We start from the raw sequence: 243,793 nt of genomic DNA, 5'->3' as shown, positions 1-243,793 counted from the left end.
AGCTAAATCCCCGGCCCCAAAGTATCTTTTTAAACATGTAATCCACATAAAAATCACCTACAAGATATTTTGCTTTTTTGGGGTCTGCTATTCAGTGAGTATTTTCCAGTCCCTCTCAATTCGGACTAACCATAATTTCAAGTGGTCAACAGCCGCATGGGGCTTGCGGTTACCATATCTGGACGGTGCAGCTTTGAACCCAAAATACATCGTTTTAGTACTTTTCAAGGGCATACTGACAGAGACTTATATAGAGAGGGTGCTAGTACAGTACAATTTGGAGCAAGCCAGCAAGGTGAAGTAAACATGGGTTTTTCCACTTCAGTCAGTGTTGGGGCTTTTTTGATTTTTTTTTTCCCCCTTGAGTTCAGAGCTGGTCTTCTGAGAAGACATCTCAGTGTGAAATTGAAATAAACTGGGATGCTGCGTAAAGTCACAAGAATGTTGTGTGCAATGTTTCCCCAGAGAAAAATATTTATCTCAGGTTATTAAAAATGAAAAAAGTTATATTTATTCCTTGGATAGAACCATTATATCATGTAAAATAATGAAGAACAGAAGATGAGTATACGGCATGCGAAAGTTGCTGATTAGTATCCTAAGCGATTCCACCAAGTCTTTTCTTCAATCTGCCACCTCCCGGGAATGCTGTCGCCCCTCAGTAAGGCCTGTCCTAAGGAACTGCCACCTCAGTGCGGCGGTCGGAAGCGCGGGCTCCCCCGCCTGCCCATGTTCCCTGGCAGCCTCCAGCTCCGGCCAGGGCCAGATGGAGTTTCCGGCCTGCGCCCGCGCGCCTTTCTGCCCGAGGCCAGGTCCCCGGGAGGAGCGCGCCGTCGGCGGAGTCCCCAGACAGCAGTCCGGAGCCGTCGCCCCTGCGTGCCAGGCCGGGCGGGTGGCTGCGCCGGACAGCGGTGCGGCGGAGAGGCTGGGCCCTCCCCCGGGGTGATTTCAGCGCCGAAGGTGGAAATGCGGAAGTTTCCCTTCCCGACTGACAGATGAGGCTCGCGCCGGGCTCGGCGTGCGCTGCGGCGGCTCTGCGGTGCTCCAGGCCCCAGCTCTCCGTACTTGAGACGACCTGCAGCCGCCGAGGCACCGGCCCGCTATGGCCACGCTGCCCAGCGCTGAGCGCCGCGCGTTTGCGCTCAAGATCAACAGGTAAGACGCGCCCGCCGAGCCGCGGAGGGCGGCCGTCCAGACGCAGCCGGCTGGGCGCCGCCCCATCGCCTGGGACCCGGGAGTCCCTGCTAATCCGCCCCAGGGCGAGCCTGAGAGACACGGGTGCCGGGTCTGCTGCGCCGGAGCGCGCCGGGGCCGGGGGCCCGGGCCCAGCCGCGTCTTTCTAGGGAAAAGACCGACCACTCGGCCGTCCTCGGCCACTTGTGTCCCTTCCCCTGCTGCTTCTCGCGCCTCCTCGCCAACCGTTTGTCGCCCGCGCTGCCCTCGGGGTTCTAGACAGGTGGCCTGGCCCGAGCGTGAGGGGCGCAAACAGCCTCGTTGTGCACCCCAGTGTCTCACAAACTGCACCATCCTTTCAGCCTGTACTGAGAAGGTTTGAAATGAGACTTTTGTTTTGAGGCAGCTGCTTCAAGACTTTGGTTGTCCTAAATAGGACTCTTTCCCCCTCTCATTTTATTGTTCCAAAACAAAATTTGGCTCCTGGTTGACATCGCTATTTTTATTCCCTGGTCCAAAGTGGACCATGAAGTAGAAAAAAGTAATTTAAAAAATTCTTAATTTAAAATACACAAAAAGGGAATGACCCATAGCTGACATTTTTAGATTTGTGGCACTCCAGCAAAGAACTAAGGACGCAGGATTCCTGACCCATCCTCCAATTCATTATCAAAATTGTACACACTAAATGTAAGCACATTTAGCGCTCAGTTCTCAGCAGAGGTGCTTTAACTGCAGTTCTTCCTTCACTGAAAACTGATGACAGGTATTTGGAGGCATTTTTGCCATGATCTGAGAAATGTAGCCTGTCTGGTTATGAGATAATAGGAAACTTATTCTGAAGGGTCAACTTTTTATTCTGCTGCCACTCCAGCTCTAGGATTAAAGTCTTCTTTTACTTGAGCCCGTGAGAGGCTGTTCCACAGTAAGTTCATCTTTGTGCTGCCCATGTGTGAAGTCCTAGCCATCAGGGAGAAACCCAGAATAAAGAGATGGTAAGGACTTCCAGAGGGCATATGGAATTTTAATAGAGATTTTATTTCCACCTGCTGTGCATTTGTGAGCAAGCTATCTCTTACCTTACTATTTCATCTGTAAAATAAGCTTAATTATTAATATGAAATGTATATTAATGTTGAAGACCAAAAAGCAGTGGTGGCAAACCTATGGCACATGTGCCGCAGCCAGCTGTTTCCTATCGTTGAAAGCTCTAAAAGATTCACCATCACTGGGCGGCATTAATTACATGAAGGGTCTTCCTATGAGAATTTTCTTCTGCATTAAGTTTTATGGCTGTTTCCTGCCAGGAGGGGCAACTTGTTTGGGGCATTGGTTGAGAGAATCAAACTGAAGTCGCTAATGGATGTACCACTTGCCATAGCAGCGTCTCCATACCTTGGGAGAATTGTAGATCATGAAGCATGACCAGGGTGGAAAGATGTTACAAATGGTGAGCTTGGAAGGGGTTGATCTGGGTTGAGTGGCCAAGACCTAGACTAATTGTCTAGGCAGTCTTACAAGTAGCTGTGCGCTTGGTATAGCCCAAGAGTCAAGAATAAATGTCTTGTTCCAATACTTGGGAGGCTGAGGCAGGAGGACTGCCTTGAGCTAGAGTCTAATCTGAGCTTTGTAGTGAGTTCAAGGCCAGCCTGAACTACATGACTGGACATTGTCTCAATAAACAAAACAAAACAACAAAGAATAAAAGCCCTGGCTGGAATCAGATCTGCTTGTAAATTGGCTCTTTCTTGCAAACTGTGATGTTGGACATATTATTTAACCTCTCTGAACTTTTCTTCACGTTCCTTTCTGAACATGTCAAATGACATAATCATAGTACCTGCCTCTAATGACTGTTGGGAGGATTAAATGAAATAATAGGCACAAAGTGCTTGTGGGGCCTGGCTCAGAGTAAATGTTAAATAAATATTAGTTATCATTGTCATTATTGTCGTCAGCTTCACTGTCATCATCTCTCTAGCAGCAGCATCTTTGAGAGCCTAATAAGAAAAAAAAGCTGAAATTGGAGTACTTTTCAGGCAGAGACTGCTTGGACTGGGAGTGGAGCTTCCTGTGACCACATGCAGCTATCTTGGCTGTGCTCTCTCTCTCATATGCCCTCTACCCCTGAGCTGAGAACACCAAACACACTCAGCAGAACAGAATGTGTGGTGAAATCTGACCAAGTAGGGGCCACTCAAGTTAACCAAAAGAATTAAAAGCATCATATCACAATGATGTATGTGCACCCATGTTATAGTGGCACAGTTTGTAATAGCTAAATCTTGGAAACAAACCAAATGCTCATCAACCAATGAATGGATAAAGATGATGTGGTTTTTTACACAATGGAGTACTACTTAGCTATAAAGAAAGATAAACTCAAAATATTCATAGCTAAATGGATGCAACTTGAGACTATATATATATATATTTTTTTTTTTTTTTTTTTTTTTGGTACCAGGTATCAAACTCAGGACCCTGCGTTGGTGAAGCAGGCAGTGGCACCATTTAGCTAAATCCCCCACCCGAGACTATACCTTTAAGTGAAATAAACAGACACATATTTGTAAATATTGAATTGTCTCTCTGGTGTGAGGAACTGAAAGTGTAAAATAGGACCAACATGTATAATAAATAATATGAAAAAGGAAGAAACTGTTCAAAAGGAAAGGGAAACTGTGAAAAGGGGAGAGGAGGAAAAGGAAGGGTAAAGGGGGGAAAAAATGAGAAAAGGAAAAAAATGGAAACAAAGCTTTTGTAAATAAGGGAGGGAGGGGAGATTAAAGGGAGGGAAGGGGGTTGGGAGAAAAAGAGGAATCAAGATATACCATGAAAGTGATCATTATATATATTTAAATTGTACCAATAAAATTAAATAAAATATAAAATAAATAGAATGCAAAATATTCTCTAATCCTCAGGCAATAATATGGGTTGCATATTTCTATTCTTAGGGTTCTGTTTCTGCTCATGAAGCATTTTATATATTAGATTGGAAGAGTTATGCTGAAAAGCTCATCAGAAGTTACTGTTCAAAGGAACAGACTGATAAGAATACACGTGTTTAATTTAATATTAAAGTTCATCACTTATTGGTCACTTAACATGTTCCCAGAAATTATGTCATACCCTTAGTGGATTGTATCATTAAATCCTCACAGAAACCTATGAGGCTTAAGTAGTCTCATACAAAAGAGGAAATGAAGCTTGGAGATGTAGTTGCACAAGCCCATGCCATTTGTTCAAAGCCATACAACCAGCAGTGGCAGAGCTAGGATTTCAAACTGCCCCAAAGACAGTGCTCTTAATTGGACCTATGCTATTTTGATCTGTATGTATTAAGAATTTTCTTCAAAACAAATGAGGAAATAATTTTTCTAAAAGCTATTATCCTGATAGTAGCACTAATCAGTGAGTGTTTAATAGGTAAACAGTCTAACAATGTGATATTTTGCAGTGTTGAAGGTGGATGAGAAAATGTTTTCCCTTTTATACCTATTAGTTTTTTAAATAGATCAAATTGCAGAAGTAAGATAGTGTTGAAATATGGCCATTGGTACACTCAATGTGTTCATATTTTTTTACCTTTTTACTTAGAATGATATATACTATCCCTTACAAATATTTATAGAGTAAAACTAGTATGCTTTCTATTAATGAAATATTGAAATCTGATATACTGAAATTTTTATTTGCAAAGAACTCAGCTCTGTCCACATCGGCTTTAACAATGAGTGAGCAGACTATGTCATAGCCAGAGAAGCATGGCCCCCACTGTTTCCACATTCTGTGACTTCCAGAAAGCAGCATTGCCCAGGACAGGGGCAGAGCCACAGCCAAGGGGGATCCTGAGAACACCTGCCAGTGACCATCTCACCATGACTGCCCTGGATCGCTCATGCTTTTGTTTTTTTTTTTCTTCAGTACTAGGGAATGAACCCAGAGCCTTTTCACTGAGCTACTCCAGAGCCCTTTTTAATTTATTTTGCAATGGGGTCTTGCTAAGTCGGTTGAACTTTGCAATCCTCCTGCTTCAGCCTCCCAGAGTGCTGTTATTACAGGCATGTACCACTATGCCTGGCTTCGTATGCTCTATAAAGCCTAAATTCCATGTGTTGGAAATCATCATACAGCACTTACTTCGAGCACCAAGGTACAGGAAATTGTACAACTTATTACACTTACAAATTTCTCTGCAACCCACAGCTCAGGAAGATGTAACAGAAAAATCTTATCACTGAATTTTTCTGAGTTAAAAGAGTAAAATTTAATTTCTCTTAAGCATTATATGCTTAACTTTATTTCAAGTTAATTGTCATTGACTTCTTAAGTGCAAAAGAAAGACTATATCTGAATTAGGCATTTCATAATAATGTTTGCATTTGGGATTTCTGGCATTGATTCATTAAATGTCATAATACATCCTTGAAGAATCACTCATTCTTCTTAATTACCTTTTTTTCCTTTTGGAATTTAGTGCTTTCTTAGATTATAAAATTATCACTAATTCTATGAAAATTCATTAAACAAAATTTTGGTTTCTCTCAAACACAGACTAGATGTACAGCTTGATCAAATATTAAAGTAACATAGAACTTCAGATAAAGAAAGCAAAAATATAGAATGCAAAAAAAAAATTAACAATTCTCCGGACATTCAGAATTGAAAAAAACAAAAAATAATAGCTTATACTTCTATATTGCTTACAGGATGGCAGGTATGTAGCTGAGCTGAGTCTTTATGTGTCATAACTAATCACCTCTACTAAGTAGGAACAATTACTGTAGGGCCAGGGATTTAGCTCAGTGGTTTTGCCGCCTGCTGCGCAAGCAGAAGGATCTGAGTTCGATCCCTGGCACCAAAAAAAAAAAAACAAAAAAAACCCCAAAACAATTACTGTCTTCATTTTCCAGATGGAGAAGCTGAACACAGAGAAGTTATGTAAACTGTCCAAAGTCACAAACGGCTAATTAAAGGGCAAATACAGGCAATTTGGCTCCAGACTCCTCTCCCTGAACTACTACACTGTGCTGCATCTTTTAAAACTTTTAAATAAAATAAGTAATATTTATTGGCTACTTCCTGTCTATCAAGTATTGTGCTAAGACATTTATATACTTTCATTTCACTCTTTAAAAAGTGGAACAAAGTATTAGGCATAACAGTCATGAAAAAAGAGTGATTTTGCTGAAAATAAAACAAGGTACTAAGAAATAAAGTTATGTAAAGATTTCTTTGAAGAACAACCCCAGTTGGGCATGCTGGTGCATACCTGTGATCCCAGCACTTGGGAGGCTGAGGCAAGGTGATCATCAGCCTAGGCTACAAAGCTAGACCCTGCCTCAAAAACAAACAAACAAAAAGGAACAAAAAGAATGACCCCAAATTCTGGTGTGCTATTGCCTAGTAGAGTGACTACAGATAATAATAATGAACTCTATATATTTCAAAAAGCTAAAAGTATTTTGAAAATTTTCATCACAAAGAAATCACAAAGAGCAAGGACCCGAGTTCAATTCCTGGTACCAAAAGAAAAAAAAGAAATCACAAAGTTTAAGGAGCTAGATATACACATTACACAATATACTGCATTTAAACATTACAAAATATACTGTATTAAAATTTCACAAGGTAGTCTCTTAAATACATGCCATGTTTATGTTTTTAATGTAGCATTTAATTTACATGACTAAAAAGAACAACCTCAATAATTTTAGGTGTAAGGACCAAAAACAGTATGAGGTATAGAGAGCTAAGAAGTATTTGATAATTTTGTCTGCAAAAATAATACATTTTTTTCATACATGCATTCTTGTATATAAATGTATATCTGGAGTACGAACAGTGCTGTCCTTTAGCAGAGGTGGTGGCAGGTGGAAGGAGTTGGTGGTGATTTCAGAAATTGCTTTATTTTTCTGATGTGTTGTAGACCACACACTAATAGGGGTTTCAGGTCATCAAAATCAGAATCTGTGGTCTTCCATGTTTAAAATAACTTCCTTCCAGGTTCTTGCAAAAGTTCTATTTGAACTTCAGGCATCCGGTGTTATTCTGAGGATGCCTTATGGGACACATACTAAAAGAACCTCTGCCTGGGGTGCAATTTTCTTCAGTAGTCCTTTGTGCTCTGACAATTCACATGTACTTGTGTAGCTAATACTGACTTCTTCATGGGCCTATGGAAAGAAAATATACTAACATCACACAATTTCCTATAGAGACAGGTAGTGGTCAGGGACCAGGTCTCATTAAGCTCCCTACACAGAGCTAGAGTGGTAATAGGATGGTGTTAAAAACACCTAACCTTTTTTACCAGAGACTGTGAGAAGCCAGGGATGTGACAATAATCTGACTTCTTTTTTTCTGGTACCAGGAATTGAACTTAAGACCTTGTGCTTGCCAGGCAGGCACAGCACTGCTAAGCTACATCCTCAGTCCAATATCTGACTTATTCCTGGAGAAGGCTAAGAAACAGAAGCACTTGAGTCTTTTCAGTGGCAAACTAGGTGCTTATTAATGTTTTGGGCAATATGATAAAGGTTTAAAGCAATGGAAATGTGTTAGCCCTGTCCCTATAAATATTCATAATTTACTACTTGTCAGCAGCTAGAAAGCTCTCTGGGCCCTAGGTAACATGTGATTTTGGTGTGACTGTAGTTAAGTATGGTTCCTGTTCTTCGGGGGTCTGTACTCTAGTGGTACAGTTTGCTATATTGACACATGGGTACATAGAACAAAAACAGGTTGACATCTCTGAAAGTGCATGTGAACACATTTGTATGCTGGGGTTCTGTTGAAAGCAAACAAATTGATAAAGTTGGCTTAGAGTACAAGGCAGTCTATTGTGTCCCCCTGAACTCTGATCAAGTGATTGTAATCGTTTATTTTTTCACACATTATAGCTATTGAGGGTTATTATGTTCTCAGTGATGTGCTAGGCCTTGGAGATACGCAGATGAAGAAAAGAAGAGATGGCAGCCACAAAGACAGAGCTTTTCCATCCCTCTGTTCTTTTCATCTATGTTCATTATCACAAATTGATATGTAAAGAAACAAGCAAACAAAAAAACCATTACCTACATTTCTATTGACAGCTGTTAACATTTGGATGTACATTCTATTTTTACAAAAATAAGATCATATTTTTTATACTAAATTAAATGCTTTTTTATTTAAAAAAAAATCATGAACTCCCCTTGTCAATCAATGTAGATTACATCATCATTTACATAGATATATGATGATTTATTGAGTTGATTCGGTATTACTGGATATTAAGATAGACTCTAACTTCTCACAATAATGTATAGAGATTGAGGGATCAGTCTTACCATATACCTTTCTGCACTAGTGCAAATACTTTCTTCTTTTTTTGTTTTTTGCAAATACTTTCTTACGCATTTCTAATAGCAAAATTGTTTCCCCAAAGAAAAAAACATGTATTTCAAGCTTTTGATTTTCAAGTTAACTCCCAGAAAAGATACTTAAACTCCCACCAGGGGCCCTAAGAATACTTATTTCCTAATATTCATACTCCTCTAAGAGCTTTATCATTCTTTCAAATCTTTATTTGCCAATCTTGATTCTTTCCCTTAAATATTTCTAACCTCCTCCTGTTTCGCTTCTCTCCTAGGTCACTCAGTGACCTCTGAAGTCATTCTTTAGTGATGAAAATGGTCATACACTTCTTTTTTCTTAGACTTACATGCAACTAAAGATGGTGATTTTTTTTTCACTTTCTTCCTGCTTTGTCCCTGAATAGGTGGGTTAAAGGCTGTTCTAACAACTTATTGATTCAGTTGTAGTTTAATTACCAGATCTTGGTGGGGGGTTTTTTTTGCTGGTACTGGGGATCGAACTCAGGAAACTTGCACTTGCCAGGCAAGTGTGATGCCAATGAGCTACATCCCGAGCCTATAATTACCAGATCTTGAACTGTACTTTTCACTTTGCTTAGCAATGTAACCCAATCTGCTCCTTCTAGAGCATGTAAACCCCTGCCCTTTAAAATAAAATGGCAGATGGAAAATCACAATCCCATTCAATCACACAATAAGATTCCAGATAATATATCTCACTGAATGTGTTTTAAGAGTATGGATTTCTTTCATACACTTATGTGTTCCTTTTCTTTTGGGCTTGACATTTTGGGGCTAATGTGACATTTAAGTGTTCCTGTACTCAGAAACCTTGGAAAGTTTCCCGATTTTCCCTACCATTCTCATCATTCAAAGAAGAAAATTGCTTGTTTTCCCATGATAGAAGCCAAAAAGTGAAACAGCTAGATGGGAACTAGATTAAAAAATGCAGGGCTGGGGATTTAGCTCAGTGGTTCCAGCACCTGCCTCACAATCAGGTCCTGAGTTCGATCCCTTGTCCTAAAAAAAAAAAAAAAAGAAGCAGAACTGTAAAGCAATTAACTCCACCCTCTTTCTCACATCTTTTGATAAATTAGTAAGCTTGTAAATCCTGGGCTGATTAGTTTCATATTTAATTCATTCATTTTTCATTAATTCACTTATTCCAACTATTGGGGGTTGTTATATTCGAACTCAATTTTTTTTGGTACCGGAGATCGAACTCGGGTCATTGCACTTGAAAGGCAGGTGGCGGAACCACTGAGTTAAATCCCTGGCGGAGGGTAGGGGCTGGGGGTTCGGGGGGGTGGTATTGTTGTTGTTGTTGTTATATTCTAAATACTGGATTAGGCACTGGAAATATAATGACAAGGGACTAATGGGCCTTGCCTGTAAGGAGCAAGATTAACCTCAAATTACAGACAGGAAAGTGAGGGAGCCTCCCCTTGCCTCCTGGCTCTTGGTGCTGGGTGATACACTTTCAGAGGGGTCATCTAATGCAGTGGTGTCATCCAAAGCATTTTTTGGAAACTGTTTTCGAATTCTACTCAAAGACTAGAGTACACTGATTTTTAAAAATAAGCTCAATGGTATGAAATCCTTTTCCTTTGAGGGAGAATCTGCTTTTTAAAAATTACCTGAAAGGTTTTAAAAGTGTAGAAAATATACATGATTATGTGGCAAATATCTAAGAGCCCACTGGCCAGAATTAACGTGTTAGTGTCTTGTCACTTTTGCCTTAATTATTTTTTTAGAAGGACCATTAACAGATAAATCTGAATTTCTCTTTGTTCTGTTCACTCATCCTGTTCTCCCTTCTGCTCCCTCTCCTTCAGGTAAGCACTGTCATGAAGTGTTCTGTCTGTCTGTCTCTCTCTCTCTCTCTCTCTCTCTCTCTCTCTCTCTCTCTGCATATCCATGAACAATAACGTATCCTGTAGTTTCTGGGAAAAGCCAAAGTCATTAACATTCAAGCAAGCCTATTAAGTTAGGTAGTGCTATTTTGAGTTAAAGGTAAGAAATAATTGCAAAGGCATGGAGCACTTTCACATAGGAGCCTCTCCAGATAGCACTGAAAGCAGTTGCTAAGAGGAGTTCCAAAAGTGATTCCAGAAAGACAGGTTTATTACAATAAATGGCATGGGACTGCTCACATGGAATTATAAAGATCAACAATTATTTACATGTGTACATTCTGATAATATTTTCTAATCAGTCCCTAACATTATAATCATGTTATTCATGTGCTGGGATGGCCAGGAAATTCTTCAAAGAAAAATTTTTCCTCTGCCAGCTAAAAGTACCCATGATTTGCATTTGACCTGAGATCAGCAGTTGAGTTGATCACATGTTCATTTGAAAATACATGGGTTTTAAAGCATTAAATAAATACTCTGTCTCACTGGCAGGAGGCTTTGTTAGGCAAAGTATGTGGATTAGCAAAGGAAGGTATGGTATTTGCTCAGAAGTCTTGCTGTGGATATATTGGCCTCTGTATGACTCAGTGGTCAGACTTAATTCAGCTCTGTTGGTTCTGGGGGACATGATTTCTCTGCTGTACCACACTGAAAATCAGACAAACTAAGAAGACTGGCCATGTGTAAAAATGCTTCCCCTAGGTCTCTGCTTCACTGTCCTCTCATTCAGGGCAACACTCAACCCATAGCAAACACCTCTTTGGTGGAACTGACTGACCACAGCTTTCTGCTTCGTGATGTGAACACTCAGGGAAAGCTGGCTGTCAGCAGGAAGTACTCACCTTGGTTTGTGCTTCACTAGAGGGGCAAACTGGAGTTCTCAGAGGAAGCCATCAATCACCATGCAGTAATTCACACTACAGTGGTAGTTCACTTTCCCATAAGCTGGTAGGAAAACTTGGGTTCAAAGTCCACTGTCAATGTGGGAGTCCTTGCCCTGCTAGTTAATGTAAATGTCTCAAGGGAGTGATTAGCTGTCTGTTCTTTGGGGTAACAAGACTGTCACTTCCCATTCATTCTGGCTTACTCTGCCTACTAATATCTTACTCTTCCATTCCAAATCACTAGGTGTTCTCACAGTATCGCTTTAGAAGGAGTATTTATCTATTGTCTTATTTCTCTAACCAATAATTTCATTCAAATCAGCAAGATTTTTTATTGCTTATGAATTTCTGTTGTCAAACAGGCAGTATACATGCCCTCAGAATTCAGCTGGTGTGAGCAGGTTAACACAAATGCAAAAGTTAGAAATATAGGAGGCAGTTGCTGGGTTGTGTGTTGGATGCAGATTAAGATCAGGAGTGACAGAACTAGGCGGAAGTTTGTGGCCCTGGGGACCAGGGAAACACCTGCAGGGAGGAGAGGCTTCAGCCAGGCCCTGAAGGGCAGGGAGGGGCTGACACAGGAACCAATACTGCAGGAAGACCAATGAGCAGAGAACAGAGTGGATTGGGGGATTGAGGAGGGAGCTGCAGCAACTCTGATGTGAGGTGATGAGGCCTGGGATTAGGCCAGGGTAATAATGCAAACAGAGGGTCTGGTTCTGCATTTTAAAGGGAATCAGCAGGATTTCAGAAGCAACTAAGTATTTGTTCAGTCATTCATTTCATGCATATTGATTGTAGCCTGCTATATGCCTGGCACTGGTGTAACTGTGGGGATAGAGTTGTGAATAAGACTGGCAGGGTTCTTATCGCTTCTCGGCCTTTTGGCTAAGATCAAGTGAAGACTGGCAGGGTTCTTGATCTAAAAGAAGAAATATTCCAATAAGGAGATAATAAAGAAATAAATCAGCAATAAGTAAGGCTATATCAGATAAGGGCTGTTTTTTAAAAAAAGTATGAAAGGGCCTGTGGGGGTAACAGAATGGTCAAGGAAAGCAACCCTGAGAGGTGGCCTGAGGGCCAAGACCAGGCAGGAGTTTGCTATGTAGGAAGACAAGCAAAGGCTGGTGTGTCTAGAGTGCAATGAAGGGAGGAGGGGAACAAAGATGAATGGAAAAGTAGGCCAAGAGCACATCACATAAAGGCCTTAGAGGCATGGAAAAATCTTAAATGTTCTTTAGTGCAATAGGAAGGATTCTGGAGCATGGGTATGGAACAATTGACTTTTGTGATTAAGAAATCACTATAGCTATCATGTAGAGAAAGGCAAGGTGTGTGGATCCAGGACACCAACAGGGAGATGGAGCAGTATCTAGGGAAAGCTTCTTCGGCAGGACTGACACAAAGCTGAATCAAGAGGGCAGCAGAGTTAGAGCTAGGGCTGATGGGTTTGACACGGGCGGGGGGGGGGTCAGTGAGAGAAAAAGAGAATGTAGTATCTCTGTGGTTGGAGTTATAGGTAGATAGTGACACTTCTAACAGAGGTGAAAAATATTGAAGGGGAAATAGGGTTTTGGGTGAATCATAAGTTCAATTGGGGACATATGAAGTCAAAAATGCTTATACACATTCAAGAAGAATTACCTACTAGCAGTTTTATTATGCAATCTTAGACTCAGGGGAGAAGTCAAAACTGTATATTTACATTTGCAAGTCTGTATACCATATAGATTGTATTTTTAATAAGAAAAATAAAATATTAAGTGAGTCTGATAAGCTTTTAACAGCCAGAATATTATATGTATAGTGTATCATTTTCTTGAAAAATGAGTATGTGCATAGCATTCTATAGACATGAATAAATAGATCAGTGCCTGCACTTGAGAAAGAACTAGAAGGACATGTACCAACACCATGTGTTAATCCTGGGTGTGAGGATTATCAACAATTCAATTGTGTGGGAGATGTGCATATGTGTGTGTAAATATTTTCTAAATTTTCTTCAAAGAATGCTTTTGTACCATTTCTAAATGTCATGACACCAAGATTTCCATTTTGGTCAAATAAGATACAGATGGTACAAATGACAAATTATGAAAATTAAGACTTGAAGTTAGTTTTGGAAGGATGAGTTTGAACTTCCCTTGTAGAATTTTTGTTTAGGAGGACGTAGTAGACCTTACACTTACAGATATTTGCTATCCCTCTGTGGGGGAGGATTTTGCTTTTACCGTGTTGAAGGTGATGTGGTCATTTGGGTAAAAGTGTAAGGAACACCTTGGGCTTTATCACGTTATCTTTTCTCTGTTCTGTCCAAGAAGCATGTTCCAGATGGAGGCTAATCTGCATCCTGGAGTCAAAACAATAGAGCAGAGGGGCTGGGGATTTAGCTCAGTGGTTTCGCCGCCTGATGCACAAGCACAAGGACCCGAGTTCCATCCCCGGTACCAAAAACAAAACAAAAAAACAATAGAGCAGAGCCGCAATCGCCCTGTGAAGATCTTGGTTTTTAAATACCAGTAAGATTTTTGGATTATTTATTATCATGATATAATCTAGCCTAGCTTGATAAATGCAGAGAAGTACAAAATACTCAACATTTCTGTTGGGCAGCTTGAGATACAGGCTTGGGGCTTGAGCAGTAGGTCATAGAAAATACTGGCTAAGAAGCCATCTGTGCCTTGAGGATGGGGACTGAAGAATGGATGTGTTTTCCAAGTGGGGAAGTATAGTAGAAAAAGAAGAGGGATGGGCCCAAGGCAAGAGTTTCTGTCAGCTGGTACAAGAGGGAAGAGTTACAAAGTGAGTGGGAGGGTTGCAGGGTGGGGGACTTTGTCAAAGATGGGCCAGATGTGTAGTATTAGAGAAGAGAGCGAAGAGGACAGTTAAAAAATGTCAGATGCCACATTATGAGGGCCAAGAAAGAGCCATTAGATCTGTCTTGAATGTGCTTATTGAAATCGTTTGAAACAGCAGTTTTGGTGGAGCTGGGAAGGAAGTCAGATTTCACAGGGTTATAGAGGGAATTAGAGCAAAGGAAACACAGGAAGCTAGTGGAGGCCACTCCTTTAAAATTTCTGCAAGAGGGAAAAGGGAAGTGAGACAGTGGTAACTGGAGGCTCTTACAAGGTTATGACTTCTACACAGATATCCCATGCCATGCTGAACAAAGGATGTTTGGATCTTAGAAAGAAAGACTATTTTTTATTCCTACAAAATAACTCTTACACATGGATAAAGTTGTTCAGGATACCTGATGCTGTCTAATGTGCACCAAATTTCCCTTTGCACTAGCATTAACTCTTTTAATAATAAGTAAAAGATTCTATTTGGATCCCCCTTCATAGGAGATTTTGAAACCTTCACTGGCACTGTCATTTATAATATTATATTTAAGAATATGATAATCCTTTCAGTTTTATTATCTTTAATTTATCTTTGTATGTTCAAAGTAGAAAATTTGCTGTACTTTTATAAATATATTTTGCTGCTTAACAAACCACATATTAGAAGTTGAAGTGTATCACCCCAAAAGAGCCCTAAGCCAGGTAGCTGAGGATGTGATCTTACCAGAAAAGTCTTTACAGATGTAATCAAGTAAGAGGAAGTCATACTAGATTGGTGTGGGCCCTAAATCTAATCCTCGTATCCTCATTAGAAGAGACATGCTTCCAAGGAAGCATGGTCCTGCTGGCACTTTGTTTCAGATTCTTGCCTCCAGAACTACAAGAAAATAAATTTCTCTTAGGCCACCTGGTTGGTGGTAAATTGTTATGGAAGTAATGGGAAACCAATATGCCATCCAAAAATTTAATAACTTAAAATAAGTTTGCTCATTTGCCATTTCTCATAGTTCTATGGGTTGAAAGTTTGGTTTAGGCTCAGCTGCACAGTTCTGCTGATCTTACTGAGACCATTTATGTGGCTTCCTGTTAGCTCAAGTAAAGCAAAAAGATGGCCTCCCTCACAAGTCCAAGGCCCTGGTTCTGACTGTTGACCAGGCCCTTTCACCTTCACATAGTCATTCATCATTCAGTAATTTCTCTGTTCTGGCTTGCATCCTTACATGGTGTAGGGAATATTCTGAGAAGGTTAAGGTGGAAGCCGCAAGTCAATCGGGAAATCGTCAAGTCCTTTCTACCAAATCCATTGGTCAGTACAAGTCATAAAGCAACCCAGCTGCCAGGGTTAAGGAAACAGATTCAACTTTCTCAAAGGGAAAAACTACAATATTTGCCTACTAAATCTACCACCACACCCAACAGAGAAATCAATCCTGTCCCATTTAAAACTTCAGAATATTTATGCAGAAGGTCTTATCTTTCCCTACTTACAATACTCATTTTACTGAGAGCAGATTATATTGACTCTTTCAAAGATCTCAAGTGAGTCATGCTTTGTTAGAGACTTTGTGGCCCATGGAAGACAACTATATGTCTAGAAGAACTAAACACAGTCCTGCCTGGAGACAGGTGAATGAACTTAATAACTTACTGAGCTTCTCTTAAATCCCATAATCACACTGATAGAGCCCAGATGGCAGAGCTACCTGGTCCAGAGACCATGTAGCAGTCTAAGAGTATCAGAGAAGGTGCCTGAAAATTGCCATCTGTCCCTCAAAGAAGTAGGATTTGAGGCTAACTGACTAGGAAAAGGGTCATTGAGCTCTTTGTCTTCAAGACAAAGAAGAACTCAGAAATTCAGTGACTGCTGTTGTCTAATGAAATTCTGTGATGGGAAGAATTAAAAATCAGTAGAATTGCGACTGGGCATTTAGCTCAGTGGTTTCACCGTCTGCTGCACAAGCGCAAGGACCCAAGTTTGATCCCCAGTACCAAATAAATAAATAAATAAATAAAAATCAGTAGAAGAAGAAATAGGACAGTGAGACTGAGAGACGACTACATCAGGAAAATTTGTACTACAGTCTTGGATCACACCTGTCTCTGTCAGGATTGCTTTTAGCTGTTACAAATAAACTATACAATAGTTGAAAGAAATTAGGGATTTATTTTTTTCTCACAGTGACCATTAATCATGGTATGACAGCTTCACTGGATTAAGAAATGCCTAGCAGATTAACATGATCCTGGGTATGTCTGGGTAGGTCATGAAGGTATGATCTTGAATACTACATGGTCCCTTCCCATTTCTCTCTGGCACTGTTTCTGTGCCCTGCTTCCCAGCTGCCATGAGCTAAGCAGCTTTTCTATGCCTCACCCTTCCATTATGATGTTTCTACTTGGGAGATTGCCTACTATGTACTGAGTCTCCTGAAACTGTGAGCTAAATTAAACCATGTTTTTTTTTTTTTTTTTTTTTTTGGTACTGGGGATCGAACTTGGGTTATTGTGCTTGCGCAGCAGGCGGCGAAACCACTGAGCTAAATCTCCAGCCTGAACCATGCTTTTTAAAAGTTGTGGTTGTCAAGTGTCCAGCAACGGGAAAGATGACTAATACAGAAAAATGGTACTAGAAGTGGGATCATTTCTGTGACTGTACTTGATCAGGTGGTTTAGAAGTCTATGGAACTGGTTTGCAGGAGGAGTTTGGAAATGTTTGGAGATGCAGGCTGGTAAAGCCTTAGAGTGCAGTAAGCAGAGACCGATGGTAGATTCTGATTGGAGTTCAGAAGACCAGAATACAGACAGTAAAGGCCAGGTTCAGGAGGTTTCAGTTGGGAAAAGGGACTCCATAGGCAATTATGCTGGAGGCCATGTGTGTTATGCTCCAGCAGAAAATTGTCCTAATTTTTCCATGTCTTGAGATTTTGCAGAAGACTGAGATTAAGGATGGTATACTAATTATTCTGGCAGAGAAAATGTAAAGACAGCCTGACATTCAGGCTGTAGCATGAGTACTGATAGCTTTTAGCTAGACTTATGGTGAGAATCTGGAACAAAAGGCAGACCAGAAAAATGTAAATTTTGCCACAGAAAGAACTATGTGTAAAGTTGGGGCCAAAGAAGGGGTGGTTGCTAAAGAGATAAGCACCATTAAAAAAGAACCAAGTACTTGACACAGGGATAAGAAGAAAGATTAATGGAGGGCATCTCAGGAATCAGCAAAACCCCATCCATCACAGGGTCAAAGGCACAAAAGTGTAAACTTTTCATTTGAGAAGAAAGCCCCTGGGGCTTCTGCTCAAGAAGGAGGGGCTGGGGATGTAGCTCAGTGGTGCCATTCCTGCCTGGAAAGTACAAGGTCCTGAGTTCGATCCCTCGTACAGAGTAGGGGGAGGTTTCTTCTAGGGAATTGGTTCTTTGGGATTCATTTCATCATGCATAGACATATAGGTCCAAGGGCTGCTGCTACTACTGACAGCAGACTTCAGTGTGGTCCACATGATGGTAGATTTACTGCATGCAGAATGCGAAAGTTATGGAGTCAGAAAGGCTGCCCTTGGAAGATCAGGCAAGGAGCCCATGAGGGTAGTGTGTAAAGCTGTGGGAATGAAGCCAAAGGTGTAGTGGAGATCCCAAGAAATCAGAGCTACAAGGAATGTGGAACATTGCCAACGAAAGGTGCAGGTCATGACTGGAGTCACCCAAAGAGGCTGTGTGGGCTGCAACTGGCAAGGCCATAGGGCTGGGGTCACTCAAGCCCTTGAGGACTTACATTTTACCATTGTGTGCCCTGAATGCCAGATATGAAGCTATAAAATTTAATGTTTGCCCTGCTGAATTTTGATCTTGTTTTGCTCTAATTCTCTTCTATCCTCCATTCTTTCCTTTTGGAATGAGAGTGTTTACCCTGTAACATTGTACTTTGGGATTATGTAACTTATTTTTGACTTTTATAGAGGTTCACAGCTAAGAATTTGCCTTGAATCTCAAAAGAGACTTAGACTTTTTACAAATGCTGGAATTGTTGAGACTTTGGGGAGACTTTATTGCATTTCTGGATATACATAGGATAGTTGTATTATGTTAAGTGGAATTATAAACTTGTTATTTTCTTTACTTGGAGATTAATTATGGTTTAAGGAGATATGTTTGGTTGTGGAGATGACAATTGTGATTATTAACCTTGGTATGTCAACTGCATTGGATTAAGAAATGCCTAGCAGATTAGTAAAGCATGCTCCTATATGTGTCTGGGTGGGTCATAGAGGCATGATCTTAAACACTATATATGTTCCCTGCAAATTCCTCTCTGGAACTGTTCCCCTGCCCTGCTTTACAGCTGCTATGAACAAAGCAGCGTTGTTCCACCTCACCCTCTTGCCAGGATGTCCCTCCCCTGGATCCTGCTCACCATGTACTGAATTTCCTAAAACCATTAGCTAAATTAAACCTCAATTCCATTAAGCTGTGGGTGTCAGGTATTATGCTCAGTAATGGGAAAGATGAATAATACACTCATATAACAAGAATTCCAGTGGAAGGCAGTCTAGGAGTAATGTCATGACAAAAGTGCCACTGAAGACTCAGGTTCTTATGTCTTTATGTCTACCAACCTTCTAAGTGTCTTCATCCTCATGGTGACATGATGACTCCTAAAACTGTACTTTGAATCAATATGGGTTACAGGAAGATGAGGGAAACAAGATACACATGCCAGCTAATTTCTCTCCCTTATAAGAAACTTTTGCAGAAGCTCATGTGTTTATATATTTTATTGTTTGGAGCTGTGTTACTTCTATCTACAAGAGAGGTTGGAAAATGTAGTTTTACTTAGCCTGATATATTGTTAGACCCAACAAAACTAGAAACTAGAATTGAGTTAGAATGAAGGAGCTGTTGCATTAATAACAGGTAACTAGTGTTCTCTGCCATAACCTTCAACAGTTGCTGTGGGTATGAATTAGTGGTGGAATTTCCACAGAGACATGGCACCTTTTACCCCACTAATAATGTAGCAGACCTGAGCTTAGCTAATTCCAAGAGCCTGGACTAATGAGAATATTGGGGCTGTAGGTCCAGTATTAATCAAGGCAAGCTAGCTGTTATAATGATCCCAAAATCTCAGTGACTTAACCCAACAAAACATTTCATGTTTATCTTACAGTCTGATGCAGGTCAGCTGCAAGCATTGCTTCAGGAACCCAGCCTACTTTCATCTTATATGTCTTGCGACTTTCAGGTTATTCTGACATCATTCAGCCAGCCAGTGGACAGAAAGAACAAAGAGGAAAAGATCATCCAGGTTTTAAATTCCTCAATTTGGAAATGGCATGAAGATCCATTGATGCCCTGAAAGGATGGGGAATATAGTTTCTGCCTGGCAGTCATGTTTTATTAACCACTCTTTGCTATAAAAAGAGAGCATGAAGGTTTGAGGTCAGCTAGTCATCTCTGTCACAAGGTTCTACTCACACAAAAAAAGTGTCATTAACAAAATGATCAATGAATATATATAGGCTTGGTTGGTTTGCTATTGACAGAAAGATAAAAACTATGTGGTCTAAGTCACAGGTATGTGGTGTGGGGCTACGAGGGAACCAAAAGTTGGAAGAGTACAGATGAAGCACCTGAGACTCCAGGAGGCAGTGGGAGTTCAAGATATAGTTGTACTGTAAGGCAGGGTAGTAAGTGGCAGGAAAAAACTTTTTTTTTTTTTTGGTACTGGGGATTGAACTCCGGTCCTTGCACTTGTGCAGCAGGCAGCAAAACCACTGAGCTAAATCCCCGGCCCTGGAAAAAAATTTTTAATCAAACTATAATCAAGAGCATCTATGTTCAAATGGGAAGGGGAGCAAAGTGTGTGTGGGGGGGAGACAAAAAGGAAAAAAGAGGATAGGAGGAAAAAAATGGAAACAAAGCTTTTGTAAATAAGGAAGGAAAAAAGGGTTGAAGAGGTAATGGAGAAAAAAAGAGAAATCAAGATATATTATGTACAGGTACAAGTTCCCTATGATGAATATTTTCATTATGTATATCAAAAGTGTACCAATAAAATTAAATTAAAAACAAGAACATCAGTAGTGTCATATGTAACTCAACACTTTCTAAAAATCCTACAAATTGATAAGGAGTCATGTTGCTCAGCCATTTTTTTCTGGAAAAAAAATCTTTTAAAATATTTTAGGAAACCCCACAGGATTTAGATATTTTTAAACAGCTTTTGGATGATTAATTTCAAATTCATGTTTGATTTCAGAAGAAGCAAGATGTTTCTGATCTAAAAGAAAGCATAATTCTAAAATGTTCACTCCTGTGTGAGAGAAACCTATTTACAGTCCAACCTCTCGTCTGTGGAAGGAGAATGTAGATGAGATGAGTCATTTTATTTTCATGACTGTTTCACTTTGGATGTGTTGATTCCTCTTGCTTTATTTGCTTTTGAATTATATAATAGTCTTTACTATTGATGTTAGCTGTTGCAGCAGTAACAACCCACAAAGCCCTCACTTTGGAGAAAACTGTAGATCATTAAGAGTTTTGTAAGGCAAAAAGTTGGATTCTTATCCTACTCCACTGATTGATTGTTTAGCTTCCCTGAGTCTTAGATATTTCATCTGTAAAAGAGGGATGTTAATAATATCAACATCACAGGATCAAATGAAAGAATATGTATGAAAATTCTACATAAAGGAAAGCACTAAACATGTATTAATGCAACACCTGCAAAATGAGAATAAGTACCTTGTTTCTGTGAATATTCAGTGAGGTGGCATGTAATACGCCTGGCTGAGGACTTTATACTTAGTAGAGGCTCAAAAGAGATCAAAAGTTAACATGGACAAACTAAAATAAACTGGAGATGAGAGATGGAGAAATGTTGAAACAACAGCCACCACCACCACGTGAGGTTTTCAACTAATTTACAAACAGAGCTTCTATTCAGGGGATGTCTGTGTGAAATCACATGGGCGCACGTGTGTACACACAGCATGTTGCTTAGACTTCAGGGTGAACTTGTAAGGAAAGAGGTTTAAAGGCAAAAGAGAAATCTGGACCTTACATTCTCCACGATCTCTCATTTTCTGAGAATGAAAGAGATGAGAAATGTATATTATTGCCTTTGCCCAAAAGTGCCTCTTTTGGAAAATCCTGGCAGCCATGGAAGACTACAAATAGGACTTGATGGAACCACTTAAGTAATGCACGTGAAGTGTTTTATGAGAGATGGGGGAAAAAATGAAATGTTGAAAGAGTAAAATGATTAAGGAGAAGCAACTGATCCTGAAGAATAGGAACTATAATTATAAACTGGAAATCTGCCAACATTTTTCTTATTCTTTTCTAGAATGAAAAATGACTTCTAATTACAAAAGCTATATATGTTGATTATAGAAAAAGCAGAAATGTAGATAAGCAGAAATTTAAAAAATAAATATTATTTCTAATTTTTATGACCTAAAATTAATCACTTTGACAGTTTGCTGTGTATTTTTTCAGATACACAGGCATGCAAGTGTGCAAGTTGTCCACGAAATTGAATGCATGCCTTCATACTATTCTATAGCCTCCTTTGTTATTTTTTAGTATATTATGAACAACTTTTCATATCATTAAATATTCTTGCATTATATGTATAACAAATGCGTAACATCCCATTGTGAAGCTACAGCATAATTTCTCTATTGAGCTATGTTGATTTACAATTATTCACCATTAGAAACAGCACTTTAGTGAATAAACCTGTAAATTGCTTACATCTTTAATGATTCCTCAGGATAAAATCTAGAAATAAATTCATAAAGGTCAGAAGTATCTATCAATATATATATTGCTACCCAGTTGTTTTTTGGACTGTTTTATGTAGCATCTGTCTTTAAAATAAAGTATAAAGATATTTTGAAAATTACAGCCTCCCTGAACTTTATCTCAGTTGAGGAGATTTAGTGAACAGCAGCTTGTGTTAAAATAACTACAAAGTAGTAAGTCAGTCTTTTATAGGTGCCTTCCTGAACAAATCAACCTGAAAAGATTGACCTGACGCCATTAGAATGATTGAATCAGTGAACCTAGAGGTCTATTTGGTTTAGAAAAATACTATTAATTCCTTAAGTTTCCTGGTGGCCACAGCTTTTAGAATGAATTCTGTTCTGAATAATCATATGAGTTATGATTTTTCCACTACAACCAAGAATTTATAAACTAGTTCGCTAGGCAATTAAATATATATATATATATATATATATATATATATATATACACACACTCAAAGAGAGTAAAGTTATATATTGTATGAAATCACCTAAGAAAACTACTAATTTATTTTGCACAATTTCTTTTTTTTTTTTGGTACTGGAGATCGAACTCGGGACCTTGCACTTGCGAGGCAGGCACCAGAACCACTGAACTAAACCCCCAGCCTCACAATTTCTTTTTTTATTGCCAGAGTCACATACTACATTGAAGTCTGGTGTTTAATTCTTTCTTATATTTCTTAATAAATTAATTCATCCATTGTGTGACAACAGTCTTTGAGCACTTAGTATGTGCCAGGCAGTGCTAGACTTAGGACATACGGAAAAATCCTGCTCTCATAGATCTTACATTTTAATGATGGATATTCAATAGCTGGACAAATCAAACATAAGTTAATGTCAGAGAATGCCTCAGTTTTCTTATCTGTTATCTAAAAAGACAATATTTCATAGGATTAGTATGAGGGTTAAATGAGACTGTGGAAATTATTTTGGATATTTTAGCATATAAATATTTAATAGGTATTATTTCTCTTCCACCTTATCTTTTGGAAAAATGAAAATAGTTGGATATAGATCACTGAATTCTCACCTGAGATGAAGAAATCAGCAGATTCTTTATTCTACATTAAAGGAAAGGATAGGTAAAATTTCTTGTTTCTCCTTTTTTTAAAAGCAAAACTAAATAGCATCTCCACAGAGAAAGGTAGCCTGAGCATTCCCATCAAGCAGATTTTGATGATTCACGTTTTCTTTTGTTACTTCTTGAACACAGGCATCTTGCATTGCAACACATAACCTGCAGCACTTCTTTGGGTCATAGTTCTCGAGAGATACAGTTGTATTAGATGATTTTCAAAGTTTGTTTCAGAGCTAACAGAAACTCTTCCCTAGAAGGTCCACCCAAAAGGATGACCAATGTGCTCCAGATTGTCCTTGCGCAGAAGTTTGGGACTCAAGTCTGCCAAAAATGATAGAAATTTAACTATGACTTTTAAAAGAATTCTATCCTACCGAGAAGTGGCAGAAAGGTCAACTGTGGAAAGATCACATTATTATAATTGAGAGGAGAAGCCAAATATAAACTAAGGGAAACAAAAAAAAGTAAATATTTTTTCATGTCAAAAGGAGAGACAACATGATCATTAATAAGTACTTTAAAAATTAATTCCTTAAAAGCATCATACTACAGTCATATATGTGCATCCATGTTTATAGCAGCAGTTTGTAATAGCTAAATCTTGGAAACAACCCAAATGCCCATCAACCAATGAATGGATAAAAAAGATGTGGGGTTTGTTTTTTTTACAATGGAGTACTACTTAGCCATAAAGAAAGATAAACTTGAGACATTTATAGCTAAATGGATGCAACTTGAGACTATACTCTTAAGTGAAATAAATCGGATACATATATATAAATATTGTCTCTCTGGTGTGAGAAATTGAAGGCGTAAATAAGGATGAAAATGTATAATAGATAACATGAAATAAGAAACTGTTCAAAAAGAAAGGGAAACTGAAAGGAGGAGGGGAGAAAAGGGAAAAAATTCAATAAAAGAAGGAAAAAATGCAAACAAAGCTTTTGTAAATGGGGAGGAGGAGAGGTTGAAGGGAGGGAAGAGGAATGGGAGAAAAAGGAATCAAGCTGTATCAGGTACAGGTACAAACTTATAAAAAATAAAAACATTTTTTATTAGTATATGTTTGCTATATATAATGATCACATTCATCACAGGGAATTTGTACTTATACATAATATATCTTCGTTCTTTTATTTCCCATTCCTCTCCCCTCTGTTCTATTGAATTTTTAAAAAAATTGATCCCATCCCACTAGACTGATGTCACATCAAACTTTTATAAATCAGACTTCCCTTTTTATACATAGGACACTCTCTACTCTTTCTTCCTCATACTTATCACAGTTTGTAACTCTTAATTCATGTGATTGCTTACCTCCACGTGCCCTGGTTCACTGTAAGCTTTAGTAGTGTTGATTTTGCTCACCTCTTTAGAGAGCAGCCTGACATCTAGCAAATAATAAATGTTTCATAAACATTTATTAAAATAACAAATATGCTAATGAATGTGCCAGTTTTCCCTTCATCTCCATTCCTACCTCAAACTCCATCACACTTCTAAAGCCTAAAGTTTGCTCCTTGATGTAGAATTTTGAAGCTCAAAACTGTTGGAAGTGCTTCCTGCCATAACTAGTGAAGGACCCATTGGTGCTTTCTTCCTACTCCATCTGTAGTTGATCATGACAGAGGGGCCAGTGCAAGTTTAAGAAGGCAGGCTGCTTCTTTACCAAGTTGAGGGCAGGTTACCTCCCTCCAGGTGAATCAGTGCAAGGATCTCCAGGGGCAGGACAAACCTCTGGAAGAAAGAGGACACCTGGGTTTTCTGACCACCAGTCACTTATTTTGCCCACACTACATGAGTTTATCATCCACCTCCTGATGCTGCTTTGCTAATTCCTGACGTCAGGTCCCAGGCCTGTAAGGCCTCATACTCCATGAACAGTTTACAACGCTATGGGCTGTCTTCAACTAAAAACTTGGTTATTAGCCTTACACAGTATTTGTATTTTGGGAGGTGGCTCTTACAGACTTCAGAATACATCTCTAATGATAAAATCATTCAGCATCTTGACAAACAAAATTGAAGGATTATCTCAGTAGCACCTCAGTGAGTCTGATCTCTGTCCTACACTGTATCATAGGTTTCATTTGCTATCTTACTGGGATAATAAGGAAAAAACTAATAGCTGGGAGTATCTACCAGGCACCTTCCCAAATTGCTCTCTTATCCTCCCACAATTCCAGGTCACTGGCAAGTAGGGATACAAACCAAGAGCTGGTGGGCAGCATCAAGATGAAGGGGCTATAACTTCCCATTCATAAAACCAAGTCATATGGGGCTTTGAGATAAATATTCAGACAAAAGATAAACAAAAACAACTAAAAAGGGCATCCAAAAAATGTTCCTCTTGACCTACTTTTTATCTGATAAAGGCAAGAGAGGTACAGAAATAGAACGCAGGCATTTAAGGGATTGTTTCCTTGTGGCAGAAAGAAGGACAAATACCTATTTGAAAACGTTAAATTATACCTATAAAATAATTCCATTTTCTAAGTAGTCTTCTGTTTGATCTAGAGATCGTGGACAAATTTACAAAGTATTTAAATGAGATGTTCCACAAGTTCAAGAAAGACAAAGGGTAGTGCCACAGAAAAAAGAGATTAATGCTATTTTTTTCCTTTAAGATAAGTATTGAAATTAGAATGCCTTAATTAACACCAAAAAACACATGTGAATTACAGATATGGAATATTGAGTATTAAAAATATTTTAAGTGACATGAATATTTTCCTTTTGACAGTTAATAAAAATACTTTCACATTTATAGCCAAAATATAGTTCTGCATAAACTGCATAAACTGTTAACTGTTAAACTGCATAAACTGTTAATCACATTTGATATGATCAAAAACGTATTTCTGTATTTATCATACTATTATTTTTTTGTTGTTTTTTTGAGATAGGGTCTCACTATGTAGTTCAGGCTGGCCTTGAACTCACTATGTACCCTAGGCTGGCCTGGAACTTGTGGTGATCCTCCTGCCTCAGCCTCCTAAGTGCTGGGATTGCAGGCGTGAGCCACCACACCTGGCCATACTATTACTTTGAATTTGCTGTTTGTATTTTAATTATCTTTAATCAGATAGAGAAATAGGTAATGAATAGCTATTTTTATGTATCTTCACTGTTTCCATATTCCATAAATTAATCAAATATGACAAAGTAATGAGCTAATAGAGTTTACTTAATTTTGTTTATCTTTTAACTGAAAGGGTATTTTTGACAGCAAATCTTTTATGGTGTCCATTTCTTATTTTTAAAATATTTTAACTAGTTTTATGGCAGATAAATCCCTGTTTCCAAAGTCTGATAGTCTCTTGGGAAATAAACATTTCATCTAAGTTTTACTGACTGTATCATTGGTTATAAAAAAAATATTTCTAAAACTGTTTCATCACCTCAATGTGTATTGTGTTAAAAAGTTCATTTCTGGTCTTCAAATAGAAAAGAGTTGAGCAGACAAGTTGTGCAAACTTTTAGTTGAAATTTCAATATGTTCAAGAAAAAGATCTTGTATTAAGTACAATACAGAGATTCTGATCATTTGGTGTAGAGTGCCTCACTTGAGGTGATTGAACATTGTCACAGCATTGTTCTCTACTGCCACATTCACTCTACACCTTTGTCCCCAGAGCAACAAAAGGCTCTGATCTCCCTATACTGTCCTCTGCCTGTGCCTTTTAGACAAAAACACATTGACATCACCTTTTAGCTCTCAACATTGAACTTTTATCATTATTTGGCTTTTAGCTTTTCTTCATTTTAAAGAAATACCATTCATTTATGTCATGTGCTTTTTTTCTTTTTTCTCTTTTATCCGATTCAACTATCAGGGCCTGAAGAACACTGTGATGTAAGTGATGTTGTCTTAAGCTGATGTCTCCACCTTCTTACTCCTGTCCCCGCCACTGCCAATATGTTTCAGAATTCTCAATCACATGTGATCTCCAAGGGGTCTGTCTGAACCTATCTTTTGTTTTTCCCCCAACCACTTTCCAAACCACCCCACCCCACTAAGTTATTGCCCAACATCAGTTGGCTTTGGGCTAGTAAGTTCGTGCTTGGTGGGTTATCATTCATAGACTTAGTTGCATATTTACTGAGATAATGCTTTTGCTAAAGGCAGAGGCACTGACTGAAGAAGCAGAACTAACTGGAAAATAGGGACTTCCCAGGAAAATAATAATCTTAGGAATGCACATTTGTGGTCTGACAGTGCTACTCCATTCTGGGTGACATGAAATGAGGCCACACTGAATGGATCCACACTTATGGAACAAGGCTCACCTCTGCCATGGATGGGTAGTGAGGCGATCCCTGACTCACATGCAGAGCATCTTCTCATTTTTCTCTTTGCACCTGTTGTCATTGTAACCGATGTTGGTACAGTAAATAACCCCCTTACCTGAGAAAGGTTAGGCTGCTGGGAAGTTTCCTAGGGTCACTGACCAACACCAAGGATTGGCCAAACTTCCAGTCCAGAGATAGCCCTGTGGCATGGCTTTTGGGGACAGAACCGCTCACACCAGGGCATTCACACACATCACCCCCAATTTGCCACACTCAGTTCTCCTGCTCCAAAATAAACTCTGTGAAGCAGTAAAGACAAGTCACCATCCAAGGCTTATCCTGGCTCTGACCACAGACTATTACTCCACAAAGGAAATGAGAAAAGTCAGTGATATTTTATATGCTGTCAGCACTATTCTGACAGCCTCAATAAATTTCCTTTCAAAAATTTAATATATGATATTGAGCCCTTTTTCTCTGTTCCTACTTGGTTAGAGTACATTACATCTGCCAGACCATATTTGGCTCTCCAAAGGATATACTATACTATTACCTTTAATTGTGGCATCTAGACAGTTCGTAACAGTCTGAAACTATAAAGCTATAAAGCTGCAATTGGCCCATGGGCCCTATCCCTTGTTTTAGAAAACAAAAGGAGCCATGTATTATAGCAACCTTAACTCCTTGTCTATATTCCACACACTAAGGATCTTTTAAACTGTCCTTATGTCTTGGCACAAGCATTTACCAAATGGTTAGGGGCATGTGGGGTTCAAGACAGGAAGGCAAAAGAGGGCTGGGTTATTTACTATTAAACTGACAGGAAATGGCCAGGGCCCATATGTTACTGCTTTCACTTAGGCAAAAGCGGATAAATTAATTGCTTTAAAGAAATTCCTTTCTGCATTCTTCTTTTCTTTTTTCTTTTTCTTTGTTTTTTTTTTTTTTTGGTACTGGGGGTCAAACTCGGGTCCTAAGGCTTTCGAGGCTGGCGGCAGAACCACTGAGCTAAATCCCCAGCCCTCTTTCTACATTCTTTAGGGAAATTTTTTTCCATGAGAACTCAATGACCAAAAGGGTGGGTTTGGGCCTCAACAACTTTGACACTGTCCCTTGATGGAATGAAGCAACTGAATAAACTGATTTCCCCTGAGAAAAAAGATCATTTATAATATAGCTACATAAAATATTCCCAGTAGACTCATCAAAATGGAACCCCCAGTACTTCACAATACTTTTTCCTTGCTCAGATTCCCCGAGTTTTTCTTTAACACTTCCGCATGTTTTAGGAACAAGATTTACTTACCTGGAACTTTCTGCCCTCATTCTCAAATTTATCCAAGTACTAGCATTTGGAGGGGAAAAAAACCCAGTATTTAAAAGGGCCTAAAGAGTCAATTGGAAAAAGTCAATTCAAGAAGCCAAAGACAATCAAACAGTAGCGTTAAAGGCATGTGTACACTCCTGGGGAAGATTTCCCAAGAGGTCAGCAGCGTCTGATGTCTGATGCAACAGAAAGATCAAGTTAGAACAAGAGTGGAAGAGGTCACTGTCTGCTCTGCACTAAGCTGTCAGTGGCTGTGTCCAGAGCAGCTTCTGCAGAGGGGCTGGTGGGAGCCTGAGATCACTGGATCCAAGGTGAGAGGGGGTGAAGGAAGCAGAAGTTGGGTGGTTAGGGGAAGGGGAGAGGTGGGAAGTTGAAGCAGGGAGACCAAGGAAGGGAAGGCTCCCCTCCCCATACCAGGGATCGAACTCAGGACCTTGTGCTTGCGAGGCAGGTACGGCGGCGCCACTGAGCTTCGCTTTCTAATGGGAGTGACTGGAGCAGATTTATAGAACACAAAAAGGAGCCCAAGGATAGGCAGTGATAGTCTAGACGCTACAGCAAACACTGGATGAGGAAAGATCTTAAGTAAAAATTTAAATGAAACCTCTGTTCCAGGTACCTCCTCCTTCTTCTCTGACCACTCCAAAGGGAAATATTTGTGCATTAATGGATTTTGGGCTTCAGAGTGTTTATTTTACTGTGCTTGAGGTGGGTCCCTTGGGGAAACACAGAGACGAAAGAGGTACACGAAAAGAGCATCACAGTTGATTTTTTAAAAATCAGTCTTCAGTAATTGCTCTTAAATATCTTGTTTGGAACATATTCCAGCACTGCTTCTCTTTGAACCACTGATATTGGTTCAAAGTCTCAGCAGCAGGCCAAAACCTGTTCCTTTCAGCAGTCAGGATAAAGTGTAATGTCCTTTCTTGGGAAAGCCTTCATATGCAGAGCTTTCCATTGCTAAGATTGCAGGGAAGGAAAATACCAGAAGCCTAACTCTACAGCAGCTTTCTCTGAGATTTCCTGATGATAAAGTTTCCAATAGTGCTGCCTTCTGTCTTTTCTTTTCTGTGCCTACTTATAAAGTCATTTACTGCACAAGTATCTTAACTTTTCTTGACTTTGAAGGAGATAACAATACCTACCCCATAGTATTGTTGTAAGGATTCAATGAGGTAATTACAACAGTCCCACTGAGATATTAAACATTCTTTAAGTGCAACTAGTACTGTAGTCTTAATTGTACTAATAGTAGGCATAGTATTAAGCTGTTCTAGGTTATAAGGATTATAAATGCTTTCAGATTAACTCAGATAATAGTGCATTATTTTAAGAGTATACCAGGAAGGGAGGAAAAGAGGAAACTACTTAACACAAAACTAGGTCTTCTTAATGGCTGAAAGGTTTGGGACTCAGGATCTCTACTGGTTCCTCCTTCCTCCTCTGCTAGGCCTACTGACATCTTTCCCTCTCGTGGTTCTACTGATGCATAGCTGCTGCTGCTTCACATGTATGTCTCTAGGCCTCTGCCCACCCTGCCATTTGTTTATCTGGACCAACACATTTACTCAAGATCACACAATTAGATGAAGCAGGATTTGAATCACAGTTGTCATTCCTTGGGAAGTGGTTACTACATAAGTTAACATGCATATATTGAAGATAATTTCTTGTTAGATTTATTTTTAAAAATTCTCTACACTTCCTTGTTGTGTAAAATAAATAGGCTTTATTGTTAAATTTTATTGGGTACCAACATGCCTTTAAACTACTTGTTACTTCCTAATCTAAGGAAAACAGGAAGTGAGCAAAGTTGGTTTTAGGGTTAAGGTTCTAGGGACAGGGTTTGGTTAGAAATATCTTTTTTCTTTTTCTTTTTTTCTGAGCGTTAACCTTGAAAACCTGATTGTTAGCCTTTTTATTCTCCATGTCTTGTGGGAGAGGACTGGATCCCCATTCCCACTTGTTTTTTGTTTGTTTTCTTTTCTTTTGAGACCCTCCCTCAGCTCCCAAGGTCCCATAGGGTCTGAGCTTCATTTCCTCAGTGTCCCTATATAGGATTAAGTGTAAATAGATTAATCTGATATAGAAAACTGATACTCTAATGGGGTTTAGTTCGTATATTATTCTCTCACATAACTAATCCTTAAGGACTACTCATTGCTTTAAGGTGTTAAATATTACAAGTATAGCCAGTTATAGATGGTCTGGATTTCTTTTCCCTTTAAATCATGACAGAAAATTCTGCCTATGATGCCTAAAGAAACTTTCTTTAGGAAAAAAGGAACATAACCCACTTTCCTGAGTATTAAGAGAACTCAGGTCTCATTGTAGTTTAACCATTTGCAAGATTTGTTAGCATTCAGCCATCTCTATCTGCTCAGAGTGTTTGACTTTTCTTGCATTATTCATAGGAAGTGAGACTGAAATGGGAAGGTTGGCTTTGATTAGACCCTAGCCATATGAGACTGGCAAAGTTGGAAACATGTTCAGCTGCCTTCTCATGGGGAACATTGCTCTCTACCAAAAGGGACATCACAGGAAGAACTGCACAGATGTTGGCTTTGTGTTCACCACCTGGCCTCTTCACCATACCTTATGGCTTCCTTTCAGAAGCCAGTTCTAGGTTTTTCTTTTCTAAATCTCATTTCTGTTGATTACCATGGATTAACTTCACACTGGCATGTTTAATACACAGTAACCTGGTGCAAACTATTTGAACACCCTCCAGGGTCATAACCACATGCTTGTGCATTGAGAAAAAGGATATACACAAGATTTTGAGATGTGTTCAAATGCAAGAAGCTTTTTAAATGAAGTATTCTAGAACTGTAGAATATTCAATCTAAGTGTTATTCCTGCATTGAAGGTAAAAAGCAATGCTATTTTTAGGCAAGTTTTTTCTTTTGGGCTTAATGTTTGGAAACTATATAGGAGAACTGTTTAATAAAAATCATGATATTGACTGTAATTCACATTCTTAAATAGCCAGGCCCAGGCAGAATTGAAAACTCTTGGTGGGTATACTGAGAGATACAGTTCCATTCCATAATTTGTTATGGATTCAAGATTTCTGAAAAAGACCATCTTTATAAACTCTCATGGATTTTGCAGCGAGTATGAGGACAGAAAATGAATAATTCCCAACTCTTACTATTTGGTTATTGGCCATTGTGCCTGGCTTAGCTGAGTACATGCTTTCTGAAGGAAACCCTATAATCATTCAGCATTTGGAGACTAATTCATCCCACTTATGTGAGCGATATTACCTTTTATTTTTCCTGTAACAAAATCCTCTTCATTTTTTCCTCCTTTTCTCTTTCTGTAGTTCTTTACATTCCTACTCTAAAGTGCCTTGAAAAAGTTTACATAGTGATGAGGAGCAAAACATTTACTTAGGGCATCCTGAGAACCTTGACTTTGGTGCATTATGGATAGATCATTTCCTTACTGGAGGAAGTAGGAAATTACAGAACCACATTGACTAACATTCTCCTATTATTTCTAAGTGAACTCAAAATATGTATTATGGGAGGAGATAAAAATTTATTATACATAAAGAATATTACCACTAATGAATGTAGACAAGCTAGGACACAATGTTACTGGATACTAGATAGAGGATGGCTAGCTTTTTGGGGAGTAGACAGGTTTAGGCAGCTAAGAGCCTCATGCCATGGTGGTTGGTCAGACAGACACACTCCAAACACCAGGACATCAATTCTTCAGGGCACTAAGTGACTGTTCTGAGTGCCCACCCTACCTTCCCTGTCTGACCTTGAGCTTCAAAGGATGGCACACCCAGAAGCAAGCAACTGAAGCAGAGGGGCTCCCTAAGATGGCCCAGACTTGTCTCTGAAGCCACAGCAACACCACCGTAGGCAGCAACATGTTTAATTGGATGATTTCTATGAACTATACATGAAGTTTCTAACCATCAACATTCAGTCAGGTCCAAACATTAAGTCACAGGCTGTGGGAACAGAAAGCAGCACCAATGGTGGCACCCTGCAATCCTGGTTTTCTAAGGTAAAAGGTGGGTGGGGTAAGGTCTTTTTTTAAACCAAGCCCATCGCTTCAATGTACAAAATAATTACTCTGGATACTAAATTGTACTGAAAATGAGGACCCAAAAGCAAATACTATGCTACGTTGGGGTGAAGGTGGGAGGAAAGAAAAACCCTTCAAACAAGGAAGGAGACAGATGGGGGAAGGTTCTATGACCGTGACCTAGGAGGTCACCCACGCTGCTCCATTTTCACTTTTGGTGATGTCAGAGAGGTCCGATTTTAATTCTCTTTCTACCTCTTTGTATTTGCTTGTAAGTTTCGCCAGCTGTCCACCTGATCATCTCGAAGTTTTCCTTCCACTCTCTTTCTCATTTGGCTTTTTCTTGAGCTAGCTGAAGAACCTCACATGGATTGAAACTGAAGTAAGAGGAACCAGGATGGATCAGTCTTTCAACCTGATTTTTGGACGTTGGAACTGAATCTTTTTTCTCTATTTGTTTTACCTCACTGTAGAAGGTCATAAATGCGTCCCCTGAGCTGCTGCCGCCGCCAGAAGCGCCACTCCCTCCAGAAGCCTCCATTTCCCCGGCTCAGCCGCCATGTGACCCTCAGCGAGTGTGCGTTCATACGCGAGATTTTGAGGTTGGTTTAATACGACCGGACAGATCCCTCGGTCAGGTTTTCTCTTGGCATGAGTTCACAAGCGGGTCTAGCACTCCTAAGTGAACTGGATCGTTAAGATGTAGAGTCTGGCAGTGCTCAGGCCAGGGGAGGTCGGACCCCATTTTGACCAGCTCCCCAGCCGATTCTTACGGACTTTAAAGTTTTAGGATCACGGCTGGAAGAGACAGTTTCAGGACAGGGGCTGCAAAGCTGGTGTTCAAAGTCTAAAGTTAGCCTTGTTAATATAGTTTAGCTTGAATATGGGAAGGTTTTGGGTTTAAGTTCTTTAAAGAAGAAAAAGAGAACACTGCCTCAATGTATAAAAGGAAAAATTGTCACATATGTTCCCAATTATAAGTATCTTGCATAATTTTCTAGGAGTCTCATCAGAATGTTTTTAGATCATTCTTATGATTCTGAGACTGTTTTGACTTTAAGGTGGATAGTCAGGAATAAATCAATACAGAAAGAAAGAAATTTCTTTGTATATAATCTTCACATTTGCCAAATGTCTCCTTTAAAAAGTTCATATAACTCTACCATTCATGTCTTCTGGTCTCTTATTTCTCAAGATTAAGAGTAAATTATACCTGTTGGTTTAAATTTTGCTATATTTTATGAAATAAGTATATAATTATTCTAATATTGCACATGAAGAAAATTTTGCATTAGACATTTACCTGTACCCCCTAGAATTAAGAATTTGTTGTTTAGCCAGGTCTCTTGACTTTGAAGAATGGATTGGTCCATAACTCAGGCCTTACAACTTCACTAAAACAAATACCCTTATAATTGTCATCTTCAATAATTGTTTAGTGTATAGGATATATTCTTATTAAGTAATTTAAAGGATTTTTACTTCTGCATATATTACACTTTGTGACCAACATTTTAGTAAGGGATGAATAAAGGAACTTATTTCTATAGTTAGATAACAATTTTATTTCGGATATACCATTAGAATTTTTGTGACATGTAGTGAATAGAACACAAAAGTGGGCCTTTCTGACCCCAGCAGGAAATAATATTTGCAGAAATGATAAAGGACATAGTGGCTTCCTGGAAAATGTTGGCAGAAGACTGGGCCTCATTTCTGGCAAAGAATGAGTACTTAAGCTAAGTGATCATAAATATGCCTATCCAGGCAAAAAAATTCCCTAGAACAGGAAGACTCCATTCTTTAGTTCAGACCAGGCTCTGCTTCAGAACTTGATCCATTCACCCAATTCATCTCTGCTTTAGTTTACTTTTCTGTAAAATGAGGACGATGTTTATCCCATGGGAAAGTTGTTAAGGGGATAGATTTGGCTTTATACCCTGTGCGTGCTTCCTAGAGGCTGTGAAGATAAAATAAAATAAAAGACTTGGGATGATTTCCTTGTTCTGTAAATGGCTAAGCTTAGCTGGGTCAGGGTCTGGGTATCTTTCCTATTTGAACAGTTTTTCCCTCATATCAACCATCACTTCCTTTACTGTAAAGGCACCCAAGGTTTCTCTTGTGTCTGAAACCGGCTGTCATGGAGCCATGAGTCTAGAGGATCAGTGGGAAGGCCAATGCTTCATATAAAATAGTAGTAGCAGAAGCTCAGGCATCCCTGCACATTGGAATATAAATAAGCTCCACATGGGCCACTGGGCATGGTGTCTAATGGCTGAGGCAGGAGTACTGTCATGAGTTTGAGGCCAGCCTGAACTGCATAGTCAGAGCTACATAGTGTGACCCTGTCTCAAAAGAAAAAAAAAACAAAAGCAAATACAACAATAAAAACTATTAATTCAGGGGCTTTTGTCTACTTTCCTATTGTAATATCCCCAGAACCTCGAATGGGTGGGTGCTCAAAAATATTTGTTGAAAGAATAAATCTACATCAGACATCGGGTTTTGTTCCTCATCTTTCCTGTCTGCTATTTCAATTAAGAGATTCTTTTCATTCTACCTCTTTCTTAATCTTGTTCTCTTTCTTTAAAATACTCACCTTAGTCTCTTGATTCCCCTTCATTTAGAGCCTTTTGGTAAAGTAAGCAATAGTTAACCATTAATAGCTTAGTAACTTAGAAAGGGGGTAGTTTCTTTGGCCTAAGAACATTTTTTCCATCCTCCAGACTAAAATAAATTTTGAGAAAAGATGGAGGCAGGTTAGGACTGGGAACAAAGGGGTAGAGAAAGTGATTATTTTGGAGTATATTAACTATGCATATAAAGTGGCATATTTTAGTTAAATCTGGCTAAGGAGGAACTATGGGTATTATTACCTGGATGTTTGTTAAATCTTGATCATCAAGTTAACTAGCTAGGCAGAGTTAGTTTGGTTGAGAAAGGTGATTATATGGCTAAGTCCTGAGTCACTGGGGGAGGACAGGCAAAGGACAAGGAGGTTGGCAGGCAGAGCTGGAATTTGTCTGCTGGCAATAGACCAAAGGTTCTCAAACTTCAGTGCCCATCAGAATCAACTGGAGGAATTGGACCCTGTCCCCAGAGTTTAGGATTCAGTAAGTCTAGAGGGTAAGGCCTGATTTGCATTTTTACCAGGCTGGAAGATGTTGACACTGCTGGTCCAAAGACCAAATTTTGAGAATCAATATAATAGAGAATGTGCGGGAAGATAGCATCAACAATTATCTGATGGTCTTTAATTTAGTGTAATCCTCTGCCACAAGTTAAGGCTGTGTTCATGGGCAAACGGAAAGTGTCTTAGCTACCTTAGTAAGCTCCACAATGTAACAGAGCAAAATTACAAAGAAAGGAAAGATTTAAAACTGCCCCATTTTCTAGTAAAAGGCATATTTGTATTTCACAACTGGAGTCAACTTGAACAGCAGAGGCCAGAGGGCCCTCCGGGTCTTCATGAAGCACCTCACTAAGTCCCACAGACACGCTACTAAGTCCCTGCCCTGGACAGCACCTCTGAGAACAAACAGCCCAGTGTAGAACCTTGTGCACATATACAGCTTGTGGCCTTCACCCTGGCCAGGGAGCTGGCAGTGCTGGGACAACTTGTAAATCACAAATCAGAGCAAAGAACAAGGTGCTTTTAATCCAGTGTCCAACAATGTGAGCTATGTTTAATTGAATCCAAATGGTTAGAAAGTGGGCACAAGGGTTCCAAGTATGTGGAGGTCAGTTTTATTTTTAAACTTCAGGAGACTTAAAAACAATAGTAATGAAAGGAGCTCTCAAGATACTGTTAAGTTTCTGTCATGGTAGATTAAAATCTCTATGTGACTGTGTGTGCATACAACATCTGTCATAAAATTACGGCAACAAACATTTTGAAAAAGGGGAAAAGACTAGGGCTAGGAACTAGTGCTGGAGCATTTTCCTAGCATGTGGGAGGCCCTGGGTTCAATCTCCAGCACTGTTTAAAAAAAAAAAAAAAAAGAGTGAGACAGAGAAAATAGAAGAAACAATTCCTACTATCCTACCTTGCTAATGTAACTGTGACTAGCGTTTCCTTCCATATGCTTTTAAAAAGTGTCCTTAGATTTAAATACATTTTTTAACTTGTATAATTAGCCAAGTGACTAGGATCATGATCTTTGGAGTCAGACAGACTTGTGTTCAAATCCTAGGCATAGACATTTGTCGAGTTTTGCATTTGTCCAATGAGGTGTTAAACCTGGTTCATTGAGTTGCTGTGCTATGCTCAGCACCAGGCCAACCATAATGTAAACACACAGCAGAGAATGACATAATTTTCACTTTTTATTAAAACAGTTATCAACTTTTTACAATCCTAGTAATTGGAAAGTTCTTGTTCTTTTTTTAACATTATTTTTTATTAGTACATATTTCTCATACATATTGATCACATTCATCATAGGGAATGTGTACCTGCACACAGTATATCTTAATTCTTTATTCCCATTCACCTCCCCTCCCTTTAACTCTTCTTCTCTACCTCATTTACAAAATGAAGTTTCTATTTTCCCTTCCGTTCTCTTTTTTCCCTTTTCCCTTCTTTCCCTTTCTCTTCTCCCTTCCCTTGCTCCCCTTCCCATTTGAATATGTTCTTCCGACTTCGCAGTACCTAGCCTCCATTTTGCACTTTATCCTTTCATTTTCTCACACAAGAGAAACAATGCAGTGTTTAAACTTGTGTATCTGATTTATTTACTTACAATTATGGTCTCAAGGTGAATTCATTTTCCTACAAATGACTCAACTATATTCTTGTTCTTTTTTTTTTTTTTTTGGTACTAAGGATCGAACTCGGGACCTTGCGCTTGCGAGGCAGGTGCCGGAACCACTGAGCTAAATCGCTGGCCCCTATTCTTGTTCTTTTTAATGGCCAAAAGTATATCTATTTTTACTCTACGCTTCTAACAGAATTTCACCCCACAAATCCTGCAGTGCTTTCAAGAAAACCTTTGACAGCTTGTAGAGAGCTTTTGTTGTTTGTATTTTCCTCAAAGATGAGACTTAACAAAGAGGTGTCAAAGCCAAAACAAAATGAACGAGCTGTGGGCTTGGAGTGAGATGGTCCAGTTGATTTTGCTCAGCTGTGTGGCTTTGTGCCAAGACCAAGTGGGCAGCACATAAAGCCACTTTGGTAATCAAGATGATATGTTGCTAGGGAGATGGGTGAGAAACAAGAATCTTGCCTCTGAGGATAGTTGCAGATAACAGTAGGCAGGATAGTCAATGAGATCAGCAACTCCTTAAATTTGATAGAACTACCTTGTACCTTCTCTTGTATTGCTGGTTAGCGTTAACTGTAAAATAATATGAAGAACAAATATACAAGGCGTTTAACCTAGCAATTCCAATTCTAGGACCTTTTCCCTCAGATATATTTGTACACATATGAATAAACATAAGTAGAGTTTTCTGAACATTTTTTGTGTTGGTAAAAAATTGGAAACAACAAGTCTGTAAAAGAGATTAGTTAAATCATCGCCCACTTATATAGTAGATATTGCTGTTACTTATCTATTAAGGGAAAAAGGGAAATTACAAATCACTAGCAAATGGATAAGCAAATTGTGACATATCCATACAAGGGAATACTCTGCTATAGTACAGAAGAATTAACTATTGATAGACATTGCAACATAGAAGATTTCATATGTTATCCCCTCATTTGTGTAAAAAATAAATGGAATACAGAATATATACATCTGTTTATCTGTGTACAAGCAAATTCTTACCAATATTATTTATGGCAAGGAAATTGTCTATCCTACAGACAGTAGTAGGAAGGAAAATTTTTTGTAATATTTTCTATAGTTAAAACTGTAAAATATATAATATATTCAACATAAAAGTAGACTAGTTTATGGGTTGGGGCTGTAGCACAGTGGTAGAGTGCATCCATGCATGCGTGAGGCCATGGGTTCAATCCCCAGTGATGCAAAATAAATGAGTAAATAAATACATAAAAAAATTTAAAATACTGTAGTTTATAACTATACCTATCTCTGGTATTACATGTACAGTAGTTTTTCGTGCTTGCTTTGTTTTTGTTTTCTCCAGTTTTTAAAAATGTATTTAGCTTATGTACATAAATGGATAGAAGATTGTATTTTTTTTTTTGGTACCAGGGATCGAACTCCGGTCCTTGTGCTTGCGCAGCAGGAGGCAAAACCACTGAGCTAAATCCCCGGCCCGAAAATTGTATTTTAAATTGCATCATTCACAACAATAAGTAAATAGAAGTTGTAAAGCTATTATGTTTTATTTGATTTCTAGTTGATTCCACACTGGTGTTAGACAAGGTACTCCATATATTTCTGACCTTTGCAACTTGTTGAAACTTGCTTTATGGTTGAACATATGGTAAATTTTGGTAAATGTTTAATGTGTACAAGAAGAACAAATATTCTTCATTTAGGTATAGTGTTGATTAGATCAAATTCATTGATCTTCTTCAAATCCTGTGTATCTCTGGGCTTTTTGTCTACATGTTCTACCACCTATTGAAACGGGCATGTTCAAAATTTTCATTATGATTATGAATCTGGTATTTTTCCTTCTTCTGTAGTTTTTGATTTATATATTTTGATCTTATGTTACTTGGCTCACACGTTTTTTAAATTGTCACATTTTTCTGATGGGTTGATCTTTGAACATTTAGTAATGTTTCTTGCCTTAAAGTCTTCTTGCCTGATACTGATATAGCTACACCAGTTTTCTTTTGGAAACCTTTGCAAAATTTTTGCCCTGGTGAAAGAATAAACAAATTGTAGTGTAATCATACAATGATCTATACCCCCAAATAAAAGGGAATGAACTATTGATATACAACATAACATATGTGGACCTCAAAATAATTCTGTTGGATGAAAGAAGCAAGCCTCCCAAAAGGGAGAAGATTTGTATTATTCCATTTATATAAAATTATAGAAAATGGAAACTGATCTACAGTGATAGAAAGCAAATTAATGGTTACCTGGAGGAGGAAGGAAAGCATTTAGAAGGAGCATGTAGAAACTTCTTGATTGCAGTGAAGTTTTCTTGTATATATTCATGTGTGAAAGCTTATACAATTGTACATTTTAAAAACGTGCAGTTTTGGCTGGGCATGGTGGCACATGCCTGTAATCCTAGCCCTCTGGGAGGCTAAGGCAGGAAGATCACAAGTTTGAGCCCACCATGGGCAACTTAGTGATTTAGCCAGACCCTCAAAAAGTATTTTTAAAACATTTAAGAACTGGTATGTAGCTCAGTTTGAAAGTTCTAGGTCCAATCCCCAATACCACAAAAGTGTAGTTTGTTACCTGTTGATTATATCCCAGTAACTCATTTAAAAAGAAAATGTATTTCTTATAAGTAGCATATAGTTTTGTTTTGTTTTGTTGGTACCGGCGATTGAACTCGGGTCCTATCGCTTTCGAAGCAGGCGGCGAAACCACTGAGCTAAATCCCCGGCCCTGTAAATGTTACTTCTGCTCCTGTTTTGTCTCACTTCCTCTTTTGGAACTTTGTTTACATATGTTAAATCTGCACCTTCATGCCTGAGCATGCATGTCTGAAGAAACCTTTTTACTGTATATTAAAACAGTTATGAATGAAAAGTACCCAAACTTTACAGATGCCCTTTTAGGTGATCATGCTACTGCATCAGCAGGTGGTGATTGTACCGGGAGAGAACTAATTTATATGATGATACATAAGGGACGAGGAGAGTATCTTAAAGACACTGAAGACATTGAGTCATGGTACTCTAGGATTGTTGCTGGGACCTATCAACTCTTAAGACATCTAATAAAGATTTCTCTCTTCAGAGGTATTTTCCAGGTGAAAGGGATTTGGGACTCTCCTATAGGGAACAAACTAAGGTTCCATAGCTTGTTAGTTAAGAGGAACACTGTAGTCATGTTTCCATCTGTTGAATCAGCTTTACAGAAATTATACATGTATAGGATGTTTATATAAGAAGAAATGGAAAATATGAGAAACCCTAAACCCAAAATAATCTGTTATAAGGCTTTTGACTGAAGAACTTTGAGGAATTCATTTCAGACTTTATTGCTCAGACAATGTACACATATATATATGTATGAATATATATATGGATTTATACTCATAACATTTCTTTATGTATATGTATAATTTGGTGCAACATTCACTTTGTAGCCTTTTACATTGAAAAGTGCCTGAAAGTCTCTGAGATTACATCTCAGGAAAGGCTTTTTATTTGATCAGTTCCAGGAACTGTTCTCTCTGCCCTACACTATGACCCAGCACTTTGATATTTACATCACCCAGAGCCGATTTTTCTATAGACACCAAATTTTAAAACTTTGGATTTTTCTGTACTACATGTTTGGGGGTAACATTCTTTCACAGTATTTGGAGCCAATCATTTCTAATTCTTAAACAGCAGCTATTTTTCGAGATGTAATTATGCCATATCCTTGTGGGTACTTCCATCTATATGCCACCTGTAACGATCTGTCATTCTTATTAGTAGCTTTGTACTTTATACTTTGCATTTATTGAGTGTTTTACAATAAGTTGTTACTAAGAAGAAGTTATACATTTGCTTTAGCCCTCCATTTGATACTATTGTTTAAAATTTGTCAGATTCAGAAAACCTCAAGTGTCCTTCCAACCTCTTTAGATAATTACAGACAAGATTGTGCCTTGAGTCAGTTTTAAAATCCTTCCAGCCATTTTGGCCACTGCGCATACCAACATGTAGTGGGACAATTTTCTTTCAGGGATGGCAGCTGGAGAGGCATCTTGAGGGCCAGGTGGTTCCTAGCATAGCTGCTGATGTAGATTGTGGTTCTGATTGTTCCACTTGGAGATTCTCATATATCTTTCCCAGTTAGATCTATACAGGTGCCCATGAAATCACATAGTCCTCAACCTTCAGTTTATGTGCAATAAGACTAAGACCCAGCCTCCTTAACTAATGTGCTTGAACTCAAGCAGCAAGCAAATGTCAAACATCAAGACTCCTGTTTGCTCTCACCACATGCATTAGAAACAGGGAGCATAATGGTTAAAATACTTCAAGTAGGAATGAGGAAGCCTGATGGCTAGATGTCATTAATTTTAAAAAAAATGTTTGAAATGCATTGTTTTCTTTTCCACCAGGCCTCCTCCTACTAATTCTTCCAAAATCTGTTTCAAAAGTTTCCTCACCCCAGAAGCTTTCTAAGCATTCATAGGTTGGATTAGTAACTTCCTCCTGTTTGCTCACAAGGAAATGTGCACATTCCTGTGATATAGCACTTATCACATTATGATTAATCAACAATCCATCTTCCTCCCTCTCACCAGTCATTGTGCTAAGCTTCCTAGGAACAGCAATACATCTTTGACTTCAATCCCTAGGACTTAGTGGAAGGCCTGGCACTTAATGTTCGATGAGTGAATGAATGAACCAACCACTGCAGTTTCAGTACACATTGGGCCTCTTCGGTCATAAAAATCACCTGATGTTGCTGGCTTAATATGTAGTTTTCTAGCCCACAGCACAACAGATGATAATTCAGAACTGGGGTAAGGTCCAGGAATCTGCACTTTTGTTGACTAGCTGATGCCTTGATGCACATGATTCAGAGATCACATTTGGCAAGCTCTGTTCTACAACTAATGCCCCTGAGTCTGGTTCCAACTGTATGTCACAATAACCCATGGGTCTGAATAAAAGTATAGAACTTCTGTACCCATCTGCTCTATCCATAAACACCAGTACCTCACCATCATGGTGGTTGCCCAGTGTGTATACTGACATGTCAAACAAACCCAAGGCTCCCTTCCAGGAAATTTTGGGAAATAAAAAGGATGTTTATAGGTCATTTTAAGTTCTTTAGAAACAGGTATCCCAATTCATTAAGGGAATATTATCAAGATATAAATCCAGAATCATGAAACTTATCTTGGACATGCCGAATTTGGCCTGAGAAACAAGCACAGAGGAAAATAACTGTCCCAACCATCCCCTGCCACACCCAGTCCCTGCATGCGCACTGAGCCTGTGTGAGCGCTCATCCTGGCCTATTCCTGTTTGTGTGGCCAGATTCCCCCTGCGCTAATATAGAGCAAGGGAGTTGATTTGGATACTAGGATCCTAAATGTTCTTTTGGGACTGAAGTTCCATATCAGTAAACTTAATAACTGATGCTTACACAACTTTTTAAAATCCAAAATAACATACCCTGCCTGAATGCTGTTTTATATGTACACTTTAAAAAGAAATTATGAACTTAATTTCACAGGTGGAAGAATGGAACAAAATAGTAATTAAACTGTCTTTAAATAACTGCTGGAGGCTTTCTGATCCCCTGGTATATTTCCACACACAGAGGGACCCCGATTTAAAATGGTTCAGCCTATGATTCTTTGGCTTTATGATGGTCCAAAAGTGATACACATTCAGTAGGAACCATACTTCAGTTCTGAATTCTGGTCCTTCTTTGAGCGAGTGATGTGCTACAGGAGTACCTCTCCATACTAGATCCCAGTCAGTCACAGGATTGTGCAGGGAAACAACTAGTGTTCAGTTACTGAGCCTTGGTGTTCAGTAGTTGGGTGGATTAAATGCATTTTTGACTTGTAATATTCTTAAATTATGATGGATTTATTAGAATATAACCACATAGTGTGGGAGCATCTATGTATTATAACATGTTTATATTCAGTTTCAGTATTTTTTATAGACAGCTTCTTTTATATGTACATTTCTGTGGGTCAACCTAATTGATGCTTTTGTCATTTTAAATGGCTAAATATCCCGGATATTTTATGCTACTCTTTGTTCAACAGTCTTCCTAGTGTTGGATTCTTTTATTTTGGTTATTTGCCATCATGCTATCATATATATACAGTTCTCAGGTTCATTTCTGCTTAAATTATATTTTTGTTTGCATGAATTCCGTAGGGGTATATTCTCCAAAGTGAGAAGGTTAGATAAAAGAACAATGGCAGCTTTATAGTTCTCTCTGGATTTTACAGTTACTTTCCAGAGACCCTAAACCAATATACAAGCCTACCAGGGGGTGAAGCATGCTGGTTTTCCCACACCTTGACAATGTGGAATTTTATTATTTCAGCCTATTTCTGCTAGTTTAATATGTGTGTTAGGGCCTCAAGAGAGAAATTTTATTTTCAAATTTTTAAGTGATATGAAGTATTTTTTTTCCTTGTGGAATAACTCACCATTTTCATTTTAAGGACAATTTACCTTCACATTTTTTTGAGAATCTAGCTGTCTTTTATTAACTATTATTACTATTTTTTGTTTTAGAATTATTATTCTCCATAAATACATTGTTATGTTAGATTCATTACATATTATATATAGTAAATCAATAAATATTTAACACCTCTTCTGTAATTTAATTTCTAACATATATATATATATTTGGGGGGGCAGAGAGATAAGATTTAATGATGAACTTGTTAGAAGGTAGGGGCAGCACAGTGGAAGCCTTCAGGAGTGCAAGGCCCACCACTTGTCCAGGGGACCTCGGTTCGGGATGTATTTCACCCTGCAGTCATCAGGGATGAGGTGCTTCTCAGCCACCACGTCTTCAAATTCCTCTGGATTGAACTTGGTGAAGCCCCACTGCTTGGAGATGTGAATCTTCTGGCGGCCAGGGAACTTGAACTTGGCCCTGCATAAGGCCTCGATCACATGTTCCTTGTTCTGCAGCTTGGTGCGAATGGACATGATGACCTGTCCAATGTGAACCCTTGCCACTGGGGCTTCCCGAAGGCACCTTGCATGCCTGTCTGGAGCCTGTCAGCCCCAGCACAGGACAACATCTTGTTGATGTGGATGACATGGAAAGGGTGGAGCCGCACGTGGATATGGAAGCCATCTTTGCCGCAGCTTTTTGCCATGTATTTGTTGGCACAAATCCGGGCAGCCTCCAGAGCTTCGAGGAGAGCTGCTCATATTCATCGGACACCATGTGGCCACACAGTGGGAACTCATCCACTTTTGCCTTCTTCCGCCCCAGGTCAAAGATGCGGATTTTGGCATCAGGGACACCTCGGCAAAAGCGGGACTTTGGGTATGGCTTGTTCTTACAATACCGGTAACACCGGTCGGGACAGCGTCCCATGGGAACACCAAGGGTCTTCGGGGGCGAGCCGAAGGAAAAGCTTTTTCTTTTTTAATTCGTAGAAAAAAAGCATTTATATGGCTCTTAAACAATTAAAAAGCCTTTCTAAGCAGGCTCTTTGCTCAGGCCTGTGTGTCCTGCTCAGCAACTTTATCCACCACACTCACCCAGGCTCAGCCCCAGATATAGAAACTCAGAGGCTTCTGGGCCCATTCTCCTGCACGGCCAATGCCAATGCAGGCTGCTGCTACTACAGCTGACGCACTGGGCTCCAGGGAGCCACATTCTAGCCACACAGCCTCATCCTGGGCCAGGTCTTGCTGGTCAAAGCTCTTGTCAATGATATGAGAGAGATAATGATAGAGATAATATATGTAGTATATATTATATATATTATATATATATAGTGATAGAGATAACCAAATAAACCAGAGTATTTTGGGATCATCTCCAATTTTGAAAGAAATATTAGTGGATCCTGAAACAAAAAGTTTGAGAACTGCTACTCTTATTAGATCACCATATTCTTGTTTCATGGGTACAGTGTTTCTCTTATATTTCTCGAACATATTACTAGTATTTTTTTTAAATTTCTTTCTCCCCAGATAGTCTCTTTTTCTGCTGTTTTCTTTTTTCATATATACATATATATATATATATATATTTTGTTGTTGTTGTTGTTGTTGTTGTTGTTTTGTTTTGTTTTGTTTTTTGGTACCGGGGATCGAACTTGGGTCCTTGCACTTGTGAGGGAGGCGGCGGAACCACTGAGCTAAATCCCCAGCTCTCTATATATTTATTTATTTGTGCATATTAATTTTACAAACTATTGGATTTGATTGGGGCATTTTCATACATGCATGTAACATACTTGGGTCATATCTGTCACCCCATTACTTTCTCTTAAACACCCCCCATCCCTTTTCTTTTGTTTGATTCTCTCCTTTCTACTTTCATGTCATGTCATCTTTTTTTTTTCTAGATTCCGCATATTAAAGAAAACACGATACTTGTCATATTTGACAGGTTTCTTTTCTTTTTCTTTTGTCTTTGTGTGTATGTGCATGCGTGGTTTGCTGGGGATTGAATCCAGCACCTTAGCGCTGAGCTACATACCTACCCCTTTATCTATTTTCTGTTTTGAGTTAGGATTCTCACTGAGTCATTAAGTTGCCCGGGTTGGGCATCATATTCCTTCCTCGGCCTTCTAGAGTGCTGGGATTACAGCATGTACCACCAAACCTAACTCATATATGACAATTTTTAAGTGACAGGTTTAACTGCCTTTCATACAACTGATTCTGTAGAGATAGGAAACAGAGTCAGTATTAGGTGTTGGTTCAGGCCTCAAGTTTCAGAGATCAGTGGTGTATCTCTGAATTAAGAAACTCTTAAGAAGTGGACTCAGGCAGAAATGCCAGTTGGCTCTGGTTAAGAAAGACTAGAGAGTAGGAACATTCTGGTTTCATGATGGAAAAAAAAATACATAGCTTTGCTGCTGAACTGTAGATTTTGCTTCAACATGAAAGCACTTAATCTGCTCATCCTGCCTCCTTGGTCCTCTCTCAGTGCCACTTCTTTTCCTGGAAATTTCTGAGTGTCCACATCATGTAGACCACTCTGGTCTGGGTAGGAAGGGCTTCCGGGTGACCATGAGGCTAAGACACACACTTGGGAATTGTTGAGTAAGAACCTGAAAACAGAAGTCTCTGGAAAGGTCAGTCTTGTCTGTGAAAAGATCACCTTGAAGGTCAGGAAGGATCAGAAGGGGCCTCGCTGGGTTTTCTTGGCCTCTGTGACTTACAGGCATCTTCTCAAGGGAGCAAATCAATAATCCTAGGTTGGTTTGAGTTCCTGTGGTGCCAAGCACAAGAGGATTGTTCTTTATACAAGTTAGGCCTTTTGATTTGGACAGGGACTTAATTTGATTTTTTTTTTTAAATTGGAGATGTCCATTATTTAGTTGTCACACTAAATCTAGTAATTTTTTCAGTCACTCTTGACTCTGTGGAATACTTACAATTTATATCTATAGGTATCTATTATCTATCTACTTTATTTAGATATTATTTATTTACTACTCACTTTACTCATTTAACATGTACAATTCAATGATTTTTAGTATATTCAGTTATTTATCTATCACCACAACCAATTTTAGAACATTTTCGTCACTTCAAAAAAAAGAAACCCTGTGCTCATTAGCAGTCACTTTCCATTTTTCTACACCCTCCCCCAACTACTAATCTACTTTCTGTTTCTATAGATTTTCCTATTGTAGGCGTTGCATATAAGGAATCACATGATATATGGCCTTTTGGGTTATTAGCTTTTTTTACTTGTTTTCAGGATTTGTCCATGTTGTGGTGTACATCAGGACTTCATTCTTTTTTATTGCTGAGCAATATATTTTTTTTGCTTAAATTCTTTTATTGGTACATTTTATGTATACAATTCATTTACATTTATCATTGGGTGCTTGTACCTGTACATGATGTATCTTGGTTCTTATTTTTTCCCCATTACCTGTGTGCCCTTCCCCCTCCCCCTTCCCTATTTACATAGACTTTGTTTCCATTGTTTTCTTTTCTCATAATTTTTCCTTTCCCTTCTTTCCTTTCCCCTTCCCCTCCCACTTCCCCTACCCCTTTGGACCTTTTCTTCCTATTTCAAATTATCCATTATTCATTTTAATACTTATTTACACTTTCAGTTTCTCACACTAGAGAAACTATCCAGTATATACACATGTGTCCTATTTATTTCACTTAAGAGTATGGCCTCAAGATGCATCCATTTAACTATAAATGTCTCTAGTTTCTCATTCTTTATGGCTGAGTAGTACTCCATTTTATTTAAAAAACCATGTCTTCTTTATCCAGTTACCAGTTGATGGGCACTTGGGCTGTTTCCAAGCTTTAGCTATTATGAACTGGAGCAATATTTCATTCTATGATACACCACTTTTTGTATATACATTTGTCAGTTGGTGGACATTTGGGTTGTTTCTACTTTTTAGATATTGCAAATAATGCTACTATGAATGTTCATGTTTTAATTTTTATATAGAAATATGTTTTTATTTCTCGTCAATATATACCTAGGAGTGGTATTGTTGAGATATATGGGAACTATCTATTTAACTTACTGAGGAACTGCCAGATCGTTTTCCAAAGAGTACTTCATTTTACATTTCCACCAACAGTGTGTGAACACTGCAATTTCTCCATATCCTCGCCAACACTTCTTATTACCTGTCTTTTTTGTTATAATATCATGTCATTATAGTTTGATTTGCTTTTCCTTGGCAGTTACTGGAATATCACTCTTGAGCCTAGTCCTTTCTTATACTCTTTAAAACTTTAGGAAAATGGTGTGGGGAATTAAGGAGCACAGTTCCTGGTGGCTGCTAGAACTTCCTCTGGTTTCACACATCATGTCATAATGTGAGGGGCTACCCCTAGCACAAGTATGCTCCGGCTATTTTCTTCCATTCCTATGTCCATTCATCAGTTATAATTCTGGAAAGGAAACATAATTGTCTGACCTTTGGTTGTGTGGGTTATGTGGCTACCCTTTGGGTTAGTATTTCTGCTCAGGCAGTGCACAACACTTCTTAGAACATTGAAAAGAAATTGGGGTGCTTTTGTGGAGGAGAATGGATGCCAAAAGGAGGACCAGGATCCTGGTTCCCAGCCTCTTGGCTGAATCACATCACCAAGGTTGGGAGCCAGGCATCGGCAGGCACACCAGGAACACAATGTTAGAAATCTGTCATTCGAGTAGTGAGTAATTATGCTCAATACATGATCATGGAGAAAATATAACTTGTAATATTGTATTTCAAATTTATTTTTGCCTTTCTTGGATACTTGTATACACATGCTTCAAATACATGTCCTCATTTTATCCTTGGTAATCTTTAGTTTCTAGTTGTATTCAATAGTGGTACTGATATTGTATGTTTTGCTCTTGTGCTTTTTTTTTCTTGTGGCACTGGGGATTGAACCCTTTGTCCTGAGCTACACTCCAACTGTCCTCTCTCTCTCTCTCTTTTTCTCTCTCCCCCCCCCTTTCCTTTTTTAGACAAAAAAATTTTGCTGTGCCACTACATTTCCCACACTGAGCTTGAACTTGGAACCTTCCTACCTCAGCCTCCCAGAGTGCTGGGATTACAAGTGTGCACCTCCACACTCAGGTTCTTTGCACTTTACATGCACTTTTGTGAACTACCCAGTGAACTTAACTACCAATATAATAATGTAATGAAAAATCATGTTCTGAGTTCCAAACAAATGGGTAAAAAATGAGTGCCCGGGAGTTCATCTGTTTGCAAACCAGATTATCACTGACCTGTGAGCTTGTGTTTGCAGGTAGGTGTGAGTTCACATGGAGATCAACTTTCTCTCATACATGTAGTTCCTAGCTATAAGACATATTGGCTGAAGACTCAGGAATGTCAATGTAAATAACAAAAAGGATTATTACACTAAGAACAATTTGGGGAAAATACAGTCCTTAGGAATTCCAGGCTGCATCCATGATCTTGCAGGGAGGTAGAAGCTTTCGCACAGCAGTTCCTTGGTGTTCTCTGTGGTGGCAGGCAGCTGACCTGAAGGGTTCGGCTGCTTGCAATGAGAAGGGCTGGACCAAAATGGCAGCTCAGGACTCTAGTCAGAGACCAGATGTTCTTATAGAGCCAACTCCCATGAGCAGCTTAGGTAGAAGGAGTCAAAGCCAGAGATCTTTCTCTTGGCTTCAAATTCTTCCTTCTCCCATTATCCTTCCAGAATTGTGCAAGAGCCATGATTGCAGGCATCCTGGCCCCTGAGAACTTCTCCCAGGTATACATTATCAGACGAAAATGAGCATGTCCATTCACAGGCCACTGAGGGTGCTTTAGATGATTCTGCTTGTTACTCAGCTAACACATATATTTTAAAGCACATCAAAGATTGTACCTGTAACTGTGATGACTTTTTAAAACTAATAACTTCATTTAGATTTTTCTATTTTAATTCCAGGTTTTCTTCGGCAGAAATAAGGAAACAGTTTACTCTCCCACCAAACTTTGGCCAGTGCCATCGACAAAGCATAAGTACATCAGGCTTCCCCTCTCTTCAACTAGTAAGTATGAGTTACAGGTTTTCTAAACGAATGGTCAGGTGCAGAAGTGCCTAGCATACTGTACATGTTTGTTCCTTTTGTCTTTACACGGCCACCTAACATTCTCCACCCACTAACTAGTTTATAACTCTGCCTTGGGATGTTAGGTAGTATCTGTCTGTCCTGCCAATCAGGGCTAGACTGCAAGTAGGACCGTGAAGGCCTGTGGTTCTGACATCTTTGAACTTAGAGGCCTTCCAGGCTATTCAATTTCACCTAAATTATAGTTTATATTTGGGGAAAAGGATTAGTCTGGAAACTTACTTTTGTTGGAAGAATTTTATTCCAAAATCTGAAAAGCCCAAGTTACTAATCTTTATAAAATCACTTCAAGAATAATTTACAATAAAATCTACCTGTTTTAGGTGTACAGCTTGATTAATTTGGGCAATTTATAGTCATTTAATCTCTACTCAGTCAAGATATAGAACACTTGGGCCAGGGATTTAGCTCAGTGGTTTTGCCGCCTGCTGCGCAAGCGCAAGGACCCGAGTTCGAACACCGGTACTAAAAAAAAAAAAAAAAAAAAAAAAAAAGATATAGAAGTGCCCTTTTGCAGTCTCTTAAGTCTCAGCCCTCAGATCTCAACCCAGGCAATCACTGATCCACTTCTGTGGTTTAATTTGGCCTACCTGAGACTTCATATAGCTGGAATCATACAGTATGTAAAAACTGTGTGTGTGTGTGTGTGTGTGTGTGTGTGTGTGTGTGTCTGTGTTTATGGTGCTGGAGGTTGAACCCAGGGCCTTCCCAGCCACAAAAATGTGTTTTAAAATTTGAGATAGGGTCCTTGCTAAGTCACCAAGTTGCCCAGGTTGAGCTTGAATTAGAAATCCTCCTGCCTCCAGCCTCCCAGAGTGCTGGGATTACAGCCACACCTGGCACAAACCCTTTTGTTTTTTTTAAATAACCCCCCTCTCAAGTTGAAGATGACCTATAGTTTTACACTAAAAAACAATTACTGAGCTTCTGTATGTGTTATATTACTTGAAAACTAAAAGCTAGACATATGTCAGGTGAGATAAATCTGACTTAAGTAAGATGGTTTGTAAAACCAGGCGTGGGTATTCACTTCCTTTGTGAGTGAGCTCTAGCCCTCTCTAGTTCACTTCCTCACACAGCACAGTCGCACTTTCTGGCGGGTTCTAGTGGTTATCTTGGGGGCGGTTAGGTTATTTTTTGTTTCTACTTATTACTTCAAAACCACTTCTGCTCGTAGAAATTTTGTAACCTTCCCCTCATTTCCTGTACCAGCCATTTTGACTCCTGTAACAATTTACAAGCCGGGTAACCGTATCCTTTAAAGGTATGTTTTACTGAAGTGATTTATGGTTCTTTGAGAAGGATAATTTGTGTGTTGTATCATTAATAAAATAGCAGTACTAAGAAATATATAGCACCTTTTACTGTGATAGCTAACTTGGAATGACATTTCTTTGAAAAATATATTTAGGGTATCAGTACCTTGCTAGACTGCCCTTTTTATTTGTACTTTTCCTATCTGTTTCAAAATTTTACATTACAGTAAAAGCACCTCAAGTGCATAATCTCTATGTTTTCAGATATATCACGTCAAATTTAAACCAAGTTAAATTAGGTGTGATTCTTGGCTTAATTTGGTGGTAATATGTGCTTATTTACAAACAATTTTTTAAAAGATTTCTGATTGGGGTTTTGTATTCCAAAATATACAAAATTTATTTTGAAGTGACTGGATACACTTAAATTTTGAGCAAGGTGGGGCATTTGGTGCTTTGCTTTTTCTGTAAAGTAAGAGTACAGCTTTCTGTAGTACAGTATCTATCTTGGGAAACAGTGTGGACATCACTATTAAGAGACTTTAAGGAAGTTTCGCTAATAGGCATTAATGCCTTGTCTCCTTGCCAGCTTTTACTCAAATGGTATAGCCTTGAATTTTTCAGGGGGAATCCTTTTTAATATAAAGTTAAAAAGAAAAAACTTGTTTAATATTTGCAAGCGTTTTTTTAGTAAAGATTTTTTAGTAAATGTTCTGACAAAAGTAAATATTGAGGAATTGCTTTAGTAGCTAGGAAGTCCAGTTAAAGTTAACATGTGACTTTGCTACCCATTTTCAAAGAGAAGGTATTAAGAATGAAGCAAAAGCAAGTAAAAATGTTAAAACTACTGTAAATAAGATGCATATGTTCCTGTCATCATTTAACCCTGGATCTTTTTGTACATGAATATGCTTTATATAATATGTTAAATTTGAGTGCTGATTTTTTTCCAGTTTGGCTTTCTGAATCTTTTTTCCCAGCTTCTGCAGTCTGTTGCCCTTGTTCCTTCTACTTATAGGGAAGGAGGCATGTGGGGATAAAATTTTTAAAAATCCTTTTTTTGTTGTTTTTTTTTTTGTTTTTGGGGCCGGGGATCGAACTCGGGTCCTTGCGCTTGCGCAGCAGGCAGCGAAACCACTGAGCTAAATCCCCGGCCCTAAAAATTCTTTTTTAGAAAAATAAATGTTCTGTTTGGGAAATCCCTTCTCTCCCTAATATTTACCTGCGATCACGTAATATGAGAATGGTGGCGGCTGTACTTTCCCCAAGTTATCTTCCTGATGCAGGTTCCCTAGAAGAAAACATCAACTCACATGGTAATTTCCTTTTACCTTAAAAAAAAAAAAAAAAAAGTATCTCTTTTCCTACAAATAATGGAATATTCCAGCAAGATTTGTTTATCTCAAGGCAGAGTAGTGAGTTATCTAAGGACCCTGAACCTGAGAGCTTTGGAAACGGAGGAGACTGAGAAAACTCAGAGGAAGGGCTCTCAGCCCTGGCTGTACATTAGAATCTCCTGGGAACTTTAGACACATATGTGTAGCCACTTCTACTCCCACTCCTGAACCTGAGCATGGGGACCAGGCATCAGTATTTTAAAATCCCTAGGGACTTTAACATGTGGCCCAGGTTAAGAATCATTTCATGATTCTCAGGTAGGCAGAAATGTTTCAAGGAGGAGAAAGACTATAAAGAAAGATAAATTTTCTTTTGTTGTTCTTTTTGCCCTAAATTGCAGAATGTGTGATAAGCAAGGATCCCTTGCTTACCCTATAGATATATCCTGATGTAAATATCGTGGCTTCTGTCATAAATTGATAAATGAAAGGATAGTTGCACATTCATTGTTTTTCTTTTTGTTTTATTGAGTTTCTATGTTTGTTTGTTTGTTTTGTTTGTTTTTTGGTACCAGGAATTGAACTCAGGACCTTGCACTTTCCCAGGCAGGCACGGGATCACTGAGCTAAATCCCCAGCCTGAGTTTGTTTTGTTTTGTTTTTTAACTCTAATTGTAAATGTTAGCTGTGATATTTTTATGTACATAGTTTTCAATTTAAAACATTTTTAAATGTTGTAGTTTTTAATATGAAGAAGATCCACCACTGACCATTAGTTTTCTAGACATACTGATATATTTGCCCTGTGTCTGTTTGACACTGCTGCCAGAGTCCTTTGTAACCAGAAAGAGCCAGAAAGAGAGGGGCTCTGGCAAGTAAATATTCCTGGGGGTAGACTCACCTGTTGGCTTGGGCATTCTCTGTTGCCATAGCCATGTGAATAGGATGACCAGAAACTCTGATGCCAGCCATCTATGTAAGCAAACAATTTTATATTCTGTTAAAATGAAACTGTAAAATGCTAAAACTGTTTTCTTGCTATTGAGAGGGAGGTGAAACATGCAAGAGAAGAAAGGGCTGGATCTATGCCCTAAGAGAGTAAGGAGGTTTTAAGGCAGTGTGTATGCAGTTAATAACCTTAAGCTCCATTTTATGGAGGAAAAAATACTGGCATTTAAAAAGTAATAATAGAAAAGTTTTGAGTGAAATGGAATTAATTAATCGGACCATAACGTCTATGGATGAAGAAAAGGATGTAAAAAGCCACATCCTGGATATGCACTAAAACACCTTGGTTACATGACATGTTTGTATATTTGTATATCTAACTTTTATGGGTTTTTTAAAGCCTCATACCTTAGAAGTATTCATTTTTACTATGTGCACAGGATTCTGTGAAATACAGCAACTTTCTTTCTTTAAAACTAAGGATGACTTGGGCCGGGGATTTAGCTCAGTGGTTTCGCTGCCTGCTGCCCAAGCGCAAGGACCCGAGTTCGAACCCCTGTTCCAAAAAAAAAAAAAAAAAAAACTAAGGCTGACTTAAGTGGCTAATCACTTGATAAAATGATTTATTTTTTGATTCTGTTGTTGTTGTATACCTCATCTTTCACGGAGTTGGGCTGTTCTGAGGTCTTGTTGATTCCATTGGAGGCACAAGATGGAAAACAAATATCTTAGTACAGTTTCCATGTATATCCACAGTGGAAGAGGAAAGGAAAGTGTGGCAGACATTCTGTGTGCAGAGCAGGCATTTCATTATTGCCATTGTAAACCAGGGGAATCCAATTAGTCTTGGTAAAAACGGGCTGATGCCCATGACACTTGTCATCATTTCGGTGGCAATGATAGAAGAGTAGAAGGCCACGAAGTACTGTGAGATCACTGAAGCCAGAGGAACCTTACCACCTGCAGCTCTGTTTACATAAAGGAGTAGAACTGAGAAGACTGTCTTATTCCCTTCTTCATTCCTTCAGGAAATAGTTATTGGGTCTCAATCTGTGCCCGGAACTTCTCTAGGAGCTGAGGATAAAACTGTGAATATAACAAAAGGTCTAACCTCATAGAGCTTATAGAGACACAGACAAACTCGCAAATACAGACTATGACAGGGGACAGGAAGGCCTTTGAAGAATGAAACCGGAAAGGGAATAGTGACATGGAAATGATGCTAATTTAGATTGGGTGGTCTGTTAAGGCCTCTGTCTGGGAAGGAGAATTCTAAATGAACTTGGCAGATCTCCAAAGGACGGATATTCCAGTCAGAAGGAATAGCAAATTAAAAGGCTATAAGGCAAGAGTGTGTGGCATTCTCAAGAAGCAGCAAGGAAGAAGAATGTGGCCTGTACAGAGTGGGCTGCCGGAGATGAGATTATGGAGAAACAGAGCTGAGTTGGAGGACCCCAAGACAACTAAAAATGATGGCTTACACTCAGATTCAGAGAAGCCACTGGAAGCACTGATCACAGGCCCAGCACCATCTGACTTTTTGTAAGAATCATTTATACAGCGTTTCTTATAAAGCTTACTGTGGCTGCTATGTGGAAATAGACTGGTAGGGAGGCGCAGGTGGGAAGATGTCACCATGAACCAGAAAAAAAGTAGTGATGCTGCTTTGGAATAAGGTCAGCACAGTGAGAAGGTGAGGAGTGGTTGGATTCTGGCTATATTTCAGAAGCAAAATGGATATAATATAGATTATACTTGGACTCTAAGAGAAAGAGAAGAATAAACATTCTTCTGACCCCGAAGTTGTTGGCCTAGGAATAGAATTGCCACTTGGTGACAAATGCAGGCTTAGAAGGTATGGGCTGAACAGGTTGGTGGGAAATAAAGAGTTATCTTGAATTTCTTGTGATTCAGAAGCCTGTAAGATTGCCAATTGGTGATGTTGAGGTTGAGGTATAATTGGAAAAGTCAGACTGGCTTTCAAGACGGAGCTTGAGGCTACAGATACAAATTTGTAATTTTTTTAGAAGATGGCATTTAAAGCCTTGGGGATACATGCAATCATGTGGAAGTGAATGCAGATTAATAAGCAATGTTTTAGAACTGCACCCCAGGGTCCTGTAAAAAAGTGGTGCCCTGAAAGTAAAGTGGTCAGCCACCCAGTTTGCCCCAGTGAGGGAGTTTTCTAATGGGTAGAGACTTTCAATGACTGGGACACATGGGACTTGCCCTGAATGGAAAGAAAATTTCATGACTGTCTGCTGTGGGTCGTCATTTAACCTCCCTCTTTGTGAAATACTGTTGAGATTTGTCATGTGAATTAGTTATCAATATGCTATCTGTGTACTGCCCTGTGCTAGGAGCTATGTAAGTTAATTTTTAAACAAACATAGTCCTGGAATTCTCAATTTTATAGCAAGTTGAATCTTACTTCTTGTCAGGAGAAATAACCTCTTGACATGTGTTGAGAGACTGGGAAAAGGTCAAATTTGTTTAATTTTTAAAATAGATATTTGGTTGTAAGCTTTAAGGTTATCTATCACATATTTTGGTGTATTTCTAGTCTATTGGCAAGGTCTCTGGCAGAAATAACTAAAAAGAAAGGGTACATAAGCCTTCACTAGAGAAGTGTTAAAAATTACTTATGACCGGAGACTGTTTCCTCAGCTTACTGCCTGACCCCTAGTAGTTTACCAAGCCTGAAATCCAGCGGGCAGACAGGAAGATCACAGCAGGCTGGAAGCCAATGGACATGGGCTGATGCGTGGCTTCTCTGAACTTCAGGAGAGCCTGTACCTTCTCTGAAAAGGCTTCTGCCTAATTAAGTCAGGCCCACCTGGATAATCTCCTTTGATTAAAGTCAACTGATTAGGGACTTTAACTACTATAGCAATATCTCCTCACAGCAGCACCTAAATTAGTGTTTGATTGTATCACTGGAAGAAGATGTGCATATACTCCAAAAGGCTACAGCCTCCCTCTCTTCTCCAACTCTGGAAGCCCAGGCTATCTGGACACATATTACAAAGGGAATTTTGAGAACACAGTTCAGCTTAGCCAGGTTGACCCACCATAAAACCATCAGATAGGTAAAGGCTGATTGAAGGTTATTTGCAATCTTCAGTATTTTCTGACATTATTATAACAAATGATATGCGTAGTATAATAATTCATAATACAAAGAGAACCTTCTTGAAATTACTTTGGATCATAGCATTTAAACTAATCTTTGGTGATCACTGAACACCAGAAGAAAAACAGTTCAATTTTATGCTTGGCTTTGAAGCTTCCAAGGGCCCAAGTCCTTCCTTGGACTGATGTGAGAACACCCCCACCCCAACTCCAACTCATTCCCTAATTTTATCCCCCCAACAAAAAACAATGCCATGTGACTCTCGCAGTATTTGTTTTCTCCTTTTATCACTACATAGATTTGTGTGTGTGTTTGTACACACATGTGCTTGTGTGTGTGTGTGTACACTTTACCTCATGATAAAGCCTGTTCTTGAGATTAAAATTTCAGATAGTCCAGAAAACAAATTTTTTTTCTGGTTTCTGATTATTATTTGAACTTCCAAGAGGAAAAACTGTTTGAAGGCCTAGCTCAGAGTAATTACAGTCTCCAGCACTTGCCAATGGCAAGACTAGTTTACACCATGTTTGGAATGACCAATTTCCTTCCTTGTTAGTTTTAGTATAGAAAGATGGGCAAGATTATTAATGCCAACGGTGTGCATTGCTAGAAGCATATTTAGTAATAATTCTGTTATTTCTATGTGTTTGCAGTCAGTTCCACCCTGGAATATATTCAGACCTCAAGAGTTTGTGACTTTATTATGAATTGTGTATTTAAGCTTGACAAATTGCCATATAATTAATACTCAGTAATCAACTTCCCTCACCAAAGATAGCATTATTTAAATGTGAGAAGGTTAAAATGTGAGCATCTCATGGTCGATTATAGTGTTGCTCCATGAGAGTAGTGACCTGTGCTTCTCTGAATCCTGATGCCCAACTCAGCGAGTTGTACTTGGTAGATCCTCAGTAAATAGCTGCTGAATGAAGGAGCTGGCTATCCTTTGCTCTGGGTCTTTGGACCTTGGACTGTCTGTCCTGTAGATGAGAGAGGTTGCTGTCAGCCTGATTTTTCATCACTTGTGCTTTGGAGTTCAGGAACATAACAAGTATTGCACTTTGGCTGAAACTGGACTTCTCTCTGATAGTTACACACAAATGTCATTTTTCCATGAGGTTCCTACATATTAGCTATTGGTGCTCTTGACACCTTGCTTTAAACTCTGCTTCAGTATAATTTTTAAGTGTGTATTTCTGGTGCCTTTGCTTGATTAATTGATATTCTTCATAATACATTTACATTAATTACTATTTTTGTTTATTTATTATTGTTTCTTTGAGCAGCCAATCTCATGACAAGTTTAAAGCAGAATTTTTAGGTAGCGGTTAATGTATTTTTTTGACTCAATTCCAAATATACTTATTATTGCCCTGTGTTTTAATTATCTCAGAAAATATAGATTCCCTGAAAGCCCTATAAGAAAAAAACAATCAAAATTACAATAACTAAGAATTTGAGCCTGCTTAGATTTGAATTCCAGATGGGCTACTTTCTAGCCATATAATCATGGGCCAATTATTGAATCTCTAGCCCTCAATATTCTCATCTGTAAAGCAGGGATAAGGGTGTGTACTTCCCAGGGTTCTAGTGAGGATTGAATGAACAATGTATATAATGACCTTATATAATGACATAAGTACTCAATAATTATTATTTCAATTGATAAAAATTTTACATGAGGTTAGGGATACAAAAATGCAATTTTTATAAGTTCCTGCAGAAGTCATTTCACAGTCTGACCCTGAGCTGTTCTGTGTGGTGGCCATGTGGGGCCTGGGGAGTAGGAGAGTCTGCTTTCTCCCTCCGAGCCCGCCTTCTGTGGTCTGCGGCAGGTCCATTTTTGTTCTATGCACAGATGAATGCCCCTCTGGTAGAGTTAGTGTCTTTCTACAAACCCAGTCTGCACCCGAGCCCTGCAGAGGCCGATCTGAGTCCCATGAGAGGACTGTGGTCCTCTCCTCAGCCGATCGCAGGTCCCAGTCAAAACCAAAGGGAAGATCTCTGTCCTTTCCCATAGCACCTGGAGAGAATTAGGGGAGTGCTTTGTTCTCCACTGAGGTTCATCCCATCACCTTCTCTTCTGCCTAAGTCAGCTGCTGCTTCAAGAATCCAGGTGGGAAGTGTTTTGCCTAAATCACAGCTTCATTATTCCTCCCCATTGAAAGTCATTCCTGTCTCCATTACCAGCAGGGACAGTAAAACTAGGAGAGGACAGAAGAACTACATTTACATTCTCTAATCTTAATTGCTTTGTTCCTTTCTTCAACTTGAAGCCCTTATTGGTTTGTGATTTCAAGGGGATCAAAAACCGGTTTTGTTAGCATTTCCTTTGACACTGTCCTTGTTTCACTTCAAAGCATACAAATCTGGGGTGTTTTTTTGTCATTGCACTGAGGGTAGAGATCAAGGAAAACAGTGTCCCTTGGGCTGATGATCCACATGCTCTAGAGCTGCAATGGTTGTTACGGTTACTATTATCATCATTGTTGCTACTATGTTACTGTTACACAAATCTACTTGATCTAAGTGATTTTCTTACTTCCTTAAAGCAGTGGTTCCTAAGTCTTTGGATTTTGCCAACAAGAAAAAAACGCTCTGTTTAACTGAAGACTGATGAAATGTTGACAGCTTTTAATTTTATCAACTAAAGAAAAATACTATTTAAATTACTATCTGTGTCATTTCTTTTATTCCTTCTGTCTCCCACTGTGGAGGGATAAAATGCAGAACAAAAGAGCAATTCTTGTAAAATGAGTCAAATTTAGCTGTGAAATTTGACTCATTTCAATTCAGCAGATTGCCCTGTGTTTGCTCAGGGAGGTGCCGTCCAGTGAAAATCTCCTGCAGACCAGCACCAGTCAGCCCAGCAGTGCTTGGAAGTCACTACTCTAGAGGCTTTCAGCACTGAGTCAGGCTCACCATCAGCTGTGATTATGTATGAAGTGCTTTTGAGAGTCAACATATAGGATAACTCAGGCCAAAGGAAACACTGCACCTAAATACTCAGCCAGAGTGTTGAGTTTGCCCGAATTTCTGGAAACTTGCCTCCATTCCCTACTTCACTGCATTTGGGTAAACAAAACATGGCCTCAGAGAGCTTTTGCAGGAAAAATTTTAAAATTTCAGCAAAGCCTTGTGATTTCATTTTGGATCTCCTCAGGATTCCTCATCAAGATGCAATTAAGCAGAGAAAAATTCTGCCTTGGGGTATGATTTTAATTACTCATCGTGTTATGACTTGACTTTCCATTGCTGCATTTCTTTTCCTTTCCGTATCACCGCTTCTGTGTTTGACAGCTCCTCCAGTGTCACTTCGTTTTAGGCTAATAGCAAAATGCTAAGTTGAACAGGAGGGCAAGGCAGATATCTACTGTTGCCTTCCTGCTTTTACCAGAAACTGTGTGGGACCATCTTTTTCTTTTCCCCACCCCTCCAGCCTCAGTTTTATGACCCAGTGGAGCCAGTGGACTTCGAAGGACTTCTGATGACCCACCTCGACAGCCTGGACGTGGAGCTGGGCCAGGAGCTGGGAGACTTCACTGATGATGACTTGGACGTGGTGTTCACGCCAAAGGAATGTAGGACTCTGCAGCCCTCTCTGCCAGAAGATGGGTAAATTGTTTTCCTAAAATGTAGAGGGGGGTGTGATTGTTATGATTGTTATCAGCAAACTGGGGTAGGGGGAGTGCCTTTATTCTGAATCTCTTTTAAAAAGAAACAGAATTACTTTATCCATGAAGAGGTATAGGACAACATACCATACTATTACCTAGATGTAGACAGTTTTCAAACTAGTTTGGCCAGAGGCTTGGAAGTCATGTGGGGACTAAGTCAGTTCAAAGGATACAGTGGAACAAAAAGGCATGTTCCAGGGGCCAGGGATTTAGCTCAGTGGTGCCGCCACCTGCCTTGCAAGTGCAAAGTCCCAAGTTCGATCCCCAAAGGGGAAAAAAAGGGGCATGTTCCAGAAGAGGTAAAAAGTGCAGGCTCTGGCATCGGATTGCCCGGATGCCAGCTGGTCACATGCCTTGGGAACCCTCACTGTCCCCATTTGTAAAAATATCCTGAGTTTTTGGGGGGTGTTTTTTGGTACTGGGGATCTAACTCGGGTCCTTGCAGTTGTGTGGCAGGTGGTGAAACCACTGAGCTAAATCCCCGGCCCTCCTGAGTTTTTCTAATCACTGAAATGCCTCCATACAGAAGCATTTCACTTTTTTTTTTTTGTACTGGGGATCAAACTCGGGACCTTCCGCTTTTGAGGCAGGCGCCAGAACCACTGAGCTAAATCCCCAGCCCTGCATTTCACATGTTTCCATACAAGAGATCAAGTTAGAAACATAAGTTACATTTATTGAGCATCTACTATGTGTGAGGTACTAGAATAAATAAATGAATAAGGCAAAATCCTTGAAGGTTTTATCAAGGGATCAAGACAGTGGGGAAAGCACTGTGGGGTGAGTATGTGAATAGCTGCTCAGGGTTGAGTGGTTAAGCATGGATATTAGCTCTTGGTATCAAACAAATGACGGATTTATATCTAAACAAATATCCTGTTGCTACCATAGAAGGAAAAAAAAAAATCAATGTATCTTGGGAGATTTAGGGTGCACTTTTATTTGTGTTTATTTTGAAAGCAAATTTAAGGTCCACAACGTCAACCTCCTGGACATCTTCAACCTTCTCATTTTCCCTAAAAAAAATTCAAGGAGCACATGCAGCCCCTGGCCTAATTATTCTGAGACATTCTAACGCTGTTTTAAACTTTATTTAATCACAGTCTAAGGAGGCTGCCTGACAGTGACATGGTAAATCCCTGTTCACTCTGGTTCAGACAGTTCTCATTCACATAGAAAAGCTGGCTGTGCAGTTTTCATATACTGCAAATACTCATTTCCCAGAAAACAAGAACATTGCTGTTCTTGGGAAACATCTTTCCCTGTTGTCAGTCAATTTATTCAGATATGACATTAATATAGATTTCACATATTACTTTTTCACCTTGGTGGAGAATTATTTAATTTTATTTCTTTGTGCAAAATTTATGGTTGATTACTTTCAGATGTGGCCAGAATCTTGGCAAAATCTGTTTATCTTTTTTGTAACTTGAGAGAGAAGACCATTTTTTCATAGCATTATTTTTTTAGTAGATTATTTCATTGCTAGAACTTTCACCTGACACAGTATCTGTCTGACTTCAAAACAACCTCTACTGTTTCAGTTGTTGCTACAGTCTTCTGTGTAAGCAAAGCAGGGGCAGGTACCCTCAGGATCCTGAGAGAAAGCAATAGTTGATACTTGGCAGTACCTTGGGTCCAGCCCAGCACCGTGTGTTTAGCTGTGATAATGTGGGTTTAAGTGGGAGCTCTATAGGTGAGTCTCTCTCCTACCACTTGCTGTGCGACTTGGAGCAAGATTCTTATCATCTCATCCTGCTGTAAGATGAGAATAATAGTAGTGCCCGCCCTATGGGGCTGATTAAGAATTAACTGAATTAATACATCAATGCCTGATGCGTAGTAAAGGATACATAAAATGTGAACTATCACACATAGCTCTATTATGTGCCAGACAATCTCCTAAGCACTTTCTACACTAACTTATTTAATCTTCATCACAATTCTCTAAAGAAGGCACTCTTACTAATATCACCAGTTTTAGGTGAGAAAACTGAGGCACAAAATGGTTGAATGGCTGGCCCAAGTTCACAGAGCTAATAAGGGATGAAGCTGGGATCTGGGTAGTCAGAGCTCAGCAATCACATGTCTAAACCTTTACAGTATTTCATCTTATATTGACAAGTCTACAAGCAAGTTCTGTTCTTATCCCCTGTGTTAATCAACTTTCCCTTACTGAAACAAATAGCCTAAGATAAATCAACTTAAAAAGAGAAAGGGTTTTTTTCTGGCTTATGGATTAGAGGTTTCAGTCCATGGCCAGTTGGCCCTATTGCTTTGTGCTTTGGGCCTGTGGTGGCACAAAACATCATGGCAAGAGCTGGTAATGGGTGGAGGAGACGCGCTCACCTCATAGTTAAGTGTAAAAGACAGAAAGGAAAGAGAAGAAGAAATGGGAGTTCCATAATCCCTTTCGAGGGCACAACCCAAGGACCCAAGGCCCTGCATCTTCAGGGTTTCACCACTTGCCAATAGCTCCAAGCTAAGAATGAAGACTTGATCACATAGTCCTTGGAGGACATTCAAGATACGAACTATGGTGTCCCCTTTTTACAAATGAGAAAATTAAGACTTGTAGCATTAAGTCTGTTTATCTATAGTTTTAATACATTTGTGACAACAAAAGGTTTTGGTACTACTGTCATTTCTGATTTTAAGACTTAGTCCTTCTAAGAAGATATGACAGGAACCATCTGACTTAATGATCACCAACCAAAGCCAGTGTCTGCAAAGTTATCAAAGCCCAAGACAGCTATTCTTCTTCTTGGCTTTCTAAAAGGAGAACATGCAGTTTCTGACAAAAATGTACATGAACAAAAAATTATCCCTGTCAGAAATAAGTATTTATGCCTGTTTTTCTTATTTTGTATTTGTTTACAGCTGTTCTACTTGTCGTGTATAATAAGTAAAGGCTTCAGGGATAGGTGTAGTTTAATGATTCTCGGTGATAAAGAAAACCCACAAAGCAGAACATGCCAACAAGTTTATCTCATGGAAAGAAAACTCTCTGCCTCAGGAATACTTTAGACTCTTGAATAGGCACAAACATCCTTAGCATTCTCTTTGATATGGGTTTGAAATCCTGCTGTGCCCATTGGTCATGGTAACTGTTTTGTTAATTTTGCCCAGTAATAGCATGTTTTTAAATTTTATTTTCCATCTATTTAGGGTGGAACTGGACCCTCATGTCAGAGACTGTGTTCACACCTATATTCGGGAGTGGCTAATTGTGAACCAAAAGTAAGTTACTTTTCCCCGTTCTTTATATGTAAATGTTAATTTTATTTGTTAGCCTTCTCTTAGTTTTTTAATTAATAAATGTTTTGAGCAGTTTCAGGTTAGTAGAAAAATTCAGCAAAAAGTCCTGACAGTTCTCATTTACTCCCTGGCTAATATCCTCCCCCTCCCACCACATACAGTTTCCCTTATCATTAACATCTTGTATTAGTGTACATTTATTATAATTACTCATCCAATGTTGATACATTATTATTAACTAAAGTCTGTAGTTTACATTAGTGTTTTTATGATTTGTTTTTGTTTTTGTTTTGGGGGGTTTGTGTGTTGCTGAGAATCAAATCCAAAGCCTTGTGCATATTATTAAGCAAGTGCTCTACCAGAGTTATAACCCCCAGCCCTATGTTCATATTGTATGCTGTATATTCTGAGTGTTGTTTTGTTTTGTTTTGATACTGAGGATCGAATTCAGGACCTTGCGCTTGCTAGGCAGGTGCAGCACAACTGAGCTAAATCCCCAGCCCTATTCTATGGGTTTTGACAAATGTATGACACATATCTGTCCTTACAAGATCATACAGCATAATTTCACTACACTAAAAATTCACATATCTTTCTGTCTCTCTAATTTTACCTTGTTGCTTCCTGTCTTCTTTTATTTGTTTTGTTTTGTTTTTGTTTGTTTTGGGGGGGGTTTGGTACCAGAGATCAGACTCACAACCTTGTGCTTGTGAGGCAGGAGCAGTGCCACTGAGCTAAATCCCTGGCCCTGCTTCATGTCTTCTGATAGCTTGATAGTTCATTTCTTATTGTCACTGAAAAATCTTGCATTGTATATACGTACCACAGTTTGTCAATTTATTTATGAAGAAAGTAACACTTTAAACATAAATAGTATAGCCTTTAAGCCAAGTGCATTGGCAGGCATCAGTAGTCCCAGCTACTCCAGAGACTCTGGCAGGGGTATCCCTTGAGCCTAGGAGTTTGAGGCCACCCCGGGCAACACAGCAAACCTAATCTCAAAAAATGAAATAGAGCTTTTGTGTTGTATTTATCTGATGAATTCCTGAGAAAAATAAATACTGTAAATGAATTGAAAATTGGCATTCAATTCAGAACTATCATTAAAATTTGTGACCCAGAAATAAATTTGAGCCGGGGTTATAGCTCAGTGGTGCCATGACTGCCTGGCAAGTGCAAGCTCCTGAGTTCAATCCCCAGTACCAGAAAAAATAAAAAATAAAATAAAATTTTAAAAAATTTGTGATCCAGAAGTAAATTGCTTGCTAGCTTCCTGTCAGAAGGGCCTTTCTGTCTTTGTTTAATCAAATGTTTCATGACACTGCTCAGAACTTTAGACACTGAAGTTCTGAGAGAGTGTGTGTGTGTGTGTGTGTGTGTGTGTGTGTGTGTGTGTGTGTGATGGGGGATTCTTCAGGTTGGGCCACTCCACTAAAGACACACCAGAGAACCTTTGAGAAGGTATAAGCAGCTTGAAATTTGATAGCCTCACCCCTCCTGTACTCCAGTAAGAACTACTGTTCCTTGGGATAAATGATGAAAAACTGAGGGGATTGGGTTTTATCCAGCTCCTGGAAGTGTGCCATTGAACTTGTGCTGATGTTTTTTGGAATAACGTCAGTGTGCCTACTATTTTCAATAGCTGAGGAAGAGAAAGCATCGCTTATGAAAAGTAATTAAGAGACAGTTAGATGCTAATCCATCTTCCCTTCTAACACAAGTGGAAAACGAAGTTTGCCAGGCAGTCAAATAAGATTATGCTTTGCTGGTAATAAATAAAAGATTTCAGAACAAGTTGTTCTCAAGCTTTCCAATGTTATAATTAGAAGTACTTTCTGGATTTTGAAGTTCTAAAAAAAATCTGAGCAGGAACAATAAATAGAAAGGTCCATTTTACTAAATTTGGTTTTTAGATTTATTTTCTGTGTGAGACACTGGTACTTTTTCATTCCTCTTGGCAATGTAAGCTCCTATCTTTCACAAACTTAAAAGAAAAAAAGACCTTTATTTAGAATACTCACTTTGAAAATTATAGGAAAACAAAACAAAAATAACTCAAGTTCACTATATATAGAAAAACATCTTGAACTTTTGATATATAGACTTTGAATCATGTTTTATTGAGGGTATGTTTGTATAAAAACTAAATCAGGGGCCAGGGATTTAGTTCAGTGGCATTGTACCTGCAGGTCCTTAGTTCAATCCCCAGTACCACACACACACACAAAAAAACTAAATCAGATTATGATAGTAGCATGTTTTCAGTTTTCACAATAAGCAGTGATTATCTCTCTTTACCATTAAATTTTATTCCTCAACACAGCTATTAGTGATTGTATATTTATATCAGAATTCATTTAACCAATTTTAATGTTGAGATCATTCCCTGTTTTTCATTTTTATACTTAAAATGTAGAAACATCCTTTTCATTGAAACTTTTTGCACACTTATAAGTTTTTTCCTGCTGGAATAAATCTCAATAATAGAAGTTTCTGTCTCAAGGGTATTCATCTTAGGGAATAATAGATTTTAAAATATTAATAATAATATATACACAAATCCGTACAAGTAGAGTGTCATCACTTAGTAACACTTCCAGTATTTTTGGTAAAATGATTTGTCTTTTATTTGCATTTTCTTTGATTATTAGATCGGGCATTTTTTTCCATGTATTTGTTGGCCACTTGTAATTTTTTTTTCATTAAGTTTATTGGTACATTTTAGGTGTACAATACAGTAAGATTCATCATTGGGATCTTGTACCAGCCACTTGTAATTTTTCCTTGGTGCTCTGCTAATTTATGAAGTTTGTACAACTCTTAATCTATTTGGCCTTTATATATTTAGGAGCACTTTTTAAAAAAGATATTAGCCCTTTATCTATCATATCAGTTCCTCACCCAGTATGCCTTGATGAAAAAAGAGCTTTTGCAAATAGAAAGAGGACCAAGACTTGGAAAGAGCAGGAAGAGAGGGAAGGTGCAGGGGATAAAAAAAGATTAAGATATATTATGTACATGTACCAGCTCCCCTATGTAATCATTATGTACTACAAACATGTCCTAATAAAAAAGTGAGTCTTATTTAAGTAATTAAATATATATTGATGTTTTTCCTTAAGATTTCTATTTTTGGTGTCATGCTTAAAATTTAATTCACAGACCTAATATTGTTTTCTAGCCTTTTGAGTTAAAGTATTAATCTAGATCATTAGCCATTTGATTGCTGCTTTTATTCCCATGCAAATCATTTGTTTTTCTCTTCTACTGAAGCAATGCTTATCCATGTATTAGCTTTGTTCAAATATTTTCATAAAGCAATACCTATTTTAACTTTATGTTTTACAACATACTGCGGTGGGGCGGGGGGAGGGGTTGGCTAGAGTTTACCCTTGGCCTGGTTCTCTGCACACCTGTGTAAGGAACCAGTTCCCGTCCCAGAAACCAACTGTTGGACGAGTAGAAACATGAGACTTCAAAATTCATTTTCAGTTTCTGGCAAATTTTAGCTAGCATTTTATTGAGAGAGTATATTTTTCAATCACTTGGTTTGATTCTTTGGTACATCTGACACTCTAAACATGAAAACTCTAATTCCTATCACACACTCCTCCCAGGTATCGTTCTCTGTGTGTACCCATAGTATTTGACTTGGGAGAATCCCTACCTACTCCTAGTCACCCTTCCTCCCTCAGTTCCACATACATTTTCCACTCGGTTGTTTTCTAGGCGTTGTTCCTGTGTGGTTGTAGAATGGCAACAGGAGGAAGAGGGCACGAGGAAGGTGCTGGTTAATGTAAGTGAGGCCAGGAACCTGTGAGAGCCTTCTTAAGTAGACCACAACAGTGAGGAAGCAGAATTCATCAAGGAAGGTATGCAGAACCTTCCTGTCTATTCATTGAGATCCCTGTGGAGACAAAGCACAGTACATCTTTCCTGTTCTAAGCAACATCTGATCCACAAAGCTTCTAGATTTAGGCCAACCAGATCTGCTGGTTTGGATGTTTTCATTTTTTCTGTGTCTTCATAGGGGTAGGTGATTGCTGGGAAGGCGGAGGAGGAGGCAATAGGATTGCTGGCCAGCTGTTAATTAGTCATTAATTCATTTGGTCTCTTTTGAACATGTTACTTTATGTGACAAAGAATGTGTGCTCATTTTGGAAGAAAGCAAATAACATGGACTTAATATGATTAAATAAAAAGCAAGTATCCTGCCTCACCTTCCCACCAACTGCCTCCACTCCTTGTTCACTGCCTACAGGTCAGTGCTGTGACCTTTCAGATCTTCTTTTCATGCCCTCACAAATATATATGGCTGTCTGTGTTTTTTACATAAATGTGTGCATATGTATGTCTTTTATACATTATGAAAATAGACAATATTTTTCTAATATCTTTGAGGTCATTTTGTGCCAGATGTCTATCCTGTTCTTTGGAAATGATGCCTTGATTTTCTCCAAGGGTGAAGGGATGTATTACAAGTTACGGAATCTTTCTGATGATGGGCCCTACAGTTGTCTCTCCTTTCCCCAATTAGAAATAATACCACAATAAGCATACATTCACATTGGCCCCTACACAAGTGTGTGAATATTTCTGAATGTAGAAATGAAACCACTGCCCCTAATAAATTCTGATAAGTATTGCCACATTCTTCTCCAGAAAAATTGTACTAGTTCACCTCATCACCAACTTGGCATGAAACTACCATTTTCTCTATATCCACACCAGTGCTGGATATTATAAATTAAAATAAAACTTAATTTCCTCCAGTCTTATTCTAGTTATTTGAAACTGGAAGCTATTATTGCCTACTTTCTGAATACTGTTTCATATCACTGAGTTTTCTTTATTTATTATTCTAAAATACCAATTAAATATACCCTTACTATACAGCCTGAGTTCTACTCTTAGATCTTTACCCAAGTGAAATGAAAATGTATGTCCATGTAAACATTTATAGCAGTTTTACTTGTAATTTCCTAAAACTACAAACAACCCAAATTGTACTCAACTAAGTAATGGAAGAACAAACTGTGGTAATTCCTTAGAGTGGGATACTACTCAGCAATAAAAGGAGAGAAACTGCTGATGTGTGCAACAACATGGATGAACCTCAGCTGCATTATGCTAAGTAAATAAGGCCAGACCAAAAAAATATAACTGCATGATTCCATTTGATATGCCATTCTGGAAGAGGCAAAGTTATAGAGTCATAAAATAGATCTGTGATCACCAGGGTCTGAGACTGTGGAAAGGAGTTGATCATAAAAGAGGATAGGAGAATTTTAAGGGCTTCTGGAATTGTTTGATGTCTTGATTGCAGTTGTAGTTACACAATGGTATGTATTTGTTGACCTCATAGAACTGCACTCTAAAAAAGATGAATTATATAATTGTACTTCAAAAGTGATGGGTATCATGGGCCGGGGATTTAGCTCAGTGGTTTCACCACCTACTGTGCAAGCAGAGGGACCCAAGTTCAATCCCTAGTACCAAAAAAACACACACAAAAGTGATGGGTATCAGTCTAAGATAGTGCCTGGTACTAAGTAATTACTCATTACATGTAGGGTCTACTATTTTGTTATGGTTTATGGAGTGGAAATAAATAAATTCAAATCCTGGTTCCACTACTTACTAGGTGTGTGGTCCAAGGTAAATTTATTTATTTCTTTGTTCTTCAGTTTTTTAAGCATGAAGATAGGTTCCCCCAATTACAGAGACCAGAGGGGTGGCTCATTGGTAGAGTGCTTACCTAGTATCTCCAAAGCCTTGAGATCGATCCCTAGCCCTGTTAGAAAAAGAAAAAAAGAAGTAATACCTACCTTAAAGGTTTGTTGTATATAATAAATAAGTTAACATATGTAAAGTACTTGAAAGATTTCTTAGTATAATGTGACAATTCAATAGCTCTTAGCTACCATTGATGATATTATTGTATTATTATAGAATATAGCTCAATTTTGCTTGCCCAACTGACAAATAATTTAAACTAGACAAATTAGTAAGATATTATATGTAAAGGGAAAAATACAAGAGGACAACTCAGTGTTGTTGAAGATTTCTTTTAATTAATTTGATGGTGCAAGGTAGATTTCACTTCACAGATGCTACATACATTCATGGAGTAAAGATAAGATTTGGAAAATATATGATGCATACTTAGCACAAGTTCATACTTTAGTATTTAGTTCTTATCTAGTTACAATTCAGCCTATCCAAAATATTCTTTCCAAGTGAGAGATCTTCTGAAGAACTTATAGTGGTAATTCTGTAAATATCATCTACTATTTATGATATTTATTAAGTGTTAAAGATCAGAAAAAACAATTCCACTAGCATGTCAAAGTGATAACCCAAAAACTCTGTTCCATGTGTCTTAGTGTACATTGGTCTCTTTCTCTGGAGGACTGTACTTAGTGAACCCACTTTGCCTATGGTGGCCATGTCTCTGTTGTTCAGAACCATGCAGTCAAGCACTGGTTTTGTTAGCTCTTTTATTTCTCAGTTATCTCCTTGCTGATACTACATTTCTCTGTAGTATCTGGAGATAAGTTTTCATGCCCTTGCTATCTGTGATAATGGCTTTGAATCCCACTTAGGGAGCAGGGGAGTGGAGTCATTACCACTTGTGTCCGCCCACTCATCATTGTATAGGGCATTTGACACTCAAATTCTGTAATTGAGATGTTTAAATCAGACAAATAGTGCTGTCTATGAAGAATGGAAGGAAATTTTATATTGTCTTTTAACTTAACAGGAAAGATTAAACTACCCAAAATTTGAAATACGTAATCTCCTTTGGGGGAAAATGTATTTTCTTAGTTGAAATATTTGTCTGTGTTCCCTAGACTGGAAGATTCCTTGAGCAGATACAAACCTGTCTTCCATGTCTACAGCACCAAGTTTGGTGTCCTTATTCTGAAAAGAATAGCAATTTTCTCTCCATGGTTTTGGAAAATAGTTATTGGTTTTATGTCTAGTATGGTGCCACGTTTGGTTGTTTAACCTCAACTAATGTCTATGTGTCTTGAAAACTGATGTTTGATATTGACAGTGTCCTTTGTGTGATAGTAAGTATTTTAAACATTGTTTTCGCTGTGATTTTCCCTAAATAAGCCAAGGGGTGGTTAAACTTCAGAAGATTTTTGATATCTTGGTTGAGCTCTTAAGTAATTAAACTTGTTTACATGCTATTTATTCTCAGTGAATTACTGGGAGCAATGCTGAAACATTTCATGAGTGTTATGAGCAGCATCATAAAAGCCCTTAGACTGTCTTTCATCCTGGGTGACTATGGCGATTCTGAAGGAAGGTCATGTTCAAGGAGAGCCAGGATATCAAGGAATGGGGTATCATCATTTTATTACTCCATATTTTACTCCCAGTGAACTGGTGAACAATTAAAATTCAAACACATCAGTGCATATAATTCAGTTACTCCCAAAACACCATAAAAATGTCTCCCTGATCAATAATTGCTTATTATGACATGCATTTGTTGTGCTGCTGTCAGGTGCTTAGCTATTTGCTTTCTTAAAGTATGGAAATCAAGCCAGGCTCATCAGCCTATGTGGTAAGAAAGAGCAGTCCAGCTATGGATATCATTGAGCCGTTCTCCACCTGCTGTGTGGGGATTCCACTTCCCCCATATCCAGATCCTCCATGGCCCCACTCAATGGCTAAGGCTTCCACAAAGACCTTCCTGACTGGTCAGAAGTAATAACCTCTCCTTCTGTGAGTTTGTATAACATACAGCTTATATTTCTTATAGGAGATTCTGTCATGGTATGCATTAAATTCTATTACCTGTTGTCTCAGTCACTTCCCTGTCACTGGGACAAAATACCTGACACCTGCAATTTAAAGGAGAGGTTTATTTTGGCTCATGGTTTTTAGAGTATTCAGTCTGTAGTCAGCTGGCTCCAAAGCAGGAAAGGCATGGCAGGAGGGCCTGGACAGAGGAAAGCTGCTCATCCTGTGGCAGCCAGGATGCAGAGAGAGAAGGAAGAAACTGGGGAGGGAGATAAACCCTTCTAGGTCACACACCAGTGGCTTGGCTCTTCTGACCAAACCCCATCTCCATTCAGCTCTGAACTCTTCAGTGGATTAATCCCCAACCCAGTCACCTCCCAAAAGCCCATCCTCTGAACACATTCTAGATCTAAACCATAAAACCTGTCTAATTTCCCCTGTCAAATACAGCATACTTCTTATAAGACTATGAGTTCATTGAGGACAGAAACTCCTTCACAGGTAGAATTCTTGTGCTATTTTCTTATGCCTTATCATCAGGAGGTACTTTATAAATTTCGGTTGAATGGAAGGATGAGTGAAACTTTAATAAGCAAGTCTGTATCATATTCTAAATCATGATTTTAGCAGCACAGCTGAGAAGGGAACTTCAAAGACTGCCTAGAAGCGATGGAATGGAACAAGTTTTATTAGAACAACAGACTTGTTCAGGCATTCGATTTTTTTGGCTGGGGGAGGGGTGCTTCAAGTAGAACCCTAACACAGGCATTTTTCAGAACTCTACCCTTGTTTCTGATACCTAAGTAAATTTCCCACATAACAAGCTATGTAGTTCAGCATACATAGGGATGCTAGGAGACTTTAAATTCAGAATATCATTAAAATAAGTATATCTACAATTGTAATACAATTAATTGGCATTGTGTCTAATGATAGTGTCATTGATAATAATAACAGCTATCATTTATGATGCTAGTATGTGACTGTCTTAATTGAGATTCTCTAGAAGCCGAGCCTGAGATGGGGCGATTCAAGTGCACGTGATTTTAAAGGGTGTAAAAGTCTGTAAGGGAGTGAGGTATTCTAGTCTAGGCCTGCTTCAGAGTACTCTAGAGAGTAAATCACACTGTAAAGTTGTCTTACTGCCCCAATTTGGGGCAAAGATGGGACTGTTGTACCTCACCAGTCAGGCATTGGTCACTACCACCAAGCCAAAGAAAGAGGTGGTGGGAATATGATGAATTGCTCACATGTGTCTGGGCTTGACAGTGCCTAAATTCACAGTAAATGGAGAATTGATATTAAGGTTGGAAAAGGGAATCTAACTAGGGCACCAATAGTCTTTGTTACAGTCCAGACACCTAAATACCTAATTTTTTAAATTTTGACACAATCTCAACTTTACAGAAAAATTGCTAGTACAAAGACCCCCCCCCAGCCATCTGAGAGTGAGTTGCTAATCCTATTCTTCATCACCCCTGAATGGTTCAGTATATAATTCCTTCAAATGAAAACACTCCAATAAAGTCTCTCTAAATGTATCACATTTGGAAGATAACATAAATACTCTACTGCCACGTAATCCTCAGATCCCTCTTGGCTTTCACTTTGAAGTCACACGTTTCACTTAAATGTCACATGTTTTTCAGTGTATTTTTTTTTACTTTCATGGCCTTGAGATTACAGGCCATGTTTTAGAATGTTCATCTATGTGGGTTTCTTATAAATAACCCCATTCAATTTACTTATATCGACATGGAGCTATAGTTTCCTATTTTATTGGATATTTTAATCTATTTCTATCTTGTATTTTGATACCTAAATTATCCTCAGTTTGACAGGTATGAAACTATCTGGCTCTTCTTTTTGACATGGCCCTGTAGTCTTTGCTTATTACTGTACATCCTTGCTTTTTAATATAAGATATTTCAGGATAATCTTATACTTTCCTTTCCTCACTCCTGGGTCAGTCATTTCTCCATGATGCTCTGATTTGTTTCATTAGGAAATGGCCCATATGTGCCCAGATGGGAGCATCAGGTGTGCTTGTTGTCATTAAGGTTGCTCTGCTCCTCCCATGTCCTCTCAGTGAACACAGCTAAGAAGGGTGTGGGTGTAGGCACACAGTGGGGTGCTTGAGCTGAACACTATGAGTTCATGTTGATACTTGCAGTTCCAACCACCCAACATCACAGTGTTCAGTCTAGTTTTCTCTTTGCCACATTTAAAACTCTCTTCTCATTGAAAACTCTGGCTGACATTGTCCTTAGTATGTTTGTTTGGTTAGTTACTCTCCCTGTGCATGAACATTGTGCATACCCTCCTTCCATCTCCACACAGTGGTCTTCCTCCTCCTCTTGTACTGGCTCTGATACCTGCACATGCCCCGCCTGCATGGCTGCCTGCCTTGGCTCACACTGACACACAGTTTCAGGGCAACTCTCCACAGTGACACCCTTGTTACCCTGCCTGAACTCTGACACTTCATGCCAGCTTTCCCCTCCACATTCAATGCAGGCTCTGTATCCCTTGCCCAGGTCCCCAGGCTCAGATGCCCCCTCACACTTTGGGCTCTGATTCCCTGTCCCAGGTAGTCCTTTCCAATCAACACCTTCCTTTCCCTCTTTGGGCTTCAGCTTCCACCGTGGCCCTCCTTGCCTCTCTCCACCCTGAGGCATGGATAGCTACCTTGTTCTTGTGCATCTTATGGCTTTAGCACCAAATTATAATTATACAATTATACAACTTTAGCACCAAATTATTACACCAAATTATTTAGCACCAAATTATAAAGAAAGGGAAGAAAGAAAAGCAGAGAGAATATGGGAAAAGGAAGGGAAGGGAAAGGGGGAAAAGAAGGAGAACATACATTATCATGTCACTTTCCTATGGTCTGTTCCTCAGCCACTATCCAAACCCAGGCCATTCTTACTCTAGAGCCTGAGTTCTGTCTCCTCTACTACCCTTCTTCTAAAGAGAATGCTCACAAAACTTGCTTGGTCTCTGGGTTGTGCACAAATGGGTAACAATAGTGTTTTAAGAAAAAGAAATGCCATTCTCCTGGTACTCCCTAGGCTGTGTTCATTCCAAGAAAACAAGTTTCTATTGGTTTGCCTACTTCCCTGTCTTTCTCCTCTCTGCACGTAAGCTCAACAGGAACTTGGTTTTAGTTGACTCAGTTGCCAGGGTGAGGTCATGAGGCTGGGATGCTTGTAGCCAGGGGCACTGAGCCCTTGGTCTCTCTCCCTATCCACTGGTGGTTTTTTACATGCTAGTGCTTCTGGAATGAGTCACCATACATGTCGGCCAACCCTTGTCATCCCCTCCTCAGCCAGTGTTACCCTGGCTGCCACAAGGGAGCTTGGTGACTTTCTGAGGCTTTCAGCTAGGGAAGTACTATTAAATCAGGTATCAGGGAAGGGAGAAGAGTTTGCACTAATTTTAGACATATAGTCCTGGGAGATGCTGGTGTTATGCTCTCCACAGCAAAAATCCTAAGACTGGTGTAAACATCAGGTTAGATTATGAGATGAAATTGTAATGCTATCCTGTAATTAATTTTTAATACCCCTTTGTCAACGCCTTTTGGGTCCATGTAAGGAATTCCAGATGACGTTCTAACAAAAGTAAGATGGAAAAAAACCAAGCATGTATTTGAATAAAATAGCAAAACAGCAATAGCCAAATAAATGTCATATCCCCCAAATGTTTAGCAACTTTAGAAAAAAAAGTTAGATTTTAATTTTTTCACATATAGCATATGAACGTTTTATCATAAAAGTGTAAAGCTGGGGATAATATCTCAGAATTTACCTTATATCCCTCCCTCACTCCTTGAAGAAACAAGCAGAGACATATGACCTGAGTGTGATGGGAACAGGCATGCATTTGTCATTGTTAATTCTTTTTTTTTCCTTTTGTGGTACTGAGCTACCTACCCAGCCTTTTTGTTATGTTTTGTTTTTGAGACAGGCTTGTTTAGTTGCCCAGGCTATGATCCTCCTGCCTCAGCCTCTGAGGGTGCTGGGATTACAGGTGCAACACAGTGCCCAACACACATTCATAATTGTGTATCTGTGTGTGTGTGTGTGTGTGTGTGTGTGTGTATGTAGGTAAACACTCTTGGAAATTGATACATTTTATGAGACAAAACAAAAAGCTAAAGCAAATATAGTTCTGATTGCTGCGGCTGCCACACAAATCCTTTAACTCAGTTGCTTCCTGAAGTTTATTTGTATGACTTTAAAAGGTTTCCTTGTAAAAAAGGGTCTAGGGTATTGAACAATTGACATTAGTATCCTTTGGAGTGGATGGTCCTAAACAAGAGAAATGGCAAACACCAAAGTGGGAAATTTGAATTTCAATTCACTATTTACTTTTGCCCTCAGAATAAACTAATACTAATTTATTAATTTTCCCGTTGAAATTGGATTTTTCAGAAAAAAAAAAATCACTGATTCAGTGTGTTGTTATTTGGGGTAGTATAATTGTAGGAAACAACTCCTTATTTGCCTGTATTTGCCACTATTTGCAGCTTATTTTTCTCCCCCAAGATATTAGATTACACATAGCTTTTTTCTTTGAGCTCTTAGGGACAGCCCACAAGCAGTTGTTTTATGCCCTAGAAAAGTAGCCCACCAGCACATGGTCATACATCTTGCTGTCTAAATGTATGTGTATGAGAATAATTTTCAAGAAGCTAGCTAATTTATGAAATGCCATGTCTAGACTTTCTTTCAAAGAATTCTGCTAAAAGAAAGTAAATCTTCTAGAATAAATCACATGTACATCTGCAGTACTCCCTTTCATTACCATAGTGACTGCTGCCCTTTGTACATGTAGAACACCTAGAACCAGAATAATGGAGGGAAGGGGAAGGGAAGGGAGAAGCAGGAGAAGTAGAAAGAATTACGATGTGTTATGTACATGTACCCGCTCCCCACAATGAATAGAATCACTATGTACTGCAAACATGTACTAATAAAAATTTGAAAAATAATTTAAATAAACATTTTAGTTTTTACTTCTGAGGAATTATTTGAAAGGGTCTTCAAAATACTTTTCAATCAATGTTTTTGAATAATATGATTTATATTTTAATTTTGGCTTGTTTTGCTGCTGTTTAGGAATCTCAAGCCAGAAGTTATTTTGGATATTTTTCTTGAAATGTCTTTTATTTTATTTTATGTTATTTTTTTGGTACCAGGGATCGAACTCGGGTCCTTGCGCTTGTGCAGCAGGTGGCGAAACCACTGAGCTAAATCCCCAGCCCCACTGAAATGTCTTTTAAATGTTTAGATCTATTTTTTAATTATTTAGAGTATATCATATCCATTTTTTAATTTTTCTTTCAATTCCCTAATTTGGCCTGTTTTTCACCCAGCTGTCTCAGTACACATTGGGTCAGACCAGTTCAAGCCACCAGGAGACTGAAGATGGACAGTTACATTAGCCTCACTTGAATTAGTCACCAAGTTGATCTGGCATCTTTTTTAGACTATTTCTTGGCTCCTTTTGTTTAAAACAATTCGCTTGTCTTCAGAGCACAATAAAATCCAGGGAGAGTGCTACTCTTCTATAGATGACACTAGAACATCTCATCCTTTCTTTAATTAATTCAGTGAACTAAAATGTATTCATATCTGCAGTGTGTGTGCCACTCTTTCCTCCAGTACTCCTCCCACCCAAAGAGTGATAAACTCTGTATTTGGATCACTACTTGTAGCTTTCCTACATTTTCTGCTTTGTCTGTCTGCCTTTTCTCTGTCTTACATTCTAACCTCATTGCATGTCCCTTTACCAACTTGCTCAATAGTTTTTCTAATAGTCCAGAAATCACAAGCCATGTTTGTGGATTTTGTAGCATCTTTTCCAAAAGTCCCTTAAGTCACAAAAATGGGGAATACACACGGTTTCTCTAGGTATGACTTGACAACTTATATCTGTTCCCTTTCTCATGATGGTCTCATTTCTCCAGTGACAGTGCTAACCATTCTATTTAAAATTCTTTCCATAGCTACACATTTTTAAAACACAGTTTTAATAGAATCCATACAGTGGAGATTGAGAATGTTAGCTGTTAGCAGTGGATTTCAGTAGATAAAACATTTTAATTTTTTTCTCAACTATGTCCTGCTTTTTTAAATTCGTTATTATTAGAAACATTGATGTGGAGATGAAATAGTTTTCTCTATTTTTATCTTCAAATGATCTTTATTTGCCGCTTGTGCACATTGCTAGATTTATTCCAGCCTCTTCTACTAAGGTCATAGTTTAGCTTCAGCTTAGAGCCAAGTATCCCACAGCTGAAATGACCGCACCTCTGCGGTGGCATTTTCCCAGGCCATTCCTGCCTTTAATAATGAGCCAGCCAGGAGGCATGCTTGTATCTCGTTACAACAGAGTCTTGTGTTAGGCCTGGGGCTTAATTAGATGTGAGGAATTACAATTGGTCCTCTCTTTGGAAGCTCTTTCAGCACCAAGTCTACACTTAGGCTATTACTTTTATTTTTAATCTAATGACTTTGCCTTTCTCTCCCTCTCTCTCCCTCCCTCTTCTTCTCCAAATTATATAATATCAATGATAAAAGAAACCAAGGAAGTTCAGAGATTGGCGGCTTTAAAAAGACTGGATCTCGAAAAGATTTTCACAAGACACTTCAGAAACAGACCTTTGAGTCAGAAACGTTGGAGTGTGCTGAACCCGTTGCTCAGGTATTTCCTATCAACAAATATGGTTACCAGGTTACAGGCCTGCTTTGCCCAGGGTGTGCTATCAATTTTTTAAAAAACTGGAATGAAATTAAGACTCAGAATAATTGAGTAGGAGGAGCTCTACCATCTGAGTCAGTGATAAATTTTTTTAAATTTGTTTGTAGCTTCAGAAATCAGTATTCAAAAGAAAACCTCAAAGCTCAATGATTAAAATAGATAAAAATGGGGAGGCTCTCATAGAGGTAGGGGACACCTTGGGCCCATCCCTACAGCAGTTCTTGGAGAGGCATGATGGTTCCTGAAGGCAGACTGGAGTGTGGTTAAGAGCTTCACCCTGGGTAGGGGATTTAGCTTAGTGGTGCCGCCTGCCTTGCAAGCACAAGGTCCTGAGTTCAATATCTGGTACCAAAACACACACACACACACACACACACACACACAAAGAGCTTCACCCTAAAAGAGCTTCATCCCAGACTGCTGGGATTCTCTTACTGATTCTACCACACAAGAACTGTATAACCTCAAGCAGAATAACTAAACTATCTGGGCTTTAGTTTCCTCCCCTAGAAAAAGGATGATTGTACTAGCTCTTGAGGTTATTTGAGTATGAACTGAGTTATTATATGTAAAGATTTAGAACAATGCCAATGACAGTTAATGCCCAATAGATGCTGAATACTGTTATTGTTGTCATTGTTATATTATTATAAAGTGATTACAGTTTAAAAATCAGCTCTATATACGCCCTGTTCACAACAGCATTACTCACAATAACTAAAAGATAGAAGTGTCTCAAGCATCTACAGTAGATGGAGGGCTAAACAAAATGTAGTTGGCAGGGGTATAGAAAAGATTAGAGAGTTATTGTTTAATGGGCACAGAGTTGCAGTTTGCAGAATGAAAAGAGTTAATGGAGATGGGTGTTAGTGATATTGTACTACAATATGAATGTACTTAACCCTTCTGAAAAATAGTTAAGACAATACATTTTATGCTACAAATATTTTACCACAATCAAATTTTTTAAAAGTCAGTGCTCTAGTCCATTCTGCTTATTTGATTGGTAAGAAAACTAAATAGCAGAGAGGAAATTTGTCCAAATTTATACAGGTCTTCTTCTAAACAAGTATAAACTAAACTAGTATAGTTTTTAGCTTTCATGTGCCTTCATAGCACAAGCATCATAGCATGTTGAATATTATTAGAACTTTAAAAATAATACCTCATTTTCAAACAACATAGTCCCTAAAGCCAAGCTGGCTACTTAGTAGGATCTCCAAAGAGGAACTACCTATCAGTTTTGATGCTGAATATGGCAGACTTACTGAGGCATGTGAAGACCTCTTTACTGTGCTCCATGGGAGAGTTAGGGCTTTTTCATTGGTAATTTTGACTAAATTCAGTTTTCACCCTATGTTATGAACAACTAAATTGTTCCTTGTATTAGTCAGATAGAAGGTGCACTAAGTATTTCTGGAGAAGACAATTCAGGAAGTGATTAAACGGGTTTGAAGGTCTGAGAGAACCAAAAAGGGGAAATAGAGGCTATACCGAAATGATAACTTCAGGGAATGGCAAACCACTCCCTATAGCTGGGGCCTAGGGCCATGTCTCAAACTGGAGTTTCATCAGAATACCCAGAAAGCTGTTCAAGCTGCTCCTTCCTCAGCTTCCCAAGTAGCAGGGCTCTAGGCGTGCCCCATGCCCCAGCTATACTAAATCTGTTCTTTGCCAAGTCTTTGGTTAGCCATGTGGTTCCCAATTACTAAGACATTCCTAATGGAATAAAGCATCTACTTTGTGACTGGTTTAAGACTATTTTTTTCACACTCACTGAAGCTATCAGTGGACACTGCAAATTCTTTCGCCCACATCTTTGTCTCTGGAAACATGACATTCAGCTTTAGGTAGTTTATTTTGGAAGGTTCCTCAGAGATCACCTTATCTTACAGTTTCAAAAACCAGATTCTGGAGTCAAGACTGGGACACAGTCATTTGTTTCCCAGTCCATTTTCCTTTTATTACCCTGTATCCCACCTCGGGTTTGTTTGAGCATGAAATTCGAGTGTTTGAGCATGAAATTCCTGAGAGACTTAGCTCCCACTCTCCAAAAAAGAACAAGCTATCAACTAACAGCAGCACAGTGCTCTTTTCAAACCCTTTTTCAGGACTGATTTGTCTGTATCTGATGAGTGCCTACCTGCTTCCAGGTGGGAAGGAGCCGTTTCATTTTAGGACACCCCAGCCCGGAAGCCACCATGGTTAGCAAAGCCCCGGTTTACACAGAAAACTCCTTGAGGCCAGAGACCCTATGGATCCAAGCTGGAGTAGACGTCTTGAAACATCACAGAGTCTTTAGTTCTCATCTCTGCATACTCTGTCTCTCTCACAAAGGCCCATGGTCTTCTCTCACAGACAGGCCCCTGCCGCTTAAACGTGCTGTGTGACGTGTCTGGGAAAGGCCCCTTCACTGCTTTCGACTTCGACCTCCGAAGCCTGCAGCCCGACCAACGGCTCGAAAACCTGCTGCAAAGCGTGAGCTCCGAGGACTTTGAGAAGCAGAACGAGGAGGCCCGGAGGACCAATCGGCAGGCCGAGCTCTTTGCTCTGTACCCATCCGTGGACAAGGTGAGTGCCACACTCTCCAAACTGGAGAGTTTCAGTGAAGACACAGAATCCCGGGGAAGGTTTTGTTGTTCATTATCACTGTAGCACAGCATTTGATGTCAGGATGCTTCATGTGTGATTGCTGGGGCTGTTTATTGTCCCAAAGACAAACATGTCATAGCAGAACCAATTGTTGAATATCATACAGATGAGATTCTGATAAACATAAGAACTAAGATTTTTCATAGCACTTTATAAAACATGTTCACAGAGATTAACTTATTCAATCCTCAAAACATTTCAAGGGTCTTTATACAGTAATCCCACTTATATAAAGGTTGAGATCCTTTTAAAGAAACTTGGAAAAACTAAACTAATTTTGCCAAATTCTTATAAATTCTAAGACAAATAAAAGCAATAATAATTAAAGTGTGAATATTGATTACTGGTAGCATTCAGTGTGGGTAAAATTTATGATTTAGTAGTGTAGCACTTTTATTAGGTGATTAGATGTCATAAAATGTATAATATAGAGAAGTTGTAGAATATTATGTCCACTTTGTAGAACTTTGAAAATAAAATTTTACAGATATTTATCACTGATTTGTCTATAAAAAGTCAAGCCATCCATTTACTTGAGGGTACATTTTGCAGCTGATCTACGGAGGCACATATTACTTAAACCTTGATGTTCTTTAGTGTTTTGTTAAGATTGTTTTTAATGGACCCAAAGAGTAGCTGGAGAAACCTGATTGAAAATATCCCAGGCTAAGATAGCCACAGCCATCTCCCAGTGTGTGGAACTTTGGGGTCTTCCTTGTCCACCTCTTTATTTATTGAAAATGACCCAGAACAATTTGCTGACTTAGATTCTGCCTATGGTCACTTGCTGGGGCACTTTGCATAGGATGAGGAATGACCATTTGTCTAAGTCCTGTGTCTCTTTAGGGTCCTCATACTTCATGTAAGGCTCTAAGGCTTCCCTTCTGAACAGACTACTGAGCAGAACAGACTACTGCTCTAGCTCTACTCCCAAAATTTTATTAAAGGTCCAGTTACCAAAAAAAAAAGGTGGAAAGTTTGCATAAAATATATGCCATATCTCTACTGATCAAAATATTTGAGATTTGGTCCTCAGATTCAGCAGAACAGTTTGGGAACCTGATTTTCACCCCTGTGTAACCCCCACCCCTGGGAATTGCATTTGCTTACTTGACTCACTATTGGTCAGCCAAGAGGACAGTAGGGGAGACAGCAATCAGGAGCTGTGACATCACTGTGGGAATACTGTGGAGGACATTGGCTTGCTCATCACCCAGCAGCCTGCCTCGAAAGGGAGCTAAGGAAAAAGTGTCCCAAAGCCCTCAAAGAACTGTGCTTCCACTGGGACAGTCATAGGTTGCAGACTGCACACATCTTGTCATTGACTCTCTGGTTTCCTTACCACATGTCACATTTTTGCGCACCTCTATCAAACGTTACTTTCTGGCACTCTGAAGTTACTCTGCCTTTCTTTTTCTGGGCTTATCCATATCTTCTAACCACATTGGTTTTCTCATCTTCTTATTTTATTCACAGTTTTGTTACAGCTTCAAATCTTCTGAATGAAGCAGATTAAAAATAAATTAAGCCAGGTACAATGGCAAGCACCTGTAGTCCCAGCCACTCAGGAGGCCAAGACAAGAGAATCAGCTGAGCCCAGGAGTTCAAGGCCAGCCTGGACAAAATAATGAGACTCTATCTCAAAAGAATTAAATTAAAAATGAATGTCTCACATATATGGAATCTAAAAAAAGTATTTCATAGAAATAGAGAGTAGAAAGGTAGTTACCAAAGTCACTGGAGGTAGGGGAAAGAAATACTGATCGCGAGATACAAAGTTTTATTAGTCTGGAGGACTAAGTTTTAGCAATTTATTGTACTGCATGGTGACCACAGTTAATGATGATGTATTACATATTTTACAGTTGCTAAAAGAATAGATTTTTATCATTCTTACCACCAGCAAAAGCAAAAAAAAATCGATAAAGTAATGGATATGTAATTATCTTGTTCTATTCTTCCTACATTGTATGTATAAATCAAAATAGCACTTGTACCCCGTAAGTATATACAATTGTCAATTTTTAAAAGTAATTAAATAGAAATAATATCTCTGTTCTTCAGATTAGAAAGTAAGAATCAGAGAGGTTAAACAGCTTGTTTAAGATTCAGTGAGTAGATTGAATTATAGAACAGGGACCCTAACCCATTAACTATAAATTTCATGTTTGCTTATACATCTATGTATGACTACCTAGTATATTGGCACACATAAATGAAATCCTAAGATGATATTTTAAAATCACATATGCAATTTTTCTGTTTCCATCTACAACATTAAAACTCTTCTCCAGAGTTGTCATTAATATTAAATTTGGCCTTTACCTCTCCCTTTTCTTCCCATTTCCGTGATGGAGATGCTAACATGCAAGAAAGGGAGGTAGCATGGACACCAGAAGAGAGAAGAGAATTAAAAGATGAGAGCAGGACCAGTAAGACATTTGCTCCTCAAAGTTGCCCTGGTGGATTTAATGGGAGGATATACAGTCTGAAGTGATTAAAAGAATGAAGCAAATTGTTTTTGAAAGAACTTTGTTTTGTGACCTTTGGAACAATGAAGAAACTCAGTCGGACTGAGAGTTATAATTTAGCCTCCTTTTATTGACTAGACAGAAGTGCTTTGTAATTAGTATGCCAGTTACTTGTAAATTAGTGTGTTTAAAATGTTTGGCGGTCTCTCCACCAGCCCTTTAATATTTTGAAGTTGTTCTCACAGAAAGTGCGTTTACACTCATAATTTGTACTTTCCCCTTTAAAAAGTCCTAGAGAAGAGAGGTAAATTTCTCTGTCTACTCTGAAAGGACTACAGAGGCTGATTTTTTGTGACACCATAAGGAGATTATTTTATATTATTATTGCTTTATTCCCCAGTAAGAGAAGTTGTGAGAGGTGAGGTATTATAGCCAAATCATGACTGAGTTCTCTAAAGTAAAACCAAGCTTATACCAAGTGAGTTCTCTCCCTGATTGATGCTGATTCTGAAAAGGCATCATATGTGTTGGTCCCTAAGAAAGATGCCCTATACTCTGCTTCGTGAAAGAGTTTGCTGAGGACTTTTTTGGTACAACTAAAAACCAATTAGGAAAAAGGGGAGATAGAGGGTGATCGAGGACTCACATAATGGAACCACAGGTAGCAAATGTGGAGTTGGCCCCAAGGTCTGTTGGGCCAGTAGACAAAAGAATAATGTCTCTCTCTCTCTCTCTCTCTCTCTCTCTCTCTCTCCTTCTCTCTCTTCATTTATATACTTGTATATTTCCTAGGATGATGAAAAAACCATTGTATCAAAGCTTCCCATTTTCCCTTTCTGCTTCTTTGGGAATTAGCTCCTCTTTCAGATAGCTGAGGAGCCTCAAAAAATTTATATAGAAGGGACTTAGGAAATACACCACTCGAATACTGCATTTGTAGACCTAGTTAAAATTGTTGAAGCTAGAGGAGGGAGGGCAAGCAGTGTTTCACTGTATTAGTATCTCTACTTTTTTGTTTAAAATTGCCCAAATGAAAAACTTTTTTCAAGAAAAAGATTCCAGAACTTAGAATTGATGCCAAAAGTAGTCTTAGAATTTACAAATGTCTTTACCCTGAGGTTGTTTTTCAAGCAGAGGGATCTTGCCTTTAGATGAGTCTGTTCTGGTGATCCTAAAACTTCCAGCTTGCCCTGAGGGAGTCCAGCTAAGTGTAGGCTTCAGAACTGGGCTTCCTTTGAAACAAATTCAGCAATTCCACCCAGCAGAGTGGCCCCCTAAACACCACAAGGAATGAGGGCTGAGGGGAAGACAGGGTGAGCAGGAGTGAGTTTACCACTTTGATTATTCCCCTGTACTGTATACAGATTTACCAGGAAGGTGACTCAACTTGTATTTGTAAAAAGGATATGTTTGCTCTGGGGATATTTGGTGGGAAATTGCCAACATTTATAGTTCAGGAAAAGACAATTAAATATGACTCTGTTCTTTAATCCCTATGAGTGGCAGACCATGTTACAGGTTTTAGATAGTCTCTTGCCCGAGTGCAAACTAAAGTTTTTCAAAGACTTGCACTGTTTGTCTTTGCATATAGGACTATAAGTAAGATGCCATGATAGTTCAGATTTAAATATCAGTTACAATAGGGACCTGATAGTTCTCCTTAAGTCTTCAGTCTCTCTGTGGTAAGAAAGGCAGGAATAGCTGTTCACTTACCATAACTAAGTCTTATACTTAGAACCTTAGCAAGTTCTAGCTGTAAGTGTGTGTACACAGCCTGTAAATTCAGTTCCAAATCTCTATCATCTGTTTAAGGAATCATTGAACTGAAAAAGAGACTGTGTGTTATAGGATTGATGGTTTACAGCCTTAAGTCAACTATTCTGACTCAGATCTCAAGTCTAAAACTTTCATATTTACTAGTTAAGACCCTTGGCAGGAAAAACACTTTTGCATGTGTATTTAGAGCAGGCAAAGAAAAAAAAACCCAACAATAGGTATAATATTTTGCAATGCCATCTGGTGGATGTCAATAAGCCATATCCATTTAGCATTTCCTTCCTTCCTCTCTCAGTCTCTTTGTCTTAAATGCCTGGCTTTCTGAAAGAAGAAAATGTTTGCTGTAAATGCTGACACTGAGGGCTGGGAGTGGAATGACAAACTCTCTTGTAAAAGCAGAGTATTACTCTGTTATTAAAAATAAAGCAAATGTGGCCAGGGATGTAGCTCAGTGGTACCTTGCTTACCTGGCAAGTACAAGGTGTTGAGTTTGATTCCTTGCACTGGGGAAAAAATTTTTTTTAATTAAAAAAAATAAAGCAAATGCAGGTTGGCATGAGTCAAGGATGATAGCCTTTCCTTCCCTGGGTTTACTTTAACTGAAAATACTCATGAAAAGCCACTAATAATTTCTTTACCATCTGATTAATAACAGGAGGATGCAGTGGAAATACGTCCAGTACCAGAGTGTCCTAAGGAACATTTGGGTAATAGAATATTGGTCAAGTTGCTGACCCTGAAGTAAGTACCAGCAGAGATATGAACGGCTGTACTGATGTTTGTTTTGCTTTTTAGATACAAACTATGTTGTTTCCTCAGAGTATGAATCAGGCAGGATTTCCCAATACGTATTTTACAGTGGGGAGCTGTGGAGTAGTACAAAGAGCAGAGCTTGGAGTTAGCTCCTTTTGACAGTCATTCTTCTACATCAGCAAAGTGAACATAGGTATCTACTAAGGTTAGGCATGAGGTAACTGAGTGAAATGGCCTACAGTAAGAAAAATAAGGGTAATATCAAAGGTGTGCTAGAATCAGTTTGTACTAGTCCACAGGAGCTGAGAGTACAAATCTTTTTTCAGTTCCTTGTTCAATAAAGTGACATTTGTAGCTTGAAATTGGTCATAGTGAAAATTTACAACATAGAAACTAGCAAATACTGCAAATTAGAGCCTGTTTTTTTTCCCAAAGACTTGTTTGTTAGACACTGTGGAAACACAATGACAGATGCAATTGAAACCTAGTCTCAGAGCCAGGGACAAGAAGGAGGGCCAAGGACTGTAACAAACTATGCTAAGGGCACACTTGCTGCTAGCTATAGCCAACCCTTGCCATGTAAGTAGGCTCATTTTTGTCAGTTGTCTTACCTTTTTTTCAGGCAAAAACTATAAATGCAGATTTTTTCTGTGTAAGTTCCTATTTTGTTAAATATTTTTTTCATTTTTTTAAAAACACCGTAAAATTCAAACAAAATATGTATGCAGGTTGGTCTCAATCTGTTGGACAATTATTTCCCACATTTATTTTAAAGTTATATTAGTTATCTCTAAACTTTATTGTTACACTTTTATTTTTTTAAAGGGTCATTTGTCCTCTCTATGTGTGTATTAATTTTGTACTTGCATAGGGAAATACTGTATCTGCATATAAAACATACATAAATCTGCTCCAGTGGATTGTCTTGTATATCCTCTAGGATGCTGGCATACCTCTTCTCTTTGAAAACTGCTGCTTTAGACAATTAATTGCCATTTCTTCAGATCATATATCCTTTTGAAAATACTAAATTTATAAATTCTGGGCTGAGGATGTAGCTAAGTGGTAGAGGCCCTAGATTTGATCCCCAGCACCACCTGGGAAAAAAAAGTTGTAAATGCTCTCTACTGGCAACAGTACATAAGCATAGCATTTTTTCATATGCTGTCAGGAAGTTTTCAACCCTGGGAAGTTCTCTGAGCTTTGGAGTCTTTATTCTAGGACCAGAGGTCTTATGTGGTAGACCAGATGGCTGAACCGTCTTTGTGGCCACCTCTCAGAAGGTGATCCCATGTGATTCTCACAGACATGAGAGCTGACTGTACTGCACCCCTCTCTTCCCAGCCACTTCTGCTAGTGGGTACAAGGGCTTTTTGTCATGCATACAGAAATTACCAGCGTAATACCAAGCAGTGGACACAGAAAGACAAACTAGCCCTTGCCAGCCAGCCGTGAGCAGGAGGAATGACTGGAAGTGGCTGTTCTCCTCTACAGTGTTCAGGAAACTTACCCTATTGTCTGTAGCCCTCAGTCACCAGCACAGGATGCATAATCACTTTTAGATGCAGTGCCTGTGCCATTTGTAATGGGAAGAATTCTTCCCTGTGATGTTTGTCACCAAGCCTTCTAGACCCTTCCAATAAATAAATGGCAGCTCTTCTCACAGGTGGGAAAACATGGCCCACTGAGAGACATGAGGTATAAAAAAGCCAGATTGAGTCAGTTGGATTTCTCTTAATGAAAATTATTTTTTTTGTTGTTTGTTTTTTTTTTGGTACTGAGGATCGAACTCAGGACCTTGGGCTTGTGAGGCAGGCGCTGGAACCACTGAGCTAAATCCCCGGCCCTCTTAATGAAAATTATTGAGTAGTTTCTAGTGATGTTTACCCAACTACTAAAGCAGAAATTAAGTAGAATTGGTGTGTTTGTCCAGTGCCCTTGGCCTGCTCAAGTGACTTAAATAGTTTATCTATGTTACATATATATCTGTGAGAGGGAAGACAGACCAAAGAGATGGTCCATATAACTATGTGTGGTATAACTACATTGAATAAACTTTTTAAAAGAAGAAATAGCCAGGGCCAGGGATTTAGCTCAGTGGCACAGAGCCTGCCTCTCAAGTGTAAGGCCCTGAGTTCAATCCCCAGTACCGGAAAAAAAAAAAGAAAAAAAAAGAAATAGCCAGGTATAGTAGCACACACCTGGAATCCCAGAACTTGGAAGGCTGAGGCAAGAGGATTGCCTTCAAGGCCAGCATGAGCTACATAGTAGTCAGTTCAAGGCTCAAACTACATAGTGAGACCCTACCTCAAAAAAGAAAAGAAAAGAAAGAAATTTCTACATATAAAACTTGAATGCAAAAATATAAATAGTAAAAATTTAGTTATAATATTAAAGATGCATTTTTCCCATTGACATTGATATGCAAAATTCTATTTATAATACTATAGGATTTATTGGCTAGGGGATTTTTGAAAAATTATCATGATCTATAACTCTCTGTTTTGCTTTAGAGAAACAGATAAAGCCTCAGTAATACTGAAACAATTAAGCTGGTGCCAATTCTGTAAATGTAGTAGCCAGAAAAAAGAGTGACAATAAAGTATTTTTCTATTTTGTATTTTATAATGGCAAGTCTTGTACTTTAAAATTTAATTTCATCTTGAGCAAAATAATCTCCACTGGGAGGAATCTTCTTGGTGGTGAGGCCAAGTGTGTATTTAATTTGCCCAGAGAGTTGATTTTAAATGAAGATTTTAGGAGGCCTCCCATCACCATCTCCCCAACAAGATTCTGGTTCAGTAGGTTTCAGGTGGGCCAACAGCCTTCATGGTGACAAACCCATTGTTTGCCTCAAACACTTGTCTCTGGGGTCTATACTTGGGAAAATACTGGAAGAAATCCTATGTTCTGTGATCAGAAAGAGCTAGTTTCTGACTGTGTCAGGAACTGTGACCGTGTCACTTCCTAACTCTGTAGCTTTTGTCAAATTACTTGGTTTCTCTGAACTGTAGTTTCTTTGTGTATAAAATGGGGCTGATATCTGCATTATGCTGTTTTTGTGAAGAGTAAAGAGTTGACGTGTGTACAGTACTTAGCACATCATAATTAGATGTATTTAATGTTCATTCTCTTTTTCTGTTTTTCTGAACCCAGAGAACTTAGACTCAGTACTTACCTAAGTGACACACACAGCATCCACACCCTTTGGGTGTCAGTTTGCACACAATTAAATACAGGATGACTATGCCAGGCAACCACAGGTGATCTTTGGTACACTAAAGCCCCAAATTAATGTGCTATTATTTAACAAGAGAATTATCATAGAAATTCTCAAATGTGTATGTGGGGGGATGTATATAACATAAAACTACTATCATAACCATTTTTTTAATGTTTAAAGCTGTCTCATTTATTATTTAGGCTATTTAGATAGTATACTTATATTGAAAATGGAAGCGAATTTTTCAATTGCTTTTAAAAAAAGTAAATAGTAATTAATGAATTTACTGTTATCCTCAAAATCGTCTACGTTTAAGGTGAGAATCTTGGCCAATACAAGGGTGCTGCTCCAAATTGTGAATGGTATTACGAGAGCTGCAATCTCTTTGTTTTTTTCTTCTTGAAGATGTTGAAGCTGCCTTCTGTAGATACTCTGTGGGGAAATAGTAGCATCTGGATATGGTTTTGATTTAGTCTGAACTCTTGCTAGTTTGGCATCAAACTCCAGCTGTAGTTTGATGATTTCATTTTGCTTTTCTTTTTCTTGAGTTATTAACTTTGCATTTAACTCTGAGATTTCCATCTCCTTTTTCTTTATTAGATCTTTGTGCTTTTCTTCATTTAATTCAACTTTTTTCTGCATATCTTGATAAAGTTTACTTATTTCTATTTTACGTTCTTTCTCTTTGATTTTCATTTCATGTACAAGTTTGGCAATATTATTCTTATATTCCTGTTTGTGAAATTTCAGCTTTTCCCTTGTCATATCAGCATTTCTTTTTAGTTGTTCATTTTCACCTCTCAAATTGTGTTGATATTCAATGGTCTGTTGTAGCCCTTTCATCATATAGTGAAGAGCAGCACATTCTTTTTTAATTGAGGCTTCCTTTGTTTGCACTACTTTTAATAAAGAGATAGACTTTTCCAACTGAATTTCCAGTATGTTATTCTTTCCACTGGTTTCTATCATTTTCTTTTCTATCTGTGAAAAATCCTTTATAAGTTTGTCAATATTCACACTGCTAATCTTTTTTGTACATCTTTCACTACTTTGATCCATGCTTGAATTGCTGTTGTTCCTGGTTCCTCAAAGTCTCCCCCGCCTCAGTTGGCCCATGACCATTTTTAATATGCAGTTCAGTGGCATTAAGTACATTTACATTGCTGTGCAACCACTGCCACCATCCATCTCCAGAAAATTTTCATCTTCCCAGATTAAAACTAATTCCCCTGTCTTCCTTTAGCCCCTGGCAACACTATTCTACTTTCTGTCTCTGAACTTGACTATACTAGGTATGCCATATAAGTGGAATTGTACAGGGTTTATCCTTTCATAACTGGCTTATTTAACTTAGTACAGTATTGTGTATATCAGACTAATCTTCCTTCTTAAATGAATAATATGCCAGTATTCCATTTTGTTTATTCATTCGTCTCACCATATGACTATGGTGAATAATGCTGTTTCTAAATATTGTCTTCAAATTATATTCACACACATTATCTTCCACAATTCTTACAACAACTGTGGAAAATAAAAAGGTCAAATGTCCTGCCCTCATTTTCCAGATTTCAAAAAACGGGACTGGGAAAAGGCCAAGGGACCTGATTAGGATCTCAGAATTGGTAGGCAGGAGCCTGTGTCTGTCTGACTCAGTGCCTCTGGGTCTACCATTCCTCCAGACTACCTCACTACTAAAAATGTCATCTGAGCAATTAACCCTTTTGTCTATGCTTACATTCTGCCCAAGTAGTCTTCTTTAAAGTCCTCTGTTGAGACAAAACTATCGAATGGAAAGATCATTCTTTCACATTTGCCTTAAAATAAAATTTGGCTTAATCTCCCTAATAAACATAGATGCAAAAATCCTCAATAAGATACTGGCAAACAGAATACAGAGGGTCATCAAGAAGATCATACACCCTGACCAAGTCAGATTTATCCCAGGGATGCAAGGATGGTTCAACATATGTAAATCAATAAATGTAATACACTATATTAACAGAGTCAAGGACAAAAACCATATGATCATCTCAATAGATGCAGAAAAAGGATTCAATAAAATTCAACACCCATTCATGATAAAAACCCTGTAGAAAATTGGCATAGATGGTCTTTATCTCAACTTGATAAAGGCTCTATCTATGAAAAAAAACCCAACAGCCAACATCATACTAAATGGTCAAAAACTGAAAACCTTCATGCTAAAATCAGGAACAAGACAAGGATGTCCACTATCACCACTCCTGTTCAATATAGTTTTGGAAACATTAGCCATAGCAATTTGACAAGAGAAAGAAATAAAAGTAATAAAGATAGGAAAGGAAGAAGTTAAACTGTCATTATTTGCTGGCAATATGATACTCTACATAGAAGACCCAAAAAACTCAACCGAAAGACTTCTAGGCTTAATTGACAGATTCAGTAGAGTAGCTGGATACAAGGTCAACACTCAAAAATCAATACCCTTCTTGTACACAAATAAACAATCCCTTTCACAATAGTATCCAAAAAAATGAAATATTTAGGAATCAATCTAATGAAGGAAGAAAAAGACTTCTACATTGAGAACTATAGCACACTGAAAAAAGAGATCGAAGAGGATATAAGAAAATGGAAAGACATCACCTGTTCCTGGGTAGGAAGAACCAATATAGTGAAAATGGCCATACTTCCAAGACTGCTATACAGATTCAATGCAATCCCAATTGAAATCCCAACAGCATATTTCACAGAACTAGAGAAAACAATCCAAAAGTTCATCTGGAACCAGAAGAGACCTAGAATAGCAAAAGCAATTCTAGGGAACAGAGACATGGCAGGGGGTATCACAATTCCCAACTTGAAACTGTACTACAAAGCTACTGTGATAAAAACAGCATGGTACTGACGAAGAAACAGACCCGAGGATCAGTGGAATAGATTAGAAGATGCAGAAACAACTCCAGACATACTCAGCTACCTCATCTTTGACAAAGGAGCCAACCATCCTCACTGGAGGAAAGATAGCCTCTTTAATAAATGGTGTTGGAAAAACTGGATTTCAATTTGCCAAAGATTAAAACTAGACCCCTATCCTTCACCATGCACTAAACTAAAATCAAAGTGGATTAAAGATCTAAATATTAAAACAGAAACACTAAACTTGCTGGAAGAGAAGTTAGGTAGAACTCTCGAAGACATTGGCATAGGAAAGGACTTTATGAACAAATCCTCAGTATCACAGGAACTAGCACAAAGAATCAACAACTGGGATCTCATCTTATTAAAAAGCTTCTGCACTGCAAAACCACCAACATGGGCCAGGGATTTAGCTCAGTGGTTCCGGCGCCTGCCTCACAAGTGCAAGGTCCCGAGTTTGATCCCACGTACCAAAAAAAAGAGAAACCACCAACAGAGCTAAGAGACAACCTACAATGTGGGGAAAAATTTTTACCAGCTGTTCCTCAGACAGAAGTCTACTATCTAGAATATATAAAGAACTGAAAAAAATCAGACTGCCCCCAATTTAAAGACCCAACCCAAAAATGGGCATCTGAAATGAAGAGACATTTCTCAGCCAAAGAAGTAAAAACAGCAAATAAACATATGAAAAAATGTTCAACATCACTGGTCATTCGAGAGATGCAGATGAAAATAACGCTGAGTTTCCACCTCACTCCAGAAAGAATGGCTACTATCATGAAATCAACCATTAACAAGTGCTGGCAGGGTTGTGGGGAGAAAGAAACCCTTCTTCATTGTTGGTGGGAATGCAGACTGGTGCAACCACTATGGAAATGAATATGGAGATACCTCAACTGGGATTGGAAGTCCCATTTGACCCAGCTATTCCTCTACTGGGTATCTTCCCAAAAGAATTAAAAGAATCATACCACAGTGATATATGCACACTCATGTTTATAGTGGCACATGTTTATTTTATAATAGCTAAAACTTGGAAACAGCCCAAGTGCCCATCAACTGGAGACTGGATAAAGAAGATGTGTTTTTTTTTTATAAAGTGGAGTACTACTCAGCCATAAAGAATGAGAAACTAGAGACATAGCTAAGTAGATGCACAGTGAGGCCATACTCTTAAATGAAATAAATAAGACACACATGTGTAAATACTCAAGAGTCTCTCTGGTGTGAAAAACTAAAAGTGTAAATAAGAATCAAAATGTATAATTGATATTGTGAAAGAGGAAGAAAATGTTTAGAGGAATAGGGGAAGTGGAAGGGGAAGGGGAAAGGAAAGAAGGGAAAAGAAAAAATATGAGAAAAGGAAAAACATGGAAACAAAGTCTTTGTATATAGGGAAGGGTGGAGGGAGTGAAGGGAGGACAGGAGAATGGGGAAAAAATAAGAACCAAGATACATCATGTAAAGGTACAAGATCCCAATGATGAATGTAACTGTATTTTATACCTAAAATGTACCAATAAACTAAATGGAAAATAAAATAAAATAAAATTTGGCCTAATTCATACAGCTTGTGAGGTAGTGGTGGTCCAGGTCTCTTTATTGGTGCTCTCTGTGGGCAGTGTCCAAGGTCACGGTTATTAAACTGAGAAACTTGGATGATGCTCACCTGTGTTTCATGTGTACTTACAGCATGTGGCAGGATTATGTATTTTCTTTAAACCCACCATTTTAAGAAGAATCATCAGTCAGGGTCAATATGAAGGGCTCTTCTTTCCAGCTCTCATGAGATCCTGACTCCTCAGTGCTTATGTTCTGTGCTCAATCCCTTCCTCCTACCTAAACTCATCAGTTCCCCAGCAGCAGAGTTTAGGAAGGGCCAAACATTCATCTGCATCATGACCTAATCTTCTGACTGTCCCTCTGTAAGTCTAAGGAAAAGTAATTGAACATTTCTTTTTTTTTTTATTACCTGAAACACCCATTCCTTAAAAATTGAATAACAGAGTTTTCTGTCCTAGAATTAAAATGTAAACAAGCCCATTTCTTGAGAGACTTCCTTAAAATATGGCAGCTATGGGGATAAGAAATACTATTTTGGATCAGACAGAAGGTTGACTCAGTCCACTTTTTCTTGTAGTACCTACCATCAACAAGCATTTGGGGGCCATGTATCCACTATGTCCTTACATGATTAGGTATTTTCCATGAATCTTGTGTGTTTCTTCATTAATATCCAAATGTGATTCTGATATACATGGAGTTATCCAAATATTTTTGGAAACTTTTTATATTTGTAACTAGTTTATACATCCAAGAAGTTTCAGAAAATTCAAAATTGTCTAGTTTAAAACCATACTGACTTTTGTTCCTCTTTCTTTCTTTGACAGATTTGAGATTGAAATTGAGCCTCTGTTTGCCAGCATTGCCCTCTATGATGTTAAAGAAAGGAAAAAAGTAAGAAAGTAAAAAATAACCCATCCAAGCATGCATAGTATTCATGATTCTTTTGGTTCATGGTTTTAAATCTTACTTTTATACAGAAAAAAATATAAGATATGAAAGGAAATGACCTTTGGTGGATATAGTTCTATTACTTTTGTGATTTATGAAGAAATGACTTGGGAATATTAGTAATTTATGCTATTTGAGAAATTTTTAAGTGAAAGGCCTGCTGGGGGTGGTGGTTCTTCATTGAAAAAAATCCAGGGACCCAAGACTTCTCCATGAGTGTTTTAGTATTTGGTCCGTCTGTAATTTTTAGAGGAAGACAACAGTAGCAAAGCCAGAGAGGATGCCTCTGCCTTTCTTTACCCATAACCATTCAATATTGAAGGAAACATGTGTCTTGGAATAAATATTAATAATCATGGAGTTGAGGCAGGTTAACTGCTAAAACAAGTAGACTCCCAAATCCAGTGATTTAGAGCGGTGGTTCTCAGAGTTGGATGTGTATCAGAATCATCTGGGAGCCTTGGCTAAACACAGATAATGTACCCTGCCCCAGTATTTCTGACCTGGTGAGTCTTGAATGGTGCCCAGAACTTTGAATTTCTAGTAGATTTCTTGATGATGTTGATGATGTTGAAACTGGCCAGGGGACATATTGTGAAAACCACCGATTTAAAGGACAAGAAGTTTCTGTCTTTTGTTGTTGTTTGCAGTGCTGGAAATTGAGCTCGGCATCTTGCACGTCCTAAGCAAATGCTGTTTTGTTTCTTAACAGTCCAGAGTGTGTGGGGTGGTGCGTAGAAGGCCAGTAATGCCTTCATTCCACTTGGTCACTCAGGAACCTGGGATGGCAGTGCGTCCTCTTCCTTCAGTATGTGGTGTGATCAAAAACTATAGTGAATGTTTAGCTTTTTAAAATGTATTACAGTAGGGCCAGGGATTTAGCTCAGTGGTTTCACTGCCTGCTGCGCAAGCACAAGGACCCGAGTTCAATCCCCAGTACCAAAAAAGAAAGAAAGAAAAAAAAATGTATTACAGTAAAAGACACATTGCCATTAATCCCCCTAAAAATATTCCCCCTTGCTTTCTGCACACATATCCCATCATTCTTGCCATTTTCTAAAACAATTCTGGAAGTAGTCTTCTGTGAGTTTAGTTGCACTGTCATAGCTGCCTCAGTGTCCTGAACTGATTCAAAATATTTACATTTCATGGTCATCTTGACTTTGGGAAAGAACCAGAAGTCACACAGGGCCAGATCCAGTGAATGAACCGGATGAGGACACACCACGGTGTCTCTGTGTGTCAGAAATTGCTGTAAACACAAATTATAAACTGCTTCACAAAGTGGCAAGAACAATGGATGTGTTCTGAGGAAGTGGGAGTATTTGGAGGGAGGTTAATGGCAATGTGGTTTTTTTACTGTAATAGAGGGGTTTTTTTTACATAAATATTCTGTGTATTTTTGATGTACTCTCCCCACATCCCTCTTGTCATTGCCGTTGCTGCCTGGAATAAGGCAAAGGGTGGGTAGGAGAGGCTGTAATTGTAAACTAGTTGAGGGCAGAGGTAATGTCCTACTCTTCTTTAGGATAGTACTTACCACACCACTAATACTCAGGAAATATTGGTAGGCTAATAAAAATTTAAATGTTTCTAGAAATCTCTATCAGATGGCTCTAGAATATCTAAAAATTGTAAAAAAAAAAATATGCTTAATCAGATTTTCCATGGGCTCTACCATACACCATATCCATGGTTATGTTTCTCTTTTGAGTGAAATTATTTTATGGCTTTTTCATTCTTTTTTAAAACATGTTTAGATCAGGAAGACAACAGTCTAACTTATTTTTACCTTTTCTGCTTATTTACAGATCTCAGAAAATTTTCACTGTGACCTAAATTCTGACCAGTTCAAAGGCTTTCTGCGAGCTCACACACCTTCTGTTGACCCATCAAGTCAGGCAAGATCTGCCATCTTCTCCATCACCTACCCATCCTCAGACATCTACCTAGTAGTCAAGGTAGGGAAGCACAGTCCGATCTGTGCATTCTGATGTCTTCATTGTTGTGTGTCTCTCAGCATATGTGTGAGGTGGAAGACACAACAGAACATGTCCACTGTGAGAATTGAGTGCTTTCTTTCCCGCCTTATCCTTTTTCCTTTACAAGTAAATTCCCCAGAAAGACTAAAGGTATTGGAATCTTAGATTCCTAGATTTAAATCCTGGCTTTGCACTGAGTAGCTTTCTGAATGAATGACCAATGCCTAAACTTTCTGAGACTTAAGTTCGTTATCAGTATAGGGGACGATCATGCTGACCTCAGTGGGCAGTCATGGCCAAGGAATGAAACCTGGCCCTTCCTCCTAACTAAAGCGAGCGCCCTCAGCTGTCCAGCTTCAGGAGGCTGCTGTGGAGAAAGGAACAAAATCTTTCCAGCATTATTTCCTAACAATGGTTATGTTTTTCTAGAAACTTTCAGTTAAATGTTCCCAAGTGCAGGCTCTGACAGTGTGAGGTGTGGGCTTTGGTTTATAAGTTTCGCTGCTCCTTTTCATCACCATCTCATAGACTGTCTAGTGAGAGTCAAAATCCGGGAGGTTGTTATAAGTAGGAGAACCTTTCATTATACACTGTACTCTTTGCTGGTGTAAGAAAAAGAGACTATCCCCATACACCAAAATGACTGGTTATAATTTAACAACAAACAGTGGGTACTTAACTGACCTCAAGCCAAATAATTGGTTTTATTGACTCTCTACCCCAAAATTTTAAAACAAATCAAAGCAACAAATTCAGGTGTCTGATTTAATGTACACCCAGCCTTCTGTGTCTGGAAAAAGTTTAGTTAGCTCAGTGTCTTGTGTCCTTAATCCCGCTGATTCTCCTGTCATCTCTATATGGTAGCACCATATAGATACCAAAGAATTCAGGTTACTTGGAGGTCATTTCATTTTGGAAAGATTGTGAAAGATTACTGTAGCTTGAGGGTAAATTGTTAGAGCTTGTGGAAAGTATAGTTAAAAACCTGTCGCTAAAAGGACACATTTCTTGTTGTCAAACTTTAAAGTAGTATTATTAAGTGTGGTATTACTTAGACATATGGGAAACTTATCTTAAATCTCACTCTGTTTGCTCTGTAGTTAAGTTTACAGTTCTCTCTTGGCCTGGGAAACCAACAAACCCAACACTAGTTCTATGGAGCTAAATTTATTTCAAACTCTATTCTTTGAAAAATGACTTTCTTAGTGTTTGTAAATGGGGAGGGATGGTGGGGTTGAAGGGAGGGCAGGGAAGGGGGAAAAAATTAGAACCAAGAGAGTATGTAAAGGTGCATATCTCCAATGATGAATGTCATTATATTGTACACCTAAAATGTACCAATAAAAGGATATACAAAAAGTAAAATACAAATAAAAAAATAAAGTTGAGATGCACTGTGAAAAAAAAAGAAAAGAAAAATGACTTTATTTTGATTAATCTGTAATACTCTACCAAACAATAGTGCTGAGCTATTAGTTAATAACCACTGACTGTGTCCCCAAATACAAATGCGCCCCTTGGCAATAGCAAGTTTACTTTAAATTGTTTGGTTATAATTAAGAAATTTAAATCTACACAGCAAGACAATCCATGGTTTGCCTTCTCTTTGTTTGTCTTAGCTCTAAGGTCAACAATGTTGCTGCTTCCTTATAAATAGGTAGTAAATGGTAGTGTGATCTTTGGCACATCCAGACAGACAGATATCATTTGATAAAGAGGGGCTTCCTTTTTTATTCCTGTTCATTCACAGGCTGTACGCCAAGATCATAACTATTTAGGTAGAGTCACCTCGTTCGTGTATGGCATATAATATTACTTGATAGGGGCTTAAAAAGTTAATTCAAGATTGTGTGAAGTAGATAAAAGGATTCATTTCACAAGTGAGGAATGCAGAGTGAACCTTAGGCTTTTTAAAGAATAGTCAAGTAGGTTCTGAGCCAGCCCCTCCTGAGTAGGGCAGAAGCCAGCCTTTCCATCTGAAAAGCCTTAGATGATTGGGACTTTGCCCTCCCTCCCCTGGTGGTGACAACTCATGTACCTCATCATCAGTCACGAAGGACCAGTGGCTCTCACTGGCTGCAGCACCTTCTTATGCAGGGCCTGGAGTCACCTGGGCCCAGTGCAGGGAGTGGAGTGGACAGTAGCTCCCAGTCCTATCAAATCTGGACTTAGTCCTGCTTCCAGATTTTGAGGATTCTTCTCCTGTGAGTTCCAAATAAAGCCATGACATTCCCATTCCTTGCTTCAAGGTCCTAATTAAGTTCTTAATCTTTGTTCACAATTCACTTTAAAGACCATGGTTTTATCCATTGACTTTACGGGGAAAAAATAGCTTCATTCCAATTCATTCTGTGAGCTCCTGACAGTAACCTTAGGAGACAGGGTCCATATTGTGTTTACTGCCTAATCTCCCCAGCGGCTATCACCTAGAAGATAGTAAATGAATATTTTTAAATGAATGAATCAAACAAATACTAACTGACACTAGTCAGTTTCTAGCTCAGGTACGATGCTGCTGTGTTTTCGATGTGGTGCATTTCTAGTGGGACCAGCCTTCCCTTCCTGCAATAGCAATGGGCTGAGATTTTAAGTTTCTTTGATGAGAAGAGAGGCTTCCAGCTTGGAATCCTCCCTGGACCAGGTGTCCATTGAACAGCACCATGCCGCTTCCTTTAACCACATTAAATACCCCTCTATCAGTAGGGTATTCTGATTTAAATACCTCATGTCTACCTGATAACAGGGTCTTAATAGAATATGTGTCTATGAGTGTGAGAGTGATCTGGCTGCGACATCTGTCATCCCTTTGATTGCCAGGGTTGATTTTGTTAATCTGGCTGGCTAGGCGGGTGTTTCCTTCCTCCCTCACCGTGCCAGGCGTCCCTCCTGATACTGTGTACTTGGTTGAAGAGAAGAACCTTTCCCCGTAGAAGAGGGCCATTTCCTCTGTTGGGGTATATGAGTAGCTGTGCTCCCCTCCTAGAACCTCCACACAAGCTCTCAAGAATCCATGTCTGTGGAATACACTGACTCAAATCAAGGATCCTCTGAACTGATAACACGGGCTAATGGGACCAAATCTGCTTGCCTTTCCCCATCAACATCTAAGTTTAAGCGATCTAGCACATCCAGGCAGATGTTATTTGATAAAGAGGGGCTTCTTTTTTCTCATGTTAAATTTTCTTTGAGCTGAGAATTAGGGAATTTCAAATTTCTCCTTTTCTCTCTCCTAAACATGGTGCCCAGTCTATGGCCATACCACCCTGAAGGCACCCGCTCTTGCTCTTGCTCTTGGTACCCAAGTTTATGGCCAATGACCGGGCAGCTCCTTTATCAGAAGCAAAATGGGAAAAGATGCTCAACAGTGGCAGCGTTCGGCCTCTCACAACCACTTAGCAAGTTGGAAAGCTGCATGTTTCAGTGCTCTTGAATTTCTTTCCAAATCTGCTAAATCCAGAGAAGCAGCCCTAATAGGAAATACAGGACACAATTACAGATAATTTATTCTGTTCATTTGTTCATTTTCTATAAGGTTTTAGTCCTTAACTTAGCTTTTATAGAGACCATATCTCTTTTTTACTTTGTAAGCAATAATAAAGAAAATTAGTTTTTCACTTCCTGCATATGTCTCATGGGTCTTGTTTTACGAAATAACTTTTATTGCATTTTTATTATACACATAATACATGTTTATTATTTAAAAATAGAAACTACATATCAGCAATAGGAAGAAAATAAAGATCACATAACCCCACCACACAGAGGTAGCTACTATTAACAGTTGCTGTGTATCTACTATCATCCTTTTAATATGCCTTTATAATTCCTTTCATAAAACTGTATGGTACTGTTCACACTATTTTTTTAAAATCAGAAAATGTATATTATGGCTATCCTGTGTCATCAAATACTGTTCCTAAGGGCTGGGGATTTAGCTCAGTGGCACCACGCCTGCCTTGCAAGCGCAAGGTTCTGAGTTCGATCCCCGGTACCACAAATACTATTCCTAAGGATAATTTTGATGGTTGCATAGATCCCATTATGTGGATATATTTCACTCACTTTAATATTATTTTTGTTGATAGATTGAAAAAGTCCTTCAGCAGGGAGAGATTGCAGACTGTGTGGAACCCTACATAGTTATCAAAGAAAGTGATGGTGGAAAGGTATGACAACTCTAGTATTGCTAAGTGGTGACATCTTAGAATAAGCAGATATTCTCACAGATGTTTCACAAATAATTAATGGAGTTAGACTACAACACATCTCCATATAACATACTAATACATTGTATTTAAGCAAAAGAAGAAAGACTAGTTATCGGTGGTAATCTTTTAAAGAAATAAATCATTGCATTCACTAATGATGATATGCACCAATGCCTGAGTACAAAATTTGGCTAGGGCAAATCCATGTCCTGTTGTCTTTATTCCAGGATTTGAAACAGCTGATTGGGAAGGCTGCAGAGACCCCATGAAACCACACAGTGCTAGGGCTCTCCTTGCCTTCCTAACATGATGGGGCATTGTCCTTCTCAGTATTAATAATTGACAATTGGCTATGACTTCAGTACATCATCAGTTAATTAGCACACTGTAAGTCCTAAGCCATGAAAAGGACATCTTTTCTCAGCACCAGTTTGCAGAGTTTCCCAGTATGGTTTTTAAAACATAACCTTTCTGGAATAAGACTTCCCCAACTGGCCTCGTAAATTTCAAATAAAATTGATGGAACTCAAGACTTTTGTTAAATCTACACTTAGTCTGAACTTAGCACACCTTGGAAGTCTTGTCAACTTAATAAAGAAGTCGTTAGGAGTCTTTGTAGCTTTTTTTTTTTGGAGTTTTCCAAAGCAACTTTGTAAAATAGATTCTTTTGGAATCTTGGTAGATGATGTATTAAATTTTTCACCCCAAGTTTCTTTCATGAGAGTCCAAGTCCTGTAGCTATACCTGGAAGAGGCACTTGTGGATAAGCTGGTATAAAAGCCTGGGACATTTCTTTTTTTAGCAGCATGTTCAGTTTACTTGTAACCTTTTGTTAAAATCTTCTTTATATAATGTTTATTTCCTTACGATCTAGACCTCTGGGACAAGTTGAGTCATTTTTCTGCTGATTCATTCCTTAATCAGTAGAGTTGGGGTTTTGGAGATGACTGGTATATCCGCATCAGATACAGTTGACTTGGTGCGAATGTCATATTTCTTGTTTCAGCTCATCTCTTTCCATTTTCCTCTAGAGTAAAGAAAAGATTGAAAAACTAAAACTTCAAGCTGAATCCTTCTGTCAGCGTTTGGGAAAATATCGGATGCCCTTTGCCTGGGCTCCCATTAGTTTAGCAAGCCTCTTCAGTGTCTCCTCCCTTGACAGGGAGGTAACTGATGCGGAGCCCACAGTTGGTAAGATTTTCATCTGCAGTGGGAAGGGGACTGCTCCCCAAAGTACAATCCCCGAGGGCAACTGCTTGTTAGTGAGGCTCAGGAGTGTAGGAAGGGGTAGGGGTAAGAAAGTGGAAGCAGATAAACAGAATGACTGCCTTACATGTTTGATTAGTGATCACCATGAACATGTATGGAGCTTACACATGATCTTATAATAAGAACTTTGCATGGAATTTTGTAGCTACTTTAATGCTTTAGAAAGTTAATTTTCAGTAGCCACCTTTTCTCAAGAAATAAAAGTCTTGGGGCCGGGGATTTAGCTCAGTGGTTCTGGCACCTGCCTTGCAAGCGCAAGGTCCCAAGTTCAATCCCTGGTACTAAAAAAAGAAAAAAGAAAGAAAGAAAAGTCTTGAAAATAACAAGAAAATGTAGTAGCCATCTATAGTTGGCTAAGCAAAGCTACCTACCATGTTTGGCTCCTAAACATAAGAATAACCTGGACACAAAGGATTTGAAAAGCAAAACTTACATTTTTCCACCAAAATTTTCAGTCTCTTAAAGTTTATTTTGTAAAGCATCATGAAAAAGTGGGTTCCAAAAGAATGTCTAGCTACTGCTCCAATTTATTTTGCAAGTTTCGTCTTTTCTATCACCTCCCTCCTTGGTCTGAAGCATTAATTTCTTACAGGGTTTGGGTGTGGAACTGTGCAAGTGTTTCAGAGTTTTCAAGTAGGCCCACCCCTACCACTTGCAGCAGGGTTTCTCTTTCCCTCAATGCTATTGTACTCAACAAATACTCAAGTCTACCTTCACATTTCTCATGCATTCCTTACCTCTGCCACTTTTGAACCATTAGTTTTTCCACAGGAAGAAAGGAAAAGTTATCTGTTTATTCTGCTGCTCTTCTGGACTTACTGTATAATTACCAGGCAGAACCCCTGGGTTATTTCTGGTTTGTCGATAACAAACTCCATTTTACTACTTTTTGACCTTCACACCACAATTTTTCTAGTGCCAACTTCTCTGTATAGTCAGCCTTATTTGAAAGTGTTATGTGTGGAGTTTACACTGCACCCTAAGCTAGGTAATTCGAGCATAGGGTTTGCAAAAACCACTGTAATCTCTAGGTCAGGGATAAATTAACCTGACTGAAGAGGCTGAACCCTAAAATGCAACCAGAGACGAAGTATATTATACAAGTTTAGGTAGGTAGTGGTTGCAAAGACTTTCAATTCAGCACCAGAGTAAGAATTAAGGATAAGAAAATATTCAAAACCAGGAGCTGGAGTGTTAGAGTTCTAAGCAATTTGACTGTTCACCACAGCAGCCCTGAGTTTTTCATTATGAAAGCCATGGGATCGCCATCTGAAACCTCAGAAGGGACAAGAAACAGCTAAGCAGAGGCAGAGTCCTGGCCCTGTCTAATTCCCACTGTGGAGTCAACCGTGGCAAAAACTCAGTTCTGTTTACTAGTCTATGTGCAAGAGCAGAGCCAGGCCGGATCCACAGTGCGCACGAGCTGCCCCTAGCATGTTAAGGTCACACTCACAAATGCCTTCAGAAGTATTTGAGTACATGCCTCTCCCAAGTGGAATGCAAATGTGAAAATAAAACAAAAGCAAACACTGTGGTGTCTAAATAAAGCTTATCAGGAGACCCTCTTCTGCTATACTTTTGCACTCTTGCTGGATGGCATTTGGCCTACTCTGACCTCCATGTGGAAGCCTGGCCTCTCTACTCTGGTCCCAGTAGGACTGAGAAAGGGCCCATGGAGGAAAAATTTCATTCACAGCAAGGATCGCCATGTTCAGCATCTTTAAGCATACCTTACATATGACAAAGTTAATAACTGCTGTGTATTCAAACAGAAGTTTAGAATGACAGTTGTTTTTCTTAAAGGGAGAAACTCTGGGGGTGAGCGAAGGCCTCTGTCCCAATCCAGAAGACTCTCTGAACGAACTCTCTCCTTGGAGGAAAATGGGATCGGATCCAACTTTAAAACCACCAGCATGACCATTAACACCTTTTACAAGCAGGTGGGTATCTCTATATGTTACAGCAGGTCTAGATTTGTCCCCATGTTGGCATGGCTGTTGGGGCCCAAGAAAGGAATAGTGAGGGATTAGGAGATTAAGTTAGTAAACCTCACCAGGCCTTCTTTGTATTCTCTACAGAATAAGGCTGCTGGCTCATTTCATGCTGAGGACTGTTGGGAGCATTCCAAGCCATGAGGTGCATGTAGCTCCCCTCAGGTGCCTAGGATACATGAGTGCTTAGTGAGTGCTAACTGTGTTCATGGAGAGACAGATGTGTCCCCATAATACAAACTGTCCTACTTGAACCTATATTGCTCAGTTCATTGCTGAGCCTGTGAGACGCTGTCCCTGCTGGCCTGGGTTCCCTGGCCTGGCTGCCCTTCCCCACTATTGTGATGCAGGACTCCTGCTTGGTCAGAGAGCATGACCCTTCCAGATGGTGCTCTTATGACTGCTTTTTACATTTTTAAACTTTTTCAAATGCATAAAGACAGAATGTTCAGTGGAGGTTGCTGGGGGGTTGGGGGAAGGGAATGGATAGTCATTGTGAAAGGATATGGAGGTTGAGATGTTTTGTTACATGAAGAAAAAATTCTAGAGATTGGTTGCACAACAGTGTGAATGTACAATGTGAAGGTGGAAAATTTTATGCTTCTTATATTTTCCCTTAAAACTTAGAGTCACTCTGACTGTTTTGAAAAATTTTTCTGTAGCTCAAGCAGCCTTCAGGGCGCATTTAAACAACTACATGAAGAAAATAAAATGCAGAAAGGACGATGCACCACCACACGTAATAGAGAAAGCAGCTGGCAGGGTTTCTATCTAGAACATATTCCTTCATTGCATTACCTTGGGGGACAAGATCCTTGTCTCAAGGAAGCCTGAGTTTTTCCCCTGGCACTAGGACATCTGCATCTACCTCCCTTATGGGGTGGCTGTAAGGATTCAATCATGCACATGTCTTCTTTGGTAGAGTGCCTGCCCCACAGGGGAATGTGGAGGTAGCACTTATGATTTACCTCCTTCTTCAAGGTACATGTGAAGAGAACAAAGTAGGAAGGAGGAAAAGATGCTTTCCCTGTCTTTAGATCCTTACAGAAGAAAATAAACCTGTACTGTATCGTTCCCGGAAGTAAGAGTATCCTCAGTGGGTTGAAGTTACAGGGCAGAAGCTTATGGCACAGATTCCTAAGAGTCAAACAAGCTCCTTTGGGATGTAGCAGAGGTCCCACCAGCAGGGCTGGTGAGAAGCTGGTTGAGAAGAACATTTGACAGCAGTTGAACCAAATGATTTCACAGCTGCTTATAATCCAAATTTCTACGAAAGACCTGTTAGGATAAAACTTAAAGATAAATATCTTCCTGGAAGTGGTCCCGAATTCAGGAATAGAGCATTTACAGTAACCCTGATTGTTCTCTTGGCAGGAGGGAGATCGCCTTAGTGATGAAGACTTATTCAAGTTTTTAGCGGATTACAAGAGATCTTCATCCTTACAGAGAAGAGTCAAGGCAATCCCAGGTGTGGAGAACTCATCTTACTCCCCTTGAGCTGTGCCCGAACCATTTGTGCTCAGACACATTCTTTGTCTTGTGCTACAAGGGTGGTGTGGGAGTTGGTGTTCAGAGTTAAAACTCTGAATTGGTTCACACATTTGGCAAATCTGGGTTTTTATTCTATTTTTCTTAAAGGTTGGTTTTATAAATACTGTGCTTCAGATCCAGTTTCTCAGATTACTGTTAAACCGAATGGCCTCTTTTATCCAGTAAAATACTCTGTGGAACCCTGAGTATAAGAAAAAAGTGAATGAAAAAAGTGAAGAGAAACCAGAGTATGTACTATGCTTTGATAGAAGATGAAGAAAGTTTCCCTATTCTCAGAAAAATTGCCCATAGGACTTCTGTAGCACCCTTGGGTATCAGGGAACTCAGTTTGAAAACCATCATGTTTTACAGCTAGCAGTGGAGGGAAGTTATTAACTATGTATGCATTATAATGTGGTAATTTTAGAAGTAACTATGAAGATCCTTTGATCCGCTTCTACTATTAGTTTTTCAAACTATAGGAAATTAGTGAGGAACTCTAAACCCCATATACTCTCACAGTTTATCTTTATTTGCATAAAAGAAACAGTATGGCAATCTTTCTAGCTTCCTTCATCACACGGAAATATCTCTACTGAAACTGTCCTGTGTTCCCTCTTCAGGCTTGCTGAGACTGGAGATATCTCCGGCTCCAGAGGTAATCAACGGCTGTCTGACTCCTGAAATGTTGCCTGTGAGACCCTTTCCTGAAAACCGGATGCGTCCACACAAAGAAATTTTGGAATTTCCAATCCGAGAAGTTTATGTCCCCCATACAGTGTACAGGTAAGAAACACTGGGTCCAGGAAAATCATTGAACCCACATTCCAAATATTGTTAGGATAATGTTTTCAACATCTTCCAGCCTTTCTGCTTTCTAAGTTTTGGGGAAAATGAAATATGATGTTTGCATAGCTCTAGATAATTGCTACATCTCTCTGTAAGGGTTTACCTAATTCTCTTTAACAAGAAAGTGTGTCTGCTGTCATAGTATAATTTAGGATGATGGTGGACCTATTATCTTCAGAAATGAAACAACTTTACTAGTCATTACCTTGGTTTTCTTCTGTGCGGAAGGAAAAAGAAGCTTGATTAACCCAGCCTAGTTGTCTGAAAGTGTATAGTTTTCAGCCCGAGATGAGTTCTGTCCATGAGAATGTACAGCAGTGACAGAACTGCTCTGTATGTGTGGTGCTAGGGGCCCCTGGCCTTTTCAGCGTTGGGCTTGTCAGCAGTGGAAATGTGGCTGATGGGATAGAGGGAATAAAATTCAATCTAATTTATTTTAGTCAATTTAAACTTAAGTAGCAACATGTAGTTGTTCCCTCCCATATTAGAGGCCAAGGAGATAGATACTAAAGGCCTGAAAAAAATAAAAAAAATAAAGGCCTGAAAAGCTAGGCTGCTGTCGCTTCTGAGAGTCACCTGTGTGCCACATGGGTGCGGAGAAGGAGCACTTGTCAACGTACACCTGTCAAAAGCAGTGCTGCTCGTGTACTTTCACTGTTTATTTTGGGAAGATTGGTTTGAAATGCAGTAAAGAATGGTATATCAAGCATCCAGAAATGACATTTTGTTGTTTTTATATTTTTATATAAAACATCAAATCAAATCATGATTAAATTAAGCCTTCTTTATCCCCAGAATTCTCCCTTGCTCCTAATCATCATTGTTATCATGAACACACATGTCCTTTCAGCCACTTTATATGTTTTTTTACACATACACATGTATGTTATCTGTGAATACCAAATAGTATTATTTTTATATTCATTTAAAATTTATACAAGTGGCCTCGTGTTCCATGTGCTGAGTACCTTGCTTTTTGCGTGAAAAAGTATTTTTAAATTTTTCCTTTTTTTGAGTATTACTATGTATTCATGAATTTTACTGACTCAATACACTGTATTCAGTTTTTTCTTTTTAGTTAGATTGTCATAAATTTAACCAATGAGGATTCCTTAACAGCTTGTATTTTAGAAATATCAATACTGGTTTATATAGAGCTGTGTCCTTCCTTTTACCTGCTGTATAGTATGCCTTCGTGTGATGAGGACATTTTAATTTATCCATTTCACTATTTGTAGATATGTGTGTTTGTTCCAATTTGGGGCTCTTAGCAACACTGTGCCAAGACAGTTCCTGCCCTTCTGCATGTCTGAACATTTCCCTAAGGGATATGCCCAAAGGTAAAATTACTAAGTCAGGAGAGACATGCATTTTCAGTTTTAGTCATATTTCTGTTTTTTTCCCAAAACTGTACCAGTTTGCTATCTTGCCAGCAATGTAAGAATACCCCCACTTGCCCCGTTTCTTACTCACACTTTACAGTATGACCTATGTGAGACTGAAACACAAAGAACTTCAGAGCTCACTTCACCCAAACATTTCCACCCCAAATTCCAGATTCACAAAGTTGAGTCCCAGAGGGGATAAGTAAGTGGTTTAGGGAGATAAGAAAAAAACTACAGTGAGTCATCCAACCCCTGCTGTTAGAAATGGAGCTCTTCCTTCCGAGATGTGTGTGATAACACACGTTTTCCCCCTTCATCCTTCCCGCCTTTATTTTCTATTTTCATTCCTTAAATACCAGCCCAGCCCCTGGCTTCCTTCTAGATAAGACAGGCATTCCTAGGATGGAGTCATTTCAATTTCCCAGTCCCTAGAGGTCTTGGATTAAGGCATGAAATGTTTGCTTAAAGATGCAGTGCTTGAATCTTTTGAGAAACCTTATCCTATCACTGGGGGGGGGGTGCTTGTGGCATTGGAATCAACTCACACCCAATGAATTTCTGTAGTTATCCAACATCCCCCCAGCATGTCATCGCCGGGAGTAGGCAGCAGCACAGGAGGGCAAGTCCAGACTGAGGACTCCAGCCCCGCCTGGCACCCTGAGGAGCAGCCCCTTCTTCTTCAGCCGCCCCCTACAAGCCAGGCCCTTGCCTTGGGGAGGGATAGATAATGCTTTCCTCCAGTTTGGTGGGAGCACCTTGCCTTCACTCCCTGGCTACCTTGTTTAAGGAAAGAGAGATAGAATGAACTTGGTTCACTTCGAGAAAATCCCAGGTGTTCAGGGAGCATCTCACCTAAACCTCTTATGCTGCGGTCAGGTTTTTAACATTTCTCCTCCGGACCTCACATGCTTAGCGGTCAGTTAGGTTATCCTGACTGTAAGCCTGGGTTAGACTAATCCTCTCCTTTCCGACATCTCTGGTCCTACTTACAAAGTGCAAATGGACAGAATCAAATCAGATTGGTAATTTGACAAAGTTAGGTTTGCCTGGGATGACCTCGTCTTCCCATTTCTGTCAGTTTCCCTTCTTTTCATTCCTTGCCATCTCCCAGGCCTCAAAAAGCTTGCAGCCTCGTGGCTTTTTAACCCCCCATCCCCACCCCCCGCCCATAAGTCTCTTTTAAGCAAAGATCTCTACATTCATGCCATGGTGTCGCTAATAGGTGTGGCTTAAAGTCTTACCTCTTCAGAAGAGTGTCATTTTTGTCTGACTTAGCTGAGAATTCGGGTTGTTGTGCTATGGGTTTGCATGCAGAGTAAGTTTCACTGTGAACATGCCTGTTTCCATGCTGCTAATCCAGGTCACAGGTGTATCAACGTAAGGGAATCAAATGCTTGAAAATGAAGGCTTCAGAGCAGGCAAATTTAGGGATAATTCACATTTTAGATAAGATTCACCTGCTGAATGTGACAGACAGCTTGACTGATAGAAGGTTGATCTACCTGGAGCTTATGGAGAATACGTCTGCTGAGCCAAATGCTGAATGCCTACCCTGACGAGGCCAGGATTTAACCTGCAGGTACTGTACTTCTACCAGGCTGTGGAGCTGCCTTTGGGGAAGGGAACTGTCACACAGTTCTAATGGCAGAAGTTGCCTGGCCTCGAGTTCAAGCATCAGCCAGAGTCGTCCACTGCATGTTCTAATATTGGTAAGGTTTCAGTTTAACACCACGTGAGGAGAACTCAAGTTACCTTTCCATGTCACAGTGGCTTCTGCTGAAGGCTTGAGGAGAGTGGTGTGGGATCACCTGAACTCACTTCTCTGTCCTCAGCCTCACCGTGTCTCACCTCCTGAGGTGTCTCCTTTCTTTGCTCTGCCCCTTCCAGTGTCCTAGGTCAGGGCCACCTTGTCGTACTATGAGGGCCACTAGTGAAGTTGCAGTCTGTGTGAGCACTGCTCCCTGCTGCCTCAACTTTATTCAAGCCACTTCAAGGAAAGGTCTAGGGAAGACCTAGACTTTTATAACAGAACCATGGAGGACTCCTGAACTCTGAGGATTCACAAGACAATCACCTGCTCTGACCAGAGATATCAACTTCTGGAGCAAAAAGTGCTAATCCCAAGAATGACTCGGTCTACCAGGTCTGGGGCTCTGGTCCTCTGTGTGGCCACATCCAGCTTCGACGGGTAGGGTGGAGTCACAGAGCTGGACAAGTGTCCCCTGAGACAGACTGAGGCAGAGCTTCTCAGTGCTGAGAAGTCAACAGCAGGGTGATAGCAGCTAGGAAGGTAAAGCGAGACAGCTACACAAGTTAGGTCAGTAAAAACCTGGGTCATCCACATCTGCGTTTGTTATTCCTGGTTCTGTGTCCAGATTTTAAAAGCCAGCTGTGTGCCTCAGAACACATTGGAACCGACTCCTGGCTCATTTTCCATGTGACCCAACAGCTGGTGGTAGAGATGCCAGCTGCCTTCTGGTGAGCGCAGAATGAAAACAGCATGAGTTGGGGCCAAGGCCCAGGGAGGCCTTCAAGGACATTTTACCCTGCGGCTGCCACTGGGGTTTGTGTAGAGATCACAGGCGCTGAGGTTGTAATGAGCTTGTTAAGCGCCTTGCCGTCCCTTTCACTGGAGATTACATTAAAGAAAGCCACAGAAAGTACATTTGCATCTCTCACCACAGCTCTGAGAACCTCTGAGGCCTTGTCTGTCCAATTATCCGACTTGCTCTGGACTGTGCTTGCTGGGAGCAAGCCTATCTGTTGGAACATGATTTCTTTGATGGATAATTAGCTGCTCACCAGCCTCCTCCTACTAAACATTCTCAGACCAGAAGTCTGATCTGGCCTCACAGGGAGGTGCCTTCAGTGTCACAGTAATGTTTCAGGAATCCTACCAGACTCACAGCCTGCAGGGAGGAAGGGATGCCATAAGATGTATGTGGGAACTGGTCGTGCGTGAACTTGGGGAGTTATGATTCAGTGGAGAGAATTTTGGAGAAAAGGAATGAACCTAAAGTAACTCTGGATGAAATGTAGGGAGGAGCCATGGCATGGAGAGTACCCTTGTATGAAACTTTATTTTATCCAAGGAAATGAATTCCCAGTTGAAGCCCAGTTCGCTCTGTAACTGGAGTGGGCCTCATTGATGGCGGGAGGAAGGGTGGTTGTGCCTTCCAGCGTCCAGTCTCACCATGGAGATCCCCAGCCAGGGTGTCCGGAGTTGGACGCTCTCTTTTGTTTAGGAATCAGCTTCCTGTCTGCAGAAAGGAGAAGCTTCAACCTCCCCTTAATGAGTTCCTCCACTGAAGATGGCCGTCCAGAGGCCCACAGTGACTCGGGCCTCTGGAAACTCGGCAGAGGGGATGTGCTGCTTTCTCCACCTGCTTTAGGAAGTAGTCCCAGTGTCTACCTGGGTATGAGGTAGGAGGGATTTAGCAGAGGTCAGGCACTTGTCTGTGAAGAATCTATAGCACCACAGCTCACCTCTCCATGTGAGGACCGTTGTTCCACAAACAACTGATTTTATTGCATGATAAAACTGTAAGGACTCTGGTGTTACAGCTCATTGATAATTGACAGTTTGATGTGTTTGGTCCTCATCTCTTGAAATCACCCCCACAAAACAACATATAAAGCACAGGGTAGTGATGCGCACCTATAATCCTGGCTACTCAAGAGACCAAGGCAGAAGGATCAGAAGTTTGAGCCAAACCTGGACAACTTAGACCCGGTCTCAAAATAAAATTTTAAGGGGTCCGGGATTTAGCTCAGTGGTTCCACCTCCTGCCTCGCAAGTGCAAGGACCTGAGTTCGATCCCTGGTACCAAAACAATTAAAAATTAAATAAAATTTTTAAAAGCTGAGGATGTATTTCAGTGGTAGAGAACTTGCCTAGCAGGTATAATGCCCTTGGTTCAGGTTCTCTGTTTCCCTCAAACAAACAACAAATAATATCTTAAATAACTATAAAAAATAGCTTCTCATTTTGTATTGTTTCTCTAGTTGTTTATCCAAGTGTGGTGGTGCACACCTGTAATCCCAGTACTTGGGAGGCTGAGGCAGGAAGATCACCTCAAGTTTGAGGCCAGCCTGGGCTACATAGTGAGTCCAAGGCCAGCCTGAACTACACAGTGAGACCCTGTCCCCTTCAAAAAAATCCAGTTGTTTAAATTTTATTTTAGAACAGATAGTTTGTTCTAGAGGTTTAAATTATTTTTAAGCACAGAACCACATAGGGTGAAAAATTTGATCATTCCTGAATTCCGGCCATCCCTTTGCCCTCTATGGGAAGAGCTCATATATGTGTATAAGTGGTTTGTTTATAAAAAGTTCCTACTCCACAAACAATTGATTACTAAGCCTCATAAAAACAAGCATTGAGCTTTTGGGGATAGATACAGTGAGAGAAAACAGAGGGAGAGGGAGAGAGAATTCTTTTTATTCTTGCATTTATTCTTCAAATATTGAGTACCTACAATGTGCCAAGCCCTGTTCTGGACACTGGAGAAATAACAGTGAGCAAAGCCAGTGAAAAGGGTCTGCATCTCATGCCTCAGGCCATTTTGACTATTAGAGACTGCAGTTTTTCTCATGCTTACGCATCCTTTCAGATAAGACCACACATGGACAAGCCGACAAGCCAATGCAAGCAGGAGTTTTCCCCACCCTGGGAAGGCAGCATAATCTGCACGCTGGTCTGCACCTTGACTTCCTAACTGAGCATGGTATCATGCAGAGCTCTTTGATATGAATGTATGAAGCCGTCCTGCCTTTTTTATTTCTTTTTTCTTTGTTTTTGGTACCGGAGATCGAACTCAGGTCCTTGCGCTTTCGCAGCAGGAGGCGAAACCACTGAGCTAAATCCCCAGCCTGTCCTGCCTTTTCTAATAGCTGCGTTTAGTCTTATTATATAAACACTCTTGATTTACCCAATCCTGTGCTGGTGGGCACTTGAAACATTTCTGCTCTTTTGCTATTACACGTGATGTTACAATGGAATATCTTACAAATATATTTCACATATGTGCATGCCTATTTATTGGACAGATTACTGCTTTTCATTCTTTCAGGAAGTGTTTGAAGCATTCTGCCCTCAGCTCACCATAAGACAATCCAGAAGGTCAGACCTTGGTTTTACTAGGCTTAGAAAGCAGTCGCTCATGGGATAGAAATTTTCATACACAAACTGTACAGTTAAGAAGAGTAGTAGTTACCCAGGTAAAACCTCATCATTTGAATCAGCCAAGGAATGGAAACAAAGACAAAGAGAATTCCTAGTGCTAATGGCAGCTTGCTGTCAGTAATAAGTAATGGCCACAATCCCCACGCTTCTGATACCCTGCTCCAAAACTCAGCACTCCTTTTCCTAAGAGTGATAAAGTGAGGACCCAGCCAGTGACCTGGAGTTGCTTAGCAACTGTTGCAGATCCTTTGTAAAGCTATGGTTGCAGTACACGATGCAACCACTGGAGGGCACAATTTGCTCACTTTCCAAAATCCTTTTCATTAGCAAACAGTCGCGATTTGTTACAGTAGAACACACGTTTCTCTTTTGACTTTGAAGCACTAGACCAAGAAAAAGTAAACAGTATCCCAGTGTCCTGAGATATTTCTGTTGTCATCTTCTGCAAGGGATTTTATTCTCACCTGGTGGCTTCTGCTTCCTTTCCTAAATAAGTCATGACCTTAGGCATCAAGCCCTTTTTTGGAAGATATAGTGGGAGGGAAACGAAGAATTGCATCCCGTGGTGTAGGGAAAGAGGTTTACTATACACATGTACACCGTCACCAACCCTCAGGTGCAAAACTAAAAGCACGCGAAGGCTCACCCGAGTACGGGGTGAGGCGAAGCTCTTGTTGGTCTGGTGGTACGCGGTTCCTTCTGAGGCGCACCATGCAGCACGCTCTGATGCACTTCGGTTCCCTGCGGGACCTCTCCGCAGACGCTGCGGGCACCCGCTTTCCCTTGCTTGAGTCAGGGTCGGTGAAAGCGGAAGCAGCGCGCAGCGGGAAGCCAATCAGGCGAATAGAGGCCTGCCCTTGCTGGGGGCCATAAATAGTCTGTCTAGACAAGAAGGAGCCCCTTAAAATTCCAGAAGCCGTCTTTTATTTCTCTACTTTTGTTAGTTTTGAAAGTTATTATAGTTTATGGGGAAAAAACATTTTTTGAAACTGAGCCACACTGAAGTGGCCCCAGCTGGCCTCAAACTCTTCAGCTCAAGCGACTGTCCTGCCTCAGCCTCCTCCATAGCTGGGACCTTAGGCACTTGTCCACAGCTGGCTTAAGTGATTATTTTAAATGCATTGCTTTGAAGCAGCTTCTCTTTGATGGGATCCCCTTCAGGGAACTCCTCTCTTCTATTCTGCTATGGGGTGGGGGTGGGGGGAGCCTTCTGTGCTCGCTTTTCCTTCTCAGGTCTGACTTTCCCGTGTACAGTAAGTTACAGACGCCCGAGCTCAGTACTCCCCCTCTGCTGCAGCGACACGCTGTGGTTCCAGGCCTCGGAGAGGCTGCCTTTGGCCCCTCTCAGCCGAATTCCAGGGGAAATTTGAGGGGCTGTAGCAGGGCTTTCTGAGGGGGAAGCAGATAGGGATGGAAGTGCCAACTCCATGGCACAAAATAAATAGAACCCCAGGGGCCTGGGTTTTGACTGTGTCATCGGGTCATTTTTGTCTGCTTTTGTTTGAATTTTGGTGCTGAGGATTGGACACAGGGCCTTGTGGATACTATGCACATGTTCTACCCCAAGCCACACCCCAACCCCATAAAAAAGTAATTTTTTAAAACCATAGCTAATGAATTAGATTTTATTTTTTTAATTTTAAAAAATGGTTAAAAAAAATTTACCTGTTGATTTAAAGCACTAAAAAACTTCCAAAGTGGGCCACAACTACTTCTTTTGTTTCCTGTTCTTTGAGAACTTAGAAAGCATAAACTGAGATCCACATAACTATTTGTAGAAATATAAATATTATGGTTTAGTAAGTGTAGAACTAGAGAAGCTCAACTTAATGACTCGTTCCATTGATTTTTGGAGGCATTTTCATGCCCAGGCTAATAATTATACGTTTAGCAATGAGGAAATCTCAGAGCCTATTCTCATCTCCTAGAGTTGTAACTGAGCCGTGATTCCCTCTGAGCCATTCCACTTCCTTCACACGGGTGCCCGGGGCGGCCTTTCTTTCCTACTGGTGTTCAGAGACTAACACAGCTGCTTTTCTGCAAATCCTTCAGTCAGGCCACAGAAGGGGTCAGAGACCAGTGTCTTCATGGTATGAACAGATTTATATTTCTGTTGTGTCGAGTTAAGGTCCTCAGGCTGACACACACAAATACATCCTGTAGTCACTGTTTAACTGTTGAGGGAGTGATTTAAAAAGGGACAAATTCTGACTCATTCCCTTTGGCTAGGGCTCAAATGATTTTTGCCCAGAATAGAGTCAGGGAAACTGTTCTTCAATTCATCTAGTCTGTTCCTTCTCCCACCCCCGTGGCTCTTCTGAGCTTCCCCGAGTTACTGTCAGGAGGAGGACGTGCCTGCCCCTCGTCTCTGCCTTTCCGGAAATCTCCCAGTACCACGCAGGCTCGGCTCACCTCACACTTGGAGCTCTGTTCTGGGCTCTTACGACTTTGACCTGCACGTTTCCCAGTTGTGATGCTTCTTACCTCGTGACTGTGGAGAGTGAGGTTGCCGAGCTCCCACACCATCCGGGACACTTCCGCGTGACTCTAATTCTGAACACGCGGACGTGTGAGCTATTGTACCGTACACGTGAAATCTGCGGCTGTTATTCATGTTTATACACATACGCTGTGGATCCTTTCCTGGTTGGGAACTCCTTGAGGGTAGCCTAAGCTCATGATGTTTCTTCTCTCAGGACCTAAAACAATGATTTGGAGCTTGCTGAGGAAGCGATGTTGGGAATTTGCATGTAGAAGGGGCTGAAGTTGGTTGATAATGAGCCTGTTTAGCTGGTGTTTTGCTCTGGGCGGAGTTTGATGATGCCATCTGGCCATTCAGGGGCCCCCACGTCCTGACTTCTCAGGGTTCCTTCTGGGCTGATTATCTCCTCTGCCAGGTCTGAGTGAGGCCAGGTGACTGCCCTTATTTGTCTTGCGTAGTCTATCTCTGCTGAGATTGAACTCCAGGTAGGTGACTGGAGAAGGCCTTTGTTACTGAGAAAGCTTTGATGTGATCTTAATTTGGGGGTTAGAGTGATCTATCTTTCCGTAATCTTGTTTTGATAGTAGAGCTGTGGTTTTGCGCAGGTTGGGAGGACAGACAGTGGGTGACAGCCTTCAATGCCAGTCATAGCTTGGAAAGAGGCCCTGATCTTTCTCTACTGCCCCCCTTAGGAGAGCCTTTCTCACTCTCTGATCAAAACGACATTGCCTACAGCTCTTCAAATGCCACAATGCTGCCATTGGAACTTCCTGTTGCCAAATCATGTAATATTTGTTGACAATCACCTTATTATCTTTGCTCCCTTCTTTCCTTGGACCAAGAGTTCAGGCCAGAGTCCACTTGACAAGTTGCATTCTATGCAGATGAAGCCCACTATGTTAGTTCACAGGGTCTACTCTGTGGGTAAAGCACCATTCATTAAACAGGTCTGATAAAGTAAAATGGGAGGGAACCACGATGGGCAGAAGTTTTCCACTTTCTCTTCAGGTTCTGCCTACTGATGAGGACAGGCAGTTTGATGCTCTCTAGCTGAGGATACCTAGGCCCTTCCTAGGTCCCCCTCTCTAACGGTAGCCAGCATCATACAAACCCATATTTATTGTTTTGACTCCCATGAAGAACTTTCCCAAAAGTCAACAAGAACCCAGTAAGAATCAAGGTTTGTCCAGAAATGTAGCATTTACCTAATTATTCCATACACATGTCAACAGCTGCAAGTGGTTCATACACTTGTTTGGTGGATGGTGGGTATGTGACCATTTGGAAAAGGAAGTGGAGAAAGATAGCAGTAGCCTATGTAACATTCAGCACTGTTAAATATAAATCCCAAGGCAGGCCTAGAGCCTAGGTGTGTGGGGCCAAAGTTTGGTAACTCCAGATAGCCAGATCTGAAGATGGCTGTCTGCAAGGTTGGACATCTTGGTCAATAAGCTATTGTTTTTAGTTAACTGGTTTTTAAAGATGTATTCAGCATTACTACAAAAATGGTTACTACTGAGCCTGTGCCACCATGATATAGTTGGAGATGGAGAAAGAAAATAATAGATGACACAGAAGGAGACACTTCTTTTATACCCTCTGTGTCACCTCACAGAGTTGAGTTGAAACTAAATCAAACTCTATGATGAGAATCTGAATCCCAGAAAAAATATAGTTTGCAAGAATAACTGTTAACCCTCAGAATGGTCTGGGGAGGGAACAGCCCCCTATGGACTTTTCATACTGGAATGAGTATGAAGAGTAAGGTGACTTTCCTGAGTTCCTTCCTCACCCACTGTCATTCAGGGATAAAGGGAACAGAATGTCTTCCCTTTGAAGATCTATGAGTACTGTGGATGCATTCACCTAACAAGTATGTGTGAGCATCTGTGGTATGTCACACACCATGCTTGGGGCTGAAACTGACAAGAAAAGATACCTGTGTGCGTGCCTGCCTGCCTGCCTGTCTATGGAGGCAAACCTCAGTCTCCACTCACAACCACATGATTTACAAAAGGACATCTGTCACTGGGACACAATATTTGACACTCACAACTTAAAGGAGAGGTTTAATTTGGCTCATGGTTCAAGAGGATTCAGTCCATGGTTAGCTGGCTCCAAGGCAGAAACGTGGTAGAAGGGCATGGCAGAGAAAGATGCTTAGTTCATGGTGGCCAGGAAGCAGACCAGGGGAAGAACACCAGAGAAGAATGGATGCTGGACCAGATATAGATGTCAAGGTCAAGTCTCCATGACACACCCATAAGTATGCTTTACTGATCTCTTAGACAACTCCTAAGCCAATCAAGTTGATGCAGTGAAGCTTGACCACCACATAATAAAGCTTAACCATCACATCGAGTGTAACTTTGTCCTGCAGCCACACTGCAATCTTTCAAAGTTCTCCTACCTCTAAAGTCCAGACAAGCCCTCTCTCTCATAGCTGCCCAAAGCTGTGTAAGATTATAAACCTAGCTGGAGGCTTCTGAAACATTTATTTCTTAACAGATCTACTGTTTCTCTCAATCCAATACTTTCTTTCCAAAACTGAATCAAGGCATCTGGCAGTATCTAAAACATTGGAAATGATAAACTAGCATCTCGATGAATAGTAGTGATTTATTCATTTGCTGTTCTTTGACTGGGTGGGGAACTAACAAAAGATCTTCCCTAAACCAAAAGGGAGAAAAAAATAGCTTTAGCAACAGCAAACACTGGAAAGTTTCTGGTATGTGTATGTGTTTTTTAGTGAGCTAGCAGACTTGTTTTAGGAAACTATTTGCAAAGCCTGGAAAAAATGTGTTCCCTGCATCCGTTAAAGGAACACACAGGTCGATTCTTATTAGCCCTTTATTGACAATTCTGTCTGGTGGCCTTTAAAAAAAAATGCAACACAGTCTAGATTTGGTTTCCTGTGTCTTTAAACTTGAATTTTACATCTTGAACAAAACCAAATATTATCGAAATGTTTCTTTTGTTTTTATTTATAGTAGGCTTTCTTTAAAATGTTGTGGTTTTAGGAGAGAGGGAAGGACATCAGTAGTAGATGCGTTCTTTTTAATTTTGGGGGGGGGGTTACTGGGGATCGAACTCAGGACCTTGTGCTTGCAAGGCGAGCAGCAGAACCACTGAACTAAATCCCCGGCCCTCTTTTTAATTTTTATATAACCTGCCACTGACTCTTTCATGGGATTAGTTAATTTGGTTAATAAAATAAAAAACTAGAACCAAAGGAAAAAATTTGATATTTTCAGAAATTCTTGGATTTTTATACTCATTGAGAGACTGCCTATTTTGGGATTAAGGTATTTTCCCACAGATTTAATTACATTGTGTTCCTTAGACCAAGAGGATAACACAGACCAATTGTGAGGCAGAAATTTTATAAGGCAAAGCCATTTTTTTGAGGAAACTTACGCTTAAATATTGGAGAATACCTAATATATGCTTTAAAAATACGTGTACTTGTATTAGTTATCTGTTTCTGCATAACAAAAATTTTTGCAGGTTAAAATAGTAGTTACTGTTCACAGGTTATGTGGATTATCCATTGCGTGCTCAGACTTAGGACCCCCACAAAGCTGGGGCCAAGGCTGTTGTCCCCTCAGGGCACCCTGGAGGAGCGTCCGCTTCCAAGCTCACAGATTGTGGGCACATTGTCGGCTGCTCTTGGGTGGCAGGGCTAAGAGTTCCCTGCTAGTTGTTGGACAGAGACTTCCTTGAGATCCTTGCCATGTTGGCCTCTCCATAGCGAACCACACAACATGGCAGCTGGCTTCATCAGAGCCAGCAAACAAGACAACAAGAGTGAGCAAGCACAGCAGAGCCCAAGGTCCCTTGGTAACTAAGTCTCAAAGTCAGAGCCCACCGCTTGTGTCTCTTTTCCGCTGTTGGGAGCAACTCTCTAGGTCTAGCCCACACTCACAGGGAGAGGATTGTACCGGGCAAGACTGCTGGTAGCCAAGGACCACTGGCAGCTTTCTTAGAAGCAGTTTACTTAGTATAGTTCGTAAGCAAGCTATAAAAACTGGAGAGCTCCAGGTGTGTGGGTGCAAAGGAGTGCAAAGGATAGAGGGCAGGCAAAGAAAGGGGGATTAGTCCTGCAAGTGTCAAGAGAAACTTTCTCTGTGGCTAGGGTTCCTGTCAGCCTAGTGTATTTCCAGGACATCTGCAATGCCTCCCTTCCTAATAAAAGAAATAAAACCAATTTTTGACAGATGCTCAAAGGTGAGACAAGTCCCTTCCTGAAACCCCTCACTAACCCACACTCCAAATAAAATGGCTGCAGGTGGTGGTGGTTGTTTTGTTTGTTTTACCTAAGTTAAAGCAGATTTCCCACATTTCCTTATATGCAGAGTCGTGGGGGAAAACCTGAGCTGTATATTCTATACCAAAGGACTGAGTCATTTCTTCTCTTGCCTTGTACCTAGGACTTTCCCTGCCCTAAAGCTTCCTTGATGCCCCATCACGTACTCCCCGAACATCTGTAGTTCCATGTACGTATATCAAGTCTATATACAGTATTGTGAGCAAAATAGAAACTAGCTGTGTGTATCTATCAGTGCTTGCTAAGGAAACAGATTTAATGCAAGATATGCAAGTATATAAGAATTTACAAGAGGGCCGGGGATTTAGCTCAGTGGTTTCGCTGCCTGCTGCACAAGCGCAAGGACCCAAGTTCGATCCCCGGTACCAAAAAAAAAAGAATTTACAAGATTGGCTTACAGTGGGTGCCCACAAAGTCAGGTGGGGAAGGGTGCAAAAGGGCTGTCTGCCCGCTGGAGGTCTGAAGGATCCAGTCAAAGGCCTGAAGCTCACTGTAGGGTCCCATGTGAGTCCGTATGAGGAGACTGAAGGGTCTGCGGTGGAAAGGCTGAAAGGTCAGTGCTGGAAGCCAGGAGACCACGTGCAAGGTGAAGGTGAAAACTGGAGCTTCTCAGAAGAAAGAAGCGAGCCTTCCTTTTTCGTTTCTGTTTTGTACCATTCTGACAACAAGCTGCCCTTGGGTGGGTCTTCTGTGTTCAGTAAATCCCCACAGCTACACTCAGAACCATGCTGATCCAATTTAGTTGGCTATTTCTTACTCAAGTTGACACATCGGTTAACTATCGCACTGTGAAAGTGTAGGATTTTGCAAAGTTTTGGAAATGTATATTGCTGTAGTAATTCCAATCCCTCCCTAGTAAGAAAAAAATACATTCTTAGTGTTTCTTAGTTATCTAAAACCACTGAAATTTAATCCTAATAATCCAGCTGGGGGCTCGAGCTATTAAACAAATTCCTAAGCCTTACTTGTAAGGAAATCACAAAACAAATAAGATAAAGAATATCCAAATCACTTATTCCCTTTAAACCACATTATGGGTTCCATGGGGGAATAACTGGAAGTTGGGAGAGGTTGGTTTGGCAGTGAACCTTTTGACTATTTAAGTTTAAGGAAAAAATGGTCAAATTTTTTTAAATTACTGGTCTGAGTACCTTTCTACTTTTTCTTGCTTCCTGACTTTCCTTGACCCCCAATTACCCACCCCCCTTTGCCATTCTCTCAGTGAGAAATGTAAGGAAAGATGCCGAGTAAACTATTTAATTCACACTAAGATGAGAGTGAGTGATATATAAACCTCTTAATGTGCCCCAGCCCTGAACTTCTTTGGTGATATGGAGATCTGAACCATTAAAATTTCAGTTAGTTCCACAAGTATGGTTTAAAAAACATATTCATGCAGGGTTAGAGAGGGATTTTTTGTTTGTTTGTTTGTTAAAACAGATTTTTTCAGTAGGTTTCAAATGCTGGGATATTTGTGATTCTTTTCAATGGAAATCTGATCTGGGGGTCTGCTTTATTTAGCAGAAGGAATGTCAATTTTCTAATCTCTCACGTAAAGGAATTTTTACCCATCTCAAAAGAGGGGGAGTGGTATTTTGCTTAGGGTGGGAATTGATATCATAGAAATGCTGCTCTACAAATAAGCTGTATTTAATTAATTCATGTTCAAAGACAATTATTACATTCAATCCCTAGCACTGAAAATAAAGGACAAATTATTAGCAGTACTAACAGTTGTTTTTATATAAAATCATCCCATCTGATACTCAAATTGTAGCTCATCAATTAAGAAAGCGTGCATCCCCCTCCCAAAAAAATCTTTAAAAGTGGTATAAATAAGAGATATTAGGGGTGGCTGTTGTTGTGTTTCATTTTTCTCTCTCTATTTTGATTTCTGGTTTGAGTACTGCTTTTTTTTTTTTTTAACAAGGTTGTAGAAAGAGAATGTCAGATCATTTATTGTAGTTTTTCTAAACAACTTGGTAACAACTTAATTGTATTTGCCTCTGGTGGGTGGAGTAAAGCAGAGCATTGATAGAAAACCCTGCAGCCAGTCCCAGAGCAGGAAGTTATCCAGAGACAACTACTGCCTGAAACAGTGCCCTAGAGCCTCCTGCTACTCTTGTCCCCTTTCCCAGGCGGCAGCTCTGGAGGACTCTCGCTAGTGTCCTGGAGCAGATTTCACCAGTTTTCTTGCTCTGAAATCTGAAGGTGGATCTTTTACTTCACCCATCAGACATTTTCTTTCCATTTTCATCTTTCACTGACTCTTTTGTTCGTTTGCACTTTGATCTAATCAAAACATTGGAAACAGGAATAAACACAAATAATGAATGAGATCATGGTCACAGAATGACAAGACAGGACATGGCAAGTTATTATGCAGTTATTTATGAACCTTCTCATTAAAAAAATGGCTGAGGCAACTTATAGAGATGGTCTAATAAGGTGCAAACTTTCTGAATGAAAAGAAAATGAGAAGGAAATCAGTCTAAACCTGGATAAGTTAATACACACAATATATCTTAAGGTCTTTGACTGTTCATCATGAAGTCCCCTGCAAATTTGATTTTGAGCTTTCTAGTAGCCAAACACCCCCCTCAAAAAACTCAAAAAAAGGAATCTTGTTGAACTATGAGTCATAAATTTGCCAGATTAAAACAGATCAGCTCTCTTGGATCCATGCTACTGCGACTTGAAGATGCATTTGAATCCCCCAGGCAGGTCCTGGCCCAGCAGTGTGTGGTGCTGTCCAGGGACAGAGAAGCTGATGTTGATTGTTGTCCATGATCCTCCCTTGAATTGGAGAGTTTTAGCTCATTTGTAAGCATTGGTTTACAAAACATGCTTCTTAAAAGAATGGAGTCACATTAGGCTTGCAAGTTTCCTAGGTAATTCCACAAAGTATAAAATTTTGAGCTCTGAGATTTCTCACTTCTCTGAGATTTCTCACTCTCACAAATATGTTCCTCTTGATGTGTTAAAAACATCAGAAGTTCTAATACCAGGGACAGTCCCAGCTCATCTTCACACTACATACTTCACATATTTTTAAAAGATCTTGCAGTTTGGGCCGGGGATTTAGCTCAGTGGTTCTGGCGCCTGCCTTGCAAGCACAAGGTCCCGAGTTCAATCCCTGGTACCAAAAAAAAAAAGATCTTGCAGTTTGTCTGTAAAGGATGGTCATCCTGTAGCCCATGTAAATATTATAGGACCACATTACCATAAATTTCTGGTGAGTCTGGTTGTTGACCCGAGAGACTGTTTACTATTACTCTTAGAAGTAGCAGTGAATCTAGCTGAAAGCGCCTGAATCTCAATTGCACTGCACATTTGCTGGCTGTGTGACCTTGTACAAGTTGTGTGTCCTCTCTTGCCTTCATTTTCTCATCTGCTGATTGAGGCTTATAGTGCTTACTGTAGTGTTTGCATATAGTAAGAATGAAATAATGTTAGCATTTTTATTGTTTCATCTCAAATAGATTTTCCTGGCAGTGAAATTTGAATGATAAATTAAAATCATCTCCTCAGCTCTTTGCCCTGCTTAACTATCGTGAAGTAAAGAATCTAGATTCGCAGAGTCTTTTGACTACTGCAGTGAAAGGCTCAAATGACCACAAGGTGTTCTGATGGTAGTAGGCATTTCAGGTTCACTCTGTAGAATCCATCTGTTGACTACAAATTGCTGAAGAGAGTAAGGAGCACAGACCTTTTTCTGTAGTTTCGTTTGTTTGCTTTTGGTTTTTTGGTATCTGGGATCGAACTCAGGACCTTGCACTTGCAAGGCAGGCGCAGCACCACTGAGCTAAATCACCAGCCCTCTTTTTCTGTAGTTTTCCAGTGACAGCATCTTGTTCATCCATTCACACTGCAGCAAATAGTTCATCAGTTCTTTGGCTGTTTTTGAAACATATGAGAGGGGAGGATTAGAGAGGGAGGGTTTTAAAACACACGTAAAGAAAAAGGAATTACTTTAGAATTGCCAAAATTTGGGCGTTGAAAAAAATAGAGAACTTCTTATGCAGAGGGCTGTTGTATCAGAAGAACCAGGTACTAACTTACCAGCTCATTTACTTTAATCCAGCATGTTGCTAGCTGTTTGCTATTAAACCAACATGGATGACTTAAGCTATAAGAAAACTAAAATGATAGAAAGACTAATTATTCTAGTATTTTATTCTCTCCATTTTCAATATCCATATTCAAGGATTTTTTTTTTGGGTACCAGGGATCAAACTTGGGACCTTGCGCTTGTGAGGCAGGCGGTGGCACCACTGAGCTAAATCCTCGCCCCAAGGCTTTTTTAAAAACCTCCCTAATTTAAAGGCACCTGAGCACATTGTTTAAAATATATTAAGATATACCTCCTTTCTCCTTTATCACATGTACTTTACATATAATTTTTATAAGTCTACAAAGTAGATTTTTGTTTTTCATTTTTTGGCCTCCAAGTTAAATTCAGTAGTGCTGCCACTGACTAGTTGACAAATAAAATAAGTATTTAATTAAAGATTAATTAATTTTAGTTCTGAGATTTTACTTTTCCTATTTTGAGAGTTAACGATTTTGGGAGTCCCATTTTTGTGGACCCCTAGGATGTTCCTGGCCACTGTGGTTATCATCCTAAGAGTTAAAATGTTCAAAGTCTGATTTGGAAATCCTAAAATATTTGCTAAGTGGTAAGAAAAGAATTTCAGTGGATTTCACTGGAGCAGTGGATGCTCCCTCAAAAAGAGCATTTCACAGTTTTCTGAGAGATTGAGAGTGGGGGGGATGGGGGTGGTAATCAAAAAGACACAGAGACTGGAGGAGCCTGGGAGAAATTCAGAAAGATACGCACCAAGTTTAAGCCAGAGAAAGCACAGACTGACACACAGACACTGAAAGATAAAAGGAGAAATCCAGGAAGTTTGATCAGTTCTCCAAGTAATATTTATTAATATCTCACAATCCTGCAGAATATTAGAGCTGTGTTTTGTTTTGTTTTTTTCCAGTACTGGGGATTGAATTCAGGACCTTGCACTTACTTGCAAGGCAAGTGCAGTGCCACTGAGCTAATCCCCAGCTAGAGCTGTTTTAAAATCCACTCAGCTATTACACACAATCTTGATTAGATCATCAGAAGTTGTATGTTATGTAGTTTACAGAGCGCTTTGTAGATATCATTGCATTTGAGACTTGACCCCAACCTTTTTCTTGCAGATGAGGAAGTTGGCTTGTTCGCCATCAATTTGTGGAGCATTTTATGGTTTTTTAAGGGACCTTCCTACCCACTGTCTTTCTTGGCAAGGGCCTCCAAGTGCAGGTCTTCATACAAACCCATCTCCTCTAGTATAAAAGCAGATGAAATTCCTCACATATTGATATTCAGAAGATAGGCCACAAAGTCAGCAATTTTCTCTCTCTCTTTTTAAATATGTAGTTGGTAGTATTACTTTGCTGCGGGCTATATGTTGAAATAACAGAAGAAAACTTAAGTTGATGGTGATTCCATTTTAGAATCAAATTATTTGTTACCTCATACCATCTGGCTTTTAGCTTCCATGCATATTCAATTTTTACATATTTTCAATGTGTCAGAGGTAAATGTTTACTTTCTGAGTTTTCAATGAACATTACATGTGGAGGATAAGCCATATATTTAAGCCATTTAACTCACATCTGTCCTACTTTCTAAGAATTATGCACACAAAAAAGGAGTGCTTGAGTTATTTGACCTTGAACAACTACAGTTAATGTTTGGCTCTTTGGGATTCCTGAGCCACTATGCATAAAATATTCCAAATACAGAAGCCTAGGGTTCTGGCTTCGTGACATAGCTTATTGGTCCACCTACTTTGCAAGTGTTGGGTAAGTGTTACAAATATTTTTTTCTTGAAAACATGGCTTAGGTCACCATTACCAGGAATGGAAGATACATAAATATTTATCTGATGATGGGCTAATTTGCACCTCCACTCTTCTTAACAAGGCTTTTTCACAGGAACAATAATTCCCAACTTTGTGAACCTCACCTTCCGTGGCCTATTTTCCATTCTGATGAAATAATGGTCAACTCAAGTGATGAGTAATGATTTACTCATCATGTTTCCCGTTGCCTTTGTTGTGAAAAGCTCACCTGTCCTGAGTTTAGCGTCCTCCAACTTCTACTCCAGCAATTTCAGCTTCTCATTAAATTTCTCCCTGTACCTTCTCTCTGCACCCGGCTGGTGCTGAGCTCAGCTCCAGTTAACGGAGGCCTTTGTTCCTTGTATCAGTCTGCTCAGCTCTCCTCTCAAGTTGCTCTGCTCTTCTGTATCTCCTACTGGCTGACTTGTGTTAGAAGCTCAGCTACAAAGCTATTCATAATGTCCAGTTGTTCAAACAGGATACTTGCTCCTTCAGCTTAACTCCGTGCCGTAAAAGCCCAGGAGAGCACATGACTGTCATCTTGGGAATAAGGAGCAGAGACAGGTTTTTATCTTTGTTTCTTTGCCCTGGGTAAAGAATAGGCTAAACTTAGGAAGAAGCCAATCTAATGCTGTTTGCATTGTGACTTTGAATGATTTCAAGGCCCCTTTAGGTTACCTGTTCTGAGCAAAGGAAATAAAAGAAAGTCCCTAAATGGTAAGATCAGAGATGTTTGGTCCCCAGTTTGATCTAAGAATAACAAAATTTCACAGTTATTCCCTCGGGCTGCTCCATTACAGCAGTTTTAAATAAGTTGAGGGCTGGGAGTGTAAGTTAGTTGTAGAGCTCTTGTCCAGCGTATGTGAGACCCTGGATTTGAGCCCCAGCACAGCAATCAACCAAATAAAGTAAGTCACTTGAAGACTTGTTGCTGAAACAGTAGAAAAATTTGGAGTTTCAAAAACAGTTGCTAGAGCTGGGCATTTAGCTTAGTGGTTCCACTGCCTGCCTCACAAGCGCAAAGTCCTGAGTTTGATCCCCAGTACAAAAAAAAAAAAACAGTTGCTAATCAAGAGAAGCCATCTGACGGCTTTCTGGAAAAGAAGTTGTGACAACTACAAACTGTCCCATTCTCTATATTTGTGACGTATGTAACTGAAAAAAAGATGGTTTTTTTACCTCATTTGGGGGAAGATAAGTTTATCCCAAGTGCCTTTCACATACACTAGATCTATAATTACTAAAGAAATTTTCAAAAATCTTTGCCATAATGAATGATTCCTATTTAGGGCCTGGGCTGGCCTCCTGGAAATCCTTGGGTAATATAATTCTTAGGGGTTTTCTCAGCTAATGCGAGGCACTTAGTTTATCACAGATAAAATATATGAGCCTGTTTATCAGTTTATTAATAATTGCTCTTCTATAAGTCAGGCTCTGTGGGTTACCAACCATACAGCCAGATCTGCCCTCCTAAGAGAAGCCTTTATTCTCTTATATTCATTTCTTTTAAAACATGCCAATTTAACAAAACTGATCACAAAATTCTGTCAGTAAGAAGTATGATGATTCTTATGAAAAGCACCTTCTCAAAACATTTTTAGGCAAAGTCATTTCATTTTTGGGGGTCAGTTTCCTGGCCTGCTAAGAGAGTGTGGAGCCTGATTCTCTGAAGTTTTCTTCCAGCTGTGTACTCAGCAGTCCCTGATGCAGTGTGAGCAGAACACTGCTTACCTGTGCTGGAGACATTGAGTCCAGGGTGAGTGTCACCTTCAGAAGCAGTGTTCAAAACTGCTGCCAACTGCTGTGGAGGTGGGGCACAGGGTTGTGGTCCCTCCTGTGTTGAAGCCCAAGACAAACCTGATTATCCAGCTGGGCAGGGCCAGTACATTACAGGACTCCTTTCATCCAGTTACTTCAAAGCAGTTCCACAAACTTTGCCTCATTATTCTGCCAAGCTCAGTATTAGAGCAATTGATTGATGTCTTTTCAATTAATTCAAAGGTGAAGAAACTGAGCAGTACAGAATTTGAAAGGATTCTTCTCAAAGTATGCTGCATTGCAGAGAGGCAAGACAAATTGTTCATCATAGCTTAATAATTGGGAAAAAATAATAATAATAATTGGGAAAAAAAAAACCTAAATCTTATTTTTGGAGACTAGTGTAAATTACAGTACATTCATAACAGAATATCATGCAGCCATTAAAATCAGGATTATTAAGAACATTTAATCACATTTGGGAAATGATCATAATTGAACAATATTAAGTAGCTCAAAAACAAGATAAAGTTTTATATATACAGTTTTATTTTTTAAAAAACATACTAATGCATGGGGGAGAAACTAAAAATATGCCAAAGTTTTAATAATCATTTTCCTCAGTGCTGGAGATAATACAGTGGTTGCAATTTTCTTCTTTATACTTTTCAGTTATTTAAGATTGAAAAAACTGGAACACAATACTTTCATAATTATATATTACTTTCATAATCATACATGTATGTGATAATCATATTATTATGAGTGTATGTCTACGTGTGTGTGTGAGAGTTATACAGTTATATAGGATGGTAGGGAAGACCTGGGAATGAGGAAAACCCAGTGCGTGGAGGACTGGGAGCACTCTGGGGATGGTAAGTTTACATACCCTGAAGAGAGAATAGGTTAGAAATATCCTAGACCTTGAAGAAAGGCCAGTATGGGAAAGTGAGGAGAGAGAAGGTCAAAGAAATTGCCACTAGCTGTTCATGTAGGACTTGTGATTAAAAAATTGGGAAAACCTTTCTGTTGGCCTGACATAACCTATTTTACATGTGTGAAAGATTCTTCTCAACAGGGCCAGGGATTTAGCTCAGTGGTTTCGTCGCCTGCTGCGCAAGCACAAGGGCCTGAGTTCGATCCCCGGTACCAAAAAAAAAAGGTCCTTCTTACCAGTGTGTAGGAAGCAGATCAGAGGCAAGGGTAGAAATCAAGGTCAGTTGAGAGAGCCCTGCAATGGTCCAGGTGCAGAATGAAGGTGGTTTGGCATGGATAGGGACATTATAAGATGGAATAGGTATCTGTCTTATTAACTGTGTGGAGGACATAATCATCATAATGGCTGGAGTCTGCTAAGTTCTTGCTTATTAACTCTCACCATAGCCCTGTAGGTTGATGCAATTGTTAGTCCACTTTGAGCTTTGGAAAAGCTAAATAACTTACCCAAGGCCATATGACTGAAGGAAGCAAAAGATTAGTTCACATCCCACTCTGTGGCCTCCATAGCCAACATATCCTATTGCTGCCATTCAGTAAGCATTAGCTGTCTTATTTGAGAGGTGACAATGGAATGAACAAGAGTAAACCATAAGCAGACAGGGACCTGTACCCTACATGTACAGTGTAAACTATCCTCATCATCCATTGCTATACCCATGTCCACTCCTAATGGCGGCTCTGGTCCCACTACATCTACCGGCAGCAGGCTTGGGCTGCCTCAGATTGACAGAGCAAGATTTTGGGAGCCCTGTTATGGTTTGGGTCTAGATGTTCCACCAATCCTCATGCTGTCATAGGTGGCTTTTTCAGAGGTGGCTGAAGTGTGTGTGATGCTGAGAGTGGTGATTTCTAGAGTGTGTGATGCTGAGATTAAGGGCATGTGATTACTAAATCAGTGCACTGATTGGTTTGGCACTGCCCGAATCCCAGTAGTCTGGATATGATAAAAAGGGCACAAAGACATTGATAAGGTTCCCTTGTTGCTTTTTGGTGTAGCCACCATGAACTGTTTCTCCTCTGTGATGCCCCTCTGTCACATGCAACTCTACCATGGAGTCAGCCAATTATGGACTAAAACCTCTACAAGCTGTGAGCTAAATAAACCCTTTCCCTTTCAACTTTGGGTTTCAGGTATTTCAGCTCAGTGTTGAGATAAAACGAAGAAGAGCTCTCTGAGACAGCTACGTGGTGCAGCCTGGACTGTCTGCCTGTGTGGCCAGCTCACAGAGGGAGCTGGCACTATCCCTCTCGGGGCCTTAGTTTTCTTATTTTAAGATGTTGGATTTGGAGTAGGCATCTCTTGCCTGAGCACCCCAGAGTTCTGTGCCAGTCCCACCCTAGTGTGCTGGCCCATCATCTGCTTTTCTGGATGGGCCATCTCCACTTCACTGATATTTAAGGTTCATTGAGTATTCTGTTCATCTGAATTAAACTCGCTGCCTTTTAGGGCCAGTGATTTAGCTCAGTGGCACCACATCTGTCTTGCAAGCGCAAGGTCCTGAGTTCGATCCCTGGTACTACAAAAAAACAACAAAAAAAAATTCACTGCCTTTGGATGAAATGGCTACCTAATATTTTCTTCTTTTGCATTTGAATGTAAAAAGGGGTCTATGCAGCCAGTAATGACCATTGTAATAGAGTTGAACAAGAAGAGGACAGAGTATAGCTAGGAAGAGCTAGAAACAAATCAAGGGGAAAGTGTGCCACTTCCCACCATGTTGGGGTAATGATACATTGTGCAAAAGTCAGAGTGGCCTAAAAGAGCCACAAAATAGAGTCCCTCGAATCTGTTCTCAGTACTGTCACCCTTATTCTGCCTCCACTCAATCCCCCCAACGTAGAGGGTTGAAGGAATGCTGTATTTGCCTTCATTATCTTTGAATTTGCTCTTGCAAATTAACAGCTCCTATATGTTCATTTATCTATTTTTCAGGGAGATTGAAACAGGGCTTTGCATATGCTAGGCAAGCACTCTGCCACTGAGCTACATCTCCACCCCAGCCCCATTTTAAATTTTAAATTTTGAGGTGGAGATCTTAATAAATTGCCCAGGCTGGCCTTGCATTTACAATCCTCCTGCCCCAGCTTTCCCAGTAGCTGGGATTCTAATTTACTCTGAGAGTAAAGCTAAACAATTAAATACAAAAAGAAAAAATAAGCACAGTTCCCATTTCTAGCTTCTCTAATATCTAATTAAAGTTTGCCCCATTTCTAAATGGTGAAAAATCCTCCTACAACCTCTAAGCAGACCAGAAGAGAGACTGAACGTGAGCCCAACCCGACCATCCCTGTGGTGCCCAGGGATAGCATATGGCCCTTCCTTGCACAGTAGCTCTGGAACATGGCTTCCTGTTTCTCTGTTTGTTCAACCAGTACTAAATGATTTCTTTGGGAGCAGTCTGCATGGTCCATGGGAAACAGGTTTTCTCAGCCCACTCATTTGGGCTTATCCTGCATCATTTTTTTCTTTTAGTTTTCTAATCTCGAATATCCCAGATTTCATTGGTTAAATAGACTTAAATCTTCATCTCCTGCTTCCTATCTGAGTACTGCTGTCACTCTTCTCCAGTGGAACACACTTTACACTGAATGGGTTACACTGATGATTTTATTTAACTGTATTGTATTAAAGGTGAGAAACCTGTTGGTATTAGTTGTGTAGATCTGTACTGTACGTATTTGTGCGGGTGGGTTGATGGCTCTCAAATTTGGGCAATTTTGACCCCCAGGGGAGATTTGGTCATGAATGGGGGGGGCTACTGGCATGTTGTGGGAAGAGACTAGAATGCCGCTGAAAGTTTTGCAGTGCGCAGGACAGTCCCCTACAACAATTACCCAGCCCAAAAAGGTGAAAGGTGACCAGGTAGAAAAACACTAGTGTTCATCAATATGCAAATCCTCGAGAAGTATCCTGAGTGCCTGCATTCACTGAGGCAATGTCTACTAACCTGGCCTTCCTGCTTGGTCACTTCTCTCCTGGTCTGCAGCCCACACAAAGGTAGTTTGGTATCTTGGAAGCCCTCAAGGCAAGAATGTGTCTGTTTGGGGAGAGTGTGTGGCTTAGGAGCTAGAATATGGAGCTAGATTAAAGTAGACATTTTCCTAAAGAACATGACACCAAGTGAACCAGTCTTTGGTATATCGTTGACTCTGAAATGTTAATGAGACACAGAAAATTAATGTAAGCTTGTCTTTGAGAAATGTCAGAATAACAGTATTGAAAGGCCATTCCAGTCACTTTAATAGTAGTCTTACCTGTGGAAAAATGGCACAGTGGCTAAGAGCATAGGAGCTGGACCACCAGGGTTCAAATCCCAACCCTCCCATTTCCTAACTGTATGGTTTGGGGCATGTTATTTGACATTTTTGTATCTCATTTTTTTCCTCTTCATTGTGCTATGGGGATAACATGGGGATGATGATAATGATAACAGTACCCACGTATAGGACAATTGTGAGAATTTTCAAATTAATAAAGAAGAGGTATTTGAAACATTATCTGACCTAAGATAAGTCCTATATAAATATTGGTATCATTATTGCTTCTCAAAATTAAGAATACACTTCATTAAAATATACAGTATTTTATTCAACTGTGTTAGCTGCTGAAAGTACATCAGTGAATCAAAAAGCATCAGATAAAAATCCCTGTCCTCATTGAAATTATATTTTAGTGTAATATTCTAGTTATAATGCAAATACAAATAAAATATGTGCAAATTATGCTTAGCCTAATGTCTGTTCTGTAGTTGTTCAATGAAGTTGTTGTATTATTCACATTGTTGTTGTTACCATCTTTATGTAGCATCTGGGCTTGGAGATTTGAACTGTCTTCTTAGATAAGAGAAAGCTAATCTAATATAGAGCATCATGCCAATAAGAAATTGAAATTACCATATAAAGATTAGAAAGAAAAAAGAGAAAGTGAAGGAATGAAGTTAGCCTCCATTTATGGCCATGAAGTTATGTCTTCATCTATGGCAAGGAATTGAGTTTGAAATGAGCTGAATTTGTTTTGCTGTCTTATCTGTGTTTCAGATATACAATTACCTCTTTGAACATTTCTATTTCCCAAGACATAAAGATTTCCTAAGTGACAGAAAGCACATCTTTCTATGTATCAAACAAAGAAAAGTGTCAGGTTCTTTATCAGATGACTGCAGCTGAGGAGGGAGAACCAACAGTAGCTCTCTCACTCCTCCAACAATAACTCACTTCTGAAGGGAAAAGTTCCTTTGGGATAATCAGCCCGTGCCCATGGGCCTAGGCATTCACTAAAGAAGTTGGTTAAAATAAATTTAGATCATGTTCATTGGTCTTTTTTCTTTTCTTTTCCAGAAATCTTCTCTATGTCTACCCACAGAGGCTGAACTTTGTTAACAAACTAGCATCTGCCCGTAACATCACAATAAAAATCCAGTTCATGTGTGGAGAACATCCTAGCAATGCCCTGCCGGTAAGAAAGGAGATAATATTTACCTCAAACCAGGGTGTGGTGCACTTCCCTTACCAATTCACATAGATGAAGCCTAAAGCCAGGGATCTCTCACTGAGGACAAAACTTTGCAGCTTTATTCTTATGTAGATCTCTAGCCAGTGAAACCGAGTGAAGAGAGCACTGGTGTTATTAGTGGCCCTTGATAATTGATTTTGCACCCAGGAGCCTCTGTTTATTCTCTGTAGCCAGTTCTTCTGCTATATGGTTGGGTCAGTTTTAGAACCCAGCACTCTTTTTTACTTTCTGGTACCAGGGATCGAACTCAAGACCTTGCACTTGCAAGGCAGGCATGGTACCACTGAGCTAAATCCCTGGCCCAGAACCCAGCACTCTTAATCTCTGAAATATAGTTCTATGAGATCAATGAATCCTATTTTCCTGATGATAGTTGATTTGATACACTCAAGAAGCATTGTTAATTTGGTCCTTTCTACATTGTTGAATAGGTCATCTTTGGAAAGTCCAGTGGGCCTGAATTTCTTCAGGAGGTGTACACGGCCATTACATACCATAATAAGTAAGTATATTTCAGAGTTCTGAACATATGCTGATGTTATTTCAAGTTTTTCTGAGTTCCCCAAGTGACTCTTCTCACTGGTTTTTGTAATCCAGAGGCTAAGGGACAGTGGAAATTTATACCAGTTCCCTAATGCAATGTTGCAAGGGCACTTTCTTGCCATTAATTAAGACTAGGAGAAAAAAAATATCTTCAGAACCTCCTAGAATCTTCAAGTTTAACATTAATGCTACAGAGAGATTGTATACTATAGTGTTAAATAAGGCAATAGATTTTCTAACTTGCCTGGAGATACCAGCGGGAGCCAGCAGCAAAGCTCAGCTAACCTTGGTGTTTTTCTTGTCTTCTGCATACTGCTCCTCACCTGCCCCTCTATCTCTTTAAATTGACCAGCAGAAAAACTGTTATTCACATTTCACAGGACAGGAACATCTGTGCAGTGTCAGATTGCATTGGGTTTGATCCTGGCCTGTTAACCTAGGCCCATTTAGGTACTTCATTTAAATGTTGGCCAGGTGTGGCATGAGTATTAAGTGAGGTATTGTATATGAACCCCTTAGAAGAGTAGCTGGGACTTTGTGATTTTCTAAAGCTGGGTCCTTTTTCTTCATGCATCATCCCTTTGTTTCTCCAGTCCTTTGATGAGTACAGCCCCATGCCAGGCCCTGCCTTTGGGGTACAGGTGGGAAAGAGGTCATACCAGGACTCTCCTCCTCATCATCTTCTCAGATTAAGTTGTTGGATCTTTCCATTTTGTTCAGGAATTTCTTTTTCTCTGACAAAGCCTTTAGTTTGTAAGCAGTTCTGTGTAAGTGAAGTGTATCCAATAACATGAGCTTGGTCTCAGGGACTTCCAGCTAGGAGCAGAGTAATATACAATGAAAAGCTCGGTACCACACAGGCAAACTCAGGAGCAGAGAGTTCATGCATTGCAGTTGGCAGTCAGAGATGTCATCCTTCTTGCTGAAAGTTATTTATGAATGATATGCTTTTGAAACAGGTCTCCCGACTTTTATGAAGAAGTGAAAATTAAGCTCCCCGCTAAGCTCACACTAAATCATCACCTCCTATTCACCTTCTATCATATCAGCTGTAAGCAGAAGGAAGGAGCCTCTGTGGAAAGTCTCTTGGGATATTCAGTGAGTTGTTTTTAACTTGCCAGTTGATTCACCCTACGATCCCTGGTGCAGCCACCGTCTCTCCGGAGATAAACAACTGTATTCTACTCACTAGCTTCTTTCCTGCCAGAAGTAGCAAAATGTGATAAACTGGATTATAGCAAAGAGCAGAAATGGCTTGACTTGGCAAATGACAAATTTCACAAGTGAAGGGCGAGTGGGTGATAGATACTGAAAGAATACTCATTTGTTTAAAAAAAGTAGCACTGCAATGTTCATTGTTTCCAAAGTTAATATATGTGCTTTACATGTAGAACAACTACCTCTTCATCCCTCGGGGCTGGGGGGGTGGTTATTTCTTAAAAAATAGAAAAGCTAAAATGAACACAATGTTCAGACACAAACACTAGCTATAAGAAAAATACTACTACTTTGGCAGTGAAAACAGTAACTCATTGATGTTACTATCTTGGGGACTCTCAGGGAATTAAAAATCCAAAGAACTGGGCAGAAATTATTGCCAAAAAGGGACCTGGTCAATATCTAATCATTGTTTAGTTGCATTTGACTATTGTGAGCTGGATAAATTGCTAGAATTATATGTGGTCATAAATCCCACTTTCTTCTTTGCATCATCTGTTTCAGTGGCTGCCAGTTCTCTTAAATGAACGTCTTCAAACCGGATCCTACTGTCTCCCAGTTGCCTTGGAGAAGCTGCCACCCAATTACTCCATGCATTCTGCCGAGGTAACTGCAAGCTGGCCATTGGCTCCTTCCCAGACCCACTGCCCACTCCCTTACATGTGACCAGCAATGCTCATTGTGTTTTCTGGAGTGGTTGTCACTTGGCAAACTGTGTTCGGAGAGCACATCGTTCTGACAGGATGGGAGGAATATCTGGCTGTGAAGGAAACCACATTCATTCAGATGTCAGAATGTTTGCTAGATGCAATCTGTACCCAAGGCAACATTTGCATTTTCTACAATCAAGAATTCACAGAATAATATATAAAAGGAGACACACTGAGCTCACTTGTGATAAATGGCTGTTTCCAACAAGGTTCCTTGGAAAAGTTTTCTAGGCCAGAGTCCCTTTCTCGTGTGGGTCAGTAGTCACAGTCCAGGTATTGGAGTTTTTATTCCTCTAGTGATCCCAACAGCCAGCCCCTTCTGTGTCCTGCACTTCCTCTTGCCCACACAGCCTGCTTTACAGTACACCTATTTAAGGACAACCTCAAGCTGGGACACTCTGGGAGTACTCCGGTAGGCTGAGGCAGGAGGATCACAAGTTTGAGCCCAGTCTGGGCAATTTAGCAAGACCTTGTCTCAAAATTTTTTTTTAAATTTTTTAAAGGACTGGAGATGGAGCTCAGTGCAAAGGCCAGGAGAGAGAGAGAGAGAGAGAGAGAGAGAGAGAAAGGGGTGGAAGGAGGGGAGGGAGACTGAGAAAGAAAGATAGATAGATGATAGATAGATGGATGATAGATAGATGATAGAGGATAGAGGATAGATACATAGATGATAGATTACAGAAAGGAAAGAACACCAGCCATGTGGGGTGTCCATCCTGGCCGTGCCAGCTCCTGCCCACGTGCATCTCAGTTTCTTTGGTGTAGATTTCCATCACTGAACATTATCTTAAAGTAAATACTAAACATCATCATTTCATTTATAAATATTTTAGTACTGTATGTATCTTGAAAATAAGGGCTTGCTCTATAAGCATCATGATACATTGTCAGACCTTGAAAATTAACTACAACCCCTTGACATCACCAAGTATCCAGCTGGTGATCAAATTTCCAATAATCCCATGAAGGTCACATTTTTTTGTACTTGTTTGTTTGGATCAGGGTCCAGATGAGGCACACATGTTGCTCTTTTGAGATCCGTTCATCTGCAGGTGCTCCTTTTTGTTCTTTTTTAATGTTTAAGTGGAAAATTTTCCCAGGAATTTGGATTTAGATCCAACTTCACAGTGAGTTTTCTAACCCACTCTTTCTGTTGACTCTCCCTGCCAGGCTGTTTTCTTCTTCTTTTTCCCCCAGAGAGAAACATCCTTTGCACCAGGCCACCAGCTCATACCTGGCTCTAGACTAAAAAGAGTTCCCCTTAAAGCCTTCTGAGGGTCCCCTGAGGATGTCCTAAACATTGCCTCATCACTCTTCAGGATTTGGCTGCACAGCACCTTGCAGAAGCCCTCAAAAGCGAAAGCACTTTTGCATTTCAGTTCCTAGAATCAAGGATCATCCATGCTGGATGGGAGCTTAGAGACGGATGATGACTCAGTTCTGACCCCCAGGGACTGTGGTTGAATGTCATAGCAACACAATTCATGATAGCTAAAACTTGGAAGCAGCCCAATTGCCCATCAACTGGAGAATGGATAAAGAAAATGTGGGGTTTTTTTTATAAAATAGAGTACTACTCAGCCATCAAAAATGAGAAATTAGAGACATTTATAGCTAAATGGATGCATATTGAGGCCATACCCTTAAGTGAAATAAATAGGACACACATGTGTAAATACCGAATAGTTTCTCTAGTGTGAGAAACTGAAAGTGTAAATAAGGACTAAAAGGTATAATAGATAATGTGAAATAGGAAGAAAAGGGGACAAAGGGAAAGGGGAAGTGGGAAGGGTAGGGGAAAGGAAAGACGGGAATAGAATTAATATGAGAAAAAGAAAAAATGGAAACAAAGTCTTTGTAGATAGGGATGGTGGAAAGGTTGAAGGGAGGGCAGGGGAAGGGGGAAAAATAAGAACCAAGATGGATTATGCAAATTTCCAATGATGAATGTCATTATATTACATACCTTCAATGTACCAATAAAATTAATTTTTTTAAAATTAAAAAATAAAATAATGAGCTCAGTGTAGAACTGAACTTGAACCTAAGACTCCTGACTCCAAGTCTACTTGTAGTCATTTTGGGGTAGTTTTCTATTTTAGGAGCCTGACATTTAAAGTCAAGTTGCTTTAAGAGAGAAAAGGTGACTGGATTGCTAATCTTCTATTTTGTTTCTCTTTAACATAGAAAGTCCCCTTACAGAATCCTCCCATTAAGTGGGCTGAAGGACATAAGGGAGTATTTAATATCGAAGTGCAAGCTGTTTCTTCCGTTCACACCCAGGTAAGGAACGTCAAGGCTGACTTTGAATCAGACCAGCTAATAATGAAGGTGGAAGTGCAGCAGAGAGGCCTTCAGAGGACAGGCCAATAAAGGATCAGTGCAAGTCTTTGCTGATGGAAGAGTGAAGACTAACCTTCTGTTCTATGTGGGGACTCATAAGCCTGTTTGGGTTTCATTTGCCCTTGAAATGCAAAGACCTTAGGAAACTGTTGAGAACCTAAATGAAGGAACCTGTTACTCCTCTGTTGCTTGAGAAACTTTTCAGGGAGACTTGATCTGAAACACTTTTTGGCTGTTGTCTTGTTTCCCTCTGTGCTTCTGCCATTTTACCAGTTTTTAAAAAAAAAAATCCATGTTCCCTCCTTTTCTTGCCACTGTGTTACGCATCTGCTTAGACTTTCCTGCTAGTATGTTTCCCTACTATGCTACAGACTGTGTCAGGGACTAAATTAATTTTTCTTTAGTGAATATATTGAAAGATTCTATTTTGTGCACTGATTTCTATGAAGAAGTTCAGTACCTCAGTCTGAAACATCCCGGCTAAAAGCTTGCCCCCATGTACAGCTGTCTGATTGTTTTTGTGAATCCTTGGGTGAACACTGGAGGGATAAGACTCCAAGAGGTCTCCTGGCTTTTGCCTTCCCAGGATAACCACCTGGAAAAGTTTTTCACGCTCTGCCACGCCCTGGAGAGCCAGGTGACCTTCCCCATCCGAGTGCTGGACCAGAAGATCACTGAGAACGTGCTGGAGCACGAGCTAAAGCTCAGTATCATCTGCCTGAACTCCTCCCGCCTGGAGCCTCTTGTGCTCTTCCTGCACCTGGTGCTGGACAAGCTCTTCCAGCTGTCCGTGCAGCCCATGGTCATCGCCGGCCAGACAGGTAAAGGCAGGCAGGGCTGGGAGGGGGATGGGGAAGCCAGGCAGGCAGACAGTGCCCTGCTTAATGAAGCACGGCTTTCCAGAAATCCAGCAGTGATGTGATCCTTCTTTGCACTGATAATGTGAACTCAAAAGAGGCCAAGTCCATTCCTGTTTTTTGAAGAATTTTAATACACGTTTTAAAAGAAAGAGAAAAAAGAAACATTTAAGATAGGGTCCTAGGGCTGGGGATGTAGCTCAGTGGTTCCAGCACCTGGCACCTGCCTTACAGGCGCAAGGTCCCGAGTTCGATCCCTGGTACCAAAAAAAAAAAAAGATGGGGTTCTAAATAATACAGCTTTTTTTTTTTCATAAACTTTACTACAAGCAGTCTTTCAAATTCCATTCCTGGTATTTTAGTTACTTTCTCATTCCTGGGACAAAATACCCAACACCCAATACTCCAACATAAGTTAGAGGAGGAAAGTTTTATTTGGCTCACAGCCTGTAGAGGTTTCAGTCCATAGTAACCTAGCTCCAAGGCAAGGCAGCATGGCAGCGGGGCATGGCAGAGGAGAAATAGTTCGTGGCAAAGCAGGCAGAAAGCAGAGAGGGATCAAGGGAGGAAGAGAGATAAATACCCTTCCGGGCCATGCCCACAGTGAGCCACTTCCTGCCACCAGCCTTCACCTCCCAACATCACACCCAGCTGTAGGCCCATCAGAGGACTAGTCCAGGGATGAGTGTCACACACCCATGATCCAGTCACCTCCCAGAAGCCGTGCCTATGAGGCTTTAGGGGGCATCTAGATATAAGCCATAATACCTGGTAATTGGTGGATTTATTTTACCTCCAAGACATTTTGGCCCATCAAAGTGGAATTATTTAGTCTTCAAGCACTTGTTCAGAACCTACTATGACACTATAAGGAGGCACCGTGGAAACAAGAAGATATGAGAAATGTGCCTGGCCCGAGAAGGGTTTCCAGTGTTCACAGAGAGAGTGGGTTTACCACCCAAACAGCTGGTTCAGATGGAACAACCTTAGGAAGATGTGGAGTTCCTAAATGAAGGAAGCTCCTATTGTTCTGTTGCTTGAGGGAATGTGTAACTCAGGTTCACTTAAGCTCTGTGTCAGAGGCTTTTTTCAGGAGTTGGGGCTTGCGCTGGTCTTGTGGACAGAAGCAAGGAAGGCTGTCCAGATGAGGACCACAGTGTGAGGAAGTCACTGAGGAAGGAAAGAGCAGACATGCAACTGGACAGGCAATGGTGGTTCCCTCCCTGGAAGGGAAGGGAGGGGTTAGGGCTTAGCCCTCCAGAATGAGAAGGTACAGACAGTACCTCAGCTGTTTGTATGGATTCACCATGGGGAGTGACATCATATGTAGGCTTTTTTAGACTGATCTACAAGAACCTGTGTTGTGCAGCAGCTCACCTCAAATTGAGGGATGGCCTCAAATCCCAGGCCCATCTGGTCGAAATACAGATTGTGATTCAGCCCTTCTGGGCTGAGGCACTTCTGACAGACTCCACGTGATGCTGATGCTGTCAGTGTGCAGACCCCACTGCGCAGGCCCCCTTGCAGCAGGGTTCAGACAGGGAAGACACCGGGCATGTCTGGTCCTCAAACCCAGTGTGCCAGCAGGAGGAGGGAGGGGAGTGGAGGAAAGGTGAGTGGTCTGTGCTGAGCGGAGCAGACCTTCCGGAGCTGGCCAACACTCACCCTGCCCAGGCACCCCTAGGCCTGCTGGCTGAGGGCAGTCAGTGGTCGGACTTGTCCCTGACGGGGACTGTGCTCACCTCCGGTCAGTCATGCTTCTCTTGGTCCCTCAGCCAACTTCTCCCAGTTTGCCTTCGAGTCTGTGGTGGCCATCGCCAGCAGCCTGCACAACAGCAAGGACCTGAGCAAGGACCAGCATGGGAGGAACTGCTTGCTGGCCTCCTACGTGCACTACGTCTTCCGCCTGCCTGAGCGGCACAGAGACGCATCCAAGTCAGGTAGAGCTGGCCAGGGGCCTGGGGGGCGGGGATGCCCACGCCCACCCCACTGGCATCCAATGGCGGTAATGGCAGGAACTCTTAAACCTGTCATTATCAATCAGTAAATACTCAGTTTTCTCATTTCCCCAAATTATACTTTTGAAACAGTAATAATCCGTTTTGTTATTCTTCTTAATCATTTACATTAGGTAATAATGAACCAGAACTTGTGGTCAGTGTGATTAAAAAAAAAAAAAAGTAGCATCAGTGAGACCACAAAATTCCACACCCATATAAATCTGTAACTTCCGTAGAGCTTTAAAAATCTTAAATAGACTTTTGGGAAACACATAAATACTGAAAGGTGAAGAACATCCTTACATTGTACGTGCTTGTCTTCATAAGATTCAAATGACTCCATTTATAGATTTTTGGTTTTTATTTAATTTTGTGACAGGATCTTGCTAAGTTGCAAAGTTGCCCATCCTGGGCTGGATCATGTGATCCTCCTGCCTCAGCCTCCCAGAGTACTAGAATTATAGGTGTGTGCCACCACGCCCGGCCAGCAACTCCATGGATTTTGGATCTCAGAAAAATTTCCTCCATGATTTAGAAAGTTATGATCATTGACACACTGATCTATTAAAAATAGCTACATATTTAGCTTTTCTTTAGAATTTAGAAGCCATGGCAAACCTGGGTTCTGGTCTCCATGGCCTAATAGGCTGGCACTGAGGCACATGTCTCTAATTCACCCTGTCCCTACCCACGCCTGGGCTCTCCTACTCTGCCTTGGTTTCCAAAACACTGCCGCTCTGCCCACCTGAGGTTTGTGACAATGAGACTAATGCCAAGAGCTCACCTGGGCTGAGTATAATCCCAGCACTCAGGAGGCTGAGGCAGGAAGAGCATCATGAGTTTGAGGCCAGCCCAGGCTACACAGAGAGACTCTGTCTCAAAAGAAAAAAAAGCTCATCTTATAGGCTCCCATTCTACCACCTGCCTCTCCTTTTCCTTCCCGAGCTCTGTACCTGACTCTGGTCCTCTCTGTTGATTGACTTGTCCCTGCCTGGTGGGGTGCAGGTGGTCCCACCTCCCTCCCTGACCCCCGCTACCACACATATGGACGCACATCTGCGGCCGCTGTGAGCTCCAAGCTGCTGCAGACCCGGGTGCTGAGCAGCAGTAACCCAGACCTCGTGGGGACGCACTCTGCCACTGATGAAGAAGTGAAAACCATCGCGACTTCAAAGGTAGGGAACACGGCAAACCCTGGAGTGACACACATGCTAAATTTCGCTTTAGTTTTAATTGACATGTAAAAGTATGCATAATTATGGGGTACAGTGTGATGTTTTGGTACATGTATACATTGTGTGATGGTTAAATCAGGATGTTAGCTGGGTGTAGTGGCTTATGCTTATAATTACAGCACTCTGGGAGGCTGAGGCAGGAGGATCACAAGTTCCAGCTCAGCCTGGGCAAATTAGTGGGACTCTGTCTCAAAATAGAAAGAAAGAAAGAAAGAAAGAAAGAAAGAAAGAAAGAAAGAAAGAAATGTATGTATGTCTGGGGATATGTATCTCTGTGCAAAAGACCTGCATTCAATCCCCAGTACCACCACAACAAATAAACAGGAAAAAAAGGTCTAGCACATCCGTCACTTTGTACATGTGTTGTTTCTTTGTGGTAAGAACATCCACAATCCTCTCTTCTAGCTGCTATTTTGATTTTGGCGTTTTGTTGTTTTGGTTTTTCTTTGGTACCGGGGATTGAAGTCAGGTCCTTGGGCTTGCGCAGCAGGCGGTGAAACCACTGAGCTAAATCCCCAGCCCGTAGCTGCTATTTTGAAATACTCACTAAATGTCACTTGCTCTAATCACTCTACCATCCGATAAAACACAGAACTTACGCCTCCTAACTGCACATTGTAAAGGCTTTTATAATTTTTAAACTAGAACTTGAAAAAGCAACACAAAAGCAACTGCTACCACTGCCCATAGTGTCTGTCAGGTGCTTAGGACTCAGCTCTCGAGATTTAGGTTCTTTTCTTTGAACCAACAGAGGCTGTGCTAAGAGAAGCAGTGGAGAGGCTGGCAGTTAAGGACCAGCTCAGACTTAGCTAAGGATAGGAGATTGTTACAGCATAGCTGGGTGAGCCCCGTGGCATCAGTGAATACCATACATTTTATTTTCAAGGGAAAATGTTTGGCTTTCACTTTTCTTGATACCTAGAGTTTTTTGTATGGTTTTGTTTTTTAAACATCTGCCTTTTATATTCTTTAAGACCTCTGATTGATTGTCTCATATAATATTCCTAATGAACGAAGGCAAATTTTGTGAACAGCTTAACTGAAAATGTAGGAAGATGAGTGACTTGCCTGTATTGCCTTTCCTGCTTATTTTTCTTTTTAAATGTATTTTCACTTTTATTTGACACATAGTAATTATACATGCTTAGGGAGTACAGTCTGACAGCTCAATACCTGTGTACCATGTGTAACAATAAGATCAGGAAATCGAGGTCATTGGCTTGTCTGTCACCTCAGATATATCATTTCTCTGTGCTGGGAAATCTTCAAAGTCTTCTCTACTAGCTATTTTGACATTCAATTAATTATTCATCATCATACTTATCTTCTATGCTAAAGAACATGAGAAGTTATTCCTCCTATGTATCCATGTACACATTAACCTTTCTGTCTCCCTCTGCTCACCCCCCACATACATACACTCACCCTTCCTAGGCTCTGATAATGGCTATCCCATTCTCTATTTTGAGATCAACCTTTTAGCTTTCACATGTAAGTGAGAATATGTAGTATTTGCATTTCTGTGACTGGCTTATTTCACTTAATGTTGTCCAGTTCCTTCCATCTTGCTACAAATGACAGCATTTTATTCTTTTTCGTGGGTGAATAATATTCCATTGTATATGTGTACCATGTTTTCTTTATCCATTCATATATCTATGGACACATAGACTCCATGTCTTAGCTATTGCCAACAGTGATGCAACAAATATGGGGGTTCAGATGTCTCTTTCATATGTTGATTTCATTTCCTTTGGGTATATCCCCAGTAGTGGGATTGCTAGATCAGATGGCAGTTCTATTGCTAATTTTTGAAGACCCTCCATTCTGTTTTTCCTAATAGCTTTATTAATTTATGTTCCCATGACAGTTTATGAGAGTTCCCCTTTCTCCAAATCCTGACCAATGTTTCTTATTTTTTGTCTCTTTTGATAATAGCCCTTCCAACTGGGCTGAGATGTTATCTCATGGTGGTTTTCATATGAATTTTATATACTTCATATAATTTCCCTGTTAATAATGTTTTATATTATTAGAATGGTACAGATCACAAGTAATGAACAAATATTAATACATTATTATTAATGTAGGTTCAAGCTTTATTCATATTTCCTCCCTTTTTCCTTAATGTCCCTTTTCTGTCCCAGGATCCCATCCAGGGTACCACATGACATCTTGGAGTTCTGTCTCCTTAGTCTCCTCTGCTGGTAACACTTTCTTGACTTTTTTTGTTTTTAAGATCTTGATGGTTTTAAGAAGTAACAGTCAAGCACATTGTAGAGTGACTCTTATTTGGAATTTTCAAAAGTTATAATGTAATTCATATAGCATAAAATTCACTCGTTTAAGGTAAATGATCCAGTGGTTTTTAGTACAATCACAAGCTACCATGTACTCTTAATCTGAATCTTTCCCCCAGTTGTCTGTGGCCTTATGTTCGCTTGATTAGTAGACATCAAAGTCTCTAGGCTTAGACAAAGTTTCCCTTATAAACTCCACCAATGCAAGGAAGGAAATCCAGAGAGTTAAGTTGGGGTCTGGGTGCTGAGACCACCTAGCAGTGTGGCTCTGGGCAGGTCAGTTACCTACCCTGGCCTCTGCCTTCCTCACTACATAGGTTCTGACTGCTTGGGGACCCTAAGAACCATCTCTGGGTCTTTAAAACTATGAGATCCGCTCCTGGAGATTTTGACAGTCTATAGTTTGGACTATATGAAATTGTTGATATTCTGTCCTTTTAACTTACAAAATCAAACCAGAATGTGCTGGAGCTAGCTCAGACCAGTTTCTGAGAGCTGATCAATAAGCTTTCAGGAATTTTTGAGCCAGTTGTGAAACAGACATTGTTAAAAATTAAATTATATAAACTTACATTTAAATGATTTATGTCAAAAGTAAAGGTGATTGGGCTGGGGACTTAGCTCAGTGGTGCAGCTGCCTGCCTGGAAAGCACAAGGTCCTGAGTTCCATCCCAGTACCAAAAAAAAAAAAAAGTAAAGGTAATCAGTGCAATATGATATCCTGAATTATAACCCTAGAACAAAAATAGGACATTAATACAAAAAGTGATAATATCCAAGTAAAATCTGTAATTGAGTTCACTGTAATCTACCAATGTTAACATTTTAGTTTTGGGCTTTTTTTGGTACTGGGGATTGAACTCGGGTCCTTGCACTTGCGAGGCAGGCGGCGGAACCACTGAGCTAAACCCCGGCCCAACATTTTAGTTTTGACAAATGTACCATATGATATAAGATGTTAACATTAAAAGAAGCAGGGCAGGGCTGGAGATTTAGCTCAGTGGTTCCGCAGCCTGCCTCGCAAGCACAAGGACCCGAGTTCAATCCCCAGTACCAAAAAAAAAAAAAAAACAAAAAAAAGAAGCAGGGCAAAGTGCATAGAGCTCTCTGTACTACTTTTGCATCTTACCTGTAAATCTAGTAAGAATAACAAAATAGATAATTATTCCAATATTAAAAGTTTACTTTTAAAAGGTAGTTTTCACCTTTCACCCCTCCTAATTGTCTTACTACATTTTATTATTATCTGTGTTCTCGAGTTTATTTGTGTGTATTGTATCTGTATGGCAGAAATACGCTATAATGGTGTGGCCTGTATTGCCTTGGTATCATGGTAAAAGATTGAAACCAGCCATGATGAAAGGATTTTTAGCGCAAGAATTGACAAATGTTACATATGAGGCCCCTCCCCAAGTAGAGATGCTTGTTAGATATTTGCTAGCATGCAGTGTTCAACTTCATATTTAAAGTTCCTTTAGGCAATACCCTTTTCTGATTCCCTAAAGAACAAGGGATCTGTGGCTATTTTTTTTGGTTTTTTTGGTACCGGGGATTGAACTTGGGTCCTTGCGCTTTCAAGGCAGGCAGCGAAACTACTGAGCTAAATCCCCAGCGCCTTCTGTGGCTATTATTGACAGCCTCGACCTTTGTAGTTTCCTCTACTAAAAATGAAAATATTAAATGTCTTTGTGAACTGGTTTAAAATTTTTCTAATTATTTTGTAGGCAGGGGAGAAAATTTTGTCCAACCAAAAGAATAGAGCATGCCCCTTCCTTTAAGTTTTTTTTTTTTTTTTTTTTGGTACCGGGGATCAAACTCGGGTCCTTGCACTTGCACAGCAGGCGGCGCCCCTTTCTTTCAGAAGTGGTTTTCTACAACTAGTTTGTGTTTAGGAGACTGAGTACAATACCATACTAAACCACAGAGAGGCACTGTGTCCATCCTTTTATTTTCTACTCCTTCAATAAAGTCCATACATGAATGTGAAGGGATTATTCAGTACCTCATTCTTAACTAGTTTTTAACTATAGGTTGTTACATATCAAACTATTAATAGTGATTATTTCAAGAACAAGTGAAATTAATGTGTGAATTTACTTTCTTTGCTTTGTTTTATATTTGTCTGTGGCAATTATTTTTTACCTTTGTAACCAGAAAAACAGTAAGACGTATGCTAAAAATGTATTCTGAAGTGATGACTTTCAGATTTCAGTGTATCATTATCAGCTGATGTTGAGTCTTGGCGTGTGTATGTTTCAGGCTGTTGATCGAAACTGCAGCCGGATGTCTTACTATTGCTCTGGCAATAATGATGCTCCAGGTTCAACTGCAATCCCAAGACCAGCCAGCAAAAAGGTACAAAGATGGGCCGGGGATTTAGCTCAGTGGTTTTGCTGCCTGCTGCCCAAGTGCAAGGACCTGAGTTCAGTCCCCGTTACCAAAAAAAAAAAAAGGTACAAAGATAATCCCACGACAAGGAAGGATTTGCCTGTGCCCTCGAAATATGATTGAAAAGAGAGACTATTGAAGTGCTTTCTAGCCTTGTTCCCTGCCCTAGTAACAAACATACACATTGCCATAGCCCTGCTCCTTAACTCCCATTTTTTGCCATCTAGCTGTCCACCCAGAAGTCTTCTTAAAACTCTTTGCTGGACCCTACCTTCAGAGTTTCTGATGCAGTGGATCTGAGGAGGGGCTCAAGAACTTATATTTCTAATAAGTTCCCATTTTATATTGCTCCAGTATAAGCTCTGGTATACACTTTGACAGCCACTATATGAGCTTTTCTTTTAGTTTAAGTTGAGCTGAGGACAATTCATCCTTGACTAAAGTGGATGGCAATAATTAGGTATCAATTGTTTCAATACTATATAAAGTAATATTAAATTCTTCCTCATAATTCTCTATAATCAGCCTTACCTCTGGGCTCAGAAACTTTGTAAGGTATGGAATTTCTTAAACCAACAAAATCCCTTAGTCACTATCACAGCCCAGTGGTTAAGGGACAGTAAAACAGTATGGGGAGGTCGTAAGGGACAGTAGGACAAGAGCTGTCAGGCTCGCTGTCTGCCCAGCTTTCCCTCCTGCTAGGCACCCAAACGTCTTATCATCATGGTAGCTACTTCAGGTTTTGCTACATGCTGAGTCACATGGAAGGCCATTTGCAATCGTTAACACCACAGGGAAATAGTCACTGAATAGGAAAGTAGGGAATGAGTCTCCACGCAGTTCCTTTGGACTGGAGGAGGGGACACAGAGCATAGGGACACTGCCTGGGCCTGGGGCTGCAGGCTTTGCAGTAACCAAGGCACCATATGTTGGGGAGAGCTATCAGGAGCTAACTAAAAAAGGAAAAGGGAAAGACGATGTTGTTAGGCTAAAAACTAATTTGTCATTTACCTAAAATTTAGCATTAATCTGCAACAGTCCCCTTGCAGTAACTGGTTGTATCACTTTGCTTCTTAAAAACCATTATTTGCCTACAGTTTGACTTCCTTAAGGTACGACTTGTTTGGTTTTGCAACTGCTTCATTTTGACCTGAAATGACCAGAAGAGAATCATTTCATTTCAGGGGTAAGTTTAGCCAGGGTGTATCCTTTATAGCTCAGCAAATAGTGTTTTTCTGCTTGGCTATTTTATATAACCTCTGGAGCAAGGTGTTCTTTGTAATAATGCTGCCCAGTAAGCAGCATAAATTACTTTAAGAAGCAGCTTATCCTTGTCTAATCTCTTCCTGCCACAAGACTCTGGCAGTCAAACTGACCTATTTCCTCCAGAGACTGACTCTGAAGTTGGCGGACCGTGCCTTCCCTACATGGGAAGATGGAGGTACAGCTAGGTTACGTCATGTGCACAGTTTGTCATCAGCTACAGTGGGGCCTTGCTTTAATGACAGTGGAAATTGAAACTAAAACAACAGCATGAATTTACAGGCAAAAGCTTTAATTAGAAAGAGAAAATAAAGACTGGTGCTTGAGTAGCTCGAGGGGGCACATTCTGAGGAAGAGGATCATACTGGCGCATTAGTGAAGCAAAAAGACAAGCGTGGCGGGGCGGAGGGGTGGCACTGGCCTCTGCTCAGTCATTTTTTGAGTCCTGGCTTCATAGCTCAGGTCGAATCCTCATGACTTGAGGGGCACTCAGGTGACCATACATAGGTTTGGGCCAATGGAGACTTCTGGATGTAGGCATTCTCAGTCTTGAAGGGAAGTGAGACAGGCTGGGTAGGCTAGGGCTAATAAAGCTGATTTGCCAACTTCTAGACAGACACTCCCTAAATGACTAACTTGCCTATGTGGAGAGCTAAGAAGGATTTGACCCAGAGTTTTGCAAAATGAAAGGCAAGCTTTGTTGTACTGTTAGTTTCCTACTGGGCCTTTGTAGGCCCAAGGGAAAAGCCACAATTTTTAACCAAAAAAAGTTTTTAAGACCACTTTTAAGTCCTTGTTTATCTTAGAAGAAAACACAAATTATGCTTTAATGAGTAACAGGTTAAAGGGCTCAGGAGTTTGTTTGTCCTCTGTCCTTACAGGGGTCTCTGGCTGTGTCAAGTTGATCGCCAGCTAAGTTAAAATTCAACCCCACACCTCTCCCAGATGGCAGAACCTCACATAAGACACAGCAGGAAACTAACGTGTTGACATGTATTAAGATGATTAGTTTGACTAACTTGACAAAATGAACTGAAACTGGCAGATGAGCTAACCTGGCTGGGATGGAAGTAGTTGGAACACCCAGACATCTGCACAGAACTTTTCCTTTTGTCTCCTTTTAGTTTAGATTACTATGAAAGGTAAACATTTTGAATCAATTTGGGACATCTAGGCAACCACGACAGCACAACTAAAGACCCTCCTGAGAGAACTTCCAGAGCTGCTTCAGGAAGTGGCTGGAATGATGGGATAACCATGTTTAAAGTGAGGACAGTATTTTGAGGGAGAGTAATAACAACATGTCTTTTACTGTAACAATTTTTAAAAATTTAAACATGCACTCTGTTTTTCCATCATCCCTTGTAAGCAGCTCTCCAAGTTTAACATCCATAAGAATTAGTAGATTGGGCAACATATATACTGCATTCATAGGTAATTTAAAGGAATGTTAAGAACAATCTATTAATCTATAATTAATTTTTGCTTTAGGTTCACTTTAAAACTTAACTTCCACATAAGGATGTTCTTAATCACTGAACAATAAAGAGTGAGTTTATCTGCCACCTGCCTCAAAAGTGCAAGGTCCCGAGTTCGATCCCTGGTACCAAAAAAAGAAAAAAGAATGAGTTTATCTGCATTTATCTTAGGTTCTATAGGGTAAGATAATGAAAGCCATAGAAAATTCCCAGATGTTATGTTTGCCTTTGGTTAGCATGACCAACTGTCCTAGTTTGCCCAGGACTAAGGGCATCCCCAAGACACAGGAGTTTTCATTTAGAGACTAAGAGCCTATCAGGCAAACTGAGATGAGTTGGTAGCTCTTGGTTTTAGCCCTGAACTTCTCCATCAAAACTATTGTCAGAAGGGCCGGGGATTTATCTCAGTGGCACCACACCTGCCTTGAAAGCACAAGGTCCTCAGTTCGATCCCCAGTACTACAAAACAACAAAAACTGTTGTCAAAAGCATTAACAGTTACACATAGAAATTGAAGAATAGGGAAGACAGGAAAGGTAAAATTCACTATCTGCTACATTTGCTATCTGCTGTTCAAAATGACTTGATGAGAAGTCAAAACATAAAGTGGAGTTTAGCAATTTTCCATGCATCTGACCCTGAGACACAAGAAATTTAGAAGTTGTAAATTCAGGCTGATACCACTGAGCCTGTGAAGGCAGAGGTTACACTCACAATCCAGCCAGTCACACTTTCCACATGAAGCCAGTGTGGGATTACACAAACAACGACTGTCCCATCCGGAAGGGGACTTAAATACCTTTTAGATGGTGGCCTTCAAAGTGTGACACTGGACAGACAGCATCAGCATCCAGTGGGTGCTTGATAGAAATCAGATTCTCAGAGCCCGCCCCGTGTGTGTTTCATCAAGCCCTCCTGGGGGTTCTGATACACATTCAAATTTGAGAACCACTGCGACCAACAACCTGTTTTATGGATGAGAAAACTGAGGACAAAGAGAAGAACAGCTTGCACGTGGTCAGACTCTGTGTGACCCCTGCACAGCATTCCCGTTAGAGACTCCACCTGTTCTGACTGCCACCCTGGGTGCTTCCCCTGTAGAGTGCTCTCAGGCGGAGTCCATTCCTTCAAACCCAGCTCTCCCACACAGTACCGACACTGCTGACCTGAATGAACGTCCTCCTGCCTCAGTGTCTCAGCACTGACTTTGCTATCCCCCTTGTATGGCCCAGGACACATGCTTCAGGAGCTAACAGATTGTTAACTTGAGGGGAAGGGAAAGAAATGTTAATGCAGCCTTGTTATCACCTGGTTTTTGTGGTTGTTGCTCAGTATTTCCACGAGGAGCTTGCCCTGCAGATGGTGGTCAGCACTGGGATGGTGAGAGAAACTGTCTTCAAGTATGCCTGGTTCTTCTTTGAGCTTCTGGTAAGATTCTTGAGATCCATATCAGTAAGGCAAGAAAAACAATGGTAGAAAGGCACTAACATTTCCCAAATTAGGAATTAACACCTTGATCACTGAGTTGCTCCCGCTAAAAATCTGGGATTATTCCTTGAAATCTCAGCCCTCCATCCATCTCCCCCCGAAACCCCACTGATTCTACCATGAAAATCAACCTCCAAGCTATCACATCTTACCATGTTCCCACCTAGCCAAGCCACCGTCATCTCTTATATTCCACTCGCTCTAACTTCCTCTTTCTCCCTCCCGTATCATTTTGCCCTCATCCCATCCATCCTGCACAGAACAGCCAATATTACATGGGTAATGTCACTCCTTTATTGAAAACTCTTCAACAGTTTTCAGTAAACTAGGAATGAACATTTTTTTAAAAGTCATGCCTAAAAGCCCTTGCATGATTCCCTTATTTACCTCTATCCATCACTTCATCTCAGGCCATATTCCTTCCTCACTCAGCCACATTGTTCCCCTTTTAGTTCTTTGGAGGTACCAAGCCCTTGTTCAGCCTCAGAGCCTTTCTTGGCTTCTCTCCCCACTTCCTACTGTTCACTCCTCCCCCAAACACACACTGTGTGTTCTTCTCTTTAGATCTCAGCTTAAACGTCACCACCTTCTGCTGTAGTATGTCTTCCACTTTATTTATTTTTTTAAGTAGAAGAGCACAGTACTGAGACACAAGCTCAGCACTGTGGTGGGAAGTGGACTGGTTACAACACTTCATCCTCTCTTTGTTCTTGAGGCATACAAAGTATTAAAACCACACTCCATGTCCTGTCAATCCAGCTTCTATTTACCCATCCCACACGCCATCAGGCTTCTGCATAAAGAAGATTCACTTGTGTCAAGATCCATCTATAAATAATTCATACCAGTAATCCTGAGTTCAGCCATCAAAATTGCAGATTAAAAAGAGCAAAAACTAAATTTGATCTTTTTTTTCTGTATATCCTTTTATTGGTACATTTTAGGTATACAATATAATGACATTCATCATTGGAAATTTGCACCTTTATGTAATCTCTCTTGGTTCTTATTTTTTCCCCCTTCCCCTGCCCTCCCTTCAACCCCTCCACCCCTCCCTATTTACAGAGACTTTGTTTCCTTTTTTTCATTTTCTCATATTAATTCCATTCCCTTCTTTCCTTTCCCCTACTCCTTCCCCTCTGCCCCTTTTCTTCCTATTTCATATTATCTATTATATCTTTTAGTCCTTATTTACACTTTCCATTTCTCACACTAGAGAAACTATTTGGTATTTACACATGTGTATCCTATTTATTTCACTTAAGAGTATCGCCTCAATGTGCATCCATTTAAAACTAAATTTGATCTTGTAGAATCTCCTAGAAGAAAGTCCCAAAAGAAAACAGTGTTTCAGTTCAAAGAAGTTTTATATTATTTACTCACAGTCCTGCACATATATGTACACATTTCACATGACCACTCTTAGATCTTAATAATTAAATCCTCTAAGTACTGTACTGTCATTGTTCAACTGGTAACCAAATCCCTTAGACCTTGCTATGTAAGGGTTCCAGTGGTGGCTCTAAGGGCTCATGAATACATCTTTGAAACCTATTAACGTCCTGTAAGAGACTATGGTTATCCCTGTAGCACACACGAAGGTTAGGGAGGGATTTGCCAGCCTGCTCACCCAGTGAAGGCCAGAGTTTCAGTACTCTTAACTCTCTAGTCCAGGTTCTTTACCTTCACCATTTTACCTTTTTTGGGAAGCTGAAAGTTATAAAACATCTTCTCGGCCTACAGTATTGACAACATACAAAATCCTTGCATTCAGAAATTAACTTTAGTCCCAGGCATGGTGGTGCATGTCCATAATCCCAGCACTCTGGAGGCTGAGGCAGGAGCATCTCTGCAAGTTCAAGGCCAGCCTGGGCTGCATAGTGAGATCCTGTCTTGGAAGAAAGGGAGGGAGGGAGGGAAGGAGGGAGAGAGAGAGGGAGAGAGAGAGAGAGAAGAGGAGAGGAGAGGAGGAGAGGAGAGGAGAAAAAAGAAAAGAAAAGAAAGTCACCTTTAATGCAGGCTACCATTGTCATTTCATTCCCAATCATCATGAACTCCATGCTGTCCAGCATGAGTGATTCCCCATGGTAGCCCAGAGCTGTTTCAAAGGCAAATTTGCATTCTCTGTAGGTGTAACCATGGCTCCATCCTTCATATAACCCTAGTAACAGATGGCATCCCTGAGGAAGGGAAAATAATAACATCCAAAGTATATCGAACATCTTACTGTGCATGTGCCAAGTACGTCTCTAAGTATTCTAAAGCATAATCTCATTTAATCCTTACACAATCCCGAGACAGGAGTTTTTATGATTTCCAGTTTACAGACTGGGTTGGGAGGAGGGTGGTAGCCGTGAGGAATGTCTCCCCGCCTGCCACAGGCTTCAGTAGTGCTGCTTCCTTGCCCCTACCTACAGGAAGCTAAGACCATGGGAGAGGTGAAAGTTGCTTTTGATCTTGCATATTTATTTACTAGGACTTTGTGGGCCCAAAAGAGAAAAAAACTAGCCTTCCTTATCTCCTGGGAGCCCTTTGTGTCAAAGAATGAGGTAGCTGGGAAGAAAGCTGCTAACCTAAGTACTTTGATGGGGTGGGTCAAAGTGCATCGACCAAGACAGGCTGTAACCTCACTGTCAGAGTCCTAGCAGGACAGATTCGCACTACTTATGGGGTTCACTGAAAAGCAGTTACCAGAAGGCTTCTGCCCAGGTGTCAGCAAGGCCACAGGAGCCGACAAGGATTAGTGAGGCATCCAATGTGCAGCAGCTGCCAGAAGCCTGTAGCTCTGTGAGCTCCAAAGAACCGAGGGGAAAGAGTAGTGCCATGGGGGCCTGGAGGAGGCTGGAGGCAGGGAATAAGGACACTGTGACAGAAAGAGGAGCCTTTAAAAAGCATTGCCAGAACCGCACTGTGGCAGGGGTGAGGGCAGGACGAGTGACCATATGCCCAGCTCTCACTGTCCTCCCGCCGACTGGCTGGCTCCCCCCAGATACCAGAGGGAGGGCAGGGGCCCAGGTGATCCATACACAGAGACCACAACCCGGGGCAGAGAAGGGTAGGAAATCCATCTAGGGGCTGCAGTAGAGGCAAATGGAAACTATGAGCCCCAGCCAGAGCTTTGCGAGGAAATTGGTCTCAGACACCAGCAGGACACTCAGCCTTCCATGCAGTGTTACATGTCTACCTGACTGATGCCCAGGAAGTTGTTTCAAAACCAAAACAGACCTCCCCACAGAAGCTTGAAGACAAACAACCTGCTTAGCCAACAACCTGGGCAGTTTAACACCTGCAGTTGTGCTGATGGCCAGGTGCTAATGAACAACCACTTTGTCAAGAGAGCTGTTTGGCACCATCCTTGGGTGAATTTCACACTTGCTGATGAATAAACCCCTGTGCTTTAGGAAAACACCAAGCCAGACCTTGGAGACCTGGAGGTAAATGGGTGACCTAGTTTACTCCCTCAGGACATGAAGTTCTGCACTAAGGGGTTCTTGAAATATATCCCTCCTTTGAATGGGACATAAAATCCAGTATGGGAGAAAAGATTGTGCTGCATCACCCTACCCTACAAATACCATGGCAGGTATCCACTCACCTTTCTGCTGAGTGTTCTTCTCTGGAGACCCAGGGACACAGTAGCCGGCAGGTTGCTGACAGTCTGGAAAGAGGCCATTAGTTGGAAGTACTTGGAAGTACTTGGAAGCATTGTGAGAACTATTTATTTGCTTGTAGGATGGCCATACTCAGCAGGCAGAGGCTAACTGCAGCAGTGAGTTCTAAAAAATCCAGCACTGGGGTAGGTTAGCCAGGAGAGAATTGGGATCAAGGTTGCCCAAACAAAGAGGCCTTGTCTTCCTGGGTCCTTGGTGAGTATAGGGCGAGAGATGTTTTTATCTAATAAAAACACAAAAAATAGTGTCTGGTTCCCATCCCTCATTCAGGTCCTTACTCCAAATGGTTGTGGCTCAATGGGCTGTGAACCTGTCCTGTGTCCTCAAGAAAACAGGACCCTGTACTGAGGAGAAACAATGGTTCTTATCCTAGCTGACCACAGCATTTTCTGAAAACATAAAACACAGAACCCTTGAAGACTACCTCTTGTTTTTCTCTTCTTATTTGCTTTGTCTTTGTGTCAGTGCTTCACAATTTTTTCCAGGCTTACATTTAAATTAGAAATCTTCTCTTAGTGCATAAAAGTTCTCCCAGATAATTCTCAGGAGTGGAAGTCAGTTTCCACACAACTGTCCCACCCTGACCTGGGGGCAGATATGGATGATTCAACTTCTAGGGCCATTTGGTTCGCGATGACTCTCTGACTAGCCTGAATGAGTTCATAAGGATGAGCTCAGAGGGCAGGCAGGAAGCCACAGCAATGCTGTGTTCTCCATCAGACTGTAGCTGATGGCTCTCAGCAGCTTCTGACAAGGATAACACCAACCTCTGATGATGTAGAAGGGGGTTATGTGGACTCATGAATCTCCTGGCCTCAGGAAGAAGTCCAAAACAGAAGTATAGCCTGGAGTTTAAATTGTGGTAGGCATTGAGCTGGTGTTATACTATCATTGGCTGACTGGCTGGCTGGCTGCCTGGATGGATGGATGGATGGATGCATGCATACGTACATACACAGATAATGGATTCATCTGCATGATAGGCTTATAGAAGATAAAATACAATTTCTGGGGGCCAGGGATTTAGCTCAGTGGTTCTTTCACCTGCCTTGCAAGCGCGCGGACCCAAGTTCCATCCCTGGTACCAAAAAAAACCACTACAATTTCTGCTAGGGGCAGTGTTCTCAATAGTGGATCACTTTCCAGCTAGCCAACAAAATCTTGCTCAACCCATACTACTGCTTAAATTTGCAGAAGCAAAAAATAACCTGTGAACTGCTTCTGGAAAAACTGTGCTCTTTGTTTCCACTTGAAACTCGAGATAGGAAGAACATTTCTCCCCTGGTCTCCTTCCTGTAGTTTCAGGAGCAGAAAAGATTTCAAGTCACACCAGTCTCCTAAGCACTTCTGCTGTGTGTCCTGGGTCACCATGGTGCCAGAGTCCTGGCCCCGTGTTACAGAGCCCAACCTCACTGCTTCCTGATGGAGGCCGCTGCGGAAAGGGGAGTCTTGACACTGAAGCTAAAGAGTCAGGCTCCTGGCTTTGTTGGCAGCAAGAAGGGAGCCCCTAGACTTGGGATCAGGAAAAGGGCACCCTTCCCACCTCCTGCCACCATGGCAACCATCTGTGGGTTAGAGGCATTTTCTAGTCCTCCAGCCAGCTTGGGCACCACCAGCACTGATAAAGTGTCAGAAAGTCCACTGTGAAAGGGCTTTTCTTCAGGTCGTCCCCTCTTTTACACATTGTCCAAGCAGGTGACCAGTCTCCATGTCGACATTTCTCCTCTCCGGCTGTAGGTAAAAAGCATGGCCCAGTATGTACATAACCTGGACAAATCAGACAGTTTCCGGAGGACCCGTTTTTCTGACCGCTTCAAGGATGACATAACTACCATTGTCAATGTGGTCACCTCGGAGATTGGAGCCCTGTTGGTAAAACCTCAGAAGGTAACTGTGTCCCTTACTCTTAAATTTCTAGACTGTTTACTGTAAACATGTTACTTTCATAAGCAGAGAGAAATGAGGATCAATTAAAAATAGTTTAAAAATAACCATAGATGATAATTAAAAGCAGTACGTTATATTGGACTGAACCCTGCGGCTAGAGGATTGCTATAAAGAAATTGCAATGAAAGTAACTACTATATATTGCAAACATACATTAATGTTTAAAAAGCACAAAATATGGTCAGAAAACTTAAAAAAAGAAATTGCCATATGGATGATCAGTTAAGCTATGATCAATGTCAATATGAGACAAGATACTCTTGTTCTTAGGAAATACATCCTGAAGTATTGTGAAGCAAATGGGCATGACATTTGCAACCTACTTCCAAAAGGTTCAGAAAAAAAGTTTGTATGTATATATACAGAGAATGATAATAGCAGCAATGTAGTAAAATGATACACAGGAGTTCTTTGAACTGTTCTTACGTCTTTTCTGTAAGTTTGAAATCATTTCAAAATAAAAGTTTATAATATATAAATGAAATAAAATTTTAAAATGTAAAGGTAACTATAACATTTTAGGGAGCAAGGTTTACTAAGTGTACTTCTATCATTATTAAGAATTTGTATAGTACCAAGTGCTCAGCAGATTTCCATTTGGTTCTTTCTCGTGGGAAACTTTGTTAGAACCCCAGTGATGTCTTCGTACTGGCAGGCATGAAAATAAGTAAGGTTAATAAATTTTCCAAAAGCCACACAGCTTGCAGAAAAGCCCAGCCTGGAGATTCCTCATGCAAACATTCACACAATAATATAAACTACTCTGAGGTGCAGAAACTACTCCGGGTAGTGGCCAAGTGGGATGTTGAGAGGTCCAGGACTTCTCAGTGATGCTTTGGAAACCTCTGTATCAGGTCTCCATCATCCCAGTGACTGGTTAGGATGGCCTGAATTTGCAAACTGTGCATCATAACAAGAAGAGCATAGTTTTAAAATTATTTTCTTAATAGTGACAGTGGAAATTGATTTATTATTCTGAGACTAAAGGACATAAACATGAAAAGGTGAATCCATGATTGCTCTGAAGTACTATAAAATCCCTCATGAATATGAGCAATGAGAAGTAATAAAAAATTTAAAATTTAAAAAGAAAAACCATGGCCCCATTTCATGCAAGAAATCACACTACTGAGTATGACTCTGACATCTCTTAGGCTAGGAATGCTGCTTAACTGAGGGGGGAAAATTCCTTAGGTAGAGACTGAATCTTTTATCATGAATGGAGTTTCTGCAGTAATCCTTATAAGTTAAGAACCTGAGCTGGATATGTTCATGCATGCCTGTAATCGCAGCACTCTGGGAGGCTGAGGCAAGAGGATGGCAAGTTCAAGTATGCCCAGGAAATCTAGCAACTTAGCAAGACCTTGTATCAAAACAAATTTTTTTAACAATACTTTTTATCTATTTTTAGTTTTTTGAGACAGGGTCTCACTATGTGGTTTAGGCTGGCCTCGAACTCTGGGCAATCCACCTGCCTCAGGTTTCCAAGTGGAGGGATTACAATCATGCACCACCATGCCTAGCAGCTCAAAAATTTTTTAAAAAATTTTTTTAAAGGCTCAATGAAAAAGGCCCTGGGTTCAATCCACAGTACTGCAATCAATCAATCAATCAATTTAAATTTTACAAAAAGAATCTGTCTCATTGAAGACAGTGAATACATTTCAAGTTAGTTTGCTCCCCAAAACAACAACAAAAAAATCAGAACCTAACATTGTATATAGAGGATGAGCTCAATTATATCCATACTAAGAAAATAAAAGGTGACCAGAATGAAATACACCGGAATATTCACAGTACATAAAGAATTACCTGACTCAATCTGACAGTTAGGGTATCAGGTAAGGACTAAATTATATTTGCTAAAATCTTTCAGACTTAAACTGCTTCATCCAGAGAGACAGTGGCTGATATAATAGGATCTGCTTCTCCCAGTGTTCCCATCATGGAACCTGGGAGTTTGTGTCCAAGGCTCACACAAACCGATTTGTACGTTTATTTTTAAGGAAAATGAACAGGCAGAAAAGATGAACATCAGCCTGGCATTCTTCTTGTATGACCTTCTGTCGCTCATGGACCGTGGCTTTGTGTTTAATCTCATCAAACATTATTGCAATCAGGTGAGTGTTCCCGGCACATGTTTTTGGCTTCCTTCTCTCTGCCTTGCTACTCAATTTCATGGAGTGCTCCCTTGTTCACTGGCGTGACAGCAGGGTGAGCCCTGCCCATCCTGGGCTTCCTTCTCAGCAGAGGCTTCTGGGGAAGGAGCCACTGTCCAAAGGAGCAAGGATCTCCCTGAGGAGAGGGACTAGAGACAGCTGCATGCCTTGATGATGCTCCACAGCACACTGCAGCACAGTTTTAAGACAAACTTAAAACTAAAAGGTTCTTTCTTATCAATAGGAAACCGCTGTCCATTGAGATTTCATAAGACCTGCAAAGCATTAGGTGCTAAAATGCTAAAAATCTGCTTGTCTGCTACTTTGCAAGTCATTGGAATTGTAGAAATTCAAGTTGGGTGTGAGTCTGCCTCCCATGATAACCCAGAGATTGTCCTTGACTCATTTACACCACACCCTTTCCTAGAGAACAGCCTGGTAAGGAAGCAGAGTAATAAAGGAGAACTCTAAGGACAGGCAGAGGTCCCAGTGATTCTCTATCCTGTGCATCCGGAACACCTGTCTTCTGTTTCTCGATCCCTCAGAACAGATCATACAGGAAATCAGTCCTTCACTCCTCTTTGCCTCTCTTTCAGTTTAGGATTCCCAGTCACTGGGTGAATCTCAAATACAAGTCCATATTTTTTTCAAAATATTGGATGTTTGGAAAAGAGATCATGGGACACCACTCCAGACCCAGGTTTCACTGTGCACTGTGGGCATTGTCATTTCAAAAGGGAAATAAGCAAACCACCTGCTCTGCAGAATACATGTTTTAATTTTCTCTTTCACTGTCATTTCTTTTCTGTCACTCACTTCTCTTTCTCTTTTAAATTCTTTCCTCTTCTGTTAGCTGCCTACTCTTTTTTTCTTCCTCTCTCCTTTCTCAACTTCCAAAGAGCCCTGGTCCAGGGGTCGGAGACCTGTGCTTCCAACACAGTGACGCTATTCACCACCTCTGTGCTGGGGCATCAGCCTTCCAGCATAGAGACAAGGTTTCCTCATCTGCATAGAGACAAGGCTGGCTTAGACTTCTCTGGCTCTGACACTCAGATGTGTGCTTTGTGTTTGCTGTGACATCACAGTTACTGCTTAATGACACTGTGGTACTCTGGCTTAAAAAGGCCACCGACCCCAGTCAATGGTGGCTTCATTCATGGGTCCCAGCTATCTAGATACAGGATTAACTTCGTCCCTGAGCCAAGTTGCATTCTTCCAAAGTCCTCTGATTTTGTTGATCTGTGTACCTGATTCAAACATACTGACCTGTCTTCTGCCATTTAAAGACTTAGTGGTGTTACCTGTAACCTTAGCCTTTGCTTAATAGTCATTAACAACAGATCTACTTCAGTTGTTCTATATCTCTTACAATGCACCACTAAGTTAAATGAGTACTTATCCCTGGAGGACAGCTGCTGGGACTGCACCATGGGACCTGACCTTTGGGGAGGACGTTTCCTCCTTTCTGCTCATCACACAAATGTCTTGTGCTTTCACTTTCTGGGAGCAGCCTCAATCCACTCTGTGAGTGACCCTCCTTTTTGCAGGCTGGTATGTACTTTCCTAGCCAGTTCAATGCCTTCCTCTGGGGAACTGGTTTGATAACTTCCCATGGGGTGTTGAAGTCATCCAGTCATAGTCCATTAGTTTTATGTGACCCTTTGTGAGGTCAGTGCCTTTCATGTGGCTTCTCAGACACGGTGAGGTTTTTGTAAAATTAATTCTGTTACGTGACACTGAAGCTGTACCTCTAGCTTCTTCTCAGCCCAGGATTGTTCTGGTATTACATATTTGACAAAGTGGAGACCAAGACAACAATCTTCATTTTGGACAGCTCCTAGGATGGACTCATGAAAGGGAACAATAAAGAATGAAAACTTGTTAGGTCTCCCTGTAATGCAGAATTTGCCATCTGCTCCCCTATCCAATTAATTGTATTAAATTGATTATCTTAATTTGCAGAGAAAGGATATTTTTATATCTGTCAACCTCAACTGCATTTACCTTTTGACAAACACTTTATTTTCCTTTGCAGCTATCAGCCAAGCTCAATAACATCCCAACACTCATTTCCATGAGGCTGGAGTTCCTGCGGATCCTCTGTAGCCATGAGCATTACCTCAACCTGAACCTCTTCTTTATGAACGCTGATACTGCACCAGTGTCTCCTTGCCCCTCCGTATCTTCCCAGGTAATCAGCTCACTGAAGAATTTATTCAAGCAATTTCATTTAATTATCTTAATTGTGTATTTGCTATAAATGTTGGCCTTATTAAGTAAAAGAAAAAGCAAGCTATTCAGACAAGATCAATTGATCCAGATAGGACTAGTATGCTACTCTGATGTTGTACTATCTTAACTCATAATTTACAGACTAAGTAATGTGGTTTCTTCCTGGGCTCCAGGGTCCCTGATGAGGCCAAATGTAGCAAGGAATCCACAATCACTATGAAAATTAAGAAGCTCATAGAAAGTACCAATCTTAAAGGGAAAGGAAAGAAGGGAAAGGAAAAATTATGAGAAAAGAAAAAAATAGAAATGAAATCTATGTCAATAGGGAAGGGTGGAGGGGGTAAAGGACGCACAGGTGATGGGGAAAAAAATAAGAACTAAGGTACATCATGTACAGGTACAAGCACCCAATGATAAATGTAAACATATTGTATACCTAAAATGTACCAATAAAAGAATTTTTTTAAAAAAAATAAATTGCAATAAATAAAAGAAAGTACCAATCTTCCTTTGTCTGACATTAACTGATTTTATGTTATGCAAATATAGAATTCCAAAGTCAAGCAAGTTTTGGAAACCCTGGATTAACCAGCTTTCTTTGCAGTAGGCAATCCAAAACCTTTTAACACACACAAAATAGAAGAGAAGATGGGAGGAAGTGTGTGTGATTAGCAGTTATTCCCAAAGTGATAGAACGATGGAAACCCTTTTTCCCATTAAATTTCTCAAGGGACTAGTATCCTCTGGAAAAACCTTAAGGAAATGCTATTTTATGATCATGTCCCATTGTAGCAGGCAAATCAGTAGTTCAGAGTAGAAAGCATGATTTCTCAGTATTCGGTTCTGTTTCTGTGTGTATTTCTTGATACTGGCACAAGGGTGAAAGCTTATCTTATTGATTTTAAAAATTAACAAAAAAATAAGCTCAGAGCAGTGGTGCATGCCTGTGATCCCAGTGGCTCAGGAGACTGAAATAAGAGGACTGAAAGTTCAAGGATGGCCTCTGACATTTAGAGAGACCCGGTCTCAAAATAAAAAATAAGCCGGGTGTGGTGGCACACATCTGTAATACCAGCATTCTGGGAATTTGAGGCAGAAGGATTGAAAGTTCAAGCTTAGTCTGGGGAATTTAGTAACTTAGCTAGATGGTGTCTCAAAATTTTAAAAAATAAATAAATAAGCGAAAGAGAGCTCTGGAGATCGGTGAGAAGACCCTAGATTCAATCCTCAGTACCACTGGGTGGGGGTTGAGACTGGCCCTGGTAGTTTGTACCTGACGCTGAGGCAAGAAGGTCCCTTGAGCCCAAGAATGCAAGACCAGCCTGAGAAATGTAATGTGTGTCCAAGTCGTCACACGGGACACTGGGTAGTGTTCACAAGGCCTGGTCTGAGTAAAAGCTTCATAGTTGCTAGCCATGGTCTTTTAATCCCAGATTTTGGTACTCATAAAATTGCCACTTGGTTCCTGTAGAACTCCAGCTCCTGCTCCAGCTTCCAGGACCAGAAGATTGCCAGCATGTTTGATCTGACTCCGGAGTACCGCCAGCAGCACTTCCTCACTGGGCTCCTCTTCACAGAATTGGCTGCTGCCCTGGATGCTGAAGGAGAAGGGTATGTTTTCACACTTAAAATGGAACATAAAGCAATTTTTTAAAAAGGTGCTCCAGCCAGGGATTTAGCTCAGTGGTTCCGCTGCCTGCCTTGCAAGCACAAGGTCCTAAGTTTGATCCCCAGTACCAAAAAAAAAGTGCTCCATAATAAAGTTTGCAGTTTAACTTCTTGTGCTTAGTGAGATACCATAGGTATGTACAAAGGCCTGGAGGAGGAGAGGAACCACAATATCACTTTTTTTAGTCAGTTATTTATTGCATGGAATTTGCTGAGGATGCTTTGATTGGTGAGGTCCCTAGAAACATAGCCATTTGAGGAGTGCTGGGGGTTGAGCCCTGGGCCTCCCACATGCTAAGTACATGCTGTGCTACTGAGCTATACCTGCAGCCCATACGAAGTCATTTTTAACAAAAGCAAGAGCACACAGGGGCGGAAGCAAATGCCAATTGTCTCTGTGTTGACAAAGACAGGAACCACAGAAGAGCCAGTTGTTGCCTCAAATTAGGCCTCTTAGGCCAAGAGAGATGCCATAGCTTCAGAGCTTTGAATCTTTTCCTGGATTTTACACCTGAAGGCCTGGGTGCATGTGGCAATTTCTAGCCTTGATGCTGGCTCATGGCTTCAGTTCCATCTCCTCTGGAGTCTAAATTCCCCTTAATTTTCTCAGAATTCTCTACTTTAACATATATTTATACAGCAACAAAAAGTGCCCTGAGATACATGCTGATAAGGTGCTGAGAAAAACATAAAGGAAATTGTCTTCCTATGCAAATATGCCCATTTTCTTAATTATCCTTTAGTAGCACTGCTTTAAGTGATTTCTGAAGTAATTTTTTGTATTTACCTTGGCTGTAGGTTTTAGTTTCCATTTTCTTTCTGATTGGAAACAACCCTGACATGTTTTTCAATTCCTTGTAAAATTGTTGCTCTGATATTACTAGCAACAGGGCAGAGTATATTCATAGATCATCATGTAATTATGTTTATAGTCAGGCAGATACATTCTTCAAACACACACAGTACCTTTTCCACCCCCACCCCCCCACTGAGGGTAATTAATTAAAGATGTCTCTCTGGCAACACAGTAATCACTAATTGCTGAGTTGTCAGTTACTCTCCTGGAAAGTCATTAGAAATAGTGTCCTGACTTTTTCATGTAGGCTGAAACCTCAGGAAAATTCCATCTGTTAACAAAACTTTCTATTGATTGATATTTCCTTTTGTTACCAAGACAATTAATATATTCCCCAACACCTGCCCACCTCTAGAGCAAGAGGCATTGGGCATCTCAGCCTGTAAACCCCTGTAAAGGGCTAGAGATCATTTCCAGGGGTCTCCTTGGAACCTCCACACCTGGGTCTCCTTGTAGCCCAGATCTCCACACGCCATGAAATCCAGTTTTCAAGCATTTGGAAATTGTCTCGCTTCTTTATGTTAAGCTAGAAAGCTGCAGTGCCTTGTTTGAGATGCAGCACTGCCAGGACCACAGACTCAGAGGGTAATCAGAACAAGAACAACCTCTGAAACGCAGTTTGCAGTTATCTAATTTTAGCCATAGTGTAAGAATCTGGGTCATTTGAAAAATTGGTTAATATTTTCTACCTAACCTGGATTCTGGTGTAACATTTTTTGAAGGTCAAAAGATACATTTAAGAAATTAAACATCTATAGGTAGGTTCCAGGTACTCTACTAGATGCTTTATTTTATTTACTTGATATTGAGGTATAATGTATAGACAGTAAAGGGCTGATGTTTTCCTTTCTTCTTTTTCTTTTTCTTTTGCTGTTGTGGTTGTGGTACTGGGAATTGGGGCTTTATATTGATTTGCATCCCAAGTACATGTTATATTTATTTATTTTTGTTTTGGAGACAGAGTCTCACTAAATTGCCCAGGCTGGGCTCAGACTTGTGATCCTCCTGCCTTGGCCCTCTCACAGTGCTGGGATTACAGGCATGAGCCTCCACATTTGGCCACAATCTTAAGTGTAAAGTGCAATTAATTTTTACCTATGAATACTCTTGGGCAGCCACTAGCCATATCAAGATACAGGGTATTTCTAGCACCCCAGAATATTCCTTGTGGCCTCCCTCTGAAAAGTGCCCTCCTCCCCTGTCATGGCCAGTGTTCTGACCCTTATCACCAGAGAATGGTATCGTCTCTTGTTGAATGTTGTATTCTTTTGCTGACTGTTGTGCCTGTGATATTGGTTGTATGTATTACTATTTCATTTTTTTCTTTCAGTTGTAGATAACATTCCTTTGTGAAAATATGCTGATAAATTAGAAAACCTAGATTAAGTGGGGAAAGATCTAAAAAGATACAAATGGCTATCATTTCTTTACTGTAAATGAACATTTGGAAGCTTCCAGTTTAGGGCTATCATTTTAAAAGCTACTGTGAATATTATTGCACATAGTTTCTTTGAAGTATAAATACAGCATACTTTTTTCATTTTAATTTACTGTTTTTGAGTAGGTAAATATGTGCATGTGGTTTAATAAAATGTCAAAAAAATATACTCCAAGCTAGGAAAAGAGTGAACTAAATCTAAAGCAAGCATATGGTAGAAAATGATACAGATTGCAGCCAAAATAAATGAAATAGAAGTTAGAAAAACAACAGAGAAAAAGCAGGAAACCCAAAAGCATGTTATTTGAAAAGATGAACAATATTTACAAACCTGTACGTAAGTGGACCAAGCAAAAGCAGGAAGGCTCAAATTAGTACATTGAAACCGCAAGAAGGGACATCACTGTTACAGCAATAAAAAGAATTTTAAAGGGATACAAAAAACAATTATATGCCAACAAATTAGATAACCTATATTGGTTGGACAAATTCCTAAAAAGACACAAATGACTAAAGCTGACTTCAAGTAGAAATAGAAAATCTGAATAGACCTGTAATAAGTAAACAGATTGAGTTAATAATCAAAAAACTTTCCACAAAGAAAACTCTGGGAGCCAGGGGGTTTACTGGTGAATTCTACCAAATATTTAAAGAAGAATTAACTCCAACCCTTTAGATATTCTTCCAAAGAGTAAAAAGGGAGAAAAGACTTCCCAATCAATTCTATAAGACCAGAATAATCCTGATGCTAAAGCCAGACAAAGACATCACAAGAAAAGAAAACCATAAATCATTGACTGATAAAAAGAGATGTAAAATTCTCAACGAAATACTAGCAAATCTAATACAAGGTCTCATAAAGAGTAATGTACTATGGCTAAGGACGATTTATCCCAGAAATGCAAGGTAAGTTTAACATCTGAAAATCAGTTGATGTGTAATACACCATATCAGCAAAATAAAGGACAAAAACTACACAATCATCTCACTAGGTGCAGAAAAAGTATTTGATAAAATCTAATACCCATTTCTGATAAAACCATTCAATAAACTCTTTGGAAATATAAGAACTTCTTAACCGGGGTAAGGTACTCTATGAAAAACCCAAAATTGGGCCGGGGATTTATCTCAGTGGTTCTGCCATCTGCCTCGAAAGCACAAGTTCCCGAGTTCGATCCCCAGTACAAAAAAAAAAAGGAAAAAAGAAAAACCCAAAACTAACACGATATTGTTAGTGAAAGACTGAATGGTTTCTCTGTAAGATCAGAAACAAGACAAAAATGCCTGCCTTTGGCACTTCCCAATCAACATTGTAGTGGAAGTTCTATCCAGGGCAATTAGGCAAGAAAATAGGGGAAAAGTCATCTCTTTTGGAATGGAAGAAGTAAACCTATTTCTAGTTACTGATATGAGCTGGGTTACAGAAAATAGTAAAAAACAAAATTAATAAATGAGTTCAGCATGCTTACAGGATGCAACATCAGTATACCAAAAAATCAACTGTATTTCTATACACTTACGATGAACAATCTGAAAATGAAATTAAAAAAAAACTCCGTTGAAAACATCAATAAAAATAAAATACTTAGGAATAAATGTAGCAAAGAAAGTAAAAGTCTTGTACAGTGAAAATTACAAAATACTGTTGGAAGAAATAGAGATCTAAATAAATAAAGACATGTATCTTCTTGGATCAGAAAACTTAATATTGTTACGCTGACAATAGTACTCAAAATGATCTGTGGATTCAGTTCACTTCCTCTCAAAATCTCAACCGGCTGCTTTGCAGAAAGTAACACACTGAACCTAAGATTCATGTACGAAGGCAGGGAACACAATATACCCAAAATAATCTTGAGAAAAGACTGATATTAGAACACACTCACTTTGTAATTTCAAAATTTATCATAAGACAAAAGCATTCAAGAGTATGTGGTGCTGAAATAAAGGCAGATATATAGAGTGATGAAATTGAGTTAAGAGTCTAGAAATAATCTTTCCATTTATAGTCAACTGTTTTGTTTGGTTTGGTTTGGTTTGTTACCGGGGATCAAACTTGGGTCCTTGCTTGCGCTTGCACAGCAGGCGGCAAAACCACTGAGCTAAATCCCCGGCCCAGTCAACTGTTTTTTGATGAGGGTACCCAAACAATTCAGGAACAATACTGGTTTTTAAAAATTTTTTTTTATGAGTTGGAAAATTTTATTGAGAGATAGATTGTATCTATGCAGGACAGAAAGGGGACCAGAAAATGGGTTGCCCCTAAATACTGGGGTTTTTTTGGTACTGGGGATCGAACTCAGCTAAATACTGTTTTTTAAAAATGTTTCTAGAACAGCTGGATGTCTGCATTCAAAAAACTGAAGTTAGACTCCTATCTCACACTGTATATAAAAATTAACTCAAATAGATTAAATGCAAAGACTTATAGACTTAAATGTTAGAGCTAAAACTATAAAATACAGTACTTAGAGGAAATCATAGTGCTAATCTTTATGAATTTGGATTAAGCAATGGCTTCTTAGATCTGACAAGAAGAGTATGGTTAACAAAAGAAAAAAACCGTGAATTGGGCTTTATTAAAGTTAAAACTTCTGTAATCCATAGGAGACCATCAAGAAAATGAAAAGATAAGCCACAGAATGCGAAAAAATAGTTACAAATCATAGATCTAATAAGAGACGTGTAGCTGGAATGTATATTGTAAAATGCACACAACTTAATAGAAGGAAAAATAACTCAATTTTTAAAGATAAGAATACACATTTCTCCAAAGATGATATGACCATAAGCAATGAAAAGATGTCACATCACTAGCTATCAGGCAAATGCGTATCAAAATCACAGTTAAATGCTACTTCATATTTACTAGGGTGGATGTAATTTTAAAAAATAATAAGACAGTGTGCTGGGATGCAGCTCAGTGGTAGAGTACTTACCTAGCATGTGTGAGGACCTGAGTTGAATTCCCGGCATTATGAAGAAAAAGAAGGAGCAGAAGAAACAGATAATAGTGTTGCCAAGAAGAAAATGGAAATTTTAGACACCGCTGACAGGAATGCGAAGTGGTGTAGCCACTGTTAAAAACAATTTGTTGGGGGCCGGGGATTTAGCTAAGTGGCACCATGACTGCCTTCCAAGTGCAAGGTCCTGAGTTCTATCCCCGGTACAAAAAAAAGGGTGGGGGGAATTTGTTGGTTCCTCTAAAGGTAAAGTTAAGCATTACCCTACTATCCAAACATTTTTATTCTGAAGTAAAATTTACCTTCACACAAAAATTTGTGCATGAATATTCATAGCAGCATCATAATTTGTAGTAGCTCCAAGTGGAAACAATCTAAATGTTCATCAATTGATGGACGGATAAATAAAATGTGGTTATCTATATAAATGAATTATTCAGTAATAAAAAGAAATGAAGTAGTCATGCTTGAGAAAGTCATGCTTTGAATTAGACAAGCTTGAAAACATTATAGTAAGCAACAGGCAGATTAGAACACAACCCTTTTCTCTTTGGATTCTAGATTCTACCCTTGGTTGCTTGTTTTTCAGTTTGACCTCACTGTTTAGGAGCATTTTGCTCCCTCTCTTCCACCATAACCACTAGATTTCTGTGTTGTGCAAAACAGAATTAGCAAAGTGCAAAGGAAAGCTGTTAGTGCCATCCACAGCCTGCTCAGTTCTCATGACCTGGACCCGCGGTGTGTCAAACCGGAGATGAAGGTCAAAGTTGCTGCGCTTTACCTCCCCCTGGTTGGCATCATTTTGGATGCTTTGCCACAGCTCTATGACTTTACAGGTAAGATGTCCTTCTACCCCTTCCTCAACTGGTGGTGGCCCTTGCCCAAATGCCAACCAAAATGAGGTCCCTGTCATTAGTCCTAATCTACTTATATAAGTAGTATTATTTCACAGTGATGGTCTTCAAACTTTTTAAAATGCAGGCCCCAAGTGGTTAGAAAAGGGCACGTAACCATATGTGTGCTTTTGTTCAGAAATTATTTGTGTATTTGTTTGTTCATTCATTCACTGATCTGATAGTGTATGCTGAACTGTGTAAACTATACACCTCAAACAATGAAACATAGCAATAGGATTATACCATTTGGTGATCACTTCTCTAACTTCCTTTTTTTTTAAATTAATTTTATTGGTACATTTTAGGTATACAATATAGTGACATTCATCATTGGAAATTTGCACCTTTACATAATCTCTCTTAGGGCCAGGGATTTAGCTCAGTGGTTTCACTGCCTGCTGCGCAAGTGCAAGGACCCGAGTTCGATCCCCGGTAACAAAAAACAAAAACATAATCTCTCTTGGTTCTTATTTTTTCCCCATTCCCCGCCCTCCCTTCAACCCCTCCATCCCTCCCTATTTACAAAGATTTTGTTTCCATTTTTCCATTTTCTCATATTAATTCCATTCCCTTCTTTCTTTGCTTTCCCCTACCTCTCCTACTTCCCCTTCCCCTTTGCCCCTTTTTTTCCTATTTCACATTATCTAGTATACCTTTTAGTCCTTATTTACACTTTCAGTTTCTCACACCAGAGAAACTATTCTGTATTTACACGTGTGTCCTATTTCTTTCACTTAAGAGTATGGCCTCAATGTGCATCCATTTAGCTATAAATGTCTCTAATTTCTCATTTTTTATGGCTGAGTAGTACCCCATTTTTTTAAAATCACATTTTCTTCATCCAGTCTCCAGTTGATGGGGAATTGGGCTACTTCCAAAAGTTTTAGCTATTACAAATTGTGCTGCTGTGAACATGGGTGCACATATATCACTGTGGTATGATTCTTTTAATTCTTTGGGGGAAGATACCCAGCAGGGGTATAGCTGGGTCAAATGGGACTTCCAGTCCTAGTTCTTTGAGGTATCTCCATACTGATTTCCACAGTGGTTGCACCAGTCTACACTCCCACCAGCAGTGAAGCAGGGTTCCTCTTTCCCCACAGCCCCACCAGCATCTGTTATTAGTTGATTTCATGATAGCAGCCATTCTTTCTGGAGTGAGGTGGAATCTCAGCATTGTTTTCATTTGCATCTCTTGAATGACCAGTGATGTTGAACATTTTTTCATATGTTTATTTGCTATTTCTACTTCTTCATCTGAGAAATGTCTGTTCATTGCAGATGCCCTTTTTTGGATTGGGTCTTTAAATGTGGGAGGTCTGATTTTTTAAAGTTCTTTATAGATTCTAGATAGTAGACCTTTGAGGAACATCAGGTGAAAATTTTTTCCCACATTGTGGGTTGTCTCTTCACACTGCTGGTGGTTTCTCTTACTGTGCAGAAGCTTTTTAATAAAAAGAGATCCCACTTGTTGATTGTGCTAGTTCATGGGCAACTGAGGTTTTGTTCACGAAATCTTTTCCTACGCCAGTGTCTTCAAGAGTTCTACCTAACCTCTCTTCCAGCCGGTTTAGTGTTTCTATTTTAATATTTAGATCTTTAACCCATTTCAATTTAAGTTTAGTGCATGGTGAGAGATATAGGTCTAGTTTTAATCTTTGACAAGTTGAAACCAAATTTTTCCAGCACCATTTATTAAAGGGGCTATCTTTCCTCCAGTGAGGATGGTTGGCTCCTTTGTGGAAGATGAGGTGGCTGAGTGTGTCTGGAGTTGTTTCTGCATCTCCTAATCTGTTCCACTGGTCCTCAGATCTGTTTCTTTGCCAGTACCATGCTGTTTTATCACAGTAGCTTTGTAGTGTAGTTTCAAGTTGGGGGGTTGTGATACCCCCTGCCATGTCTCTGTTATCTAGAATTGCTTTTGCTATTCTAGGTCTCTTCTTGTTCCAAATGAATTTTTGGATTGTTTTCTGAAGGTCTGTGAAGTATGCTGCTGGGATTTTAATTGGGATTGCATTGAATCTATATAACAGTTTTTGAAGTATGGCCATTTTCACTATGTTGATTCTTCCTGCCCAGGAGCAAGGGATGTCTTTCCATTTTCTGATATCATCTTCGATGTCTCTTTTCAGAGTGCTATCGTTTTCAGAGAAGAGGTCTTTTGATTTCTTTTGTTAGGTTGATTCCTAGGTATTTCAGTTTTTTGGATGCTATTGTGAAAGGAATTGTTTGTCCTATTTCTCTCTCAGGGAGTCTGTTGTTCGTGTAGAGGAAAGCTATTGATTTTTGTGTGTTGACCTTGTATCCAGCTGCTTTACTGAATTCAGTTATTAAGTCTAAAAGACTTTTGGTGGAGTTCTTGGGGTCTTCTATGTACAGTATCATGTCATCTGCAAATAATGACAATTTGACTTCTTCATTTCCTATCTTTATTCCCTTTATTTCTTTCTTTTGTCTAATTGCCGTGGCTAATGTTTCCAATACTGTATTGAACAAAAGTGGTGATGGTGGACATCCTTGTCTTGATCCTGATTTTAGTGTGAAGGGTTTCAGTTTTTGACCATTTAGTATGATATTGGCTGTTGGTTTTTCATAGATGGCTTTTATCAGATTGAGGTAGAGACCGTCTATTCCAATTTTTTGTGGAGTTTTTCTCATAAATGCATGTTGGATTTTGTCAAATGCTTTTTCTGCATCTATTGAGAAGATCATATGGTTTTTGTCCTTGGCTCTATTGATATAGCATATTACATTGATTGATTTGCATATGTTAAACCATTCCTGCATCCCTGGGATGAATCCCACTTGATCAGGGTGTATGATCTTCTTGATGATCTTCTGAATTCTATTTGCCATTATCTTATTAAGGATTTTTGGATCTATGTTCATTAGTGAGATTGGCCTATAGTTCTCTTTTTTGGTTGGATCTTTCTCTGCTTTCAGGATCAAGGAGATACTTGCTTCCAGGAATGAATTTGGGAGTATTGCTTCCCTTTCAATTTCATTGAAGAGTTTAAACAGTAGTGGCAGTAGTTCCTCTCTAAATGTCTTGTAGAATTTGGCAGTAAAGCCATCAGGACCTGGGCTCTTCTTAGTTGGTTAAGTTTTTAATTATGTTTTCAATTTCATTGATTGATATTGGGTTGTTTAGAATTTGTAGGTCTTCTTCGTTCAACTTTGGTAATTCATACATATCTAGGAATCTGTCCATTTCTTATGTTTTCCATCCTATTGGTGCATAGGTTCTTTTTTTTTATTGGTTAAATTTTTAATCTGCAATGTATTATGATGTGAATTTTATATGGTAACAATTTGAAGTCTACGTTATGCTAAACATCAAACACCTGTTAGCTGAAGAGACTCAAAACATTTTAATACACAAGATATTTAGACTACAGTTCCTTGGTTGTCAAAAGCAGTGATTACTGCTGCCAAATAATTAAAATATTGTGCCAAGTCCTCTCGGCAAAATGGGAATACTGAGTATCTGGCAATTATTGTTATCTTACAGTATTACAGGAATTAAAAGTCAGAAGTTAGATATTTATGTTATCTACAGTACAGTATATATTTAAGGATGGCTTTGTTTAGAAGACTGGAAAAATCCTCTTAGAATAAACACTATACTCTCAGTGTTATAGGTCAATAAAACACAACTGTGTCTGGTGGACATGGTAGAGAAATGGCAATTTTGACAAAGGAGTGCTTCCAAAGGCATTTCCTTTAGAGGTGGCTAAGGTTTTTCCACAATACTGAAAGACTAAGTAATGTGGTGTAGCTATCTTCACCAAACTTCCACTTAGGCATATTATGGTACATGTTTCCAAGCTATTATTCTTTTTGTCCACCATGCTGACTCCAATATTCCATGATCCACTGCAATCTTTTGATCTTCCCTCTTGCAGTGTGGCAGCCTGTGCTGCTATCCATTGAGGAGGTGGACCACTAATTCATAGGTGGCCATCATAATGGCTGTGTTTGGAGTCTGTCTCACCAAATGAGTTGTTAGACCACGGTAGAGGGACCTGTAACCTTCCTCTTGAACTACCAAAGACAGTGTCTGAAAAAAAGGATCTATATTTTGTTCCTTCTTCACGTAGTCTTGTTCTTACAACTTCATGTGGATATGCTATAGTTGTGGCACAAGTTTTTGAGGTGGCAGCAGCAAGCACCATTCCCACAAAATCTGATGCTTCTTTTACAGACTCTTCACCATTTTCTATCATAGAAGCAGTCTTACATTCCAGTAGTTTTTGCTTTATATTTTCATAAATAACAAAATGGGTAACAGTCTCTGATATGCCAGCACAGGAAGCAGACATGCCCCTGTAAAATCCTTTAAGTCCGTCTGTTTGATACACTTTACGGACACATTCAAAAGCACCCATTTGCTTTTCCCCATGGTTCCTTGCATCAAGCTGTAACCAAGTCTTTATAAGCCAAATGGGGTTGGTTGCAGTGATTGCAGTAAAACCTGCCACTGCAGCCGAAATCATGTGAACCTGGGTGGAATCAGGATCAAATACACCATTCAATTTTTCCTTGCAGTTGGAGTGAGCAGCAAAGTATATTGCTCTGGAAGGGGCCACCCCCACTATATTGGGGCCTAATCCTCTAAACAAGGAATGAGGCCCTTCTTTTTCCAAGATTACTTTTAGGCAATGGAGGGGTCCAGGAGACACTACTTGGTTAACACTGGCTCCAGCCTTGGTGTTCAGCTGAACTTCAGAGATATAAAGTGTCACAGAGGACGACTGCAGCCGTGTTTTTACAACTTCCAGTGGACATGTCAGAGTAGCTCCCACTGTGCCACCACATCCCTCGGCAAACAGATGCACCAGCGTGTCGCTCTGGCTCATTCTCTCTCCAGCATGTCCTCCGGGCGCTGAGCAGGGACGCGGCTGGGGCTGCCCGCTACTGCGGGCGGCTTCGGACCCAGAAGGAGACATACAACGCCCAGGGACGGCGAGGGGATGGCCGAGAAGCGGCTGCAGAGGGCAACCCGTGCTGCCCTCCTGGGGCGTCGCCTCCGCTGCCGCTGCCACCCCCGCCCACTCACGCTTGGTGCTCTCCTTCGGAGCGGGCGGGGGCATTCGGTGCATAGGTTCTTGAAGTAGGTATTGATGTTCCTCTGGATTTCTGTTGGGTCTGTTGTAATTTCACCCTTTTCATTCCTCATATTTATTTATTTGTTTGCTTATTTATTTATTTTTGGTATCGGGGATGGAACTCGGGTCCTTCCACTTGCAAGGCAGGTGGCGGAACCACTGAGCTAAATCTCAGGGCCCACCCTTTTCATTCCTAATTGCATGGCTTTGGGCCTTTTCTTTCCTTTTTCTGATAAGGTTGGTTAAGAGTTTGTCAATTTTGTTTATCCTTTTGAAGAATCAACTCTTGGCTTCATTGATTTTTTGTATCTTTTTTTTTTTGGTACCGGGGATCGAACTCCGGGTCCTTGTGCTTGGGCAGCAGGCGGCGAAACTTGTATTATTCTTTTAGTCTCCATTGCATTGATTTCTGCTCTGATCTTTATAATTTCCTCCCTTGTATGAGCTTTGGGTTTGTCCTGCTCTTCTTTTTCTAGAAGCTTGAGGTTCAGCATCAGGTTGTTTCATTGGGCTTACTCTGTTTTCCTAATATGAGCATTCACTGCTATGAATTTCCCTCATAAGACTGCTATCATTGTGTCCCATAAATTCTGATATGTTGTATTGGCATTGTCATTCAGTTGTAGGAACTGTTTGATTTCTTCTTTAATTCCTTCTGTGATCCATTGGTTATTCAGAAGTGTGTTACTCATTTTCCCTGTGTTTATGAAATTCTTGCAGTTTCTTTTTTGTTTTGGTTTTTGGTTTTTTGGTACCAGGGATCGAACTTGGGTCCTTGTGCTTACGCACCAGGCGGCAAAACCACTGAGCTAAATCCCAGGCCCTCTTGCAGTTTCTTTTGCTATTGATCTCCAATTTCATTGCACTATGGTCTGATAATATACAGAGGATAACTTCAGTTCCTTTGTACTTACTTAACCATGTTCTATGAGCAAGTATGTAGTCTATTTTGGAGAACAATCCGTGTGCAGCTGAAAAGAATGGGTAGTCTGATTTTGTGGGGTGAAACACTCTGTAAACATCTGTTAAATTCATTTGTTCATGAGTTTGAGTTCTAGTATTTTGTTGCTTATTTTTTGTCTAGTTGATCTATCTATTTCTGACAGTGGGATATTGAGGTCCCCCACTGCTATTGTATTAGTGCTTATTTGATTTTTCATGTCCGTTAGTATTTGTTTATGTAGTTGGGTGCACTAGTGTTTGGTACATATATGTTTATGATTGTCATCTCTTCCTCTTGGATTGTTCCCTTTACAAGGCTGTAGTGTCCTTCTTCGTCTCTCTTAATCAGTGTTGGTTTGAAATCCACTTGATCTGCAAAGAGGATGGCTACTCCTGCTTTTTTTCGGGTTCCTGTCACATGGAGTATTGTTTTCCACCCTTTAACTTTCAGTCTATGAGTTTCTTTTTGAATTACTTGTGTTTCTTGTATGCAGCATATTGTTGGATCTTGCTTCTTGATGCATTCTGCAAGTCTGTTTCTTTTGATTGGTGAATTGAGACCATTAACATTGATGGTTATAACTGATACATATTGACTTATCATTGTCATGACTTTTTCTTCTTGTTGGATTTTCCCTCTTTGAGTTTAGCTTCTTGTCATGCCCAATGGATTCATTCTGCTGGGCTTCCTGAGGTTGTGATCCTCGTTATCTTAACCTCGGTTATTGTCTAAAATTTTTGGCATGCTAGTTTGGTATTCATGAAGCTCCTAAGGTTCTCTTTGTCATGAAAGTATCTTATTTCTTCATCAACTTTGAAAGATAGTTTTGCAGGGTATATCAGTCTGGGTTGGAGGCTGTTTTCCTTTAGGGCTTGAAATACATCACTCTAAGCTCTTCTTGCCTTGAGGGTTTGTGTTGAGAAGTCTGCTGTAATTCTGATGAGCTTTCCTTTGTATGTGATTTGTTTCTTTTCTCTCACTGCTTGTAGAATTTTATTCTTCTGTTGGGTTTCTGGAATCTTAACTATTATATGCCTGTGTGTAGATTTTTTTTTGATCAAGGCTAGTTGGAGTCCTATATGCCTCGCTTATCTGTATGTCAAGTTCTTTTCCCCTGCTTGGGAAGTTTTCTGCCATCACTTCTGTGAAGAGTTTTTTTTATGTCATCTGCACTGTGTCCTGTTTCTTCATTGACTCCGATCAATCTTATGTTACTCTTCTTTGCATTGTCTAGCAGCTGCTGGATTGCTTTCTCATGATCACTTACTATTTTAAAGAAATTTTTCTTTTCCTGGTCACTAATTGCAATCTTATCCTCTATATCTGAAATTCTGTCCTCGCATTAGCTCATTCTGCTGCGTAAACTTTCAGTGGAGTTTTTAATCTTCTGGAAATCTGTTTGCATCTGTTTTATGGACTCTATTTGTTTCCTATGTTGTGATTCCATCATGTTCCTCAGGTCCTCTATTTTTTCATCTGTGTCCTCTGTAGATTTATTAATCAGCCCTTACACTATTCCCACAGTCTCTGCTGTTATCTGAGAAATTATTTCTGATTTAATTTTTTCCAGATCCTCTTTTGTTGCCAGTTCAGGGAGTCTAGGTGGTTGAGTATCAGATTGTTCCATCTTATTTTCCTTTGGGGTTGCTTTAAGTGATCTGGGAGTCTGGTTTTGAGACTTATTTAAATGTCTTCTCTTTTCAACAGGAGGTGGGGTGGGATGTGTGCTGCTGGTACCCGAGTGGCTCATCACCTCAGCACTGGGGGCAGTGGTACAGAGGCCCGGAAGGTTCACCTCCTCTGTGCTGGAGCTCTAATTTCTTGAAATAAGATGTTCCTTTGCTTTTCTTTTATGATTGTTTAAGCAAAGATGTAGTCTCAAATAAAACCAAACAATTCCTTTGTTCTATGCCAAACAACAACAACAAAATTATGATGTCTTTCAGTATTAGGAAGCTCTTCCACAGCAGAGAAATTTTGCCTTTAGCACCAAGAAACAAATTCTGAGGTTAGTATCTTTTGCTTGGCAGTAAGGGAAAAGGATAGATTTTTTAAAGGGGTTTGTACACTTCTGAGTCTATGTATGCATTACAGTGTGGATTAGAGAGTGTAGGTAGGGGGAGAGCCCCTGCCACACACAAGACACCCCTCCCAAATAGACAAAGTTCTTACATAAAACTTGAGAGAAATAATCTTTTTATCCTTTCCCCAACACATATGCACGTGCGCACACAAACACACACCCCTGGTCACTTCAAAGTGATTCATGCTTTTTCCTCAGCTCAAGGGAAATTCTTGGAAATGGCCATGCTGTTCTCTTGATGATGAAAGATCCTAGGGTGTAGGTGTAGCTGAGCCCAGCTATCCCTATCCAGTTATCCTTGGGATCTTGGAACCATCCAGGTTTCCCCACTCCCTCTAAATGCAGTGTCATGATTGACTACATTATTTCTAAAATCATTACCATGGCATTTATTTATTTATTTGTTTGTTTGTTTATTTTGGTACTGGGGATCAAACTCGGGTCCTTGTGCTTGCGTAGCAGGCGGCAAAACCACTGAGCTAAATCCCTGGCCCCCATGACAATTATTTAGATCATAGAAATGAGATCAATTACCTATGGGCTTCAAAATCATAAGGTGAGATACAAGCATTCCTATTAAAGTAATTTTCCCCTTCTTCCAAAAAAATAAAATCCTCCACCAAACTGCCAAGGGGAAAGCTATAAAGAGAAAAACTGAGAGAGAAAGGGCCAGGGTTTGTGAATTTCTGTGGAGCCACAGAGCAAGAGAATTATAGAAACAAGCTTGGCACACAGGGGAGAGCAAGCTGTACAAGATGATGAGATGCTTCTCCCTATAGCGCCTGCCTGGAAGGCATTTGAAAATGCCTTTGAAGGTGCCTGAAGCACCTTCAGAATGTAAGGAAGTAACGCAGAGCATGGCATGTGACTCACATTTCAAGATTCCTTGCAGTAAAGTTTCCAGACTGTTTCATTTGAAGAGTTCTGACTTATTTTACTTGTTCCCAAACAAGGAAGCACACTAGCACACATTCTTCAAAGCTTCCTGTTCATTAGAATTTTCCAAATCAGTCACTCAGAATCAGAACTTTTCAACCCTTGTTCTTGGAGCCTTTAGACTTTGTTACTTTGTGCATTGAACTTTATGGTCAGGGTGACAAAGACATATTGTCATGTGACAGAAAGGAAAATAGTAGAAATTAATCCACAATTATGGATAATATAGAGTATCTCTTAAATATAGAATCTTTATATTGATGAACAGTTTATAGTCTTTCAAATTAAAAGGTACATCTAAATTCAAATGTCAACTCCATATATTACTATATGTGATCATTGACAAGTTTAGTTTTTTATTATTTTCTCTTCCTCTTTCCTCAGTAAATTGTAAGAATATGATAGCAATGCCTACCTCTTAGGGTTAAGATAAGGATGAAACTATAGAACTTCTATAAAAACATTTAGCAAATACAAAGTACTTATAGCCTTTCCTCTTTTTCTTGTTATGTGGCCCTGTGAATATAAAGAGAAATAAGAATATATCTTCACATTAGTCTTGATAATGTTATCAGGTCTTGCATAATTTTCATGTGCTATGCATTTCATTTTTTTTAGAAAACTAGTAGGTGGTGGAACCACTGAGCTAAATCCCTGGCCCCGAGAAAACTAGTAGGCCTGGGGATGTAGCTCAGCAGCCTCATGCCTGCCTGGTGAGCGCAGGGTCCTGAGTTTGAATCCCAGTACTAGTTGCCTGAAAACACAACACTAAATTATTATTTCTCAAAATTCAATATTTAGCAAATGAAGTGCTGTCTATACTCACATTTTTCTGAAATTTTGAAAGTCCACATTGATACAGTGCACATTGTCGGGTCTGATAAAACATGGGTTTTTAATGAATTAATCAGTACCAAGTGTTTAGCATACTTCTTTTTTTTTTAAATTCTTTTATTGGTACATTTTAGGTATACCACACATTTACATTTCTCGTTGGGAACTTGTACGTTTGCATGATGCATCTTGGTTCTTATTTTTTCCCCATTCCTAGCCCTCCCTTCACCCCCTCCACCCTTCCCTATTTACAAAGACGTTGTTTCCATTTTTTCCATTTCTCAGCATTTGTCCTTTCCCTTCTTTCCTTTCCCCTGCCCCTCCCACTACCCCTACCCCTTTGGACCTTTTCTTCCTATTTTGCATTATCGATTATTCATTGTAATCATTGGTATATTTTAGGTGTACAATATAATGACATTCATCATTGGAAATTTGCACCTTTACATAGTTTCTCTTGGTTCTTATTTTTCCCCCTTCTCCTGCCCTCCCTTCAACCCCTCCATCCCTCCCTATTTACACAGACTTTGTTTCCATTTTTCCATTTTCTCTTATTAATTCCATTCCCTTCTTTCCTTTCCCCTACCCTTCCCACTTCCCCTACCCCTTTGCCCTTTTTCTTCCTATTTTGCATTATCTATTATACCTTTTGATCCTTATTTACACTTTCAGTAACTCACACTAGAGAAACTATTCAGTATTTATACAAGCATACTTCTTAAAAAATGACTTGAACAAACAGTTTGTAATGTATGTGATTGGTAGAATATTTTTAAAATAGCCTTTTAAATGGTTGACCCTTTTTTGTTTGCACATATCTATTCCTATGCATACAGATATATCAATATTATTTAGGCAGAATAAACTAGCATTTATCTCAGATTAACTCTGAAATCTCATAAATTATTGCTGAACTTGTGATAATAGCTAAGTATTTTATAAGATGCTTCCTTAATTTTGTTATTGTAGGTACTTTTCTATTCGTTGTTTCAAGTAAATGAATAGGGCCGGGGATTTAGCTCAGTGGTTTCGCCACCTGCTGCGCAAGCACAAGTTTGATTCCCAGTACCAAAAATAAATAAATTAATTAAAATTAAAATTAAATAAATGAACAAAGTAAATTATTTCACAGGAAAGTATTACAAAAGCTTTGAAAGCTGTCATTTTCAAAACTTGAAATTTTTAATTTCTAGCTTAATCTTGTGCTCATCAGTGTTTTGTCTCTATTTGTAGCCTGCTTGAAGTTTTCTATAGATAGTAGCAGATAAATAGTGCCAAACATCAGGTTTAAAATTACTGTACTAACTTTAGTGTCTAAGCAGTCGCAGTCTCTGATTGGATACTGGGCAGAGGAATAGAGAAATGTCGTCTTTGGCATGATGTCACCAATGACCCTTTAATTCCAGCTGCAGATGCTCGCAGTGGGAAAAGCCGCATGAATGGCTCAGATGAAGAACAAGAAGGGGTCAGTGCAATTAACCAGAACGTGGCCCTGGCCATAGCAGGGAATCATTTTAATTTGAAGACTAGTGGAACAATGCTGTCTTCCTTGGTATGTTGGTGCACATTTCTCTAGTTTGGTTTTGTTTCTGTCTTCTCCCCTCTTCTGGTAGGAGAACCCAGCATAGAGCAAGCAGGGATGGTTGCTGCCTCCTTACTCTATGCTGGAAGGAATCATCACAAGGCTGACAGCCGAGGGATACGAGAACCAGACAGGGTTCTGGCAATAGCAAGAATATAGTACAGATGCAGATGGACCCAATGGTGCCAAGTTCAAGGGTCAGATCATTACAAAGGAGAGCAAACCAATTCTTCCTTATGTTGGAGTTTTGTGGCATGCTTCTTCTGTATTTATGAGTCACACTGTGTTTGCCTCCAAACAGAGACTGAAGGGCCAAATGCTTGGAATAAGTGCTTTTAAGCAAAAGACTTCAGCTTGCCTAGTTCCCCAGAGAGCCCAGGCAGGCTGTTTGGCTCTATGCTTTTGCACTGACCCTGTGGGCTCTGATTTCCTTGGGGTAGGATTCATCTGTCTGTTGCTAAGTTCTGACTATCCCTTGTCAAAACAACACTATATCCTCAGCTTAATTTAATTTTGCATTTCATTTTAAGACATGTATCTGCAGAGAAGTCCACATGGTTCTCTTCGGAGAAGGCAAAGTCTTGACCCAACTCTTCTGGATGACTGTCTTCTCTTCCCTCCAGCATTTAGCAGGCTCAGTATCCCCAGGAGGGCTAATTAGGGAGATCTGGAGGAATGGGGAAAAGTCCTTTAAGATTCCACATCACTGATGTTACAGTTTGATAAATACTGTGTTTTATGACCTCTTCCACCTTTCTAATATCTGTGTAATCAAAGTGACCAGCTTGAGGCTGTGTATGCCTTTTATATTACTTGCCTCTAAGGAAGAAACTCAGAAGCAGAAAGTTCACCTGTTAGAACATGTTTTCTGTGAAATTGTATCTAAAGATTTCATTTCTTCTTGTCAGCATACTCAGAATAACTCAAGTTAAAGTTACTTCATCATCTCTGTTATGACCATCCAAAACTAACATTTCCTTCACATAACTCACAAATAGTTCATTGCAGTTTCACCACCACATTCCACCGTATATTAGCTGGGCTGTATGAGCCAAGGGTGCAGCCACATAGTGTTGTTTGTGTTGATGTGATGAGTGACAGAAATGTGCTCAGCACTCTAAAATGAACACTTGTGGCCAAAATATCATAGCAGATGGCCTGAGGGCCCCCATCCCCTGCTCATGCAAACATAAATCATGGTTTGAGTCCCATGGCAGAGGACTCCACTAACATTTGGATTTGATTCATTTACTGAGCAGTTCATGACTCCTATATTGTACTTTAGACTCTGTATCAAATAAGCTAAATCATGAACAGTTAGGTTATTCATGGCACCCGGCCAGGCTAGTTCTCTTCTACAAGTCCAACCCTCCCTTGTCTGTCTTGGAGAAATACAGTACTTGGAGATCTTAGCAGCAAGAAAGCCCCTTTGTATCATTGAGATCAAAGACCATGGTTGAGGTCCAAAGCAAAGCACCAGACCACATTGCTCCTAAGAGAACAATCGTTTATGTGGCCCACAGCTTGGCTCAGGCACCAACTGCCCCAGGTGAACCTCATTGCTGAGCAGCCCAGCTCAGGGAAGCATCTTCCTTGCCTAAGGCAGGCAGGGCTACTAAGAGCAGGTACTCAGCCAAGGAAGTAGTCACTGTGTGCTGAGAGATTAGTAGCCCGTAAGCTTTTGGTTTTTCTGTTGCTTGACTTCTTCCCCTGCTTCCATCCCCCTCTCTTCCTTCCAGCCCTATAAACAATACAGTTCACTGAATGCTGACACCACCCGAAACCTCATGATTTGCTTCCTGTGGATCATGAAAAATGCCGATCAGAGCCTAATTAGGAAATGGATTGCTGACCTGCCATCAATGCAGTTAAATAGAATTTTAGACCTGCTTTTCATCTGTGTCTCCTGTTTTGAGTACAAGGTAAGTGTAGCATATGTTAACTTCATGCCAGTTTTTAATCTTTCAAGTTCAATTCTGTCTTGTTATTCTTCCCTTCTGTTTGCCTTATTATTTTTTCATATTTTTGTATTCAAAATCATAGCTTACCTCCCTTTATAGATGTGATCATTCCATAGGGAAAGGATATCTGCCTTCTGTTGCAGGCCTCGTTTCTTAATGGTCTCAGGCCTAGAATCCCCTGAGTGTCTCTCAGTAGTATGTGTCAAAACTGGCCGACACGACCATGGAGTGATCGGTTGTGACACTTCTCCCCATCAATAGTGATCTCACCAAAGTGACTGTCCCCTTGCCTCTATCCTGTCCAGGGAAAACCAAGCTCTGATAAGGTCAGCACTCAAGTCCTGCAGAAGTCAAGGGATGTCAAGGCCAGGCTGGAAGAGGCTCTGCTCCGTGGGGAAGGAGCCAGAGGGGAAATGATGCGCCGCTGCAGGGCTCCAGGTGTGTCCCGCTAGCCCTTCCCTGTTTTTTGTCAAACAGTTCTGCACCCTCTGTGGAAAAGAATGTCCTCCTAAAATCATTCTCGAGACATTTATGGAACCATCAAAGACAGCAAGTCTGGAATTCTGTGCATGGTGTATATAAGCCCTTTGCACCTAAAAGAAAGTTGCTATTTTAAGTCCAAAGACTTTGAAAATGTTCCCAAATGGCATAGGGTTTGGTGGTGGTGGTGGTTTGTTTGTTTGTTTGCAGTGCTGGGTATTTGAACCCAGAAGCTTGTACATGTTAAACAAGTGCTCTACAGCTGAGCTACATCCCCAGGTCCCAGATGTCATGTTTTAATGAAAATTTGGTTGTGGGTGAAGGTTACATGCAAAAATGTGAGTCATGAATGAGATAGGAAGTGCCTCCCTTGAGACTAAGGCCTTTCTAGAGACACCGGGGGCATGGTCAAGAAAATAGAGAGTTACAGTTCCAAGATCATCTCCCCAAATCATTCAGGGCACTGCCAGAATGGAACCAGTTCCCCAAAATGGCCTCAGAGTGTTCCAAACTTCCAAGGACCTGCTGCACTGGGAATGACCTCAAAAAGCTGAGCTCATCACTCTAGAACAGAGTGCAATGCCCAGGCACCCTTGATCTTTTTCCTTATTCACTGTGCTCTCAGTAAAACAGAGTGACAGCTTGTTCTATTAAGTGAGAAATAATGGCAGGGAAGTTGGAGGAAGCTCAAGTTTTTCAGTGGTGGTTGGCCACCTAAAATAACACCTATACTCTCTTTGCCAGTGATTCAGTGAAAACCCACAGAGTTTCGGTGTGACCCCCTGTTTATGAGAAATGTGCTTCCTTACAACCCAGAAAGGCCGGGATTCCTCTTAAGCTCTAGCCATCAATCAAAGGCCAGACCAGCCCAGACATTGGCAGTAGCAGTTTTATCTCCTCCCAGTACCCTGCAGACTCTAATTAACCAGAGAAATAGTGCTGAGTCCTCCTGGTTGAGTTTGTTACGGAAATTCTGGTTATCTTGGAGAGTTTCATGCTAATCAAATTCCTGTTGTGCATTTCTTAACTCCTAGGGAATGACCGATTTCCAGGCCTAAATGAAAATTTGAGATGGAGGAAAGAGCAGACACATTGGCGGCAAGCTAATGAGAAGCTAGATAAGTGAGTCACTCAGCAACTTTGTTCTACTTTTATTTAAGGTCCAAAACTATTTTTCCCAGGCTACTTGTATTACTAAAACAACTGGGTCCTTCCAAGGGTAAGAAAATGAAACATCTCTATCTGTATAAATATGGTTCATCCAAGGACCAAAAGTATAATGAGTTATGATTTCTAATTCTTAAACCTGTATTATATTGATAAGAATTTAAAGAAAAATAATATTAACCAACCTCAGATAGCTTAATTAAAGCAGCTAATGGGGAGCAGGGAAATAGAGAAAAGGAGACAAGGTACTCAAGACCACATAGTTTCAAATCTGTATTTCCATAAAGGGTACAATGATATATATTCAAGGATATTTATGTTAGCATTACTTGAAATTGTTTCTAAAATTAGAAACATAAATGCTCAAGAATAGGGTAATATATAACAAAATATTAGGTTGTTTTTGAAGTGTTTGAAACCATTTTAATGACATGGAGAAATAGCTATGGAATAATTCCTAAGGGAACAAATGCATTTGGGTTTAGAGTACCATTTCAGATCACTAATTACATATAGTAAATGCATTTTATTTTTTTTTATTTATTTTTTTGGTACCAGAGATTGAACTTGGGTCCTTGTGCTTGCGCAGCAGGCGGCAAAACCACTGAGCTAAATACCCGGCCCAGTAAATGCATTTTAAAAGGCTGGAAGGAAAATTTACCAAGAACATTAATATAATAATAGTTTTCTTTGGATGTTGGGAATATAGAGAATTGATATTTTCTTTTTTAGGCTTTGTTGTATTTCCTACAATGAATTTGTATCATGTTATCTATTATAGTCAGAAAAAATATATACAAAGAAATGAAAGAAGAAAAATATTGATTGGATTGCAGTGAATGCCCTATATATAAAGGGGACTATATATGCAATAATTTAGACACATGAGGGTTAAAACTAAGTATATTTGAATGCATAGTGGACATCTCCTCTGCCTCATAGGTATGAATCCCAGGATTCACTCAGCAAAACATTGAATAAAGACCCTCCACACACATGCGAATACGCCCATGGTGGATGATTCGGTCCTCACATGGGAAGATGGGATGACTTGAAAAGGAGTGTTGTTTTTAATTAAATATTTGTTAATATCTCTGCTGTTACTGTAAGAATGATACATTCTGGTTCACTTATGGGACTTCTTGAAGTCAAATTATTTTAGAACATCAAAGAGTTTAACAAATTCTTATTACAGGCATTACTTGGGAAACCCCGTTGTTAGTCTTATCAATAATTCCAGGGGGCCTGGCGCGCGGCGGGCGGGCCGGCGGGGCGTGCTTCCGGGTGGCGCGATGGGGCGCACGGCCGGCGTCACAGGCTAGGGGCGACGAGTGACGGCTCGCCAAGGGTGGCGCGGGCTGGCCTCGGGGCCCTGGAGGGCAGGCAGGCCGGAGAGTCCGAGCCGTTGACTCGCCGCCCCCTCCCGGCATGTCGGCTCAGGCCTCCGACCCTGCGGCCCGTGCCCCGGCCCTGGAAGCCGCGACGCCCTCGGGGCTGGAGCCCGGCGCCGCCGCCTGCGGTCTGAAGACCCTGACCCCGAACAGCAAGTACGTGAAGCTGAACGTGGGCGGCTCGCTGCACAACACCACGCTCCGCACGCTCACGGGCCAGGACTCCATGCTCAAAGCCATGTTCAGCGGCCGCGCGGAGGTGCTCACCGACGCCGAAGGTTGGGTCCTGATTGACCGCAGTGGCCGCCACTTTGGTACAATCCTCAGCTACCTGCGGGATGGGTCCGTGCAGCTACCTGAGAGTACCAGAGAACTGGGGGAGCTGCTAGGTGAAGCTCGCTACTACCTGGTGCAGGGCCTGATCGAGGACTGCCAGCTGGCACTGCAGCAAAAAAGGGAGCACCTGTCCCCACTGTGCCTCATTCCCATGGTGACATCTCCCCGTGAGGAGCAGCAGCTCCTGGTCAGCACCTGCAAGCCCGTGGTGAAGCTCCTGCACAACCGCAGTAACAAGTACTCCTACACCAGCACCTCAGATGACAAGCTACTTAAGAACATTGAGCTGTTTGACAAACTGGCCCTGCGCTTCCACGGGCGGCTGCTCTTCCTCGAGGATGTCCTGGGGGACGAGATCTACTGCTGGTCCTTCTATGGGCAGGGCCGCAAGATCGCCGAGGTGTGCTGCACCTCCATTGTCTATGCCACGGAGAAAAAGCAGATCAAGGTGGAGTTCCCAGAGGCCCGGATCTTCGAGGAGACCCTCAATATCCTCATTTACGAGACTCCCCGGGGCCCAGACCCAGCCCTTCTGGAGGCCACAGGGGGCGCGGCTGTAGGTGGTGGGACAGGCCGAGGGGAAGATGAGAGCAGAGAGCACCGTGTCCGCAGGATCCACGTCCGGCGCTACATCACCCATGATGAGCGTCCGCATGGCCAGCAGATTGTCTTCAAGGACTGACCTTGAGCCTTCCCTGCCCCCTGCTTCTGAGCCCCAGTGCCTCCTTCTTCTCTCTCCCTCTCCCAGACCTTTTCCCCCGGCTCTGCTGGCCAAGTCGTGGGTCTTCCTTCTGTCCCCTTGTGTCATGGTACAGTTCGCCTTGGCCCTTTCTACTCACGGCTAACACAGCCCATTCCAGCCCCTGCAGGCAGAGCCCTTTGGAAGGCCAACATTTGCTCCCTCCTCGCCATTCTTGTCCCTGCAGACTTCCCCCCACCAGCTGGTTAGGACGATTTAGAACCCCCTTTCTGTCTTTAGTTCATTGTACACAGGAAAGTGTTGATCCAGCCCTTAGTAACACCCCGCGTTCCGAGCTGCCTCAGGCGGGCGCTGCCTCCTACCTGCACTCCCCTCCCTGCTTAATTGTGTCCTAGGCGGGCCTGGGCCTGTACCAGCTCAGCTATCTTCTCCATCTGTTTCATATTATTTATTGTTTTAATTTTCTATTAAATTATTGGAATAATTTTAAAAAATAATAATAATAATTACCATTTGTTTTAGGTATTTTCTTGTAGCTCTTCATTCCCTCAACTGATTTATAACTTGACTCTAAGAGTCGGTACATTCTAATTCAGATGGTGTATGATATCACACAAAACCATGCATTCAGTAGGTGCAGAACTGCTTAGCTGGTTAGGTCTTCTACTCTGTAGGATTAAAAGACGAGCCTAACAAGGCATGTTTTGCCTGGACTAAGTAAAGTGACTAAGTAAATGTTTTGAGAAACCTTTCCCTTTTGCTTGCAGTAACAACAGAATATTTAATTTTACCATGCAGGCCCTGCCAATTTTCTCTACAATATTGAATCTTACCATGCAGGTCCTGCTAATTTTATCTAGATTAGTTCTCAGCCCTGAGCCTCCTGGTGGGCTTCTCATTACGAGAGCTAATGGTGCACATCTCCAGATCTTCAGGGGCTATGTCCTAGAACAATTATATCTGCTCAATTTAGCTATTTGGAAAACTTCGTAATTATGATGATAGTATCTTTCACCTTTCTCTTTCAAATCACATTCCAATTATTTTAGTTTCCTTTACAGCTGTAATTTTCAACCTAGGATGCACATTAGGATCACCTGGGGAAATTTAAAGCTCTTTCTTTCAAAATGCCAAGACCAATTAACTCACAATCTCCAGCTGTGAGACCCAAGAACCAGTATCTGATAAAACTTTCCAAGAGATTCTATTGTGAAGTTAAGTCTGGGAACCACCAGTGGAGTAAGCATAGCTGGGTAGGCTTTTCCAGACCCAGATTAGCTGGGTGTGGTAATCCATGACTGTAAGCCTAGCACTCTGGGAGAATGAAGCATGAGCATCCCAAGTTCAAGACCAGGGTGGTCAATTCAGTGACACTGTCTCAAAAAATTAAAAAAGAAAAAGCTGGGGATATAGATCAGTGAAAAGACCCTGAGTTCAATCCCCACTCCTACTAGAGAGAGGAAGAGAAAGAGAAAGAGAAAGGAAAGAAAGGAAGGAAGAAAGAAGAAAGAAAAGAGAAACAGATTAGTGGTGATGATGGTTGCATAACAGTATGAATGTACTTATTACCACTGAACTATGTATTTACAACTTATTAAAATGACAAGTTGTATGTTATGTATATATATTTTACCAAAATTAAAAATTGAGAACAAAATTGGAATAATCTAGATCTGTACTGCCCAGTATAGCAGCCACTAAACACAAGTAGCTGTTGCATGCTTATGATGTAGCTAATTCAAATTCAAATATAAAATGAGTATAAAATAGATGCCATATTTTACAGTAGTAATTTTTATATTAATTACATTACTGTACACATTGACAGTATTTTTTCTTTCTTAGGTTGTTTTATTTTTGCTTTGGATGGTGGGGATTGGATGTGAGGCCTATGTGTCATCCACTATGTTTCTTTTTTTTTTTTTTGGTACTGGGGATTGAACTCGGGTCCTTCCGCTTGCGCAGCAGGCGGCGAAACCACTGAGCTAAATCCCTGGCCCTATCCACTATGTTTCTATTGGACAGTGTTGCTCTAAATTTAAACCTAGCTATAAATTAATTGAAAAGAGCTTTTAAATTTTTTTAATTTTACCCAAATGCTATCACTTGGAAAATGAGAAAATATGTCAAGCAACTTAGGACCAGGGAGCTTATGCTAAGTATGAAAACAATTGAGTTTCCCAGAAACATATTTTTAATCACTCAGTGGTATGTGAACAACTACAGTGCCCCATTATTGGAACAAGGGGACTAGAGAACAGCTAAATGGCGATCCTGGTCTAAGACGTCTGTGCTCATAGCATGATACCCAGCCTTTATTGTACCATCTTGGCCACTGACATATCTTGGGAAAATCAATTCTTCACGCCTCTTTCCTCAAAACTAAATGTGTATAGTGAGACAAAATGCAGTAGTTCTACCTTATCCACAGGGGACACATTCTAAGAACCCCAGTAGATGCCCAAAGTCACAGATGGCATTGAATCCTATAGACAAGCACTGTGATACTGTGACAGCCAATCCAATCTGATAAGCAAGACAGCTACTACATGCCTAATGGGTGGGTAGCACATACAGCATATACACTGGACAAAGCATTGCTTCAGGCAGGATGGTAGGGGACAGAATGCTCTTTAGAATGGTGCATGATTTAAAACTAATAAATAGTTTATTTCTGGAAGTTTACATTTAATATCTTCAGACAGCAGTTGACCGTAGGTAGCTGAACTACAAAAGCAAAACCATAATGAGGGGAACTATTTTATACCTTTCCAGCTTCACTTACATTATATGAAAATGGATTAACTAGTGCATGAACCATACTGATTCCTTAAAATGGTATCTAATAGAGAAGCAGCAACTGGCAATTTCCCTCCCATTCTTAGTATATAGTAACCTGTAATCCCCAGCAGGATGATAGATGACCTGCCCCATAGGAGTGCATCCTTTGCCTTCCATTGGAAAAGAGTAAAAGGTTTTTCTTTGGTTAGTTAAGCAAACCTAAAGTGGTTTTTGGAAAGTTAAGAGATCTTATCTCCCCTGACTCAGTTCTGAAGCAGCACCCTTTGCTAACCTAGTAGCTTTGCTGTTTACCAGACTCACATCAGACCCAGTGTCTCCAACATGTCTCAGGGGCTTCCCCTCACTCAGATCTGAAGATAGTTCTCATGCGTGAGATGCAGGCATAGCTCTAAAACTGTAGGCAACCATCTGATGGGCTTTCATAATTGCCAGTAGCAACCAACAATTGTTTCTCTACCCGTTTTTTTTTTATAATTGTCATCATTATTTATAATAGGGGATGAGTGTGACCTGGAGACTTCACCTAGACAATCTTTCTAAGCAAACATCAATCTCAGAAAGCACCCGATCTCCTTAGTTACTTGAACCAGAAATTTTATTTTCATTTCAAAATTAACTGTTCCAAAGATTTCTTTGTGCCTTGGTGCATAGATTGCCATCATTAGAACCTGGCCAAGTTTCATTTGTGCTTTAATTTGACCTCTTTTTGTTTCTTAGAACAAAGGCAGAGTTAGATCAAGAAGCCTTAATCAGTGGCAATCTAGCTACGGAAGCAAATTTAATCATCCTGGACATGCAGGAAAACATTATCCAGGTGAGGACAATAAACACCTGATCTGATCTTTCTGACATAACTGTGTTTACTGGAATTTTTAAAGGAATTCTTTATTTAAAATTGTGAAAGAAATAAACATGATCCCAAAATGCCTTTTTAAAAAATGAAGTTGGGAAGTTTACTATTTGTAACGGCGTGCACCCTGCAAATTCCAGAGATATCATTCTTCTGCATCTTTACTTGGAAAGAGTTAGGTGTTTGATGAGCCGACCTCCGTGGTTAAATTGGCCCAACTGTGTGCCTGGTTTGTAATGAAAATGGTGGGCTTCTAGTTTAGTATCTAGAATAAGCCTGGCAACTAGGTTTCTTTGGATAGGTCAACTTCAGTTGAATAATGGTCACTGATTGCTATATAGAAGTGGTGGCAAACCTGTGGCATGCATGTTATTTGTTTTTCTTTTAAGACAAAAGATGTTAATGAATAAGTTGTTTTTTCTAAACTAAAACCTCAGTATTCAGGTTTAATTGCAGTGTTGGCACTTGGCGATAAATAAGTGAGTTTTGGGTTGTGCCCTGGGCCCTCATCTCTAAAAGGTTTACCATCACTGGTATAGGGGTTGTTATTATGACTAGACTAAGGGCTGGGGATTTAGCTCAGTGGTTCCGCCACCTGCCTCACAAGTGCAAGGACCCGAGTTCAATCCCCAGTACCAAAAAAAAGGCCACTAAAACTTGGGCCAGAGATTTAGCTCAGTGGGTCTGCCGCCTGCTTCGCAAGTGCAAGGTCCTGAGTTTGATCCCCCGTACCAAAAAAAAAGAATGACTGGACTAGGTAAAAATCAGTGCTAAGTGTGATAAATGATGACTGTTTTAGATTCTAATTGGTCAGGGAAAGTTGTTTGTCCTCTGAATTTGCCATCCCTGCTGTAGAAAAATACAGTGACCCCTCCAGATCTTCAGGTTTCGCATTTTCATTTTCAGTCACCTGCAGGTCAAAAATATTGCATGTGTATTGAGCATGTACAGACTTTTTTCTATCGTTATTCCCTAAATAGTACAACATAACAACTATTTACATATAATTTATAGTGTATAAAGTATTATAAGCAATCTGGAAATGATTTAAAGAAACAGGAGGATGAGTGTAGTTTGTATGTGAACATTACATCATTTTATATGAGTGACTTGAACATCCTCAGATTTTGGTATCTAGGGGGGTGGGATGAAGGGCTCTTGGAACCAGTCCCACACAGATACCAATGAAGGACCACCCGTACGTAGTGTCTCTGTGAACCAAAACATATTTTATCTTCTAAATTATATTTTCAAAAAGTCCCAAGAAGCCTATATGGTAATGACTTTTCAGTTGCCCTAAAACATAAATTTTTACATTTTCCTCAAGAAGCCATTTTTAGAATAAATCCAGTGTTGCTTTTTTAAGGATAGAAGCAACATTGTTGAAATACAGTGGAACCTTAGTTATTCAACTTTTAACTTCTATAAAATCAAAGTAATTACTGTACAAAAATAAAAGTAAAGAATGTGGGGTATCTTTGACTTTTATGTCTTTGATAAATGCTCAGCATCACATGATGGTTTTGTTATACAACATGACTTTGGTTGCTAACAGTCTTCAAAATGTGTCTGTAGTTTTCCAAGAATGCTGAAACTTATTTATTATCCTTGGTGTTGTTAGCTATAGCTGATAAATAAGTTTCTGTTCAGAAACACCATTGCCACCAAGCAGCCCTGTTTTACTGGGAATCACACAATTGTGATTTTGAAGCCCACAAGGAAAGCTGTGCCTTGTGGACATCAAAGAAGGAGCACATGATATGGTAGCTGGAAAACCCATAAAACCTTCATCTGAAGGCGATGGAACATCAGATCACTGAGTTAATGACCAGGAGCCTCTCCTGTGTTCGGCCTCAAACTTCCTGGCAGGGTGCACACATTCAGGGATGCTGTCCTTCTGTTCCTCCAGGCAAGTTCTGCTCTGGACTGTAAAGACAACCTGCTGGGAGGTGTTCTGAGGGTCCTGGTGAATTCACTGAGTTGCGATCAGAGTACCACCTACCTGACTCACTGCTTTGCGACACTCCGAGCCCTCATTGCCAAGGTAAACATAGATGCTTGTTTTATTACTCTTCACTAAGAATAAGATTCTCATCTGTCCTCACTTCTTTCTTCAAGTGGACCAAACCCCATAGAGTACATTAAGTGGCACAGCTTCAAATGTCTTAATTCTTCCTATGAAGAAAATAGATGTAATGATTCAGTGAAAGTCAGCATAGAGAGGACAGTCAGTTGTGTCCTTGAAATGTGGTCCTGACTAGCAAAATGTAAAATGGCATCTCACTGAGAGTCTATGACACGAGAGCAAAAACAAATTGAGAGGCTTTGCAATTTTACCGTTTCTCTTGAATGCCTTATCAGAGTAAGATTAAATCCTATACATGACTCCCATTAGAAAGTCTTACAAAATATATACCTTGACTTAGTACAATTGTGTTACATGTGTTATATGTTCTTTGGCCTGTTAGTCTGGTTTGCAATCTGTATATATGATAATTAACTTTATAAGGTCTTATAAGATAAATGAATCTGATGCTAGAAAAATAAAAAGGGGATGGGGGAAAGAAGGGAACTGAAATGTGTTATGTACATGTACCAATCTCCTATAGTGAATGTAATCATTATGTACTGAAAACATGTACTAATAAAAGTAAAAAAATTGGAAAAGCAAAAATAAATAAAATTTTTCAAAAAATACATCATTCAATGCCAGAGGTTTAGAAATTAATTTCTGATAGCCCAAGAATGTACGTTACTTTGGGTACCACAGTTTATGCAGACTAGTTTTTCTCCTTTATGGGAAATCTTAGTGGAGCACCTTCGCAGAGGCCTTTTAACTTTAAAAAGTAAAATTCTACTGCTGTCCTCTATTAGAGCCATTTTCTCTTTCTTAGTCATTCAGGATTGATTCCTTCAGAGATGTAACTTCACCAGTGAATTCAACCTGGCTAACAATGAAGTTAATAGCCCTGGCCTCAGTTGTGTGGTTGATAATTAAATCTTGCGTTGACTTCATTGCTTAAATCCATCTTCTGACTCATGTAGCTCATTATCTGTACAGAGCAACACATTAACTCTTCTGGGCTTTTTGCTTGTCCAAGCAGACATTTGCATATTTCAACAGGTACCCAAAGCAGAGAGTGTATGAAAGTGCCAAGTTATGCCTAATGTCCTGTTGTGTCTGTCCTAGTTCGGAGATGTGCTATTCGAGGAGGAGGTGGAACAGTGTGCGGACCTGTGTCAGCGAGTGCTGCACCACTGCAGCAGCAGCATGGATGTCACCCGGAGCCAAGCCTGTGCCACCCTCTACCTCCTCATGAGGTTCAGTTTTGGAGCCACCAGTGTAAGAGCTCAGACCAGCTGGGTGACCCAGAATTAGTACAGAAAGTGAATGCAAAACACTGTTAGAGAGGAAAACTGAAGAAAACCTTTGCAATATTGCCATTTATGTCTGTAAGAAACAGTTGAATATGTAGATGGATAGCAGCTTTCACCTGCATTTAGATCTTAAAGTGACAATCTGGACTAATTGAATGTGCTGGTTGCCATGTGTATTGTTTCCCTAAGAAATGGAAGAATATTTGTAGATTTAAAAGTTATCATTTGTGGAGCAAATACAATAGACAGGTTAAGAATTTGAAAGTGTAGGGCCAGGGATTTAAGGTCCTAAGTTTGATCACTGGTACCAAAAAAAAGAATTTTGGAGTATGTCCTGTTTCTTAATTCTGAAATGGTGCCAGTTCTGGCTGGTACCTGGAGGAACTCTAGAAGGGAATATTTAATGATCAGTGTCATCTAGACCTGAGTTTTAATCAAAGCTTAGAAGCCTTTGGAGTTCAGCTTTATTGTAGAACAGTAAAACTTTGCCTTCATTTGTACAGATTTAGATATATTCTTTTGGAATTTTTATTTTTGATCATGTCAGTGAGCACATTCAAATGATGTTAAAGATAAACTGGCCATGGAAGACATCCAGGGTCCTCAGAATATATTAGGGGTAATTATTTAAAACTCTTTAAGAGCTAGGCATGGTGCAGCATGCCTGTAATCCTCCCACTCTGGGAAGCTGAGGCAAGAGGATTGAAAGTTTGAGCCCAGCCTGGGCAACTTAGTGCCTTAGTGAGATCCGGTCTCAAAATTAAAAAAAAAAAAATTTAAAAGGGCTAGAGATGTATCTCAGTGTGAAGGCTCTGGGTTCAATCCCCAGTATCATATGAAAGAAGAAAAAAGCCTTTAGGGCATTTCCCATGGGCTTTTGGGGGTAGCCTTGTTTTCCTGTGGTCCAAGAAAAACAGGAGAAATGAATAGTGGTTGCTTAATTAGAATACAAAATCTCAGGAGTCCTGGCCTTGGAGGTCTCATTCCTCTTTGCAGTTTAAATAAAGTTCCAAGAAGAGAATCTTGACCCAAAAAGATACATACTATGACCTGATTTTATAAGAATCTTCCAGGCAGGAAGTGGGGAAGCAGCCCAGTCCTCAATGAAAATTTAAAGGGAGCCTGACAGATTTATGTGAGCGCAACATCCAAACTATTTAAACAATAATGTGAGTCTTAGAGTGTAGCTCACATTTCACTGAGAGAAAAGGAAATGATTAAGACTAGAACAAAAGAAACATTGGGGAGTTGTTTGTGTCTGGCCCTACTGCCTTCAGTTATTTACTAGTTGAGTGTCTCTATTTGTTCTTTTGTTGTTGTTTTCTTTTTTCTGATGCAGAACTTTGCAAGAGTAAAGATGCAGGTAACCATGTCTCTGGCATCTTTGGTGGGCAAAGCGCCAGACTTTAATGAGGAGCACCTGAGAAGATCCTTGAGGACCATTCTGGCCTACTCAGAAGAGGACACAGCCATGCAGTCAACTCCTTTTCCTGTCCAGGTAGACCAATGAACACGTCTTGCCTCATGCAAGAGATTGGGATCAGCCAATTATAAATACACACAAACACACATATGTTTATACAAATGTAATTTAGATATAATATATACTATTTATAAACATTTATTGCCTTTCCAATATACGCATGCTTCCAATACCTTGAAAATTTTAAAAAACCAATCCACCACTGTCCCCAACTTCCGAACTCCAAGATTCCAAGAGTCTACTTGGAAAGCTCAGTCTCAAAGCAATTCAGAGTCAATCCAAGACAACTGATACTCAAGTGTGTGGCCAGGAACTAAATGCTATGTAAGGTTAGAGAAAGGGTGGGAGTAATTAAACAATCTAGTGGCCCAGAAAGGCTTGTGAAAGGCTGGGGTAGGTTCAGGGAGAGTAAAGGAGAGATTATGAGTAGGAGTGAGAGTGGATTGTGTGTGAGAGACAGTGAAGGGGCCAGGTTGACTAGTGAGCACTTGATGGGAAGGAAGAACCAAGTTTAAACAAACATGAAAAAGATTAGTCCTAAGGAAACTTGTGAACAATAATTTCTTCTTTGTCTGTTGCACTGCCTGTGAAATAAATAAAAAGATAAGCATCTCTTTTTATCTTTTAACTCAAGTTCATAGCCTCCTCTGTGCTAGCTTTCCACTTAAGTGAGAATGAATGAGTGAATTTTTCTTTCTTCCCTTAGACCGAGGGCTCTATTAGCCCAGAGTCTCTCCTGCTTTCTGCAGTAAGGTTGCATTCTCGTTCTCAGAACTCTTTTCCTATCCTCTGCTCTGCATCATAGCCTGCCTCTCTCATCTCCTCTTGACCATGCTCTTGTAAATTAATGTCATCTTTCATATAGAGATATTCTCGAGCAAGACCAAGCAAAGTATAAGCAGTGTAGTAGAGGTCTTCAGTGCCTCCACCCAGTGAAATAAGTCTAGTGGAGAGAATTTTAAGAGGACTGGAAACTGACAGAAGGAATTGGAGAACATTCTGTAACTGAGCCACTTGCCAGGGTCCACATATCTCACAATCTATTAGCCTGCACTGCAAGCCCCTCTGGCTGCTCCTCTGCTGTCTTTTCTAATTAAGTGGCTCCAAGAGGTTCTAAAACCTTTGAAGCCTCAGGAAGCTCCAGGAAGCTTTAGAAACATGGAACCCGAGCAGAGGGCCTAAGCTGCCTCTGCTTGGTATAAAAATCCCTGATGCTCAGCATCGAGTTTCCAGGTTTCAAATAACTGAAACTAGTTCAAGCTAATTTAAATACAGGGTATTGGAATAGCAGGTAATATAAGGATTCAGGGCTCGTTTGTGGAGTGCAAGACCACCTCACATCTGGGCCTCAGAAGCCCCTGATCTCACAAAGGTGAAAGCTACAGGGCATCCAGTCTAGAGTCTCCTCCATTCTGGGCTCTGCTTCTCTCTGAACAAAGACTTTCCATAGATTCTCCCATGCGTGTTCAGTATAATCCTAATGCCTTACAATGGACTACCCAGCCTGGATTATTGAGACCTTTCACTTTTTTGCAGGTAGAAGAACTTCTCTGCAACCTGAATAGCATCTTATATGACACAGTGAAAATGAGAGAATTTCAGGAAGATCCTGAAATGCTCATGGATCTCATGTACAGGTGAATGCTTCTGATAAAATCAAAAGGGCACCATTTGGATGGCCTAGGACTTGTCTCTGTGGCATGTTCATTAATATAGTTATGATAGGTAACACAGGTAGAACTGGGTTTTTTTTGTTTTTGTTTTTGTTTTTTTGTATTAAATTCTTTTATTGGTACATTGTAGGTATACAACACAATTACATTTCTCATTGGGAATTGTACCTTTACATAATGCATCTTGGTTCTTATTCTTTCCCCATTCCTAGCCCTCCCTTCACGCCCTCCACCCTTCCCTATTTACAAAGACTTTATTTCCATTTTTTCCATTTCTCAGCATTTTTCCTTTCCCTTCTTTCCTTTCCCCTGCCCCTCCCACTACCCCTACCCATTTGGACCTTTTCTTCCTATTTTACATTATCGATTATTCATTTGAATCATTGGTACATTTTAGGTATACAATATAATGACATTCATCATTGGAAATTTGCACCTTTACATAGTCTCTCTTGGTTCTTACTTTTCACCCTTGCCCAGCCCTCCCTTCAACCCCTCCAGTCCCCCCTATTTACAAAGATTTTGTTCCTATTTTTCCATTTTCTCATATTAATCCCATTCCCTTCTATCCTTTCCCCTAGCCCTCCCGCTTCCTTCCCCTTTGCCCCTTTTCTTCCTATTTCACATTACCTATTATACATTTAGTCCTTATTTACACTTTCAGTTTCTCACACCAGAGAAACTATTCAGTATTTACACATGTGTGTCCTATTTATTTCACTTAAGAGTATTCCCTCAATGTGCATCCACTTAGCTATAAATGTCTCTAATTTCTCATTTTTTATGGCTGAGTAGTACTCCATTTTATAAAAAACCCACGTTTTCTTTATCCAGTCTCCAGTTGATGGGCATTTGGGCTGTTTCCAAGTTTTAGCTATTACAAACTGTGCTGCTATGAACATGGGTGCACATATATCACTGTGGTATGATTCTTTTAATTCTTTGGGGAAGATCCCCAGCAGTGGAAGAGCAGGGTCCAATGGGACTTCCAGTCCTAGTTCTTTGAGGTATCTCCATACTGATTTCCACAGTGGTTGCACCAGTCTACACTCCCACCAGCAGTGGAACAGGGTTCCTCTTTCCCCACAGCCCCGCCAGCATTTGTTATTGGTTAATTTCATGATAGCAGCCATTCTTTCTGGAGTGAGGTGGAATCTCAGCGTTGTTTTCATTTGCATCTCTCGAATGACCAGTGATGTTGAACATTTTTTCATGTATTTATTTGCTATTTCTACTTCTTTGTCTGAGAAATGTCTGTTCATTTCAGATGCCCATTTTTGGATTGAGTCTTTAAATTTGGGAGGTCTGATCTTTTTAAGTTCTTTAGAGATTCGAGATAGTAGGCCTTTGTCTGAGGAAGAGCAGGTGAAGATTTTTTCCCACATTGTGGCTTGTCTCTTCACATTGCTGGTGGTTTCTCTTGCTGTGCAGAAGCCTTTTAATAAGAAGAGATCCCACTTGTTGATTGTTTGTGCTAGTTCACGGGCAACTGAGGTTTTGTTCATAAAATCTTTTCCTACACTGATGTCTTCAAGGGTTCTACCTAACTTCTGTTCCAACTGGTTCAGAGTTTCTATTTTAATATTTAGATCTTTAATCCATTTTGATTTTAGTTTAGTGCATGGTGAGAGATACAGGTCTAGTTTTAATCTTTGGCAAGTTGAAGCCCAATTTTTCCAGCACCATTTATTAAAGAGGCTATCTTTCCTCCAGTGAGAGTGTTTGGCTCCTTTACTGAAGATGAGATGGCTGAGTGTGTCTGGCGTTGTTTCTGTATCTTCTAATCTGTTCCACTGGTCCTCAGGTCTGTTTCTTTGCCAGTACCATGCTGTTTTTTATCACAGTAGCTTTGTAGTATAGTTGCAGGTTGGGGATTGTGATATCCCCTGCCATGTCTCTGTTACCTAGAATTGCTTTTGCTATTCTGGGTCTCTTCTTGCTCCAAATGAATTTTTGGATTGTTTTCTCGAGGTCTATGAAGTATGCTGCTGGGATCTCAATTGGAATTGCATTAAATCTCTATAGCAGTTTTGGAAGTATGGCCATTTTCACTATATTAATCCTTCCTACCCAGGAGCAGGGAATGTCTGTCCATTTTCTGTTATCATCTTCAATCTCTCTTTTCAGAGTGCCATAGTTTTCAGAGAAGAGGTCTTTGATTTCTTTCGTTAGGATGATTCCTAGGTATTTCAGTTTTTTGGATGCTATTGTGAAAGGAATTATTTGCCCTATTTCTCTCTCAGTGAGTCTGTCGTTCGTGTAGAGGAAAGCTATTGATTTTTGTGTGTTGACCTTGTAACCAGCTACTTGACTGAATTTGCTTATTAAGTCTAGAAGACTTCTGGTGGAGTTCTTGGGGTCTTCTATATAGAGTATCATGTCATCTGCAAATAATGACAATTTGACTTCTTCATTTCCTATTTTTATTCCTTTTATTTCTTTCTCTTGTCTAATTGCCATGGCTAATGTTTCCAAAACTATATTGAACAAGAGTGGTGATAGTGGACATCCTTGTCTTGTTCCTGATTTTAGTATGAAGGATTTCAGTTTTTGACCATTTAGTATGATATTGGCTGTTGGTTTTTCATAGATGGCTTCTATTAGTTTGAGATAGAGACCATCTATTCCAATTTTTTGTAGGGTTTTTATCATAAATGCATGTTTGATTTTCTCAAATGCTTTTTCTGCGTCTATGGAGATAATCATATGGTTTTTGTCCTTGGCTCTATTGATATAGTGTATTACATTGATTGATTTTCGTATATTGAACCATCCCTGCATCCCTGGAATGAATCCCACTTGATCAGGGTGTATGATCTTCTTGATGATCTTCTGCATTCTGTTTGTCAGTATCTTATTAAGGATTTTTGCATCTGTGTTCATTAGTGAGATTGGCCTATAGTTCTCATTTTCGGTTGGGTCTTTCTCTGCTTTGGGGATCAAGGTGATACTTGCTTCCAGGAATGAGTTTGGGAGTATTGCTTCCCTTTCAATTTCATTGAAGAGTTTAAACAGTAGTGGCAGCAGTTCCTCTCTAAATGTCTTGTAGAATTCAGCAGTGAAGCCATCAGGGCCCGGGCTTTTCTTAGTTGATAAGTTTTTAATTACATTTTCAATTTCAGTGGTTGATATTGGGTTGTTCAGAATTTTTAGGTCTTCTTCGTTCAACTTTGGTAATTCATATGTATCTAGGAATCTGTCCATTTCTTCTGTGTTGTCCATCTTATTGGCGTATAGGTTCTGGAAGTAGGCACTGATGATCCTCTGGATTTCTGCTGGGTCTGTTGTCATTTCACCCTTTTCATTCCTAATTGCATGGATTTGGGCCTTTTCTTTCCTTTTGCTGACAAGGTTGGCTAAAGGTTTGTCAATTTTGTTGATTCTTTCGAAGAACCAACTCTTGGCTTCATTGATTTTTTTGTATCATTCTCTTAGTCTCCATTGCATTGATTTCTCCTCTGATCTTTATAATTTCCTCCCTTGTATGTGCTTTGGGGTTGTCCTGCTCTTCTTTTTCTAGAATCTTGAGGTTCAGCATCAGGTTGTTTAATTGGGCTCGTTCTGTTTTCCTAATATGTGTATTCACTGCTATGAATTTCCCTTGTAAGACTGCTTTCATTGTGTCCTATAGATTCTGATATGTTGTATTGTCATTGTCATTTAATTGAAGGAACTGTCTGATTTCTTCTTTAATTTCCTCTGTGACCCATTGGTTATTCAGAAGTGTGTTGTTCAATTTCCACATGTTTATGAAATTTTTTGAGTTTCTTTTGCTATGGATCTCCAACTTCATTGCACTATGGTCTGATAATGTACAGGGGACAACTTCAATTCCTTTCCACTTACTTAAACATGTTCTATGTGTGAGTATGTGGTCTATTTTGGAGAATGACCCATGTGCAGCTGAGAAGAATGTGTATTCTGATTTTGTGGGGTGGAAGACTCTGGAAACATCTGTTAAATTCATTTGTTCAAGAGTTCGATTGAGTTCCAGTATTTCATTACTTATTTTTAATCTAGTTGATCTATCTATTTGTGACAGTGGGGTGTTGAGGTCCCCCACTACAATTGTATTAGTGCATATATGGCTTTTCATGTCCATTAGTATTTGTTTTATATAGTTGGGTGCACTAGTGTTTGGTGCATAGATATTTATGATTGTCATCTCTTCCTCTTGGATTCTTCCCTTTACAAGGATGTAGTGTCCTTCTTCGTCTCTCTTAATCAGTGTTGGTTTGAAATCTACTTGATCTGCCAAGAGGATAGCTACTCCTGCTTTTTTTCAGGTTCCTGTCACATGGAGTATTGTTTTCCACCCTTTAACTTTCAATCTATGAGTTTCCTTTTGAATTAAGTGTGTTTCTTGTATGCAGCATGTTGTTGGATTTTGCTTCTTGACCCATTTTGCCAGTCTATTTCTTTTGATTGGTGAATTGAGACCATTAACGTTGATGGTTATAACTGAAACGTATTGACTTGTCATTGCCATGACTTTTCTTTTTGTTGGGTTCTCCCCCTTTACATTTAATTTCTTGTCATGCCACATGGGTTCATTCTGCTTTGCTTCTTGGGGTTGTGATCCTCAATGTCTGTTCCTAGGCTATTGTGTCAAATTCTTTGGAGTGCTGGTTTGGTATTCACCAAGTTCCTAAGGTGCTCTTTGTCATGAAAGTATCTTATTTCTCCATCCATTTTGAAAGATAGTTTTGCAGGGTACATCAATCTGGGTTGGAGGCTGTTTTCTTTTAGGGCTTGGAATATGTCACTCCAAGTTCTTCTTGCCTTGATGGTTTGTGTTGAGAAGTCTGCTGTGATTGTGATGGGCTTTCCTTTGTATGGGATTTGTTTCTTTTCTCTGACTGCTTGGAGAACTTTGTTCTTCTGTTGTGTTTCTGGAATCTTAACAGTTAAATGCCTATGTGTAGACTTTTTTTGATCAAGGCTATTTGGAGTCCTATATGCCTCACTTATCTGTATGTCAAGCTCTTTTCCCCTGCTTGGGAAGTTTTCTGCCATTATTTCTGTGAAGAGGTTTTTTATGTCATCTCTACTCTTTCCTGTTTCTTCATTGAGCCCAATCAGTCTTATGTTATTCTTCTTTGCATCATCTAGCAGCTGCTGGATTGATTTCTCATGTTCCCTTATAATTTTGAAGCAATTTTTCTTTTCCTGGTCACTAATTGCAATCTTATCTTCTATATCTGAAATTCTGTCCTCACATTGGCTCATTCTGCTGTGTAGACTTTCAGTGGAGTTTTTCATGTCCTGGAAATCTATTTGCATCTGTTTTATGGATTCCATTTGTTTCTTATGTTGGGATTCCATCATGTTCCTGAGCTCCTCTCTAGATTTATTAATCATGTCTTGCACTAGGGGCACAATTTCTCCTGTTATCTGAGAAATTATTTCTGATTTCATTTTTTCCAGATCCCCTTTTGTTGCCAGTTCAGTGGGTCCAGGTGGTTGAGTATCAGAGTGTTCCATTCTCATTTTCCTTTGGGGTTGCTGTAGGTGATCTGGAAGTCTGGTTTTGAGACTTATTTACCTGTTTTCTCATTTCGACTGGGGTGGGGGGCTGTTAGCACCTGCACGAATTACCTCCTCTGAGCTGGGTGAGGTGGGACAGGGGCTGCGAGCAGCAGTAGGGATGGTGACCCAAAAGCCCTTTCCTGTGGGCTGGGAGCAGCCGGAGGGATGGTGGCTGGGAAACCCCTTCCTCTGGACCAGGAGCAGCGGGACAGAAGGTGGCCCAAAAGCCCTTTCCTCTGGGCTGGGAAAAGCAGGAGGGATGGTGACCTGGAAGCCCCTTCCTCTGGACCAGGAGCAGTGGGACGACGCCTCAGGAGCCCCTACCTCTGGGCCGGGAACAGTGGAACTCAGTACCTTGGTCTGGTGGTCTGGTATCCTCTGCGTCTTTGTAGTGTGGAATCAGGTGGCTGCCTGTCTGCAGTGGGGTGATTCAGTGTCTTCCGCGTGACTCAGGACCTCGGTAGGGCATGGGAGGTAGAACTGTTTTGATGACATCCAACATGTATGTGAAAAAGGTTGGAAATTAAACATTCAGGATCGGTTAACTCATATATGAATTTTCAGTGAATTTAAAGTGAGGCACCTATTTTATAACACTATATTCCATTTAAAATAGAATGAGAGAAAGGAATTATCAACTGTTGCATGAATTATTTCCTATACAGTTTTGTCTCACTTATATTGAGACATACATATATATATATATATATGTATATATATATACATGTATATATATATATATATGTATATATATATACAGTTTTATGTTAGAAAGCATATTTCACTCTGTAGTTTAAACTTTTTCTTTCCAGTCCTTGTTTGGGAAGAACTTCTTATAGAAGCAGAATTTTCTTAATACAACTTTGTAATTAGGGTAGTGCTTTTGTCTTCTGATATTCTGAGAGAAAGGAAAGTAAGAAAATTGCTCGAAATCCATGATAAAGAACATCATTTTACCAAGTCTTTTATTTCCTCATAGGGCTCTTTCTTCAGTCCAGCACACCACAGGGATGGAATAGAAACAGTTGGATAAAAATATTTGCTTTTTCTCTCATTTTCTGAAGACTAAGGCAAAAATCTTAGGGTAGGGGGGAAGTAGCCACATGCAGTAGAACAGTGCCTTTAACTGGTTGTCCTTAATACTATTTGTTAATCTGTCTTCAGAATTGCCAAGAGTTACCAGACATCTCCTGATCTGCGGCTGACCTGGCTCCAGAACATGGCAGAGAAACACACCAAGAAAAAGTGCTACACAGAGGCCGCCATGTGCCTGGTGCACGCTGCTGCCCTGGTGGCCGAGTACCTGAGCATGCTGGAGGACCACAGCTACCTGCCCGTGGGCAGTGTCAGCTTTCAAGTAAGGCCAAGTCCAGCTTTTCCCTTGGAGCAGTGGTCTCACCCAGGGGCAATTTTGCCTCTACTCCCATTGGACAATGTCCAGAGGCGTTCTGCTTGTTACCACTGGGGGTGGGAGGGTGAGTGCAGCTGGCATCTGAAAGGGGGGAGCCATGGATATTGCTTAACAGTCTACAATGCATAGGGAGTTTTCCCCCTACTAAGAATTAGCTGGCCTCAATTGTCAGTAGTGCCAAGGCTGAAAACCCTACTTTAAGTGTTATATTTGCCTCCTCTAATTGCTTTGCCATTTTTCTTTCTTAAATTACTGTTTACAATAATGGTATCTAGAGTCAATAGGCACTTGTGTAGACATTCTCAAACAGGTACATGCATGATTTCATTTCACCTTTACAGTAAACCTGCGAAGCTGGCAGAAGGGAGCGTGTTATTACTCCCACTTCACATATCTAAGAACTGAAAGAACAATTTTTCTAAGGTCATTTCAACTCTTTCTCAAAGACTTGTCATTGCCACCAAACAGGAAAGTTTTTCTTAACATTAGAGAAATGATTGGCCTTATCCCTTGGTTTTACTCCCCAACTCTGTAGGGTCTCATTCTCTGATCCAAAATTAAAAATCAAATTGACCTGGCAAGGGAAACAGAAAACCTCAATCAATACATTCTGAGGATAAGCTGAAAATTACCCAGCAGTGACAAGGGGAAATTGTGTGCCAGACCTAAAAGTGAACTCAGACCTGCATGTTCAGTGGCTACTTTAACTGTTCTTAATGCATAGCTTAATACAGTCTTTGGAGGACAAAGAGCTGTAAACTGTTCTGCATGCCTTTTTTTTTTTTTTGGTACCGGGGATCGAACTCAGGACCTTGTGCTTGTGAGGGAGGCATGGTACCACTCAGCTAAATCCCCAGCCCTACATGCCTTTTTTTAAAGAGACATAATCTGGAGAGATGACCATCCCTGAAACTGTGAACAATATAGCTATAGTAATAGAGCTCTTTTCAAGCTAGACTCAAAAACCAATGACAAGTATTTGTATTATTCTTATTTGAATTTCTACGACTGATTTTATGAAAGGCTTTGTTCTCATTATTGTTCTTCAATATGATTTTGTGATGCTTTGTCAAGCAAAAAGAAATGACGGTTCAAAGTTGCTTTCCCAGGCTTAGGGAATAAGTCACGGAAACTATTGCTGCTGGAGTCAGGAGCTTCTGGTTTGTTCATCTGCAAAGCTTGGATCACCTCCTGTTCTAACACCTTCTTTCTTGTGGTCCTCAAGAGCAAAAATATTTATTCCATGATTTCACTCTCAGCAGATATTTTATTCTTAATTCAGAAATGTTTGTTATAAAAGCCAGTAATTAATTTCACACCCAAAAAGCATAAAAAGATTACATCTCATTTGGAACCACATAAAAGTGATCATGAAAGTTATAAAAATTAGTTTAGGCCTGAAATTCCAGCACTCTGGAAGGCTGAGGCAGAAAGATTCCAAGTTCAAGCCCACCCTGGGCAATTTAGCAACTTAGCGAGACCTTGTCTCAAAATAACAAAGGGGTAGGGGTGTAGGTCAATGCAAAGGTCCTGATTCAGTCCGCAGTACCACCACGGGTTCTTTCATCAAGTTTATTTTGGTCATGTGATATTATCAAGGCTAAGTATAGTACTACTCTTATTCCCAGAAAACTTTAGGTTTATCATTTAATGTTGAATTGAATCACCCCCTTTTCTTATTTCATTTGCTATACCATTTCTCACAGTTATGCCTTTTTTAATGTTGCTGTGTTTTAATTACTATTTAATCACTGAGGTATTAATTTCTTTTCACTTTTGTGTTTAATAAGCCTTACTCTCTTTATTTTACTTAAAATTCAGTTATTTTGTCTATAATAAGTCATCCCAAAGTGAGATACAATTGTTATTTCAAAATTAACAGAAATGCCACATTGTCTCTACAAGAGGGCATACAGCTCTATCTTTTCATATCTTTATTCATTTATCCCTGCTTTTGGAGGAATTTTTTAGCACTTAATCTGTCCTCCTGAACTTTACATTCCAATCGGAGACATTGTGTACATGTACATTGTGTACAATAAAGAATGTATTCTTTATTCTTTATTCAGTTACAATTATGATGAGTACTGTTGTAAAGAGACACAAGACTCTCTGAGTATTTATAATGTGGCTCAGCCTGAGGGTCAGGGAGGGATGAAGAGGTGAAGAGGAAGGTAGAAGAAACTGCAAGGGGAGGCCTTAATAACATATGGAGAGCACGATGAACTAGGTGTTCTCAGGTACAAAAGAGGTCCCAAATTATGTTGATGCTTATGGTGAGTTCATGCTTCTCTCAAATGAGACATACTCTCATTCAGTTTGGAAATGGTTGCTTAAAGCCACACAACACTCAAGGTAAGAATGGAATTCATCTGCCTGCATAAGGGAGGTTACCCTGGAGTAGTACTCACCAACTTGACCCAAACAGAGCCTTCAGACCTTAGTGTCCTCACCGCTTCTGGTCCTGGGCTTCAGTTCTGTGGCCCTCATTCTTCACAGACTTCCTACACTGCTTAAGATTTAGGTTTGTATCTGCAGGTCCAAACCTGGGAGAAAAGAGAGATGCCTCATTTCTAGCAATTGAAGAGAAAGTCTCAGGACATCTCATTGATTCTAATTGGTTAATGTGCTTATCCCTGAACCAATCATAATGGCCAAAGAAATCAAGTGCTCTAATTGGGTAAGCCAGAGTCACAGGACCTCAGCTAATATCATGAGTGATTCTCCAAAAGAAAGAGTGCTTTATATTACAGAAGGAGGTAGGAATTACGTGCAGTGTTAACAATGCATGTCCACTGTTGCTTTTTCTTAAACATTTTCAACATTGTTCTGCCCCAATAAAATTGAACCATTGGAAAAGACTTGTAAACTATAAAGATAAATCTGTGCAAGGAAAAATAACTTTGAGGTCCCTGAATTGCAAGAAACTGAGATCATTAAAATTCTGTGCTTTAGAGTACAGTATTTATTTAACACATGTAGATGTGGACACATCCTCAGATGCTGCTGTTACTTTTACTTCCCTAAATCTGAAGCCAAGAAAGTCTTCCCAGAATCTTTTTCCACTGACTACACCTAATAAGCTACATAGCTTTATATCTATTCTCTATGTAGAAGATTGAATATAATTGTAATAGTACTAGTTTCTTGAGTTATTTTGATTCTTTCAATGGAATTTATTGGACCTTGCACTATCTCTAATTCAGAAACATCATTACACATAAGCTAGGGTTGGAAGAAAAACTCCACCTATATTCATAAAAATACATGACAGTGTTGGATGGAAAGGGATAGCTATGGCAACTATCTCATCAGTTGCTGAAATTGACTCTCTTCCTCTTATTAGCCCACTGAGAAGGCAGACAGCTTTTACTTCACAAGCCATTTCTGATAAATTGGTGATGGTTGACTAGAACACTATGCTGAGAAAACTTTGAGACTATGTCCAGGTTCTGGAGGAAAGAGTATTATAATTGATTCTTTTGTTTTGTTTTGTTTTTTGTTTTTGTTTTTGTTTTGGCACAGGGATCAAACTCAGGTCCTTGCACTTTCAAGGCAGGTGGCAGAACCACTGAGCTAAATCTCCAGCCCTATAATTGATTTTTCATGCCTGCCCTGCACTCAACAATAGGAAATAGTGGCATGTCCACTACTAATTGCAATTCTTAAGCTAGGAAGGGTCCCATTTCTTCTATACTCCATATGTATTTATTCCATAGCTATGAGCAAGAAAAAATTACTTTTGACCAGTCAAGAGTATTAGAGTCACTGCGAGGGTCACACCCTGGGTGAAGTGCACAGGGCACAAAATATACAGAGGAATTTGCTGTCGGGGTCAGGCAAGTATAGGATCAGCACTTGTGTGACCCTCAGAGGACATCTCTGTTTTGTGACCTGGGCTTCTCATGTGGGTCACCCTCACCCTGGTCGCTGCATTCCTGACTAGAGTCTTTAAAGTTTAGGGGGTTTTTTTGTTTTGTTTTTTTGGTACTGGGGATCGAACTCGGGTCCTTGCACTTGCACAGCAGGCGGCGAAACCACTGAGCTAAATCCCCGGCCCTAAAGTTTAGTTTTTATAAAGAAAAAATGTGTAGAAATGAAACGACTGGAAGGGTGGTAGGATGGTAACTGCTGCACTGCCATAAAACCTTCCAAAATGAGGTGTTCTTATTTTCTGTTGTCACATATGGTGGCTTTTGATCTGAAAGTCAAGACAGTAGTAGTAGCTTATGTCAGAAAAACACCCCCAAAAGTCAGAGGTTCACTCCGCTGATGAAGCAGAGTCTAGTTAAGTGTTCACTGGCTTTTGCCTTTTAAAAACCAAGATTCTCACTATCCCTCGGGGTGGTTTCACTAAAATAGGGTTGTTTCAACTCAACTGCTGTTACCTTGAAGAAAGTGTCCTTAATATAAAATCTGAAGGTTAAAAAGAAAAGGAAATGGAGTTTGAAGACAGGTTACTCAGTTTCCTTTAGCAATGAATGACAGCCAGAAGCTCTTCTGGGTAGTACTACACACCCGCTCCCCTCACAGCCTTGGAGAGGATCTGGGAGAGTTGGCTTTCTGCTTCCTGCATTCTGGGTTCCCAGAGTGCCTTCTACACCTGCTTCCCCTGTTCTCAGGGTTCATACTGTGATCTCTTGCAGAATATTTCTTCCAACGTGCTGGAGGAGTCTGCAGTCTCCGATGACACCCTGTCACCTGACGAGGACGGAGTGTGCTCGGGTCGGTACTTCACGGAGAGCGGCCTGGTGGGCCTCCTGGAGCAGGCTGCAGAGCTCTTCAGCACGGTCAGTGGCCAGAGGGCGTCCCAGCTACCAAGAATGTTCAGCCTTAATAGCCCAGCAAGCCCACTCCACAGATGCTGTGGGTGTGCAGGGCACAGCAAGAGCCCAGGAGGACTTTGATGTCCACAAATTACATCAGCTCTCCACGGCAGACAAGAGGCCTTTCATCATAGAATATTCTGGTTTTCACTGCATGCTCATTGGCTGGGCAGCAGTTTCACAGTGTTATTTCCATTTAATGGGGTGGAAACTAACCCACAGAGAGGTGAAATGGCTTGCCTAGGGTTACACAATAACTGACAAGGCATGTTCTCACTCCCTCATTTTCCCTCTCATAGAGAAAAAACGGGGAGGAGCCACTGGGAGGAGATAGCAGGAATCCATAATGTCTTCCCTGCAACCTCTGAGTTATCGTCAGGATCTGTACAGACAGGACCAGCTAGAAATTACTGAGACTTCCCTGTTCACCTAATCTCAGTCTAAATACTTCTAATAAAAGAAAAAAAATATATTGATGACCTCACTGAGACTCGGAGTAAGGGAAAAGCTTCCCATCAGTTTTCATTTTAATCATCTCTCTCTTTCTCTACATTGTAAACCAAATAAATATGTAATACTTCACTGTATTTAGTGGACTAATTTTGTTTTCACTGCTATATTATTATTCATTCTCTACTTTTCATCTCCAGGTTTTCTCCCTATAACGTCTATGTAATTTCATTATTATTTTACCTGTCTTCTCTTTTTTTTCTTCTTGTTCATTCAGGATTCAGAGAAGTTGCAGTATACTCTTATTTCCCTGAAATTCTGGAAATTAAATTAGTTAGAATCCCATTAACTCCCTTGACACATATCATGAGCATCAGGCTAGAGGAGGATCTCCGATGAGATTTAAATACACAAAAGCTGTCTTCCTAAATGTTCTTAGTCCCTGCTCCCAGGACTAACCTCTCCTGGTTTTTTGTTTTGTTTTGCTTTTTCTATATGAATCTTTATTCCTATTCAACATCACCATACAGGACCATTTAGTAATGTGTCTGGTTCAGATTGAAAGCTGCGAGTATTCCATAGATGCTCAGACAGCATGCATATGCTGTAAAGTCCTGTGACGGAACAGTAACTTCATTCTCCAGCACGTTGTTTTCATAGTGAACTCTGGTTGCTCTTCTTATATGCCCAGTGATCTAAAGTCTCTTTGATTCTCTTCTCTGTCCCAGGGAGGATTGTATGAGACGGTTAATGAGGTCTACAAGCTGGTCATCCCCATTCTGGAAGCACATCGAGACTTCCGGAAGCTGACCTCCACTCATGACAAGCTGCAGAAGGCCTTTGACAACATCATTAACAAGGTAGCTGGGGATTCTGGCTAAGGGGCGCTGTCCCCTGGCAGCAGGTAATCCTGTCCCGGGGATGCCCAGCCCTCCCTGCTCTCTAGAGACTAACTTACCTGTAGCACATCATTACTGTAACTCTCACCCATCAAAGAGAAAAGGGCTGGAGATTGACAGAGGCCTAGAATCCAGAGTGTGAGTGAAGGCAGCCTGATTCACTTTATAGTCAGGAAATGTGAGAATCTTTTAAATTCCTTTAAGTAAAATCCCAGAAATCTTTCATGGGATTTCTTTTGTTACTATTTTAAAAGTTTATTTTATAAACATTAAATTTGTGTACATCAGCTGTAGAGTTAAAATGCTTTAGACATAATAAAAAGTCCTGTTAACCCAATAAATCTCCAGGAATTGGATAACTAAAGAGAGATTTTCTTATTTTGTTTAACAGGATCATAAGAGAATGTTTGGAACTTACTTCCGAGTTGGTTTCTATGGATCCAAATTTGGGGATTTGGATGAACAAGAATTTGTTTACAAGGAGCCTGCAATTACAAAGCTTCCGGAGATCTCCCACAGACTAGAGGTAAGGAAAGTAATCTGTGTGCTTGACATTGTACACTTCACAAAAACGAGTTAGAATGAGTCATCACAAAACAGTCATGAATTCAGCATTGAACTATACATAATTTTTCTACATTGCATGTATAATAGGGAGGTATTAGGTGAGAGCCTGAGGTAAAGCAGGATTGAATAGTATTTCCCTAAAATACTGTACATATTTTCAAAGTTTATAAATTTACATTATGAATATTCCTTTTAAGTCTATATAAAATTCAGTCAGTGTCACATGCTTTCTTATAACCCTTTCTAAATGTTAGTTATATACATATGTAGCATGAGAAAGTTTTGTTGGCTTGAAGGTTATCATCTTGACTTTGAAATAATCTGACCAAACTACTCAGTCACCTCCCTAGAAAATGGCACGCCTGTTCTTTGTGTGTCACACATTCTTTTGTGATATGGAAATGCTTGACAGCTACATATGGGCTGTATCCAGCCTCTACTCCAGCCCAGCCTCCTTACTTGGTCCGTAAAGTCACAGCAAAGAGCAAAATGTTCTCACAGGACAGGCAGAAAGGATGGAGAAAAAAGAAATAGCATAGAGAAAAGTCAGAAAAAAACAATAGATGTTGAAAGGGCCAAGCACTAAGAACTGAGAAAAAAGAAAATCAAAGGATGCCCCTAAACAAAAATCTCTCAGTCTGAGTGACTAGGCCCAGAGCTCCTGACAATAATTAACCAGACTCATCCCTTATGCTTTCTTGTGATTGCTTTGCGTGGATGCTGTCTTACAACTATAGTACTTAAGACGTTTTGTTGTCTAATTTCCCCTTGCGCTCTTCATCCCTGCCAAATGAGACAGGTGACTTTTATCCTTCTTGACTCACAGAAGTCATGGCCCAGAGTGGTTGGGTGACTTTCCCAAAGACATTCACCTCATGAGAAGGGAAACTAGCCATTGGCCCACCCCACTGGTTCCCTGACATTGTTTCCCCTACTTAGAATCAGAGGTGAATGCTTTGCCTGCTTGTATACTGCAATTTGCCACATTATGGGGAGCCTGGTAACCTCAAAGTTCCCAGATAGTGCTGTACCCCTGGAGGTGCCACAGGAAATACGATGACATTCACTGAATTGCAGACCAAGCACACCTATCATATGGAAGTATGGATCAGTTGATAGTGTAGGACTTCCTTATATTTTTATTTGTCTCAGGAAATGCTGAACTTTACTCATTAGGTCAGAGGGGTACTCAAATAATTAATGAACAAATTTTATCTTGCACTTGTTCCAAATTTATTCTACTTCTGAGAAGACGAAGAGTTGCATTATGTTAAAATAACCTTTAAAAACTATTTGTTTCTCTTACTTAGGGATTTTACGGTCAGTGTTTTGGTGCAGAATTTGTGGAAGTGATAAAAGACTCTGCTCCTGTGGACAAAACCAACTTGGACCCTAACAAGGTATAGAGAAAACTTGCTGAAAATAACTGTCAGGCTCTGAATCCCCTGTTCTGCCCAGAGTGACCTCCTCTGTCCGAACTCTCTTAACTCATTTAAATGCTACCTAACGTTTTTGTCTAGGGTTCAACTGCTGGTTGTTTAAGTCTTAAAACATACTTTTAAAAGGCAAGAATCAAAAGAGGACCAACTGTGTATCTGGCACTGCTTTAGACTCTGTATGTATATCATTTCATCCCCTAAAAGATCTTAGAAATAGGGTTTTTTTTTTTCTGTTCTATAAATGAGAAAACTGAGGCACAGAAAAGTTGAGCAACTTTCCAAGATCACGCAAGTGACAGAGCTGGTATTCCAGTGAAGAGTCTGACCTCCCCAGACCCATACTCTTTCTTAATCACTGCTCTTTATTGGCCATCTGTAAAACCTAAACTCTCAATTTAAAACATGCTTTAAAATGTCAGCCCAGGCATGGTGGCACACACCTGTAATCCCAGCACTCAGGAGGCTGAGGCAGGAGGACTGCCACAAGTCCAAGGGCAGGCTAGTCTACATAATAAGTTCAAGGCCATCCTGAACTGCTTGCCAAGACTCTGTCTCAAAAATGAAAAAAAAAAAAAAAGTTTAAAAAATTTTTGAATGCCACCTTCTCACAACAGTATTTAGTGGTATCCTTTTCTGGCTGCCCGTGTTCCTTTCAACCAAGTGCAAGATAGCTGTGCTATTGGAGGAAGGACCAAAAGGGCTTGGGCTTCAGTTTTCTCACTGTCACCCCAGGACGTGTTCCGTTTCACCCAACTGGGGGTTCTTCAGTACACTAGGGAGATCCAGACTTAGCATCAGACTCCATGTCAGACTGCACACGTTGAAGGCTCAGCCTTCCATAACACAGGAGGGACTCCCAGGCCACCCGTCCTTCTAACTAGCTGGCTACAAAAGTAGGACTTCCCATGATACCTCTCAGGTTAAATAGTTTACTAGAATGACTCACAGAACCCAAAAAGATACTGTACTTCTGATTACGGTTACAGGATAGATGATATGGATCGGCAAGTTTGGGAAGGAGCACTTGGTTCCCGTGACCTCTCCCCGTGGAATCCACGCATGTCACCCTTCCAACATATCAATGTGCTCACCAGCTAGGAAGTTCCTCCAAGCCTCAGAGCACCCAAAATTTTTAGTAGGATTTCATTATGCAGGCATAATTGACTGAGTCAGTGGCCACCTATTTAAACACAAACTTGGCCCTTCTCCCTTCTCAGGTCTTCTTGGTGACCACCTGAAGCTATCTGGGGCTCACCAGGAGTCACCTCCTTAGCATAACAAAGCCATTTCTGTCACTTAGGAAATTTAAAGGATTTTTTAAGCTCTATGCCAGCAAACAGGACAAGGGTGCTGCCTGCTCAGTCTGCTTCACAGACAGTTACATGATGACATTCTAGACTGCTGAAAATAATGTAAATGCCAGGTATTGTTAAGGGCCAAGGACAGAGGACCATTCACCATCTGACAGACCTGTAAAATGAAAAGTCTGAACTCCTCTCTCCATTCCACCTTCCAGCATATTATGAAGATGATGCAAATAGGGAGGAATTGGCCAAATTTGTTTGTCTTTCTACATTTTTCAGAACACTTGCTCACTGAAGACATATTCCCTAGGCTAGGCTTGAAAGCAACAACTGTGGTAAGAGTTGAACTAAGTCTCAGACAGAAATGTCTGAACTCCTAGGAAGATGGCTGCATGCCCACAGAGATCTGTGCCTTGCACAAGCTATGCAGAATCGTGTGACCTCCCTGACACCAGGGACACTTCTCCCCTTGCTTACAATTCTCCACATTGGGTGTGAGAGCTCAGAATGAAAGTCTGAGGCCAGAATTACAGCCAGATTTCATGATATCAAGTAGTGATTTATGTTCCAAGCCCAGTGACCCCACCCATCCACCTCACTGTCCAGCATCTGTGCTGAATAACTGCCATTCTTCTTTATTATTTTTTAAAAAGAATCTTCTTCATTACTAACTACCCTTTTCTCAATGTATATATGTGTGCATGTTTAAGTGAGGCATATGCAATACAATCCAGGGGCTTAATGTTCTGTGAGTTTTGACAGATGCCCGTGACTGCCACCACAGTTAAGATAGAGAAGGGTTTGTCACTCCACAGGATCTCCCCGTTCCCCTTCAGGCCCCTAGTCACTGATCTGCATTCTACTCTGTGGGTTCTCCCTTTCCAGAAAGTATATGCATGGGATCATACAGTAAATAAATGGAACCATACAGCCTCCTGAGGCTGGCTTCTTTGACTTAGCATAACCCATCTGAGATTTACCCATGTTTAGTAATGTGTTCCTTTGATAGCTAAGTAGTGTTCCATTGTTTGAATGTGCCGCCATTTATTTACCCCTTCCCCATTTGAGGGACATTTGATTTGTTACTAGCTTTTGTCTTATCATACATAATGTTTCTGTCTGAAGGTAAGTTTTCATTTCCTTAGGTATACACGTAGGAGTGGGGTTGCCTGGTGGTAGGTCAGTGTCATTTAACTGTGTAGAAAGCTGCTAACTTGTACAAAGTGGCTGTACATTTTGTATGTCTCTATCCTGTGTGAAAGTTCAGCTGTTTTCCTTCCTCACTAGCACTTGGTATTGATCATTTTCATACTGACTCATAGGTTTGTCGTGGTCACTCTGAAAAGGAAAGTTCGCCTCTGGAATAGCAGTTTGCAAACTCTCCCACTGAGGCTTCCGTTGGACCAGTTTGCCTTGCCTGGAGGAGGGCAGCTGGTAGACCTGGCTCCACTCACAGGCACAGTCCTGTGGCCTTCTTCACCTTCCTTTCTCTCCCTGCGGTGCCGAGCAGGGTGGCGGGTTCTGAATCCTCTGACCTCAGGATCAAAGGGGAGGTGCTGCGGCGCTGTGTTCCAGCAGCCTCTCCCCAGCATTGTGGGTCTGGTCTGCAGCACAGCTCATCTCCTCCTTCCCCTGCCTTCCCCTCCAGGCCTACATTCAGATCACATTTGTGGAACCCTACTTTGATGAGTATGAGATGAAAGACAGGGTAACCTACTTTGAGAAGAATTTCAACCTGCGGAGGTTCATGTACACCACACCCTTCACCCTGGAGGGGCGGCCCCGAGGGGAGCTGCACGAGCAGTACCGAAGGAACACAGTGCTGACCACCATGCATGCCTTCCCCTACATCAAGACCAGGATCAGTGTCGCCCAGAAGGAGGAGGTAATGGCCCAGGGGGAGGGAGTGGGCACAACATCAGACTGCTCCTTCATGGCAAAATGGAGAGAAATGTGAAGATGCATGGATATGATCTAAGGGAGACCGAGTGGTACAGCCCTTGCCTAGAATAAGTTCTGGGTTCTATCAGCACCATCAGAGAGAGAGACAGAGAGGGAGAGAGAGAGAGAAAGAGACAGAGACAGAGAGAGACAGAGAGAGAGTCTTGTAATATTATTACAGAGTTGTCCTCTTGTTCTTTTGTGCCAAAGAATCCCATTTAAGCAGCTGCCTGCATGTTTTATAGGACTATTTCATATTAAATATTTAACACTTTAAAGTTACAACTCTAGGGGCTGGGGATTTAGTTCAGTGGTTCCGCCACCTGCCTTGCAAGTGCAAGGTCCCGAGTTCATTCCCTGGTACCAAAAAAAAAAAACCAAAACCAAGTTATAACTCTAGTATAAATGTTTACATATTTACTTTTAATACTTATTTCCTCCTCTGTGTGTGTGTGTGTGTGTGTGTGTGTGTGTGGTTTTAGGGATTGAACCCAGGGTCTCATGGAAGCTGTCTACCACTGAGCTACATCCCCAACCTTTTTTCTTAATTTTGAGACTCAGTTTCACTAAATTGCCCAAGCTGGTCTCGAACTTGTGATCCTACTGCCTCAGCCTCCTGAGTCACTGGGACCATAGGCATGCACCACCATGCCCAGCTTTATTTCCATTTTAATTATAAGCTTGCATAAAACGTATATGTAGTTGGCCCTTTGTGTCCTCAGGTTCCCATCCATGGAGTCAGCCACTAGGTATTGAAATATTTGGAGAAAAAATTGCGTCTCTACTAAGCATATGTGAACCTCTTTTTTCTTGTTGATATTCCCTAAACAATCCAGTATAACAGCTATCTATGTACACTTGAAATCTCCTTGATATTATAAGTAATCTAGAGATGATTTAAAGTATAAAGGATGTGGAGATACTATACCACTTCTATAAAGGACTTGAGCACCCTTGGATTTTGGTATTTGTGGTAGGATCCTGGTACCAATATCCCATGGGTAGGGAGTGATGACTGTAATTAAATTTTAGATATTTTATATAAAAATTTTATATATCTAAAAGCTCATAGGTGATGCAGGCATAGTTAGGCTTTTAATTACCAGCAACAGGAAGCACATGGGCGCAGCCCCACTGGGGTGGCAGTGTGAGCTAGAGAAGTGGACCATCTAGATTCTAGTTCCAGCTTCCTCCTGTGACTTAACACAAGCCCTCCACCTCCCATTTCTTCATCTCTATGCAGTCAAGAAAGACCTCTATGACTTTTAGCCCTTTTTTTTTTCTGTACCGGGATCGAACTCAGGACCTTCCACTTGTGAGGCAGGTGGCTACACCACTGAGCTAAATCCCGGCCCCACTTTTAGCCCATTTTAATAGCACTGATCAAGAAAGTCTCTTAAACCACAGAATCATTCAAAATTATACATGCCATAAACACTTTTCTTTAAAACACCCACAGGTGCCTTTATATGTCAGCCTTTTATACAGGGCCATAGCCTTCTCTGTGTTTATACGTTACTGATCATAATTCACCATAGTCTTTCTTATGCAAACCTCAACCATAGTGCATTGTCCACAATTTTCAGTTGTGCTTTCTGTAAAGACAAATGAGACCTTAAAGATCCTTGTTAAACAATATGAGAAGAGCAGACTTTTGGGTTTTTATGATCCACCCCCTCCCAGCTATATACAGTTGTCTTGCACACACCTAATATGAGAGGAATTTTTATAGCAACTCGCTTTCATCATGTCTTGCCCAGGCATTCAGCTTGGTTTTCATAGAAACAACTTTTTTCTCTCCACACCCATAATTTACCAGTTTGCGCATTAATTAGATTAGGTCATTAAAATAACAAGTATAACAGGCATAATCAAGTTGGTGAGCCAGCAGATGGCTTATGAATATCCACGTCACCCAGCAAGAGCAGAGGGGTGGCTGAGCAAGACGCTAGACTGGGAACAGGACTCAAAGAGGACAAAGAGAGCATGCCATGGGCTTGGTCCCGAGGGGGTTGCTATAAATAGTATCTACTGTGTTTTTTATAATTTTGGACTTGAGACTACTAGGACATTCTAGGCACAGCACAGAAATAAACTCATTGTCCCAAAAGTGTTCTTGTAACTTCTTTTAGCTGCCCTTACAGTGGTACCTTAAATCACGAACTTCATTCTTCCCACAATTCTGGTCGCAAACTGAATTGGATGAGAACTGAATCAAATTTCCCCATCAGGTCACCATTGAACCTAACCATTGGATTTGATTTGGTTCTTGTCCAATTCAGTTTGCAACCAGAATCATGGAAAAAGAATTAAGTTCGTGAACCAAGGAACCACTGTAATTGCCCAGGAACTAAGTGTATTCCTTGTTTGGACAGCATAACAGAGTACTACAGATGGAGTGGCCTAAACAATGGAAATGTATTGTCACATAGTTCTTTAGGCTCGAAGTCCACATTTAGGGTGTTAGTGAATTCATGGCTTCTAAGGGGGAGAATTCGTTCCAGGCTTCTCTCCTTGACTTACAGAGAGATGTCTTCTCCCTATTCTCACGCCATCTTTCCTCTGTATGTGCTTGTGTCCAGACTTCCTCTTTGTATAAGGACACTACTTATTTGAGTGAGGATCCACCCTAAAAAACTCAGTTTAACTTGAAAACCTCATTGAAGACCCTACCTCCAAATAAGTTCACATTGTGAGCCAACGTTAGGAGTTCAATGTATGAATTATAGGGGACAGATTCACCTCATCACAATCAGGAAGGACCCTCCCCCAAATCAGCAGAATGTAGCAGCTAGACTGCCCTTTAAGAGAATCCCACTTACCAGGGAACACTTTCAGGATGAGCTAGAGAAGATGCAGTGAGGCCAAAAGCTTGTATTATGATGAGGAAGAAAATCTTGACTGCTGTGTTTGCCAAATGTAAGTCTGGTAACTTGTTCAGTAATAGGAAGGGAAACCTAACAGTGAGGGAGAATGTAGCCTTTAAATGTAGGCATAATTGTGATCAAACTAAGACCTCCTCACTTGCTACCTGTGTCATTCTGTTGCACTTATTTAACCTTATAAATCCCCCTTTGACTGTAAAATGTAGAGAATAGGAACAAGTAAATGGTAAATGTTTGCAAAGTTCCCAGAATATGTAAGTACTCAAAAATAGTAGGCCCTTCCTTTTTCTTACTTTGTTTGGAGCATTTTAAAATTATTCTGAAAGTCTTTTCTTGGGTGCTCTTTAAATCCACATACCCTCTCTGTCACAACTCCAGGCTTGTTCACAGGAGAGCAGACAGTGATTTCCCTACTTTTATGTCTTCCGTTCAGTTTGTTTTGACTCCAATTGAAGTTGCAATTGAAGATATGAAGAAGAAGACCCTGCAGTTAGCGGTGGCCATTAACCAGGAGCCCCCTGACGCAAAGATGCTTCAGATGGTGCTTCAAGGCTCTGTCGGAGCCACTGTCAATCAGGTGAGCAGAACCAGCTGATGCCAGCCTTTCTGGTTCTTAGTATTTTCACTGCCATGTGTACACCCTTCTTCTCAGGGGTTGATGAAAAGTTTGACTCACACACAATGTTCCTAAACTTAGCCTCAACATTTGCATGGTTCAAAAGACTTTAGGAGGCCTCCCCTTCATTTAACCTGATGTAGAAAAGAAATCCTAGAGATGTGTGGACCAGATTTAAGGAGCACCATTTTCTTGGAGGAGTCTTCACTTTGAGCATGGTGCTGTGATCCAGGAAACAGGTCCTGTTGAACAGTACTCCATCAGCCCCAGTGTAGCCAGAGTTGTTGCAGGGCTTGAAGCTAAGCTAAAAATGGCTGTAGGAGAGATGGAAAGGCCTAGCCCTCCAACTCCTGGGTCAGTCCCTAAATGTACCCCACTTGTAAAACCCTTGGCATCCAGGAATGATTTGGGTCCAGGCTCCTTGGGCCATTTCAGACCAGTCTGGATTTTCTTAGACCTTATTAGAACCCTAACTCCTGAGCTTAGCATGGAACCAAGACTGTCTTAGAGGGAGGTGCTAGTCTAATACTCTGTCCAATGAGCTGCCTTCATATCAGTTTTAGATCTGCTCTTGTCCATACTTCCACACTCAAAAAGTCAGTAAGCACTGTGACGCTTCCTTCTGTCAGCACATTCTCCATCTGGGTATTCTCCTGAAAAAAATTCTGGGTCCACTTAACATCAGGAGAGCAGAAACAGTGAGAAATAAATGACATATTTTCAGGATCAGAAAAAAAAAAGGAACCTTTTGCTTTTGTAAGTCCCAATCCTTTGATGAAAATAGAAGACCTATAATCCCATGACCAATAAGATATATTGCTTATCTCTGGCTCAAGTTACCACTTCTGCAAAATTGTGTTCATCATTATGACAACTAGATAAGTTAGTATGAGTGGTCGATCCAGGCAGTCCCCATTCTTAGAAAAACAGCTCAAAGCACATACCCTCTGAGGCATTTATGTTGCCTTTATGAATGAAAGAAAACCTATTAGTTGTAGTACTTGATTGAGAAAATACTTTTATACCTGTGTTTCTTCTCCTAAAACTCCAGATTTCTCCTAAGGAATCAGTTTCCTGAGAAGTTCAAAACTTTCACTGACTTGTTTTAGTCAAGCCAACTGAATATTTAAACTAAGAAGCCACTCAAACATTTTCTTCCAAATAATTTAATTTTCTTCCTAATGTCAATATTTTTTTTAACCTTTTTCACTAGGGACCATTGGAAGTAGCCCAAGTTTTCTTGGCCGAAATTCCAGCTGACCCAAAACTCTATCGACATCACAACAAGCTGAGATTATGCTTTAAGGAGTTCATAATGCGGTAAGAATTAAAGTGGTGGAAATGTCAGTACAGTACTGGTTTTCTTTGTGTGGGTCCCAGACCAGCAGCTTTTGTATCATCTTTAAATTTGCTGAAAATATTCAGTGGGGTTGAGAGTATGGATCAGCAGTAGAGTACTTGCCTAGCGTTCTCTGGGTTTTCTCCATGGCAATCCATAAACAGGTACTTACCTGAGCTACTAGATCCCATACTCTAGGCCAGGCAATCTGTGTTTAACAAACCTGCCAGTGATGCTACTGTGCCATTACTAAGTAACTAACACTAAATTACTTTGTGTCTTTCATCTCATGTGTGATCCACAATCCTATCATAATGCAGGCGATATCATCACCCTAATTTTATGGAAGAGGAATTGGAAGTTGGGAGATGGACAGTTATTTCACTTATAGTCACATAGCCAGTTAATAGCAACGCTGAGTTCCAACCAGGTCTTGTGAAGCTAAATTGTCCACATTTCCATCAACTGTGATACAGCACACTTGCATTAGAATCCTGAAAATTGTTGGCACTGATAAGCTTTGTAATTTCCCAGATCATAAATAGCTTGGTTATAGAAACTTAAGAAGCATTGGCTCAAATCAAGAGATAAAGGCAAAGTTCTAAAGCTAGGATTTTTCAAAGGTATCCTCCAGAGGACAGTTCCCCATGTAAGACAACCCTCATCTCTGCTCCTCCATTCTGTAGTGGAGCTGGCTTCAAGGGCAGCTGGTCCAGCCTGGACAGGAAGTGGGTCTTTCAACAAGGTTTTTCAGTCAATTGCATGACAGTATATTGCAAGACAGTATACACAGACACTATATTGAGTCTCCTGAACCCCTAAAAGAATGAGTAAGAGGGATATGATAGCATTTCACCTATAAGTGAGAAGGACTTCAGAAAAAAAAAAATACCAGTATTTGTTTTTATCCAGACCCTTGGAGCAGCATATAAAGTGTAGGCATAGCCTCATTTGGGAGATTGGGGGAAAGGAGGCTAGAAATGAACGTTTTCTAAATTTAGTGAAAATGTAACAGGATGTTAGCTAGTATTGGGTGAGGTTAGAGATATTCCCTTGTTCCCAGGCTTTGGTAAGGGGTCTGCAACTTCACTATGTATGAAAGAGACACTTCTGTCCTTCAGGAAGCACAGCTGCGTAAGAATAGGATGTGTATGTACCTGTACTGTTTGTGCATGCACACACCCAGATTTCATGAGTTAATGTTTAGATATTTGAATTGTTTCCTGTTTCATTGGTACCAGGGATCGAACTCAGGACCTTGAGCTTACAAGGCAGGCGACGGAACCACTGAGCTAAATCCCAGGCCTTCATTTATAATTAATTGTGGTGAAAGCCTCCAAACCTGACAGTGGTCCAGGCCTTGCTGGACCTCTGCAGGGATCCGTGAAGTGTTTAATGAGCACTCTCTGGTCCCCGGGTGTGATACTAGCTGTGGGAATGCAGAGGTCTGGCTATCCCTCTGCTCTTGATGGCAGGATGTACCTTTGCAGGGCTGAATAGCAACACGAGGCAGCATGCACTAAGAACTCTGACTGCTCTAAATATAGAATTGTGGCGATCAGAAAAGGCAGATGTGTTAAAGACCAGAGTGGCTGGGGAAGCTTGGTAGAAAACGCCCCTTATACCTTGTCTTGGATGTAGCGATGGAAGAAAGGGTGGCATAAGGGAGCCATTACTGGTAAATTAAGCAACATGAACACACAAAACTTTGAGTCAGGAATGCATCAGGGTTCTTCTGAGCAGCCAGGAGAGGAGGGAGGATCAGAGAGACAGTGATACCAGTAAGCAGGGCTCTTAATAGCACTTAAATGTAAAACAAAGCTTGTTAAGAGGAATGATTTTCATTTTGCTTTAGAGTTCACATAGATTTCCTCTACTAGATCTTGCAATCCAGTATCTCATGAGTATGATCCCCTGTGACTCCACCTAGTTAAATGTGCCTATAAAATCCCTACTAAATGTACATTCCTAATTAGCTCCCAGACCCAGGAAAAGTTACTCCAAGGAGAGCCAGGGCTGAGTAAAACTAGTCCCAGACAAGATATAAAAAAGAAAGTGGATTTATTTTTAATAAAGTTGTGCCTTATACTTGAAGATCTTCTCTTCCTCTCTAGATGGACCGTAAAAATACTGGATTCAGGGCCAGGGATTTAGCTCAGAGGTGCCGCTGCCTGCCTTCCAAGTGCAAGGTCCCGAGTTCAATCCTCGGTACCAAAAAAAAAAGAAAAATACTGACTTCAAAGTCAAATTCACTGCTGGAAATGCTGTCCTGTAATCCTCCCAGTGCTGAAGCCCACCGGCGAGCAGGCTGTGGCCACACTTTCCCATTTGTCTTTGAGTGGCTGCATTGTTCTAGGGATGGCACAAGACTATCAGCACTTCCCAAAATGCACCGTGCTTACATAGGTTCTGATTCCTTAGATCAGAGTGGGTCCTGGGACTCTGCATTTCTAATCAGCTCTCAGGTGCTGCTCCTGGCTGCTAGATGCACCAGGCCTCACGCTTGTGAGGAACTCGACTTCTGAATAGAGCTTGCTTGATTGCTTCCCTTTCACATTTCTTCCCCCGCCGACGTCGCCCCTATTGTCACCTCTTTTGCCTTTGAACCAACTGTAGATGTCAGTTCACCCATTCAGCATTCATAAGACGTTTGTTGAACCCATACTTCGTGCCTCTTGTGTGGCAAAATGAAGCCTCATGCAAATGGGACATGGCTACAGCTACCTCAACACTGCTGGTCATTATTCGTCTCTGAGTCAAGAGGAATCCACTTTCCTCCACTTTATTTCACAGAGATCAAAAGTGGTTTGTGAGATGGTATATATTTACTAAAATGTATCAAAGTGTATAATTAAGTGGATGAATAATGGTATATAGGTTTTTCTTTTAATAAGTTGTAGATGAGAAAAGCTTCCCTTTTCCTCCACTGCTTGATTGCATGTAAGTCCAATCAGGAAGCTGGAGCTGTTCAGTGACTACACTGACTCTCTTGTCAAGTCGTGTCCTCATTTCACTTTTGGATAGCAGAGAAGACGCAAGTGGAACCGCTCTCCGGCTTCCCCTTCCGGAAGCGCCAGCCTCTCAGCAGACCTGGGCTGGAAGTTGTAAGCCCTGGGTTCCATGGTGACCCTAAGCCAGGCTTCTGAGGCTGAGAACTCACAGCAGAGACAGCCCTTGCCAGGTCCAGGCAGCCAGTTCCCTCCCCACCGCTGTGGCTTCTCTGACTCAGCTGGAGAGGAACCAGACACAGCCACAGAAGAGCCTGGCAGGCTGACTGGCTCGCCACGGCCGGGCTCCTCCAGCCAGTCCTGCCACTGTTCAGAGGCCGGCCAGGTTGGAGCCTCAGTCCTCTTCTCTCTTTCCTGCAGTGAAAAAGGAAACAAAAAGCCAAACCTCCAGCGCTCAAAAGCCAAGACAGAGTGAAGCCATGTCGTGTGGCCCGTGACCTCTCCCTGGAGCATCCAGACCACTTCAGGCACCAGATTCTCTCTCAATTTTCTTCTTCCCTGAACTTCCATATTCTTATAAAGGCTAAGTGGTTTCAAATGTATTTAGCTTGGAGACAGCAGTATTCAAGGGCACCATCTAAGGACTGCCTTTTAGGGAAAGGTTTTGGATGCACCCCGATCAGGTTTTGCTGCATGTATACAGTCAGAGAGTCAGAAAAAAAGAGTGTCGAGAGGTGATGATGTTTTAAAACTGGAAAAAACTGAAAAGGAAGAAGGAATTTGCCCGAGTGACCATAGGAGAGCGAAATGTCCATAATGTATGTAGAAGCAAAAGCAGCGGATGAAAAGACATCTGGCTGTTTGGTGAGGAAACAACCTTAATGGTATGAGAAAGGTTACATTTTGCGATAAGGATCGTAAGTTATGATCTGGGTGTATTTCACCCAACCTTCCCAAGCCCGAACCCCCATCAGTGTCCACACAAAGGGCCACTGGGTTCTTGTACCTGTCCCAAGGGAGGCAGCCACCAAGGCCCCCCTTTGAAGTGGCTCATCCAGAGAAGGTAGAGGAAGACAGCAGGAAAATCAGGCCACAGTAGTTCCTTGTCTGCCCTGGGGTGTGTTCCCCACCACCTTCAGGGTGGGGGCCGCACAGGCAGTGCCTTCCTTGGGCTGTACCCCTGTTTTGCTCTAGGAAAGGCAGTCAGCATTGACTGAGCAGCCCTCCCCAGTGGCAGTGGCCTGGCTAACTAGGTCCTCATACATCTGACACCATTTTCCCCCATAGACCCATTTTATAGATAAAAGAAATGAGGCTGAAGGGGGTTGTGATTAGCCTAGTTATACAGCAAGCAAGCAGCAGAACTGAGATTTAACGTGGGATTTTAAATGAGCCTTCCATTGGGCCAGGCTATCCTTGAGATGGGGTCTGGTACCCATGAGGCTGTTGGAGAAAGCCACTGAGACACCAGGGAGGTGGCAGTGCCTAGGGGTCCCTCATGGTCACTATAGCTCTTCCTGTGGAGAGGCCAGGGTTCCTTTGGTGCCCTGATTACAAATAATCCTCCTTTACCCTAAAACTGTGGATCATTTATTATTGAGAGTGGGAGATGGTTCCTCAACTTCTCCAGGATCTGCTAGATCCTTCCTCCATTTTGGAAGCTGTGGGTTTTTCACTGGGCCCTGAATGGAGATTTTCTAGTTACCGAGAAGAAGCTGAGAAACAAAATACTACAGATTGGGACTCTGTAGTCATAGTTTCAGCTTGATACCAGAGTCATCTGCCTAGATTTAAGCTGCCAATATCATCTTTATAAGGTAGCATATGTGGTATGGGAGTTAGGAGTGTGGACACATGAGCTACATTGGCCTGGGTTCAAATTCCCATGCTCTTAACTAGTGTGCCCTTGGAAATCTTACCTACCCTCAGTTTCCCCAACTCAAAAGGGAACTAACAATAGTAACTATATCCTAGAATTAGTGCCAGAATGGAATGACTTAGAATAGGACTTCATATATACTGTTACCAATAAGCACATGATTATTCAGTGGGGCAAACAAGGAACTGACCAATCTGAGTAGGAAACAGAGAATTAATCTCATTTTAATATAGAGACCCAAAATGTTTGTACTGTAAGGCACCATGAGGCTGAGGAGACATTGGCCTGGGAGTAGCAGGGACCTTGGTCTGGATCTACTGGTTGTTCCCACATGTTTGAGAGTCTGGACAGAGCATTTCTTTTCTTTGCATCTTAGTTTTATTAACCTTGAATGAAAGGAATTGTACTATGCAAGCTCTGATAGTACAGTGTTCTCAGTTTGTACAAATGGCCTCAACCTGGCTCTATCAGCAATAGTACTAATCTTAAATGTCCCAGATTTTATCTCTGTGTTATTACTCTTCTAGCCATTCTGTGTGCTTAACATATTTAATCTCTAACTTATGAGGTAGACTGTTATTTACCTTCACATCACAGATGAAGAAACTGAAGCACGGAGAGGTTAAGTCATATAATGTCACAAAGCCAATAAGTAGCAGAGCTGGATTCACAGTTGAGCACTCTGGCTGTAGGGTCTGTCCTCTTACCTACTATGTTGTGCTGTTCCCTTTAGGAACTATATTCATTTGCTAGTAACAGACAATATAAGAGTGGCTTAAATAATAAACTTATTTTTCTGTCTCATAAGACCAGAGATGGTCAACATAGAGCTGTGTGGTGGCTTCATAAAGTCATCAGAGACCCTGGCTCTTCATTCTTTTGCCCTGCCATCCTGGATTCAGTGTACCCATTCCCTTGGCCACAGTATGGCTGCTAGGGTTCCAGTTATCAGGACTATATCCCTTATCATGACCACATCCCAGGCAAGTATGAGTAGTAGAAATGAGGAAAGACCAAAAGGATATCCCCTCCTTTAAAGAGCTTTCCCAGTCACCAGCTAGGTGACTGCAAGGGTAGCCAGGAAATATTTTTCAGGTGGGCACACTGCTTGGATTTCCATTAGTAACAAAGAAAGGGATTGCATATTGATGAAGTAACCAGCAAGTTTTTGGCACACTGAATGACGGGTATTGGGGGCCATGCCACAGGGGCATCACAGAGGAGAGAGGCCAGGACATGTGGAGGTCGAGGGCTGCATGACCTCCCTCTCTGGCAGCCAGCCAGCTTCCTACAGAGAGGCCCAGAGAGTTAGGAGCCGTCTTCTAGCGAACCACCGGGTGCCCTTTCTGGGCCCCATCAGCCTGGCTTCTGCTGGACTGTGACTGCTAGAAAACCTCAGGCACATCTGTGGCAAGAGAGTGCTGTGTCTGAGGACCTTATCAGCAAAGGGAGCAGGGAAAGGTGTGGAGGGTGTCTGGGATGGTTGTGTCCCCGAGTGAGTTCAGATGTTGGGGACCTAGTGAGAGTGCTACAGATGAGGCTATTTTTAGAACATTATTGGCACTGAAGTTCCACAGTTCTGTGCACATTTCCCAATAGCCATGGTTAATCTCTAGAAGGGCAATTTAGTTCATGGCCCTCTTTAGTTTATAGATTTACATTAAGATAGTAGAAATTATTTTAATTTTAATAAAAAGGTGCACATAACCCAAATGCCAGAAAGGAAGATTCAGAGAAAATGTAAATGAAGGAATTTTATAAATTTTGAAAGCTGTTAAAATATAAAATAATATTACTACATAAAAATCAATATTTCACTCTAGTCATTGATATACAAGGTATGATAAGAATACAGTGAATAGGGCCGGGGATTTAGCTCAGTGGTTCCACCGCCTGCCTCGCAAGCGCAAGGTCCAGAGTTTGGTCCCCAGTACCAAAAAAAAAAAAAAAAGAATACAGTGAATATTTTTTAAAAAATATATTGCAGTAAAAAAAAATACATTGCCATTAATCTCCCTCAAAATATTCCCCCTCACTTCAAACACATTTATCCCATCATTCTTGCCTCTTTCTTAAGCAGTTCCAGAAGTCTTTTTTCATGAGTCTCCTTAGTTCCACTACCATGGCAGCCTCAATGTTCGTAATCAATTCAAAACTACCTTTTTTTTTTTTTTGGTACCGGGGATCAAACTCGGGACCTGTGCTTACGAGGCAGGCAGCAGAACCACTGAGCTAAATCCCCGGCCCAAAACATTTAGCTTTCATGGTCATCTTGACTTTGGGGGACAGCCAGAAGTCTCACGGTACCAGATGTGATGAGTAAGATGGATAAGGACCCATTGTTATGTTTTTAAGATCCTGTCTTTCTTTAGATGGCACCTGCCAGCAGCATTCACCTTGTTTTTGATCACACCTTGTAAAGACACTCCCAAAAGGACTTTCAGAACTGCTTCAGAAGGTGGCAAAAAGGATGGAATAAGTGTGTTTAAAGGGAAGGGGATATTTTGAGGGAGATTAATGGTGATGTGTCTTTTACTGTAATAAATGTTTCAAAACATTCACCATAGGACTGGGGATTTATTTATTTATTTTGGTACTGGAGACTGAACTCAGGTCCTTGAGCAGTTCCGGCGCCTGCCTCGAAAGCACAAGGTCTCCAGTTTGATCCCTGGTACCAAAATAAATAAATAAATAAATAAATAAAAATAAAACATTCACCGTATATTTTGATTACCTCCTGTATGTGTCTTTGTAAAACACTCAGGTTATCTATTACTGTGTAACAGAGTACCCCAAAACTTAGCGGCTGACACTAGGGAGCAGGGAAAGGGGATGTTACTAGAACCTCTGCAGTAAGTCCTAGTCTCCTTTGGGCCACGGCAGCACAAGGCGAATTACAGGAAAGGTAGAAAAATGAGACTCTGAGAAGAAGCTAAGCTTTGAGTCTGATTAGTGCTGCTCTGGGCAGCAAAGAGGAAAGCCCCCAGCTTACCTTACATCGGGAGAAACAAATGTAACAAATGACTTGCAGAGAGTTCAGTACATCGGCGTAAACAAGATGTAACAATCCAAGAACAATGAGGAACTGAGTGGATGAAGATTTTGTTCCTCCCGGGATGTCTTCAGCTGGTGTAATCGTGTCCTGGAGAATCACAGCATCACCAGACCATTGAGGTCTCAGTTGTGACCGGAGACCAAAATGGAATTATGTCTGGGAATGCCATAGCTGGGCTGTAGGCAGGAGAACTAGGCTAACCAAATGATTTTTCCCTAAAATTATGTAGCATTGTTTCCGACATGACACAACAATGTTGAGTTAGCCGAGGTTCTGGGGGTTGGCGAGGCTCAGCTGGGTGGTTTTTGCTTGGGTGTCTCACCCAGCTCCAGCCGAACAGTGTCTGTGCCCAAATCCCTTGCTAGCTTCCTCACTGGCGAGTCTGGTGTTCCTGCTGAGAAGACTCCAACAGCAGGGGCTCCTCATCCCTCTACCACTCTGTGCTCCTCCTCTCCTCCTATGGAGCAGCTTCAGATAATTAGACTTCCCACATAATGGCTCAGTCCCCTTATGGCACATGACTAGAAAGAGGGAGGTAGGGAGGGAGAGAGGCAATATTACCTCTTTCTCTGGGTTACACAGCATCACTTGCACCATAGTTCTTTGCTTTTATTTATTGGTACATTTTAGGTATACAATGTTTACATTTATCATTGGGTGCTTGTACCTGTACATGATGTATCTTGGTTCTTATTTTTTCCCCATTACCTGTGTGCCCTTCAACCCCTCCACCCTTCCCTATTTACATAGATTTTGTTTCCTTCTTTTTTTCTTTTCTCATAATTTTTCCTTTCCCTTCTTTCCTTTCCCCTTCTCCTCCCACCACCCCTACCCGTTTGGACCTTTTCCTATTTCAAATTATCAATTATTCATTTTAATCACTTTAATCCTTATTTACACTTTCAGTTTCTCACACTAGAGAAACTATTCGGTATTTACACATGTGTGTCCTATTTATTTCACTTAAGAGTATGGCCTCAATATGCATCCATTTAGCTATAAATGTCTCTAGTTTCTCGTTCTTTATGGCTGAGTAGTACTCCATTTAAAAAAAAACAAAAAAAAAAACACATCTTCTTTATCCAGTCTCCAGTTGGTGGGCATTTGGGCTGTTTCCAAGCTTTAGCTATTACAAACTGTGCTGCTATAAACATGGGTGCACACATATCGCTGTGGTATGATTCTTTTAATTCTTTTGGGGAAGATCCCCAGCAGGGGAATAGCTGGGTCAAATGGGACCTGTAGTCCTAGTTCTTTGAGGTGTCTCCACACTGATTTCCACAGTGGTTGCACCAGTCTGCACTCCCACCAACAATGGAGAAGGGTTCCTTTCTCTCCACACCCCCACCAGCATTTGTTATTGGTTGATTTCTTGATAGCAGCCATTCTTTGAGGTGGAATCTCAGTGTTGTTTTCATCTGCATCTCTCACATGACCAGTGATGTTGAACATTTTTTCATATATTTATTTGCTGTTTTTATTTCTTTGTCTGAGAAATGTCTGTTCATTTTGGAAGCCCATTTTTGAATTGGGTCTTTGAATTTGGGGGGGTCTCATTTTTTTCAATTCTTTATATATTCTCGATAGTAGACCTTTGTCTGAGTGTACCACAGTTTTTACATTGAGGCAGCCACAAAGAATCACCCTTGTTCTTTTTTTTTTTTTTTAGTAGAACATTTATTGATACATTTTAGATATACATAATGATAACATTCATCATAGGGAATTTGTACCTTTCACGTGGGAAGCACATGCCTGCCATGTTCCATAAGCATGAATCTGCCCTTTAATTCTCCCCAAAATCCTAGGAGATCATAAGAGTTATCCCCATTTTACAAATGAGAAAATTGAGGATTTCAGTGATTAAGACATTGTGTTGATGAGTATTAGCTGATTTCAACTTTAATTCTGTTTGCATATAAAGCACTTAGCCCAGCCCAGGACACAGGATAAGAGATCATCTATGGTAGCTAGCTATTCTTGCTTCTGCAAACAAAGACTAGAGAGAGTTCAGTTAATTCTCCCAAAATTGTCAGAGCAAACATTCTCAAATTTAAAAAAATCTAGCTTCTGCAGCCTGGTCACGCCTCTTGTAATCTGCTGGTGTTAACTGACCTGGGCCTTGGAGTCATCCTGAAACTGATTGTACTTTATACATGGTAGTATCTTATAACTAACTGTTATTTAAGTAATAAAACATCATAATACAGGGTGATATGTATTTCTCAGGAATCAAAGGCTATATAACTTCCCCTCCAGGTCTTCCCTAAAACCTTTGATAAGAGATCCCTAGCTACACTACAATTTGCTTCAATTAATGTCAGACTTACAAGACAGGTGAAAATCCAGTTAAGGGAGTCCTTTTGGCTTCTAGGTGAGTTGTCTCTCTTCTATAGCAGGCTTTTTCCACGATGGAGTTGCAGTCATGTGTTTCATTTTGCCTGAACCAGGCTGCTTTCCCTTGTCCCACAGCCAAGTGCACCCTCTTCCTCTTTGTCACCTTGATGACAGCATTAATAGGCAGGTTTTGGTAACGATGCCTGAGTGTCTCTGTAACATAACTCAAATCTAGCAGTATCATTAGGAAAATGGTTTATACTGCATTAATTGTGTTTTTTGGAAGGATAATAGAATTATTTCCAATTATTGCATGTCAGCTGTTACAACCATTGTTTTACCCCTTTATGGCTTATTGATTTGTAAGTTCCTTCAAGTAGAATGATATAAAATAAAAGGCAAGACTTTATCCTATTTAAAGAAATGATTGTTTTTCAGTCTCATTTTCCGTTTCCTTGGCCATTCTATTTAGCCCTCCATTGTGTCTCCATGTCTCTTAACTATATTTTCATTTTTTTAAACCTGTTTGTTGACCTCCTTAGGCCTGCCACCTCTTCACAGTGTTATCTTGGGCATATATCCTAATATTTCTGGATTCAGGGGTGAAACAGATGAATTCTGACTTCCTGAGGCACCTGGTAAAATTAAACAGATAATGTATATGAAACTCCTTGCATAGTGTCTAGAAAATAACAAGCAAGTGGTTCCCAAATCTGGCTAGGAGTCCTTGGTATCCCAATAGTAGCTTTCCAAATATAGAGGTTTCTGCGTTTTACCCTTCAGCAATTCTGACTCATGACGTCTGAGAGGGGGCCCAGAAATCTGCATTTTGAAAAAGCTCTACAGGTGATCCTGTTAGCTCACTGAATTTGAAAACACTCTTCAAAGTACTCAAGAAGTGTTCAAGTCTTCTCCAAATTTCTAAATATTTCAAACTCATATAAAATAAAACCTCATATTTTTTCTCCCACCCTGATTTTTCATCCCAGCTGCGGTGAGGCTGTGGAGAAAAACAAGCGTCTCATCACAGCTGATCAGAGGGAGTATCAGCAGGAACTCAAAAAGAACTACAGCAAGCTGAAAGAGAATCTCAGGCCAATGATTGAGCGGAAAATTCCAGAACTCTACAAGCCCATATTCAGAGTTGAGAGTCAGAAGAGGTAAGAAGGACGCAGAAGAGGCTTCTTGCTGGGGATGAGAGCACATTTGGGGTGTAGCAAATGGGGAGCTTCGCTGCTCTCAGCTGGCGAGGCTATGGACCTTGTGCCTGTGTTTTCCCAGGGCTAAGTTATGCCCTGTGTTGGTTTTGGTTGGTTTGTTTGGGCACAGCGTGAAGGGGTCTAGACTTTCTTTATTTACGCATTTACTGAGTTCTCCAGCATTGATGTCCTTTTCTGGAGAGTGATTTCCTTCCCTGCCCTCTTTAAAAAGCTAATAATCTTCCTTCTGCATCTTCTCTCCCTCTTTCTCTTCTTAATTTCAGACAGTCCTTCCACAGATCTAGCTTCAAAAAATGTGAGACCCAGTTGTCACAGGGCAGCTAGGAAAAGTCATCTTTACCCATGACGACTGAGGCAAGTGGCCAGGAGAAGAAGAACTCACTGGTATTTAAATCATGGGACGGCTGCAATCCAGGACGGACCACATACTCCCTGTCCCGTGTTCGGAAAGCCAGGGGAGCAGATTCGGGCCACACGATGGGGAGGGGCACAGAGGGGATGGGTAATTAAGGGTGACTGTATTTATTAAAGAGTATTTTTCGCACTGTTGTATTAAACAAAGCTTAAGTAGCTTCTCCTGCTGCGTGGTCAGTCACTGGCCACCTGAGGAATGACTTCCTCTCACCTGCATTTGAATGCACAGGATAAACTGAAATTGCACAGGAAAAAGTGGAAAACTCGCCTGCCAGCCTATTCCAAGTGAACTTCACCGGTCTTCTCTTTATGGAAAGGAGGCATGAACTCCTAGAAGCATAAAACACCTCAGCCAGTCTCTGAGGGAAAGCCTTACTCGAAGTCTAAACATTGCGATGGTTGGGAATCTGGGAATAGATAGATGATTTGTGAACTTGCTATGGTCTTTGGTAACAGTAGACCAATTGTTGTATAGTTATTTTTGCTTTATTGTTATAGGTAAGTTAATTTAACAAGCTTTTGTAAAAGGATACACTCAAAGCACTGATCTAGGTGATACATGGTACCCAGCACTCAGTCAGAAATTGCTGATTGTGCATTCGCCTAAGTGGAAGAGATTTTCCTATAACATTTTGTTTTTTTTCTTTATCTTGTTCTCATTTATTCTTTTTTTCTCTCTGGGACCAAGTGTATTTTTATAAAAAGCTAATATCTCTGCTTTCATTTCGGAACCTTGTGCTATCTGTCCATTACAAAATATATTCAGTTTTTAATTCTTTGGACGGTGTACTTTAAAAGAAAGATGAACAAAGTTATTATTTGAGAATTAAATTATATATTTTGAATATGATTGATATTAAAGATAAGAATCACAAGCAAAATGTTTCCCTTTGCAACTCCTGTTTTTACACTTTGACTATTCAAAAAGTTGTAAAGCTTGAAAGAAGCTTCAGAGAAGCAGAAAGACGCATGATTGAGGCCTCGGTCAAGCTGTACTATCCAGGGAGCTGCCTCTAATGTGTTCGTGAATCTTGGTGGTCAGGAGAGAATATTTGGCTTGGATATTCTGGAACTTTTTGCTTATCCTGTCAGGTACCATGAATGTATACTCTGAACGAGAACATTTGTTTTAATAAAATTTATTTGGCTAAGTGCCAAACTTGATTTTTTAGGCACTTGTAGCAGAACTTTTTCTAAAGTGTATTTATTATATACCTAATAGCTTTCTACACATGATGCACTTTAATTGCACACCTGTGCATCACCATCTGTGCAGGACACACTGTGTGAGAGCAGGTACACTCGTTCAGAAGAAGCATTTGTTTGGGGAGACCAAACAGATTTATTCTATAAATTCTAATTTATAGAATGTCCACAACTTCTGGTCTGGCAGGACCATTCCTGGAAGGGAATACACAAATCTTCCTGAAGAAGGAAGATTTGGGCTTATCCTATCCTGGAGAAGGGGGACAGAAAAAGATGGAGGTGGTGATGTTTTGCTGTGCCAGTAATTCATATAGTGGAGTAACTTGACAAAAAAGGGTGCAAATGATCGGAAATCAGAACCATAGGCCTGAAGGGGGTGGGCTAGGAAGGGTGAAGGAGACAGTGAAATGGAATAAAGTTAGGTTCCAGTAGGAAAAAGCCAACAATTCAAATTGTGTCTTCTGTGCAGCAGTAGTACCCTTTTGTGCCTGGCCCATAGTGGGTACTTGGTTGAATGTTTGTGAGTGACCAAAGTAATGAATGAAAGTGCCCATTAGTGATGCTTTCTGCCAAACTACTCCTTTTCTGTAGCTCTGGGTGAAAAGCAGCACCTAAGGGAGGGCAGAAAACAGGATCAGTTAGTCTCAGAGGAATGGCTTTCCCTTCACTTGACTTTACCTATGACTAATGCATGAGAAAGAACTGTTTCTTTTTCTACTGCTTTCTCTCAAACCATTTCCAACATTGTCTGTAATCAAGCCAGGCTTGGTAGCACACATATGTAATCCAAGCACTTTAAGAGGCTAAGACAGGAGGGTGGGAAGTTTGAGCCCAGCCTGGACAACTTAGTGACTTAGTAAGACCCTATCTAAAAAAAAAAAGAAAAGAAAGAAATATTTTTGGCATGGGGTGTGGCTCAGTGCAGAGGCCCTGGGTTTAATCCCCAATGCCACACACACAAAAAAACAAACAAAAAACAAAAACCTTAAACCCAACTTCACAGAAACTGATTTAAAAATACAATCTCTGGTAGCAAGTTTGCAGGCATGAAATTGCTGGAAGAAATGAAGAAATGCAGCACGGCCTTCATTAAAGTCCTCAATGCTGCAGCATATTTTATTTTGGGGGAGCACTGCTCTCTGAACCCATCCTAGTTCCTACTTTGAGGAGGATGTTTGGGAATTAGCTTGGCAGCTAAGTGGTTTTCATCTATTACTATTTTGCCCACATAGTGGAAAGTGGCAAATCCCCAGTAGCAAGGATAAAGAGGTGGTTTTCAGGTGTTACACCTCTAACACAGGAATGTCCAACCTGTGGCCCACGTGCAGCCTTAAACAGCTAGTAATGCAGCCCCATAAGATCATAAACTTTTAACATTTTAATGTGACTCTTAGCCATGTATTTCATGGCTTGATGCTCGAGCACAGACTGTGTAAGGCGGAATGGAGCCTGTGTTTAGTGCCTCCTGTCCCCCACCGCACAGTCCACTGAAACACACTGAGGAGACATATGTGCTTATACAACTGGGAGGTAAAATGCAGCAATTACCAATAACAGCATTGCAACCCACCTACACATGAGTACCTGCGAAGATAGGTGTTTACTGTAAGCAGACATGTAAGTTTTCTTAGTTATTTATTGAACTTGGGCTTGCGTTATTTGTAAAATAATAAAAGATCAAAAAGAAGTTTTGTTACTTACATACATTGGGTATATTACATATTTTATACACAGCCCAAGACAATTCTGCCTCACTCAGTGCAGCCGAGGCAAGCCAAAAGGCTGGACACCCATGCTTTTGAAAGATAACAGGTGAGAAATCAGCTTCTTCATCTCTGTTCCTCATCAGTTCCTTTATTCAAAGAGAAATCATGACGTGAATGAACAACTATTTTGTTACCCAACAGGATTATCAGGGTTAATAGTGAGATATTTCAAAAGTCTCCAGACTACGGATTCGAAGTTCTGATTTCCCCGATACCAAAAAAAATAAAGAAGTTCTGATTTCCTATTTTTCCACTTTCTGGTCCTGCAACTCTGGCCTTGTGGCCACACTGCTCGGAATTTCCAAGTTTTTTCACTGTGAAAGAAAAGTGAGAGTTGTTCTGCCTTCTTCCTCCAGCCTACTGAGGAAATTCAATGGGACAATGAATGGATGGGAATGTTTTGGAAATTCAAAAGTGCTGCCGCAAATCTAAAGTAGCACTACTTATAACTGACACCTCCAGGAAGTGCAAGCAACACACACACACACGCAGCGCACCCACTGCTGGCCACATTAATCAAAACCGGGCCAGAGGTACAGGCAGGACACAGGCCTGACTTACCAGAAAGTAAATGCCTAGACTAGTCCATGCTCAGTGCCAGTTTACATTGTCTGGCAAAGGCCAGCAGCAGGGCCTCGGGATAGAATGAGGAAGGGAATCCGTGGAACCACAACCGTACCCAGTGGCGCCCGGTCCCTTCTGCCCGCACCGGCCCAGCCCCTCCAGGACGAGGCTGGGGGCCGTCCACACCCGCAGGGCACTGGCCCGCCTGTGTCCACCCAGCTCCCCGGGGGAATCAAAGCACACAGACTTCCACTTGAAACAAAGCCAATGGCCAGCAAGTTTCCCGCTTAATAAGGAAGAGAGAGAGGACTTGGCAGCCATGACGGATGTACAATAATTAAACTGACATTGCTGGGTCAGAAGCCTGGGGTTGGTCTGCAGCCTTCCCGTGCTCTCCCTCCGCTCCAGTTCTGCAGACGGACGTGAATGCCTCTAGATGCCCATTAAGCAAAGAGTTTCTAAAGAGGATTGCGGGGAACCCAGCAATTGATTAAGAAACTCAATTGACTAAGGGCTTCCCGGCAAGCGCAGAGGTTCAGGTGGTTCTCAGAGGAATCAGGCGCCTCAGCGTGCGCGCTGAGTTCCTTTGGCTTTAGAGGCCAAAAAGCGCATGGGAGCCAATGCGACCACGAGTGGCTTCGAATTAGAATGGGGAGGTGCCGCGCAGCGTCAAGACAGGGATTTTTCTCAAGAGTTGTGAAGCTGCACGAAGAGAAGTTGAAGTAGGAATCAAGCAAAGTAAAAACCTTGGCCAATGGGGATAGTGCTAAAATCTCCTTCCGGCTGCCCCTCCAATTGGGAACCCAGTAAGTGCATCTAAAGTTCATTTTGAACAAAATGGTGAGAGGAAGTTGGGGAGGAAGGGGTTCTAGTGAAGACACCAGAGGGGGACCTCCACCTAAGCCTGGGCTTGTTTCACGCCTCACACGTGTCTGATGTTCAGGGCAAGCTCAAAATCTTTGCACAGGAGAGGGAATAGGACCCAGTCCCTGCCCTCTGAGAATTGTCCTCTGTCAGGGTACGTGTATGCACACAGCCCTGGTGAAGGCTTGGACACACACACACACACACACACACACACACCACTACCGCCATTCCACCTGTCCTTCACCTACAGTCCAGACAGGCTCATCACCCATTCAGCACTTACTTCTGGAAACTTCCTTTTCTTCCCTCCACTCATTTTTATTGTGTATAGGATTATCTCCTCCACTTAACTGATGGCAAGATGTATACCTCTTTTTTCTTTTTTTTTTGGTACGGGGGATCGAACTCTGGTCCTTGCGCTTGCACAACAGGCGGCAAAACCACTGAGCTAAATCCCCGGCCCCCTCTTTTTTCTTTTTTATCAAGGAAGAGATTTGAAGATGGGGAAGTTCTTATTCAAATGAATTCTGTCCCTCTTGGGTTATCAGGAGAGAGCCCTGCATAATTAATTTGAGTCTTCTCATAATGCCAGAATTATTGTTTTGCACAGTCATATAACAGCAGATTGCATTGACACAGAAATAAACTCACTTTGTTAAAATTGCTTGTTTCCTAGGTAACAAATGAAATCTGATGAAGCTCTCACTGGTGGGAACCTTCCGGGATCTGACCATGTACCATCTCCTCCATCCATAGGTCTGAACATTACCCCTTGCCTTTCACAGCTGACAAAGCTGTGTGAAGGAGTGTCACAGCAACAGCAGAACTGTCAAGAAAGGACCAAGGAAAGAAGAAGGGGCATTATGTACCTAGAGAAAGAGTTCCCAAGATTGAGGTAAGGACCCTGAACTGAGGGTGTGAAGGAAAGAACTGTAAAAAGATGGGGTGGGGAGAGAGGTCAGGGGATGGGGTTAGCCACATAGGAATCCCTGCTTTGACAGCCTAAATCTGCCATCTTCCCTGGAGTCTGCCCAAACCAAGGAAAATAAAGTCACAACTTCTGGTCCTTCACATGTGAGCGAAGCCATCTTGGATTATTGGCCCCAGTGGAGCTTCCTGATGGGAGGTGAGAGCATCACCTACTCCAGGTGCGATCAGTAGAAGAACCACTTAGCTGAGCCCACCTCAGGTTGTAGAACACTGAGCAAATAAATGGCTGGTAGTCAAGCAAAGCTCACTAAATGCCCTTTATGCCTAACACACATAGGCCTTAGGGCTATGAAGTTTTGGAATATTTTATATAGCAATGAATAACTGAAATAGGAGGAGAGAGAACTCACAGTGAGTAAGGGCCAGGGATTTAGCTCAGTGGTTCCGCCACCTGCCTCAAAAGCGCAAGGTCCCAAGTTCAGTCCCTGGTACCAGAAAGAAAAAGAACTCACAGTGAGTAAATACCTGTTGTGTTCCGGGCCCCATGCTGGTGCTTTTACATTTCACCTGATCCTCATGACACTTTGGATTGTGATTCCTCTTTACAGGAGAGGCTGCAGTGGTTCTGAGGGGCAGGTTGGGTCTCCCTGCTCTCCAGCCAATAACGCAGAGACACATTTTGAATCTGCCAGGCATTGAGTCTGTGTGATTCCAGGAGCTGCAGGATATCACCACGCTGAAGCAGGAACAGACCCAGGGCAGGTGCGTGCACCTTGGAGATTGTTATGAAGGAATCTGATCCAGGTGTTTCCAAGTTTCCTCATGTTAGGCTAAGCCAGAGTTAGACAGCTCTAACAGTTGTCTGTGTGTGTTAGTGTTCAACACAAGAAGGCTTTCTGTTTATATTATGTGTTGCTTTGAATTTTTCTGAGTGTCATTAGGGGATGAGTGAGGAGTAAGTGTGGAGGTAGGTTTGCTCCTGGCTGTCTGTCTGCGTGGGTGATGAACCTATTATTGCCGGTCAATCATAAGTCAGTTTAAAAACTAAGTTGGCTTCGAGTGCAATAGTAACATTCCCTTGCTCACAGGATTCTGGCAAGAAAGTTGCATGGAAACAAGCTCTGGAGTAGGAGAGACTGGAGTTCAAGTGCTAGTCCTGCCTCTTACTGATCAGTGATGTTGGGCAAGCTGATTAACGTTTGGAGCCTCGGTTTCTCATTTGTCTGTGAAATGAGATGCGGAGAGGCCTAAATGCGATGATGACTGTGACACAATCAACAAGGTACCAAGCCTAGGACAAGGCTTATAAAGATTAGCTTTTATTTTATTAATTTATTTTGTGAACAAATGAAGGCAAATGTTGTTTCTTTGATGTCCCCTGCCTTTTCCTCTGTCCTTTCTCTAGCAAGTGCATGTGTGGGTCCTTCCACTCTCCCTACCGTCTACCACTTTGTTGTCCTCCTATCTGTCCCCCTTTTTTCTCTGATGTTCCTACAGTCCTTCCTCTTTCCCTTGAATTGAGGCTGAGCAGAGGGGGAGATCAAAGAGAACAAAAGCAGACGGACATCAGTGGCAGGATGGCAGTGAAGTTCTGTGGAGCTCTTTGGGTCGTCTAGACTTTCTCATCTCTGAGGATACCATTTTCTCAGAAGTCCTCACATTAAGAGAAACCTCAACAGTCATTGTATGACGTTTTAACATACGATGTTTAAACTCGTGATTTTGAAGGTAAGAAAGTTAAACCACAGAGAGGGCCTTAAAGGGATTCCACACAGTATTAGTCAAGCCTGAGCAAGGTGCCAGATCACTTGAATTTCCACCCAAAAGGAAAGGGGAAGCCTGACTCCACACTTTATGTCAGCCAGGACCTCCTGTCTTCCCAAAGCCTCTTGTCTCCTTTCCTACTCGGAGTGTACCAAGATTTTGGTCATAGTGTCCTCTTTCCATGCATACTAAGATACTCATCTCCCTAGTCATCAGTAGAAATAACATTGATAAGAATAACTAGCCATTTTGTGAAGAAGGTTCACTGTTTTCTCTCTTTTTTTTTTTTTTTTTGGTACCAGGGATCAAACTCAGGACTTTTTGCTTTCGAGGCACGTGGCAGCACCACTGAGCTAAATCCCCAGTCAGGTTCACCATTTTCTAAGCAATGTGTTAAGCGTCAACGTTGTCTTATTTAATGATTGTCTTCATTTTCAATTGTACTTTAAAGTCTTTAATTTGCAGCTCTTTTGTTTGTTTTAGTTTTGGATTTGTTTGTTTTCTAGTGCTGGGGATCAAACCCAGGGCCCCCTACAAGCTAGAAAGATAATTTACCACTGAGCCATACCCCCAGCCCTAAATTTGCATCATTTTAACCAATGTCTGGCTCCTGAGGAAAAATTAGAAAAGGCAAAAAGATACAAATGAGTTTTCTAAAGTCTTTTTCTCCTCCAAATGAGTTCTGTTACATCACACATTTTACCTTCAGTACATTCCAGCTTCTCTGTTCACTGTGGATATGATTAAAGCTTAAAAGCACGTTTGTCTAACACCAAGTATTCAGTGAACAAAATTAGCATTACTCTACTTTGCAATTTGGGGAGGAGTTGATAGGGAGACTGAGTAAAGGTGAGAAGGTAAAGGATGCTGGAGAGAGTTTGAATGAATGTAATAAGGATATTGCATTTTAAATACATTTTTCTCTTTTGTATTTTGTGAATGACTTTTCCCTTGGCAAACCTGAGGAATCTCATGCATCAGGGAGGTTTTAGATTTTTTTAATAGCAGGTATGCAAGCAGAAAAGAAGAAAAAAGTATGGGCCAAGCTTTTATTTTCAGAGACTATAGAAAAAGATTAGGATTTTCTAATTTTCCATGACTTCCCTTAAACATATCAAGGGTCAATGAAAAGAAAAATAAACCAAACTTTCTTATCAAAGGGGCTAAAATAGTTCATGATGAATGTGGAGCCAATGAGTAGGATTTGGGTCAGTGTAAAAAACAACAAATGAGCCGTTTGCTTTTCGCAGCTGAATGTTGCTTGATACATTTTCTACTCTATTATATATGAAAGGGGGGAAAATCACCCTTAATTGCACCGTGCTAAATATCCATTACATTTGAAGGTATTTGTTTTCCACTTGTTTTGTATGTGCATAATTATTTTAAATAGCTGCAACACATATCATTCACATAATGTTATATGTTCCTCCTTGTAAAATGCTTCAAAATCACTTTTCCATGCTTTGTTGTCTTTCAAAATATCATTGTTAGGATATTCATACAAGTAACATGGAGGCAGCTCTAAGTAGCTTAAAGGAAAGGGGGATTTAATGGAAATACTCAGATTGTTCATTGACCTGCAAGAACCCAGGAGCACTAGGGATCAAGGACTTGATGTCACCAGCGCCCCTTCCCTGCTCATTGTTCTTCCAGACTTTTCCATAGGATGAGGGCTGTGCCACCTGTAAACATGGATGTCAAGTCATACAATTCTATTCCAAAAAGGGAGGACGGTCTCTTTCTTTCCAGGGTCAGGGATCAAACTCAGGACCTTGCGCTTTCGAGGCAGGTGCTGTGCCACTGAGCTAAATCCCTGGCCCTTGAGAATGGTCCTTTCAATAGGAAAAAAGTCTAAGAGAAGGACTCTGCCTTGGATTGGACCATGAGTCTAATCCCTGACCAATTGCTGACTAAAGAGCTGGGATACAGTGGCTATTTCAGGGTTGATTTTTCACTCCTTTGATAGGGAGGATGAGAAGGTACAATTTGTGGAATGACGGCAATAGCTACAATATACAATTGATGTAAACAACTTATTGTCTAACATTTAGGTCATATCTAAGTAGCTAAGTATTTTACTATTTAAAATTATTCATAGGTAGACTTTTCTTCTTTTGGATTTTTTTCTTACAAGAAAAGGGAACTTATATTTATTGTTTACCTCCGTTCTGAGTGCTTAGCTGTACTGGATAATTTCCACTGGCCACGTGTTCCAAATGGGGAATGGAAGGGAGTCGGATGGTTCACGGAAGGCAAATCAGCTCCTAAACAACACTGATTTGAGAAGCCACATCTCAATTAAGATCAGTGGATTAGTACAATTTGCAAAAGACCATAACCTTTTTAAGTATGTAAGAATAGCTGCATAGTAAAAACAAAACAAAAAGTAGTTGATTTTTGTGAGGATAACAGCTGAAGGAAAAGAGAAAAATTCAAATGTCTTCTATTCTCCCACTAGAACACCTCTTTTCTCAGACTGACAGCCAGATCTTCCCGACCCTGGCCTTTCCCAAGAGGAAGTTCATGATGATATTGTTTCAGGGGCCAATACTGTGTTCTGTCTCTACTTGCAAGAGAGTAACTTGGCCCCTAGGAAATATAATTGGTCCTAACAGTGACTTATTATACACTCAGTTTTCCGGATGGCCCTTCATATGGAGATAATTTTTCCTAAAAAAAAAAAAAAAAAGAAAGAAAAGAAAAGATTTTTTTTCCTCATCAGGTTATAACAAGTTTACAATCCACTCCATCAGAGTAGAACCAGAAAGGTGACAGAGTTTCCTTAAGACAGAAAGAAACAAAAAGCACGTTCCATCTGGTAAATAATTGTTGGGGTTGCATTCCTGTGCATTCAGGCACGAGCTAACTCCTGCTAGAGTAAAGCTGTGAGAATTTCTAGGCCTAATGCAGCAACATGAGATAAGATCTAGTCACAACTATCACCCACTGAAATTGCAGGCTCCTGGGGTGTGGCTGCATCCCAGTCTCTCAAATCATCCACAATCTGATGAGCTGGACAGATGTAAGGTTACTGCAAGACACCTGAGAAATTACTTACTTTTTATTTATTTAGGGGGCAGTAGTGGGGATTGAACCCTGAGCCTTACACCGAACAACAGCCCCAGACCTTTTTTTTTTTTTTGAGACAGGGTCTCGCTGAGTTTCTAAGTTACCCAGGCTATACTCAAACTTGTGATCCTCCTGCCTCTGCCTCCTAGAGTGCTGGGATTACAGGCATGCACCACCAGGCCCAGCTAAAGTCTAATCCTTAAGTGCAAAGGGTTGAATGGATCTGTGGTGCTCTTGTTCAGCAAACATGAAGGGGAAAGTTTTAAGAAGGCCATTTTCAAAGGACCAGAGTCAAATGCTGTTCCACATTACATGCCTTCCTCCTAAAGGACCTGTTGGGAAAGGGATCTGAAAGATCCCTTGTGATAGAACGCCTGGGAATGAGAAAAGCATTCAGCAGTAAAATGTGTGCTACCAGAAGGACCTAAGTAGTTAATATATACCACGATAGGTGAATGCCAGCACAGGACTCCAAGTTGTGGTTTTTGTCCAGGAGAAGCCATTTCAGTCAGAGCTTCCCACCAGTGGGAGTCATTACTTATGAGCTTCCTACCTCTGACAGAAGAGATGTTGTGGGGGAAGATCTGAGAACTGGAGGAGCTGGGTTCAAATTGGGGCTCACCAACTCAAATGCTTTCAGGGGCTGGGCTGGTAGATTCAGTGCAGTGTGAGGCATTAGGAGCGGGCTGAGCTGCAGGAAACTTGACTGGAACCACCCCCACAGAGACACACAGGAAAGGCTTTCAAAGTCAGGATCTTAAAATTTTTGTTTCTTATTTGGCACTGACCTGGCCAAACAAAATCCCTCTGAGAGAATTTGGCCTGTGGATCAAGAGAACATTCATACTGCTGAACTGAAAGTTCTTTAAGGTTTTTTGACTTCTGAGTTCTGTGATTTTGTATTTCAAAATAATACTTTTAGCTATGAAGTGGGCTATATACCTTAACCTCCGTGGAGGACGTAGAGTTCAACAGAAGTATATGTTATGTTCATCCTCTAGGGATTCAAAAATATTTGAATGGTAGATTACTGGTAGAGTGCTTCTATAGAATGCATTGCAAAAAGAATGAAAAATGTAAACAACATTCTCATATGAAGGCAACTATCATTGTCAAGCAAAAAACCCAGTAGCTTAAGGAAAACCTTGCTGTTATCTAAATGTGTCTGGAAGAAGTCACTGAAAGGGCAACACCTGAGTTGGTCTTCAAAGAGTGAACATCCATGGGGGCTGGTAATTTAGCTCAGTGGTGCCATCGCCTGCCTCACAAGTGCAAGGTCCTGAGACTCAAAGAGGGAACATCCAGATTAATGGAGAATAGCATTCTTAGATGTTAACAGTAGAAACAAAAAGCCCAAGGGAAGTGGGATTGTCAAGCTGAGCTCCTTCTGAATTTACCAACTATTGGCAAATGTTTACCCCAAACTGGATTCATTTTCCCCTTTTTGGAATTGTGGAACCAATAACAACACCAAACACTAACAGAGCACCAAGGAGATTTTTTTTGTTTTGTTTTGGTACCAGGGATCAAACTCCGGACCTTGTGCTTTTCAGGCAGGTGGCGGCACCGCTGAGCTAAATCCCCAGCCCACCAAGGAGATTTTTATTCTTGGTCAAGAAAAGAAGTGAGAGATAAACTTGCAAATCAACTGCTTGACCTGTTGGGGGGTAGGAGGTTATAGATAGGGGGTAAGAGAGGGAGAGAGGCTAAAAAAAGGAGAGATATTTGCATCTTTCCTGACAATGTGTGGAGATTTTCCAGGAATTTGGGTGCCACCTCTTTTCACTCTTTTTGCTTCTTCCAGGCAAGATCATGGCACTTTTCAACTTAGCATGGTGCTGGGGGATGTTATTTAGCATGCTGATAGCACTGTAACGAAGTTTATAGATTGTCTGGTGGTCCCTGTGGCAGCCACTTTAAACCTTTCTGTTTCAGCCCACTTACCTGAAGAGGCACTCTGTCCTTCAACTTTCAAGCTTCCTGCCCTCAAAGATATACAAGATGATTTTTCCAGATCATTATTTGTTCAATATTGGTTTGGGGGACCTTTCTGAAACAAATCGCATCCTCTGGTGTCTTGTTGGTGCTTGAGATGCTTTTTTAAGTTACATGGAAAAATGTTTAAGTGCTTTTCAGTTTTGTTTTGGTTGAGTTCTACTGTATTTGAATATTATTGTAGTTTTTTTCCCCTTGCATTGTTCTTTGAGTGGTTTTAATTTTTTGTATGTGTGTGTTTGATAATAAAGCTATTTAATAAAAAAAAGATATACAAGATTAGAGTGGGTAGAAATTCAGCTACCTCCCATAGACA

The 243,793-nt window shown here is 40.4% G+C and overlaps 1 protein-coding gene and 4 pseudogenes across 4 annotated transcripts; 2 read left to right on the top strand and 3 right to left on the bottom strand.

Moving 5' to 3' along the window:
* Positions 1–807: 807 nt before the first annotated feature.
* Dock8 (dedicator of cytokinesis 8) lies at positions 808–232,500 on the top strand. Of its 4 annotated transcripts, none has more exons than XM_004838200.3 (49): positions 808–1,155; positions 33,216–33,344; positions 49,913–50,015; positions 60,210–60,385; positions 63,616–63,687; positions 78,054–78,177; positions 80,593–80,805; positions 85,789–85,874; positions 94,404–94,470; positions 96,339–96,488; positions 100,595–100,675; positions 101,749–101,908; positions 103,790–103,926; positions 105,352–105,445; positions 106,131–106,293; positions 132,720–132,837; positions 133,326–133,396; positions 134,397–134,535; positions 135,160–135,261; positions 137,553–137,648; positions 138,295–138,529; positions 140,341–140,505; positions 141,571–141,740; positions 146,360–146,455; positions 150,562–150,657; positions 156,126–156,275; positions 158,342–158,455; positions 160,530–160,685; positions 162,198–162,337; positions 168,318–168,487; positions 179,858–180,003; positions 181,773–181,955; positions 182,300–182,432; positions 183,509–183,596; positions 189,588–189,684; positions 191,630–191,764; positions 192,911–193,063; positions 194,438–194,596; positions 196,118–196,218; positions 202,948–203,140; positions 207,841–207,984; positions 209,199–209,330; positions 209,761–209,895; positions 211,247–211,336; positions 214,328–214,564; positions 217,939–218,082; positions 219,335–219,441; positions 230,669–230,839; positions 231,163–232,500. In XM_004838200.3, the coding sequence occupies exons 2-49, from the start codon at positions 33,226–33,228 to the stop codon at positions 231,221–231,223; spliced, it is 6,372 nt and encodes a 2,123-aa protein (XP_004838257.1). In that variant the 5' UTR covers positions 808–1,155; positions 33,216–33,225; the 3' UTR covers positions 231,224–232,500. The 4 variants fall into 4 exon arrangements, with proteins under 4 accessions (XP_004838257.1, XP_004838259.1, XP_004838256.1 ...); XM_004838199.3 differs by lacking the exon at positions 808–1,155 and adding an exon at positions 28,344–29,003; XM_004838202.4 differs by lacking the exon at positions 33,216–33,344.
* Positions 44,237–44,905, bottom strand: LOC101700705 (large ribosomal subunit protein uL16-like; annotated as a pseudogene).
* On the bottom strand, positions 89,241–90,212 carry LOC147825952 (coiled-coil domain-containing protein 152 pseudogene; annotated as a pseudogene).
* Positions 172,409–173,406, bottom strand: LOC147825951 (solute carrier family 25 member 36 pseudogene; annotated as a pseudogene).
* LOC147825950 (BTB/POZ domain-containing adapter for CUL3-mediated RhoA degradation protein 1 pseudogene) lies at positions 183,605–189,577 on the top strand (annotated as a pseudogene).
* Positions 232,501–243,793: the final 11,293 nt, after the last annotated feature.

Source organism: Heterocephalus glaber, unplaced genomic scaffold (assembly GCF_053883595.1).
Source record: "Heterocephalus glaber isolate CG9 unplaced genomic scaffold, H.glaber_assembly_v1.0 deba00001481, whole genome shotgun sequence".
Classification (NCBI taxonomy): domain Eukaryota; kingdom Metazoa; phylum Chordata; class Mammalia; order Rodentia; family Bathyergidae; genus Heterocephalus; species Heterocephalus glaber.
Note: the sequence above shows the minus strand (reverse complement) of the source record. Positions and strands in the feature narration are given on the sequence as shown.

What these genes read in the sequence shown, in the direction of transcription:
- Dock8 (XM_004838200.3), top strand. Translation starts at nt 33,226, where the DNA reads ATGCGTCCCCTGAGCTGCTGCCGCCGCCAGAAGCGCCACTCCCTCCAG. An exon ending in CCCTCTCTGCCAGAAGATGG is followed by an intron (nt 60,386 to 63,615) that starts GTAAATTGTTTT and finishes CCATCTATTTAG; the next exon opens with GGTGGAACTGGACCCTCATG. An exon ending in CTGGATGCTGAAGGAGAAGG is followed by an intron (nt 162,338 to 168,317) that starts GTATGTTTTCAC and finishes TGTGCAAAACAG; the next exon opens with AATTAGCAAAGTGCAAAGGA.